Source organism: Cladophialophora psammophila (genome assembly GCF_000585535.1).
Source record: "Cladophialophora psammophila CBS 110553 chromosome Unknown aczJe-supercont1.12, whole genome shotgun sequence".
NCBI lineage: Eukaryota > Fungi > Ascomycota > Eurotiomycetes > Chaetothyriales > Herpotrichiellaceae > Cladophialophora > Cladophialophora psammophila.
In genome coordinates this window covers 401,619-666,400 of record NW_006912933.1, presented here as the reverse complement: position 1 = coordinate 666,400, position 264,782 = coordinate 401,619, and the positions used below count along the sequence as shown (strand labels likewise).

Sequence of the window (264,782 nt, the reverse complement as noted above, 5' to 3'; positions counted from 1 at the left end):
TTAGCGCATACTGGAAGTGATTGAACGACAGATCTCTCAATGGGGAGTTTATTGAATGTTCTCGAGATCAGCACTTCATCCTGAAAAGGCCCGAGTACGCAGATGGAGAAGTATCAAAGCGAGCGACTACTGTCTACGATCCGTACTTCATGACTATACATGGGGAGCCTTCTGGACTTCCAGATATTGTGAGAAAGCGGGGTTAAGTCTCCGATACCTCAGACAACATGAGTAAACAGTCAATAGCTTAGACTTAGGTTGCAATAGGAACGTCGTATGCGCTAAAGCTGTCTGCAACTCGTGAGACTGCTACTCTCTGCCAAATGGCCGGGCTGTTGCACTCATCCGCCTCGCTTTTGAGGATTGTCTAACCATGGACGCCAAATCGTGCGTTTGGTCCATGTTACCACGAACCGCAGTGCTGATATTTTGGCCACTTTGGATCTCTGAAATGCATTTCTTCAGGTGTTATTGCTAAGACACCGGTATGATCGGCTAACTAGGCTCCCTGTATTCACCGTCCTTTGAGTTTCGAGAGATTGTCCTCGGTCCGACCTCTACCGCAGGGTTTTCCCCTTTGGACAACACTTCATTCGTACTGGTGAAAGGAGGCTGAGCACAGTATTGAACTCTACATGACCTTCTCCGGTAATACCTAGGTCGACAGCCAATAGCCCGAAGACCGGCAGTCCGACATTTCACCGTGCAGCATGCCAGTGCCTTTATTCCCATTTCAGAAGCTGAGTAAACGGGCAGCCCTGTCCGATTCCTGATATTAGGGGAGGGATGTACTTACCAGACACACGTTCTCGCCTCTGATAGACGTGGCTTCTTCTCGACTCATTATACCAACAGGCCTCTGAGATTAATCCGTCTGGGCCTTCACTGCTTCACCGTTGACACGAATTTGTCCGTGCGAGCTTTGTTCAGGATTTCCAACATGATTTCCCCAAAAGAAACTTCTCAGGAAGAAAAGCAGGTCGGATACTATGGAGACATAGGAGCAAAGTCCCATGTAACAGCTCATGAAGGGCATCACTTGACGACTGAGGAAGTGACTCAAGAGGGCGAAGGTATACTTCTCACCATTAGCACCAAAGATGGTACAGATACGACAGGCTTGAAATTGGCACCCGATGGTCGCGTACGTTCCCAGGCTCGAAGGTTGCTTGCATCGAATGACTGAAACCAAGCGCAGACTGTTCTTATTCCGCAACCAAGCGACGATCCAAACGATCCACTCAACTGCCCATGGTGGAAGAAACACGCAGTCCTACTCACAACGTCGATTTTGGCGGGCAATGGGGATTTTAGTCTTTGCCTTGGCTTCCCAGCGGTTCTGCCTCAAGCGCTTCATTGGGATAAATCGTATAACTCAATGAACTTCACCACGAACCTCGCAGTGATTATGGTGTAAGTTGCTCCCTTCTGTGACGGATTCTCTTGCTCCCCCTTCGAGTTGATAGCTGACTAGACTCCAGAGGAGTTGGTGGTGTCCTCGCGATTCCCCCAAGCTACTTCTGGGGGCGTGCGCCCGTCGTGTTCTGGGCTGTCCTCGCCAGCGTCTTCTTCACCCTCGGGATCTGCCTGACTGACAACTTCGAGGCCTTTTATGCATTGCGTGCGTTGCAAGGGGCTACCCTCACAGTTTGCCAGACAACGGCACTATGTTACATCAAAGATATGTTCTTCCTCCACGAGCACGCTCGCAAGATCGGCATATGGCTTTTCTTCTTCTATGTCACGCCATACATTGGCCCAATGCTGGGCTACTTCATGATTTCCGGACTTGACTCGCAGTGGCGCCCGCTATACTGGCTTGCGCTAGCATCGACTTGTTTTGATCTTGTTCTGGTGGTATTGTTTCTGGACGAAACTTGGTATCGAAGGGATGTGCCCCTTGAGGAGCAGCCGCCGCGCGGCAGCAGATGGCAGAGAGTGATCGGGATATGGCAAATCAGACTGCACAGAGGCTACTTCGTGGGTGCCTTACCAGCCTTTGGCAGGTTCTGGGCAGTATTGATCAAACCTCTGATGCTACCGATCCTAGTCTACTTGTGGGTGTAACAACCATGTCCGATAAAAGTGTACTGACGGGGGAATAGCTGCCTATATTTCATGTGGGCCACTGGAGTCAACATCACGGCGGCCGTCCTCCTCGGGACACCAGAAGACGTTGGAGGCTACGGATTCAGTCCTAAAGCGTCCGGATTCATCTATTTGTATGTTTTGCCTTCCTAACCGTTTTCTTCATTCTATGGCTGATGGTCTCTGGTACAGTGCCCCTGCTATAGGCGTCACATTGGGCGAGGCTCTCGGACACTGGCTGAACGACTGGAATGCTGCAAGATACACGAGACGCCATGACGGTCTTTTCAAGGCAGAAGCGCGTTTGCCTGTCACGTATCTCGGGACCATCATCATGGTGCCTGGCCTGGTCCTCTGGGACAGACGTTTAAGCATCATCTCCATTGGCTGGGTATTGCATTCGGCTGGGGAATTTATATATTCGGTGCCATGCTGTCCAGTGTTGCAATCACCACGTACGCTCTCGAATGCTATCCCCAAGCCTCGGGGGAGGTTTCGGCGTTCATCAACTTCATGCGCGTGATGGGCGGATTTGCTGTCGGTTACTTTCAGCAGCCATGGGGGGTGAGCGTTGGCTATGGCGCCAGTTTCGGCACACAGGCTGCGGTGATCGTCGCAGCCGGGGGGATCTTGATCTTCATTTACTTTTACGAGGAGAGGCTCAGGGTCAAAGGCCGCCCCCTAAGATTTCCTGGCTCAACCTGAGAGCATCGCAATGGTACTTGACGCCTGCTTGATTGAAAAGGGAAAGAAACCAGTCGCGCTTAGATGGTATTGCTGTTAGTAACTGGGAGATGTTTACGGCATACCAGTAGGGATATATACGAGTTCATCGAAGGCGAGAAACGGACAAAACCAGATTTCTAAAAAAGAAAGACAGATTGACCAATGCACTTGCAGAATCTAAAACCTGCTGGTTGGCTACGCTGTACCAACTTCCATGAGGCCCCCCCTCCTCTCGCGGCGAATGATTGATATCACAAACCTTGTATATTGTCTAATTATTCTTCGGTGCTTCGACTGCAAGGCAGACACATTGTTGTGTCTAACTTCTCATTATCAAACGCCGGCTGGCGAGTTGCGACGAAATTTCAGCGCAGGATCTTATTCTGCAACTCCGTTGCATAACGCCCTGACTCCTTTACAAGACAGAAGGGAACCTGAACAGACCCTTTTTTTTTTTTCCCCGAAAACCGCTGGAGGTAGTCGAGGCATTTCTGTCCTGCATGGATAGAATTCCGTTCTATGGAGTGAAGACATGTATTGTATGTCCTGACTTTGTTGTACGATGGTCTTTTTGAGAGGCTGTAGTCTGCCATTTGTAGCCGACGATATTCTCATTTCCTACACAGAACAGAGTTTCAACGTGGCCGGCACTAGAACTTCCTCTAAATGGGCTTCAATTGCTTCAAGATCTTGGGCTGTGGTAGGCCGACCATGACTCCCGAGTTGAGCAGGTTCTGATACTCTTGACTGGCACAATGTTTGTCAAATGCTTCCTTGCCGCTATACCGCTCAAAGACGAAAAAGTGGTTCGGCTCATCGTGGTCTCGCGAGATGGCATATTCCAACGTCCCAGGCTCCGACTCGACCAGTCGAATCAGAAGGCGGCACAGTGGTTCGAGTTCGTCGGCGTAGCCTTCTCTTGCGTACACCTACAAGGGACGACGTTAGGAAGTAGCTTGGTTGGCCTGGACTAGTGACCCACATCTCCATAAATGACGAATTCATCTTCTGGGATACATGGTAACTTCATCGTCGGTGCCATGTTGAAAGCAAGGGGAGGACTATCTCCCCAAACACGTTAAAGGGGGAGAGATCTGCTGGGCAAATAATCTTCTGAGACGGTGAAATGAAGGTTGTTACACTTCCAGCCACACCTTCGACCGATGGTTGAGAAATAAGGCATTGATAAATACTCAAGGGGCTTGATGAACTGTTTGGAGCTTTTGCTAGACTCGTATGGAACTCGTATTTCCCCGAATGCTTCCCCGGCTTTCAGCACCTGCGACCCGGTGCGGTCGGGTAACTTCGTATTAGTCCGGGGTCAGTATTTAAGCTGGGTTGGCTTTTCGGTCGGTGTAATCTCGCCACCCGAGGTGACATAGAGAGTCCGTTCAGGAGTCCGTTGACTTCTTACCGAGGATCTTTGGTCGTGTTTCTTTCAGGAAATTGAAACTCTTGCGAATGCCAAAGACGGGAGGTGAGCATTGATAGCAAGACCCCATGGGAGCGATACGTGACTTCAGCAAAGGGCGATGTGTCGCTCTTCGACATCTCCCATCCCAGCAATCTCTCCGTCCATAATTCCATACGCAAATGCTTCACCCATGACCTCAAAGGCACCGGCATCCAAACCGTGATCTGTGTCTTTACCGGCCGCCCGCAATATGATGAGCCCAGGCGCTCCGGCGACGGCTCCCAACACATCACCTACATCCGCTTGGCCAGTACACAGCCCAACGTGACCCTGCGTCGTAATAAAGGGTCGCTTTCCAAGACATCGTTCCATAAACGTCTTATACGAGAGCAGGTCCTGGCTGATAACGAGGACCGGCCCCTCGCCTTGTGCTGTGCACTTCTTCATCTCACCGAAGCCGCGCATGACCCTGGTAGTGTCTGCGCGACAGGTGATGGCCAGATAGTTATATTCCAGGCCGTGGACGGGGATGTAGGCTTTGGCATGTGCCTTGAGTCGGGATGGAATGAGGGCTGTTTTCTCCACGAAGGCCTCAATCTCTCGCAGGTAAATGTCGGCTTGGACGTAATCGAGCTCACCGGCGGCCTTGGATGTTGTGAAGGTGGCTCCCAAAGCTTGGATGGGACCTAGACAGTACCCATTGATGGCGAGAGTATTGGCCTGGCTCGAGACGTGTGTATGCTCGCTGAGAGCAACTTGGAGATGGGTCGCGGCTTTGAATAGACCATCCTCTAGGAGTCCACAGAGTGGGCGTCTCAGTGGGACAGACCAATCAGTCGTCCAGGAGGGTAGCGATGTCTCGCGGGAGCTCGTGTTATTCTTAGCGTCGTTTGCTACCCCCTTACTTTCGATCCCTAGGAGATCTGTATGACCGAGGCGAATCAGCGTTCTCGAAACCTCACGGTACGCCTCCCTCCAAGGCGTGTTGTAGTCTAGTGGAAAGCCTGCTGTTTCCAGGATGCTCCGATCGGTGCACATTCCGAACAATGCCCAGATTCGATCGATCTCCCAGCTGCAACCTGAGCCATCTGTCGACTCCGGAATGAAGGTACGCACAAGGCAAGCTTTCAAATTTGTCTCTGTGTGGTCTCCGTTTTGTTGCCTTTGGCGCTTGCGCCGTTCACCGAGCATGGTACTTGCTCGGGAATTCCATTCTCTTGACCGGCCAGGACCCGTCAAGTAGTTCCATAGCCCAGGTTTCTCATAATACCAGAAGAGTAACAACCTGAACAGCCGCAGAAAGAGAAAACGGGACTGCATCAATGGCCGAGCTGTACTCATGAACCAAAGCGTGCAGCATAAGATTGATGCTATGAAATCGTCCCCATCAACAAACGTGTCATCCCCCAACGCGAAAACCGTAGCATTGGCCACAGTATGTTCCTGGATCGTCCAGGTGCGCGCAAACCATTCGTTCCATGTCAGGTCTTCGAAGGCCCGTAGCATGTCGAGCCTGTTCGCAAATGCGCACCGGAAGTCGTCAGACGAGAAGAAGCGTTCCACCTGCCTGCGTCCTGTTCGCAGTTCGGGATTGTTGGGAAAATCCGGCCAACTTGTGGCGAGATTTGGCCCTATAGCTAGAATCCCAGCTCTCCGTGCCCCTGGACCGATGACTCGGGCGAAGCTTTGCAATAAGGCTTTGAGATTCCCACAGGTTGGACCGAGCCAGATCAACACTCTCTTTGCTCGAGAGTAAATATCCGTCATGCGGAGCATTTGCTTCGCTTTCTGTTTTGCATCACTTTGATCAATGGAAACTTGATCGATCCAGAAGTATGGTTCTCTTTCCCAATCGCAGCGGTTTTGCAAGGCGAAAACATAGAGGGCGGGCAGCGCCAGGTATAGATTTTCATATATTCCTTGCTCCTGGCCATTTACATGGATTTTGGATTTCTTTTTCCCGCAGACGTAGGAGAGGGCGATGTAGGGTCGATTTTCAGACATGGAAGATACCAATGTCGTCAGTGAGTATGCAGGAATGCCATGAGTTTCTTGAATATTCACTAGGCGAATCTCGTTCTCACCGAGCGATCTATTAGAGGTGGTAGGACCTGCCATATCCTAGGCATGTGGTTTGAAGCTCGTCCTAGTGAAGCTCCTGCTTGTTCATTACATGGGATATTATGGAAACAACCTGTAAATAAGAAAGAATGCAAGCCCGCCGAAAGTGTCTCTCTGCCCCAGTGGGGCAAACAAGGGGCAGAGGAGGATCCATTTTTGGGAGAAGGCCGAAATTGTGAGTGGCGCTGTGTCACTATGGGCGTCAATGTTCCACAAGATTACAATATTGTCTGAATACGGAGGTGCTGTCAGAGACAACGGGTCAGAGACTCGCGAAGCTGTCCAAGAGTAGCCAGTATGTCTGTCTAAATAGAGGCGACATTAGGGAGACACCACCCTCTTTACCAGTACTCAACTGGGATGAGGGCACAATCAGTTTTCCCTCTACTTGGTGAACCAATCTGGGGGTCAAGTCGGTAGTAGGTAGGTAGGTTGATTGTATCTGGCGGACTGAATGTGACCCGGGATGCCCAGGCCCTTATATATTAACAGGTGCCAAGCTGCTTCGCCTAATCGGGCTAGTCCATTAATGCTTGGCAGCTCTACAAGTATTAAGTGGTGCTAAGTGTGAGGCTTATTTAACAGCTGCAGGGAGACTTCATGCTCAGCAACAGCGAGGATTACCGCCTTGCAGAGCCCTCTTTGGAGACGTATGCAAGCAAGTCTGAAATTCTGGTGTCACTTCACTTGATGTATGGGAGCTGCGTCTAGGTACTGGCGAGTTGGGTATGTGTGTTGGCAGTTCAGACCGTAAGCGTTAAATGGAACGGGTGAAACCAGACCCCGTCGAGGATGGATAACACGCGACCGAACAGAGACGCCAACAACAGACCATTGCGCGGTCTTGGTGAGCACCGTATCACCTGTGACGAAGGAAACCCCGTTGATAGTTGATATCGATTTGCATTGCCACATGAAACGTCCAACGGACTATGAGATCACAAATGTCCCAGCATGACGTCAACTATCAGGGCACAGCACACGACCATTTTTCAGGACTTCATGTTGTCTCTGACCTGTCCATCCAATTGATCCTGGACCACTGCACTTCAGAATTGAAAAGTTCCCAGTGTAAAGAACCCTATCACGTCGAAGAAGCACTTCAAGAACCAAACGCAGACACAATGGCAGCAAGAAACGCAGACTCCATGACCAACGCCCAGGGTGAATTCATGCCTCACAAGCCCCGCGATGAACCCATGGAGAAGCACGGTGTAAGTCATGTTCCCTGGTCATCAGATACCTCCTGAGAGAGAAAACGTCTACTGGTAGGGCCCTTACTGACTCCTTTCGCTAGCACCAAATAGGCCAAAAAGTCTCGCCAGCAGATCACGCCCCCGAATTCACCGCCAAAACCCTTCCCCCAGGCACGGCCCCAGCAAATGCGACGTACCAACCAAACCCAGTGGGCGAAGTTCCGGGACAAGCTCTAAATGACAACGTCGACCGCTCACACGGCAAAGAAGGCGTCCGCACCGACCCTCTAAGCACACTGCCCGGCGCCACATCTGCCGACGTGCACACGGGCCTTGGCCTCCCGGGCCAGGGACAGACATCGACCGAACTCCGCCACGAAGGACACCACACAGCCAGCAAAGCGACTTCGGGCCCAGAGGGCGTAGGTGCAACGGGCGGCTCAGGCCTCCGGGACCCCGACGACATGAACCCCGAGTTTCGACGCCTACAGCAGGAGGGCAATCACCCTCGGGGGCCGATCTCAGGGCGCAATGTGAGCAGGACAGGTGCTGAGGCCAAGGAGCCCGTGAGCGCAGAGTTCGTGGCCGCAGAGGGTGCAAAAGCTGGCGAGTACGCAGAATATTCCAAGGCCAAGGGCGCCACAGGCGTGTCTGACCGCGGAGCGGCGAATTCTCGCGGCGAGTAAAGATGGACCCATCATCTTCTTCTCCTTGAGAGAAGGTACACGTGAGTCCTCCTGAGTGGAGAGCTGGTGCAGGTCCCCGGGAGAAAAGCGACAGGCCTCGAATAGATGAGAATGCCGCGCTGAAGGGACCTCAGCTCGGAGAAAAGAGCGCCGGGGCAGATCCCATCATCATCAGGCGACAAGGGAAAGGAAACGGCATTGACATGGCGTAGTTTTCACGTTAGATAGACCAAAACAGAACGGCATGGTCTGAGCTCCCAAATTTGATCCGAGTACAATGTGTTATTGCGAGGGATGTACAAATTTGCGCGAATCGTGATAGTCTTAGGAGCATGCCGTGGCATCTACACGGTTCTCAAGAGTCCAATGATGCACGCAGGTCTAAGGAATCATAACCTATTCACAACAGGCGTGCCAGTATGCCCGCGACCATCACTCCAGCGACATATTTGACCCAAGGGCTGACCACAACTAATCAATAACTGGCCTCTCGTCCACACCTTCTCGCCCCTCAGTGACCTTCACGACTCCATTCACTATCCCATTTGCCTGCGCACCCCCATCCATATCGGTTTCAGTGACTTTCCCCTGAATCACCTGGACACCAGCCACCTGCTTCATTCTATCCTCATAGGTATCAACCTCGACCCCATGAATCAAGGCTTGACTCACCCCCTCCAATCCCGCCACGAAGACACAAAGCAAGCTCCCAATCACAAAGTGGCTAATTGTTGTGCCAATATCTAACCAACTTCCCTCATCCTTCACCATCCAGAAAAAGTTGAGTGTCATCACGTCACTAATACTCATAACTGTCATGAATAGCGCCGAACTCGGCAATCCGAGTCGTCGATTGAGAATCCCCAATGCGGCCGAGATGATAGCAAAGGGGACCATCAGTTTGAAGACCAAAAGGGCACCCTGTGAGAAGGGGTCGAAGATCGGGATGAGGCGGTACACGGCGTCGAGACTAAAGCTCGAAACGGAAGCAATGTTGCCGGTGGAGAAAAATGCGGATTGAAGGAAGAAGAGGAAGAAAAGGGCGCGGCGGAGGTCGGTGAGCGCAAGGGTGCGGAACGTCTGTTCGGGATGTAGATTCTCGGATTTCTGGGATTTCGATGTTATGCTGATGCCATTTGCGGAGGGCATTGAATCGGACGGAGTCTCTCGTGATTGGGAGGACCCATGAAGCTGGATGGCGTGCTCGAGGCGCACCCACGTAAGTAAGGTGAAGCAGAATGCAAAGTAGAAGAGGCCCTCATATGAGATCGTAAGGAGGACAAACGTTGGTGAAAATGTAAGGAAGATTATGACGAGGCGATGAAGGTAGTGTTTGTTGGGTGCCATTCGGTGCACGAATGGAAGAATGACGGAGGCTACAAGAACAAGCCAACCAACGACTTGGTTCCCAAGCGGCAGCCCTTTCTTTGCTTGGAGCGAAGCAACACTTGAGCGTGTAACGATGATGGTTAGCAGAATAATCCCGATCTGAAGGCCCATGAGGATTCGAGAAAAGACGTTGGGTTCGGTTTCTTGTGTCCGGGATTTCGACTGGGTGGTGATATCGTGCTCAAAAGCAAGATAGAGGACGCCGGCTCCAAACATGAGGAGACCTCCTGCGGTGATCATGGTGGGACTCTCAACTTTCACCACTGGAAGTAGCGTAAAGGTGCTCAGAACCAGGCAGCCCGCTGCCCATGCCAGCACAATTAATTTATTCTTCTTGATGAAATCCGCGCCATATACGACGGGAAACACCGCTGCGAAAAGGTAACACAGGGTGAAGATAATGCGGTGGAAGTATGATTGCACCTGCATGAGTCAGAAACCAACCCATTGGAAAACGGGTTCCTGTCACCTACCAAAGCTTCAATAACGAGCAAATAGAGCAAGACTTGCACAATGAGAGACAATGACCTCGAAAAGCTCTGGATGTGGCCGAAAAGAACGCTGAATCCAGAAAATAGAGCCTTTCTCCTGGCAAACACTTCCTCCCAGAAAAAGACAGGAAAAAATGCGTATGCGTAATATGTCACAGGTGACCGCTCGATGACGAAGAACGAATACAGCACAACCAGGATAGATGAAAACGCCATGGTTGTTCCAATTGTCCTCTCGTCCGGCACAGCGCCATGAAGGACATGCAGGTCGATGACTGTCGTAATTGCGTAGGTAATCCAGCCAATGTAGCCAACGGTGATCAGAGCGCGGAGAAAAAGCCAATCATAAGTCTGTAAGTACCGCAAACCTTGCAGAGCATGGTCAAAGAGCTCCGAGGACAGCTGAATAGCCGAGTCATAGAGATTGCTGCTCATTGCAGCCTCAACAGCGGCAATTCGATCAGCGATCGCGGCATTGGCTTTTGAGAAAGGGGGGTATGGCTGAAAGTTCAGCGAGGTTGCCTGCTTCTGTTCCTCCTTGACTCTGTACATGTCTAGGACTTGCTTGGTGTTCACCAGCACTGCATTAGCCTTCTCCTGCGTCGACGCAGCTAGATAGGGTAACGGAAGCTTGCCAACAGAATTGACCGGAAACTCCAGACCAGCAAGGTAGGCCATCAGTGCAGCAACATCGGCTTGGTTAACATCATGGCGTCGAACGTGATCAAGACCCCAGTCAAACGAGACCCCGTCTTCATGGCCTGGAGCTTGCGCGCCCGGAAAAAGCTGGGGTTGGGCCACACCAGCACCCCAAGCGATCAAGGGCGTCCTCGTATTGTCAGGGTGACCATCTCCGTGACTTCCCCAGTCGCTCATCCCGTGATCCGCCGTGAAGACATAGGCAGTTTCCCCATCAGCATAAAATTCTTCGACTAGATTTGTAATTTCCTCGACGCCTTGGTCAACGATCTTGATGTTGTGCAGATATTCCTTGGAATACGGCCGGTAGGAATGACCCGTGGTATCCAATCCAAGCAGATGCAAGAAAAAAACAATTTTGTCCTCTCGGAGCATGGCATCAAGGGTGGCATTTGTGTTGGCAGATTTGAAAAGATCTTTAACCTTGTCGAAGACCCAGATATCCAGCGATGTAGCGTCCTGTGAGAAATCCTCGAATTCTGCAGCATAATGATCGGCGTCGACCCGTCCTGGTACTGCTCCTTCCTTAAACATTGGAAGAATATCTGGACTCCCCCAACTCCATGTGTGCCGACTTCGATTAAAGACGCTGTCGAAATCGACCGGATTCAATTTCCACCCAGTTGTTACCGCAGAAACGTCTTCATAGAGCCCAGCGATAAGCGCAACGTGTCCGGGGCGCGACTCTGTCGGCACCCGTGTATGAGAGACGCCGAAAGTACCGTGCTCGAGTACTCGAGATCGCAGAAAGGGAGCGAGAGGTCGGGGCGTGAGGTCGGCATTTACTGGGTCAGGAGGAGATGGATCTGGGAAGGATTGAAACGCCTTATCAGCGCGCAGACCGTCTCCTACAAATAGAACGAGGCGTTTTGACGGAGCACGCTGTTGTTGGACGGCAAATGGTTTCATGCCATGGACGATTGGACTGACAAAGTAAATGTCGAAGATGGAGTAGATATAGACCAGATGGAAGACCACCGCGAGAGCCAGAAAACCTCCGCGACCGATTCTGGCCATATTTGCGCGAAGCTAAGCGAAAGAGCGACTTGGGTGAGACAATATCAATATCATCGTACATCAGCATAAAGAACAATTGTCAGCCTTCTGCAGTCGGCGCTGGTCGGGTCCCCTCAATGCCAGAGGTTCAGGAGTACAAACTTTTCAAAGAGGCAGGTGCGCCGAATTTTGCACAGACGCGATGGACGCGCCACGGCGCCACGGCGCCACGTGGTATCTGAGGAACTTGTGGCTGGGTGGCGAGATGTGAAGAGTTCACTCAAGTGCACAGATCAACTGCACAGATCAACTGTTCAGGGGTTAAGGGCCTAGCTATTCCTTATACGGAGTACATGTCTATCTAGTCATCTTCGAGCAGGAAGTTGACCCAGAACTTCAAACCCTCCACGCCTTCTTCCCGACAGAGTGCTCCTCTCTCCTCTGCCATTTCAAGTTCTTCGGCGGCAACACCGAGGCTCCAGCCGAACTGTGCGGCTGCCTGCTGTGCTGTTACTCCAACGCCATAGATTGACCTATCCCATGCTTCTGGCGATGTTGCCGCTGCCGCAAGGCGTAGTGAATCGAGCCACGCCCTGATCTGGCCGATGGTTTTCTCGTCACTTGCATTGCGCTGTTGCACCACCAACAGTCCACTTTTGAAACGGCGCAGCTTGATGGGCAGGCCCAACTTTTCCCACGCTTCGGCCGCCTTGTGGAAGTCAGATGGGCTGACTAGCTCCACCCCATTCTGACTTCTGTTGAACATCGCCCACAGGTCAACCAGACTCATCGTGCCGCCTTGGCGTCGTAATATGCCTTGTCGGTCGTCTGTAGCGTATTCAGCCAAATTCCTTGCCAGCTCAGAGATGTATAGCGCAGTGGAGTTGTCCCCGACCATATCTTTCGTTGCAACCATACCCAGTGCTGCCGCCGACTGAGATAGAAGAGGGTCCGTTGGGGCCCCGGACAAGCCTGTCTGCGATCCCGACTCTAGCGCAAATCGCTCTGCCAGGGCAACGACATCTTTTGCTGACGCCATCAGAGCTTCTAAATCTTCAAAAGCATTGCCAAGCACCGCTTCGTTGTTCCTGCGAGTTTGAAGTCCACGCTGCTCAAGTCCAGCAATGCCAACGGCGACTGCTCGAGACTCGGATGATGGCACAGGACTCGTCCCGCTAAATGGTGTTGGCGTACGGTCACCATCAGGTCGGGGGATGGGAGGCGCATTCTGCAACAACCACTTTCTCTGTATCATTGCGTTTTTGAGTCGCTCGTAGAAGACTCGGTCACCTCCGTTCCGAAAAGAAAACTTGACACTTGGAGTTTCATGCTCCTCCTCCAAAGAAAGGCCAGATATTTCAGGCCCTGGTGACCGAGACCGACCGAATGGGTCTTCGAGAGCTTGCCTCTGTATAGTATCTGGCGCTGGAAGGGGAGCAGAGCACAGTTCGCAGATGCGCATCCAAGGATGATTGTGAAATGTGCATCGGGGACAAGTGATGCTTTCTGAAGAAATTTCATCTCCATAAGACTGAGTCTGGGAGTCGGCTGTGAGATTGATAGATTCTGGTCGAGTTCCAAGGAGGCGCTTCGCATTGGCAGCAACAGCTGCTTTGAGCACAAGTGAGAAAGGCGGTTTGATACCACAAGCCAGGCAAGGTGGCAGCGGAAATGATTCAGTTGCGATTGTAGGATCAAAATTGGAGGGTACAGGGTTGGAGAAAGAGCAGATGGGGCACACCCAAGTGCCAGTGACTAGCGGTGGTGGGGTGGGAGAGATTGTCGATGAACGAAACGGACTGGAAGCGCGTGTTGATGGAGTTGAAGAAGACGCTACCCTCTGAAATCGAGGCGACTGTGCCGGCCCAGCCCTACTTATCGAGCCAAGTCGTCGTTTGGGCGGTTTGGGAAACAAGGTGACCTTCGGCGACGACTTGAGGAATCCAGCCTTGAGACGATGCGTTAGCACATCGATTCTAGGCGAAAACGAGGCTTACAACTTGGAACTCGTGTCTCTCAACATCTCTGAGATCAACCGCCCATGAATTGGCTCGAGGATCTGCGTCGTCGACGTAGCAGGCTCGATGAGAAGTCAAATATGCATGTCCTTTCTGGCAAGAGTCGATCTTGTATTTCCTGAGGAAACTTCAGCATTTGAGATGCAAATATGTGATCAGGGATTCCGTCTGACCCTTCGTAAAGCCCAACTCCGTCCTGAACGAATAGAAGGACCTCATCTTGAGACAAGGTCGGGCGCGAGCCAGCGGTCAAATCTGGCTTTTTGAGGAACATCCGGCTGTCTATGCAGACTGGAGTTCATTTTTGAGAATAGAAACAGTTTTGAAGTTGCTTGTCGCTATAAGTCTGGCATCCCAAACATGTTTACAATACATAATGAAGAGAGACTGCGGGATAAAACATGGACTGGAAGATCAAGCGAGGAAGATATCGCTAGCCCAGGTCGGGTTAGACCGTTTGCCAAGAAGCTTTCCTCCCTGCGACTACACGGTCAAGCCAACTTCACTTCTTTCTCTCCTTCTCACCGTCTCCTGTTCTGTTCACCAAGTTGGCGGCATCAAAGGATTCTCCTTGGTTTGCACCGCCACGGCTATTGAATCCCCTCTTCTACACTTTCTGCTACATATTTGCCTCGTATTAGTCTGGCCCTCCTGATCGCGCTGTCATGTATTCATCTCCTGCAGGCCACCCCCCGTGGCAGACTTCATATCCGTCGCTTGACCACCAGAATCATGCTTACATACCAGTTCCCGCTCGAAATGCTTTCGGTCCTCAACCACATCTTCCTCCGCCACCCACCTACGCTCCAGCTCCAATGCCGCCCCAACAATATATGCCGTCACCTCCAACGAGCACCGCACCAAACGCTCCTCCACCCCAGCCCCAGCAACCTGCAAGACCGAAGATAGTCTGGTCTGCAGAGGTCCGTGACTATGTCAACCGTTCATTTGCGAAAGCCGCAGAAATTCGAGATGTCTCCAAAGAGCAGATTGAAGCAAAACTCAAAGAAATCATCACTGATGCAACTCAGAATGGCAAGTTGGATACTACCAATTGGAAGGAGCTGCCGCTGCCTCAGCAAATGATTCGAGATGAACGCAATCGTGCTCTTCTTGCCCCTATAACCCCTCCATGTTATGTTCCTCCTGTACCTGTTCCAGCCGCTTCCACCGCTTCTTACCACACTCAACCGGATGTCCCACGTAAGCGCAAATCCACGGAGCTTTCGGCAGATGCCGAGGTTTCTGCACCGCAACCACCCTGGAGAACGAACGGACGATCTTCCGGACCTCTGGCTGACCGTGTTTCCTTCAACGCACCCGAAAAGCGCCCCAAACTCGACATGAATAAATCCGTAAGTAAAACCCACGCAAGCCTAGAATCTCGCAGGCGGCGGTTCGAGGAGTCACGCGCGGGATCAGACTCTCCACGCACGCAAGAGTCATCTCGGGTTGCCTCACCGGAGCCGAGAATGACTGGACCTATTGTCGGCCGATCGCAAAAGCTCGAGAAGAACTATTTCAGATTAACGTCAGCACCCAACCCTGATGACGTACGGCCTTTGGATGTACTTCGGAAAACTCTGGAATTACTTAAGAAGAAGTGGCGCACCGAGGGCAACTACGTCTATATTTGTGACCAATTCAAGTCACTCCGGCAAGATTTGACGGTCCAGCATATCAAGAACGAGTTCACCACCAGCGTCTACGAGTACCATGCTCGCATTGCTTTGGAGAAGGGTGACCTGGGTGAGTATAACCAGTGTCAAACGCAGCTGCGGGCGTTGTATAAACAGAATCTTGGTGGTCACCCTGTGGAATTCAAGGCATATCGTATCCTCTATTTTATCCACACGTGCAACCAGACTGACATGAATGACGTACTTTCTGATCTAACACCAGCAGACAAGAAAGAACCTGCAATCAAGCATGCCCTCGAAGTGCGCTCTGCTCTTGCCCTTGGAAACTACCACAAATTTTTCAAATTGTATCTCACCGTGCCCGACATGGGGGCATATTTGATGGATATGTTTGTAGAACGTGAGCGACTCGCTGCGCTCGCATGCTTATGCAAAACGTAAGTTTGCCATCCCCATGCCAGCATGACTTCAATCACTGAAAATATGGTCAGGTACAAACCAGACGTTCGATTGCGCTTCGTCACCGAAGAACTCGGTTTTGAGTCGGACGAAGAAGCCTGTCAGTTCATCCTTGACCATGCCCCAGAAGAGTCATCAAATCTGCTCGAAGAACGAGACGGCGATGTTCGCTTCTTGACGGGAAAGGCGGGGAGCATCTTCCAGGTCGCAAAGACCAGAGCCTTTGGCCAAGTCGACATCAAGGGACAGATATGATAAGCTCCACTTCGTTTCATGCTGTCCACAACCGACAGGGCCTTCAAGACCTGTGTAAATCTGGTGTCTGGCAATATTGATGGTGCCGGCATCACCTTGAAACGTTGCTCTTCGGATTAAGTTCCTTGATCTGCGTGGGCGCTCTTCCCTGCAGCCTCTGCAGACATGGATGTTGTCCTCACACGTGGCGATGCCGTCACTTGGGCCAGCAGATACAACAACGTTAACATTGCAATGTTGGCGTCAAAGCAAGATAAAGAGGCAGAAAACTGGCAACTATAATGAACCTGCGGAGTGTTGGGAAGATGTACCCAGTATCTAGCGGGCGTCCCATGGGAACATAGAAGAGACGTCGCAGTTCAACTGCGCATGGAGATGAACGGTGAAGTGGCGTATGGGGAGAATGAGCCCTTTGCGAGAGCTGTGAAGGCTACCCTCAACAGACGATATGTGAGATGATTGTTGTCCGAGGGTGGCTGTCTTGCAGGATCACCAGGACAGATGGTCCAGTCGTGGTTGGGCCCCCTTTATTTCAAGACCTGAAGCCGGAAGTGTGCCAGCTCGCCAGTAACGTAGCTGAAGAGGACGTTTCCTCCACCAGCGGATGAACCTAGATAGGATGAGCGAGCTGAGCACAACCTGTCTACTGGTAGTGTTGGCCACAGCTGGGTTTAGGTCTCTTGTTGGGCTGGTATGTAGCTGGGACATTAGTCTAGCCAACCATGCGCGTTCGACAGCGACTCCTGGAGCGTGTGGCTAGGCTCTGCATCCTCGGGGATGGGTATCCAGTGACTTCTCTCTCATACAAGCAGGGCATCGACATGCAACTAGCTCTAGCTGCGCAGCCGTCATGCCGGCAAGTCAACGAGGGTGGCCTGTAGAATTCAACTGTACCAGTAGGCCATGCCCATGGGCCTCCTTTGTTCTCGGATCTTACAATTCTGGATGCTTTGGGAATGGCTGGTGGGCTCTCACGCGCCGGCCCATGTCCATGTCCATGTCCATGCCCACGTTGCGGCTGCGTCTAGCCCTTGCGACTCCCTCATTCTAGTGCGTACTCGTATGTACCCAAGTATGCACTCCCTCCCCTGCTTGTACAAATATCCAAGTAACGTATCTCGAAGTTCGGTGGACCAGCGCGTCCCCATTCCCCTGCATCCATCTCGCCATCTGTGCTCAAATAAAATCCTGCGCATCACTCTCATCGTCATCGTCATCTCGATTTAATCTCTAGGTATCCTTGTCCGGAATCTGATGTGAAAAATTTGAGTCCTTTGTAATCTTGGGTCTGTGGGGGCCGCAGCGGACTTGAACCGGAGCACCACTGCGCAACTGCGCCAGGAGGTATCCCACATCCCTGCCAGACAGAACACGCTAAAGGGACGAAAGGGACACACCAGATCTTCTCCCTTGCCTGAACCTCGTGAGAACTGCGCCTGTGCCTGTCCGACCGACATCAACTACCTCGTCACCCCCCCCCCCCCGGGCCTGTCAACTCCCCAAGGTTGAAACACTTTCTGCCTCAGCTTTGCTCGGAACAGTCGACCACCGTCCACGCCAGTGCAAGCCATTCAAAGCCCTCGTTCCACCCTGCGACTTCACATGCAGTCGATCTAGAGCCACAACAGCCCGTTTTCGTAGCATTTTCTCTCCAGCTAAGGGCGACTGCGGGGCACACCTCAATGCGACAATGAAGGTATGTCACCACTCTCTTTCCACATGCGCCCCCTCGCATCGCGCAGACACTCATCCGTCTTGTTCCTCCAGGCTATTCGCCGATCTCTCAAGAGCGACAAGGACGGGCGGCAGCCACCAAATCTGACCATCACCCCCAAGACGATCCAGGCCCTGCCCCCGAAGAAAGTTATAAAAGCCTTGTACGACTACGAGCCTAAAAATGGCAATGCGCAAGAGTTGTCATTCCACAAGGGTGACTTTTTTCACGTCCTGAGCCGTGAAGACGACACAGAGTGGTACGAGGCCTGCAACCCGCTCATCCCGTCCGCGAGAGGTCTGGTGCCCGTGGCATTCTTTGAAGTGGTCGGCAAAAAACAGCGACAAAGCGAAAATTCTCTATCGTCCCCAGGAGAGAAGATGGATGGCCACGACTCGGGCTTTTCAGAGAAGGGTTCGACCAACTCTGGCCACACAAGATCAGAATCGACCGCGACCACAAGACCCAGTGCAGGAACACATCAGAGAGGACCGAGTATGACCGGAAGAAGCGCAGGCGCCATGGTGTACGGAGTGGTGCAGTACGATTTCCACGCTGAAAGGGCAGACGAGTTGGACGCCAAAGCCGGAGAAGCCATCATCGTGGTGGCGCAATCCAATCCAGAATGGTTCGTTGCGAAGCCGATAGGACGGTTAGGAGGACCAGGATTGATCCCCGTATCGTTTGTTGATATTAAGGATACAGCGACTATGCAATCGGTGGCCGATCCCCTTGAAGCAGTCCGGAAAGCAGGCGTCCCACGGGTTGAGGAATGGAAAAAGTTTGCAGCAGAATACAAGAACAGCAGTATCAGCTTGGGAAAATTTGACAGCCCCCAAGCTCAAATGTCGGCCGAGATGGCTCGAATGAGCCTTCAGCAGAATGCATCCTCGCAGCAATCGATCGCCAGTACTAATTATGTAAGTGGAAGATATTCTTTCCCCAGTCATGAGATGTGAAGTTGACCGAGTTTCAAATAGAATGGGGCGAGAATGTCGCAGCAGTCGAACATCCCTCTTGCCCCCATCAGCGCGTCGGTACCACGGTACTGTTTCGACAACGATATGTACTGGTATATTATTGAATGTCAAATGGAAGACGGCCGATGGTGGGAACTGTCGCGTTACTACGCTGATTTCTACGACTTTCAGATTGCCTTGCTAGAAATGTTTCCGGAAGAGGCGGGCAACAAGGGCAAGCCTCGTATACTCCCTTTTATGCCTGGGCCAGTGGCACACGTCACAGATGCAATTTCCAATGGACGACGCCAGAATCTAGATGAGTATATCAAGAAGATAGTGGCAATGCCGCCCCACATCTCCAAAAGTATGCTGGTCAGGAATCTGTTCAAGCCAAAACCGGGTCAAGATTTTGAGATTGACCCCAACGCGCTGGGAGAAGATTACCGACTCTCCGCGGAATCACAACACTCGATGCAACCAGTCTCTCGGACGTCTTCCAACCAGCAAACGCCAGGTATGGCGTATGGGGGAATGCCACCTCCCAGCGCACGAATGTCCCAGCAACAACGGGGGCCTGCACCCATGTCCGCCGCAGCCGGTGTGACTATGGGAGGACCACCTTTCTTGCACTCCCAGGCCAGCAATTTAACTCAAAATTCCAATTCTTCGAGCATGAAGGCCGGCAATACTGGTGGTGCTATGAAGGTTAAGGTGTTCTTCCAGGATGACATTATTGTTCTCCGGGTGCCCCAGGATATTGTCTTTGCCGCGCTAAGAGAGAAGTTGATGGAGCGGCTGAAGGTCAACGATGGCATTGTCATACAATACAAGGACGAGCCAACAAACACCCTCATTGATCTTGAGACCGATGACAACCTGGACGTCGCACTACAACGGAATCCTAAACTCACACTGTACGTCAACTATGCGACAGGTTGAGAGGGAAGGGGCTCGCAATTCCAATCACGGATCCTGAATATTGCCAATGAGCAGCCCTTTGGGTCCCAGTGCCTTATTGCAGTGGTACCCTGTCCTTCTCTTCTTCTTCGCGGTGTGAAGGGTTAGACACAGGGCGACCTGATGAGACGAATAGTTTATGTGATTGATGTTCGGCGCTTGAGAGGAGGCATCGAGTTGATCTTGGAGGAAGACTTTTCCCATTCTCACAAAAAAGTTTCGAAACTTTTCACGTTCGACTTGAAGGGATATGAAGTGCTACGTGGAGTTGAAATCTCTCGCGGTCATGTTTGAACGGATCTTTTACAGGTACACGCGCACGATGCGACATGGATGACGGAAAGCCTTGTGCACAAATTATATTTCCCTCGATCATGCAGGTATCGAGGCGATTTCGGGTGAACGCGAGAGTCCTCAGAGGAATATAGAACCTGCTCTTTGTAATGAATTTCGCCACAATCTCTGCCCCTGCGTCCAGGCGTTCAGGCGATTCGTCCGTATACACGTCCTAATGAGAAACGTCGGATGAAAGATTCGACAGCGGTGACACTCGAGTAGAGGACGTCAATTGTGTTCTGGCCGACAGTCGTCCGAGATAGCCGAGATCACCAATTGCGGTGTTTATTCCGAAGGTGCTCAAGAACTTCTCTCTGACGTTTCTGCTCTATTACAGCCGGGTCTTTTTTTTTTCCTTCAAGTTCTTTGCCATGACTACTCCGGTGCTCGTCTTGTCCAGGTCTCGTAGCGCAATTGAGATCTCTGTTCAGTGATTCAATTACTTGTGCCTCGGGCAAGATGAAGGCGTCTGCGCGGCCCGTCCGCATCACCTTCCAATCCTATCTCAGAACTCTGCTCTCCGATACCGCTGTGCACCCCTCAAGACGATCGATATGCACCAACTGTTTGAGCGCTTTGCGGCAGCAAAGAAAAGCTTTGAGAACATCTCCTCGCCGGATCCATATTACCGGCAATGGAAAGACTGCTAAAAATCTTGGAGAGACGGTCCGAGTCGCAAGATCGGTCCAGCGGCAACCCAGACGAGAGCTCGCCACCGTGACGGAAGTATCCAGTCGCGGACCTTTGGAAGAATACGACGAGAGGGTGCAAACGAGGCGTCTAAGGGAGGATGAGCACCAGAGAAGTGGGTGGACGGAATCTCTTCTGGTTTGGACTACGTGCTAAACTGGCTGCAGCCCTGGTCGAACACCTACAAGATCTCCACGAGACTCTGAAGGAGTACGATCCTCCCAAGATTGTCCACCCAGACATCAATGACCTCCAGCCACCCAAGAAATCCCTCTTTGGTTCTCTCTTTGGCAGCGGGAACAGGAAGAAAGCCATTGGCGAAATACCGGAGAATTTGCCCAAAGGATTATACATGTACGGCGACGTGGGTTCTGGGAAAACGATGTTGATGGACCTTTTCTTCGACACATTACCTCCGAACATAACATCCAAGACGCGCATCCATTTCCACAACTTTATGCAAGACGTGCACAAGCGGCTACACAAGATCCGAATGCAATACGGCAACGATTTTGACGCTGTGCCTTTTATCGCAGCAGATATAGCCGAAACTGCCCAAGTCCTCTGCTTTGACGAATTCCAAGTGGTGGACGTTGCCGATGCCATGATCCTCCGTCGTTTAATTGAGGCCCTCATGTCGCACGGCGTTGCACTGGTCACGACCTCGAATCGGCACCCCGACGATCTCTACAAGAATGGGATTCAGCGGCAGTCCTTCATTCCTTGCATCAACCTGCTGAAAAAACAACTCCGCATCATAAATCTTGATTCACAAACCGACTATCGCAAACTCCCCAGACCACCGTCGGGAGTTTACCACCATCCGCTCGACCGTGCGGCTGTCTCTCACGCAAATAAATGGTTCCGGTTCCTCGGCGACCCAGAAAACGATCCTCCCCATCCGACGACCATCACCGTTTGGGGTCGCGAAGTACAAATCCCCCTCGCCTCGGGTCGTTGCGCCAAATTCACTTTCCACGACCTGATTGGTCGCGCTACGGGGGCAGCGGATTACATTGAAATGATGCGCAGTTTTGATGCGTTCATTGTCACCGACGTCCCCGGAATGACGCATAGAGAACGCGACTGGGCTAGACGGTTTATTACTTTCATTGACGCCGTGTACGAATCGCACGCGAAGCTAGTCCTCACGACCACAGTACCCCTGTCTCAGCTTTTTGTGTCCAAGAGTGAGCTAGACGAGTCTCTGGATAAAGTCACTCACAAAGTTCGAAAGGAAAAGTCTGGGGCCTCTAAAGAGGAGCATGCGGTTGTGGAAGAAGTCAAAAAATCCAACCAAGGAAGAGGGGGTCGTGAGGATGAAGGGGCAGATGTTGACGACGTAATGCGCAATCTGATGGACGACCTTGGGATGAACATGAGCATGCTGAAGCAGAGTTCTCTGTTCAGCGGCGATGAAGAACGGTTTGCGTTTGCAAGGGCACTCAGTCGCTTGAGCGAAATGGGCAGTCAGGAGTGGGTGGAACGCGGACTTGGACTTGAGAAGAGAGGAGGATTAGAGGAGAAAGAGGGATGGCAAAGGGTCAGGAGCAGGTGGAGAGAAGACAGTCTCTGATTTCTTCCCAGCGAAGTATACCATAGAAAGGGCAAGGTTAGAGGTTCTTCCAAGTTGTGCAAGGCGCCTGGGTCAAAGACATTTGGTATTGCAAGGTGGACAGTATATGGATATGAGCCGGAAAGATTAGACGGTGGACAGTATTTCCAGCGATGCAGGTTGAGGGAGTGTATTTGATCAGAGACAGGTAAGCCCAAATCAGCTACTACTATCCATGATAGCAAGGAGAGGAGGAGCCGGCCTCGTGTATTAATAGTAGAGAGTACGAGATATTTCGATAGTACATACCTAACAAGTACCGAGTATTATATCTGGGAAGGGCGACAACCTCCGGCAAGGGACTAGCCCGCTCACGTGGGATGAGGATCGACGTAGGCGGCTGCGAGCGCCATCAGCGCCATCGCCATTCAAGTGCCATTGGTATCGCATCGTCTGCTGCTGCTGCGCTCCAAGGACTCCGAACTCAACTGGCCTCTCTAGTCCGCCCTGCGCACACCGTTCCCCCTCTCCTTAACTCGATCCTCGACTTGATTCTTTCTCCCTCGCGGCCAGGCCATCCCGTCTTCTCTGCAAGCAACAAACATCCAGGGGATCCTGTGACCCCTAGGACTTGTTTACTTGGGCCTCTCGGATCCTCCATGTCGCCAGTCTCCGATGTCTCGTGTTGGCAGCCAGGCCAGCCATGAGCAACAGTTCCCTGACCGGCCTCTACCAGTCTGCAAACAGTAGCACGTCTACTCTCCGTCCTCGAACCGGCCGCCTTATATCCTACGTCGACGATGAAGGTACCGAGTCCACTGCCATCTCTACCTCTACCTCCTCAACCCCGCCACTATTCTCCAGCAGAGGCGTCTCGCCCAACGACGCCCCGGTAACCAGATCGAAGTCGACGGACAAGCCCCGACATGGCCGAACAAGCAAAACGCATGCAAGGTCGTCCTCGGGCACTCCAACCCTAACTGGAGGAAACCAGGGGCTGTGGGAACCTTGGACCTCACTCCAAGGCTTTGCGTCCACGTTGCTAGGGAACGAAGTGTCAGGTCCCTCCAAGGATAAGACCGCAGCCTCGTTGAAGAAGCCTCTTTGGATGAAACAAGACAATCACTATGGCTCAAAAAACGCCGCCCCGCAATGGGGTCCCTCCATCCAACCCTCTACAAATCAACTCCAGGGCACCGTCGAAGAACGCCAGGCAATGGTCCAGGCGAAGAAGAGGGAGGCACTGCTCCTTGCAAGTGCATCAGGGAACCGCGATCATCTGGGCAAATTTAAGAGACGTGATTCAGATGCGGACACTGCCACAACCGCTCCCACCGACCAGAGTGAAGATGCCCTTGTTTACATGCACAAGGTTGAGAAAGGCGACACGCTGGCTGGAGTCATCATCAAGTATAACTGTCAGGCTGACCTCTTCCGAAAAGTGAATCGATTCTGGCCAAATGACAACATCCAAACGCGGACTCATGTATTGGTACCCTTGGAAGGCTCCACCGTCAGGGGGAGGAAAGTTGACAGTCCATATCTCTCCAGAGATCTCTTCGATCCAGAACTCGACCGCCTCTCTATCCAAGCCGTCTCGAACTCAAAACCGAAAGACGCTGGCCTCTTGCCGTCCAATGGTATGCACGACCCTTCTCGGGCAAAGGCGACCATCTCGTCTTCTACTTTGACCTCCGAACCCCTATCGCTCATCACCTCCCTCTCGGAAGAAATCGAGTTTAAACATGACTGCTGGGTCATGCTGCCCAACATCAAAGAAGCCATCGAAGTCTTACGCGTCCCTCGTCGTGCGCTAGGCTACTTCCCGCGCCCCCGTCGGAAATCGAATGCCACCTCCACCGCTTCACCTAACCCTACACCCAAATCCTCCTTTGATATACTCCGCCATCCCCCCACTCACGCCGCGCAAACCTCTGCTTCATTGAACGTCTCCCCTGCCCGCCGGCCCGTGTTTCCCTCATCCCGGCTCAGCTCGTCCGGTCGCCAACGATCTTCCAGCGCTACAGGAGGGAATCCCTTCGCCGATGCCCTTCGCGGGCCCGGAGGAGTTGGTACCCTTCGCGGTCTGCGGACAGAGGCTTCTCGTCCAGGTCCGCCCGACGATCCACTCAACCGCAAATTCAACCAATATTTCCCGGACTTCCTCCCAGCGGCCGGGGAAATCCCTCGAATGGGTTTCAGCGCAAGAGCGTCCACGTCGCGATCGACGCCCCGCGCGAGCTCCGAGTCGGTGAGAAGCTTGCGATCCAACTCGAATAGTTCGGGGCTTGCAGGTGATGTGAGCGGCACGATTGAAGGATGGGTGAGGAAGATGGCCGGCGCGGCAGGGAAAAGGGAACGAAATGCTGCGGTTGATAAAATGGGGGACCTGATCGAGTTGGAGACGAATACTGAAACTCACGAGGACAGGCACGTTCAGGTTGGCGAAGAAGATGACGAGGAGGAAAATACCACACCGACAGCTAGCACGACAGAGTCTGCGACAGAAGAAGCGCTTCTGAACGAAAGGTTTCCCCTGAGGGGCAGGGTGAGGAACGCATATGTCTCTCAGAGCTCGGGGAAAGATAAGGACGATTGATTTTGGCACTGTAATGAACAACGGCGTGGGTTGATATCATTGGGCGGAACGTCAACTGGGGGTCCCAAACTGCGATGGATACATTCATGTATGGTGCGGGCAAATGGTACGACGACCTATGGAGAAAGCTGCATGTCCGAAGTAGTCAGATCAGACCGGATAGTATGGTTGTGAGTGAACTGGAGCCGAATCGCAGTTGTGAGCAGACAGGCATCTAGGGCTTAGTACCTCGTACCCCGTGTCGTCTATTGTTTAGATTGATTGGCAATGAGGGCGCTGACGTCCAGCCTTGCCGTCCATTATTGCGCATGTGTGCCTCCCTTCCTACCAAGATTACTCGAGATCGAAAAACCGAATGACCATTTACGGGTTGATCGTAGAGGGTGAGCGAAGGCCGCTTTAACCTGGAGTTTCAACGGAGCCTTTGGCTGAACCTCACTGAGCACCTCCTGAGTATCACACCGAGCCATTACGAGAGGGCCTGTAGGCCTAATCTAGCTCCTTAGAGATCGACTACATCTGCCTCTCAGCAAGGCATGCGTTTCAGATAATTTCTCTTTGAACTGAAACAATTTCTGCCACTCCGTGCATCGCACTTTAGGGCATTGAAGAGTAAGAAATCTATTACCTCGTACGGAACATTGTGATCCAGGCGCCTATGTAGGGGGCCTAAGGCCTCGCCAAACTATTACCTGCTCCGTCACAGCATTGAACGAAAAAGTAGTCGTACCCAGATGGTGACTGATTGTCCCCGTTGTGCCGCCCTACGGGGCGATATCGATATAGCCTAGACTTTGGTTAGCTCTTCTCAACGCATCTCACTTTCTTTGAGTGTATGGCGCCTCTGTCCGTGGCAAATCAAACTTGTAGCAAGTCCTGATAGATACTACGAGCGGAGAAGGTTGCAGCAGACCCATGCTGCAAGGTCAGAGGAGCGCACAATTGCACAGGCCGCGGTAAGGTTGTGCAGGTAGATTTATGGACGAGTAATACGCTGTATTCTGAAGTCTTGGATCACTTCATGATGGTCGTACGGTCCTGATTCGACCTATTTGCAACGGGCCTGATGTCGGAGCAAGGCCCTCGAGCTAAATCTCCGTCATGGCTGATCAGAAAGGACGCTGTTTTGGTAAACAAAGCGGGCTGCGGATTGTGAACACGTAGGCAGAAGGGGTCGCAGACTTGAACGAGGATTTAATTTTAATTGTTTTCCTCATCACCCTGAGAACGAATCATGTTAGCCTCTCATTCCCCCCCAAAAGGAATCAAAGCCATTTCATTAGATTAGCCAGATAAGTCTTAACAATGCACCGGCCTTTTTCCAAGTCTCTTCGCCAATCTGACATTCCATCATCTGGACCCGAGAGTACTCCCTGCTGTCCGAGTCGTTGTGGCTATTCGATAAACACATCAGGATTGTGAGGACGAGCGTCCCATCTCCCTCTTCCCCATCGAGAGCCATGAATGGCATGGAATCCGGTTGATCATTACGCCATCCTCTGTCCAACTTGACGGTGCCCAATACTTCTCGATTTGGGCTGTCAGCCATCACTGAATATAAGCCGTTCGGCTCTTCCGTTCGGGCCAAGTCAACCCTAGATACCATTAACTGGGCAAGACTGCTCATTAGACATAGGGAAGAGGTCCCTCGGGAATAGATTGATAATGCTGCTGGAAGACCCCATGCCCATTCGCCGTCCTCCAGGTCTTGACCTTGAAAATAACACGGTCTGCGATTGCTGTATTGGTGTGTGAAGAGTGGAGAAGACCCGTCTGCACCCAATTGTGCAAACAGAAGACGTTTTCTCTTATTGACGGGCTGGTACAGCATCTGGGCCGACCGAGTCTGCACGTCAGGCTGAGATTTCCAGAAAATTCGCTGCTTCCATCCGAGCCACGACCAGCTTGGATATTTCGGTCTTCGTAAGTGTGGGCAATGCTGGTCGGTTTGCCAGCAAATGGCCTGATCAAACAAGGAGGTTGGCAGTCCAAAATAAAATTCGTTATTTTGTCCGTCCAAGGTAGCTGAAAACGTTTTCATAATCCCTTGAAAAGCATTCAAGACATCGCTCTGATATGTAAGATTCCGCTTAGAGTAACCCTCGACAGCAGAATAGTACGCGTGGAGCTCCGATCCGGAAGGAGCATAGAGGAAATCCCATTCGTTTTCGCCTTTTGGTAGGGCAGTCGTCTCAAGGGAACTCTCATCAATATTCCAGAGTTGGTCTTGACATTCGAAATAAAGCCCAAGTGTGGAGAATACAAGCATCCGGTGTGATAATGCTGCTTCTTGGAATGTCCAACCACGCGTTGTCCAGATGGAATTCTTATATATCCCGTTCGAAGACAGCTCTCGATTTCCAGGCGGATTTGATGCAAATAGTGGTGAATTAGCATCCTGACCGGCGGCAGCTACTATAGTCAGTTTAGCGCTGCCAAAGATCTGTCGCATCCGCAGGATTTGTATGGCCTTGTCACGGGTATCGTCTTGTTTGATGCACAGTGCATCTACCCATAAGTACCTTTCGCCAATTGCTCCGCAAAGCTGAATGGCCTCTGATATAACGCGAGGGATATTCTTTGCTCGAGAAAGGGATCCGTTTTGGGTAAACCACTGCATTGTTTCGTCCCTCAGACCTGAAATTCGTGTCTTCCCCCAAACGTAACTCAACGCCAGAAAGCTACAACCTTCTGGTGCGTCGACTATACATCCAAGGAAGACATCAATCAGTCTTAGGGTGACACCTGGGAGACTTTGCCACCTCAACTCATTTTGTGCACACTTTCGGTGAGTAGGATCAGAGATGCAACTAGAGAGTAAATTTCTGATCACCTTGCCAACGTCAGAAAAGTCTTGTCTCCTTCCTTGGCCCTGTATTAAGTTCGTTTCTTTGGCATCCACGTTTGTCATATTCGAAATGCCGTCGGTGAGTTCTGAGGGCGTCTCTTCTTCCGCCAACAAGTCCGGTTCGCTTCTTACTCTCCAAGGACAAGATAGCACATCTTCTGGCCATAGTAGTTTGTAAAGATTATGAGCTTTGCGCCAGCCTCCCTCATTCCAAGAGCCATCAGAACTGCCAAATATATGAGTAAATTGATCCCTTCGGACTCCCCTCTACTCACCGAAGGGAAAAAGCATCACCAGCCAGTTGCCTCGCTCTTAAGAGCACCAAGCAGACGGTGAGATCGTAGGGCTTCTGCACAGTTTTGCAAAAGTCAAAGCTAGTTATGTTTTCCTTCCGTAAAAGAAACGTCTCGTGGCCATCCTCACCGATACCGTTGAATTGAACACCTTGGTCGAGATCGATAAGAGGGTCCTGAGGATGATTGTGCTCCATCTTTACCGGGACATCCGCTGCCTCGATGATGAGAGGAATTTCTGATATGAGTATCGGCCATATTCTGTTCCACACATTCTGATTGAGGATCCTGTAATAGTGGGTATACCTGTTGAAAGTCAGGCAATGCGAAGCCGATAGGAAGTCAGCACTGACCCCATTCTTTCGCAGAGGCGACTACTATTATCTCTTAAGCAATGAGGAATATTCAATCGGTTGGGGAGGCAGGTGAAGCGGGGAAGGAAAGGGAAACAGCGTGAGCAAAATCTTCGAAGTTCTCAAAGCAGGCGAAAGCAGCGAATTCGTCTCAATACATCTACAGGCGTTCCTTGAGATTTTGGCAGAACCGGGCATGCCTCGCACCACCAGCGACAAGGAATTTGGCCCCCACGACGAGTGAGTCACAGGTGCTGTCTCCGCTCAGTTTACACGAGCCGGGGGTGAGCACGGTCGACATAGAATTGCTCTTCAGGAGTTTCATAGGGATACTGTGCCCCGGGAGGTTCAAGATGGTTCGAACGCCCGGGGTGTTCGTGACTCTCGGGAGAAGTGAACGGCGTCGGGGTTTCTGAATGGTCAGACTGGTTCTGAGCAGCTACATAGGAGGTCGAACTGCCCCGCACCCTGCATGGGTGTGAGAAGATTTCCAGGCGGCTTTGTTGTGCTGCTCCGACGGGCCAACGTTGTCCGTGTGATGGGGATTCCAGTAGGAATTCAATGCCACTCCTCCCACAGCAGGGTTGTTTTCTATGAATCGGCGTCGATAGCTGTGTGCTAAGGCACGGGTGGTAGGGTATCCAGTGCAGCTTGCCTCGGATGTTCTTGGACGATGTCCGCGCGGATGATTTGCTCTGCTTGACTTGTTGTATCATAAACCCTGCAGAAATCGCATCCAAAGCCACTCGCGAGACCGTGTCCATTGTAGTTATGGCAGGGAAGATTAGGGAACGAGATTAGCTTCCCGCAGCCGGTCCCTCTGCAAGGGACGTCCATGACTGAACCGTCGGTTTGCCATGGGAAAAATCAAGAATGGATGGTTTCAGTTGGAGGCTGGTCCAAAGAATGAAATAGTGGAAGCGCCAACTCATTCCGGACACGATTGTTTGCCGATTCACTACCGCCTAAACGCAAGCAGTCAAGCAGCATCAACAACTTGAGGCGGGTCACTTACCCATGACGCTCCCCGATCAAGGTTCAGACGGAGAGATTCACCAACTCCCATGATCCTCTGACTAGAATAATCAAATGGTATTTCGCTTGTTGTTCGCGGTGCGTCCCCGAATGCTTCTATACCTTGTAGAGACTTCGATAATGGCTCCAGGGAATAAGCTAATTCAGGCCAGAAGAACTACGCCAAACCATCTCTGACACTTACGATCAAGATAGAAAAGTTCTTCCAAACATCAGACATTCACAAACTTGCGAGTATTCTAATTCGCGTGCGTGCGTGTCCCGAGGGGTGTTGCGCTCTTGAATCTCATGGAAACCTAGGAGGCACGGTATGCCATTGTCACACAACGCTCCCTACCACAGTAGATAGTTGCTTTTCGCGACCACTATAAGCTGACGCCTGTCTGGCTTGATGAGCACGGTAGTTCGGGAGAGGTGCCGTGACTCCTCAGACAGAGGTTTCCGAGGTCGTTTACGCTGGGCCTGAGTTCTGCCTGGTTGGAGAGAGTTTCGACGCGAGGCTGCCAGCTGGCAAGTTCCAAGGCTTGTCTCAACTCACCATCCTTGGCCAAGATTGTCATGCACAAGCACGGCAGGGGAAGAAACGAAGCTCTCATGGAGTATGAACTGTCTAAGTAAGAGGAAGAAGACCTGCACCTGAAAGGCTGCAGGGTGCAAAGGGTGCCAAACCAGGCCGCCAAGCCTGGCTGCCAAGCCACCAGTCGAGCCGGCAAGTGTGGCTGGCGGCCACAAAGACGGTGCAAGACGTGGCACCTCGGCGTGAGTGATCCCGTTGAATAGGGTTATATATTCCATCATCAAAACATGTTCACAATTAACTGCGACGTTTTGGCCGAGTGGTTAAGGCGGTAAGCAGACCCTGGCGACTATGAGAACTTCTTAATCTAACAAACTGGCAAGACACCCTGCTATTCCCAGTCAAGGTGTTCTCTTCGGAGGCACAGGTTCGAATCCTGTAGACGTCGATTTGCTTTTTTTTTTTTGGCTCTCCGCATGGTAGCGCCGTCACTATACTTTTTCATATATTGTAAAGTGACAGAAAAACGCCTTACAAAAATAGGAGAAAGGTGACCGCTGACCCAGCTCGCGCGAGCCGAGGGGTGAGCAAAGCAGCGAGCGGCTCGTCAGAAGGGGACGACAAAGGATAGATTTTTCGCGCGACGACTACCAAGGACTACCTAGCTCGCTAGGTATTCATAGAAAGAGCCTGATTGATCATACCGGGTACGAGGTACATTGGTAATAAAATAGATTGCCATTGTGTCTCTCTCACTCCCATGTTTCACATACATCTCGCCCTCTTCCACACACTCTCTCTGGGACTGCTTCGCCAGGGTTCAACCGCTACGTCACATCCTCTCATCGGTTCTCACACTGCTCTCACGTTTTGAAATCTACTTCTCTATATCCACAGTATCCTCTCGGCTCGCCTCTCCCCCTTCCCCTGCACTTTCTTGTACGTCATGATCGCTTACCTCAATCAAAAATGGCATTTCTCCAATCCACCTTTTCTCCTCTCCACCTTTATGCAAGGTATCAAAAAGGCCAAACCGGCAATACAGAAAGGAGAATGACTATATAAAACAAAACAAAACAAACAGAGTGTGGTGTTTCTTTCGTGAGCGGGCATCGAGTTCCAATCAGTTGGTCGCACATCTCCAGCTGTACAAGGTAGATCCTCTCAAACATCAGTTCCATCCCAAACTATTCTCAGCCATTACCGGAGGACTAATATACGTCCGTCCACTTCGTTGAGAATTGCTGCGATCACTGGTTCGGGACGTCCTTCCACCGAATCGGGTGCCGTAGCTGCCTCGTGCGCCGACCATGAGGTTTGACTGTTCGCCGGGACGAGGTCCACGGTTGCCTGACTGCATGCTGCTTGACCTTTGGTGGCCAGATTTCCTCCTCTTGTACCTCCGTGCAACAAGGAACATGGCGGCTCCATAGACTGCGGCCCCAGCCACCGCTCCCACCGCGATGCCGACGGAGGATGGGCGAACGGGAGAGCTTCCAGAGTCCGAACTACTGGGAGCGCCGTCATCGCCAGAACCACCTTGGTCAGAAGTGGTGGCGGCAGAATTTGCCGAGTTCACAGGCGTACCTCCACCGGCCATTTGAGATCCAGGCAGAATTGGAATCGAAGGGTCAATCATACTCATCAGAGTCACCACAGAGGGGTTCGGATTGTTGTAGAGATCCGAGTTAGGGTTCAGGAGTTGCAGGGAGAGAGTATCAACTTTGTCCGACGGGATGAAAGCCATGGCTAATGTCGTAATGTAGTTCAAGGTATCCAGGGTATTGTACGGTTGGAGGTACTGCATCACAACTTCACTCAGATCAATACCCAGCCCGTGAGAAACACCAACAGGGAGATAAGAGAATATCTGAGACACAGCAGTGGGCGACGACACGACAAAAGCGTAGTTGAGACCGTAATTAAATCCAAGCTGGATCAAGGTAGAGTTATTTGGCGCATCAGGCACACCGCCTTGAGGCTGAATCACTCGAGGGAGAGTCGTCGGGAGAACCGCAGCGCTTGTCGAAGCTGACTTGGACGTTTCAGTGGGGGCAGTTGTCGTAGCAGAAATGATGCTTGAATCCGGAGTGAAAGCCGTCGCCGAGTCCGTCCCAGTGGGCTTGACAGTGTTGACCAGGGGCCCCGAGGTTGTGGATTTGTCAGTCGTGGTAGGGGTCACAACTGGGGTCGTCAAATTCCCAATGAATGGCGTTGGAGTCACGGTAGGGAAAGTTGTCGGGGTGTCGCTGGCTGTGTCAGTTGGTGTCATGGTAGGAGTCGTGACCGTGTTATTGCCGGGGGTATCTGTCGGACCGATAGGCGTGGTCGTCGGAGGATCAGTCGGTGTATCAGTTGGAGTAGTGGTTGGAGTGGTGGTAGGGGGATCGGTTGGACCAACAGTCGGGGGGCTGGTGGTCGTGGAGATAGTTGGGTCACCTGTGGGTGAATCCGTAGGCGACATTGGACTGGTGGTAGAACTGTCTGTTGGCGGCGGCGGCGTTGGAGAGTCTGTCGGCGTAGTGGTGGGTGTACCAGTTGGCGTATTCCCATCCGTGATGGTTGGCGACGTGATTGGGGGCGTCGACGTTGCATCAGAGATATAGGAGCCGAGATCAGAAGTCACATCAGCCGGGCTCGAAGTGGTAGTGGCAGTTGCGGAAGTGATGACCGAATTTGCTGAGCTCACATCGGACGCAATTGAAGACGCGACCTCTGCAGCTGAGGACAAGGCTGACGAAATAGAAGCGATGTCTGTACCCGAGGCTGTCGCCGCAACTGATTGTAAAGAGCTCGCAACGGACAAAATTGAAGTTGCAGCATCGCTGGCAGATGAGAGAGCTGACTCCGCTGCAGCAGTGCTCGATGCCGCAGCCGCCGTGTCTGTTGTGGTGGCAGTGGTCGTGTCTGAGGATGAATCACTCGTAATGATCGAACCAAGTCCAAGAGTGATACCGCCATCGTCGGATGTCGAGCTCGTGGTAGCCGTGTCGGTGATGGTGGCCGTGTCCGTTCCAGTCGCAGTGGTATCAGTGTTGATACTGGTAGGAACGTCAGTTGCTGATGGATTACCGGAAGCATCCGTGATCGTGGCGATGCTTGTATCTGTAGCTGAAGGCGTAGCCGTATCTGTAGGCGTTGTCGCTGGATCCGTCCCCGTGTTGGTGGAAGTGTCGGTCACTGTGGCAGTATCGACTGAAGCGGTGTCGGTCGTCTGTGCGTCGGTGGTTGCTGGTGTCGTCGTTGACGAATCGCCCGAGATTGCTGATGCGACCCCGGACAGAGCATCAGATACCGACGAAATCAAGCTACCTATCCCTGAATCCGTCGTGGTCGAGTTGTCAAATGTGACGACCTGCCTCTTCACGACCCTTGGAAAATAGTACCTGGGCTTCAGATCCGCTCCACGACGATGGGCTGGGACCGCTTCGGCAAAGGACCCTGCCACCACAGCAGCAAATAAAGTAATTGATGAGATCTTCATGTCGCAGGATGTTGGGGCCAAGGGAGTTTCTTCCAAGCTCGTTAGCAAAATGCCCGTCAATCTAGTTTCTCTTTCCGTCCTTCAAATCTTCTTGTGAAACGAGCGTATGTGGTGAGTGTATTGAAAAGAGCGGCTAGGATCAAATGATCCTGATCTGTGATTCGGATGAACCGTCCCAGACGATTTCTTTGGCTTCAGTCGTCTTGCGGGGGTCGTTCAAGCCAGTTTGGAGTTGTATAGTAAGAATTCAACAGCGGATCGAGTAGTTGTCGAGGCTTGTGATCAATGGGATTCCTTTGTTCTTTACGTATGCACACTGCCCAAGTCGAACGGTCAAAGGCTTCGTGTCATATATTTTTGGCGGTTTCTTTGACCCAGGATTACCCGTATCTCCAACAAAGACACCGCTGTCGGCTATGCTCTTCCGCGAATTGTTGGGCCAGCCAATTGCTTGCGAAGACAAAGATAGTATCCAAAGAGCCGCTGTCGGCGGCTGGGAGACTCTTTCTTGAAGTGACGGCGCGGTAAGGGATCTTCCCGAAGAGGCTTCGCAGCGAATTGTAGAAATGCGTGCAAAAAGGTATAAAACTTAAGGAGTGGGATCGATCGTGTCAAAATAGGCTCTAGGTCGACGGTCTGAGGGAATGAACGCGAGCACGTCGAAGTCGGTGCTGGCAAAACTGCTTAGACACGAAGGGGATGGAAGAACCTGGCCGTCGAGGCGAAATTGACAAGTCGAAGGTGAGAATTATCGGTCGCAGAACGAGAGACAGCGACCACGGCGACGTTGACGGATCATCGAGGCTCGATGGAGAGGGCGTGCAGGCGGGAAGGGTGAGTGCAAAGAACAACAGTTGAAAGGGAATGCATTGTGCAAGACCTGTCGAAAGGGAGAGGAGGCTGAATGGAGAGCGAGTCAGTGCCTGATCGGAAAGGAGGAGCGACGAGGTGAGCCAACGAGCCGTACAAGCGCAGCTGCTAAGCCCGAGCGGTGGCTGTTTGGTCGAGACAAGGCACGCAAGCGGCTCCCGGGGGCCGGGGGGCGCTCAAACAGAGGGATCTTGGGGTGGGTTTGTGGACTCGGGCCCAGCGAGAGGTGGCTCCAGGTGGCTCCCAGCGGAGAATTATCTCAGGCACAGTTACGCACTCTGGTTAAAGCGCTTTTATCGTGTCCTCCGTACCTGTAAATTACAAATTTAGGCCCACCCTAACGGCCCTCGGGCACTCCTCGTTGGACCACAATACCCAGTAGTTGAAGGAGACAGGCGCTAGCCTGTACCTGCAGGGCCAAATACCACCGAGACTCGTACGATACTTCACCCGGGGGCTGGCTCAGCCTCCTCCCCTTGGGTCCTTGGGTCCTATTACCTTGTACTGGGTAGAGCCCTTGGACATTGATTGTTGCCGGTCCTGATTTTTGAGCTTCTGCTTTCCGCTCCCACCAATTTCGCACCACAATCTCGTTACGATCCTGTGGACTAGCTTTTTGGCTTTGATGTGGCTTTTCATATATCTTTGATCCTTTCCTGCTAATATGGCCGAGGTCTTCAACGACGGACTGCAAGTGGTGTTGCTCGCCCCGTTGACAGACAGCTTGGAGAGAGCAAGTCTGGAACTTTTGACCGCCCTATCTGCAGACGAGACGCTCATCGAAACAGTCTGTGCTTCCAATATGCTCGCAGCGCTGAGACTCTGGGCGAGAAAATTTCTGACCAGAACCACAGGGACGAGGTTGCTTCAAGGTGAGTCCCTGTCGAGCTGCGTGGCCTCTGTGACACCGGGCTGCCAGTGAGAGACGAGCATGTAACATGGCACACAGGCAAGCAATTTTAGCATCAGGAACCAGGAGCTAGCTGGAGCCCAATCGCGTGTCAGCCACCCGCCGGTCGATGGGCCCTTGGCTTCAGCGGACCGGAGGATTGGCCCAAATTCTCCTCCATGATCTTCCCCATCTGCCGCCCCATTCGTAATCCTCGGTCATCCTCGAGGGAGGACCAGAGCATGAAAGGCGAGAAGGGCGGACTGTTTGCTTGGGCGCATACCATCACGTCACGAGACGTTCTGTCACACTAGACATAAGTATGTGCGAGCATGTTGACAGGCTGTGCTATGCAACGAATACTCAGCAACATTCCATATAATCAAAGCAGGTTTACACAGAGCAATTGGTTCCCACATCGGGCCCCGCTGGCCGACCTTTGCCGGTGCTGTTTCATTAAGGGGGGGGGTAACCGAGAAGCCACAGGAAAAGTCGCCCTGCTTAAGCTTTGTGAAATTTTCCAATGTTTGGGGTGTGCCTACCTATTACGGCGCATCATCCTTGATGGTATGTGTATCTTCTGCTGACCTCGAGTTTCATGCTCAAAAGACGGGCTCCATCCCACCCCTGCGCTTGTCAGCGTTTCACGCCCTGGAACATTCCATCGCATTGGCCCTGAGGATCATCGCCGAACCGCATGGCAATGTCGTCTATTGATCAACGTCCCGGAACGAATAACGGAATGTTTGACTGATCTGGTCTACCTAGCAAACAGGTCGACGGGATTGATAATGAATGAATTGACGGCTTGTGGGCAGACTCATTTCAAAGACCGGTTGATACTCGACTACATTTGGATCTGAGAGCTCAAAGAGTATCGCTCTGCGAAGTGTTGATGATGGGGGAGAGGTGCACAGCACGACTGAGCGATATTCTATCAGATCATAGCTCACCAACGCCTCGGGAGGCCACCAGGGCATTGCGGCAAGATTTGGACGCACTTGGACTGCTTGATTCGATAAGCTGCTGTTTATGCTGTCTCTACACTGGGAGCAACATACTGCAACATACTGCTCTGCCATGGCCATGATTCTGATTTATCAATTCCCGTTCTACAGCTCCCAAGATATTATGACTTACCTCCTGAAATATACATTATCAAATCCTTCGTGCATGGTGTGTCGGGAAATCTCGTGAGCAATTTTGCTCGGGGGCCTTGGCCTCGGTAAAATGTTCAGCCCAGTGTGTTTGTGCCCTCCTGCCGAGTATGGAGAGTACTGAATATACAGTATTGGTTGCAAAATGCTTGCATTTGACGACGCAGGTGGTGAGCCCAGTCGGGACGTTCACACTCGACCCTTTCTACGACATATTCACACAGTAGACTTTGGGTATTTGACTTGGACCAGGTGAAAGAAGAAACAGGAAGGGAGTCTTGTGGGGGAAGCCTGTGGCAGCCGTGTTGCGAGCACGTCATTTGTCTTGGTCGCCTTTGCGGCCGGCAAACTGCGAAAATTGCTCCACCTTCGGTACATGCAAACCAAGCTCAAGTAACCTCTGTGCGCCTGCGCCTTTCTCGTCCATTGTCTTTGCTAATTCAGTGTCACAAGTCGATCCAGTCGCTATCAGCTGTTACAGGCGAACGCCCTGCTCGACTCTCATATGTCCTTGAGCATACTGATCAGTACTCTACAAGTTGTCGAGCTTGTACCCCCACCACCATCCTTCGACCGCCGCCACCATGTCTGAGTCCGGGTCTTCTTCTACACCGCCCTTGAAGAATCCGAAGCTCAGCGCAATGAGCAAAGCTTTCGCACAGGTCGACTTGGACGGCCATGATCTCCCGCCTTCGCCTGCTCCGTCGAGTCCCAGAGGTGGTCGGCAATACGCAATTGCGACCCAACTGGTGTACTCAGAGGGGAACGACCAGTACAATGCCAGCAGCGTGCCCATATACCAGGTCAGCGGTGATCAATGGCGACGAGGGAAATCAAGGAACAAGATGAACTAACACTATGCAGTCTGCCACCTTCAAACAGGCCTCTGCCACCGGCGGCGTCTCCGATTATGACTATACTCGTAGCGGCAACCCAACACGCACCCATTTAGAAAAACACCTCGCAAAGATCATGCGCGCCAAGAGGGCGCTGGTGGTCTCTTCTGGCATGGGTGCCCTCGATGTCATCACTCGGCAGTTGAAGCCGGGTGACGAAGTCGTGACAGGCGACGATCTGTATGGAGGAACAAACCGATTGCTCAAATATCTGTCCACACACGGGGGGATTATCGTCCATCATGTCGACACGACCGCACCTGACAAGGTGAAGGAGGTGCTGAGCGGCAAGACCGCCATGGTACTGCTTGAGACGCCTACCAATCCCCTGATCAAGATTGTGGATATTCCCACCATTGCAAGTTTCGCCCACGCCGCCAACCCCTCATGCCTAGTGATTGTGGATAACACCATGCTTTCACCTTTGCTCCAAAACCCTCTGGAACTCGGAGCAGATGTTGTCTATGAATCTGGCACGAAATATCTGTCAGGCCATCACGACTTGATGGCTGGTGTCCTCGCTGTCAACGACGAAGCGCTGGGTGAGAAATTTTACTTCACCATCAATGCCTCAGGCTGCGGCCTTGCTCCGTTTGACTGCTGGCTCCTCATGCGCGGAATCAAAACACTAAAAGTCCGCATGGATGCACAGCAAGCAAACGCCATGATGATTGCACAGTTTCTTGAGTCCGCGGGCTTCAAAGTCCGTTACCCCGGTCTGAAGAGTCACCCCCAGTATGACCTCTTCCATTCAATGGCCCGGGGGCCCGGTGCGGTCTTGTCATTCGAGACCGGGGACATCCAATTGTCCGAGCGGATCGTCGAGTCCGCGAAACTATGGGCCATCAGCGTGAGTTTCGGCTGTGTCAACTCTCTCATCAGCATGCCATGCCGCATGAGCCATGCCAGCATCGATGCCAAGACTCGCAAAGAGCGTGGCGTGCCTGAAGACCTGATCCGACTGTGTGTCGGGATCGAGGACGGAGAGGATCTCCTGGATGATCTCCGAAGTGCGCTGGTTCAGTCTGGCGCTATGACTGTCACGCTTGATGGAATCTATGCGAAGAACGCAACAGTCGGAGATGAACATCCCAAGGAAGGCGAGCATCTGGCTGCAGAAGCTGCAGCAACCAATGAACCATGACAAGAAGCTATAGCCTGTTAGTTTGTTGCTCGGTCTACAAGAGAAGGAATCACTCACTTGAAAACCACCATCAGCTTGGGTGCTGAATGGCAGGGGCTGCGTAGTTCTGTGTCGAGAACTAGATCAAAACAAGTGAGGGACGAAAAGGGTCTTCCCTGAGGCAACAAAAGTGATGTTATATTTGCATGGTGTTTTTCCTGTTCAACCTGCGGCTATCCTATATGTCTGGCGGCTTTTGGATTTGAGACGTGCATGGCCAGAAAGGAGGTACACGGTGCATATAACCCCTTGAATGAAATGAAATCAATCGGAAGACATGATACCTCTGACAACTGAGCGCGTTCTATTCCTTCTCTCGCTCCCAAACGCCTTTACTCGAAGATGCGAGCGGAAAATCTGTTAGCTGCGGTCTTCCTTGATTTCCACATTAAAGCGTTGATCTTAATCCCCAGTGTATAATATCGAATTGCTAACTTCAGAATAGCAGTGGTTATACTCCGTGTATGGGGTAGAGCTAGTCTCTTTGAGTCCTTTCCACGCGGCAACCGTTTCCTCTATGGGTCCCTTGTGGGTTCCTTGTCACCTTGCTCATTTGCTTACGACTCTCAACTCCCCCGCTTGTCCAGGTATGCGCCCCTCCGTCCCGCATCCAAGATCTTCGCCAACCCCAAACTTACTTTCTTGCGCGAACCAAGGGATCTGGGGACATTATCCATCTGCATCTTCTCCAAGTCCGCCTTGCTTGCTCGACAGCAAACATTGCCAAGCAGAATCCCACCATCTCAATCAATCAGGTACACCGAGCGAGCCGAAATATCTCGCAGCCACAAACGTCTCAAGCAGGTATGTACTAAAGAACAGAACAATGTCAACAAGATCAAACAGCTAAGGGGTAACAGAAAAGAGCAGAGATTCAGCAGACGAAAGGGAGCAGGGATATCCTCATTGCAGAAATATCAAATGAAATGGACGGCAATACGAAAGCGGAGCTTCGAGACGTAAGTGCCATAAAACATCAACTAATTAATAAAAGAATTATACAGCTGAGAAGCACAGATGATCATATACACCAACAGAGATCTCAACAAGTTCAGAGCCGAGAGAGACAAGGAATATGACAAATGGGAGCAAGGTAGAGAGGAGAGAGATGAGCTGGACAACCAAATTCGGGAGGCCAGGAAAAAAAAGAGATTAATAAACGCTACCAACAACCTCACCACGAAACGCTGGAACTCAACAAGATATACGCTTCACCTTCCTGAGCGTCGCGCCCGCCGGCGTTAGCACTAATTCACGTCACAGCTTCACTTCGTTGGTGTTATAGGTGCAGGTCTCATAAGTTTTCTTATGAGTGAGCCAGGGCGAGAGATATCCTTGTCAACGACAAGTCGTGCTGGTTTTGCCGTAGAATTACGTGGGGAGCATTCTTGGGGTTCACCTTGGATGAAATCACACGAAGCCTGTACTAATATACCGAGTATACCTTATAATATCCGCAAACGGAAAAAAAGTTTGCTTGCCAAATCACGTTAGATTCTGGAGATCGAGCGAAAAGCCGCTTTCATACTACACAGTACAACGGCACGCTATTCTTTGGTTTCGCATACATTCTCCATCAAGAGCATTACCCAGCCGAATCTCTACACGATTAGAAAGGGTCTCTTCCTGCAAACTCCCCTCCGATAATTTCCTCTCTCGCGCCGAGATGTGAATGCAGGATCGTAGTCCCCAAAGTCGGCGTATAGAGGGTCTCTCTCGGACCACCGAGGGCTTTTGAAGACCTCGCCATCCATGGCACCTTCGAGATAACATTCTCCTACCTACTCGAATGTGATGCCCTGTCCGCGTGACAGTAATGGCTGTGGCTTTCCCCCTGGCCGTTGCTTCCTACCACCAAATCTCCAGACTGGGTTCCGATGGGACAGAAGCCAAGTTGTCCCTCCTCGGAGAGAAACGGTGTGGTTCCCTTTACAATTGGTGCCCGTGATCCCCATGCCATCCCTGAGGTTGGCGAATCTGAGCGCTGACCGTTACGCAGCCACCTGCGCAATGTTTCGCGTTGGGCCAGTGATGACTGTAGGATATCGAACCGGGGATCATCGCGGAGCGAAAGGAAGGCGAATGCCTGTCGACCGAGGTCTCCAGCACCCCCACGGATTTGATTATAGAGTATCTTGTAGATGGCTTTCAGATCACGCAGTGGATATGTGTATTCCCCTGGACAATTAGATCCCATCGACGGTCCGTAAGGTGGCGTCCCATGAAAGAGGCTGCGATGGGCTTTATGCAATAAAGCCCAGAGTTTTGGAAGAGGCGTGTCGCAAATTTGCCATCCAGGAAGTTCATCAATGGGCATTACATATTTGACAGTCGTCAAATCCACACCAAGTAAAATAAGGATGCCGGAGGCGAATTGATCCAATGGCAAATTGACTTGACAGCGCTCGCGTTAAACAAGCAGCCAGGAACACCAGCATGAATACTATCTTCGATGCATCCTCTAGAAGGGTAGTCATGATAGATTGGTAACCAGCTTGCGATGTCCGAGTGTCCTTTTGAACGAAGAAATAACCCGGCGAGAGACAGAATTCTCAAAGACCCCGTCTTTTGTAGGTATTGGATATGTAAACTTTTGATACGTCTCTTGGATTGTCTCTGTACAGCTTGGGGTAAAAGCTAGCCCGGACGAATCTGTTGCGAGATGATATATGGGCATAGAGCTTGTCCCTTTGAATGGTTGCATGATGAAATTGGACTTGACGAAGAAAAGTGTGGAATGGACGAGAAGCTACACCTCCCTTGCAATCGTTCAGAGTTGACTGTAGACCTCCAAATGTCCTCCAAAAGACTGTAACGTGACTGCACATTTAATCGATTTCAAACTTCACAGAATTGGCCAGAGTGAAAGCACTTGCCACAGTCGTAAGATGATTGTAACATTCTGCGAGCCAGAGAATGGTTTGCCAGTGAATAATCGCGTGACCATGGCGCACTTGAAGATTATTGCCCTTCACAACTTCCTGTACCGTTAGTACCTAGAGGCGATAGAACCCACCCGGTGAACCAAATAATGTAAAGTGCGACAATATCGACGGTGTCGTGGAAGTTGTTGGGCATCCACAAGTTATCAAATCTTCTAGGGTTCTTCGCGCACCGACATCACCTAAGACTTCGATTTCAAAGCCCGTTGTGTGAAGAAGGATGTATGCTGTTTTCTAGACCGTCTGGCCCTATGATGTTGAAGAAATTCAAAATCTGGTAATCTCTTGCCGGCAAAACATCAGATGGAGTCTCCACCTCGCCTCCCAGCCAGACAAGGACTTTTGAGGCCCCGGTGAAAATCTTATCCATGAAAGCTACTTGATGAGATCGTTCGAGACTGTCGGATTGATTTATGCAAAGCCTGTCTGCCCAAAGGGAAACATCCGATCCGTCGATGAGCCGAAAGCTGCGTAGAGCGGCATGGAGATGGGTAGTGATATTGAACGTAACCGTTGATGTTGGGGTGTTGTTATCCGTTCGACCAGACTGTCCACTGGTGTAGCCGACATCATTCTCTGCATGTGATGAGTTGACACAAGTAGATTCGCAGAAGGTGAGTGAGACAGGTAGAGTATCTTCCAGATTATCGCCCCAGCAGTACGAAATGGCGGTAAATGATGGGCAGTTCTCGAGCTCTGTGCGCACAAGGGAGCAGACTAAATCTTTTGAGAGGCTTGCGCTGGCTCAATGCGCAGGAGTCGAATTTCTCTTCTCGTCTGGTCAAGAGGCTGATAATGCTGATAGTCATTTCTGAATGTTGCGAGGCTGTAAATAAGAGAGCTGGAGTAGCCTGATACCGCCGAGCCCGCTTAGTAGAAAGGATGTACCCGGTACGAGGTGCTTGGTAATAGGTAGCGATGGCTTGGCATTCGATCACACTAAAACACCCCACAATGCAGGTCCCATCACGTGACCCATCACCGTGCTTTATCTCCTTTCGCCACGCAAAAAGAGCTGGAATTTTGCCAAATTCGAGCACAGATTTTCGACGAGATTTTACCTTGCCTACTCAACGAAAAAAGGGGGATTGGCGCAATGGTAGCGCGTGGCTCTCCTACTTCCCTTCCCGCATCCGTCAAAAGATATGAAGGGCTGTAGTTGAAAAGCCAAGGTTGTGGGTTCGAGTCCCATGTTCCTCGCACCTTTTTTTTTTTTTTTTTTCAGCTTTGAAATATGGGTGTTCTTTATGGAAAGGGAAACGGTTGGAAAGGTCTGAATTGGGACAGGAGGGGTCGTGGTGGCCGGGTGAACTTCGGGATGAACGGGGGGCATAGCTGGACATAGTAAGATAGCTCTCTAGACTGATTATTCCTTGAAGAATTGCGGAAATTGACGAAAATATGTGAGGATCTAGGATCATTGAGGTCAGACGGAGAGACTTTAGTATTGAACAGCAGCTAACTATTGGTTTACAGAACCTCCTTCTGCTATTTGGTGCAAGCGACGGCTTATTCCAAACCTCGGTGTCGAGGGGAAAAAAAAAATGCCATTCTCGCACCACTCCCACTCGGGCCAGTTCTGCCCCGGCCACGCGCGCGACTCCCTCGAAGACGTGATCCAGACGGCCATCTCCAAGAACATGTCGGTCTTCGCACTCACTGAACACATGCCCCGGCACGACCAAGACCGGTACCCGGAAGAGACGTCGACGCTCGAGACGCACCTTGCAAACGAAGAGGCCTATGTCGCCGAGGCTCTCCGCTTACGCCAGAAATACAAGGACAGGATAGGGCTTCCACTGGGGTTTGAAGGGGAGTGGATCCGTCCCGAGTCCGAGGACCTGATCAAGCAGAGCCTGACCAAGTACCCGTACGACTTCTTCGTCGGCTCGGTGCACCACGTCCACACCATCCCCATCGACTACGACCACGCTATGTACCGTGACGCGCGAGCCAAGGCAGGCGGCACAGACGAGAGGATCTTTGAAGACTACTTCGACGCTCAGTTTGACATGTTGACATCCTTGAGACCGCCCGTGGTAGGGCATTTTGACCTCGTTCGGTTGAAGAGCGACGATCCGAACCAGAGTTTTCGGGAGATGGAGGGGGTGTGGGCGCGGATCTTGCGCAATCTGGATTGCATTACCGCTTACGGGGGAATACTGGAAATCAATTCTTCGGCAGTGAGGAAGGGCATGGACGAGCCATACCCAAAAGGGGAGATTTGCCAGGCCGCGTTGGAGCGAGGCATTCTGTTTTGCTTGTCTGACGACAGCCACGGTGTCGATCAGATCGCCCATAGTTACCCACGCGTCCTGGCATTTTTGGAAAAGGTGGGCATCGGTTCGGTCATCTTTCTAAGCCATCGCGAACCCACCGAGGCACACGGCCAAATACATGACGATCGCTTTCAGGCTTTGCGTACTGAACGGATGGGGCTGAAAGAGCTGAGAGAACATAGATTTTGGGGTAAATGAGAAAGACTACTTGACAACAGCTGCACCAGATGTGGTGGCTAGCCTTCCATTTCCATGAGACCGGAATATTTGACATAGCTCGGATGGAATGTCGCCGGCGTGTTGGAGGCTGTCGTCGTTCCGCCTTCCCGACCAGGCCAACAGGAAACTGATCAGAATCGTCAGCCGCAAAAGAGAGGCGTCGATATCACACGATCTAATATTCTTCTGGGCTGTGTGAAAATAGGTCATGTGCGACGCCACGGCTGTAGATTTCCAATGTTGATGCATGAGGATTACTCCTGCATGGAGTAGTCACCAAAGGCGCCGACCTTGTTTGATGTCGTCCATGCATGTCGACGTCAGCACATAACATATCTGTCGACAACCCCAGAGGTGGACAATATCCGAACTTCAGTAGTGAATCCGGAGTGGAGGAAATGCGGCAAGCGAGGCACTGTGAACGATGATTTGTATTTCAAGCGAAGAAACAGACGCACAGCTGCCCACGGGGAACGCGGAATCGTGGGGTGAACTAAAGCATAATCCCAAGAACTGCGTGGTGTCGACTACCGTGTGAGAGTCACCATCGTGTGGATCGACGGGTCATGTGTATCACGTGCCCAGGCACAGCCGTTCTTCGAGAGAGAATGGTCGAGAGATGAAGCGTAAGGAGCAGCATCGGTTGTCCGAAGCGCCAAATGAAAAGACGGCAGTCGCGAGCCCAATTGACAGGGATGATTTCTCCGACTCAATCTCTTAACCGCCCACGACGGGGATGTTGGTTCTAGTGCATATACGAGGTCAAAAGGGAGGATAGGTTTGGACAGCAGAACCGACATGTGTCGGACCAGGATTGGATGGCTGCTTCGGTCAACCAAAGATCTGGGTGAGGCTGATGTTCCTGTCAGATGCGGGACGCGGCGATGCCCTGTCGGGCCAACTTGTTAAGTCCAGACCGATGATGAGGGCCATGGAGTTCTTGGATGGTTAGGCAGCAATTGACGGATGGAGGAGCCCTATCATGCGACGAGTTGAGCCGTTCCAGCAGTGATTGGAAGGTATGAGGCGTCAACCTTCCTAGTAGCTGGAAGTTCGGATACAAGATCAGCAAACACCAGATGCTGGATGCTGGATGCTGTGCTTGGGCAGGCAGCGAGCGGTGCGGATTGGTGCGCTAGGAATGCACAACGCACCCGAAGCCAGTCAGAGAGGAGGGAAGACCGCCCCGCCTGATCAGCCATGGTGGTCCAAGTAGCGGTACCTAGTGAGGAGGTCGTTCTGGACACTAGTCCTGGGTAGTCCTGGGTAGCCCTGGGTAGCGTCGATGTCACTCCCAGGAATTGCCTGTTTAGGGGAACCGTTTTTGTCAAAGACGAGGGCGGAGCTGGTGGCAAATATGAGGATTCGGCCATGCGTTTTGATGGCGCCTTGCACGAGTGGACTGATTGTGGAAGTTGATTGCTTTGTTTATGCAAGCTCAAGGCGCAAAGGAGGGAAAAAATGTAGTCGGTGTAATAGAACGGTTGAGGTGAAAGTGAGACGAGAGTGAGACTGGTGGTACCCGGTATCTACCAAGGAACACCGCACAAGTCGCTTGCCCCGCACCGCCTGCGGTGTCTGCAGACTGCGGTGCCTGCGTTGCCTCTTCGCGCCTGCGCTCCTCTCGCTACCCCTCTTTCGCCGTCCTCCCGACAGATCGGCATCTTGGGTCGACGTTTCTTTTCCTGTTTGCCTTTCCCTCTAGCGAAGAACCTGGTGGTCTGCTGCATGTTTTGACTGAGTCTTCTCTGATCCGATCTCTTCCGGAGTGCTTTGGCTTTAGACCCGGCCCCATTCATCCCCCTCCGCCTCAATCTTCCAATCTGTCTCGCATGCCCTGTTCTTCATGTGTTCGAACCCCTGCTTGTTTAGCGCCCTCTATCCCTGTCCCCCGACGACGACTTGCTCAAACTTCGGATCTCTGAGAGCTTTCTCACCTCATTGACGCTCTCGTTGTATCCAAGTCCAGGTCAGCCCCCTGCAAATCCACGCGTGAGCATCTGAGTCTGGCCGGGAAGTCAATTCTCTGCGGCCGTCTGCCACTCACACGCGCGAGCTCAACCCGAGAATACAAGGATACCTCTGGCTTGTTGTCCTTGTTCTCCTGTTCTCCCTGTGCCCATTCGCGCAGAACCGATCCAAAGCGGGTTGTGAGCAACCATCTCCCGTCGCCTTTTGCGCCTGCCGCTGGCCCTCGAGTCCACCAGCAGCTCCAGTCACTGCCCGCCGTCCCCTCCTCCCTCCTCCCTTCCTTATAGGGATTGAGTAGGAGCCAGCCATTTCCACTCGCTCTTGCCTTTCCTTTGGAGGGCTGATTGCGTTCCTGCCAAGGCCATCAGCGAGTGACTTCGTCCTTCGGTCTACCTCGTTCCCCACCATCAAATGCTGATTGCCATTCGTATGCAACCGCCACCAGTTGCCCAATATATTCAGGCTTGACCTCTCTGGACTTTTCTTCCCAAACTTTCCAAAAACACCTGTTTCTCACATCCCTTTCACAAATTCCTCAGTCCACCTCCAACTCCCGCAGCAACTCCTCGGTAGAGATCAAGCTTATCCAACTCGGCAACAGCCATGGCATCCCAACTACAGAAAGTGGTCCTCTCGCCCGGGAACAACAGCGACTATCCAACCAGGGGCGATGAAGTCGTCATCGAATACACCGGCTGGTTGTACGATGCCTCAAGACCCGATGAGGACTTCAAGGGCTCCCAGTAAGACCTCTCGCTCAGAAGTGACCACCACTTTCAAATGTCGTGCTCTGACTTGTTCATCAGATTCGACAGCTCAGTGGGCCGCGGGGACTTCAAGACTGCGATTGGGGTCGGTAGAGTCATTCGAGGTATGGATTTTAATGTCACCTCCACTTCAATAGTGGTCCTTAACAATGGGTTCCCGCAGGTTGGGACGAGGGCGTGACTAGAATGTCTTTGGGTGAGAAGAGCAGATTGACAATTCCAGGGTGAGTCTTCGAGATCTTCGTTTCTTGTTTTACTTCGTTGTCAATCCAGCCGTAGGAATGCTCCAAACATACATATCCTGCTCGTTGGGAGGAAGTCCAACGGACACTAGATCCTTCTTTCCTTTCAGTTGACAGCCTCGGAGGCTACGCTTGAGCCATTGTTTGAATTATCGATGGACTTAATCAGCTGACATTGAATCCAGGCATATGGCGTACGGCGACCGGTTAGTATCTGACCAAAACTCCCATCTCTGCACAGCCTAGAGGACTTCCTTGCCCTATGAGTTACCAATCAAACCCTACGGAGTCAATACATTGTGTACCGTGCGGTGCGGGAGAGAAACCAGCATCCGCCCAAGATTTCGACTTGGCATAGCTTCTTGCCCTCGACAGACTAGTCAACCAATATGTTCCCCGTTTTCACGGTTTCTATATGCTGACTGATGGTTTGACTTGTAGTGGTTTCGGGGATCTCATTCCGAGGAATGCTACCCTCATCTTGTGAGTCTCCATATGCCTTGTCTACTCTCAACCTCTTGATGATTTTCTGTCTCCAGTTGCAGAACTGGTTGATTCTGAAGCATGACTTACTGACATGATTCGCCAGTGACGTCTATCTCAAGGGAATCAACAACAAGAGGGCATGAACTGTTTTTCGAAGAGCGCCGACTTCATGCTCTAGGCAAAAGCGACCTCTAAAACAGTAAAGTGTCCTCTCGGATTTGTTGCGTTCTTGGACGGTGGCTGTATTCAACATTATTCGAGCTACATCGAGCATGCTGACAGGTGGTTTGATACGCATGCTAACTGTGGGGAGGCATAAGAATTGATGGGATTCCCATTGACTGGCAGCAGATAGCAAGGCTATTATCAGCCACTTTCAAGGCATGAATTTCGACTCCAGCCTCCCTTCTATCGATGCTTCATTCTCGTTCAATCTGGAAGTGAGTAGTGAGTGAACCTGCTCGCCGAGCAACCATCCACCGACAAAAGAGGTAGTGCTGAACTTGTCATGCCCCGTTTTCGTCCTTCCACTTGGAACTTGACTACGCAGCCCCAATCGCTTGCCCCCAGAGTTCATTCTGACAGGCTAGGTGAATCTGGGATCAAGTAGCTCGTCCCGAGCTGCGAGAATTTGGTGATTTCTCCCTTTCCACAGGGCGGATCTTAGCTTGGAGGAGGCCCGACTTCGCGTTCACTCAGTGAGTGTGATCTCGAGGCGTTTTCGGCTGAGAATCTAATGTTATGCAAAGTGGTCGTGTTGGTTGCAGGCAATGCGCCGCAGCAAGATCGCTGGTCTCATGATCATAGACCATTTGAGAGCAAAGGGAATAAGAGATTCGTAAACGGTCCCGTTTGTGGTGCTTCTGTCTGCGGGCAGTTGTCCATTTCTCACGTCCTTCACTCATCATCTCTTTCCTTCGATTTGGGTTTTGCATATTACCCTACCGCGGCCATTCCGACAACCACAACCGGCTGGGAAATTTCCAGTCTGTCGCAGTTCCGTGCCAGACCCTCATCGATATTTTCAGATTGAACCCTTTTTTTACATTTTTCAGATCTTCACCACCTCCCTAACCTTCCGGTCCTCCCCCACCACCAAGCGCAACTGCTTGTTCTGCCAATCGTCTTTGATCCCCTTAAACACTCCCTGCCTCAACGTGTCCGTGTACAGCTCATACGCAGGATAATACCCGTCTACAAAATGCTTGACCTGTTCATCCGTCATTCCGCTTCCCCTTGCCGCGCGAAGGCCGGCTTCCTGCTCCAGGCGCCACCTGTACACATACTGCGGGTCGAGGGCGTCGATGTGGATGAACGCGTCGAGTTGGGTGGTTATCTCGTCGTACTTTTTCAGGGCCTCGTTGATGGTCGTGATCGATTCCAGAGTATTATGTCCCAAACGACCCTTGTAGGGATTGCCGGCGGTAGAATTCTCCAAAGCGGCCACGGCGGCGGCGTGCTTTGACTCCAATACTTCCTGGGCCAACGGGCGGAACCCGACGCACCACCCCTCGAATAAGACCACGCGCACCGGGTGAGATGGGTCGGTATTGACTTCTTCCCAATCACTCTCGGGGACACGGTCCCCTTGGCCTGAGAAGGCAGCTTTATTGTACTGCGGGATCTTGGTGGGGTTGTTTTGCTTCAGGCTCGCGAACACCGAAAGCGCGAGGGGAATGTCGTGCGTCGAAGGCTGTCCCCTGTGCTGCAGCAGCGGATTATCTGGGTGCGACTGTGCCAGAGCCACCTGATCGGCGTGCGTCAGGTAGAGGTCGTCGAGGGAGAAGACCACTACTGAGAGATTATGGGGCGGAGACGACAGCGTGGTTTTCAAAATGTCCACGAGGACCGTTTTCCCGGCCCCTTGGACGCCGTTCAGGCCGATGAAGAAGGGTGGTGGATTTGAAGATGTTGAACATGCCTTTTGATGTTCCGCGAGCAGGGAGAGAATGAAGGGCACAACGTATTGGGCCTTGTCGTCGCGAATTTCGGCCATCTTTGTCCCCTTGTTCCCCAGGAAAGGGGGCCTTTCACGCAAGTGTGAGAAGTCTCAGGACAGTGAAGAGGGAAGGAATTTCATTGCAGTTTTCATGGGAATTGTCAGTTCCTGCAGCATTTGAGAGAGGGTTACGGCTAGAAGATTACCCGCTCCAAGCACGGAGATGACTCCGGTCGCAATGGAGCTGAGCAGAGATTGCCCGCACGGCAACAGGCCGTATATCTCGATGGACGGCCTGCTCGTATAAAATCTTGTAGACGTTTTCTTCGCGGTTTCAATGAGGTGTGTGGTGTTGAGCTGTTTTTTGGCGCATGCAAGCCGCCTGACCCATTGCTGGCCAGGCCACATTTGACGGGGCAGCTGGTCGGCACCCGCACTTTTAATTTCACATGCCGATAGAAGGATGTGGAGGCGAAAACTGGGCGGGATTTGGGAGTACTGCTAGGTTTCGCTCGCCGATGGAAGCTTGCGGAGGGGACGAAAATGCCAGGTTGTCTTGGTTATCGTGGGCAGGGTGGGGCTGGCGAGCTGGCGAGCTGGGATCCCGAGTGTCATGTGACCATGAACCTCGGCACTTTTTCAGACTGACGACACCGAGGCCCTCCAGCCCTCCAATTGGATGTCAATAACCAAACTCATGACATTCTCGCAGAGCTCACAGTGTTTTGTTTAACGATACTACTACTCCCTTTCAATCCCACCGGCACCATTTTTCGGCTTGTTCCTTTTCAATCCTCTCCGTTACGGCCGCAGTTCTTTATATCGGCGCAAGGTCTCAAATAGTCGGCTCTTCCTTCTCCCTCCTTCTATCTTCGTGACGTCGAGCTGGACATCCTCTTCCGTAATCCGCATGAGAGACAGTTGAACAGGTGACGATGGTGCAAGAATTACGTTTCGACAACCAGACCGTGGTGGTCACTGGTGCTGGCGGTGGTCTTGGGAAAGCATACGCCATCTTCTTTGCTTCGAGAGGTGCCAATGTTGTTGTCAACGACCTGGGCGGTTCCTTCAAGGGCGAGGGTGCTGGCACAAAGGTTTGTCTGAAATTGTCACATGCTCCACCCCGTCTCCGCCTATCCTGACGTCGCCCAGGCCGCAGATATCGTTGTCGACGAGATCAAGGCTGCCGGCGGTAAAGCCGTGGCCAACTACGACAGTGTCGAGCATGGCGACAAGATCATCAAAACTGCCATTGACAGCTTCGGCCGCATTGACGTCCTCCTGAACAATGCCGGTATCCTCCGCGATATCAGCTTCAAGAACATGAAGGATGCTGATTGGGACCTGATCAACACCGTTCACGTTAAAGGAGCATACAAATGTGCAAGAGCTGCGTGGCCGTATTTCAGGAAACAGAAGTACGGGCGGGTCATCAACACTGCTTCTGCGGCCGGTCTCTTCGGTAGCTTCGGCCAGTGCAACTACTCCGCCGCCAAACTCGCTCAAGTCGGGTTTACTGAGACACTGGCCAAGGAAGGAGCCAAATATAACATCATTTGCAATGTCATCGCTCCAATTGCCGCCAGTCGAATGACGGAGACCGTCATGCCTCCCGATGTGCTCGCCAACCTCAAGCCAGATTGGGTCGTACCACTAGTGGCTGTTTTGGTTCACCCTTCCAACACCCATACAAGTGGCTCGATCTTCGAAGTGGGTGGAGGTCATATCGCCAAGTTGAGATGGGAACGTGCCAAGGGCCTCTTGCTCAAGGCCGACGAGACCTACACTCCCGGCGCCATTTTGAAAAAGTGGGATAAGGTCAACGATTTCTCCGAGCCGGAATACCCCAATGGTGTTGCCGACTTCGTGACCAAGGCCGAAGAATCAATGAAACTGCCACCTAATGAACAAGGCGAGGACATCCGCTTTGATGGGAAAGTCGTCCTAGTAACTGGCGGTGGTGCTGGGTATGTCCCCTATCTTCTCCATTGCTGACTTTAACTAACATGTGCAGTCTCGGTCGGGGCTACTGTCTTGCTTTCGCCAAGCGCGGCGCCTCTGTCGTTGTCAATGACCTTGTTAACCCAGATACTGTCGTACAAGAGATCCAAAAACTTGGCGGCAAGGCTGTCGGCAACAAAGCTTCGGTCGAGGACGGTGACGCCGTGGTCAAAACGGCCATCGATACATTTGGCAGAATTGACATCCTGATCAACAACGCCGGTATCCTTAGGGACAAGGCTTTCGCCAATATGGAAGACAAGCAATGGGATGACATCCTTAATGTCCATCTCCGTGGCACCTACAAAGTGACCAAGGCAGCATACCCGCACATGGTCAAGCAGAAATATGGCCGAATTGTGAACACAACCAGTACGAGTGGTATCTATGGCAACTTTGGTCAAGCTAACTACGCTGCTGCGGTAAGTTTCCTAGATTTTACACGAGGCGTGTGCTGATCTGAACAAGAAACTCGGTATACTCGGATTCTCTCGGGCTCTAGCGTTAGAAGGCCGGAAGAACAACATCTTCGTCAACACCATTGCACCAAACGCGGGTACTCAAATGACTCGAACTATCTTGCCCGAAGAATTAGTGCAACTCTTTAAGCCGGAATATGTCGCTCCTCTGGTACTAGCGCTATGCTCAGATAAAGTCCCAGAACCACCGACAGGCCTCCTGTTCGAAGTCGGCAGTGGATGGCAAGCACGTACACGTTGGCAGAGAACCGGCGGCCATGGCTTCCCTGTGGACGTTAAACTGACGCCTGAGCACGTTGTCGAGAAATGGGACCGAATCACAAACTTCGACGACGGCAGAGCAGATCACCCTGAGAGCGGTCAAGACGGTCTTAAGTCGATTATGGCCAACATGGAGAACCGAAGTAAGAAATCAGAGGACTCGGAATCTGGGACAGACTATTTGGCAGCAATCGAAAAGGCTAAGAAGGCTCAAGCCAGTGGCACTGAGTTTGTCTATGATGACAAGGATGTGATCCTTTACAACCTGTCCCTCAACGCAAAGAGAACACAACTGCCTTTGGTTTATGAAAACGACGACAACTTCCAGGTTCTGCCGACTTTTGGAGTCATCCCCTTCTTCGGTGCTGTTGCGCCTTTCTCAATGGACGAGGTCCTTCCCAACTTCTCTCCTATGATGCTGCTACATGGCGAACAATACCTTGAGATTCGAAAGTTCCCTATTCCAACTGCCGCCAAATTGGTATCTTACCCCCGCCTGGTCGAAGTTGTCGATAAGGGCAACGCTGGTATTGTCGTGACTGGCACTGTCACCAAGGACGCGAAGACGGGAGAGGACGTCTTCTACAATGAATCCACCGTCTTTGTCAGAGGGTCTGGTGGTTTCGGAGGACCCAAGAAAGGAGCCAACCGTGGCAACGCAACAACCGTCTACCAGCCGCCTAAGCGAGCTCCTGATGCCGTCGTAGAGGAGAAGACCTCGGAAGATCAGGCTGCTTTGTACAGACTCAACGGCGACCGGAATCCGCTTCACATTGATCCTGAATTCAGCAAAATCGGTGGCTTCAAGGAGCCTATCCTGCACGGTCTCTGCTTTATGGGTTTCAGCGGCAAACACATTGTCCAGACTTTTGGCCTATTCAAGAACATCAAGGTCCGCTTTGCTGGTACCGTGATTCCAGGCCAGACGTTGGTAACTGAGATGTGGAAGGAGGGTAACAAGATCATTTTCCAGACCAAGGTCAAGGAGACAGGCAAGCTATGCATTGCCGGTGCTGGTGCTGAGCTCTTGGGTGCTCCTAAGCCCAAGCTGTAGATTATGTAGCGAAAACATGTCTGGCTGGATTTCAGGTAGCATAATCTGAGGGGTTTGACAACATGGTTAGAAGGCTCTTCACATGGAGAGTTTTATTCCTTTCTCTCGAAGTGAGTAACTCGGCAGTTTTAATGCCTCTATTTCTGACATGTCCGGCAATGGAGAGCCGCCCAAATGGACGCCTCATGGGGCCTTTGGAGAAGGAGCTCGGGGAACCAGACGGCCGAGGAAATCCCCAGTTTCTCGCCGTCAATTTACGTACTATATATATTGAACTGGCATAAATTTTAGCGTTTTCTGTGCTCCAAATCCAACACAGATTCCCCTCTGCGGCTCAATGGTCTAGTGGTATGATTGTCGCTTCGGGTGTTGGCCTCTGGTTGAAAAAGCCATGAAATGTGACAGGCCTCGGGTTCGAATCCCGATTGAGCCCTTTTTTGCTCTGTGTGAAAGCACTGCAGTGGAATACTATTTGCAAACAGATACAACTATTACTAATTCGAGGATCATTCCTTTTTTGGATTGTTCCTTGTTTTTTTGAGGGGGGGATTTTCTGGTCCAGCTGGGGATGTATGGAAGTGGTCGTGACATTTACGAAGGAATACGGAATACGGGTTGATTGAGTCAATTTTGGCGCGGGCGTAGCGAATAGTGAGACACACAAGCAAGGAATCACCTACATCGACCAGCCCAGAACTGGAATAAGGCCACTCTGGGAGGCTACGAGCCGCCTCTACGGACTTGTCTACTTTTCTCTTATTGACCTTACTCATGCCGGCGCAGCAAGTCAGTGGCACTGCCTGGGTAATCCCCAAAGATCTGAAGAAGAATAATGCTTTGTCCTTGCCCGTCCCTCGATCGATACCTGCTTGACCACCATGTTCAGATCGATCCTCAGCAGTCGGTGTGATGTGGCTTTACTCGGGCGCATCCAAACGCTCCGCTAACTCCAGATCCTCGCCATCGCGTCACCGTGCGCAGCCTTCCTCGTCGACTCCCACTCCCGCTCCCACTCCCACTCCCACTCCCATCCCTCGACAAACGTCCCCCAGTTCCGCCCTCGCCGAAGTTCTGAGAAAGAACCCGTTCCGAGCAGGCTCGAAGGATTCCGTTCCCGCCTCAGACAAACACGAAGATGAAGATCCCTCAGTGGCCTTGAACAAGGACCTGCTCGTCCTCGCCGATTTCTTCCCGGATGTCAAGGTCGAAGTCCTCCGTGAACTCCTTGGCCGGTTCGATGGTGACAGCAGACTTCCGATAGCCACGGAGCAACTCTACAAATACAAAACAGAATGGGCTAAGGGCCGATTGAATGTCCCGTCGCGAAGTCTGGACGAGCCGCTCCCACCAGACGAACTTTTCAGGACGAAAGAATACAAAGATGCGGTTCGGCGGACGGTCGGTCGCGAATTCAGTGCACTAGGCAGGAGTGCCGTTGACGCTGTCCTTGCCGAAGTCAACTTCTCGTACACCGCTGCGAGGCCGACACTCCAAGAATTGACGAACAGGTCATGGAAAGCGACGTTTGCAAACCTTCTCAAGAAGAAAAGAACTCAGACCGAACCTCCGTCGGTCCTCTTGGAAAAGACAAAGGCGGATCCAGGAGGGTTACGATTGATCACAACGGGGTCCTGTGAGCTTGACAGCGAGCTATCAGGACTGTTCTCCTTCCCCGTGCAGTCGTCTCGAAGACCGAGAGACCAACAAGCTTCCGACCTGGAGCTCGCCCAAGCCCTCAATCTAAAAGAAGCCGAAGAAGCGGGTGCACTTTTTGAATGCCAGGTCTGTTATAACGATGTGACATTCGAAGACGCCTCATTCTGCACACACTCGAACCACATCATTTGTCTAGAGTGCGTGCGCCATACCCTCCATGAGGCCCTTTTCGGACAAGGGTGGGCAAAATCCGTCGACGCCGAGCACGGCACTTTGAAATGTTTGGCTGCAGATGATTGTGACGGACATATTCATCAGGACCTTCTCAAACGCGCCCTCCGCCGCTCCGACAATAAGTCCAGCCGCGAAACCTGGAGAAAATTCGAAGACCGCCTCGCCGAGCATAACCTGCAACATTCTGCTCTTCCTCTCGTCCGCTGCCCATTCTGCTCTTACGCCGAAGTCGAAGAAATCTACAACCCAGAGACTGTCACATCTGCCATAATGTGGCGAGTTCGCAAACCCACCACCGGCATTCACACCATTCTATTCATCCTCCTTCTCGAACTCCTCCCAACCACCATTATCCTCCTCTTGCCTTTCTTCCTCATCTTCCCCCATTACTTCGTCACACTCTTCTACACGTCGCTAGCTCACCTCGCCGTGAAAACTCGCACCACGCGCTTCCAGTGTCGCAATCCTTCTTGCTTGCGGAGGTCGTGCCTCAAATGCCAAAAGGCATGGCACGATCCGCACGTCTGCCACGAACCATTAATACTTTCGCTCCGCACGACCGTTGAAGCCGCCCGTACTGCAGCCATCAAGAGGACGTGTCCACGGTGTGGAACGTCATTCGTGAAATCGTCCGGCTGCAACAAACTCACCTGCGTCTGCGGGTATAGCATGTGCTATCTCTGCCGCAAAAACATTGGCAAAGCCGGCTCCAACATTGAAGGAGGGGAAGGCTATCGACACTTTTGCGAACACTTCCGCCCTGTGCCAGGCCAGAAGTGTCAAGAGTGTGACAAGTGCGATTTGTACCGCGCAGAAGACGAAGATTTCATGGTCAGAAGGGCCGGCGAGGAGGCTGAGCGTTTGTGGAGAGAAAGGGAAGGCATGGTCGGCGTCAAGGGTTTGGAGGACGCCGTGGGCAACGTGGCTGGAGAAGATACCGTTTGGAAGAGATTCAAGGAGGGGAGGTGGACGGTCCAGGGCGTGATTGATTGGATTGTGGAGAGAGGAGTTGTCGTCGAGGTTGAATAAACGAGTACAGCATGATTTGTACCATGCGAGAGAGTGAGGATTTTCTACCTGGATACCCATGTACCAATGTACCTCCATTTTACAGGACAGGAAGCCATGCGACGTTGGCTGCGGATCAGCGTCAAGGGGAATGGAAATGGAATCGGAAATAGAAAGGAGAACTTTGCCCCCAGCCCCAGTGATGTGTAATAACTGTCAAGGATGAGCGAGTGATTGAGCGAACCGAACTGAGCTACAAAAGGCCCTCCTCTGCCTCGGTTTTGATCTGATTGCTTTTCCTTTCCTTTTCTTTTTTCTCTTCCCATCTTGTCACGGAGTCCTCGTCGTCTTACCACCTACCGCCAGGAAGTCCGCTTTTGGGACTTCCTAATATTGCGTGTACTCCGCAGTAAGGGGGGGGGATGTGGTGTTCGTGCGTGATAATATTGATATTACATACACAACACCCCCTACGTAAGTGATACCCGCCTAAGATAGGTAGGTAGGTAGGTAGGTAGGTAGGTAGGTAGGTAGGTAGGTAGGTAGGTAGGTAGGTAGGTAGGTAGGTAGGTAGGTAGGCAACTAACTCCCACTCCACGAACAGAACTGTCCTGGTAATGGATAGATACAGTACCCCCTTCCTTCGTTTCTGCCTTTCCTTCGCCTCCGCGTCCGCCGGATTGCGGCTGCATGTGTGGATGGATGGACCGGGCAGGCGGTGGGACTGGGCGACGGTGATGGTGGCGGGCGAAGCTCACTCGGTCGCTATATCGCTACTGGGTCTTCATCGAAATCTACATCGCGGGTGTTCCTGCAAAAGTTGCGACACTGGCCTTTCATTGAATTGTCGGGCCGCACGAGGATGCGGGAGACCTCGCGGTGGCAAGACGCGCACCGACTCGCGAGCACGTCGTTGACCTTTGTCACGGTGTCGTAGATGATGTGCCACTCGGACTTGCGCTTGCGCGCCTCCTCCATGTGCCGGTCCTGCGCCTCCTGCAGCAGATGCACCGTCACGGACCACACGTTGTGCTCGTGTTCCTGGATCACCTTGACCGTGGCCTTGGAGAGCGTGTCGTGGTTCCGGATGCACAGCGTGGTCACGGGCAGGCGCAGGTGTTCGTCGGTCGCGTGCGTCGATTCGTACATGACCCGCAACGGCTCTGCCAGTTGGTCGTCGCCCACGAGCCCGACGGCGTCGGCCAGGAAGCGGTCTGCCGCTAGGACCTTCAGGTTTTCGATGCCCAGCATGTCGGCGCACTTGTAGACGAGCGCGTTGATCTTGAGCGCCTCCACGACCACCTCCTCTTGCTTCCTCTTCTCGTCGGCGGCGGCGGCGGCGGCGGCGACGAAGTTGCCTGAAGAGATGGCGGACTCGGCAGAAAACGACGCCGATCTGTCCCTCTGAGCTAGACAACCGCCGCCGTGACTGTGCTTGTTGAAAGTGGGGACCTGATTGGCATCGTAGTCGCTCGTGTACAGGAAGAGCACGACTCTCGCCACGATTCCGGGGTCATCTTCCGGAAACTCGATCCTTCGTGACATGGCTTCCTGTTCAGATGTCCCATCGTCAATATCTATCCCAGCTTAGCAATGTTGAAATTGAAATTGAAATGCTGGTGGGGGGTTCCGCGCGGGAGAGGGACAAAGACTATTATACCTGGAAGCCACTGTTGCACGCGGCGTCTAGAAAGGGGGAGGCTGGGCAAACAACAGCTCGATGGACCTTGAACTCGACGCCGTTGCAGGCGATTGTAAAATCTGAGTACTTTTCCGACCTCAGTAGATCAAGGTAGGCGCTGGGGGTCACTCCGGCCATGGTCATAGACGAACGCACTTGGGGACGTGGCAGTATGTATCGCAGTTAAGCCGTCTGGTAGATGGGAGGGGAAAAAAAAAAACGAGTATCATCAGCTCCAGAGCCTATTGCAATCTCTTGTAGCCGTCAACGTCAACGTCAACGAATGGCCCGCTAGCTGAATGTACAAAGCGCCGTGTGGGCATTCAGATTAGCCTGTGTCAGTGGGGAAGGGCGAAAAGGCACGAAATGGCCGCTTGGGAGTTTTATGGGAAGAAGCCAGAAGATTGATTCAATGGCCAATCGCGATTGTTGGAGTTCCACGGCATTCAATTGGCGCTTTAGATGGTGTTTGCTGTTGTGAGACAGCGCATCGCCCACGGCCCCTGATGTGCTGGCCAGGTTAACACCTTCTGCCAGGTACCCTCTTGCTAGGCACCGTCTCCTCTTCATGTGGCTGGCCGCGCAACTAAGCGACATTCCACCAACCGCCCGTCGAGCGCCGTCGTGTCCATGGCGGTAGCCCACATGTAAACCTGTGCGGTTGGCCCTCTTCTTCGGATTGCATTCCTCCACAGCCATTTCCCATGATCGAAAGCCATCACAGGTTCTTGCCGCCGACCGTCACTACAGCACTTGGTCCCCTCTGCGATAAAAGCTCAACAAAGACATCCTAAACACGAGGCTCGTGAGCTGGAAGTGCGGTGACGGGTTTCTTCTTTCGAATGTCCAGCAGATTGTGGGTTTCCACGCAGAGCATTGTGACCATAACCTGCAAGACGCGATCATTACCTCTTCCATTCGCGTACATGACCCGTCGAGTTCGAATGCGGTTCCAGCATCTCTCATGAACCGGTCAGAGGCAAACAGCTGCAAGTCTTTGATCGCAAGCGTCTCTGGCTGTCTTGTAGACACCGGGGTTGACTCCGAGCGGTCGTCCAAGGCCCAACTCATCTATCTCTTTCAAAAGGGGCTGTGCGAGATTTGGATTCGGCATACACTCTTTCCTCTTCGTCTTAATAGGGGCCTGTGTAAAATGCTGGTAGAGACTTGTGGTCGTAACCGCCGAGATATAAGTAGTGAATTGAATCTTGCCACGACCTCGGGTTCCTCTTCCCGAAATCTAATTCCGCCACACTTGAGCAATCATGCTTCAGGACACAAAGGAGGTACGTCCGTTGGTTTCCCATTGTCGTCGGCTTCCGAGGGCGGCGTGAGCATCGTTGTGTCGGGAGCGGCAGCAACTTCTACCTCATCAATCACAGCATCGTCCCTACTCTTTCTTTGGTTGACAAAGCCGGGATCAGGGGACGCCCAAGCATAGTTAACCCACTGAGAGCCGATGACGCCTCGGATCCCTTTGGCAAGTTCGCGGATAGTCTGACGACGCGCTAGAGACCACTCGTGATCACTGACGGCGTCCGAGGGGGTGATTGTCCCAGGGTCGGCATCGAGGTCGTCGGCGAGACCGTCGAGAACGCTTCTCCACACCCGCATCGTCTCATCGAGCTCTTCCACCCGACTGACACCCATGACACTGACCCCGAGTCTCTCCCGGGGCAAGTTGAGAGCGTGGCCATAAGACGTGTCGGCGTTACCCAGTGGGCTACCCAAGGCACCTACTTTCGCGCCTTCTCGAAGCCAGTTTTCCAGGGCGAATCTGACCGCGACAACTTCGAGCTTTTCCCCTCTAGCCTCTGCCCATTTTGCCGCGTTAATGCAGGCTTGTCGGAGCCCATCCGGTGCAGGATGCCAATTGCCCATGGCCCCCACGGGAGGTCCAGTCGATCTCAACAGACCCATTCCAAGAGGACTGGCATTTGTCACAACATCCACGCCGGCGTTGACCAGACGGTGGAGACCGTCCGAAAGCAGCCGCGTGTTCTGGAGGGTGAAATTGGCGTACGATTGAACAATGTCCAGCGGTTCTCCGGTGTCTCGCAGAATCATTTCGGCCAGCTCGCAGAGGACCAACACAGGGTAACCGGAGATGCCGACATACTTCACGGTGCCTTCTTCGTCCCGAATCCGACGGAGCTCCCGTACTGCGCAGAGGACTTCTTGTGGCGAAACAAACTCGCAGTCATGGCAATAGACCACGTCGAGGTAATGGGTCCTGAGACGCTTACAACTTTGCTGGACACTTTGTCTGACCCAAGACGGGGAATAGTCGAAGGCGTCGCCGGCGATGCGGCCAACCTTTGTGAGGATGAAGTACTGATCCCGGGGATAATGGCGTCGGACGAGGTCGGTGTCCAGAGCAGTCCCGAGAATCTCCTCCGCCGGTCCATAGTAAGGGGAGGTGTCGAAAGCATGGACTCCTTGGGCGAGGGCCTTTTGAACAAGAGACGTGGGACCCAATGCATATGGGTCGACGTTGTACTACGAGGCCAGTATCAGCAAACCCTTCCATTCCGCCTTGAGGGGCAAGGTGTTGCTTTACCTGATAATTGAAGGTGGCAGTCCCGAAGACCAGAGGGGGGAGCGAGTTGGACAGTGGCGACTTTGGCCTGGCCATGGCTTGTGTCAATGTCGAGGTCCAGTGGGAGAAGAGAAGATGGGATAGAGAGAGGAACTGCAGGCAGGAGGTAGGAGCAGGGTGCCAATGTAATACCTTTTTGAGTGACGGGCGGTCAAGATCGGGAATTCTGCTGGGACGCGAGGGATGGTAGATGGATGACACGTTCTTTTCTTTTTTGGTTCGATTCGATTCGGAAATTTTGGGAGAGATGGCGACAGTCCCAGTGGGGGGGCACGCAAGGGGTCGAAGGCGCCACAAGGAAAAGGCAAGGAAAGGCTCCCGCGGCGGATCTCGAGCTAGAGAACAACAAGGAGCTGGCGAGGTGGATTGGCCGCCTAGATTGGTCAGAAGGACCCTAGATAATCCCTCTCGATCTTGGGTGATATCGCCTCGTATCTCTCCCTAAGTACATACTGGGTATGTATGTAGGTATATCACTAGCTAAGTAAGTGGTGTTTCGGTGGCTAATGGAAACTTGAACCCGCCCACCACTGATATCGTATCGGGTCGTCGTCTATCTCATTTCTCAATATACCAGGCCAAGTCGCTCTCCGGATCCAGCTCAAAAGCAGTAAACCCATTGCCCAGAAACCTGAACATGTTGGTGCTGCGGTACTCGATCTCGAAATCCTCCGTGCGCAGCTCCCCGCCCACGAGGCGCTTGTACAACATGCCACTGCCGGCGAACAAGGCCGTGACCCTCCCATTGACCTGATTGCGCTTGTACCAGCTTTTGCAGGGGGCCGTCCACACAAGCGACTTGTGGATTTCGTCCGAGTATACGTTCAGCTGCTCCACTACAGCTGACTTGGGAACGAACGACTTGATGTCCTCCTCGGCCATCTTGCGTAGCCATCGCACGAAGTAGTCGCCATTCCAGTTCATCGCCTCGAGCAGCGACCCATGGCCGGCCACCGCGTTCGGGCCCAACACGGTGAAATAATTGGGCATGCTGGCCACGGCAATGGAAAAGTACGATTCGGGTGTGTCAGCCCATTTCTCGCGCAAGTCGACCCCGTCGCGGCCGATGGTCGGATAGCTCGGGCGGAACGACACATCGAAGCCAGTGGCACACACCACTAAATAATCATCAGTATATCGTGTTGCGAGTGAACCAAGAAGGGACAGAGAGGCACCCACAGACGTCGACCTCGTGCACCTTGCCGTCGGCCGTGTGGACTGCGTTCTCGGTGATCAGCACAATCGGGCTCTGCGTAATATCACAGTTCGGCAGCGTAAATGACTCCAAGTATCCCTCGCCAGGGGTGATTCGGCGACACCCCAACGACCATTTTGGAATCAACATCTCACATAGCCGTGGATCGTGCCCGAGTCTCTCGCTCATTTGCGCCCGGGCGAGTTCCATGGCTTCTTTATTCATGGCTGAGTCTTTGATGAACTGCAACGTTGTGTCAGAAACGCAGCGACAAGCATGCCTAGACGCTTACCATTCGAAACGCCTTGTTTGTTCTCCCAATCATGTCCCGGCGATGGTTTCGCATCTTTTCGGGGTTTTCTCTAAAAGCCCTCTTCTCTTCTTCTGAATACGGTGGATTGTTGCCGGTTTTCCCTGATTTGCCTAGATGTTGTGACGGGGGCACCCGGTAGTAGATCCAGGATGGGCCACGGCAGAAATTCGTCACTGTCGTCCCAGGAAGTTTGGCCATTTGAGGCACGATCTGGACTCCAGATGACCCATTTCCAATAACCGCAATCCTTTTGTGGGAGTAGTCGTAGCTGTGGTCCCAGTCGGCCGAGTGCACGCGCCGACCTTTGAACTTCTCGATGCCGGGAATTGTTGGCCATTGGTAGGTACTGGCGTCATTGTTAGTTGCCATGTTGTAGTCAAGGTAGGGACTCACTCAAGGACTCCCTGCCCGGATATCAGGACATCCGCCCATTCGTGTCGACTTTTTCCACCGTGCTCCACCGTTAGACACCACTGTCCTCGCGCCTCCTCCCAAACCGCTTTCTTAACTGTCGAGTTGAGCTGTATGTCTCGATCCAGGTTCCACTTTTTAGTGGTTTTGACGATGTACTCCTGGATCTCGGCACCACTTGAGTAGAACCGACTCCATTCTGGGTTTGGGTCAAAAGGAAATGCCTAGAGAAAGGCATCTCTCAATTTCACTTGTCGTGAATATTGGCAAAGGGGGGCAGGCTTACATAGATATGGGATGGGACGTCACATTGAACCCCCGGGTAGGTGTTGACTAACCAAGTTCCGCCTACCTCACTCCTTTTCTCAAAGATGGTATGGTCGATCATTTCATCCATCTCTGGGAAGCGATGTTGAAATTTATGGGCCATCATGAGGCCAGAAAATCCAGCGCCCACTGTAATGACTCGAAGCTGGCGAGGAGTGAAAGCCAGTCGCTCACCCATAGGGATTGAATATCGATTATTCGAGGGAGTATCGTAATACCCCTTCGGCTCCGATGAGAGTGATTTCGAGCGGTCTGCCACATCCTTCTTGGCTGGCACGTCTTCAAAAGGCAGATGTCCGTCCAGAACGTCGTGGATGGCTGGCTGTTCTCCGCCTGGGCTGACGGTCGCAATGGGTGTCAACTGCTCCTCAGTTAAAGCCATGTTTAGAAGGGATGTCTAATTTCTCCCTCTGAAAAGTTCAACGCAATCCGTTCTCTGTTTGCCTGCGGTTCGACAAACGTTCGAGACCTCCAGTCTATATTCTAACCCGGTCTTGCTTTCTCTCTATCGCCTGTCTGGTGTTCTTCCGCCTGTTCATCCATAGTATCTCCTGACGCATCCAATAGGCATTTTCCATTTTTCATGCAAGCCGAGGCCGGGAACGACTCTGGCGAGTGTCATGGAAGCAATGGGCTGGGCTTCACATAACGGGAGTATCCCGGTTGCTGAGGGTTTCTCGTAGCCGCCAGCCTTGTCACTTCGGCAGAGGTCTTACTGGACAGTCACTGCCGCTGCACAAACTAGACCACGGCAGTTTCGCACCACTTGGGATTGTCGTCCCCCAAGTTGGCACTCCACAGTATTGAGCCGCCCAGTTTCCGATTCTGAGTGCGGAGATAGGCAGCGTCTAGTATGGGGAAAATCATAAACCGTGTGCCATCCTTACTCCAACAACGCAACACAAATACTCTTACCATTCCATATGTCAGCTGGCGAGCAATTCCTAGCTTTCAGAACTCATCAAGGTAAAAGCTCTACCGAGTCAGCAGCGTCAAAGTTCAAAAACAAAATATCCGGATCTCAACATGGCATCTCAACCTTATGAATACACCGGGCCCGTGGATTGCAGCATTGTCCCCGACAAGAGTCAGTGCAAAGGAAAGAGTGTTATTGTCACGGGAGGTAAGCAAATAGTCCTAATGCCTAATGCAACGTTTCCTTTGTCAGGACATGGGCTGCATCCCATTTACCTACTCAAGCGCATTTATACTCACTTGAGCAGGTGCTAGCGGGTTAGGCGAGGCATATGTCCGAGCATTTGTCGATGCAGGGTATGCTTTTGACGGAATTCACGACCGCAGGCAACACTGATGATTTGACGTTCAGGGCTTTTGTAACTTTTGGCGATATCAACGAGGACAAGGGAAAGGCGGTCGAGGCCGAACTGACTTCGTAAGGTTTTTTTTTTTTTCAACACCGGGTTGACGCAAGGCTGATCAATTGTCCCTCAAAGGCAACATGTCTGTTTCGTCAAGTGTGACACGAGATCTTGGGATGATCAAGTTCGAATGTTTGAAGCCGCGATCTCGAAATCTCCTGAAAAATCGGTTGATATTGTGATTGCAAACGCGGGAGTTGGAAGGGGAGCGGGTGATCCGCTGATGCAATTGGAAGGTAAGAAAGAACTCCAGCCTCTTTGGACTGTTCATCTGGAGGATACACTAACCTATCTTGCTCTGTTCAGATCCATTTTCCACACCGACGAAACCAAGCCTCCATATAATCGACATCAATCTAGTCGGCGTTTTGTACACATTCAAGCTAGCTGTCCACTATTTCCGTCGGTGCCCACAGGATGCTCATAGAGATCGTTGCTTTATTTTCATCGGAAGTATTGCCGGCATCGTGGATAATCTGGTGATCCCCTTCCCCTATGAAACAGATGTTTGAGCCTTTCTCACAGCCCAAATAGGGCAGCTGGGAGTATTCGACCGCTAAATTCGGCCTCCGAGGCCTCATGAGAACTGTCAGAAGGCATTCGTACCATCAGGGGATCAGAGTGGCATATATTGCTCCCTAGTAAGCAGTTTGACCCTTGGGCCCATGAAATTTGACTGAATTCTGGACAGTTATGTGCGCACAGTCATACAATCTGCCGCGACATATGAATCAATGCTGTCCAAGGGGATTGAATTTGCGACAGTGGACAGCTGCGTCGCTGCAATTATGAGGGTCTCATGCGACAAAGGGATAAACGGTGAGCAATCGCAAGCGCTTGTCATCATACATATCGCGACCCTGGGGTTTCCACACTGACCCAGGTATTAGGTCACTCTTTCGTGATTGTGCCATACTCAGTCGCAAAGGAAGGGTTCAAAGACGCCGAAGAAGATGACTGGACAGACGAGAACTATTGGCTGCAGAAATTCCAGAGGCTCGTAGTGACGGCGAGGGGAGATGCGTGGAGCTACTGTAGGAGATCAAAATCTGACAGCAATCTTTTGAATGACGGGGCTGAAGACGAGAAAAACTGACAGGAAAAATGCACAGATTCCAAGGCTCCTCGGGTGCCTTTACTTGGTGTCACATGACAAAGTCACATGACAAAGTCACATGATCCGCTAGGCCTTCCCTTGGCCATCCCTGCACTAGCCTGGAGGCAGCTCTTTGAGTACTGGGTAGCTTGAGCTACAGAGCTATTACTTGTACCTCGTACCTCATGGTCGAGTCCCTTAGCCTCGCCTCTCTCTTTTCTCTTGTGATTCTCAGATACTTCTAGGCAGATACTCGAGAAAGGCCTTGCCACCAACTTAGTCATTGTGACTACCGTTCCTTGCTCGCTAGCGAGATATCTTGGACTCGGTGCTCTTCAGCCGAGTCGCAAGCGTCCAGACCTTCTTCCCTGACACATTTGAAACTAATGCACTAGCAATGCGCAATCGCAAGAATACTCTCTACCAAACGCTGGCAATGTCTCGTTAGAATGGATGCAAATTCTTCGGGAAAGACTTCCCTCTCGGGGTTGGCTTGATGTTGAACAGCCAAAAGACATTTTGTGTCCTGTGGTCGGAACTTCAGCTCCACATCAATCGACACTCGATGACTTGACCCAAGGTTGTCCTCCTTGATCTGTATTCGGTGCGTCCAGGCACCCCGGCATCACGTTTGGCAAAGCGGCCGAAGCCAGGCCGAAGGCTCTAAATAGCCGCATCACCGTAACGGCAAGAGCAGCCAATTGAAACTGGTGGCGAAATGAATCATTGCGAGCTATAATTGGACCACAGCTACCGGCCCTCCGACGTGAATGCCGAAAAGGTTCTATTCGGTGTTGGGGGAGGGAGTAGTTCTCCAGACGAGGCGCTCATCGAGTGCCGTATCGAGGTAAAAGTTCGCTTATATCTTAGACCCTTCATCAGATACCCCAGATTATAAGTTCCCCAGAGTACCCAGTCTGAGACCTTGCTGGGGGCCAGAGCTGGGATATCATTTCTGCCAGCCCAACTTCCGGAATGGAGCAATTCCAGGTAGTATGTGAAAAGACCCCGAGCAATATCCACGTCGAACACACCTCAACATCGGATGTCAGTCCTGATAGTGACGACCAAACTGTGGTGGTTGAAGACGAGATCTTCCAAGGCATCAACCGTCAAACCATCTTGGCCTTTTTGGTCGGTCCCGGCGTCTCCTACCAAAAGTGATACCGCTAACAGCGTGTTTTGTAGGCTATCTGTGGTCAATTGACCGCCTATGAAATGACCTTACTGATTCCAGCATCAGCGGCCTCTTATATCAATGCCGAACTCGGCCCCGACCCAGACTATGTATGGATCAACGTGTCGTGGGGACTCGGTGCCGCCGTTCTGGTGAGCGTGGGTGGTCGCCTTTCCGATATATTCGGTCGCCGCTATTTCATGCTCTGTGGGGCTTTCATTGCCTTTATTGGTACCATTGTCGGTGCAACTGGCCGAAGTATTGGCCAGATGATTGCAAGCGGTGTACTGTTTGGAATCGGCTCTGGGTTCCAGGAGATGGGCTTTGCTTGCATTATGGAATTTATTCCAAATAAATACCGGCTGACCGCTCTCGGTAAGTTCGATAGAGGAGAATCCAATTGCGTCATTTGATCTGGCTAATATCAAAAGGACTATACGGTACCAGCGGTATTTTCTGCCTGATGAGCCCCCTCATAACCTATGCTTTCATCGCCCACGCAAGCATTGGCTGGCGAGGTGCGTACTGGTTTATGTGTGCCATCCACGGCTGTGCAGGAATTTTTCTCTTCTGCTTCTACCATCCACCTACTTTCGAAACAAAGCACAAAGAGGGCCGCGTTTCCAGGTGGAAGTTGGTTGCTGAAATGGATTATATCGGCTTATTCCTGTTTATCGCCGGCTGCACTTTGTTTCTTGTAGGCTTGAACTTCGGAGGCAGGCAATACCCCTGGATGTCATCTGCAGTCATTGGCCCTATTGTCGTGGGATTCATGTTGCTCGTACTTCTCTTTGTTTGGGATTTTAACGCCAACTTGAAGTACCCATTACTTCCGCCAAAACTTTTCAGACAATGGAGAAGGTAAGTTACTTCTGTGTTTTGATGACTGCCGTCTAACCAGACTGTCTGCTTCAGATACAACCTTCTCGTCCTTGTTGGATTCTGTTGTGGCATGCTCTACTACAGTATGCAGGTCTTATGGCCTCGCCAATCTGGTCTCCTGTTTGTGCCTGCGGACGATCCAATCATGCGCGGAGTCTATGCAAATTTGACCACATGGGGCACCTGGAGTGAGTAGCCACCACTTGCAACACAAAGATTCTGAGGTTCATCACTGACGTAATGCAGTCTCTCTGATCTCGGTATGGCTCATCTGTGCGAGATTTGGCCACGAGAAGTGGCAGATCCTTATATTCATATGCTGTCAAGTAGCCTTCGTCGGTGGTCTGTCGTCTGTCGGTGTGTCCGACAAGGCCAAGGCGATTGTTCTGGTATTCCTGATGTCCTGCGTCATCAACCAACCACTATACATGCTTTTCAACATGGTGTCACTCAATATTGAAGACCAAGCAGATATGTGAGTTGTGGCAGAGCGTGATCTGATTCATAAAAAGTGTGAGTGCTAACCTATCCCTCGCTAGGGGCATTGCCATTGGCGCTCTGTCAACCTTTCGTCTCCTAGGCGGTGCTGTTGCAACGGCGATATACTCTTCAATCGTCGACAACCAGTTTAAAGAGAATCTCCCGGGGAAGATCACCGATGCAATTGCCGGTACAGGATTCGACAGTTCAAATCTGACGGCATTGATCCAAGCTGCTGCAGCGAATACAGCAACTGCATATGCAAAAGTTCCCGGCATTACAGCCCAAATTATAAGTGTAAGCCAGTTTGCCGTCAAACTGGCTTACATGCAGGCGTACAGAGTAGTCTACTATACGGCTCTTGGTTTCGCGGTTCTAGCAATCGTCAGCGCCACGCTTGTGCCGAACGTCGACCCGGCCAAGAAAACCATGGAGAAAGCAGTGCTTCTGGAAAACGAGAAAACTAGGACAATTGTGGTGGAGACTGAGAAGAAGGCCGAAGATGCAATTGAGAAAGTCTGATCGGCCCGGAACGTGGCAGCGGTAATTGTTTCAGCCGTTGTTTTACGGAAAGGCCCTTGATAGTAAAGACCACCGTAGTATTTGATATGCTTGTTGAGGCTGGTCAGGTACTGAGAAATCACAAAAGGTGCAACCTGTGGAAGAGTAAAAGTTGATCTTACCGGCCGTGGAAAGCTGACGAGGGCTGTCAGTTAACCCGCTGTCTCACGATATTGTTTTCTATGTTGGCAAATATAAGTGACTATCAACAGCTTTCATCCTACCATCGGGTTGACTTTTGGGGGGGACGGAACCATCAAGGTTCAATAAGACCGATATCATCATGCTGCCCAGTGTCTGTAAAGATGTCGCAAGGATATAGAGGATTGAATTCAACGGCTCGTAGCTTCTTATCAAAGAGAATGCAACCCATAGGCCTTGGCTTTGATATCTTCTGATTCTGATTTCTTCTGCATCGATCGGAACGTATGACCTTCTCATCTCCACCTCTGGAGGGCAAGCAGCTCAAACAAACGTGCACATGTCTTTGTATCCTTCAACATGCGACATTGCCCAAGTATCTGATCCACAGTATCAGGATCAAAAACAGCCGCTGCTTCTTTCCTGAATCTCTCTTCAACAGCCTCCCCTTCCAGCCATGGGACATCTGCCAGAGAGTGTTGATATACTGTCCCATCTTTTTTGCGGATTCTAATACGACAGGGCTGCTCTCCTCTCGAAAGAGCCTCATCGTACTTAGCATCAGAAGCGAGTGTACACTTTCGAATGAGACCTTGCAAATCCCCATTGTCGTACTGCATATAGGCAAACTCATCGATTCGACCGAATAGCAATGCTGCCGAGACCCCATATTGGAGACTCATCTTTGTTTGCTGGACCTTTTCATAGGGTCCACCGCTGTCGCAGCCAGGATAATCCTTCGCAGCAGTTGTCGTAACAATGTCAATGCTTTCGATACTCTGACCTGAACCGTGTATTTCTCTGGCGAGACTCAGAGCGACGGCAAGAGGGGTTTGTATCATGTTGCAACCTGCCACAGGCTTGAACCTGGCGCCCATGACGCCGGCTCCCGGATCGGTTGCCGCCAACCAATTCCTGAACTCTTCTACACTGTCAGGGCCGCATCCATAGGCCACGAAGAAGCCATCTTTACCTTCCAATACCGTGTCACTGCTGTATATGCCCGCTCTTGCTAGGTCCAGGGCACTGATACCGTTGCGGCTACATGTGCCCATCTGAGTGTTGATCTCAGTTCCGCCGGCCCAAGGCCATTCGTTCAAGCCTGCGCCCATGTTGGCTCCCAAGCTCAAAGCACTTGCGGCGACGCTCGTACTAATATTGGCATCTGCCACAATTCCGGGAGCAGCAGCACCAAAAGCACCAATGATTCCACTAGGACGGAAATGTGGATTGCAGAGGCCCGAATGGCGAACCGCCGAGCCAAGGGCCACAGCCAACTCGTAGCCACCCACGATGCCTTTCAAAAGTTGCTCACCTGTCCAGTTGTCTCGCTGGGCAAGTGCTAGCGCGGCTGGAATCACCATGACGCCTATATGGGCACCTGCTGCCAGGTGCATATCATCTCGGATGATGCTGTCGAAAGCCAGTCAGCCCATAGGTCTGCTCCACGAACGTCCTGAGAGGCCAGTGTCGCCCGTACTGTGACAAACCTGTGAGCGAGGGCAGAATTGGTGAAAGCAGCCACATCGGCCGACACAAGCGACCTTAGGCCCATGACATGAGCATTCCCTCGGCCTGGAGACGCTCCTTGAGCATACCTCAAGAGTGCGGCACTCCAAGGCGTGGACAACCCCGAGACCAGGGCACCAAGGTAGTCGAGTAAGCAAAGGGTGGCCTTTCCTTCCACCACCGGTGTCAGCTTGCGGTTCCGTATCTTCTCGAGACGGTGTGCTGCTAGGGACGTCAATGTTGGTTCCGGATTGTTGTGTTCTCCATTGCATTGTACAGTATCCTTCGGTGCTTGCGCTTGATTCAACATGGCAGAGTACTGTTCCAGGTTACGAGTGGCAAATTATGGCAGAAAGCTCAGTATAAAGTCCATTGATTTCAAATATACATTTGGGCTCCAGTCTTGCACGAGGAAGCCCAATCGCCTCACAGGGAAACTTCCACCGCGGCTCTTATCAACCAATAGGCTGTTCCCGCCGGCAATATGAACCAATCGGCTCTTTGGAAAGCCAGTTGAAGCGACAAGGCTGGAGTCTTTATCAAAGCACGAGCCTCGTCCGTCTGCGGACGGTCGAAACGGTCGAAACGGTTCGACATCAGATTGAGGGGATTAGCTCGTATTTGACATCTACAATTTAACCCCAGTCAACGTCGAAGGCACTGATATTACTTTCAGACCTCAAATCAACCGCTCTCTCCATGTCGCACAGAATCCTGGTAACCGGGGCGTCTGGCTACCTAGGCGGCACGCTTCTAGCTCGATGGTTGAGCTTCGGCCTGCCACCATACGACAAGCTGTACGCTCTCGTACGAACGGACGAACAGGCCAATGCCGTCAAGCAGTACGGGGCCGAACCTCTCAAGTTCGATGTCAAAGACGAGACTGCCGTCAACGAAGGAGTTGTCAGCAACAGAATCACAATCGTTCTCTTCTTGGTCGATGCGCTGCACGCCGAATCGCAAGCGTATTTTATCAGAGCTCTCGCGGAAGTCAAGAAAAGCTTGGGGACAGAAGTTCATTTCATGCATGTACGTAAATCCTCTCGTCTGAGCGCAACTGGGTTTCACAATATCGGCCTAACCCTTTACAAAGACCAGCGGTGCCAAAATCTTTTCCAGCCACGCCGGGGCTCCCGTCGACCGGCCACTGTTGGACACCGACGCAGATCTGTACGACATCCAAAAGTCTCAGATACCGCCTCTTCCTCAAATTCAGCCAGTAAGTGATGAGATCATCTTACTCCTGGGACTAGGCTTCGACGTTAATGCAACGACGAACAGGCCATCGACGCCAATAATACGGTCATTGAGTTAGGCGAATTCTACGGAGTCCCAACTTATATCTTCGTGCCATGCATAGTGTGTAAGTGATTCACGACTGCGGGCTAGTTCCTCGATCTATGTGAGCTGAGCAGCCACTGACCAAGAACTTCGGCAGACGGCCGGGGCGAAGGCTTTGGAAATAAAATCTCGATCCAAACCGTCGACATCACGCGGGCGGCGCAGGCTGCACGCCGCGTGTATAGCGTTGACGCTGAAAGAACTGTTTGTGACCCTCCAATCCCTCTTCTTCTTCTTCTCCCCATTGCCAAAACATGTTGGTTGTCAAAGCTAAAAAGACGCAAAGATTTGGCCCGTCTGCCATGTCATCGATAACACAACCCTATACCTGCAGATCCTGGCAAGTATCATGAGAGGCGAGAACCCTGGCAGCGGGAAACAAGGCTATTATCTTGCATCGTCAGGTACAGTCGCCTGGGTAGATCTCTACTCTGCTATGGCGACTGGGCTGGCGAAGCGCGGCGTCGTCGATGATGAAGTGGTGACGCTGGCCACAGGCCAAGCGCTCGACGCCATGGCTGCCGGCTTGGGCTGTCCACCGGCGCTCGTGCCTTTACAGCTTGGCGGAATGTAAGAAAGAGCCTTGGGGGTTTCAATCATGAGTTGTTGCTTAGAATGCTGACAATTCGCCTACAGGTGCACGTTCACGGCTCGTCATGGTCCAGAGATCGGGTGGAAGCCGCAATATCCCGCAGGCCATATACTGGAGGCGGCTGACGAAGAGGTGGAGCTGATTCTGGCTAATCTCTCAAAGTAAAATCGATCATTATCTTGCTTTACTAGAAGATTAACATCGCCTCAAGGATGCTTTTTTAAGGGTCTTTGAAGTTTGTACCTTGAATTGAGCAAGATCGCTTTTATAGAGGCCTAGTTGGAAGAACTGGACAATTATGGATTCTGCAAGCTACCCCTGTCTCCGGCGAGGATAACATAACATGGTCTTCCACCGCGACTTCAGGTAGTAGTCAAAGATTCTCAGCAGGCGTGCCTTAGAGGCGTATTTGATCATCTATTCGGCATAAGGCAGAGAGATTCTCAAGGTAAGGATCCAGCAACGCATCTGAAGAGTCAAACAAGTCCTGAAAATACGTGGTGGCGTCTCCCAGCCAGGAGAGGTCGCCCCATATTTCTGGCTGGTGTGGTTCCGCGAGCAAGATGCCTGCTAGCCCGCAGGTTCTCGTCGTGACGTGGGGGAAGTAGCTCTGCCAGTCGACACCATGTGGCCAGTTCAGGTCCGAAAGACCTGAGGTCGCAGTGTTTCCAGTTGTGCGCGGCACTTGCGGATTCAATGCAGCGCCCCCGTCACGCCTCGCCCCGAGGCTTTCGAATGCCCGCAGGCGGTCAAATCCCTTGACGAAAATGGCAGTCGAGGGCCACAGACTCGCCAACTCGTTCAAAGCGAGTCTCAAGATGCGAATGTCCTCGGCTCCACATTCTGCCAGGCAGTCGATCTGCTGGGTCTGTAAGAGCGCTATAATGGCTACTCCCACGTACCAGCATGCGATGGCGCCCAGAAACCGAATTTCCCCGCGAGCGAGGAAGTCCTTGAAGATGCGAGTGACACACGATGCCGACAATACCGCAGCTGTGTACGCTTCTGGCCAAGGCTGTGAAGGGTGCTGCGACGACCAGTTCAGGTGTAGAATGGTGACGGTGGTCAGATAGGGTAGATGTAGCTTTAACACATCCCGATTAAATTTTCGTGCTCGATCGGCCATGTCTGGTAGTTCTAAGTGGCTGGGGAGGCTGTGGGCCCAACCGATGAGTTCTTCTGCCAAAGTGGTTGGAAACAACGCCTGTTCCAGGTTGCGTGAGAGATGTTGGCTGACTCGACCAATGATGCCACAGAGTCTGACCCAATAAATGAAGACGTCCACTCTCGCGTCTTCAGATGAGCCAAAATCCTCGAGTGAAACCTCGCGAACATTGCAATCTTCGGGGTTGATGGTAAGAGGTCGTCCTTGGCACATTCCTGTCAATCGTTCTCGGGCCTGCATTCATCTTTAGTCCAGGCAGTCTACCTGCCCGGGCAGGTCAACTCACAAACAATGTCCACCAGATCCTCCTTCTCAGCCCTTGCACTGCATCTCCTCCCACATCGCAGACATTCTTTGGCTCGCGATGCAGACCCATTTGTTGCGCGTATTTGATTGCGATCCCAGTCCACCACCAAGCCGCGTCTTTATGAACCAGCGCAGGACTAGTGATTTGTGAGAATATTGTTACTAACCAATGAACATACAATGTTGCAAGCAAGAAAAGTTATAACGAGGCAAAAGATATCTCTACCATATATATATAGAAGATTTCCACCAAAAAAAAAGAAGTGTCGATGAAGGGATCAAATAATCTTGTGAAATCAGAAGAAGGGCCAAAGAGAAATGGCTTTCTGGAAAAAGGGGTGTGTTTAGCGGAAACAAAACAAGGCGTTACAGACTCACCCACGTGGAGCCCACCAATAGAATAACATGATAGACTGCAGGCAAACAATGGGGTTGTTCTCCTGGTCTGTGTAGAAAAGAATCTTTGCTCTGTTGTAATACTCGGCAGCTTTTGCGTGCCGCATGATTGGAGGCCGTACTTGGGTTCCCAGGAGGGCCAAGGCATTGATCAGAAGGGGAGACGGAGAGAGGTCAAGGTCATTCCACAAGACAGCCTTGTCGAGGATCGGGCACCAGGGCCAACAGTATTCGAAATACGTTTCGACAAAGCTTTGCTGCAGTTCCAGCGGGGGGAGGTCGGCCTCAGCCAGTGAGAAGTGAGTGCTGCCTCCTTGCTCATTGGATGCAATTCTTCGATAGTCGGGCTCGAATAGATTTAGGATTCCACTGTTACCGAAATAGCCTATCGTTGTCGTGTAAGGGATCGTAGACGAGATTTCTGGTGGGTCGTTGGTAGAGGGCAATGCTGGTCGCTGGAGGGAGCTTCGCTCGCCAAGTTCGGGCGGTGGCAGGGTGCTCTCAGCCGCGGATTGACTATGTTGAGAGTTAGAAACATCCACAGTCGAGTCGGGTTGATGAACAGGCGTCTGTTGTTGAAGTGGTTGAGACAACGTCTCTATGCGGATGGACTGATCATTCAACGCCGGCCGAATCGGGGCGTATGTATTTCCGTGAGCTGGCCCAGAAGCTTTGCGAGCAGCATTGGTGTTTCCCTTGCGGCGTTTTGTTGTCCGCGGCCTAGAGCCATCAGCTCGGGCTTTACTGCCTCAAGTGCATCATGCAGAGCAGTCAACTCACTCGCAGAACCTCGACGCCTCTGTGCAGTTCCCACAACTATCTAATCCCTCTTTGGACCGGGTCTCCAGATCGCATCTCATCTGAAATCCAAATCAGCGGACTGCTCCACGTGTCAGGTTTAGCCGGGTCCGGAAACCATCTAACCTTGCGGTCATGGCATTGTAGGCAGACAAGACGAGCGCGCCCTTTGTGGACATGAGGTTGTCCCGAGACCATCGTGGTGCTATGTTATTGCCGGTCCCCTTTCCACAGTCAAGGGATGCTCAGTTGCCGTCGCGGCACAATGGCGTGTGAGAGCAGAAATAGGGAAGTTGGAAGGAAGTGAGATGCCGTGCCCGGCAGACGAAATTGCCGGCAAAGTTCTTCGCCCAGCTGGACTAGCCGTATTTGGATAGATGGATGTGGAGAACACGGGGAGAGGAGAAGGGGAGCACAGCCTCGCGAGATGAATGACCTTCAATTTTGGGTAGGATTGGACAGGCAATTCTTTTACTACCACCCTTGGCTGCGAAGTTGTTCGACGACTCTCCCTGAAACCTCAAAGGAACCCTTTGCTCTCGCTCTCCTCCGCAATTCACTGCTTCGCTCAAACGGCATCCTGGCTGGCCCTTCGCCGGGTAGCATCTTGGTTGACCTGATCGAATTGGACAATTTTTCCGCGTCCTGCTTGACTCTATCCAGTGACTGCAGAATACTTGGGTCGAAAGCCATGATCAGGAAACCAAAGTCCGACAGGAACGGGGTGGGCTCAGTGCTCCCTGCAGCGATGCCTAAAAGCTGCACCATGATAGCCAGTCCGCTTCCCTTGTACCCGCCCCAAACGGTCAATGCGCCATTCAGCACCTGGAGCGGATCTGTTGTAGGCTTTCCGCCACTATCATACGCAGATCCTTCTGGGAGAGGAGCCCCGAGTCTCTCTGCCAGCTTCACCTGTGCGTACATAATGTTGCTTGTACCAATGTCCCAGATCACAGGTTTGTCGGGCTCGTTGGTCGGAAATCCAATGCAGAAAGGGTTGGTGCAGAATTTTGGCTCGTATCCTCCATAAGGCGCGACAATAGGGGTGCCGTTCGATGCAATCAAGACTATTAAATCTTCACGTGTGGCCATCTCAGCATAATATGCGAGATTCCCGGAATACCATAGTCCGTTTGCCCCGACCACGGATACGCCGGCACACTTTGCTTTCTCAATGGCGAGCTTAGTGGCCTGGTGTGCCACCAGATACCCAACTGAATCATGGCCATCGAGGTGGGCGTACGTTGGCCCTGTGCGGGTCACTTCGATCTCTTGATCTGCTTTCACGCCTGCACTCTTGAGAAATTCGACAATACTCAACGCTCGAGCTAATCCAGCAAATGGGTGACCCCGGAGCTCGGCGTCGACCAAATGATCTGTGATTATTGCTGCTTGTTCACTGAGATAGCCTGCCTTTTGGAGGGCATTCTGGCACAATTCTGTGGCTTCCGTGATAGTAATTTGAATTGCCTGAGCATCATGGGGTATGTTCTTGCGTTGTTCGGGCTGAACATCCTTCTGTACCTCGGTCGCCATGCTGTGAGATTTTTAATTGTGGTCTACAAAGGCTGATAGATTTCGAGACTTGGAAAAACCCAAGGATGGTGAACCCAGGTCTCCGACTTGGGATTTGATGGAACGAGTTGCCATGTTGTTCAAGCAAAAGCGGCTTTCATACCGAGAGTCATACTGCAGTGCCAGCAGAAGTATCTCCTGTAGAAACGGGATCGGATTGCTCAATGGTGCAAACTGGCGTGTCCAGACCGCGGTCACTGCCAATTGGGCCTGGGTGCCGGCAAGATTCTACGAATAGGGTAGTCCGTATCGACGGTTCCAACGAGTTGTGCCGCTCGGACTGACAGCCTGGCACTCCTCTTCTCGTAAAGCATCTTGGAGACCGTGATTCGACCTTGCCTTCCCATACAGGTGGTAATGTAGTCTTCAAAGCATCTCGCAGAGATTTGGTGCCCTGCCAGCGTTTTGTAGATGCCGCAAACCCCCCCCCTTTCCCCCCCATAACCGGCATTCCCAGGAGTGCCGCACGATTCCTTAAAATCTGTTGCCTCTTTCACAATTATGATTTGCACAGTTGCAACCAGGGAATCACAAAATGGTCACGATCACCGCAGATGGCACTTCCACGGCGGCAAAGCCAGCCTTGAACATTCCCCGGTCATCGACATCACTTACGGTCAAAGTCATCGATGTGGCGAACATCTCCAATGTCCCGGCAAGCGCACTCTTCACGCCTCCAGTGCCAGGTTACACAATCGCGGCGCCTGCTCCATCGTTTGTCTTTCTCCTAGAACATCCGTCGGGTCAGAAAGTTTTGTTTGATCTTGGCATTCGCAAAGACTGGGAAAACCTCTCCCCGGCCACTGTCGAGCGGTTCAAGAAATTGGGCCACAAGCCGAGCGCGGAGAAAAACATCTCAGAAGTTTTGGATGAAGCTGGCGTGGGCAAACAGAGTATTAACGCTGTCATTTGGAGGCGAGTTTGATGCGAGCGCCTTTGAAAGGTGCTCTTCCCTTGGAACTTGAACTATATCTCGGTATGCTCCAAAACTTATGCTGATGTGTATATTAAACCACCAGTCATGCCCACTGGGACCATATGGGCGACATGTCGACATTTGGCCCGGCAACGGACCTCGTCGTTGGACCGGGTTTCAAAGATCATTTCCTCGGCGACGGAGGCGGCAATTCAGCGCTGGGAGGAGTGCTTCCAAGCGATGTAGAGTAAGTCTCTGTACCCATTTCCAAACAAAGCCCCTTTCCAGAGCTAAAAAAAAATCCCTCCTCCCCAAAAACAAGAATGAACCGAACCGCGATACCTCATTTCTTTGATCTTTGATCCCCTTTCCGATTTCATACTTGAGGCACCTGGCTGATGACCGATCCTGTCCCATTAGAGGCCGAACCGTCCGAGAAATTACATTCACCTCTGACGTTGTGGAAATCGGAAAGTTCCCAGCGCATGATTACTTCCACGACGGGTCGCTGTACCTGCTAGACAGTCCAGGCCACTGCGTGGGACATTTATGTGCATTAGTCCGCACCACCAACAGTCCCGACACATTTGTGTTTCTTGGTGGCGACGCCGCCCACCACTGTGGCGAGTTCCGTCCGTCGGCGTACGTGCCCATGCCCGAGACCATCACGCCAAACCCTGTGACTCTGCAAGACAGAAACATTCCATTCTGCCCGGGCGCGTGGTTTGAGGATCTCCAGACGTCGCGGAACCGGGACCCCAAGGAGCCTCTGTGGCAGCCGGCCTTCGGGCACAACATGGATGAAGTCCTCACCACGATCGCACACATGCAGGAATATGATGGCGACGATAGCATTTTTGTGATCCTCGCGCATGATCCCGCGCTCAGAAGCCCCGGTGTGCCGTTCTTCCCAGAATCCATAAATGACTGGCAGGAGAGGGGGTTGGGGAAGGAGCTGAGGTGGGCATGGATAGGAGACGTGATGAGGGCTTCGAAAGAGTAGTGTAAACAGCAACATCTCCAGGATCGAGGATCAGGGTGAAGAGGCCTGATTCCAATGACCCATCCGGAGCAATGATGACTCTCCAGCGACGTCGTTGCGCACACCACTGCAAAAGGATTCACCTTAGATGAATCAAACAGGATCCGTTCTGGAGGCGTGACGTATAGGATTGGTAAAGTCCAACATCAGCCATCCATCCTTCAGCCCAGAGAGCCAGGAGGTGCCGCTATGGGCCGTTTGTAAATGAATAATAACTCACCGGATCACCGAGGGCATTGACCGCCTGTAACGGGGTTGGAACTGAGTAGTGCGTCGCATGAAAAGCCTAGCGTCATTTCGTACTGCTCGAGCGCCAGGGGAGCAGGTGAGAGGAGAGCAAGTCGCGAGGTAGTTTGAAAAGAGGTAAGGTTGGGCTGAGTCCTCAAGTGAGCGCCGAGCAGGGCTCACTCTGCTTGGGCTCACGGCTGGCAGGTCCATGCCTCGTTCAAATGTCAACGCATCAATGGAGCCAAGATCAGGGGGCGGTCTTCCTGATTGTGGTATCATTTTGTACTGTTCGAGCGCCAGGAGAGGAGCATCGAGTACTCCGTATTCTTCAGGCCCCTCCCTGGCCTCTTGCCTCGTATGTCGTTCTATACATGTCCGCTCAACTTCGCCCCAGACCAGAATCTGGCGGGATTCAACTTGGTCCCAATTTCCTTCTTGAGTGGAGAGTCGCTCATTGGGGATGGAGCGGCGTTTGTCCCCAATCTCAAGGCTGCCGGTATGGCAGATCTGATATCAGGTACATCACGTCGGCCTGTCGACTGTCTCCCCCTAGATATCGTCGCACTCTTCCTCACATGTAGAGACAGCATCCATCCAAGACGTGAGAATGCCCATTCTCTTGTGCATATAATCTTGCAAAGACCCACACCCGTGATATAGTACAATCCATTTTACAGTAAATTCCCATCCAACGCCGTCCGCTATGCATGAGAATCAATCGTCGAAAAGAGGTTCGAAGAAAAAAGTGGTGTATGCGGAGCGGCCGTCCAGTCTCGTTACCGTCCTTTGGAGACGATCAGCCACAGAGAGATCAAGTTTTGTATATCTTGGGTCTCCAACCTTCTTTGATTTCTTTTTCCATTTGGGCCTTGCGCTCGGCGGCGCGAGCTTCCATCTCTATCCGTTCTCTTGCACGAAGAATCTTGCTCTGGAGGTAGAAGGATCCACCACCGCCTTTCTTTGGCTCGTTCAGATCATACAGCTTCTTAAACCGCTCCATGACCTGTTCCATATTGGTGGCGCCACCTTGGGGAGGCTTGACGTTGAGGATTTTGCAGGCTTCGTCGAGGGTCATGCCGGAGGCGGCAGCGGTGTTGACGGCGCCCGGGTCACTTTTCGCAGCAGCCCTCGCATACTGCGTTGATGCCTGCGCCTGCTTGTATGCCTCTGCAAATGCCCTGCCAAAGACACGCCCGCCGGTCAGGACGATCTGGGCGATGATTCGATGCGCCTGCGGCGGTCAGTCCTGTCAGTCCCGTGTTGCAGAGAATGGATAGCCGGAGAGAGGTGAAAACAAGAGACACATACCATTGACTCTTGTTAGCGAAGCAACAAGATCGAAATGGCCGATAGCCGCGCAGATGTTGGCAATGGCCGAGTGTGTTCTTTGATTCTTTCGGGAGACAGAAGCTGCAGGAAATCTTTTTGCTCATCGCCATCCTGGCCCGGCGAATCTTCGGCTAAACTTGCTCGGCGAGTCGGTTTCGTTTGGAGTCACGTGTGGGATAAGTATGGATCAGCGAGCAGCCACGATCATCATGTCTCTGCCTGCACCTGCGCCTCCGCTGTGCACATGCCTGTGCTGCTGTTCACGAGACCCAAACCTCAAAATCGCCGGACATTCAATATCTGCTCTCGTCAAGCATGTCTACAACATCTATCAAGTATTGTTGCAATCTTGCACCACAACTCTTTGCATCTCCCATCAGACTATTCTCACCTGAGTCTTTCCGTCTCCGCACTGGTGGCGTCATCTGTTTAGGTCCTATTCCGTGGGCGTCATCCTCATGACCCAGCCTTCCTCGTTGTATGGCAGCATTTGGTACACATTGGTCCCTCTCTGGCCTTCTCCTTCAGATGTACTGACAATTGTCCAGAAACTCCCTGGATCACCTCAATGTCAAGACAGTCCTCATATGCACCTCCGTCTGATTCCTCGTCCCAGCAGGTCTGGGACCAAAATCCCCCCACATATGCTGCCTTCTCTCCAACATCCACCTCTGGCTACTCCGCCACATCGAAGCAGCGGTCTACGATAATAGTCCACAAAAAGTCGCCCTTGCTAGTAGCGACACCCCCTCAGATCACTCGAGCCCTAGCCCATTCACATCCCTTCCTCTTGCCACTGAACAAACTCGCCGGTCTTCTGTCATGGAGCACCCGGGATCCTTGGGAATCATATCTGATGGTGGCTGTCTTCTGGGGAATCACACTATATGGGAGTGAGATTATTCGCTTCGCAAGCCCAATCATTGTAGTAGTTGGTCTCATATTGGGAATGTACTCCAGGCGCTATTCTCCTCTGTCGTCCACCACCAAAACCGGAGAGAAACATTCAGCCAAGGGCCACAGGAGGGAACCTTCGGAATCTCAGTCTCACCATAAGACCCTCGATGAGATTGTTGAGACGCTGCAAGAATTGACTGCCCGATGCAATGTCCTGCTGGATCCCTTCCTCATCCTGACCGATTTTCTCTCTACCCAGACCACACCAACTGCCGCTACGACTCGACCAGCATTGACGACTCTCTTCATCCGTGTTCTTTTAGTAACCCCCTTTTGGATTATCCTGACTCTTCCACCTTTCTATATTCTGACTCCTCGAAGAGTCATTCTCGCTGTTGGCACAATAATATTGACCTGGCATTCCAAGCCGGCCAGGGTATCTCGGGTTATCCTCTGGCGTTCTGTATTCATGCGCAAAGCTGCCGCATTCGTCACTGGGCTGGAGTTTGATACTTCGCCAAATGCGAAATCTGGACCGTCACTTCGACCGTCAATTGGACCCCGGTCGAAATCTCAAAGCGACCTCGCCACAGAAGCCGCAAACAAGCAAAAACCCGACTCTTCTGGCGTTCGTTTCACGTTTATCTTATATGAGAACCAACGGCGGTGGCTGGGTCTTGGGTGGACAACTTCTTTGTTTGCATACGAGCGTGGCCCTTGGACGGATGAACATCTGAACCCTGCACCATCAAAGGAGGAGTTCGAACTGCCGGATGTGGAGGGCGGTCTGTCACGGTGGAGATGGATCGACTCTGAATGGCGAATAGAGCACGGAGATGCTAAATCACACAAGAGAGCGACAAGCGACACCAAAACAGGAGCAACGGGCATCTCTGGTAAAGCGACCGCCGACGACGGTGGAGGCTGGATATATTACGACAACAGGTGGGAAGATGGAAGAAGAGAGGACGGATGGGGTAGATATACGAGGAGACGCAAGTGGTACCGCGATGCAGAACTTGTCGAAGCGACGCCGAGTGTTGAGGATACTCCGAGTGGTACTCCAGCACAACCTTTGTCTGACACGGAAGAGGACAAGGTGAGGAAAGCGAAAGAGTTTGCCAAGGGGGTAGGCCGGTCGGAAGACACAGCTACTGCGAACCCAACACCTCCGACGGAAAAGTCATCTGCACCGGATCCAAAAGCCAATGACGCCAACAGCACCGCCAAATCCCCTGCGGTGAAGAAACCAGGCAGCTGGTTCTCGAAGAGAGACCGGAGTGATAGTAAGAGCTCCAGTGGGAAGAATACAGGCCAGTCCAGCACACGGAGCGATCGGAGTCGTGATGGACCAGAGGACGATGTGCTGGATAAATGGCGAGATGCTTCTGGGCACAGAGCGTTCAGTGTGCAAGAGGACGTTGCCATGAGTCTTGGATAGTAATGTCTCAGCTGTTTTATGGAAATGTTATACCACGGTCGACGGCCACACTACTAAATAGTAGCTTTAAGTGACGTTTCTGTCATTAATCTAACTTGCTTTTGCACGTCTAACTGCTGGATCGCTCGGCGGCTTGGGAACGGAAAAACGGAATTGCATGGGCTTTAGCAGAGCCTTTAGCAAAGCCCCCTAGGCTGCACAAGATCTTCATGCTCCTCGTCTAACATTACGCTAGCACCCACAAATCCCCCTTCAAGAGAACACATCCATCCGCGTCCTACTCGAATCAAACTACAACTTTAATGCGACATATGGACACTCCTTACGGCCAGTCTTGTGCCAACCATGGCTTGCGAGAAAATGTATAAACGCAAGATACGACTGTGGGACTCGACAAAAAGCACAAGAAGCACGAGGTATTAGATATTTTGCGCTTAGAAGCCGAAAGAGCTACGGAGGGCCAAAGGTCGACATTTCTGTTTAGGAGACGCGTTGCCGATGCAGATGATATTCCGAGGTATCTCAAGCGCAAGAAGATATCTTTTCATGAACCACACGAGCTGCAGGCTCAAGGAACTGCCTTCTGCGCCAGAATGGACAGCCGAGCAAATTGACTTGATATGCCGGACTCCGAGTCCTAGTCCTTTGGCCTCCGATCCTGGCAGTATCTTTGACAAGACGGAACGTTTCTATCTGATATTTAACCAGTATCTGCACGGTTCTGTTGAGGCCGGTGCGTGGACCCCATCGGATGACCTGGCGAGTTTGAACAACAGGATATCTACCGGTGAGAGATGGACGAACATTCTCGAGACCATCAACCTTGGAGCAGCCAGGTCTAGCAATCCTCAGCAACTGGCCCTCAAGAGCCTCAGGAACGTGGATCCAACAATATTTGGGAATCTCTTTCTGTTCACCAGAAGGTGCTGTCTGCCTGTTTTTTCATCATCATTTCTCCAACCATCAAGATCCGCTTTCGGGAAGCAGCACTTGGACAATTGGAGAGCCATGGTGGTGTATGGACATTTCTCACCGCTTCTGCTTGCGCGCATGGTGGCTCGTCTGTGCTCGGATCAGCAGAACACAACTATGACTCTGCCAGCTGCAGGGAGGCTAACTGATGCTCTGGAATCGTCAGGGCAGATTGGAAGGCACCCGGATTGAGAGGCCCCCAGCATCCTAATAGATGGATTCCATTCTCTAAAATTCGCCAAATTGGCAATGTGAATGAAGAGGGAGAGAGGAAGCTGGATGACAAGTTTTTCGCAGGATATGTAATACCTACCTCGCTATCTCGCTATATACGTGTACTTGTATAGCGGGTGGTCATTCTCAAGATGCCCAAAAGCCAAAACAGATCACCACTGGTGCCACCAACCCAGCAGCTTCGACGTCACAGGTACAGGGATCATTCGTCTTCCCTCCACTTCTTCTCCCGTCTTGCCACCTTGCAGTGCCGGTTAGTCTCGTCGTTCACCATGACTGGTCTTTGCCTTCTCTGGCTTCTTCACAAACAAGGGTGTCTGGTGCCCTCCTCTGTCGCGTCCAAGCCACTCATTTTGCTTTCTCGCCCAACCAGCCACCTCGCGGCCATGGCTTGGGGACCCTTGACATAGACTGACCCTTCAGAGGGGTCGAGGCTGACGTCAAGAAGAGGAGAGGGATGTGGCGAGTTGCCTTGGCACAGAAGCAAGGGAAGGCGGAGGAGACCACTTTCAGAGCAATGCTATATATAACAAGACTTCCCGTGTTCAATCAACAGGCGCATCCCCCTTCTGCAAGCATTTTCATACCGAATCATATTCAACGTTTTCATCACAACTGCACGACAGTCCTTGTTACGTAGAACTTCTATAACTCTATACCATGGCTGAAGAACAGCAGAAGAAGCAAGGCGGTATGTTCTCCGTTGGAACTACTCATGTCAATCCGCTCCCTGTGCCGTCTCGCCTCCCCTGCCCTGTCCTGCCCGTTTGAGCCTTTCCCATCTCGCTTCCCCCCTATGGCGCACAGATCAAACAACCCCGACGAAGAACAAGGCATAGTCGAACCGACACTCACGCATATACATAGTAGGAGGCATTCTTGGCGGCTTGACCGATACCGTCGGCAACACAGTGGGCGGCGTCACGGTGCGTACACAAACATCGCAGTTTGCTTGCCGCCCTCTTTCCTCCTGCCCTGTTCCCCATCCTGGGCCGCTCTCTTTCCCACAACCTCAAAGAATTGCCGCAGTTGGCTAACGTATTCAACGATGCGACCAGGACACCGTGGGCAACACCGTCTCCGGCGTGGGTGAGGGCGTCGGCAAGACCGTCGGCGGCGCCACTCGAGGCGTACGTGGTCCATCATCTTCTTCATCTCCTTCTCCTGCTCCTTCTGATTTCTGTTTCTGCTTCTTCTGCCCCTTCTCCCCTTTCCAACAACAAGAAGCCCGATGATGCTGACTAGGCTCGTGCATGTATCCAGCTAGGCGACACGACCAAGGCAGTGGGCAACACCGCCAAATCTACCACCGACTCGATCGGCGGCAAGAAGCAGACCGCGGATAACCCGCTAGGGCTGTAGGGGCCAAGTGACATCCACACCCACACTCACACACAGCTTTTGGTATAGTGGCTTGGATGAGAAAGATGATGCGGCGCATGATTTTGGAAGTCATCCAATGCACGTCACAGTCCAACGGCGCTTTATGGACTATGAGAGTTGAGAACAAAGTTTCCCCCTGGTTCCGGACATTGTCCGAATACTTGTGACTGTATAGCCATTGCTCTGGCTTGATGCAAATTCCTTTTTGTTTTGACCTCGGATATGCTAGAGAGCTCGGGCAGTCAATGCAGACTTTCCAACATTTCGTGTCGAATGGAAACGAACGACCAGTTATCGAACTCAAAAGACTCAACCAAGCCTTCCACTATAGTGGCCATATCTCCATATCCAACGCCAAGCCCCTTGCGACCAAAGGACATGCATGCAAACCCATATAATCGTACCAAAATATCGTGAGACTCATGCCGTGTGTACTCTCACGATTATAGTTCAGGCACATATTCGTCCTCATATCCCTCCAAACAGATCAAGCCAAAGAATACCTCCCTTCTGCATCTCTTTCCCTTCCTTCCACCGTCACCGGTAGTGGTCTGCGTCGGCGCAGCACCGGTGGCACTCGTGCTGAGCGTTGGCGCTCTCGTGATCGTGTCTTGTCCTGTTGTCGAGACATCAACGGCACTGCTTGTAGCATGACGATGGTGGGACTTCGGCCGATCGTAGCAGCCCCAGAAATAACCAGGTGTCTTGCAAGTGTGCTTCTTATGCGGTTCGGCCGTCCGTGTAGCACTTGGAGTCGATAACATCGAGGACGGAGATGGCTTATATGTAGTGGAGGTGGGATCACGACATCCCCACCACCCTGGATGCTCACAGGTGGAAGATGATGGATCATGGGTGATGGAAACAGGAACAGACGTTGTTGATGAAGTTGTCGTCGGCGCAAGTGCGGTAGTTGTTACAGTTACATTGACTTTCTCACTGCATCCGAACCAGCCTGGCGTGACACAGCTTGTCGTGGTGTAGGTTGTGGTTACCACCGGTACCGTCGAAGTCGTGGCCGTTGTCGAAGTCTCATCTAGACATCCCCACCAGCCAGGAGTTTTGCATGCACTCGTCCTCGTGTACGTTGCTGAGCTTGTGCTGCTTGTGCTAGTAGTCGTGGTCGAGTCCGATCCATTACTCTCGAAGAATTTCCAATTGAAGCAATCCACACATTCATCGTCCGCTTCGCAAATAGGGACAGTCTGGTAGATCTTGATCACGTTGTCGATGACGTTGTGGATCTTATGATTGCCTATCCCGACACGCCAGCCATAGTCACTCACAGTATCGTAAATGCATTGTTTCCCGGTATGGCATTGAGATTCCATGGCGTATCCGCCCAAAGTGCACGTCGCCGTGGCGCCATTGCAGGTGCCCATAAATACCGGATCGGCGGTGTTTCCGAAGTGATATGCTCCTGTATATTTTGTACGAGGTCTATGGGGGTCTGATGACGGAGGGGTGGGAAGACCCAGGCGTTTTGCCGCTAGGTCGTCGCCAGGGGCTTCGAATGTTACTGTGGGCAGGCCGAATGTGAGACCGAGTAGGCTGGTTACCGCGCCGCCAAGGGAGTGACCAGCAAGCCAGACGTTGGAATCTGGGTATAATTCCGTCACATTGGTGTACAAGTCGATCGCGGCTCGATAATATCGGTTCTCTTGTCGCAAGGCCTGGACCACGCATGTCCGATTGCAAGTATATGTGCCGGTCTGACAGTCACAGACTTGATGCCAGAAGTACGAGCCACCTTGAGCACAACAGCAAGAGAAGAACAGATTGTCGTTGAGTTTGTCCTTCGTAGTAGTTCCATCTCCGTCAAAGACTGCAGGAGAAGTCCCCTTTAGGCTAATGATGACAGTTTCATTGCCTTCGTTGGCAAATATATGGCCTCTCAGACCGTCTCCTTCCCATCCAAATGGCGTGGACCGATTATAGCCTTGGCTGACATCTTCCCAGTCTCCCTCACCAGGGCCTGGATTATATGCATTGGCTGCCATAATTGCTAGGTTGAGGATGGTGGGTTTGTGTACGATATTGGGACCCTCGACCTCGTCCAGTGTCCACTGTGAGGCGTCAAGGACAGCCGGACTGCCAGTGAGACGTGCATGCTGGAGATATCTTTCTATGCTCAGCGGTTCCCTGTCGACGAGTCGTTCAATCTCAACAGAGTCGGAACGGAGAGTAAAGTGTGGCGGCGGTTGGAGGGAAGATGACAGGACATGGTCGTCCTCTTGGGTAAGGAGGACGGGCGCCTGCGGGCGGAAATCGTAGCGTTTGTGCAAGTCGGGATCTCGATAGGTGCCTCGATGGAAGATGTGTCTTAGTGTAAAGTCATGAGTGTCTGGTTGTTTCGGTTCTGGTACAGGGTACCAGGGATCGATAGCGGCGGGGAGTTTGGCCGCAGCGATAGAGGGTGCAAAAGCAAGGAAGGACAGCAGCATGCTGGTTGCTGTGATTCTGCTGCCTGAAGTGCAAATCCTATCTCTTGGTTTCCGAGTTTTCATATTGCATGTGCTGATTGATGGCAGGGAAGATGGGAGCGATGGGAGTGAATGACTGTTGACTGAAGTGGCTCGGGGTCTCGTGGACGGCGCAGACGGCGAGATAGGTCTGGAAGGGACAAACGGCACTGACGTCGACTGGCCAGGCTAGGGCTGGACGACGCTGGGCTAAACTGGGCTAAACTGGGCTAGGCTAGACTGCGCCTGCGCCTGGGCTGCGCTGACTGCGGAGGGCAACTAACCACATTCTGTGTGTGACCAATCCCGTCAATCACATGTGTTGGTGCCTCTTGTTTCAGCAGCGCAGTCAACAACGAAACTTGCGCACACCGAATCCTCTGCGGATGACCCGGGTCTGGGGGCAGGTACGACTCCTAGGCAAACGATTTTTGATGGTTTCTATTTGGAGTGAAGGGATGGTCTTCTAAGATCTGGCCAGCTGGCTGCCTGAGAAAGGCTGACAGCGCAGTCCCAGAACACGGAGTATTTTGTCTGTCCACTGTTTCCGCCTCCCGACCACCACGTCTCAATCTACATCATGTCGAGGACTATCTCAACAGGCTCGATGAAGCCGAGACCCTCTGCTCTGTCCACAAAATCCTTTACTCGTTACGAGCCTGCCGCCACCTCCTCTTCGACGGGAAGAAATAGAGCTAGCACCATCCAGTCCGTCGCCTCTCTAAAATCCCCCAAGAAACAGGACGCTTCACCGGAAGACATCTTTGAAAAGCCTATAAATGAGGAGGACGAACCTCCATCTCCAGATCTTGGACGAACCAACAGCCTTCCAGACCGGTTTGATGAATTGCCCATAGAATTGGAAAGCTTGACGGACAGATTCATTGAATCTCTCAGTGCTAAAATATACAATGAACCGCCGACAATCGACCAGTTATCAGAGCTCTTTCAGGAATTTTATGCTCGAGCATCGGGTGCAATCTCTATCCACATTTCCGCCCTCAAATCACGTCTCAACCGAGACCATTCTCCGACCCCCTCTAAACCCTCCTCACGATCCAGACCTCTGCAGAACAAGCCCTCAAGCGATTCTCTGGCGCCATTGGATCAAAGGGGAGGCTCTCAGCAGATGTTGACAGCTTCTGAGGTCACGGAGAGACGCAAGCAGAGGAAACTGTTAGAATACAAGAGGATTGTCCTAGAAGAGGCAGTAGAGAAAAGGGTCTGCGAGAAGGTCTATGACAAGATATGGAGACATAAAAGTACTCTGGATGAGGTCAGAGACGAGAAGCTGAGATCAAAAACGGCAGCATTGGCACTGGTAGGGATTGGTCTGAAAGATCTGGGCATTGAATGGAGTGAAGACACTGAAAAGTCAGTCGAAGACGTTCAAGCCTCACTGGCTCCTGCGCGAGAGAGCCTGGCTAGGATGAACGAAGAACTCTATCCGCTAGGGAAATTACAGCACCTCACCACTGCCCATAAGGCCGTCGTCGATACCTTGTACTCCATCCATCCTTCCTCATCCTCTGCCGACGAAATCTTGCCAACTCTGATCTACGCCTTGATCACGTCCCCGGTTGAGGGGATCAACATTATCAGCAATCTTTACTTCATCCAGCGATTCAGAGCGGCGCCTAAGATCGATGGCGAGGCCGCCTATTGCCTCACCAATCTGGAAGCTGCAATTACCTTTCTGGAGGATGTCGATCTCGCCAGTCTGAGGGCTGATGAAATGCCAGAAGGACCGAAGAAGGCCCCGCCCCAATCAGAAGGAGCTGCGGCCTCGGATAAGCTTGAAGTCTTTCCTCTGTTGCCAGAAACCGTCCCTGCACCGTTGACTGCTACAACGGCCCCCTCAACGTCTAACGCTACGGGCACGACAATCGAAACAAGTCAAGCTTCCTCAATCATCAGATCCGTTCCCGGAAAGCCCACGCCTGCTCCCGTAACCCGACACCAGCGAACCCTCTCGGACCTTCTGCAGCCCATAAGCAGCGCGAACGAGGCCGTTCGCTCCACGGCAGAAGAAGGGTTCAAAAACATATCGAATACCCTAGATAACAGCTTTAAATTTCTCCTTGGCAAGTTGAAGGAACGAGGCAATGAAGGACCCAACGCTGAAATCATTCTCCCCAAGACGCTAGACGAAGCGAGGCAGCTTGTCAGTCGACCTTTGACACCAGACGAAGATGACCATGCTCTCAGCGAATCAAGTTCCGTACATGATGGGCAGACTAGCCCCATGCCATCCAATCTGACGAAGACCGAAGAAAAGTTATTAGGCTTATTAGGAGGACGAAAAGCAGCCGTTCGAGAGCGAAGTGTGGACAGCATTAAGAGCAATGGAAGCGGCACCGGGAAAAGAGTAGGCTTTCTTTCAGGGAACACGAATTCGCCTCCGAATGATCCTGCTGCAGTCGCAACAAGCGGGTCTGCACAAAAGCCAATGCCACCAGCGACGCAACCAACGACCAGCAACCCGCTTGAAACGGTAAAGAATTTCGGCAACAGTCTAAATCCAATGAGCCACATAGGTTCTGCGTTTGGCGGTGCGTTTGGAATAGGACGGTTTGGCGGCAGGTCGCCGGCTGCATCAGCTTCTCCACCGGCTGCATCAGCTTCTCCACCGGCTGCACAAACTCCTCCTACGCCAACAATAGTTGTGGCCCAGGGTAACAAGAAAGATTCGGCCGGGGAGAAGAATAAGCTCATACACGAGGCTCTCCTGCGATCGCCGGATAATAACGAATTGGTGGCTATTAAGGCCGTGCCTCCCATCTCACGGTTCATGAAAGTGGCTGATGCAAAAGAGTTGAAGCTTGGCGAGGTGCAGGAATTGCTTGCAGATTACCAGCGACTAGCGAAAGTGCTGGGGAAGCTGGTGGTCAAGGCTCAGGACGAAACCAAGATGGATGCGGACGAGGCAAACGACACGACAGAAGCTGGGACACATACAACCACAAGCGAAAAAGGCAAGTCTTGACGGCTATAATGGTTACAGCCATTGTTTATCTCACAGGAACTTTTGGAAGCCAACCCCAGGCGACTCAGAGAAGGCCTCCAGGAGCGACGGATGTGGTGTGCACCGCAACACTGCCTGGAACATTCTGTCGGCGATCCAATCCTCAAGTCTCCTAGCGAAATAATACGGCGCTTTGCCATTCGTGGCATGATTTTACTGGCTCCAACGCCTTCAATACCGTCATGGGAGCAGAAGTCTCTGAGATTCGAGCTCAAAAAATCTCAGCTGGATTTCTTTGCTGACAGAGCAGTGCCTACTCTTCATGGAACGTGACAGGTGAGGGCGAACTCCGGCTCCATGGCTGGGAGATGAGATGATTTCAGTCAGTAACGTCCCCTACGGATCCAAGTCGATTCGAGTGAGGCCAAGCGACTTTTTGGTTTGCTTGTGGCTCGATGCTAGTCGAACCACCCGGCATTGAAAGATGAAGCCAAAGATAGAGCAGGTACCCATGGACCTGATGGCTTCACGGTCAATTACCCGGCAGATAATACCCGGACAGATATATAGAAAGTGTATCAGGGGTCACCGGGCTCTAGAAGAGTCTAAGCCAAGTTTCGAAGTCTCTTGTACCCGTCTTTCTTGGTTCACTCGTTATGTTCTCCGGTATCACTCGCTCACCAGACATATATCCCTCGAGCCAAATTAGATTATACTATTACTATTCCTACAAGGGAGAATCGCATCGGGACGGAGTTGCCTCCCTACTACATAGGTACCTATGTATGTACCTACTCACTTACACTCGCACCTCGAGGGCGTCCGGGAAGTAACAATAGATAAGAACCCACAAGCATAGCGAGAATGATGGGCCCCATTCTCCGAGCCGCTGCTGTGGCGGCCATCGCTCGTTCGCGCTCCCTCCCTTGTTGAGTCAGTCGTTTCAGATCCGAACTCTTCTGTTCGATTTTGTGGCTGTGGGTTTGGTCTATTACCTCTCGCTCTTCCTCTTTCTGGTGTTCGTTCTCTACCTCTTTTCCTGTCTTCTTCTCCTTCCCCGCTGGTAGTAGTTGGTCGGAGAGGTCTGTACTGTCTGTGGCTGCTCCTTTAGAGAGGTAGGTAGGTTTGTGTGTAGGCCCCGTATATCCGTATGTATGTATGTCGTGAAATCATCGAGTCGTTGTGGTGAGCACACCTCCGCCTTTTGTTTTCTTTTTCTTTTTTCCGTCATGACATCGTGGTAAAATTTCAACGGTGGGAGCAGAAGCATGCTTCATCGTTGATCAAGTCCAGATTTAACGCCGTCCAGTCAACACCTCTTTTTGTTGTACAATTTCGTCCCCGCTTGCTGGAAACGACAAAGACGACAACAACGGCACACAGAATTTCACTTTGCGGGTGATTTCCCCCTAATCAGTTCTCCGCCCCCCTTCTTAAGTTCAGCTAACTCTTGGTCCACATCTCCCCTTTTCACCTCCACCTGCCTCTCCCTCTTCTTCACTTCCCACTCAAACTTCAGAGCGATTTTCCTCCTCTCCAACCGCACGGCCATCAGCTTCTGCATATTGGCCTTGACTTTTTCTACAAACCACTCTGCCGTCTGCTCCCGCTCCGTGTCGGTGAGGGATTTGAAGAGGTATCGTTGGTCTTCGAGACGCATTTTAGTTAGGTTCGTGAGTTTGGCGGAGAGACTCATTGGTGTGCCATTTGCATCAAGGGCAGGCTCTGATGCGCCCGATCGGGGGTCAGCTGTGAAAGGGATTGCGTCAAGGTCCGCCATGGTCTTGGTTTTGAGGACTTCTGGGTCGAAGTCTAGGTCTAAATCTGGGAAATGACGTTTAGAGGCTAGTCGCGGAGAGTTTGAGGCATGTATTGCTTGAGGTTGCTCTTCATCAGAAGACGATTCGTGAAGAGAAGACATCTTGGAAGAAAAGGCTGGCGGATGAACCAGTGATGCATGCGACTGAGGCTGTTGGATAGTCGGATGAAGATGGTCCTGGGGTCCGGTTTCAGCGTCTGCCTCGAGGGACTTGTAAACATTGAAGCGGTTGACTGGCTGTCTGCTCGAAGGCTCGACCACGACAGCCGATGTAGCGTCACTGGGAGACTTCCTGTGGTTTGGCAAAAGGCGAGTCGTCGGTTCTTCAGCCCTGGTCCCCCTCTTTACTTTCTCTTTGCCGGGATTAGGTCTATCCTTAAGCCCAGGAGCCATTCGAACGCGTGAGGGCGTGTTTTCTGCAATAGACGTTCCTTCTTCGATGTCACCGTCCTGTTCGGACTCTTCCTCCTGGTCATCTTTCCCATAGTTCGCCGGGCCAGTATTGTGAGCGAACCGTGTGCCATGCACTGCATCGAAGCCCTGCCTGAGTCTTTCAGCATCCACTCGAGCTTGCCAATCTGGAGGCAGTGCTGAGGCCTTCTCGTGTTTCCCGAATACAAATTTTGAGCCTTCAAAAGGACTGAGAGGAGGGTAGAAAGGAGGATCGTCGTTCCAGATAGGTGGCATGTTCCCACCATGGTGAAAGCTGAAGGAGGGCTTCGAGCGCCCACTCTTCTCTTCGGCCAAGCTCATTGAATCATCAAAATGGATGCTTTGAGTATCGTCGAAGGCCTAGAACTGGGTCAGCTGGTGAAACCATTCTTGGACAACAAGATGTACACACATTGTGACGGTGTCCTGCAGTTGGTGCAGGGCGAGAAGATATGCTTTGCTGAACCACGGCTCGCTCTTGGGCAGCACCATGTCCTGCTGGCTGAGCAAGCTTTGAACTCGAATTCGTCAGTGTATTCGGGACTTCTAGCTTCAGCTTTGCGGCTTCTCGGCGACTGATGACTTCGTTGTTTTCTTTGCTGTGACTTGATTGCTGGACTTTGCGACAAGCTTCATCTTGACGATGTTGCGACCGTTCACGTCCAGAATTCGGCTGCGGTGTCAATGATCGCTTCTCCGGGCGGGCTTGATGGGCAACAGATTCACGATTTTGAACATATTGCTTAGCATTCATCTTGTCGTTGGTAAGAGGCATCTCGCATTGCCAGAGAGTCAATTCCACTGTATAACGAAGTCACAGATAAGAGTATTGGAGTAGGTTTGTGGCTCAAAGCCAAAGTCAAGAGAGTACTCGAAAGTATGAAGCGTCACCAAAATCATAGTCTCTGGCAATCGCGTCGGAAACGCGAAAACACGTGCCGGGCATGTGAACAACACTCGCGACACACAGCTACAATTCGGTCTACTTGTGGTGCTTGTACGGAGTAGTCAAAGAATTTTGTGCCACACAGGTCATATGTGATAGTACTTCGAAACCCAGACTAGTTGTCAAATTTGATGGATCATGGCGTCGTCATCGTCGTCCTCGTCAATGAATGTGTACCCAGTTCGTCAGTTACTCCACTTGCTTCTCCAAGACAGTGCTTGCAGGAGCCCGTCCACACTATAAATTGCAAACGCCGAGGGAAGGTCATCAGGTTGAGCCGGAAGAAGAACCTGCAGCAGAGGCGCCTCCGGAACCTGTACTGGGTCCCGAGCTAGAATGCGATCTGGTGGCTTTCTTTCTCCTGCCGTCTTCATTCCCGCCATCCACTCCATCATTCTCCTCCCCTCCAAAAGCATCCTGGTGGCCTCTTCTCTTGGGTCGTCTCCAGGGCGTCAGTGTCGGTGCTCTCTTCCAGAGGACTTCATCATCACTACTGCCCAATTCCTCGTCTTTCTTCGTCCCGCTTGACTCACCAGAAGACCCAGCAAACGGGCGATGCGCACTGCCCAAGAAGCCGTTGTACAACTCATTCGCTTGCGGATCAACGTCAGCTTTGGGATCCCAGATAGGCAGACCGTCTGGCGGTAATGCCTCCGGAGCCGCGTTGCCCCGAGCATATTGCACGAGAGAGCCGTTGATACCAGTGAGTGACCAAGCAAAGACCGCAACTTCGCGAATGGCAGCCATGAACCCTGACTCGGGCGCGTCCGCGGACGGGAAAGAAGTAGAGGGAGCCATGGCAGCATGCTGTACCGCACGAGGCATAACTGGCTCCGGCGCCCAGGGTGATGCGAACAGTCCGTTGGCATAATATGGAGCCTCTGTCGCCCCAAGTGTATGAGGGACCAACGGTTTTGCGCGGCGAAGGATGACAACAAGCCCGTCTGAAGTGCACGAAACCACAGCTTCAAGCTCCAATCGTTCGGCATTGACGTTGCCAGGCCTGTCCTGCGATGGAGATGAGCTGTTGGAAGTTTCTAGGTCGGAGGCTGTCTCGCGCGCGTTGACTGCGAGACCCGTGCTCGTGTCGGATGATGGTGGCTGGTTAGTGGGGTTTGTGCCTGTGGGAGGTGCAAGACTGATGTGATTCTGACTGGATTCTTGGACATTCTGCACATCAGTTTGAGGCTGCTGTAGGGCCCTAGTAGACTGAGAAGTGGAGGCTTGTGCAGGAGCATTCGACGTCTGATGATCAGTGACGTGCGCGGCATCTTCGGTTTGGCGAGGAGTTGAAGCATCCGCCATCGAGACACTAGAACCAGAACGAGTGCCGGGCCTCAAAGGAACACCACCATCGTCGTCTTCATCGCTCTCGTCACCAACAGCCTCAGCATCAGCCCTGTTATCCACTTGCAGAGGGTTCTGGTACCAAAACCTCAAGTAGGCGATAGAGTCGTTGGCTTTGGCGCTTTCGATGCATTTGACGCCGTCTTGAAGACAACTCTGGTCGATACAGTGGTAGAAGCTCTTTCCAATCAGTTCTGATGGCTGAAGACCCAGAATGGTGGTGATGCTATTTGTGGCGAACATGACGGTGGAGGTCCGTGAGAAGCGGTTGAGGAAGAGTGCTGCCCGCGGCTCTGGAAAATGAGCAGCAGGCTCCTCGTAGAATTTGTTAGACAGATATGACAACATATGGTATCTGGGATCCCGAGGGGAAGAGGAGAAGATTCGCCGGATGCCGGCTCCATCTAGCGCCCTCTCTGATTGAATCAGTCACAATGACTTGCATTGAGAAGGAGGAAGTTGGACGTACGTCTTGCTTTTGGTCCCCGGCGGTAGATGGCAGTACTGGCCACAAGGACATCATGAACCACAGTGAACACGCATTCACACCCAACCCAGTGACCATCCTTGTGCCTGATGCGGCAATAGTTCATCACAGCCGCCTTGTCAAGGCTAATGCCACGGTCATGGATGGCCCTGGCAAAGGGAATCTCGTCTGGGTGGAAGTAATCCCAGCATGATCTACCCGTTACCTCGTGGGGAAAGTAGCCCAGTATGTCCTCGACCGAGTCGGAACAATACCTGATTCGGGCATCCTGGGATAAATCTAGCAGCACTATCAGTAAAGCACAAGCTGGATCCAGGAATGTGCTGACCGTGGATGGTAATGAAAACGGTCTCCATGGGGCAAGATCAGAAGCAAAGCACAAAGGCGGAAGGCCAATGTGCACCGAGCAGCCCTAAAAGACGCTGGCCTCCTTTACTGAGCATGGAGAGAAAAGGCGCCTTTTAATAGTTGCTCGATACCGCCAAAAGCCAAAAAACCCAATCGATTCCAAAGTGATAGGTCTATTTTACAGCGACGAATCGGAACAGCGATAGGACTTACGGTTGAGCTGTGTTACTGGCGCAAGTAGCGAGTGGTTCGAGGTTGAGCGAGCAGGAAACGAACCGAAAGACAGCAAAGGGTCTGTGCGTCACCACGGAGGCGAAATGCAGGAAAATTGAAGTGCGAGGATGTGCGTTCTAGCTTGGTGTGACGGTTGCCGGCCCGTATGCAAGTCTGAGGGGACCCTGGAATCCGGAGGCCAATTGCTCCTCTTTCCCATTTGAAGTGCAAGGCTGGATGCGAGAAGGACGGGCTAAAATGGGTTCCTAGCCAGGACAGCCTACGCTTCCCTTTTCCCGGTGTGTTGGGCGAGCCTTTGATAACGACAATGTGCCCATGCCCAGAACGAGTAGAGCAAAGGAAGAATCCGATCTCCACGAGCTCTGCCGGACGAGACAGCATCGAAGATAGCCAAGTCAACTTGTTGGTGAGGAGAAGTGATGTTCTAGGGTGACAGGAACATTGCCAATGACCAAGGCAGTATTGCCACTCTGCATTTTCGGCAGCGCCACCCGGAACCGTAGACGCTCACTATTATACGGGCCAATGATGGCTTGGCTGAGACTCGTGGCCAGTAGGTGGAATCGAGAAGACTGCAGGAATTGCGGCATACATACACGAAAGCTGGCACACGGGGGACGTGGACATGGACAGGGGGCAGAACCAAAGGGATCCGCCATCGAGGACATGAGCAGTATTGGCATTGAAAAGCGGGCAACCAGGCCCACTGATTGACCTGGTCGCGTGGTGCAAGGGATTTCCATTCGCATGCTGGCTGCATGTCCTTACGTCAAAGCTTTGTTGTTCTTGATGATAAAAGGCTTCACTAACGCCCTGGCACCAGTATTGTTCGTGTTGACGGTTCGTATTCATGTGTCTGAGGTTGCCGCAATATTTGGCGTCTGTGCGTGGGGGCTCTTTTCTCCCCAGTGTGCGACTTGACTGGTCACATGTCACAGACGAGAACAAGTGCAAGCCACAGCCACAGCAGTTCGAGTTTCAACTCGGTGGTTGGAGGAACCAGGACAAAAGGCGGTGTTGATGTCAGGAATCACAACTTGGCCACTGACTAGCTGAATGATGGAACAACTGAGGTGGAGCATGGGGAGGAGAATCACTGATGTCGGTGAAGTTGCTCTGATCAAGGCACGGAGTCACTATTACTTGGTTTGGTGAGTTGTGCGAGTAAAAAAGCCATCAGGCCGATATACAGGGCACAGAGGGTGGAGTGCCTCCCTCGCTACCTATTACTACAAGTACTTGTTAGAGGTACTCCGTAGTTACCCAAGTAGGCAGTTTTAATAAGAGAGGGGACATCACTAACGTCATCGAATTGAGAACAGCCTCGGCCTACCTGCCGAGCTGCCGATCGCGCTCAGTTGTTTATCACCTATCGGCACTACTGACTACTTGTACAGCATCAACACCACACCTTGCACAGTCCTGGGGCGCATTTTACTAACCTACCTAGGGAATTTCCAGGCCGACATAGGTCCTCCGTCCTGCATCAGTCGCATCGCATCGCCGATGGCCGTCAATATGTCTCAAAGACTTGGATGTCCCCAGTGTCAAGTCCGGGAGAGCTTTACCATTTGGTGAGATCCAGTCTTGAGTCTGACTGCCAACCCTACTACCCTGGTCCTCGCCTGGTCCTTGTCAAAAGAGAACTCCTCGGAAACCCGTTGAGGTATGCTCCGAGCTATCGTTTCTTTTCCATTGATGCTGGACAGCAGCACAGACCAATTGTATGTCAATCCCTTCGGTGCAACATCAACCTTCTACTGGGCCTGCAGATATCGAGGCACCTCATCATGGACGTCCCATTTGAACCGACTCCCTGGATGGTCGTCCAACAGCCACGGCGTGCCAAAGAACTGCTCGCGCGCCGTCACCCCTTCCTTCTCAACCCCAGCTCGAAAGATACCCCTAGCCCGAAGCTCGGGCAGTAAGAATTCGATAATGTCTTCGAAAGAGCCAGGGTTCACCACATGAGACAGGTTGAACCCATCCACGTCGGCTACTTCCACCCAACGCTCCAGTTCATCGGCCACTGTTGAGGGAGATCCCACAATCTTGGCATTCATTCCTCCCAGCAACAAGTATTCCGCGATCCGCGCCTTGTTCCATTTCAGATTCTCACTGCCTGGAACGGTGTCTGCCCATCCGTTGATGATAGAGTTAATCATAGGCATCTTGACGAATCGAAAATCTTCGTCCTCGGAGTAAGTCGAAAGGTCCACTCCCGTCCAGCCACCAAAGAGGGCCAGGGCTCCCTCCCGATTCCCATAAGAAAGAAACTCTTCCTGTTTCTTTCTGGCAGCCTCGTCTGTCTCGGCGACGATGACGCACATGCTCGCAATAACTTTGACATGGTATGGATCTCGACCAGCCTCCCGCGCCAGTTGACGAATGGCTGCAACCGAAATTTTCAGTTTTTCAGGCAATTGCGCTCCGGCAAAAATCACTTCTGCATGTTTGGCACCAAATGCTCGTCCACTTTTGGAAGTCCCTGCTTGGAAGAGGAAGGGCGTACGTTGCGGAGAAGGTTCGCAAATGTGAGGACCTGGGACGTTGAAATGCTTGCCCTGGTGGTTGATCTGTCGAACCCGTTCACCCAATGCATAGACACCGCTCTCTATATCCGCCACAACGGCATCCTCACGCCAGCTTCCCTCCCACAGCTTGTACAAGACTTCCATGTACTCGTCCGCGATTTCGTACCGCGTATCGTGTTCAACCTGCTGGGAGAGGCCAAAATTACGAGCCGCGCTATCAAGATAGGACGTCACGATATTCCAAGCCACACGCCCGTTGCTTAGATGATCCACCGTCGAAAATCGTCTCGCTAGAGAATATGGTTGCTCATAAGTCGTACTAGCAGTGATTCCAAAGGCAAGGTTTTTCGTCACAGCGGCCAGGGCGGGCACCAAATACAGCGGGTCGTTGACGGGAAACTGGGCTCCAGATTCCAGCGCGGGACCCGCGTTGGCTGGACCTTTATAAACTAATTTTCCTTCAGCTTGTGTTCATACGTTCATTTTGTGATTCAGCCGAAGACGGTCATCTCCAAGACCTACCATCATAAGCCCCGAGGACATCGGCGAGAAACAGAGCATGGAAGCCAGCCTCGTCGAGGAGCCGTGCAAGATCAGTCCAAAAATCCAATTTCTTATAGTTATATGTCTTGTTTCGTGGGTGTCGCCAAAGGCCAGGAGAAAGATGGCCGGGCGTGTTCATGGCGAAGGCATTGAGAATGAGGTTCTTCTTGGGCGCCTTGCCATTCACCTGCGCATTCCCAGCCTTAATTGTTGACATCTCGATGATACCGTTCTCTCACCTCAATGCTTTGACATTTGGCAGACTTTCCAAGGGTGATGGAGGTCAACATAAAAGCCTCTTCTCGGCCAGATCATATCCTTGACGCACGCTTCCGGTCATTTGTGCGATGCTGACTGTTGCACAGAGAAACTCGATCGCGTCATTGTGTTCGGTAGCACGCAATACGAGAACCATTTCCGCACTTTTCCCAATTCAGCCTCTCGAAATGCTTCTGGAAGGGATCCAAGTGGAGAAACTGCGTCCTCTCGTTATCGACCTTGTTGCTTGGCCAGCCTGCTCAAGGAAGACCTAAGTAGACAGAAGAAGAAAAAAGCTTGCCCACTCGAGCGGAAAAGATCCTCTGGTGGATTTCAAGCGGACATGTTCGTGTGGAACCGCAACCAAGAATCCATGAGGAATTGATTATGTTGCGACCATGATGTCTGAGCACGACATACTCTTGGTCAATCCCAGCGTGAAGGACCATGTGCAAAGTATTATGGTACAGGTAAGCGGATAACCCCCTTCCTTACTTACCAGGCGGTACACGATACCTGCATCCGCAAAACACCGAGGGTTGAAAATCTGGTGTCAGAGTCTTTACAAGACTCGTACCGATATTGCTTACCATGATATGCCTAGGGTGGCTCTTATCCGACTTTGCTTTTCAGTTTAGTTGTCTCAAGCCTTGGAGTGACTTCAAGATCCGGCAGACCACATATCTTGCATTTGGGCTCGAACAGCACAATCGTTTCGCCCTACATCAGTCATGGGGTTCGTTCGATTCTTCCGGTCCCTGAGAACAACAAGCACAACCAAAGACATCGCTGTTGAATTCTCCGTCCAAAAGATTGAGAACCCATCGTCAAAATCGTCATCTACGTCGTTACCCAGCATTTCCACGCAGCAGCGTGCCCTTTTGCTCCATGGTCCCAAGCAGCCTTACGCAGAAGTGCTAGACCATCCGATCCCGTCACTTTTGGATAACCGAGAACTTCTGGTCTGGAATAGGGTGATTGGTCTCAACCCGATCGATTGGAAGGCACCGTAAAGAAACCCCTCGCCTCTTCGAGCGTATTCAGAGAGTCTGGTCTACTGACATACACCAGGGACTTCAATTTCGGTATTCCACAACTCCCTTACATATCAGGGCGCGAACTTGTTGGAGAGGTCGCCATAAGTCCGAGACGGGAGTCGCGGTTCAGACCTGGTGACTTGGTCATTGTCATCTCCACGGACTACCGGGACCTCCGCAAAGCTGCTTACCAGCAATGCGTTGTAGCCACCGATTTCAACACTTGCCGCCTACCACCAAATATTGCCCCCGAGTCAGGAGCTGCGCTCGGCGTGGCCTTCGTCGCTGCAGCTCTTTGTCTCGGTATTTGTACTGGACTCGACTTCTCCAAAGTGACAAACGGACCGGACCTTCCTTCCATAGTGAGAGGACTGGACCCCCAGCGGCTTCCGGAGGACATCAGGCCAGAATGCTTGAATGGGATCAACGAGGCTGAGAAGGCTAAACCGGGAGACTGGCTCACAATCTGGGGAGGTTCTTCCACCAGTGCTTTCATGTTGAACCAGATTGCGAGGCTTATGGGACTACGGACAATCAGCATCATGGACTGCCGCAAACATGCCCTGAGTGTGTCCTCCGATTCGAGAACCAAACCGGATATCGTGGTTGACAACCACGACCCTGAGAGAGCCATCGAGATCGCAAGGTCCGTGACAAAGAACAGTCTCCGATTTGCCGTGGACACGGTCGGCCGAGACACAGCAAAGCACTTGATGCGATGCTTGCAACGGTCTTCCGCATCAACCAACGACCCGGAGACCTCACCGACACTGGGAACAGATGCTGCTCTTCCGTCAGCACATCTGGTAGGTCTTACCGGGTTGCCAAAAGCATCGCCGCCACCCAATGTTGTCTTCCACAGCGTGCCCATTAAGATATTCCACGAGATCCCGGAACTAGGGGAAATATTGATGCTCTGGCTCGAGCGACTCTTATCACAAGGTCTTTTGGTGCCTCCTACCATCTTGGGAGTGAGGGAGGGATTCGGAGCCATCAATGACGCTTTGGACTCGATGCGGCGGGGTGAAGTCAGTGGCGGTAGGCTGGTGGTCAGGGTCAAGTGAAAAAATGGACCCAGAGAGACCGGGGCTGCTGGCCCCGAACAGTTGTCGCATAGCGTTTCCCAAAAACATACATAGAGCTAGAATGAATCACTGATCGGGTCTCATTTGTGAGTTCTCGGCCTCGGCCTCTATATTCCAACCTCTCTATCGCGGCAAACTACATTTACTCCCACCATTTCTCATGCAGCAGTCTTAGATCCACCGTGCCCTCGAGCTCCAGGTAGGCCGTCATGTCCTCGTTGCCGTCCTTTTCCTTTTTAGTCCAACCATTCCCAAGCCAGCCTATGAGGCGGTTGCCGCTCTGGTGCAAGTATTCATACTCCCAATCCTCCCACCTCGGCTCCTTTCGCACCAAGGTGACATGTCCTGCGCTCCCGGGCCAAATGCCGTGAACGCGCCCGCCGGGCCTGCCGCCGTTGGCCCACGAGCTGCAGTTGTCTGTCAGCACCGTGGTGGGGAAGAAGGCGTCCGCGTAGGCGACGAAGTCGTCCGCCGCTCGTTTCGATGGCCACATGGCCTTGATACCCTGCGTCGAGACCTTTCGGAGCAGTTTGGCGTAATACGTCACTTGGACCTCGACGCTGTGCGGCACGGTCCCTGACGGGCCGGCGCCGTGAGGACCGTGGATGAACAGGAGGTTGGGCATGTTCGGGACGGCGAGGCCCAGGTACGTGTACGGCCAGCCGAAATGTCTCGCGTCGTCGACCTTTTCTCCCGGAGGGAGCGGCTTCCAGGCTTCTCGAAGATTCACTCCTCGAGCACGCACGTTGAAGGGCGGGATAAAGTCAACGGCGGCACCCGTGGCGCAGAGTATAGCATCTACCTCACGATGTTGGCCATCCGCGGTCTCGATCCCAGTGGTGGTAAAGCGCTTGATGGGATCTTGGATCAACGTGACGTTGTCGGCGGTCAAGGCTTCGAGGTATCCCGGTCCCGGCGTGAGGCGACGACAGTTTGGGTTGAAGTCTGGGACGAGGAGGTCGAGCAGCTCCGGCTTCTTCACCAGCCTCTGCGCCATGATCTCGATGAATCGCTCTCGCATCTTGAGGTTCTCTTCGGAGCCGCGAAAGGTCGACGCGAACCGTCGCCAGTACTTGTCTTCCAATTCCTTCCGGAACTTCAAATATTTCTCGGGGTCGAGGAATTCCTTCTTCTGCTCTTGCGAATACCACTGGGGCTCGAAGGTGCGCTCGTCGCCTGCCCAGGAACCCGCGATCCAGGTCTTACTCCGGGCGTAGTGGTCAATGTGTTTCGCGATCGGCTGCAGATTTGGGAGCACCTGAATGCCGCTGGCTCCATTGCCGATAATGGCAATCTTCTTCCCCGTAGGGTCAAACGACGGATCCCAATTGGAAGTATGTCGAAGATGTCCTGCATAGTCTGACACTCCTGGATAAGCGGGGAGCCTCCAGTCGTTGAAGCGACCTATCGCCGGCAAGACAAAGTCTGCCTTTTCTTCAAACGCCTTCCCCGTCTTGGGATTCACTCCGGCAACGGTCCATTGCGCCTCTTCGTCACTCCAGCTAACATCCTGAACACGACGGGCAAACTTCACGTACTTGTATACGTCGTACTTTCGCGCCTGAGTTTGCCAGTACCCCAGAATTTCATGGCCTTCAGCAAACTGTTGCGACCACTGAGTATATGGAGTAAAAGTCGACTGATAGACGTGTGCGGGTATATCACATCTGACACCCGGATATATATTCTCCAGCCATGTGCCTCCCTACCGCACCGGTGGGTTAGTAAACTCAGAGGAGAGAAGCCAACTTTTGCAACAAAACGTACCACATCGTCGTTCTTGTCGAGGATTGTAAGTTCAAGCTTGGGCACTTTAACCGGCAGCAGGATCCCCGCAAGAATCCCAGAGAGCCCGGCGCCGATGATGACGACTTTCAGACTTCTGGCATCGTCGATGTGATGATCAGGAAGTTGCAGATTTGATTTGGGATATGCTTCATGGAGGATGTTGGCAGGGCGGTCCCCAGGATGTGTCTCGCTCTTTGCTGGCTCCTCAACGGTTGCTGCAACATCATCCCAGGCTGGAGCATGATTGCTCTCTTGTACGACTACCACAGCCTCTTTCAGCCTCGGCGTTGACTGCGTCTGTTCAAGATACCGGGGGCTGTTGAGTTCCCCTTTGTTGACCGCGTTGACATGGAACGGATCTATAACGTCGACTTTGGCCATTCTCAAAAAGGGCGCTCCTGTTCGCGCCTCTTCGATCCCTTTGCCCAGCACCGGAACGAAATGAGACTTGGTTAACGTACACGTTTATCTGCGGCGGCGGCGGCGGCTGCTGCTGTTGCATTTACGAGTTTTGTTCGTGGGCGCTGTCCCGGACCCTCACCTGTGCAACGCTTCGCGTTCTACATTGTGATGAGGTTGAGCAAGGCAGAGAGAGGAACCATCACGAACACGACCCACTAATTGACACCATCGTGTAAGCGCAAACAATCGGAGTTTGACGACATGATAACATTTGATGTTTTCTGGTTGTTTTTCTGTTTTTCATTTCCAACGTGGCCCGCACTCGTTACCTGGCATTTTTACACGACGTTACGAGATGGAGAGCGTAATCCATTGCTGCCAGATCCATGTTTCCACGAACACACGCCGACGGTCAAAAGTCTAGAACCCTATCCTATGGCAATGCGACTAACAAACAGGGAATTTCTTCGGTCGCGTTAGCCCTCGTAGGTACTGGATTCGCCATTCCACTGGGACATGTCGTCAAAAGCGGACATGATGCTGAGCTGTCGGATCATTCCTGAGTGGTCACGATCGTCCTCTTCTATATGAAGGAAATTCCCCCTAGAGATGTTTAGCAAGGGTAGGTAAATCACATGTGTAGGCGTTGCATGATCTGAAAAAGCCCTGATCTGATATGGAGAAGACGGCAGCATCTCGAAAGTGGTACCAAATCCACTGGTTCTCCCCAGACGACACCCAAGAGGAACGCAAGCTCATCACCAAACTCGATCTGCTGATTGTGCCGTATGTGTTTCTTGCATACTGGGTCAAGTACATCGATCAGGCAAACATTAGTGAGATACACATCCAAAGGCCTGGCTATGGTGTGCTAACGGAGGGTTAGACAATGCATATGTTGGGGGTCTCAAGGAAGATCTGGTGAGTGGGTTTTGATATGTTTCTTCAATCTTGTCACTCCAAACCTCTAACTTCTCTGCAGGGCTTCAACGGGAACCAACTAGTACATGTCCAGACCATCTACGTTGTGGGCGCCGTTCTGGGTCAGGTTCCGTTCCTGTTCCTCTTCACTCGCATACCAATGCGCTGGCTAGTCCCCTTGCTCGACATCTGCTGGGGAATCTTCACGTTGCTGCAATATCGGGTGAATGGCTATGCTGAACTGATGGCATACCGCTTTTTTGGTGGGCTGGTTCGAGGTAAGGGGAAGGCCCATCCTCACACTATTGTCAAGTCCTTTACTAAGGAGCCGTGACAGGCTGCGTATTTCCCTGCGGTCCATTTCATCTTTGGCTCGTGGTATCGTGGAAATGAAATCGCTCGCCGCGGGGGTTTCTTCTATGTTGGCCTGACGCTGGGGACGCTTACTGCGGCGCTCCTGCAGTCCGCGGCTTCAGAGCAGTTGGAAGGAGTCGCCGGTCTGGCAGGCTGGCGATGGATGTAAGTTAGCACTCGTCTGCGGCGGCTTGGAGGAAGTTCTAAACCCAGCTTGACAGGTACATCATCTGTGCTCTGATAACCATTCCCGTCGGCTTCCTAGGCTACTTCCTTCTTCCTGGGACTCCAGATATTCCGAACCGACTGTTCCTCAAGGAACATGATCTCGTTCTTGCGAAGAAGCGCCTTCAACGTACCAGGCACGCAACATCTGGCCGGTTTACGTTTGGCACTCTGAGAAAAGTGGCCGGTTCCTGGCAAGTGTGGGCATTTCTGCTGCTCGACGTCTTCTTCTGGAACGGAAGCATCAACACGTCGACGGGCGGATATCTGCTGTGGCTCAAGAGTCTGAAGCGGTACCCGGCAGGGCGTCTGAACCAGCTCGGGGCCATTTCCCCGGCCTTGGGCATCTTTTATGTCCTCTTCGTCTGTTTCTCCTCGGACCTCCTCTGGGGTCCCGCGTGGGCGATCACGGTCGCCCACATCTGGAACTGCATTGGATTGATCATCCTCGTAATATGGGATGTACCCGAGTCGGCGCTGTGGTTCGCCTTCATGACCACCTACTCGGCCGTCGCCATGTCTAGCGTACTCTACGGATGGGTCAACACGCAGCTCCGATATTCTCCCGCCGAGCGATCGTTCACGCTGGTGCTGATCAACACGGTGGCGCAATCCACGACCGCCTGGACGCCGTTGTTGGTTTTCAAGACGATCGAAGCGCCCAGGTTCGTCAAGGGCTATCCCTTCGTGCTCGGCAACGCCCTCTGCTTGATCTTGTTCGCACACTGGATCTCGTGGTACATCAAGAGGCGAAGGTACGGCAACATGGCCATTGTTTTCTCCTCTCCTCCTCTCCCTCCTGGATTTGAGTTTGACGATTTCCAATAACGTACGCTGACGCCCAAGGTATTATTCTTTACCAGAATTCCTGCCGAGGACATCGAGGAAAACTATTTCCGCAGCAATCTGTCCACAGAGCCTCTGGAGTCGCCGGCCGACGACGCTCCTCACCTAATCCAGCAGCTGCCCTCTGAGAAGGTGATGGGAGCTTGAGCAGATATGTAGCGTGTTTGGATCCCTTTTGTGGTTTCTAGGATCTCGGGACGTACATGGATATTAGACTCGGCTATCGTGCAGTCCGATGGAGTAGACAGCTCGAATCGAACGAAATCCCAGTGTCCAAGACCGATGTATTAACATAATGACAGCCACGGAGATCATGGTCCATCCGTGTCCTGTCCACGTACCGTCAAAGAGGGAAAGTTTGCAGTGGAGGTGGCTTCGATGGTCGTGGGTATGTGGTATTGGTACGCGCCCTTCTGGCGACTAGGTAGGCATGTATGTATGCTGGTATGTTTTGTATTCGCCCCACAGATCTGACCAACCCGTAACATACAAATGACGAAACAAGACGGCGTGCCATTTGAAACCGCGAACCTTGCGTGCGTTGCTCTAAAAACGAGGTAATCATGTTATCTATTTGCACGAGACTGGCTCGTTAGGTACTGTACCTAGGTAGTTAGCTGTTCCAGTATTTTCCTTATCGCATAGTTGCCATGATGTGTGGGCTCCAAGCGAACAACTAAACAGTGTCCACGCGGTATCATGGCATCGGACCTAAAATCACGCCATAGCACCCGCTCAAAATGTTGTTTTCAGGGCGGAGAAAGACACGTACCAATAACTGATATCAGCTGTGCTGGTGTTCTTTGCAAGTTATGTCGCGATTCGGAACCGACGATTCTGTTGTGGGGAGGAAGAGAGGAGGAGGTTGATGATGATGTGCACCCCAGCTTGGGGGTACAATGTTTCCTCTTGCAGCAAGTGCGAGACCGGACGCGGTCTGAAGACTTGGAGATAGTATTTTCTTGACGACGCGTGAATTTTTGGTAGTCCAAATCTCTCTCCGATTTGCTTGACGTTGTTGTTTGAGCTGGCATCAACATGGGTTCCGTCCAAGGGATCAATGGCTCTCACCAGCCAGTGAAGAAGCAAATCCTGCTCAACGCGTTCGATATGTCGACCGTGGGTCATCTTTCGCCTGGTCAATGGAAGGTAAGTAGGTTCGCGACAAGCATCTCGACAGTCAAGGACATGAGATCTGCCCCGGAGAGGTCAATGGGGCTGAAATCATGTACAGAATCCAAAGGACAAGTCTGCAACAAAGAGGAAACTCGATTACTGGATTGAACTTGCGAAGATTCTTGAACGTGGGGATATCAACGCACTGTTTCTCGCCGACACGTATGGCGGATATGATACGTACGAGGACAGCCTCGACAATTGCATCCGACGTGCTGCGCAATGGCCCATGACGGATCCGACAATTGTAAGTTGTTTCGCGTCGGCCAATCCATCCGGTGGATGTTATCATATACAACTGACCGCGAAACCCGCAGCCGATCTCTGCGATGGCGGCAGTGACAAAAAATCTTGCGTTTGGCATCACTGCCTCGACGTCTTTTGAGCCTCCATTCCTGCTGGCGAAGCGCTTCTCGACTCTCGACCATCTCACCAATGGACGCATTGGCTGGAACATTGTGACATCATGGAAAAAGGCAGCATTCAAGGCCATCGGCCTTGACAACCCCATTGACCATGACGAGCGGTACCTGCAAGCTGATGAGTATCTGAGAGTCCTGTACAAGTAAGTCATAGCTTCAGATCACGCTGGCTGACTGGCATGGCTGCTAACATTCCGTTTCCAAGGCTTTGGGAGGGTTCGTGGGCGAATGACGCGCTCGCCCCCGATCCCGAAACGGACACGTATATCGACCCAAGTAAAGTGCGAACGATCCATCACCATGGCAAATATTTCAACCTCGACTCTCGACATATTGTGGATCCTTCACCTCAGCGAACACCCTTTCTCTTCCAGGCTGGCACTTCACCCGCAGGATCTGCTTTTGCCGCCACACACGCGGAAGCAATCTTTGTCTCTTCACATAGTCCGCTAGTGCTCAGGCCCAAGATCGACAAGATTCGGCAACTTGCCACAGAGAAAGGGCGCGACCCACAATCGATCAAGTTCTTTGGCACATTCACTCCAATCATCGGACGAACCGAAGAAGAGGCCCAAGAGAAGTTCGCCGAGGCGAAGAAATATGCCTCCACGATCGGGGGGCTCGTGCTGTTCTCTGGTTGGACTGGGATCGATATTTCCAAGATCCCGCTGGATCAGGACATCACTGCTGCAGATTCCACAGAGGCTCATAAAGTAAGAAGCATGCTGGACGCTTTCACAACAACAAGCCCTGACGTGCCGAGATGGACACCGAGGGTCGTAGCCGAAAAAGCTGCAATTGGTGGCCTTGGGCCCGTTGGTGTTGGTACTCCACGGAAGGTTGCGGATGAGATGGAAAGATGGATCAAAGAAGCAGACCTTGACGGATTCAACCTCGCTTATGTGACCACGCCGGGGACATTTGAGGACGTAGTTGACCTGTTGATTCCCGAGCTGAGACACCGTGGCCTGTATCCAGAAGCCAGGACAGCTGAAGCCGAACCCTTGACAGCTCGCGAGAAAGTATACGGAGAGGGTCAAAAGGGGCTCAGACACGATCACGAAGGAGCCAAATATCAGTACGACGTGTACAAGGAGGAAACATTGCCTGCTGAAGAGGAGAGGAAAGAAGAAGAGAATGGCACTTCAACGTTACCGCTGAGGTTGGAGTGCGGAACTGTGGATGCCGTCAAAGCCTGAGATATTCTGCTTCGCCATCTGGAGAGGGCGGATATTTGGTGTCTGGCCATGATTTTCAACACAGATGGCCAGATGCATCGACAGATGAGCAATTTCAGGTGACAAGTCCTTGTTGACGGTGAGGGCGCGTCTCGAATGCCAGAAAAAAAGTAGTTGAGGTTTCCCGCGTTGTCGGGCTTGGCACTCGCCCAATATTAGATTCAACGATGTATGAGCTTGGTATGAGGTACATGCTATGTAGGTATCTCCTTCTCCTTTCCTATCTCAACAGCCTGCCATTGACAGTCTCAATCATCCCGACCCGAGCATATCTCATTCTTGAGCTTTCCATCCATAATATACACAAGAGCTCCGTGCTTGTTCTGTTCGATAGCAGTGAAACAAGCGCCCTCACATCCAACTGTTGAATCGCGGCGACATAGCAACACGAACGCGCTCCTGGTTTGAGCCTGGTCAAGTCCATTGGTGAGACTGAAATTGAAGAGCACGCTTGCCATATTATGCGATCTAGCTTTTGTCTCCGATAGCGGCCCTGGCGTGGCCCTCGTTAGGGAGGACACCATGCACATCCCATCGATTCACAAACCCTGGGAGCGGTAGTGCGGAATCTTCGACCGTGATGATGGGGCGAATCAGCCCCAGATTGGAAACAATATACTTCCCCCTGACGGTGTGCTCAAAGTCTTCGCACACAAACCGTCAATGGCCTCGGCATGTCCTCCGTCAAAAGTGCGAAAGGACAGATGGCCGTCTGCGACACTTGCTGCAGGGACAGGAAGCTGACGACAGGTATGTGACTGAGAAGCTTTAGCTGTTCCTTTTCCGCGTTTGCCCAGCCCTCCGCTGCATGCCTCAGCACTTTCTTCACATGTTCACTACTCCAGCAATTAGTGGAGCGAAGGAGCCCGTTGCATATGCGAACGTTGGTCCCGGTGTTTACGAAGTACGTCTTTGCAATACACGCATACAGGTCAGGTACCAATATCATTACAGACCGTTTTGTCATTTCACTTGGGGCTTCTTACCACCATCCATATTGCTTCCAACGCTAGCGATTCTATCAAGCACAAAAATTTTCGGATTGCGACAAGGAACTTGGTAGTTTGGAGGCGGCCTTCTCCATTCTCGTCGATCCACGGTTCCGGAACAGCCTAGACGAGAATGCAGGGAAAACTGCCATCGCGTGTGCGGATGGCCAGGACAGGGGCAAAAAGATGTGAGAAGACTTCTCTTCTTTCCCGGTTCCCTTGTTCAATCACGACCCTGCGAGAACTTCAACCCTTCCGAGCTTTGGAATTATCACGCTACGCCACCAAGTCCTTGCAAGGAGCCTCCTGGCAGAGCAATCTTCTGAACTTATCATTCACCCTGCCCTATACACTTTCCTTTGAGCCACCATTAACGGCCGACCTTCACTCTCCACAGACGCTTCTAGGCCGTTTCTTCAAGAGAAATCCCTCGAGCTCAAACCACCGGACACTGGAATAGTGTGGCGTGTCGCCATATCTATTGCAAACTATGGCTGTCTCAAGCTTGTACTTGCAGTCAAAAGACTCAAAAGAAGGAGACGTCAGCCTTGGGCCTCAGCAAACTATCGTGGAGTTTCCGGCTGGACCAGCACCAGAGAGTGACAGGGAGGCTTTTCTCTCCTCATTCACGGCCGAGGAGGACCGCAAGGTCATGCGTAAAGTAGACAGACGATTCCTCCTCCTCATCGGACTCATGTACATGCTCAAGAATGTCGATTACACCAACGCCGCGACCGTCAAAGTCCTCCAAGTTGGGGAACCACGCAACGTCCTAAAGGAATTGAATATGACAGCGGATGAATATAACTGGGTCCAGTCCATTTATTTTGTAAGTCGAGGGATTCTGAGGATCCATACGAACTTTGCAGGTGATATCGCTGACTGACAGTTGCCAGATCAGCTACATCGTCTTCGAAGTCCCCAGCAATCTGCTGCTGAAGAAAATGACGCCTCGAAAGTGGCAGTCTCGAATCATTGCTAGCTGGGGTTTGGTAGGTCATGCCGCTGCCTGGTATGTCACCGAGTCCACCACAATTTTACTAACAGACAGGTTTGCTACGTAGGTTCTGGCCTGTCACGCCGCAGTACGAAACAAACAAGGCCTCTACGCCGCACGCTTTTGCCTGGGAATGATGGAGGCAGGCCTCTTCCCTGGTCTCGCGGCTCAACTCTGCAGTTGGTACCGCAGCGATGAAATGGGAAAACCAATCATGTGGATGTTTGGGTTCCAGAACTGCGCGGGCATTGTCGGCTCGCTGGTCGCGTACGGCATTTCTTATATGAACGGCCTAAGCGGGTTGAGTGCGTGGAGATGGTAAGCCATGTCCCAGACCTATCTTTTTGCCCTTGACATCACCATGAGAGCTGACTAGTGTGAAAATCTTAGGGTCTACCTTTTGGAAGGCTTGTTCACTGTTCTTTTTGCCGGCGTTGTGTTCCTTGTTCTTCCGGACTATCCCAAATCTAAGCGATCGTCGAAGTGGCTCACGCCGCGAGAGCAAGAATACCTCGAGCTCCGACTCACGGACAACGCTCCTCGCACTCATGACGCGGCATTCAGCAAGAAAGAAGTGTGGGCGTCCCTGAGAGATCCCCGCACGTATTCTTTCTGCCTGTCTCAGATTCTGATGAATCTCGGCGGATACGGTCTGCAATGGCAGCTGCCCACCGTTACGACGAGTCTTGGTTTTGCCGGCCTGCCTAGGAACCAACTGCTCAACATTCCCCCAGCCGCCGCAACGGTATTGTCGATCATATTCGCCGGATGGTTCCTGAGCAAAGCATATGTGACACGGCCACAATTCATCATGATCATCTGTGCTGCTGCTCTGGCTTTTTTCCTCGTCCTGTGCTTCGATGTGAACCGATATGCCACGTATATCGCTTGCATATTCGGGACCACGTTCTATTCGGTCTATTTCATTCCATTCTGGGCATGTAAGTTTTTACCCAAAACACTGTCTGTCACAACATCAAGCTCTTCCGCCCCTCCCCCCCCTTTTTTCCCCCTCTTCTCTCTCCTCCCTCTCAATCCGAAAAAAAGTCGCTCGCTGACCACCTGGTGACCAACCAGGGCGATCCGCGAGCCTCGTAGGCACGACAGGCACGGCATTCACGCTGGCATTTCAATCCTGCATCGGCCAGGTCGGCGGCGTCGTGGGGCCGCAGCTGTTCCAATCGCGCTTCGCGCACAACGGATACAAGACATCCTTCGGCGTCTGTGCCGGCGCGATCGGCGCAAGCTGGATCGCCAATGTCTGGACCTGGTATCTCACGCACGACAACGAAGAGGACATCAAGCGCGTGCGCCGGCTGAGGATCAAGGCCAGCAATGCCGGCTCGGTCTGGGCTGGCCAGGACGTCAAATATTGAATCAACGCGTGATGGGCGTAGCATGGGGTCGGGGGTTGGGTGTTGCCCCAAGGTCCACGGTTCCCGAAGTCTGTAAGCTCGAGGGAAGAATGGGACCTCTGCCGCAAAGATGGCTGAGAACGTTTTTCCTTGTCCGTGGAACTGGCGGTGTTGCCGTTGTCTAGTGTGGGAATGATTGAGCAAGGGTTTCTTCTTGGGTAGCGAGCCCTTTGACCCCAACCACAAATACCAGGCTACAGACCACACACCATCGAGTTCACATGTGAGAAAGCGAGCGAGAGACACATGGACATAGAATCCACAGACCATTGTGTCAATAGATTGCAATTTCCTCGCCTCGCTCATGCAAAGCCGTGTCTGATTTAGAATCCTAAGAAGAAACGATAGGTCGCACTGTTATGTGCCTCCTAGCGAGGTTTCCAATGTCTGCCTCCCGACTTCCTCTGCGGTAGTACGCTTCAGCAATTTTGTCTGCTGCCATCTCAGACTGCCCACTGGCCGGTCATATTTCTGGGTTGTAAGTATGCAGTGACATGAATGATGAAGCGGTAGTGCCTCCTCTCTTTCGCGGACCGCAGACACAAATCTATTTCTCGCATAACCGGTTCGATTTGCATCACACTCGCGTTATTGGATCATGGCCCGTCGGATATGGTCGACTCGCGAATGTAGGAGCTCCGACCATGCTTGTTCCCCTCAAGAATGCATCACATCTTTCTCTGAAGAGGCATAATCATTAGCCTTTAGATATCCTCCAGGGGGATGTTGACAACAAGAAATGAGCCTACATGCGGAGGACATCTTCGGTGGTCTTGGACACACCAGAACACTTACCTTAACAAGACCCTTGAAAAAGTCGAAACTATTGGCGTCGCTCTGCAACGTCCATCTCCTACCCGTCTCACGGTCTTCCCATCCAAGTTCTTCTGCGATCAACAGCCCATAATTCCTGGTGATACCCTTTATTCTTGCACGTTGGCCGCCTTCAGCTTCAAGTGTAACGATCTGATCCATGTGAAGCCAATGTCGGTAGTACATTTGCTCCATGACCTCGTCGAAGCCCGTGACTAAGAATCGAGCATACAGGTCATCAAACACGGTCAATATTCTAGCCAGCAGCTTTTCTAGCGTGAATGGGGTTACCTTGTGCGGAAGGAATTGAATGAGTTGATTTAACGACGTTGTTGGCGCAACGTTTGCAGTGTTCAATCCAATCCCACAAACGGCGATGTACTCCTTGCTGTTGTAGTGGCTGTTGACCAGGATGCCTCCAATTTTAGTATAATTTTCGTTCCTATCACCACCATGCTCTTTTGCCTTTGCTGGATCGAGAGCAAAAATATCATTGGGCCACTTGAGCTTGACTGGCATGTCCTTGTAGAGAGCACCGTCATAGGTTTTAATACCATTGACAATTGCCATTGCCGCTAGGTACTGGACGAAGACGACCGGAGCAGACTGCATCTGCGCCATCGGATGTCGAAGCACGGTACTAAACATTAAGCTTCCTGCCGGTGATACCCAGACGTTGGATCCTCTGCCCCGACCTGCAACTTGAACTGTCGCTGTTGCGGTGAACCCTTGGGGAAGGACTCGAAGTAGCCTCGTGTTTTTCTCGAGCAATGTATTGGTCGAGGTGACGACTTCACCGTACAGCAGGTGGGCACCAAAATTCACGGCGCCAGGTGTTTGAGACTGATAATTGTGAAGGTTCGAATAGAAAGCCGAGTGATTGAAATACGGAGTTGACCTTGGTTGAGGATGATCATCATCATGCACAATGATCTTCTTGGTCACCGTGTTATAGTCGACTATCCGGTCGGAGCTGCCATCCTTTTGGTCAGCATTTTCCTTTGATTCTGGCTCCGCGGATAATGCTTTGGTCAAGTCAACCATTTTCCAGACGGATGGTTTCAGAATTTGGAAGGTATCATTTTCATCCTTGAGAAACTCATCTCCATGTTCATCCTTCTCGATGAGATGGCTCAAGGACGAAATGACACCAGCGGTGTCTGCGGGGTCGGATGAGGACAGGTGCATATAGGAGAGGGAGGGTACATTTTGCTCCCCGCTCACAGTAAGACCAAGTTTCGTCAGACACGCTTTGATGAAATCCATCCTATGCTTCTCGTCTTCGGCCAGAGCTTTGATGACATCCGCGAATCCAGGAACATCTGGTTTTGACTCGAGGTTGGCTGGAGCAAACCTAGGCTTCGTCAGTGACCAGTCGTCCGCTGGCTTTCCCAGGAAGACAAACTCTGGGTGTGGACCAGTCAGTAATGCTGCGCCTTGGCCAACTTTGCAATAGACAATGGCAGCTGCGCCTTCACCAGCATCGACCACCAGAGGATCGGCATAGCTTGCAAGGATTTCGACGCCCTGCTCTTTATACTTGGGTGCGTCGACGAAGACGCCGCCGCCGTTGTAATAGGACTTGAAAACGCCCGGGGCGGCCCCTGCAGGCAGGGTAGTCTTGTCCACTTTCAACTCGGCCGCCCGAGCCCCCTTTTCACTATGGTAAACAAAGCCTGGGAAAGCACACCCTCGAGCTGTGCCGGGGTAGAAAGCAAGCTCCCTGTCCCCAACCACTTCCAAGAGCTTGTTTCCTACCTCGAATTCGCATCTTTTACTGCCATAGTAGCCACCGGCGCAGAATCCAATATAAAGTCCGCCGCGCTCGACAAATTGTCGAATGCGCCTGTTGCCCTCACCATTGAGAGTCTTGCAGTAGCCCTGATCAGCACCGCCCGGAAAGACTATAGCAGCACAGCTTGCTGTCCAAGGCTCTTTGATGAGCATGTCGCCTGTAACCGGGATGACAGCATAATGAGGAGCCAGGAGCCTCCGAAGAGTGTAGAGACAATGCCGGACTGATTCGACGGTGCTGCCATTTCCTGAAGATAGCATTAGATTCTTATTACTCCTCCACGCATCTTGAGTGAGCGCACCAGAGTAAACGAGGATGTTCATGCGTTTGGACATGGTTGGTCCTTGGGGGACGAATTCTTGTGGAGTGGTGGTAAGTGGCGCAGTACGGCAAGAACTGTCAGACGAGTCTTCTGGCTACTGAAGTGTATTTGAGACGTGGAATTTTTCTCTTATTCCGCCTGAGAACGACTCCTGAAATAGCAGAATGTCGAAACAGGACAGCTTAGTTCAGCCTGAGGCCGCTGAAGATGAACTTGACGAATGGTAAGTCTCCTTGGGAGTCAAATTATGATCTTGCTCCAGGCTGATGCGTCGTTTTGATTGACAGGGATCAACGAATTTTCAGCACAGGCTGTTCTGGTAAGTTTAAGGTCCTCTGCGGGACAGGCAGATCTGAGGAAGAGACAGAGGAGCAACTGCGCATGAACGATTGCTACTTTGAGAAGAAAGACTGGAGAGCTTGCAAGGCCGAAGTATGTGTTGAACCCCAACCTCGATGACCTCGTGAAAGACTTTTCCGCTCTGGGTCTGTTGGTCTTCGCAAGTCCCCGGCGTCCAGACGGAGAGCACTTGTCCCAAGGTCACCAAGCTGACAGTATATATATATATATATTAGATGGAGGCTTTCAGGCAGTGTTGGAAGCGTAAAGGAAACGAGGAGCGGACTCGAAGCAAGGACGTATCCGCGAACGAAAAGGAGCTTTGAGGATACCGCTGGGAAAGATACTGCATCCCATGTGGTGATGGCCGATGGTGACCAGAGTCACGAGGTTCGGCGTTCATGTTCGAAAACGCGCCTCCCCCAAAAAAATACAGGAGGCATTGGAGCTTCACCCACTCCCTACTCAGTCCCCAGTACCTCGTACCCAGTAACTGGCTTCTGCTCTCTCATCCTTCATATCTCATCTTCGCAATAAGTACCGAGTATTCCATCCACATTCTCTTTCTTTGTCCTCTGTAATATAAGTTTGTCGCCTTTTGCCTGCGCCAGGTCATCAGCAGTTGTTGCTGTAGATCTTATTCGTTTGAGAACTCTGCTAAATTTACTCCCCCTCTGCCGCCGCAGCTCCAGGAAATGTCGCCAGTTACTGGATTGCCTCTCAAAGCTTTGAGTGCATCTGCGTCTACCCGGCTCTCGAACTCCTGGATCGCCCTCTACCGCTCGTTTCCAGAGACTGCGCTATCGACTTCTCGGTCGCTGCGTACCGCCCTGCCGCGTTCTATCTTCACACAATCTTCAGCTCGACTGACTGGGGCCGTAGCAGCCACAGATCAACAACCAAAGACAACATCACCTCCTCAAGCGACGCCGGCGGACCCTAAACGCCATTCTTTCGACAACCTTGAAGACCAGCCGTTGACTTTACAAGAAGATGACCCCTCACGGGTGGATTGGACAAGGTCTTTTCACGGGCTCTCCGTGGAACCATTTTCCAAAGAGGCTGCGGACACACTGCAGGCGCCTATAGCTCCTGAGGACATCGAGATCAAGCCGGATGGCATCATTTATCTCCCCGAGATCAAATATAGACGGATTCTGAACAAGGCCTTTGGCCCTGGCGGCTGGGGATTGGCTCCAAGAGGCGAGACGATTGTCACGGAGAAGTCTGTGACGCGAGAATATGCATTGCTGGCGCACGGAAGGTGAGCGGACTTGAACCAGCATTCCATACAGGCTAACTCGCAGGCAGACTGGTTTCGATTGCGCGCGGGGAGCAAGATTACTTCTCGAAAGAGGGTATACCAACCGCTGTCGAAGGCTGTAAATCCAACGCAATGATGCGGTGTTGCAAAGATCTCGGCGTAGCTAGTGAGCTCTGGGACCCACGCTTTGTGCGCAAGTTCAAGGCAGAGCATACGCGGGAAGTCTTCGTCGAGCACCAAGGCACAAGGAGGAAGACCAAGATTCACTTGCGAAAGGTGGGGGTTGACCTTGCTCAGATACCTGGCTTCTCTGCTGACATTTGTCCTTCCTAGGGCGATCCTGTTCCCTACCCTTACGCCGAACTGAAGAAATGAGGTTGCATTAATAAGGTTCCATTGCGATGTCCCAAACCGTGTCCTAAACTATCCAGTGGAAACCTGGCCGTATCCTTCGAGGTCAAATGATCTCGGAGAGGACCCTTCGACAGTTCCACATCTTGGGTGCTCAAGCTCAACGTCTTGACCAGCTGACCTCCGTGGGCCAACAGTTGTCGCTTCGACAATATTCGGACCAGGGCATCAAGCAAACCACTCGACAGCATGACAATCTTGACGGCGGAAATCAGGGCGATCGAAATACAGGGCCGCAAATTCCAGGGTACAAGAAGGAGAGGACTAGCTGATGAGGAAGGAACAAGCAGACACTACTGCACAACCGACTGACCATGGGCTCGTTGGGCGAGCGAGCCTCTGGCCCAGGTCAGTTGGAGTGGCTCTGTACAGCAGATTGACGAGAAGCCCTCTGGAAAAGGAGGTCGCCTTCATCATTTGCGCTCCTGGCCCGGCAGGCGGCGGTTGGTGAGTGCGAAGGAAAAGGAAGGCGAAGGTCGCAATGATCGACAAATGTTGAATAAAATCGAATGGCCATTGACCTCATCCATCTCAACCCTGCCGCGAGTTTCCATTGCCCCCCCGGGTCATGTAGCTTGCCGTTCTGGAGTCTATGAAAACCAAGGAATCCACATGTACGTCGTATGGCTTGCAGAAGACTGCTCGATGATAGGATTGCCCGGTAGCAGTTTGACCTGGTTCCTCAGAAGCAACTGTGTGAGGTTGTGAACCAGCCCGGGACTGACTAGACTAGTCTTGGTCTCGCTTTCTGCCAGCGATCCTTCATCACGCGCATTAGCACAAGTTGGTGCCTCGAGTCTGCCGAAGACTGCTTCTACAAGTAGAAATTCACGGAGTAGTTGTAAGCAGCCAACATCGGCAAGACGGAACGGCAGAGTCTCAGTCATCCGTTGCACGAGGCATCTGGTGGTGTCTCCTGCCGGTCGCTGTACTTAGCCTGTATCGTCCTTTCTGATCGGGCAAAGGTGCCCCCTTGTCATCAGTGACGCCTTCTGAACTCCCCGCGAAACAGCCAAGTCAGTGCCTACCTAGGCACAGGACCGAGTACTGGGTAGGCGGCGGGAACATCCCCTCGTCTCCCGAAAGTTACTACGAGAGATGGATCATGATGGTCCATCAGCAACAGCCGCTCTCCACCGGGCACCTTCTCATCTGATTACCAGTCGTCGGTAGTGATTGGTGACGGCTTCCTCCTCAGCAAGTGGCCCAGCCTCTCAGTTTCGAGGTTGCTCCACCCTTCTGGCCCTTCCAGCTCCTGGCTCGCCGTCTTCATCCTTCTGCCCCGCTTGCCCTCGCCTCAATTTGAACATTTCAGCTTAGCAGTATTCAGTTCTCTAGACAAGGCCAAGATACCAAGAATGTTCACAGCCCGCTCCCTGAAGATACTTCAACACCAGCCATGAAGTCCTCCTGCTCCCCTTTGACTTCTGACCTGATGCAGCTGCATGCTGGCTGATCGGCGACGACCCCTCAAACTCCCTGGTACCTAACCGCTCGAAACCCTCCCTCAGCGCTCAGAGACCGTGAAAATCCAGGCAGAAAAGAACACGCGACAGACCCATAAGGGTGACCGAAGGTCTAGACTCCCCCTAGATGAGGAAAGTGGCACTGCTTCCACGATCCATCCACAGAGTGACTGCTTGTTCTTTGACATCCAGCTGATTCCATCTTACCGTCGGCCCGCGTGTTCCTCATTTGCTATCATATTTTTTGCTGTCCCGAGCACACCTCAGGCTTTACCCCGCGTCACCCTCGCGCCTTAAATATGGCCACCGCCACAGCGCACGAACCCACCTCTTCGCCAAACCCACCAGAAGAAGAGAAGGAGCTTAAATTCGGCGAGGCGTGGAAAGGCGCGGCCAAAGCCCCTCAGAGGCCGAGACTCGTTGACCAGACTAATGGTGGAAGACGCAAGTCGTCAGTCCAGTTCCACACAGCAGATGCAGAAGATACCATAAGAAGAGAAAGCGTCGTTCAAGGCTCACGAATCTCCTTGCCTCAAAGAAAAATGTCGTCCCCCCCCCCTCCCACTCACTACCAACGCGGCGTCTCCTTTGACACCATCGACAACCGAGATGCGTCTACTGAAGCTTTCACGTTGCAATACAAGCATTGCGATTTCGCTGCCACTTCACGGACTCGCACTTTTCTGTGTGGGACTGATGCGAAAGACTACTCTGAATATGCCTTGGAGTGGATGATGGACGAATTGGTCGACGACGGCGATGAGATTGTCTGTCTTCGAGTCATCGAGAAAGACTCCAAGACTGTCCATGACACCCCGTATGACCGAGATAAATATCGCACAGAGGCAAAACGGTTGTTGGACAGTGTCATGCTGAAAAACAGCTCAGAGGAGAAGGCAATTAGCATCATTATGGAATTGGCTGTGGGTAAAGTGCAGGAAATCTTCCAGCGCATGGTAGGCAACTCAGCATTTACATCTTCATATGTCGGCATGCTGACTTGAATTAGATTCAACTGTACGAACCTGCGGCGCTAGTTGTGGGAACGAGAGGACGAAACTTGGGCGGTATGCAAGGCCTACTGCCGGGGTCGGTCTCTAAGTATTGCCTGCAGCAATCACCTGTTCCGGTCATTGTCGTGCGGCCGAGCTCCAAACGACTGAAAAAGAAGAAGAAACGGCAAATGGAGAGTGGCCGCAGTCTCTACAGCAGCATGCTCGAGCGGGCCCAACACGCTGGAGGTAGCCACGTGTTTGAAAGCGCCAGCCATAGTTCAATATCTATGGAAGCTACACAGAAAGAGGCTGATGCTGTTGCAAAGGCTATTGGCCCTCCACGGCGGGGCATATTGAAAGGCACGTACGGCGGACCGCTTGCCCGAGTCACATCGGTCAGAAGTGATGTGACGTCTGATGATGATTCACCGGAACGGAGCTTCGCCCTGCCCATAGGATATTTGAGCACTGAAAGTGCCCCAAGAGCCGATATCGCCATGAACAGTCCAAGCATTGCCGCCTTGGTGGAGGACTGGGATGACAATGAGACTACGCCGACCGAACGTGCAAGATCACCCAATCCCCCTCCAAAGCGGTCCGAGCACCGCGAGAGTGACGCGGCAATTTCTGATACAGAAGACATACGCCTACTAGTGCCCAGGATTGTCGAAGAGCGTCGCCCGTCTGTCAGGGAGACGACGCCTTGGTTGGCAGACATCCTCCGCGACAAACCACAAAGGCGGTCATACAGCCACGGTCGATCACCTTCCCGATAATAATTGGTCATTTTGACATCGGAGGAGCCTGGCAATCGGGAGTCGACCATCTTTCGCGATCTTTGAGAAATATATCCTCGCCTTGTTTTATCCAGCAACATCCCGGCAGGGCGTTTCAAACGACGGACGGGGACAAACCCAGAGCCACGGCTTCCTAGGATCGTGCACCAGCGGTGCTGCAAAAGCGGCTTCCTCACCCTCTATTGTGAGGGAGACGGCGAGGCTGATAGATGGAATCAACCCGTGATCGACACACGGAGTGTACCTGCCCGCAACAAGTACGATGATATTGTGTGGTGCGGGCCCGGTAGTTGACTTGACGGCCCTCATGCTGGCGAAGGTCGGATGTCGGTCGGAGTCGAACGAGAGGGGATCCCATCAAGCACACCTTTCTGGGAAGAGGTGACGTTTTTGCGGCGTCCGGGAACCATTGACTGGAGCCCCTGAATGTGTCTGAGAAGTCTGACGAAGGCTTTTGGCAGGGAACTACACTGAGAGACTGTACGGAGAGGCCTTCTGACGTATTGACTCGGCTGCAACGATAGAAGTTGGACTGGATAGAAATGTGTATTGTCTAGATGCATTTGTGAGGCAGCAGCATTATACGGATGCATGTACCAAATACAAGTACTATTGTGATTAGTACCCTGTACGAGGTACCTCGTAGCTTTCCCAGGTGACCCTGTACTCGGTACTTGGCTCCGAGTAGTCAGGACACTTCGGTCCTCCTTGGTCTACGGTACTTAGACTGGTGACGCGGCGCGTTGCGGCGGGCCCCTTGGCGGCCATTATTGACGCCTAGTGAGCCTAAACCGCCTCGCGGCGTGACTCGACACATTCTTGAGCGGGAAGGAACCAACCATGGTCCATGATGGCGGGGCTCTTCCTTAAGGCCAATCGATAACAAAATTATAATAACCTGCCCCGGCTGGATCCCTTGCGTACCCTGTACAGGTCTTGCACGTCCGCCGTTGCCATGTCCGACTTCGACTGCCACAGTTCTACCATCCTTTGAGGGTTGTCCGAGTGAGACCATGTATTCAGCACACCGGTCTGTCGTCTCTCAAGATCGGACTGGCCAAAATGCTGCCCGTCAGCGCTGACGACGACTGTGATGAGTGCACTCCGGACTATCTGCACTCCCCTCGTTTCACGACCAAGGCGGCATTCTCGACAATTCCCTTCCTCGCCACGTTCGCAGTCCTAACCTTCGTCGCCTACCGCAAGGTCTACCCTCTCCTGTCACAATCCTCCTCCAAAACATCAGATGGCAGTGTGAAAAGCCTTCCTCGACCCGTCACGGCGGCCGCGCCCGAGTCTGCCGCTCAGCAACTCGCCCGCCGCGTCGCAGCAATCACGTTTGCCTCCACAATAGCTCTGTCTGCAGTCTTGACCGAGTTACTTTTGTGTGAAATATCCAATTCATTCAACCCTACCGCGAGGAGCGTCTCCCTACAGATAACCGTCGTGAGTTTACTGGGCCTTCTGGTAGTCGCCATTCCGCTACTGGGAATATCTTCTGTGGTGTCAAAGTCCGGGTACAAGTTTCGCGGCGAGAAAAAGAGTCGGGCTCATCTCGCGTGGGTGCTGGAGTTTGCTGGGTATAGCGCTTTTCTGTTCGGATTCTGGGCGATTGGGGCGCTCCTGCCAGAAGCACCTAGTTTTACCGACAGCATGACCCGGCCGGACGGTCTCTTTCAGGCGTGCTTGGACAGATTGGGTATTACTGGCGTCTCCTTGATGGCTCTTCTGTCGGGGTTCGCCTCGGTGAGTGCCATTTGGCAGAGCTTTGGGCCTAAGGTCAAAGTCGTCGCCGACACGGACATTACCCGGAAACAGGCCGGACTAGACGCGACCATGGATATGATTGCCGAGAAGAAAGAGAGGCTGAGATTGATGGAGGGGATGGCCCCTGAAAGTCCCATTCAGAGCTTTTGGAGCCGGACAGTGGGCGTCGTGCGCAAGAACACGTTCGATCAACAAAAGGATCTGCTCGAGATGGAGGCCTCGGGGCTCGAGACCATGGCCTCTTCGTTGGAAACTTCGCTCTCGATTCTTCGGGCACGACGGGCAAATCAACTCCGGGCAACGACAGCCGTGGGGCGACTATCTCTGGCATTTTCCCACATATTCGCCTGTTATTGTGTGTACCGGATATGCACTACCACGATTAATATTGGCCGCCGTATCCTCTCATCTGGACCTGCCACTTCTTCCGATACTGACCCCGTCACCTATACGATTGCTCTCTTTGCCCGCCACGTCTATCCCTCCCTGGATCAGGCGTCGTGGGCACAGCAGATCTCATTCTTGCTCTCAGGGGCGATGCTACTAGCTTCATTCTCAGCAGTCACACAGACTTTTCATCTTTTCGCTCGATTCATGCCCACGGTCTTACATGCAACCAAAACCAATTTCGCCCTCCTGATCAGCCAAATCAGCGGAATGTACGTCATCAGCTCTGCATTGATGCTTCGGGGCATGATGCCGAAAGAAGTCGGTGGCGTCATCAACAGCGCACTGGGGGCGGGGCTGCTGGAGCCCGCCTGGGTCCAGCGATGGTTCGATGGGTTTTTCATGCTGGCTGTGGTTGCGACAGGCGTTGGAATCTTCTTGGGTAGGCAAATATCTGGCACGGCGACCTGGGAAGACGATACTGGCTGGGATCTAGCGATGGAACTGGGCAAAGAATCCTGAATCCATAGGTTTCTTAGCCGTTGTGCATGAATCAGTGACGGGTTTAGATTTTGTACTATATGGCCTTGAATTGAGACAGGAACGGTTGCATTCAGCAATAATTTCAATTACACCGATTGAATCTAGGCCATGCAGGCCGTTACATGAGGAATAAGCCTCACTCTTTCCGTTCCAGATGTCGACGGTGTGTTAATAAGACTACTTAGCACTCTGGGGATTTCATTCATGCGGTCGAACCGGCTCAGCCTCGTTAGTTCCTCGCCCAGCCTTGTTCTGTTGGAGAAGCTGGGGCTACTACGAGGTAGGCTTTGCGGAGTCGTGAGGTGTTCGGTAGCAAATAGTTCTCTGGCCACTTTTTCCCCCGGACACTGTGTCGACGTCAACTAAACAGCTGCAATGACTGATCTCACAGTAACTTTGTCTGACATCCTGGTTCAGAAACACTCCTCCAAGACACTGGGCCAGAACGGAGAGCTTGTGGGCAAGCTAGATTCGTTTCTGCGAGAAGCATACCAAATTAACAGATCCATCTCGTCCCTCTTGGGTTATTTGCGCGCCATCCGCACCCCGTATCTCTCGACTGCTCCGCCTCCTCGCCATCGAAAACATTCAGGAGCTGAGCAGCGTTCTACCTTTTCCCACATACCGGATCGAGATGTACCAGAACATCTCACCGATGCGCAGCGAGAAGCCATCGATACCGAGACGTCCTCGGTCCTTCGCGACATCAACAACAAGATAACGAATCTCACGTCGGCGGTTAACCTACAACAGGAGACTGCGAGCAAAGTCCTCGAAAGAAAATATGGGAGAGCCAACGGATTCCTCTGGCGATGGGCGGCGGGCGACGGTAACACGCCCGACGCAGGCAAATCACAAGAACAAATAGACGAAGAAGGGCGACTGAGAACGACTAAGATGTTTAGGGATGGCGTATTGTGGTATCTGAACAGATTCCTCAAGGACGTTATAACGGCCCAGCAGGAGATGGTTGAGAAACGACTGGAGCGGGAACAGCAAAAGCAAATGAGTATACTCTACAACCCACGAAATAAGGGCGTACGGGCCAGTCGCGATGCAGAGACGGTCGCAGCAAACGGCAGTCTGGAGACGATTCCCCCGGCTCAAGATCTACGCGGTCACGACGAGTATAAGCCCTGGATTGACTCTTCGCAGGGCGGAGTGGAAGAAGAACTCTCACCCGAACAACTCCAACTGTTCGAGGAGGAAAACCGAGGGATATTCGAGCATTTCAACGACCAACTCGCCAAAGTGACGCAGGTGGAGAAGTCGCTGATGGAAATCGGCAGTCTGCAGCAGACGCTGGTGGGACATTTGAGTGTCCAGGGCGAGATGATCGATACATTGGTTCAGGATGCGTCCAATACGGATGAGAATGTGCGCAAGGGAAATCGAGAGTTGAAGAGGGCCAGCGAGAGGGGGGGTACGGCGAGGTTGGTGTTCTACGCGACAGTGGGCTTCTGTTCGTTTCTGGTGGTGTGGGACTTGATATTCTGATTCTACAGTACTTGGGAAAAAAGGACAAGGCTGGCGCCAGGAAGAAAAGGAGCTGCGTGAGCAGATACGACATGGACATTGACTGCCTCCAGTACCACCTGTTGACTGAATGTGTTCTTGTTGTACTCGGTCCTATTTTGCGCCGCTACGAATCCCATCGCCGTCGACCAGCAACAAAAGTAGACCTCCCCAGCTTCATCTAGGTCGGCGGCGAGAGACACCACTCATACGTGACATCAGATGCTCTTTTGGCAGGGAAAAGCAACACTTGTCCAGCATGTGAGGATCAGGAAAGCAAGTCATGGCATGGTGAACAGGGGGGAAATCGAGACCTGCCGATTGGACTCTTGAGTGCATCCCTGGGCGAGCTGGGGATGAACTAGCAAGTAATTGGAGTCGAGCTTCGGTGTTGGAGATGTAGCATGTCCATCTGACCTGAAGCCGATTTTTATTTTTTTTTTCTGATTGATCACTGAATGACCATGCCTTTGGTCCCTTGTTCCGGTAGAGGGGTCTACGAGGTACTTACTGGGTAGTCTCTGGTCCCTGGAACCGACATCATCGCACTAGTCTCGTGCGTGGCAGGGTATTTGGTAGTGGTATATCGTGCATCCGCCCGTCCTAAAGGATGAAGTTCCGCAACGCCCTTTCGTGCCCTTCGTGCCCTTTCCCCAAGACGTTCCCTCTCCGTCACTCCACGCTTGAATAAATCCCTAGACATGCCCTCACCCTCACCGCCAAAACCCAAATCTTCTGACTCTTCTTTCCCCTCAACCTCGTCTTCCTCTTCCTATTCCTCTTCGCAAACCAACGCTTCCGCCCGACTAACTCAGATCAAGAATCACACAATGGGTTCCGTGTCAACCGATACGGCCCCGACTCTGTTCGACGCCAATGTCGTCCCCCAGGCTCCTGAGGACCCTCTGTTTGGGTTGATGGCGGCTTACCGAAGAGATCCTTTTGACAAGAAGGTTGATCTGGGCATTGGCGCATACAGGGACAACAATGCGAAACCCTGGGTGTTGCCTGTCGTCAAGAAGGTGCGCTATCCATGATGCTCGGCCACGTCGAGGACATGCGCGGAGCTCGACTAACCCTCAGCCAGGCCGATGAGATCCTCCGGAACGATCCTAACCTCAACCACGAGTACCTCCCCATCGCTGGTCTCCCAGAGTTCACTTCAGCGGCGCAGAAACTCATCCTTGGTGGAGACAGCCCCGCGATCCGAGAAGGACGGGTATGCACTTTCAACCAATTCCACTTCTTTCTCACCTTTGGGACTTTTGACTGACATACAATCTATTTCTTGCAGGCCTGCAGTCTCCAGACTATCTCAGGAACGGGCGCCGTCCATCTGGGCGGCCTCTTCCTCGCCAAATTCCTCCCCAAACCCACACCCGCCATCTACCTATCCAACCCGACATGGGCCAACCACAACCAAATCTTCACCAATGTCCACCTCCCGATCAAGTCCTACCCCTACTTCTCCTCCAAAACAAAAATGCTCGACTGCGAAGGTCTGCTTTCTGCCTTGAAATCTACGCCTGAAGGAAGCATCATTCTACTGCACGCTTGCGCACACAACCCCACTGGTGTCGACCCAACGCCGGACCAATGGAAGCAGATTGCCCAAGTCATGCGCGAGCGCAAACTATTTCCTTTCTTCGACTGCGCGTATCAGGGCTTCGCCTCGGGGGACCTGGCACAGGATAACTTTTCGATCCGCTATTTCGTGGAGCAGGGCTTCGAGTTGATCATTGCTCAATCCTTCGCGAAGAATTTTGGTCTGTATGGTGAAAGAGCGGGCGCATTCCATTTCGTGGCAGCTCCTGGGGCCAACGCACAGGACGTGGCCAAGCGTGTCTCCTCCCAACTTGCCATACTGCAGCGCTCCGAGATCTCCAATCCGCCCGCATACGGCGCACGTATCGCCTCCCTCGTCCTGAACGACCCGCAACTCTTCAAAGAATGGGAACACGATCTGCGCACCATGTCCGGGCGCATCATTGAGATGCGGAAATCTCTCAAAGCCGAGCTCGACCGGTTGGGCACTCCTGGCAACTGGGATCACATTACGAGTCAAATCGGCATGTTCAGTTTCACAGGCATCACCGAGAAGCAGGTGTTGGCCATCAGGGAGAAGTGGCATGTATACATGACCAAGAATGGCCGGATCAGTATGGCTGGGTTGAACACGGGCAACGTACACTACTTTGCACAGGCTCTAGATGATGTAGTGAGGCACGTGCAATGAAAGTCATCATCGAACGGCAAGGGAAGGGAAGGAATTCCCCCCAAAAAAGAAGGATGATGATGATGATGTTCATGGGTCAGGTAATATGAGATGGCTCCGGAGCAGAGCAGGAGGAGGCGGAGGAGCAGCCACAGCTGAGCTTGATCTTGCACCAAGGCGTTGAAGACGTCCAGGACGGTTGCGATGGGATGATGTTTTCTCGATATTTTCCCTTTCCCCCGAAAGGCACATACAAGAGCTGGACATGCATTGCATGCGTGGAGAAAAGGGCCAACCAAAAAGGGCAAGGAAAAGTTACAAGGTATCTATCGCGGATCTCCAACTACCCTTTGTTTTTAATTTTCTCTCTCCCCCCCCCCCCTCTCTGCCAATTTGTAAACAAATGAACGCAACATCAACATCAACCGATCGAGCGAAAAGAATGAAAGAAGTCCTCAATGCCGAAATTCCACCCCACAAAAAGAGGTGAATGGATTGTGTAAAAAAAGAAAGAAGCTGCAGAAGAAGAGAAGAAGGGAAGGGGAAGCTGCAGTCTCGATTCCATTTTCCTCCCCTTTTGTGCCGTTTTCGTTTTTCTCCCCTTGTCACTTTCCATACCTATCGGACTGCATGCTTGTACGTGTATGCTGAAAAACAAATTGCATTTCATTCCATTTCATCCCATCCCATCCCATCGCATTCCCAACAGCCTGTGCACTCTGCCCTACCCTGGCCTGATCAATTAGGTACATAGTGAGTACACAGGGAGGTTCGATAGGGATACGACTGGGCCGCTTTTTTGTACCCATACTCCCCTGGTTCTCCTTGTACTGTCCGAAGAGGTAGGGGGCTACAAGGGGGCTTATGGGGCCTTCCCTCTGGGTGGGGCTCTTCCGTCCCTATGTGTCGTTGCACAGCTCCTGGACTGCCTTTTTGTTTGTTTGTTTGGTCCAGGCCGATCTGTGCTCCTCTCTGTTGAAAGGACCTCTATATAAGGGGGAGGGTGATGGAAAGAAAGAAAAGAATGTGACCTGTTGTTCTGGTTTGCCAGAACGCGGTCTCTTCAATCGCTCAAATGCGCATCGAATATCATTGCCCATGCCTTGACACCCTCGGCGCTGTCTCCTGCGGCGGGCCACCCCAGGGCATCGACCGAGCCCTTCCCCACTACAATCTCCTCGACGACCCGGAATCCGAAATGTATATACAGCCGCACTGCTTGCGGGGTGGTGGCTTCTAGCCACGCGGGCACCCCTTCTGCCTTGGCGCGCTCGAGAAAGGGTGTCATCACCGCCTTGATGCTCCCTTGGACGCGTTGTTTTGCGGGGTTGCGGGCCAGGAACGAGAGGTGGTAGAACGGTCGCAGTTGGCGTTCTTGGGTGTTGTCCTGGCTGTGGTGGTCGGAGCTGGATTCAGATACTGAAGCTGCTGGTGAATTGGAGTTTGATTCCTCCGCATTGGCATTGGCAGATGTAGCGTTTGAGACGGCCGGCACAGCGAGATACTTTGCCTTGGCGGCCTTGACTCTGTCTCGCCATTCGCTCAGGAGCGGACCGGGCTGAGCTTTTGAGTCAATGAACGGCTTGCCCTGGTACGTGGGAGTCTCCCACAACGCTATGGCAGACCAATCGCCCGCGTGCACCAGTTCAGCGCCCGAGGCCGCGCTCTCGAGTATCCCGCGGGAGAAATGTCGTTCTCGCCGAGCAGCGTCAACCAGCGGCGATGGATAGGGCGGCGGCGTCTTGTCGATATCCACTATGAATGCCGTTGTGAGGGCTGTGCTGGAAAAGGCCGCCGTGATGATGGAGATGAAGGTGGCGATGTCGGTTTGGGAGTCCGTGGCGACGGGGACGCAGGCTTGAGGCGACGTTGAAGTAGACATGTCTGATTTCCAGATTCAACTGTCTGCCTGATATTGCAACGGATGTCTGTAGTGGGTTTTCGAGTTTCTTGGTCGCTGTGATTTGTCGCCGTGACACTATTTGGTTTGTGGTGGTTGGTATTGTTTCGGACCGGATTCCGAAAATCAATCCCTTACTGAAGCCCTGAGAGGTCCTGAGGAGGTGAATGAGTTGGACCAATGCCACCTAAGAACGCAAGTAAGGAAAAGACACAACAGAAGAAAACAAAGAATGAATGTAAGGGTAAAAGGACCGGAAGAGGGAGGAATTGTTGCGGTGAGCGTGTGTAGCAACAAAGGATCACGAGGCTAGTGATAACATCAAGTTGTGTAAGAAGCGGAATGCATTGGCTGCGTGGAAACAAGAAAAAAAGGAAAATGCTTCCTGATGCCTCCCGGTGGTAAGCGAGCGAGGGCGGACTCCTTCCTCCCTCAACATTCTTCTATGCAGTGGCACCAGGTCATTTTTTGCGTGTTTCCGCCCTGTGACGAATTGATGCCGTTCAATGCTACGTTTGGGACCCAATGGGTGACATAGGATGGGGTAAGAGAAATCAAAGCATTCGTTCATGCTCTCGCCCGGTCCGCGTGAGGCCGCGGGCTTTTTTCTAGACAGGAACATGTTGGATGACTACCAAGGAACAGAGAAGAGAGTATTGGTCCGAAGGGCGTGTCACGAGGACTCATTTACTGTTCAACAAAGGAATGTACTTCCCTACAAAAGTAGGTAACAAGAAGGGAGGGGGTGTTTTACTCCCAGGAGGGTGAGTTTGCCTATGTCATACGGAGAAGTATACAATGGACCAAAAGCAAGCTGCTGTTTTCGATAATATGTGCGAAAACACCCGAGTGCATATATGCACTTAACTATTCAATTCATTGACCAGCAATTATTTTGCCACCTTGAAAATACGTCCCTTGCCAGCCGCCGGAGAGAGACTTACCTTTTTCGGTTGTTGCACACAACCCCCCTCCTCGAGATCACGAGATGAAGAACATCAGCCACTGGATATACTTCTCCTTCTTAGCTTGTCGTTTGGCTCGCTCGGCTGCACGGGCCGCATCTTCCTGGTGGTCAGAATATCGTCTTGGAGGCTGGTATCCATTGGATCCAGACTCCCTGTGTCCTCCCTCAGAATATCGACGAGCACCCGCAGAGCCTGAAGCCCGAGAGCCCTCTTGATGGTGTGGTCGACGCTGTGGGTACGACACCTGGCCCAGTTCTTGCTGAGGTGGTGCCTGTGATCCTCGTCGTGAAGGACGTTCTTCGTACCCTGAACGAGATCCCCCACGTTGACGGCCATGCACTTCCCGTCGAGGGTCGCGTTCCTCATATCGAGGCGGCGCTCGCTCTTGTCGAGAAGCAGCAGATGGCTGTTGCGAACGGCCTGGGGTCTTTTCCCTGACCAACCATTTTCTTCCATTGGCATCGGTGAACTTTCGAACCGTGGGCTTCGCTGCTTGGAAAGGCATTTTGCATACACCACCGAGAAGTTCTGGAGAAAAGTGGCTATTTGCAGTGTTGTGAGTTGACGTGTACTTACCTTGGTTTGCCTGAAGTTGGCAGCTTGCTTTGGTGATCTATTAGCCATGGACCCGGCCATTTATAGTCTTGGGTTCCTTCAACAACCAAGGTCAAAGAGCAGCAGACAAGCGGCAGAACAAAACCAAATTGTTACCACAAAGCAGGTCTTTGTGGCATAAAGAACGATTGATTGATGAGGCAACAACTGCTGTCTGTGACGCGATCCTGAAAGACCGTCCAAGCTCCATTGTGCACGCTCATAACCTAGAGCCTCCGCGAGCCTAGGTCTTGTTGAACAGTCAAACAAAGTGAAATGTGACTTGAGAGAATCCTCTGATGATACATTTCTCGTGCACTGTGCAGGGGAAAGGAATTGCCAGGTGCTCAACATGGCCATCGCAAATGTAATCTCGGAAGAGCCAATGACACGGCAATGAGCCTCTCACCTCGCTTACCAGTATCGTCAATCACATGCTGGGGAGCTCGGACCTTTTCTTAATCACTTCTTGCACGGCCTGGTGGCTTTGTGAGACCTCTAGAAGCGTATACCCCACATCTCGAGTCGATGGTCTGTTGGACACAGCCCCATTGCACTGAGCCAGCTGGAAAATTCCATGTATTTCTGTACTTCTCAGTTGTACGAGGTACCTGGATTTGTTGGGCCACCACAGTGGGTAACGACTGCATGGAGCCGGAGCTGTTTCATAACTTGTATCAGACTCAAGCCAAATCAGCCATGGCGCAAGCCACAACCGCAGTCTTTCCTCTTTCTGGGGCCCGCGTTCGTTTGCAAGCGGGCCATTGATGGGATATTGATGGGGCCTTGGGCCATGGAAGGGCCCTGGATGGGTCATTGACGAGGGGACTTGCAGGTCTCGCCGAAGTGGCTGCTTAGAGGGACCATGTTCCTGGCGAAAAAAAAAAAAAACTTCTCCAATCCCGGCAAATGAGGGCCACAGGAATCTCGGAATCTCACCTTTTTTCGCCCATTTCCCCTCAATTCTCGACCAGGGGACCCGTGTTTACGAAACAAGAGCTTTCGTCATGCAATCCAAAAGGGAGCACAAATGGAGAGGAGAGAGAAAAAAAAAATATGGTCCTCCTGCACGCATTGGTGGCAGTGAGTGGCTTCTGGGGCGCGCGATCGAATACCTACTTTCTTGGTGATAGGAAAGGCGCAGGTACTGGGTACCCAGTACATAGCACCGATCGAGTACATAGCAGCTCTCATCGCGTCTCGATTCATGGTTCCCTCACTTTCTACTGGGTATCTTTCCATGCTTCAATCCCTTTTCATTTGCACTCGCTTGACTTTTCTAGACTACCATCTTCCTGTTTCTTGGTATTTGAGGGTGGTCGCTGTCCCTGTAACCACCCTTGTTGATCTTGTACAAACACAAACATTTCTTATTCCTCCTTTCTCAGATCGCCCTCACTTGTACCCCGGTTCCCCTTTGTCTTGAAACCGGCTCAATCTCTAGCACACGTCGTCCGTTCCTCTCAGGTAGAGTACGCGTACAGTCTGCTTCAGATCTTCATTCACTTTATCGCGTCACAAATATCCGACCCAAATACTGCCGATATTGCCCACATTCTTTCACTTCCACCTCGACTCTTCGAGTGGCATAGCTTGGCGGCATGTCACAAAAAGGTCACTACAAGAGGTTTTCGAAGGAGGGATTTCAACCTCTTACCCATCAGCCATCTGGGGACATGGCGAACCCTCACGACGTTACGATTGATATCCCATTGACCAAGGTCAGCACCTCTGGCAGCGCCACTGGTGCCCGCAAGGCCGATGCACTCTCTCCCTCGCGTTCCCAGTACAATGCAGAATTCTCGGAAAAAATGGATGAGAACCAAGGTCACCACTTTCACAGAGGCCCAGCAGGCAGGAGAAGAAGGTTGCAAGATCGAGGACAGCAGAACCAGGACAAGGAAGACGGCACGTTGAACGCAGTGGGCAGATTCTATAAGAAAGTGTACAATTTCTCTGTGCTGACCCGCTATTTCATCTATGTTGCTCCCCTTGCTTTGGCAATTGCGGTTCCCATCATTGTCGGAGCCACAGTCGCGCCTCGGGCACGCATCGGCGGCGTCAAGATCTTATGGTTCTTTACCTGGGTCGAGGTGGTCTGGGTATCGCTCTGGGCCTCGAAACTGGTCTCTCATTTCTTACCATTTCTCTTTCAGTTCATTTGCGGAGTGGCCAGCCCAGGCACAAGAAAATACGCTCTGGTTCTCAGTTCACTCGAGATCCCCCTCTCCCTGGTTGGCTGGGCTGTTACATCTTTGGCGACGTTCGTTCCTATCATGACACTAAATCCCGATCAGAGGTCACGTGGAGAGACCGGCCTCAAATCCTGGGAATCTGTCGTCAAGAACATTCTCTTCGCCTGCGTCTTCTCCACGTTGCTCTTGCTCGGGGAAAAGGTGCTCATTCAGCTCCTCTCTATCAGCTACCACCGCAAGCAGTTCGATGAAAAGATCAAAGACTCGAAGCGGAACATTCATCTGGTTGGCTTGCTTTACGAGGCTTCTCGCAAGCTCTTCCCGGAATACTGTCGGGAATTTGCCGAAGAAGATTACCTCATCAACGATGTGCTGGACTTGGGGGAGCGCAGCAATCGCAACAGCCTGTTACCTGCGCACAAACGATCTGGCTCGGCAACTCCTATGAAATTGATTCACAATGTCGCACGGGTGGGGGACAAGGTCACAGCAGCGTTTGGAAATGTCGCCCAGGAAATCACCGGCAAAAAGGTTTTCAACCCCACTGCATCTCACTCCATCGTGGTGCACGCTCTAGAGAAGAAACACTCTGCAGAAGCCCTTGCTCGGCGCCTGTGGATGTCTTTTGTCCTCGAAGGGAAGGATGCCCTCAGCATCGACGACATCATCGACGTTCTTGGCCATGATCGAGAGCAAGAAGCTCACGAAGCCTTTGAAATCTTGGACGTGGATTGCAACGGAGACATCTCGCTCGAGGAGATGATACTTCGAATCACCGAATTCGGACGAGAGCGTCAATCTATCGCGAGCAGCATGCATGATGTCGACCAAGCCATCAATGTCCTCGACAATCTACTGTGCACAGTCGTCTTTATCGGTGTCATATTCATCTTCGTCGCCTGGCTCAATCGGAATTTCACCACCACACTTGCCACAGCAGGCACTGCTCTCCTCTCAATGTCCTTTGTCTTCGCAACCACTGCCCAAGAGGTCCTCGGGTCTTGTATCTTCTTATTTGTCAAGCATCCGTTCGACGTAGGTGATAGAGTCGACGTTACCGACACCCAATACGTGGTGGAACGCATGTCTCTTCTTTATACTGTGTTCCGGCGGGTCAAAGATCACAAGCGAACTCAAGTTCCCAACATCATCCTTAATTCTCTCTGGATCGACAATGTGTCCCGCAGCAAAGCTATGCGCGAACAGGTTCAACTCTATGTCAGTTTCGACACCACGTTTGAAGATATCGATTTGCTCAAGAAGGAAATGACCAACTTTGTCCGAGACAAAGACAACGCACGCGACTTCCAACCGGATATTGACATCGAGGTCACCGGCCTGGCCGAAATGAACAAGATGGAACTTAGAATAGAGATCCGGCATAAATCTAACTGGGCAAACGAGGCCGTCCGAGCAGCGAGAAGAAACAAATTTATGTGCGCCCTTGTTATGGCCGTGCGGAAAGTTCCACTTTATGGACCTGGTGGTGCCGGTCCTGCTGCCGGTGACAAGGCTAACCCGACGTACTCCGTCGCGATCAGCGATGACGTTGCAAAAAAGAACAAGGAAGAATTTGATGAGAACCTGGATAAGAAAAGACTCGTTCCCGTATTGGAGAAGAATAGGCCTCACATTGACTTGTCAAAAGCAAAATCAAGTGGTTACCTTAGCCCATCGACTGGAACGGAGCTTACGGAAGCAGCAGCAGTCGACCATTTGGTGAGGCGCAAGGTGGCCGTTGACCCTGAAGAGGTTGTCGACCATGAGCGAGAGCTTCAGATGAATAGGCATCGCTCAAATGACGTTGAAGAAGTGCGAGACATTCTCAGACGCGAATCCACCAGGGGTCGGCGACGAGCAGCGCGCCATAGTGGTCTCTCGATACCAAGTACCGAGAACGCAGCAGGATCGCGGACGATCCCGACTATTCCCGATGCGTCACCACCAGAGCCAGTGACCGCGACTACCTCAACGCCAGTCAGAGTCAGCTACTTCGAGGATACCCCTCAACCAGACCCAGTCCTTCCAGTTGCACCGCATGCTTGGACGACAGTAACACCGCTGGACTACAACGCAACACCTCCGCAATCGATCCCGCCACCTTCCCCCCAGATGTCACAGGGGTCGGGCTCTACAAGTCCATCTCGTTATGTACCCGGCAACGCCTTCTCCCAGAGAGCCTATGCCATATCGCAAGTACCACGAATGCCAGTGCCAGGAATGCCCGAAATGAAGAGAAACTTGCAGACGCAGAATCCGTCCTCTCCACCAAAATGATGTAGCGGGAAAATTTCGGACTTTCAGATGATACGATGAATACCACAAGAGTGATCCCAGATCCGGGCCTCTATCTAATGAAATACAACACAGGTCTGCATGTGTGGATGCAGCACCGAGCTATGATTCGGCTGACATGGTAGATCCAGTAAGCTAGAAGGTTTAGAATCATCTATACGATAGATAGTGCTATGCTGTTTTGACGACGACAAGACAAAGAGATAGGAAAGGAATCACTCAGCATGCATTCAATCCGAAAAGCAATGACTTTCTTCTAACTTGGACATATTATAATGAGCCGACTTAGGAATACAGGAGATGTGTCTAACCCAGTGCCAGCAAAGGGGAGAGTGCTGAAGTGCGATGAAGAAGCATCCCGTCCATGCCGTGGACTCGCATGCTATGTACCGTGCTCCGTATCAATATCTCACAAAGACTCCTGCAACAAGTCTCGAGCGACTACTGCCACTCCCGCTTGCGCTTGCACTGCCACTGCCACTACCACTACCACTACCACTTCCACTACCACTACCACTACCACTACCACTGCCACTGCCACTGCCACTGCCACTGCCGACGCCACTTCCTGTTCGATCGTCTTTTTTGTCGTCGCCTTTGGGGGCCTCTGAGCCTTGCCGAGGAGTGCTTGCAGAGCTGCTGGGGCTTGTTCTCGATATGTCAGGTCGGCGATCATTGGGCGATGCGCTCGCTCTTGAGTGGTAATAGTCGCCTGGATAACTCATTTCTCGCTCTTTTCCTTTGGCTTCCTCTTGAGATGGTTGGTCGTCGTCGATTTCCTTAGGACTTCCACTTGGCGACTGATCTTCGGCCCAGGCGCTTGTCACCGGATCTATCTCCTCCCCTTCTTTTGTGAAATCGTACAAAGTGGGCTCGTCCGGGGGTGCAGGACTTCTTCGGGGAGGGTCTTCTAGGTCAAAGCTGATTGACAAGGGTTCCTTGAGGGGCGAATCTGATGGTGACCCTTGTGCGTGCTCTTCTAATGTCGACTGATCGCGTGATGTAGAGGTAGTCGATGGCCTTTTGTCCATAATCATGCAGAAAGAAAGCTGAAGAGGTCTCAGTGAGACTTCTGAAAGGGGACAGAGCAACTCTGGTCCAGTATCTCGAGGGGCGATATATACCAGCAGAAACAGTGATGCCTTACGACATGCACACCCAACGAGCCCTTGCTACCAGGGCCTGAGAACCAATAAGTCCAGCATCCGACGTGTGTGGTTTGTCGCCAGGGGCACAGCCTCGTTCAATGCAGCAAAAGGACGACTTGTCGTATCCGGTGCGTATCAGGAGAGGGTGTGGTTGATCAGTACACCTGTCCCTATTCCACGAGATACCTCTTCTTGCCTGGTGGCTTCACTTCCCAAAAGTTCCAAACGCCAGCAAGAGGGACTAACACATAATTATAGCCCTGAATCTGCAAGCACAGTTAAGAATATCCTGGAGGGACCCTACTGCAACAGGGCATAATACTATGAGCAGCACTCTGGGACGAAGCAAATGCGCATCAGCCAAGGGACAAAGTCCTCGAATCTCTAAACCTTCTCCCAGGGTCCTCTGTCTTTTGGTCATGCCGAACAATTGGCGTTACATCGCAACGGCGGGCAAGTAACTTAATGGAACAGAATCAGGACAATCAATGGCTCAATCAACAATGTCGACTCATAAACACAATCCACCGACCCTGGCCTGCGTCATGACCGAACCCCCTGGACAAGGCCTGTGGCTCCCTGGTCCATCTCGACGCACGGGGATTGGCGAGCGACGACACGACGACCGAAAAAGGCTGGTCGGAAGGCTGTTTAGCTCTTTAGCCCCCTAAACGGCGCCGCCTTGTTCGGCCATATGGATTAACAAAGCAAGCAGCTCTGGACACTTCCAATTACACCCGCGGGCCCGATGTTTCGCGAGCTACCCGACCATCAATCGCGAGAGATTTTTATTTCGCTGCCTACAAAAGCCTTTGCCTTGATGCCTTGAGTCAGATGACCCCCACGGAAAGAATGCTTGCTCATTTGTCGACGACCGCGGTATTGTACCACAGCCACAATTATGAGCAATGCCTGAGAGATATCCTAGACGAGCTGAGACGCCCAGATTGACTTCATCCAGTTCGGTCCCGGACGCCCAGAACGTCGCGGGTCTAAGCAGCCAGGCAAAAGGAATGGGCGTAACCTCGATTTCCAATCTACATACCGAGTCCTGTGGTGCATACTGACCACCCCTGGATGACTGTCAATCCATTTCTCGTCGGCGTGCGCATCGCGTGTCTGCCTGGTTCGCCTACATGCCTCCCACCCAGTTAGCCAGGGCCACCAGGGCCTTCTCTGCACCTATTCGGGTTAGGTTGCGCCATCTTGCTGCAGTGGTGAGTCCACAGACTTGGACTTGGTAGGCGGGAAACTCCCTCTGCCTGCAAAGGGGACACACGAGGTCCGGCACAGTGAATCCGGATGTTTCCTGCATGAAACGAACGATGTGGATGAGCCACGTGCCGTCACCCGTCCCGGTTTGTTTACGCACCATTCATTACTCGTACTTGGTCGAACAATGTCTGCCTTGCCGGTCCCAAAAATCGCTCGTCTCCAAAAGTTACAAGTCAGGATTGGGGAAATGAGAAAGGACACGGCTGATCATCCTACGCGAAATGCACCTCTCTGGGATTAGTTCCTTGAAGCCACGGCTGGGACAAGTCGCCCACAAACTCTGTACCATCGTGGTACCCCACGGAATCCGGTTAATGATCGAGCATCACGACAGCCCTCGTGTCCAACTCTAAACGACCCCTTCCCACCCGTATCACTCTGACTAAGTCCCCGGCAGTCGAACTCACCGGCAACGCACGATGGAGTCCATCCATTCACATGGAGACTTAAGCGAGGCCCCTCTTCAATCTGGGAAGGCCTGACTCCACCGAGATGAAGCCACTTCCAAAAATACTGCGAGAAGTTGCAACATTCGCCAACCTCCGATCCTCGCCCACGGCGGATATCTTGGCCGACTTCATCGTCTGTACACCGGGAATGCTGTTGCCTGTACTCGGTGCACTGTATGTATAGGGCACTTCGGCCCTTCCGAGCGCCATGTTCTTTCACAGCCAGCGGAGTTCGGCCGTTACTTGGAAGACTCGACGTTGCTGGGTGGCGAATGCTCTATCTCGGGGGAGGGGATTTTTGAACGGCTTTGGAGGAGACGGAATTCCCCTGTAGCTCTGAATGTTGCTGCAGCCATCATCTGCCGTCACCACCATCTGTTCCCCTGTCCTCCTGCCAGGCTATACCTCTTCTGACTTTTGACATGTCTATGGAACTATTTTTAGGGCCAAGAGCTTTGGAACGTTCGCCATTCCTTCTCTCGCTCTACCATAAACGGACGGGACAATCGGTGCGTCAACACTTGCCGGTGTGACTGGCTCTATCGTCCATACTACATCGATACAGCGGAGAAAAAAATGGGGTACGTCTGCGCCCGGCGGCCTTCTGTATCGCCCTGGTTTGATGGGATATCCCCAAGGCTATTTCTCGACATATCATATGATGAACTTGGCAGTAAGCCTTACGGGGATTTACACTAGATCAAGCGATGCACTGTCCTTTCCACGCCGGGCCGACCAGAAGCATGTTTGCAGGTTGCAGTGACAGCCCGGTTGACTGCTTTAAGTGGCACCGTCCACGCGGGGGGCTAGGGATTTTTCTGCGGTCCAACAGATTCTTTCACGCATTTTCTATTTCGAGCCTCAATGTATTTTCTCACCACAACGTTCTAGGTAAGTCCACCTACACCCGAAGACGACAGCCCCCCGAGTCGAAGAGCTGCTTGACTTTCAAGGGACTCCATACTGCTCCTCGGTGGCAGCGTATGCCAGCAACGGGGTCTATCCAAGGTGCTCACCTAATCACATCCATATTCGGCGCAATTTTCGTCTCGAGACTGGATCAGAAATCGTCGCTGCTGCTCGTTGAACCCTCCGAGAAGCAGCAGTGGAAGAATCCGAGCACTGGACTATTGGATGTCATCCAAAACGTGACGGAGAGAGCAAAGACCAAGCCTGCAACCATCTTCAGTACCAATCGACCACAGAATCTCTCTTGTCGAAAAGAGGGCTTCCAAGATTTGCTCGCCCCTTTCACCGTCCACAAATGCCGTCTTCCCGACTCGCTTCCGATCAATGACGCGAACTCTGAGAAAAGCTGCTGCTCTGGACTTACGAGAACATAGCCTCCTGACTGCCTGACAATTCTAGGGCTGATCTGCTCGGTGCGCGATGGTGGCCACCCATGGAATTCGAGGAATTCGTCGTATCGTCGGCAACCCCCTTTTCTATTTCCAGCGCCAATCGTGGTTAAAAAAGTGCATACATACTTTTTGGTTATGGCTGGTAGCTCCACTCTGCCACTGTTCACACTTGCCGATTCCGTCCTATCCCATCCCATGCTGTGCTGGTGCTAGTCCTACATATGTCCTATATCCTGTCGTCACAGCCTTTTCCCCCACCTTTCCGTCACCACCGTCACTCTCTCCCTCCATCACCCGCGGGCCGCAGGAGCCCAAAAGGACTCCAACCATGTATTACCAAGTAGTACATGGTACATGGCATCTAGAATGCGCAGCGGCACGCAATCAATGCAGCAGGCTCCAGGACCCGTGACGGTGGCGAGCACGGCATACTGGGCAGACTTATGTGAATGGGGGTCGAGCAAGGAGTGAAGGAAGGTCGGAACCAAGGAAGGCATTCGACGCAAGAGAGAGAGGGAGGGTAAGGGACCGCGCCCAGAAACCCGCCGTAGATACCTATGTGCCTAGGGCCCCGGGGCTCAGCTCGGTGGATATAACAACCACGTCACCAACGCCAAAGCCGCCGCTGTCGTAGGAGCGACGATATACAATATACAACCGACCCTGGGAGGTTCGGATGTCGTGTTTAACGAAACTACATACATATGGATTCTCTAGGTTCTCGTATCCTTAAGACGTTAGGTGCTCTTCATCATGCTCTAGATTTAACGGGGATAACGGTGGCATCGTCCGGCTCATGCCAATGCCACCCCATGCACTATACTCCCCAACCCGTCTAGTCGAGTTACTTCCCCGAGTCTTCATTCATTGCAGTCATGCCCTCAACTTGTGCTCATACACTAACCAGGGACCTGGATACCCTGATCACGGTGCGGTTGTCATTGTTCATCAGAGTAAGAAAAGCCATCGACGCCATCAATGTCATCAACGCCACCGCTATGCTGAATGCCAGAAGAGTGATAATCCAGGACTCCCAAAAGCCAGGCACCGTGCCTCCTTTCCTGGAACCTAGAGACGCAGAAGTTCATACGGCACCACCACGGTCAATGTCTCTCACACAAGCCCGTCTCCGTTCGCCTCGGGCGTGCGGTCTCGGATCTCAGAAGTTTTCCATGAAAGCATTTCTGACAGTCCACATCCTGGCTCTCTTCCCATAAATATACATTGGAATCGCCGTAAGCATACAAGCAATCTGGATACCCCCAATCGCCAAGAAGGTGGTCTTGGGCCCGTCTTCCTCCAGCCAGTTCGCAAAGAACAGACTAAACACAAGCCCGTGAAAGATGTTCTTGCTGAAATTCAGCGTCACTAGCGCCTCGCCGGCATATTGTCTGTAGCTGTCAACGCAAAAGGTGATGGATGTGGTACTTCCCAAGGAGCAACCAAAGGAGATGATACCGAAGAAGATGGTGGGGACAATCCATGCATCTCGCTCTTGAGCAGACCATCCAAAACCCATGAGGCCGATCGCCGTGCTGATGGCAACCGGGATAGCCATGACGAGTCGAAATTCCGGTTCGTAGACGCCGCCGTTTTTGCGAGCCATGAAACGGATGATGATGTCGGAGACCCGACCCGCCACTGCTGTACCCAGAATGCCGCCGACAAATGGTGAAACGTATATCAACCCAGCTTGCAGAGCTGTAAAGTTGTACGTATCTCGGTTTCGGTAGATGTCAGAAATTGACTCGGATAGCACGATAAGCCAGCCAATCGACAAAGAGTATACCAACGACGCCCAAAGGACGCTCGGGTAAGTAAACAGGATGAAAGGCCGAAGTGCAACGAGGAACCAATTCGCTTTGCTCAACCTCCCGTTCCAGGGTCGAAGGGTCTCAATGTAAGATTTTGGTGGCGAATGCTTGAGATTGGTCGTGTAGCGGGCAATCTTGGGAGAAGCCACGCCGTCATTGACGCTCGTGGATATTGACTTTTCAAGACTGATGGGGGAACCAGGTAGTGTAATAGCCGTGTCGGATCTCGCCAGGTCTGGTTTTAGCTCTCGGGATGTGACGCTTTGCGATTCGGAAGCTGCGTGATGGTCGAGATAGTCATCGGTCCTTTCGAGCTCGACGTAGTATGGAGAATTGAGGTTATGCAGATATGGAACTGTGGGATCATCTTCAGAAAACCTTGTCTCGGCGCCTGCGCCGCTCGAAGGAGGCCTCAAACCTGGCGGTAAAATCATCGGCTTGCCGTTGTGGGTCCCGTCCCATGGTCTACTGAAGGAGCGAGGATCTGGCGAAGGCGGCAAAGGTAATCCTGAGGGCCTGAGCTTCTTTCGAGGAAGGGCAGCAGGTTCTGGTTGTGCGATCGATCCCACTTCTGCGGTGCTTCCTCGATTGAATTCCTCTGAGTGTTCCACATCATGTGCGCCGTCCGTTGCGGGTGCCGGATCCTGGGGGGTTTTCTCGTCCTGAGCATTGCCTTGATGTTTGGCTGGAGATTGTGGGTCAAAATGGTCTTTCACCTCTACTTCGTGTTCCTCGAGTTTGTCGTCTTCGATCTCGTCCTCAAATCTAGCGTGTGCGTTTTGCTCGTGCAGTCGGTGTTGTCTGGGGGTCATAGCTTTGTCGATAGCGGCTTGGAGGGCGTTGTTATCAATGGGCATATGTTCGGGGGCATTGGTTTTGTTCTGATGCAAAGGATGAAGAAGGTTAGACAGGCTCCGATGAACGGTTGGTCTCCTTGATTTTGGTCTCGGAGTCCGGTCCCAAAAAGTTTCGGGCACAAAGAGGAACAGAATAAGAAGGCTGAAGCCTGCTACAATCGCGACAACCCTAGCGGTATTAGCAGGATAAGCGCACACTTTGGGTCCGGAACTCACCAAAATACCCATCTCCATCCCTTGGCGTTAATGATGGCAGCGCTCACCAGGGGCACCAAGTTCTTCCCACCAAGAAGCAGAAGAGTGTATATGCCAACGCGAAACGCCCTCTCGTGTAGAAAAAAGATTTCGGCAATGGTGGCAGACGGCAAGCATTCCACAGGACTCACGGATATTCCCTGAAAGACCCTTGCGGTGGCCAATTGGGCGTAACTGGGCGCCAGAGCACACCAGACCAAAGTGAGAATGAACATCACTGCTGAAGCCAGATAGACGGGCCGTTTCCCAAACAGGATGGCAGTAGGCGAGAAGATGACACTACCGACTCCCATGCCCATCATGTACAAGCCCGTCGTCAGGGCGACACTAGAATACGAAACATGGAACGACTGGGAAACGTTATTGAAACCGGCGGCCAGAATAGGTGTCATACCGCCACCCAGCATGCAATAAAAGCCCAAAGAGAGAAGGGCGATATCGCGTCTCCATGCCGGCCAGTTGAGAGGATCGTTTAACGAGTCGTCCGGCTGCGGATCGAGGATCACTTGGCCGTCCTTTGTCCTCTTCTTAGATGCCAGCGAGAGACGCCGAGGGGACATAGGCTGAGCAGGCATGGAGGAACTGCTCCGCCGGCCACGCTGATATTCCAGCCCGAGAGGCTCATTTCGATTTGAGGACAGCAGCAAGACGGTGCCGGGCACTTCCTCGGTCTCCTTATCGTTCAGTATGCCCAAGGTCCATTTTTCTATCCTCGGCCTCGACTTTTCATTGTCCGATGAAGGGCTGCTCGACGACGGGCGCTTTGTGGAGCGTCTTCTCGAGGACCGGTCGGGGGAGGGGCGAGTGGCCGTCTGTTGGGCCGTGCTCTCATCTCGGCGGAGGGTAGAGCGACCACGGTCAGGAGGTGCATCTGCAGCCATAGGAAGGGTAGTTGGGAGAGCCGTCACAGAGGCCTCGAGGTGCCGGAGGGATTTAAACCGCTTCCATCAGAGCAGGGTGTCCAAGACTCAGAACAAGGAACGGGATGATGCAGGGTGAGTATGCGAGGCAATCAGCCGCTGATCAGGCACAAGAACAGAATGACACAGGACACCCCAAGTCTACAGGATTGAGGACGGAGCACGGAGCACTGAGCACTGGGGACAGAGGGTCATAGGAATGAACTGAGCACAGAGTAGTCGAGCATAAAAATAATCATGACAACGTGATGCTAAAGGAGAGCAGAGAGAGGGATAACGAGGGACGTTGGAAGAGCGGGATGGCAGGGATGAAGAAATGGCACGAGCCCAAAGCAGGAGTCGAAATACCGCTGAAGTCTTCCAGCGGATGCGGAAGGAAAGACGACACGAACGACGACACGAACGACGACTGCGACCGCCGCGCCTGGTGCTTGGGATCTTCTTGATCTTGCCTCTCCCCAGCAATCAAAGAAAAGGCAGCAGTCACGCCTCCAAAGGCACCTGGACACCACAAGGCCGCCGTCCCCCTGCCGAGTCGTTCACGTCGTTCTCGAGCAATGTGATTTCTCCCCATCCCCTTCAGACCATCACGTCACATTGCATGCCCTCTCCGTGGGATTCCCTGCACAACACATGAGCATGTGCCCTTCGACAGCACAGCTAAGCTACTGGCCTGAATCCTTCCGCTAATCAATCAACGGATATGCATATAATTAATGCAAGACGATAGCCTTGGCTCCGTGAGGGCCCTTCAAGTGACCAGCTGACCGGCTCTAGCTGTGCCAGTCCGTCGTCCTCATTGACATCTTTTGTACGTACCACTGCTGCTTTGGGACTGGAATCCTCCCATTCACGTCCTGTCTTCCCAAGGCAGTCCACATGAACATCAGATGACTCGACGTGTGGTCTAGGCATAGCATTGTCTTCCGGAACAGAGGCCGGAAGCCTTTCTCATCCACTCTAAGGCTGGCTGTACATCCTGCAGCGGCTAGATAGACGTCTCCTCCTTTTACATACATGGCACCCGTCCAGTCAGGCATCGAAGCCCTGTGAGGGTGGAAATGACAATCACTCCTTTCATCGTCCATGGTCCTGCCAACAATGCTGGGGGCTCCAAACGTCTAGAAAACAAAAGGCCCAATCCATCCGCGCAAAATCTTCTGGAGTAAACACAACCATTCCCTCGTGACGTCGTAAAATAGCCGTAGATGAAACAGACAACCAAAAAAAAACTCCCAACACCATAGCCTCCCAAGACGCAGTCGTCATTGCACAATGGCTCGCCAACAAGCTGGTCAACCTGTTGGGGTCTTGAACAAATCCCACCCCCCCCCTTGATCCGGTTCTCTAACCATACCTAGCTCGAAAAAGACCTAATCCGAGAGGCGTTTCACTCTCTTTACCGCTCCCATTATCCAGCACTTCCCACATTCGAGGCCTCCACTCTCCGATAATTCCCTTGCCTTCTTTGACCATCTGCAGTCCTCGGCCCATGTCTTGGACCTGCGCGGATCCCATCATGTTGATGCTGCCAAACAAATATCTGAGCCGTGGATCGTTCAATCGGTCTTTCAACAGCTTTGCGCTCGCCGTTGTGACTTCGTCGCTGACATCATCGATAACAGTGGCAATCACGTCGAATGCGAAATCAACTACCTCCTTTGCCTTGATCTGCTCTTCCTGGCTTCCTTGATGACCTGATGTCCATGCCACTGCTGGATGCGTTGCGATTGACGCCAGTCGTACCAGGAGTTGAACTTGTTCAGTCTGGCCTTGTTTGGCATTGGGACCATTGGAACCTGACGAAACCAGCGCCGGGCGTTGCAAACACACCATTTGTAGCATGGATCGCAGATAGCTCAAGCATACTGCCGAACAAGAGCCACTACCGCTGTCTGATGTGGTGGCAACCGGGCTGGATGTCACGGACATCATCTGAGCATGGTTCACACTCATTGAAGACCCGGCAAGTCCAGACGCAGTTGGAGGAGCTGCACTAGGTGTAGCAGGAGTAGCTGGCGTCAACTGGACGTTGCCCAAGTATTTGAGATGCTGCGACAGTCTGTCAATCAGGCGCGACATGAATCCGGGGCTGGCGCTGACATCTTTTCTACACACTTGGAACGCTTGCTCGACAATCAAAGACAATTGCTGAATGTCGCCAGGGAAGACCGCCGAAAGTGGACTTGTCGGTTTGGTGATTGGCAGTTTCGGCAACGCGTCCAGAAATTCATTCTCGACATTGTGGCGGACCTGGCTAGCTATATCTGGGCCGACTATCCGAAGTAGTTGTGAAAACCGCTGCTCTTGCCCGTATGTTGAAGTCGGTTTCTGTAACGTCTCTTTTAATGACTCGGAGAGTACCTCGGTCAAGTCAGCTTGATCCGTCCCTGACACTTTTTCCATAGAACCTTGCGACGTGAGCCGGAATCGTAGCTGAACAAATCGGTGCGAGAAAATGTTGATGGATTTCAATAAGGCTCGGAGACCAGCCACAGTTAAATCACCATCGGAACAATTCAATGTCCGACTGAGTGCCTTGACAACCCATTTTTCCGCGGAGTCAGGCAGAGACGGCGAGTCTGACGTTGACTTGTTAACAAGCAAGTCCAACAAGAGCGAGTCGAAAGATGGCGAAACCCCCCGCAGTCCAGCTTCGCAGAGTATTTCCAGAGCAGTTGACGGTTCCCTCTGCGAATATTCATACCATCTCGTCCGAGCCTGGTAAGCAGCCCAATCAAGTGACGTGTAGTTGGGAGGAGCAAGAATTTGATATAGCAAGGAAGCGACAGCTAAATTCTTGCGTGGGCCTGGCTTAGAAAGAGCCGCGGCGTCGAAAACGACAGCAAATGTGATGCATCCCGTTGCAATGAGGATCTGAAGAAGCAAAGGCCCAGATTTGGCGTCGAGGCAGGGGACCAGTCGCGACATCCATTTCTGAATGAGGAGATCTCCTTGCGCCCTACGGCACAATCGAAGCCGGCTGAGAAGCTGACAGAATGACTGTATCGTGTGCGGATCGTCACCGAATTTCTGTTGCTTTTCAATGCGATCGACCAGAACCGAGAAGAGGCCGTTCATGGTTTGCTCATTCATATTGGTTTCCGACTGCAGAATGGCTTCAAAATCTTCTACAAAGGTAGCACCCGCCTGCTGTAATGACTCGGCAATGCCGTCACTATAGGGCGAGCAAGCTGCAACTGCACGCCCCCGATCTCCTCGAACGAGATCCTGTTGTAGCAACCTGATTGCTGGCGACTTGGCTGGGAAAGCAGTGCAAAGGTCGAGTAGGGTCGAAGTAAGTAGCGGCATTGTCGGTTTAGTAGGTCGCCAACTCATGTAAACTTGACACATCCGCTTTTGAAGGACTTCAAATGCCCCAATTGCGGAAAAGGCACCGGCATGGAAATGAATGGTAGCAACGAGAGACGCCACAAGGTCATCTCTTTGTGATACCGACAGAATGCCAACCACATCGGCAAGTACTGCTTCATCTTCCATGCACTCAAGAACGTGACGGATCAAGAAGAATTGTCCCTCATTCAATACCTTAGACCCAGGAAGCACAGGAGTGCTTTGCGCCGATTTGGCGCCTTCGAGAGCTCTTGTTCTTAGCCACATAGATATTCTGGTCCGAAGAGTCCACGGCAGAGACGCGAAAGAGGGCTCGACAAGGGCTGGTGGCCTAGGCTTGGTGATGGAGCTTGACTCCGCCAATTTTCGCTCGAGAAAACGTACACACTGGCCGAAAATGGCCTCTTCCGAGTTGAGATCGAACCCTGCACGTTGAAGAACCGAGTTCCGTAAATTGATGACATGGTCTTCTGCCCGCTGCAACGACAAATCAAGCAGAAATTGGGCGGATCCTGACTCCCGCCGCGGTTCAATTCCTGGAGTTGGCTCGAAGATTGAATCCTCATTAATGCAGACCGTTCCCTTCTCTGGAAGACCTCTCACCATAAGCCACTGCATGTATTTGCTTAGTGGGAAGCAATCAGCTCGTGAGAGTTGCGCAATGAGGTGTCTTAAGCAGTGAAGATCAGCCGTTGTCTTCCCCTCCCGGAAGGCCGACAGGAAATTGAGAATAGCAGTGTCAACATCTTGGCCACCTCGTTGCCAGCGCTTGACTAGACGAGTGGCGACATATATTCGAGTTCTGGATTGTCGAAATCGCGTACATGACCATTCAAGACACGATCGCACCAGGAGATCGAAGTCTAAACAGGTGCCCGCGAGTTCTTCGTCTAGCAGAGTGAAATTGTATGGCACAGCGGCGGCGTCTAGAGTTTCAATAGTCGCCTCGTCAGGTGCGCGAACGGACAAGAATTCCGCTTTGTTAAATCCCATGGTTCTTTCATTGATGCGGCTGAGTTCCTCAAGAATCTGAGCTTCGGGTCTAATGGTCGTGTCCAGGCAGCTTCGAACAACGGGCAAACTCTCGGGCCAACTGTCTGGCCTCAGGAAGATAGCAGGACGTGCAAACAATAATTCCCGGATTGCGGCACGCAGCCTCTGTCTCAGTGGAGCTATCGTTTGGTCGGAGAGCTTGTCCACTGAGCGGTACTTGTTAATCAGTGCTTCGGCAAGTCTGGTGCCGCGTCTTCGATAGTGGCTCAAATCTTGCTTGTATATGTGGATTACCATCAGCCAGAAAGGAGTGTGGCCGACGTCTGCCGCAGTGAAAGAGCGCAAGATCCAATCCAAGTAATGGCCCCGATCCAGCAGGTTCTCTAAATAGAGCCAGGTAACAAGCCGCAATGCGTATTGAATGTCTGATCTCCAATCAGATGGATTGCTTTGTTCCAGACGTGTTTCCAAAAATTCTTCGACGTTGACTGTCCACTCGCGAAACCATTTGCTTTCGGTGCCCATGGCCACCGCCGGGGCAGTTCCTTTCCTTTTCAAGGTCCGAATCTCGTTTGCGCAAACGCACTTAGCGAACCATATCGCACGACTCAACGGAACCGAGTTCTGCAAGCATTGATCTAAAAGGGTCTGGCCCTTGATGCCCTGAGGGATTGTCCTGCTCAGCCTCCTCAATGGCACGTCTGCATTGGCCAGATCCGCTATCCAGGATTTTCGTTTCGCTTCAGTCAAGGTGACGCGGGGAGGTGGTTTGAACGTGGAAGCAGAACTGATTAAGCCATACTGGCTCTTCTGATTCAGGACAAGGGAAAAGAGGGCGGACAAACTGTCGACACCGGACTTGTGTTTAAAAGCATTGTAGAGCGGGATTCGCGCCGTGTTGAGCTCCTTTTCGGTGGGGTTCGGGGGTTTGTCAAAATAGCCATTCTTCACGTTGCTGTCATTTAAAACGTCCTCGGGATGCTTCCCAGTCCACGGGAAGAACCCGACCGGTCTTTTGGGAACAAATTGCGGTGCTGAAGACGGCACTTGTATCGAATCGGGAGTATTGGGCACCGGGATGTCCACCCGCGATCGATGTGTCGGTTTAGGCTTGTCTGCGGCTTTGGCGGCGCGAGTGCTTCTCCAAGGCCGGGATGGGAGATCGGGTACATCGTCTTCACTCGAATTTCCCTCCTCTTCCTTGCTTTGTGAGTTAGCAATCGCCGCCCGAAGTGCCGAGGGCTTGACCCAGCGCCAGTGAACGGCCTTGTTATCTTCATTTGGATCGGGAGCATTGGCAGGGAGCGAGGGATTGTGGTAGTTGACAGCGTGATCCGACTTAGTGTCAGCTTCGATCTTCCGCCTTTTGGTTGGTCTGTCCTCCCCGGTCGCTACCGTCTCTCTGCGCAACATCGGCGGCCTTCTATCAACGGGCGAGAATACATGACTGGATGCTCTCCCAAGGGAAGGTCGTCTCGAGTCGGTTGGGCGTCGCAATAGAGGAGGCCGCGGTTCGGCCGGAGGGATAGATGTCATGACCAGGTCATCTTGACAGGCCAATGTTCAATACCTGGAGCCCAAACGACCTCAATGGAGGACGGGCCCAAGAATATATGACTCTTTCTCGAACAAAGACGTCGACGACGGCGTGGGTTCGTGGGGAAGGAGGTTGATTGACGCAGGTTCAGTGAATGCCGCGGAAACTCGACGGTTGAGAGAGAGCCGGAGGGACACGGCGGACTCGAACAGGAGGCAAAATGCTGACTAGGCGTGAGCACATATATCTCAGTCGACTTGAAAAAGCTTGCGATTGACAATTGCTGTATACAGGAGGAGGAAGGGTTTCGTGCAGAGGAGGCCCATGGGAGAACTAGAGCGAGGAAGAGAAAGGGTGTGTGGTTCCGACAGGGTTTGGAGATGGGTTGAATGGGAGGATGGGGAAAGGTGGCAGCGGCAGCGGCAGCAGCAGTAGCAGCGATGGTGGTGCCTTTTTCTGCTGTGCTGTGATGTGCTGGGCTGAGTGAGGAAGCGTATCGGCAGACCCTGGGCCAACGATGGGCCACTAGAGGTTGAGATGTTGCCAACACAGCCAGTCCAGGCACTCCAAGGCCACTTTTTAGCCGGGGTTAACGTTGGATGACGGGATAAGGAATTTCGCAGGCACCACAGGCTCGGGAGGGAATCCCCCCCCAGAAGGCCCAGACAGGGCTTTGCTACCTAAACGACTGGGGTTCGCAGCCACCGAGAGCCACTCTGTGCGACCTCCTCGGGGCGTACTCGGGATTATGATGATTTGCACACACACCACTGCTGCTATTGTACATACTTAGGTCCTCGGACCAAGTATAAAGCACCCACCCTACCCCGGAGAGCCCAGCGTTTGTGGTGGATTTACTTGTACACGGGCTTTCTCTGATAATGCTCGGCTCCCGGATGGCAAAGAGGCAAGTGGAGGACTGAATACCTGCCTAGCTGGGTAACATCCAGTTTCGATTGCGGCTGACCGATCACGGATGGGAAGTGCACGTCGTGGTCAAGCGGTGTTGGGTCGTATATTCGGTATTATTATTATGGTGTTGATGATCGCTTGCGAAGTCGCCCAATTGGCAGCCTCAGGTCTGTCGCTGGGGTGTGTCTGGGCGGCTGTCTCTTCTTTGTCGTACCTGTTCAGCCCACACTATTCAACGCCGCACTCTGCCGACCGACCAAACAACCCCCATCATTCCGGGTGTCTAGTTCAACCCAGGCACCACAGGGGCGATGGATTCCTTATCCTTCGCCATCCTCTACTTGCACCCTATTTACGCAACCACATGCCCTGCCGACTGGTCCAAGTCCAGCGCTCGTGGCCCTCCCCCCGGTACCTTCCATCGGAGCGTTGCTCGCAGTAGTTATTTTCGTATCCAGATTCCGCATCGGGCTCGGTTCGTTTGAAGCGCCCCCAGTCTATCGGAATCCAAATGGCGCATGGCTGATTGCTGATGGTTGATGACCGATGAGAAAGAAGGATCTCCAGTCCGGCTAAAGCTTGCGGCGGTAGGGCTCGGAATCGATGTTTTCCTTCTTTCAATTCTCTGACACACAAGTATTTGCCCGTCTTTTTGTCAAAAGCGCCGCTCTTGGGCACGCGAGGGTCCTGCTCCGTTGCTACAGTGGGTTCCAACGACGATGGTTAGAGTGTCTTACCTTTGTTCCTTGGGGTGGTTACCGACGTCGGTCGAGGTACTGGGTACCTGGGAGGTAGCCATGTGGGAGTTGGTCCAAGGCAGGGTTTCCGCTCAAAGGCTTCTAAAACATGCTGATCAAGTTATCTTCCCTGGCTACATACTCGATGATACCTGTCGTGTTGGGTCCCCTGGTACCTTCAACTTGGGCTGCACGATACCGTCCTGCAATCTAGTTGGCTTGCGCACTCGAACAAAACTCTATCAAGAAGCGCTGACCTCCTTCATCCATCTCGCTTCGGGCCTCGGGTCACTGCGATATGTGATCCGAATGCGGGTCGGAGGGAGGGGGCAAGGGGGAGCCAATGTCGAATCCTGGGGTACGAAATGGATGGAACCCGAACCACGTTCACCTGCCACTGCGCTATGGTAACAACGGCTGCCGTGTCCGGGAACTCTTCCTCTTCTGCTGGTTCATATGGATAAAGCCACTACGGTGTTATTCCGTACTGATCGGTAAGTCAGTTGGGAGACTGCGCCACGGAGAGCAACCTCATCTGTTACGTCCCACAACAACTCGTCCGCTGGTCGTATCAAGTCATCCCCAGTAGAGGAATCGTCTCGTCATCCGATGCTTTCCCTTCACTTGATCTCCTGCTACGAGACTTGATACTCCTCGCCCGTTGACTTTGAGGCTGCCCCTCAGCAGATACACTCCTTCGCTTCATGTGCGAACTGATCCCGATCATAACTCCATAACGACTCCTTGCTATATCTGATCCTGAGCCTTGTTCAAGCGGATCACGGGCGACCGGCTTTAGTGGCTCAATTGCGCTCCAACTGTCCGGTCCACCCGTGCTCGATGGAGATTCAAAGTTCCCCCTTCCGTTTGTGTTGGCCCGACTCCGTAGTGGAGGGAAGATTTCGACACCGTCAGTAGCTGCTCCCTTTTTATGGCCATCTGCGAGCGCCAGGTCTAGGTCCATGTCTGTTGACGAAGTGACCATCATCTTGCTGCTCTTGGAGGACTTGGAACGAGGTAGACTCCCCGAAGCTGGTTCGCGGAAAAGCCGAGCAATTTTGGGATTGGTCCAAATGCTTTGCACAGACAATTCGCTGCTTGGCACATAGCTTATTTTTCTCCTGCTGCCTTCCTGCAGGGAATCTCGTCTTGACTGCGAGAGCACCTTCGACAGCCGTCTCTCCAACGTCTCTGCCCCGACGAGATCCCGACTCTGAAATAGCGATGCTTGGCCAGGGGGACTAGGATCCTCTCCCTCAGAGTTACTCGAAGAGCAGTTCTCATCCCAAATGATCTCATACACCGCGCTGTCCGATACGTAGAGGGTGGAGCACCGGCGGATGGACTCGGCCGCCTGATTTGGTCCGGAATATGATAGCCGTGGTTCTACCGTGACAACTTCGGTCTGGACAGGTGGAGCAGCAGCACTGGTCGAAGGCCGGATGTCGTCTTTGCTTACTGTGGATGCTGTCCGCGGCTTCTGCGTGACTCGCTTCGTCCGATCTGCCTCTGTACTGTCATGGACTGCGGCTTCGTCGTATCGAGTAACCGAATTCAAAAACATCGAGAGGAGTCCGCTGCTATCCCGGCTGAACTTGGGCGGCGGGAAAGAGGTGAGCGAAGTTCGTCTCCGCGACCTGGTAGTGGTGGCACGACGAAGCGTTATCATCGCTGGGCTCCGATTTGAATCGAATCTGGTCGCCGAATATGGATCAGTTGTACCTGCGGTGTCATCGACTGGCACAAGAGTAGCCAGCCCCTGGGTCGAAGACGCTTTGGAGGGGACCGTCCATCGTCGTGCTCTGCGTTGGGGACTCTGAAGTAGTTCGACGTTGCCAAGGTCAAATCGGGGTTGGACTGATGGGAGAGAATGGGTTTTTCGTAGGCTATGCGAACGAGGGCGGGTGCTAGATACTTGGTTTCTGCACCCGCGGACCCCCCTTTTGTGATCAGTAGTTGTACGTCGAGAGTGTGTATCTTGCCGTCCATGTCGATGATTCCGACTCCTTTTCATGTTCAAACTGATGTTGTCATCCTTTCCCGCCTTGAAGGGAATGTCTTCGGCGCTCTTGTGCGACGTGGGAGGGGCCAAAAGTTGCTGGCTTCGCAGGCTGCTGGGGGCACTGCTGGTCGACGTAAAAGAGTGAAAAGTGACAGGCATTGTGTCGAACCGTCAGCAGTCTGGGGTAATAATATACGTGCCGTGGATAACAATGGCGAGCTAAATGCTGCAGACAGAGGAGAAGGATACAACGGAGATATGGCTTCCACGGTGGAAATGAGCCCATTGCGTGGTAGGCTCCTTCTGCTCCATTCATCTCGCGGAAGCAATTTTCGACATATCAATGTCGCCGCAAGAGCGTTCGAATCGTACCTGCCGGAAAGGAGGCGCGCCCTTCAAGTTGAACGATGTCCAGACTTCGGATATGTGCACCAGAATTTAGAAATTCCTGAATCGTTTGAGCGACTTATCCTCCGTACGATGAGCCCCCTTTCAAACTGGTCGTCAAGTCATCCGGCGGCTGTCAAAAGCTCCACCGCCTTGAAAAACGAGACCAACTTGTCTTCTCGGCCAATCCAAGTATCTCGCCCAGACAGGATCTAGCAGGCCAGAGACATCGACGACCAAGCTGTATCCCCAGCCATGTGCCCACCAGTGATGATCCATACACCTGAAAATGGCAGCCCAATGAGCAAATATTGCCAAGGCCATGGGGTTGCTCTGCTTAAGACAATGGATGAAGGTCGGTGGTGCCATGATCAGCCAGGAAAAGATGTGGCCATCCCACTCGACAACGGACCGACATCTGGAGATGTCACGCAACTGCTCCAGTTGCTCAAGGAAGAGACTCCTAATTGGCTGAGAGTCTTCCCCCTCCCATAGCGACGACAGTTGAGGATCGTCAATGGCTTTGCGAAGTGTGCCGAAGGCCTCCTCCACCTCTGGTGAATGCGGTGGCAAATCTTCTGAGCGCGGATAGCGCAACAGTTCTTCAATGTCACCTTGAAGCCACTTATCTGTCTCCCTAATCACCGCATATATGCCTCTGAGAATCATGATGATTTCAATGAAGTCGGCCGTCGGCGAGTGCAGTGGAAGAGTGATACCTGGGGATGATTCGCCCGTGCCAAGGTCAAGCTTCACACTATTCAGGCCCTCGGGGAGCTTTTTCGATGCAAATGCCCATATGGTGAGAAGAAGGGAGAAGGAGAATAAAGCGATACCGTTTTCCTGATTGGGTTTGCTGACAGCCGGAATGAATCCAGCCAAAGCAGTGTTCTGGTGAGCCAGCGCCACCTTGGAGTACTTCGCCGATGCGTCCGGCGACTTGAGCAGCAAAGTCGCTTTATGCAGTGCCGAGGTGGCCATCAAGCCGTGCAAAAGATAGTCGTGGCGCAGAGCCTCTGCAAATACAGTGTCCCGCCAGACAGCATGGGTGGCGAGTCTCGAGGACATGGTCATGTATGTCCGCGTGGAGTAATGCTGGATGAGCTCCAGGTCCAGACGGTCAAAACATTTGTCGACGGGGGCGGGGTCTGACTCTGCTGCCAGCGGCGACGAGGGTTTCGGTGTTGAAAATGCTCCATGGCGTGTTTTCTCGGCGTCTGAATGCTGGTGGTCGAAGCTCCTGGGTGTAGATGTGTCATAGTTGGATGTGTTTCCTGGGGGAGTCGGAAACCCTTCCGAGCCATTCTCGAGAAATGAACAGCGGATCTGTCGCTTTACACAGCGCTGGCACTGAGGACTCGTCTCGTCGCACTGGGCACTCTTGGTCAGGACCGGCAACGGCAGACGGAAGACAGCAGAAACACTCTTGTGAAGACGGGCTCAGCGATGGCTAAGCGAAGAGACTGCTGCCACGACTCCCACTCCCTCTCCCACTCCAACCGCTACTGCACCAATTATGGAGCCTCGGGAAAGGCAAAGACCCAGCCAAAAAGGTCAAGTCGGGAAACACACTGACCTTGACTCTCCTGGTTTTGCACTGCCGACACCCGTGATGTGACTTTGTATGCGACCGACGCGAGGGCATTGTGAGAACTGCCGGCTGGATAGTTGCACTCTGAATCGATGATGGCTCATAATTACAAGTGTGAGGGCGAAACAAAGAGAGGAAGCTGACCTCTTTAGTCTTTGGCAGAAACGAAGCCTCTCGTATCCGCTGGCGTATTAGCTTGGCACCGCCCGTGCGCACGCCTTTTCTTCCTCGTGTTCGGAAAGTCGCGGACGCTGCGCCAGCCTCATCATCACCCTGCGATGCGATGCGCTATAAAGGGAGTCCCTGAATGGTATCAGATTCGCATGCTCCAGTTTGCGGGCTACACATAAGCTCGGCATCAGTGTAAGGCCGAGAGGACTGGATAACGCGGCGAGCGTCATCCTTTGCGGCCGAAAAAGTAAATGCCTGGTGCCCTGCATGAGACTCCTATTTTTCACTTCGCCCTGGTTCCGTCGCGTCATTCACTCTTCTATCATTCTATGTCTATGTCGATATCTACGACATATTGAACCGAATGCCATCAGCATAAATCTTCAGGATTTGCCCCCCGCTGTCTCGGGCTGCTCTAAGGGGCCTGCAATAGAAGGATCCGGTCTCTTGAATTTCCTCATCGGCTCGAACAGGAACCCCGGATGGCAAACAGTCAGGAGAACACATGCGATGGCCACCATCCTAGAGCAAACCCGTGTCAGTGTGGTTTTCAGTGGTGCCCGGGGGTCCAAGAGCCAAACTTACATTCCATCAAGGATGAGGAACTCGGTTTCAATGCGCATCATGCGACCTCCCCAGCCTCCTGCCATCTCGGGCAGACTACCATCAACATCCGTCAGTATATCATTTCGATAAGACAGGATTCAAGGCACGTACCGGTAGATGCAGCGGATGAAGATGGTCGTAAAGGCCAGCCCAATGGCAAAGCAGAAAATCCGGAAATTGCGTGATACGTTGGCCGCGGACAGATGTTTTTCATACTCGCTCTCCATCGTCGCTGGCGACTTGGCCTTCTTCGCGCGTTGGAATCGCATATAGTAGTCAATCATGAGGAGCCCGCAAACACCCATGGTTGCTACCTGGAACGCAATTCCGGCCACAATCAACCCATCACCCACATCCAACAATTTGGGATTCACATCATGGTCGCCTGCACTCGCTGCGACACCACCCCCAATGGCCTGGAGCACAATCGAGCCGAAATCGCAGCCGATGAAGATCCAGGGATAGAGCCTAGGCTTCAATCTCGAGTTCTCTGCTCCACAATAGATGACCAAGTGCTTCAAGGTGACATATATCCCCGCGGCGAGGAAACTTGGTGCAAGGACCAGGCAGCAGATTTGTGTCTTGAAGCCCGCACCGCTCCAAGGGTTGTGGTGCATGATCACCCGCCCAACATAGCCCACCGCCTCGCCGAAAGAGCCGATGGCGACAGCAATCAGGTATGTCCATGTCCGCTTCCATGTGCCGAGAGCCAACTGTAATAGCATGCAGAGGCCGAAGAGAGCAATGAAGAATGAGTTTACGCTCAGGTTCGGATAGTAGCCGTATGTGGTGAGTTCAAGGGGGCAGTCGGGGGTGATCTCAGTGCAATAGTGACGGGCATGGTGTGTAGTCTGGTTCGAAGACATTGTTTTTGTTTTGTTTGCTTGTTTTGTTTTGTTTTTGTTTTGTTTTTTGGTCCGTCAGAGACGCCGCCAAAAACGATATGGGATGAAGGACATAACCAGCAGTCGGAAGGCAAAAAGAACAAGAGATCGAAGTCTGTGTTATACTGGGGGGTTAGCCTACATACATAATATTCATTACAACCGCCGGGCACCTTCGCCTCTAGCTGGAGGCGAGATAAATGGAAGAATTTGGCACACGGCACCACGGTGGATGCATTCTCGATGCTTGAAACATGGCCTCTCATGCCGGCAACGGCCCAATTAAAGAGACAAATGTTGCATCCGCGAAGCCATTACCCAGGCGCATTGTGTGGGCAGTGGAGCTCGCGAAGGAGCAAAAGATTGCGGTGGGTGGGAAGACTTGCTTGTAAGCGAGGTGCGATGGATCGTAGCGCACAAGTCTACAGAGTGACGGGTAAAAAAGTACGAGTCAAGGGCATTGCTCATGGGTGGTTTCTAGGCGGGATTAGGCAAGGTTTACGCCCCGGATGACGATTGTTCCGGGCCTCACGGGCCTTTGGGCTCGCATTCGCCTGGCTCAACTTTGGTCGTCCTAAGTACCGTAGGTATGTAGGTAGTACATACCATTATCAGGATGAAGAGTCTCCGCTCGCGTATTCGTAATAGGGCTTCCTTGCTCTTGGGGCGTCCCATGTTCAAGGCTCACACCCTTGGAGAAATTTTATGAACCGAACGTTGTGCAATCCCGGGGGTTCAAATATGATGGATAATGCTACTCGCACTGACGAAGGTTGAGTGGCGATGCAGCTCCCGTTTTTCATCCTCCCGTTCGCCTTTCGGAGATGTACCCGTCTCGCCGTAGAACGCCTCACTCCCTTGTCCAAGTTGTGTGCCCAGTTGGTGGGCCTACCTTCGATTCGCCCTCCGATCAGAAGTTGAAGGTCATATCGTACCCGTTCCCTTTCTCCAAACTCCTCTTCCACGCTGGTCGTTCGCGACACCGAGCGTGCCATGCCTCCATCTTGGGGTATTTCTTGAGATCGATGAAGCCAGCTCCTGTGCACGTGTCGACCGGAAATGAGAGGATGAAGTCTGCTCGTCCGGGGGCGCTGCCCATGAAATAGTCCTGATTTCCCAGTTGAGCGTCCAGATACTTGAAATACAGGTCCAGCTCCGGCCCAGAGTAGCCCCTGCGAAGTTGCCTGTGGACTAGCGATATCAATGGGCGGACGAAAAAAGGGGTCAACTTGACCGCCGCGGTCATGATGACTTCCACGACCATTGGAGCTCCGAGGCTAGCAGAAGCAAGATTGCACAATTCGTCGTCGCGTATCCAGTCATTCTTGTTGCCGTCGCCCTTGAACTTGCCCGTCTTGTCGTATGTATCGATCAGGTATTTTGCAATCACCAGCGATTCCACAATAACTCTCCCATCGCCCGTCTCCAATTGTGGAGCCTTTCCCAGCGGATGTGTTTCTTTCATCTCGAGAGGAGCTCTCTGCTTGACGCGTTGGTGAAGCTTAAGGTCGTATGGGATTTCGAGCTCTTCGAGCAGCCATAGGATTCTTTGCGATTGCGAGTTCTGCGACCTGTAAGCGGTGCCAGGAAGAACAAGTCAAGGGACCTAACATTCAGATGATGGAGCGTTGGGCGTAGTCCTGCCATGATTACACAGACGACAGAGAACAGCAGTGGACAGGTGACGGCGAAGGGAGTGAATAGGTGTGAATGTTTTCTGGGTACCCACCAAGTGGTTTTTCAAGGACGTTGTCTTAAAAGCGCATGTGGCAGCTGCCTCGGTTTGCAGAAGTATAACCGGGTGCAGAAGACCAACCGTATCTAGGTAAGAATCCGAGCTATGAGTTTCTCACATACATAGCTCGGATTCTTACCTAGATACGGGGTAGAACAGAACTCATATTGTGTGTCATGGAGTCATATAGCTTTTAAATATGGTTCTCAGAGTGGAGGGCTCCAAGGGGCTCAAAAGCTGCGTTTCCCAGGTGGACATTTCCTTCACTCCGCATTCACTGTTCAGTTGCCATGGGATACGTGGGGTTACCGACGGCTTGGAAGAAAGATCTACTATCAGTCATGTACTCCGTACCTCTACATAGCATGAATATGGGTTTGCTCTGCCTGTGCGTCAGGATGGTGTGAGAAGGTCGCTAATCCCGCGGGAGGCATACAGATCTTAAGGATGTCAAGTCTTCGCTCCATCAAGCCATTTCGAAGTTGTGAAGGAAGAAGAACAGAATATCTCAGGAGTCAATGAAACAATCGGCTCAGCAAGGATAATTGGAACAGACAAGAAAGATATCAGGCTGTACGCAGCACCAGATCTTACTCTTGCTCTTGTTTAGCGGAGAGGGCAAGTTGGGTTTAAAGCGGCAGGATGTCTACAAACTTTCGATGTATGCACCTGAGGCGTGAAGTTAGGGACATTCTGTCACAACCACAGAACCAACGAGACCACGTTCCCTTGCTAATTGTACGACTCCTTTCAATGAACTGAACCTCGGCGCTCACGACGGCCATGAACTGATGATATGGAATATTGTGCTCGGTCTCTATCTGGTCCGGTTCGATTTCTGACTGTACCCCAATCGTCCTCGCCAGCACCCTTGTGTGCGTCGCCAAATCCTCTTGATATTTTCTCGACTGTTTGATGCCGCAATGCGCCTGGACGTCAAGCGACAACTCTTTGCTCGTTCGTCTTCCCCACAAATGCTATGTGTCAAGACTGACCTAGTCAAGGCTCGGAGCGAGTAAAGGGCATCGATTTTCACAGGCAAGTACCAGACTCTTATGAAAGGCAGAATTCTAACAGTCGCACAGCACCGAACCATGGGTATTACTTCCGTTATTCCATCTTTGCCCGCTCCCTGCACTGACGGCTCAAGATCCTCACTACCTTATACAATGGCCATGCCCACATTTGGTCCTATGAAACCCAGTCCATCATCAAAACGTTCGAGCTCACCGATGTGCCTGTGAGGGCGGGAAGGTTCATTGAGAGAAAGAACTGGATAGTGTGTGGCAGCGATGATTTCCAACTCAGAGTGGTCAATTGGAATACAAGTGAGAAGGTCAAAACATTTGAGGCGTAAGCGGCTTGAGACATTCCAAAGCAATCGAATAGGTGGGCTTACAACGACGGTTGCAGACACCCAGACTATATCCGCGCAATTGTCGTGCATCCCGTCCTCAGCGTGGTCCTGACCGCCTCAGATGACATGACAATTCGCATGTTTGACTGGGAAAAGGACTGGCGGTGTGTGCGCGAATTCGTTGGACACCAACACTATGTCATGGGACTCGCAATCAACCCCAAAGATACCAACGTCTTTGCGTCAGCATGCTTAGATCGAACAATCAAGATTTGGAGCATCGACAATGCCACCGCTAAACAGACCATTGAGGCACACGAAAAGGGTGTGAATCATGTCGACTACTATCCACACAGCGACAAGCCTTACCTCCTCAGTACCTCGGATGATAAGACGGTCAAAGTATGGGACTACACCACCAAAGCCCTCATTGCAACACTTGAAGGACACACCAGCAATGTCAGCTTCGCCTGTTATCACCCCGAATTACCCGTCATCATATCCGGTTCCGAAGACGGAACCATCAAGATATGGCATGCCAATACGTACCGGTTAGAACAGTCGCTGAGCTATGGTTTGGAGAGAGCATGGTGTGTTTCGTACCAGAGAGGAAAACAAGGTGTTGCCATGGGCTTTGACGATGGTGCCGTTGTTGTGAAGATGGGCAGAGAGGAACCAGCTGTTTCCATGGACGGAACTGGAAAACTCGTCTGGGCACGTCACAACGAGGTAGTGTCTGCTATCATCAAGGGAGGAGATGCAACAGTCAAGGACGGTGCACCTATTGCCCTTCCAAGCAAAGAAATGGGCACCACCGAAATGTGAGCAGTGTTCTCAATCAGGGTGGTAAACCTGCTAACGTGAGATGCAGCTATCCCACCACACTATCTCACTCACCGAATGGCCGCTTTGTCAGTGTCTGCGGTGACGGGGAGTTCATCATTGTGAGCAGTCTGGTGCTTCTCTTCAGCGACGTCTCTCCTGCTAACGATCGCCCAGTACACCGCTTTGGCATGGAGAAATCAAGCCTTTGGCTCGGCACTTGATTTTGCATGGTATGTAGAGCCTCAAGCCTTGGGGTACCATTATCCGCTAACACTGGCTAAAAGGGCATCACATCAGAATCCAACCGACTACGCAATCCGAGAATCTAGTACGAGCGTTAAAATTTTTAAGAAACTAAAAGAAAGCGGCGGTCTCGATGTTGGCTTTCAGTCAGAGGGTCTCTGCGGCGGTACTCTTCTCGGCGTAAAGGGACAAGGAGGGATAGGCATGTTTGACTGGGAGACTGGCACTCTCGTCCGAAGAATTGAAGTCGAACCCAGAGAGGTAACAATAGCCCTTTCTATCCAACTGTTTGGAGCGGCTGTGACTGAAACATTTGGGACAGGTCTACTGGAGCGAGTCAGGCGAACTAGTGGCCCTTGCCTGCTCCGACACCACCTACGTCCTCCGCTTCGACCGTGAAGCCTACCTTGACGGCCTCAATTCGGGCCAAGCAGACGAAGACGGTGTTGAGGCCGCCTTCTCTGTCGTCACTGATTTACAAGAATCTGTGAAATCTGGCGAATGGGTCGGCGATGCTTTCATATTCACCACCAACACCCGTCTCAGCTACCTTCTAGGCGAACAAGTCGTGAATATCGCCCAATTCGACCAGCCGATGTATCTATTGCGATATCTGCAACGGGACGAGCGTGTCTACCTCTGTGATAAGGATGTCAACGTCGTCTCTTACAGACTTTCCACCGCCCTCCTATCCTACCAAACCCTTGTCTTGCGAGGTGAACTCGAAGCCGCACAGGAACTCCTTCCAGATATCCCACAGGATCAAATGAACAAGATTGCACGCTTCCTTGAAGCCCAAGGCCACAAGGACCTCGCACTGGAAGTCGCCACTGACCCTGAACACCGCTTCGAACTAGCGTTGGGATTGAACAATCTCGCGATTGCGTTGGAGATCACGAGGGAATCAGATACGCAAGCGCGGTGGGCCGCTGTGGCCGACAAAGCTCTCGAAGCATGGGACGTGAGACTTGCGGAGGAGTGTTTTAGTCATGCGAAAGACCACGGTTCTCTTCTTCTCTTATACACTAGCTCGGGCAACAAGGAGGGGCTTCTCAAACTGGCAAAGCAAGCAGAAGAATCGGGTGCCAACAATGTCGCATTCGCTGCCCTGTGGTCCACAGGTGATGTGGCAAGTTGCATTGACCTTCTGAAACGAACAGGAAGGATCAGCGAGGCGGTCCTGTTCAGCCAGACCTATAAACCGAGTTTGACACCCGGGTTAGTCGTGGAGTGGAAAGAGGGGCTCGAGAAGCAAGGAAAAGGCAAGGTTGCGAGGTTGCTGGGCGTCCCGGGCAAGGGCCAGGATGAAGAGCTGTTCCCCGAATGGGAAGAATACATCAAGTTGGAGGAGGAGATTGAAAGTAACAAAGGTGCTGCTGCTGCAACACCACCACAGGGCAAGGACCTTCTCGACATGAACGGCGGTGCCGAAAATGAGCCTGATGACGAGGCACCAGAGACGAATGGAGCGGTCAAGGCGGATGGAGACGACGAGGTTGAGCCTGCGGCTTGAATCACCGGGCACACCTGTGATAGGGTTCTGAGGCCTTCTGCCATAGATGAGATACCTGGACTGTGCGGTGATTTAAGACAGGCTGGATCGGGCTGGGACAGGGAATGGGTTAGACCGAGCCGTGGCCCTCATCCATCAGGGGCGTCTTGAGAGCTCACCACAGCCTTATGGAAATATTGAGTTCAAGTCCGAGGTGTTTATTATGCCGCGATCTTTGTCCACATGGGGTGCCCGTCAATATCATTGCAATCCAATACACTGCGCCGTGGTTACCAAGTGAATTGTCGTCGTATGCCTTGCTTTACTTGTATCATTTTTGTACACCGTGAAACGAACCCAAAAGCAAACTATATGTTCTCTCCCCCCTCCCCCAACAATCGCCCTCTTTGTACAGGCTGGACGCTCGGAACCCTTGGACACCAGCATTTCCGTCGTGCTCCTTTCTCCTCAACTTCCTCGTCAACAGAAGATATATCCCCTTCGACTGTTCAAGTCAACTAGCTTCGTCTTGCTTAGGGGTGTATGAACATGGCGATCTATTTCTTTTTTTTTTCTTTTCAGGGCTGCAGGGAAGTGGTTTCCTCCCCATCGGTGGTCACTATCGAGTCTTACGATGAGCGAACATTGCCCTTCACACCCGTCACATGGGCGACTTGATGCCAGTGATCCACGCGCCCTTCAAGCGAGCAGGGTACAATGAAGTACAGTTTGTGCGGGTCTTCTAGTCCCTGGAACTCGTAGTCTCCCAGCGGCCGGATCTCGAATTGCTGGTGCGTGAGTTTCTTCTGTTCTCGCTGAGAACGCAGGCTGCGAAGGTCCAGAGAAGCCGCTGCCGGCGCGTTTCTTTCGTGGGAGGGATGCCCGTCGGTCCCTCTGTCAGCGGTATGGATCTCTTCCTGCGCCTCTGTCTGCCGCCTGGCCATTTCCATCTCGCTCTGCAGTTGAAGAAGGAATTCTTCAGATACCACGATCTGGCCGCCCTCTGTGACTTGAATGAATCGGGCGGCGCGGTTGACCACTGGCCCTAGGTAGTCCATCCGTTGGATCACTTCGTTCCATTTGTTCACGGGCTCTCCCCAGTGCGCACTCGTCCTCAATTGCAAGCCGCGGAAGAGAACATGACCTTCAGAGTCCTTGGTCTCTTGGCCAGGCGGCAGCTTTAGGATTTCATTCGGCCAGTGCTCGTCCAGGAGTTTTTCCTGCACGTCGAGGCAGAACTGTACCGCCGAGGTGGCGGTAGGGAAGGCAATCATGAAGCCGTCGCCGTTTTGCTTGACCTCGTAGCCTTCGTTCGCGACAGTGAGGCCTCTGATCATGTCGTCGTGCAGTTTCATGGCCTCGATCATGGCCTTTGGGTCTTTCTCCCAGATATTTGTCGATTTGACAACATCGGTGAAAACTATTCCGATTCTACCCAGCGGTGGAGGCGTGTCTCTGGCGGGGGTTTCACTGCGGATCATGGCTGCCTTTCCCGGTCTTCTGGCTGCATTGCTGTAATTGAGCGATGTAGAGGTTGAAAAATAGCGAATGCGTACACAGTATTGTGTCTGAGGCGCGAGATGCGCGCCTGCAATGCTGAGAGCGAGCCTCGAAGGTGCTCGTTGTGTGGATGGGGTCAGCAAAAGTACATGGCTCAAGCAAGATGATGTCGACTCGAGGAATGTCTGGGCTCTTCTCAGCTCAGGAAGCCCAAATCTAGGCATCCGATTAGGCGCATACAGGTCGGCTAACGGTCTGCGGCAGAGTTATCTGGTCCTTTGCCGAAAGTCATGAGTGAGGGAAGGGAATGGTTTGTAACAGCTTGATTGAATAGAGATCTTGCTCAACCTGCGTGCCTCTTTTCAAAATGCCCACTTTTGGTGTCCACGCTTCCCAGCCCGTTCCAGAGCTCAGCCGTTACGAAGGTGGCGTCGTTAGCGAGATACGCAGCCGAGATTCTGGAGGGATGGGGTGGGGGCCACGTTCAGCGATAGGTGAGCTTCGATTCCACGCTGCAGTCCTTATTGGGCCAAGAGTCGCTCGCTTGTTCGAGCAGTTTGGCCAGTTGCAGGGAATGGAATGAAAGGAGAAAACCATAGTGCAAAAAATGAAAGGGACTGTCCCTGGATGAATGGTGTTGTGTGATGAGAATGCATTGTTTCTCTTCGGTTTCCGTGGCAAGAATCCCTTTGCACCTCGACCCACCTGCCAGTCTGTAGGTACAGTACAGTTCATATATCAGCGCTCGCCAAGATATATATCACAATATCACAAGATCAAAACATCACGGCTGCCCCACTACCCAGGTAAGTATAGCAATATCAATTGTATTTGCCCGGTTCTGGACAACATAGCCCCATCTGAAAGCAGTCTGAGCCAGCAATGAGACCCCTTCGACTTCGAGTTCTGGGCTATGCGACTGAATGAGAAAAGATCTAACAGGGTCGGTGGCCGGGGCCTTGTGAGGTTGCTGAATACATAGTAGCTGCGACACCTGTAAGTGAACTGGGAGGGCATCCCGTGTCCATACCCAGTATAAGCTACTTCGGCGAGGCTGAGCTTCCCTGCCGTTGTTGATGAGTTGACAGTTTCACAGCCTCGCCCATGCTGATACAAGCTTCAGTACATTTGCTGTCAGGACCACGGGGGCTCTTCTGATCTTGTCGTTCCCCTTGAAATGCCCATCTCGTCCTTCTTGAAGCGAATATTGCACCCAAACCGCCATTGCCGTTGCGGAGACCTGCAGTGGCCGAGCTGTTCTCGAAGTCCTCATCCCGGAAAATCTGGTTGGGGCAAGTGGCACTTGCCCATTTTGTCTTAGCATTCCTACCACAGCTCCCTCGCAGAGACCACGAATCATCTTCTTTCGACTGCATAGGAGGCCTTGTCCGCAGGATTGCTGATCATGTGTTGGAAAGGTGTGGAGAGCAAGAGCAACAAGGCTGAGTCTGGATGACAAGGCTGGCTGGCTGGAGCTGATCCAATCATCTGCGGACCAATCAACGGGCGTGTGAAGTCATCCTCTCCTCCGATGTCGGGCCTCTGCATCCTCCCCCCCGCCATCCACTGTCTCTCCAACCCTTTTTGCTTATATCTGGTGCTCTGCTATTCGAAGATTCATTCTGCAAATTCCATTCCATCCTTGAATCTCGCATTTCGCTCCCGGTGGTGATCGCTGCTGTGTCTGTCAAGATGCCTTCTATCGAGTCAACCCCTAGGACTTTATATGACAAGGTCTTCCAAGACCATATCGTCAACGAAGAGCGAGATGGCACCGTTCTCCTCTACATCGGTACGCTACACACTTAACCCACGGAACAGTCGGGCTCAGAAAGCATTGACGTTTCTAACAGACAGACACCTTGTCCACGAGGTCACCTCCCCACAAGCATTTGAAGGCCTGAAGAACGCCAAGCGGAAAGTCCGCCGGCCAGACTGTACGCTTGCTACCACCGACCATAATGTCCCCACGACATCACGCAAGAATTTCAAGAATGTGGCAGACTTTGTCAAGGAAGAGGACAGCAGATTACAATGCACCACCCTCGAAGACAATGTTAAAGAGTTCGGCCTCACGTATTTCGGCCTGGGAGACAAGAACCAAGGCATCGTGCACATCATCGGTCCCGAACAGGGCTTCACTTTGCCGGGCACAACAGTCGTGTGCGGTGACAGCCACACCTCTACTCATGGCGCGTTCGGCGCCCTAGCCTTTGGCATCGGCACTAGCGAAGTCGAACATGTCTTGGCCACGCAATGTTTGATCACAAAGAAGAGCAAGAACATGCGGATACAGGTCGACGGCCAGTTGGCACCCGGGGTCAGCAGCAAAGATATAATTCTGCATGTCATCGGTGTCATCGGCACCGCCGGCGGTACAGGCGCCGTCATTGAATTCTGCGGTTCTGCAATCCGAAGTCTCAGCATGGAAGCTCGCATGTCCATCTGCAACATGTCTATCGAAGGTGGAGCCAGGGCCGGCATGATCGCCCCAGATCAAACTACCTTCGAGTATCTCAAGGGCCGCCCCCTGGCTCCAAAGGTCGACAGCAATGAGTGGAAGAAGGCGACCAATTACTGGGCCGGTTTAAGATCAGACGAAGGTGCCAAATACGACATCGAGGTCTTCATTGACGCAAAGGATATCGCCCCAACAGTCTCGTGGGGAACATCACCACAGGATGTCGTACCCATTACTGGTGTTGTCCCCAGCCCCGACGACTTTGAGGACCCCAACAAGAAAGCCAGCTGCAAACGGGCCCTTGAATATATGGGACTCACCCCAGGCACCAAGATGGAAGACATCGAGGTGGACAAGGTCTTCATCGGCTCATGCACAAATTCCCGCATTGAGGATATTCGTGCCGCCGCCAAGATCGTCAAGGGTAAGAAAGTCGCTCCCAATATCAAGCGAGCCATGGTCGTGCCAGGTTCTGGTAACATCAAGGCTCAAGCTGAGAGCGAAGGCCTGGATAAGATCTTCCTAGATGCAGGCTTCGAATGGCGGGAGGCTGGCTGTTCAATGTGCCTGGGCATGAACCCTGATATCCTGTCACCCAGAGAACGCTGTGCGAGCACCTCAAATCGCAACTTTGAAGGCCGACAAGGCGCTCTTGGCCGCACGCATCTCGTGTCTCCTGTCATGGCGGCGGCGGCGGCGATTGTGGGTAGATTGGCTGATGTGCGCAAACACAGCGACAATCCTTCTCCTGCCAAAGCAGACCCTAAACTTGACGTAAGGCCTGAATTTGCGGAGCTCGACTCTGAAGAAGAGCTTGACCGTATCCTCGATATCCCCACAGACGCAACCAGCACGGCTACAAATCACCTTGAGGGCATGGGTGAATCAGGAGGTCTGCCCAAATTCACCGTGCTGAAAGGTATTGCAGCCCCACTCGATAAAGCCAACGTGGACACGGACGCCATCATCCCGAAGCAATTCCTCAAGACCATCAAACGCACCGGCCTAGGCTCTGCGCTCTTCCATCCCTTACGCTACAACGAGGACGGTAGCGAGAACTCGTCTTTCATCCTAAATCAAGACCCCTACCGTCAGGCAAAGATCCTCGTCGTCACCGGTCCCAACTTTGGGTGCGGCTCTTCGCGAGAACACGCCCCTTGGGCGCTTCTGGACTTTGGGATCAAGTGCGTCATCGCCCCCAGCTACGCAGACATCTTCTTCAACAACACATTCAAGAACGGCATGTTGCCACTCATCATGCCGGACCAGGAGAAACTCAACAAGATCGCCGACGAAGCCCGAGCGGGCCATGAGATCGAGGTGGATCTGCCCAACCAGGTCATCCGCGACGATAAGGGCAACGAACTGGCGAGATTCGAGGTGGAGGAGTTCCGCAAGCACTGTCTTGTCGAGGGCCTCGACGATATCGGGTTGACCATGCAGATGGAGGACAAGATTGCACAGTTTGAAGCCAAGAGGACCTTGGACACGCCCTGGTTGGACGGCAGCGGCTATCTCAAGAAATGGCGCATGGGCCCCGTCAAGATCGAGGCGGCGCCGGTGCCCAAGACGAATAGGGGCGAGGTCAAGTCCGACCCTGTCGAATGGTAGAGACATTATGAATCGGATAGTTGGATTGTCGGGGTTGTGTAAATGGGTACCAAGCTGCAATAATGCAACGCCATCAAGGGGCGGGAGAATGAAAAAAAAGTTTTGATTGAAGATAATACTGACCTACTATTACCTCGAAAGGACAGAGAGATATTCCACGAGTTTGATCGTTGGGGGGGGGGGGGGGGAATAGCAATCGGAATGCTCAATTGTTTGTTTGCTAGAGGCAATTCTTCTTCCTCTTCCTCTTCCTCTTTCTGTTCTATTTCCGCCTGTGTTCTTGTGTTTCGCCGCCATCACACCAGACGCAAATCTTGAGAGTCCATAATTTCATGCATCCCTCATTCGTCTGACGATTCATCAATGGTCCTGTCTGTCTGTCCGTCCATCTATCTGTCCATGTGGTAGGTAGGTACGGCCTGTCCAACCAAAGCGGTGCCCAAACGCGAAGGATGATGGAAAGATATCATACCCTAGAGCAACGAGCATTGGAGTGTATTTTATCTAGCTACGGACCTATGTGCCTACCTCTTCCACCCCATAATGCTAGGGCTGCGGAGGGGGGACATAGAGAGAGACTGTGAGGTGAGATGACTTGGCGGTCCCGTCTGTTAAGGAAAGGAGTAGGAATAGGATTAGGAAGACATTCATTCTCCTTTCAGGGGGAGTCCTGGTCTGGAGCAAGACGCTCTTCTCTTTTTCACTTTGTTTCTTTCTTTCTCTCTTCCTTTGTTCAGCCCAGGATTCGACGCGTGGGCGGCCACAGGGGAGAGGAAGGGGTTCTTGGATGCGAGAGGAGGTGCAGGACGAGTTAGTGTCCTCCAATTTGTCTCTCATCCGACGTAGTTTGACCTTGACTCGCCATAAGCCTCAAGTCAATTGAGGCGGCGACTAAAGACCTTTGAAAGAGAGAGGACAAGGTTGACAGGAGAAAGAAAGAGAAGAATTGAGAGGGCGAGGAGGCAACGTTCGAGACTCCTGCCCCAGTCGCTAGCGACTCGCCACGAATTCCTCGCAATACCACTTCCTCTGCTGACTGGTGCCAGGCTCTTCAAAGCAAAAATAGCAGATATCTGCCGTTGCTACCATCCGAGGGAACAGAGATCGACAGGAGAACCTTTATCCGATGCCTTCAGCCTTTTGTTTCGTAGTTGGGCGGCCTTGTTGTCAGATGAACGGGGGACAGTAGCCTTAAGGATGACCATGAACGCCGACAATTGGAACCGTAAGACCGATAACATTCCCATGTGAGTCGTCGAGCGCTTTCCTCCCTGAAGAGCTCTGGAGAGAGTGTTTTTCTGGGATAACATAACAAACGATGTGGAAATCGGTAGATGGTGTAATAACGCTATAGCATATCTTTTTGCTGGCTACATACGATCCGGCGGCTTTGCGATGTCGGGTTCGTGTGGATCAACCCTCGGCGGGCGCTGCTCTAGGCCCAAAAACATGGACTTCGCATGAGGACTAAAACAGGCGTTGAGGGAATGCTGGTAGTAAGCATCGATTGGAGACATTGTTCTCTTACCGGATCTGAAAACGAGGGGTCATGAGAGTCTGATCGTCTGGCCAGGGGCCTTCAAGCTAAAGTGGGCGTACTGGGGTGCTCAATCAGCCAGACGGCCGTGGCTTTCTGTCGAATTTGACACTCTGCTGACATTAGATTACTTCCCCTGCTCATTCAGGCTGAAATGGCAGGGTAGCATGCGAAATCTTGGGTTGCGTCTTCTGCGACGTCCTAACTCGTCCTTCACAGGCGGTTTCTGAACGAAATCTAGGTACGGTGACTCCGGCAAAGTAGAATCTCATCTCATCCCGGGGTGACTTCGGGAATCAGGTAGAATGATGATGATGCTCCATTCTTGTTCGTAGCATAGGGTGTGTTGCAAGACACGTGCGTTGGAAGGATCAGGTTGTCAGCCACATCCTGCTGAGCCTAGAGGGTCCGAGGGTGATTGGAATGCAACTTTGCCAGGTATCCGGGCTGGCTGCACTTTCAACGTCGAACATTCGATCGTATTGGGATCCAGTCAATGCTGCGGAGGGCTGAGATTCCTGCTGATTCCGGCTCGCCCACGTGGTCCTGTTCACCGCACAGCTTTCGATCCACTCAACAGAATTGCTAGCGGTGAATTATAGAGGATCTCGTTAAGAAGACTTGGGTACCTGAGTTACGAGGGAACATGATTGAACGGCTCTCAATTGTCGGTGAGGATTTGATGTCTAATTGAAGTGATAGCGCCGGAGGTTCGATGCTCGTGTACACAAGGGTAGAACAAGTCGGACAAGGCAGAACGTCCATTTGAAGATCATCAAGTATGATATGGCCGACCATTGGCTTCTTGCATCCAACAACTCTCGTTCTGGAGGATATTGCCGCACCTGACTGTCGTTGTAGCTGCATTCTACGACAATAACAACTTGCATTTTCAAAGTCGGTGAATGCAGAACGACATCTGGGTCCATGGATCAAGCGTGCTTGGCGACCACTTGCAGCCTTCAGATTCTGGAGGAGATCGAATTTGAGCCGAAGGAGATTTGTGGGAAAAAGACATGGAGAGCAGTCGGCTCAACTCTTTGCCCAAGTGCCGTTGATGTCGTCCAATGCTTTCGGCCAAGTCCTGTGCCCAAGCAAGGCATACAGTAAGTAGATGACACAGCTGCAGCAGTCAATGGTAAGGCCGCACGCTAGCATTGGCTCAAACTTTCAGGTCTTACAACTTCACAATGATGTGTAGGCTAACCTATTCTGGTCTCTTAAGTCAAAATCCAGGGATGGTAGACAGGATGGATGTGTTTCCACCTCCCTCCCGGCCCCCCAAACTGTATCGGTTTTTGAAAGCTTGAAGGCCAACAAGTTCGATATGTCTCGAGATGCTCCTCACAACGCACAATTGGCGGCATTGAGCGTCACCAAAGCGTGTGTTTGAGGGTGCGTGGATCAGAGCGGCAATAGAGGAGCAACTTGAAGAGTAGTCGGTACCCAGGTAGTATCTCGCGAGTGGCTTTCACTTGTCCCTTATCCCTTGTCCCTTGCTCCTTGACTGTGTTGCTTGGGCAATAATGGAGGTCAACCAAAAAGGCAGTTCGAAAGAGAGTCGTGGCCAATGGTGCAATAATACCGTGTTCGTGTCGACGCCGAGCCCGAGCCAGCTGGGCTGCAGTGCGTGGAACTTCAAGCTGTGAAACGCAGTGTCCCGCAGAAAAACCTCGTGGCCGCCACAAAATCTGGGTCTGCAGGCGTTGGCCACGTGGAACAGGGAAGATGCTAGACTGCAGTTGATGCAGGGTGCATGCTAGACTGCAAGTAGGCGCGTGGGCGGAATACAGAGACGGCATTGGACGTACTTGGACAGCGACACGAGGGTCGAATCGGAGGTTTCACCTGCCTTGGAGGTGCAGAGGTTTCGGCTGGCTGGGCATGAGCTCAGAGTTTGCAGGTATGACGAGCGAGGGCAGAGGTTGAGATCCAAACACCGGAAACCCCAGGGACGGCAGCAGTTGGATTCCTGCACAGAGCCAATGTAATCTGTCCCCAGGCACAGACGGTCCTTCATGACTCGTACATCACTCCATATAGTGCGCAATGAGATGAGGCGATGACAAAGTTAAAAAAAATCTCACCGATAGAGCTTCCTGGCCACAGGTTGTGCGGGAAGCGTAGCCTGTTGGGCCGTGGTTGCATGCCAAAACTGCGCGAGAACGAACTGTGTGGCTTCGACGGCTTCGACTTGGGCGGGTTGCCCGTCAATACGAGCTGCCACCACCGCTTGGCTGCAGGACCCAGTGCTCTAAGTACTGCTCGTGCGGCGATCGTGCAGGCAAGTCCCGATACCAGTTATAGCATAGCGAGCATGGCGAATGATCATCTGTGCTAACAATGATGTTTTCCCTGTTTCCTTGTCATTCTTGTCCAATCCACGAATTCTTATTGCAAGGCCGCCAGCAAGGTCGGAACCTTACCACCGGGGGAGCTGGTCGTCTCGGAGGGAAGCTTGTGGCTTTTTGCAACAGGAATCGAAGGAGATATTTGATGTGTGGACTCGACGAGGGACGTTAGATAGTCAAGACGGGTCTTGCGAGCGTGAAAAGGTGGACCAGGAGGTGCCGAGAAGCCGCCCTGGGTTCTGGCTATTCCAATCGGGATGGGGCCAGGATTGATTGACTGCGGAGTGATGAAATGCTTCCATGGCTTCTTCTGGATTGTTTCGCAGGCCGCTGAAAGGGGAAAATGGAATCGTGGAAGAGGGACGAATGGGAGTTGAGACGCGACAGGCCGTCGCTTGCCCAAAGGGGAGTCCTGATGAAGCAAGGTTCGACGCGGACTTGACCGCTAGGCCGTCGACCGGCGTGGTTTGATGGTCCCAGCTCACTTCTGATTCCCAGGAGTGGTTCATACAACAGGTGGTGGAGGGAAAAAATTGGGGAAAATCGAAAGCAGGTGCAGGAGGCCGCGTGGAGAATTCGCCCTTGCTAGCCATGATGAGTTTAAGCCCTGGCGGGTTGTTGAATGCCAAATGGATGGATGGGGGACAGAAACTGCACCTTTTTGACGTCGAGGATAAAAGTCCCCTCTCCAATTCCCCCCCTTTTTTTGCTAGGGTAGCTATCTTCAGCCCTGCTGATTGACAGGGTGTGCCCAGTGTGTCCACTTGTCATGGATGTTGGATAAGATGCTCCGTAAAGTGCGACGTCTGGCTCGGAGCAGGTGGATCATTCTCAAATTAAACTGCTTCGATTGTGGAACCTGGAATCTTTCTCGAAGGCCGAGGGACGCTGGGCAGTCAGCCACGACTTTCAACACTGGGGTGGATCTTGGGTGCGGGTTTGATTGTTCCAAGGACCAAGGCTGCGATTGTGGCCCCCTAATCCAGTTAAATCCAGTTAAAGCCCAGGCACCCCCACCCCTGGCACCCACACCTGGGAGGCGGCCTTGATACATTTCCACGTGGCCTCCCTGAGCCACCCAGCGCCAGGCTCCCCAGCCAGCCCAGGCTAACAGCAGGACCGCCTAGGGATGCCGGTGCTTCCCTTAGCTGCCTAGCATAGTCCTCTCTCGACGGAGCTTAGAGAATTCTCTTCGCGCCAACACTTGAAGCTTGTCGCTCGCCTAGCCCAAAGGTGCTGAGGCACTAGACTTTAACTGCAGATTGTCAGGGCTCCATTGGCCTAAGACGCAAATCCCCTCCCTTAGTTTGTTTCATCTCGAGCCTGACGATCAGCTCCTCGAACATGACCTTTGAAGTTGGAACCCTGAGGCGGAGTACCTCGTACGCAATATTCTTCACTTGTGACTTTACCAGACAGCCTGCCATGCCACGTCTTCTGCCTTGGTCCGTCGGCACCCCGTCCAAGACTGGTCTAGCTCATACCCATCGGTCGAGGTTTGACCTCGCCGCAAAGTCTGCAGTCCAGAGCCCGTGATTGAGGTTGCATGCTCGTACACATTTCCTCTTGGCACATCTGATTGTACGTACAGCACCAAGCTCTGAAGGACTGCTCGTTTAAGACGAGTGAACCATGGTTGGTGCCCTCAGCTCACCGACCAGCTGGCACGAGCGTATCAAGCGGCAAGCCCTCGATACTCGCAGCCTGGGCGCCGGAAAGTGGCCGGTAGCCTTCTGGAAATCTCAACCTTCCTACCCTATGCCTTTTTTGAGACCCTTGCGCTCTTGCTACCCCTGCGTTCACCTTCGTCGAGCCGGGGGAATTTCTTAGAAGCTTATAATGGGGAAAGGGAGGAGGGTACTTTCGCACACGGCGTTCCGGCGCTGAAGCTTTTGTTGTATCAAATCATATCATCGAGATGGACCTCAGTGAGCACATACCGCGGCACGGGTGGCTTCTCATTTTCACCATGGTTGTGCATTCTGAGTGGCTCCCCCGGATGCTAACGGTCGATGGCTCCGAAGGAGTTGCTGCTGGCTGGGGGGACTTCGACCTTCTGGAGGCCTCAAATCTCCAACATGTCCGGGCTTCCGAAACCACCAATGTTTCCTATCCTGAATACGTCGGCTGGGACGAGATAACGACTGATTGTACGACTCTGGCTTGGCTAAGAAAATCATAGTGCTCGTCTCGCGTCCCCGTCGCACGGTTGTCGACACATGAGGAGCACTGCGAAGCTCCGAGGAGGTCAGCCTGTTTCGCGGAATGCGAAGGATGTCATGCCTGGTCCTTTGCCAGGATTCAAACCAATAATGAGTCAAGATGTTATTCATCTCCGAAAACGTGAAAATCCCAAGCACGCGCACGTTCTCCCTTTCTCCCTTGCTCCCCTCTTCTTCAGCCTGTGGGGATTGAAGGTGGTACTACCAGTTAGCTAAGTCACAGCATCGATGACGATCATTTGCAGTCTGAAGAGTAGAATCCGCTTTCAATTCTCCGTTCCCACATCAATTGGTGGGCTGCGGATCCACGGCAAATGGCAGGAGTGTCACCAATGTCACTGGCATGCGCTGGTCAGCATCATCTTCAGATCATAAGTAATGACCGTCGATATAGGTCGTACTCCGCAATGGGCGGTGGACCGAGTTGAACAAGAGATTACCATTGAATCGTGGAACTGCGGTGAACCTCTAGTTAGGTAAAGCCGTTTCTTTCCGAGTGTTCCCTATGTCGTTTCTTGTCCGTCAGAGAAGTTTGGGATAGAGCTTTTCCCAATGAGTGATCATGGTCCATCCCCATCTCCTGGTCTTTTGAGACGCGTAGCGTATCAGATGCGATCTTGTGTCTCCCGATCTGCTGGAAATGAAGGGACAATTCTAAGCCATCAAGGCGTCTTGTAATATCGTGGAAGCTGCTCTACCCGCAAACAGTAAGGCGGCAGAACTGAATGCAGCCTGTGAATGGATTAGGCAGCAAACGAAACAGGACCATGTGCGCATGATTACGGAGTACTCGAGTTGCATTCATCGCCTGAGGAGGGATGGTGGACATGGAAACATTTCCTGAAGCATCCATCTTGGGTGACGATGAAAGTGGGTTTTATGGGGAGGGAATGATGAGGCTCCCATTTTTATTACGGAGCGATTTGGATGGCTTGACGTCGAAGACCTACAGTAGGAGGGAGAAAAAAGTTGGAGATGACAGTTCTTTAACAACACCAATGGTACGAGGACCGAGTACAGCGGTGAAAGAACTTTGCTGGTGCCTATAAAACAAACAGTTACCTAGGTAGGTAGGCACCAAGACACTAGAGGACAGAAGGTCGTTGGGGGCCCCTGCAACTTGTCCGCCACTCTTTGTCTTGGGGTTTTGTAACTGCCTGTCATGTCATGGCTGGTGAGGCCGTGGCCGGCGCCCGCTGTCAATGCCCGTCGCACCCGTGGGCTGCCGGCTGTGTGTCTGGCATCCACGCCTATGATGATTCTTACTGGTACTTGACCGGCGCCACGGGCGCCACGTTGGGATGCAGACTTAGGTAAACTGTCCTTAGAACTCAGGCGTGTCCAAATAATCATGGCCGTCACGGTTGGGCGGTCAGTTAGCTGTCACGTCCAGTCTTCACCTCCTCTTTCCTGTGCTCCGTACTCCGTATTACATCCCGTCCTGTTCTCCATCCCGCTCCCCATCTCCTCTGCCCTCCACTGCTAATCAAGCTACCTTCTTGAATAAGTATTGAGTCCTGCCATAGACCACGTCCCTCGTATCAGCATCGTTCATGAAATACGATCTCCGGCAGGTCGCCTTTTACGTTACCTTTTACCAAACACCTCCAGAAGGAGAAAGAGACAAGCAGAAAAGGAAAAACAGAACCCTAGCCGCGCCTCCATCATCCTCGCCACCTCATCAAAACTACGGAATACGTCTCCTATTGTTCATCTCTCATTTCAGATTCGAGCCAGCCCTGGTTCAGACAAATACTCAGACAGCTGCCCTACCAACGATACTTGTTTCGATTGTGGCTCCATCGCCGCTCGTTACGAGCGAATTCGAGCACTAGCTTTCCCCTTTGGAGGGCCATTGAAGGGAATCCCTTGAGACCAACAAGCTGTCGAAGGTCACTTCCAGCTCAACCAGTCTTCCAAAGCTATCCGGCGTCTTCGCCAAATCGTGCGCCTAACTCGATCTGCCCTCCCTCGCCCTGTCAGCACACTCCTGGCGGGCCTGGCTCAACACACACTTGCGGACGACACAGGACACACTGGGTAGTGGGCGACGGAGTCGTAAGTGGCCCGGAACGAACTTTTCTCGAATAATTACATCCTTACCCACTTTCAACCCTGGTGACCCTGTTCCCACAACCACCACCACCACCACCACCACCACCCTCCTTCCCAAAGGTACCCCCCTGCCAGGGCCACCAAACCCAGGACCTTGCTAGCCTGCGGCTTAAGGGGCTCCACTATCCTCGTGGTCTCGTGGTGAGCAATCCCGGCTCTTCGTGGGTCGTGGGTTGCGCCCCGTTGGTGTTTCTGCCACACTACTACCGTCGACCGCCAGTCCTGCTCCTCTGGCCCTCTGAAAGCGCCCAGTACGAGTGCGATGCTGTGCGGAACCTGTCCAAGGCCTGAGCATCTTTACCCGCATGATTTCCAGTCTTCTCCATGCCCGAGCCAAAGGATGTGCCAGTGGACGGCTCTATGACTTCGGCGCCTGTTGTTCCAAATTTACCTGCCCAAGTCATTTCGTCTGATATCGCCCACGATTCCTCTTCCACCTCGAATTCGCTTCGTACCAACTCCGTTCGCCCACCTCCTCACCACCACCACTCCAGTTCAACCAGTCTCACCCAAAGCAAGAGCAGACGGTCGCTGGCATCTTTGGCACGTGAGAAGACATCCAACGCCTTCGCCAACTTGGCATCCTTGGGAACAAGTTCTACACCAAGTCTGCGCTCGGCAACTTCGTCAGGTAGTCTATCCAAACAGTCCGCCTCTTCCACCATCCCGCGACCAAGTCTTCCGCGTTCGCCAACCTCGCCAGAATTGCAGGCGGCAGCACAGTCGCGCAGAACGAGCGGAGTGCCCATTCCAGTTCAAGAGTCGAGGAACAGTACCGCGGTCCCACCAATGCCGAACTCGGACAGGAAAGATGGGAAAATGCACCAGACGTCGTCTAAGATATTGCGCATGACCGACGATGAGAGGCCTTTTACCCGCGACTTTCAAGACCTCTTCGCCACCCTCATCACCAGCCTTCCACTCACACCACATCGGGTTAGGTTCTCGAGGGTGGAGGAGACGTTTTTATCAGAGGAGGCCATCACCAATCTCGGCTCTCTAAAGTTTTCTCAGTCCAATCGCATTCCCGACCCCAAAAACCCGTCAAGATGGGTCGTCACAACGACGACGACAACCTTTTCTATGGCCAAGGAGATGGCTCGTTCAGTATGCCAACGGTTTGTAGATGCCCGATTGATTGAATCTGCCGAGTCCAAAGGCAACACAGCCTTTGTGACCAAAGGTGGCGTGTGGCAACTGACTCCTAAAGGCTCAGCCACCCTGCATCGATTCTGCGGTCGGAATGGAATCAATGCCCGACATATTGAGCCTATACTACGGCGGAACCAGATGCAAATGGTCTCCTTGGAAAGGGATTCGGCTACCGATAAGCTTGTCCAGGATAGGCCCACGATTGAGATTATTTTCCGCAGATTCATGGGCTCAGAAGGCCCTAATCTGAAGAGTTCTACATCCTTATCAGACTCGGATTCCGTGTCTGAATATGCCACGGGGCTTGTGGGTGTCAAGATGGCCAAGGAACGACGAGTGTTAGACAAACTAGTGAACAACAGCTTTACTGGTAAGGCTGCATCCGACTGGTTGCTTGATTGCTGCACGACTATCGATCGCAGAGAAACATACGAGATGGCAGAACTGTTTGTCAAGTGGCAGTTGATGGCTCCCGTGGTGGAGGACCGAGCATATATCCGATTGAATCCCATGGCCACGTACTTTCAACCCACCAAGCATGCTATCTACACTATTACGGAGAGGGGACAGCGCGTCTGCGGCTGGCTTGCACGGCCCGCCAGCATTGACAGCGAAGATAGTCGGGATACCAAGGACCACAAGAGCCGGCTTACCAGGGATTCCAATGTCAGCCGATTGAACGTGATCCTTCAGGACGCGGCCCTCCGACTTCTCTTCAAGGAGTTTCTCAGGCAGTCCCTCTGCGAGGAGAATTTACAGTTTTATTTTGACGTGTCGGATTTTACCAGCCATTATCGAAATCTCCAGAAGTCTGGAAAGCTGGACCGACCTGAGGCCGTCAGGGAGACCCTCGCTGCTGCATATGGTAAGTCGATCGAGGGTGCTTTACTCCCCGACCCCCCAGGCTGATCGGTTTAGGTCTGTACAACTCGTTTCTTGCTTCGGGAGCACCGTCAGAGCTCAACATCGACCATTCGCTGCGGAACCGGCTCGACACCAGAATGATCCGTACTAATGCTGATGATGAATCTATGCGTGAGAGTCTCGACGAAGTCGTGGATTTGTTTGAGCTTGCCCAAAGTGCTGTCTTCAAATTGATGGCTAGCGTAAGTTTATGGCGCCCAACCAATTTACGTTGACTGACGCTTGTTCTAGGATTCTGTTCCCAAATTCCTTCGAGACCCCCGGCACGCCGCGGTCCTTCGAGACCATGAGATCGATTTGATCGGCTCGAACCGCGCACTTTCACCCGCGCCTGACCGAACCGTCAGTCGGTCGAATACACGATCATGACCTCTCTCCTTGCATGAATCTTCTTCGACGACTTCAACAGAGACCCGTTTGAGTGGTCCACGCTGGGTTCCAGCGATTCATTCTACAATCCCACATTCTAATGTGATGAATATACGAATTCAGAATCTGTGGTACGGATTCGGTGTACAAAAACGTCATTACCTCATTGCGGGCGAAGCTAGGTGACCTTGCACGAGCATGTCCACGAGTCTCGCTATTTGAGTTATTGCGAGTATAGAGAATGATTCTTATTACTCGGCAGTGTACTGCCACATCTATTGCATTGCATACAATCTTGTACAGGTCCTGCATAGCGTGGTCGGAGGGGAGGCTGTGTGTTCTTTCTACGACTGGGCATAGCTTGAGGGGCGCGAACACTCCATTCTGCATTTGCATTGGAAAGATACCCCTGCGGAGGACGCGAGTAAAGTGTGGATAGGGAGAAAGGACGAGGCATAGAGGGATCGAGGTTATTGCAGACATTGGCTGGGAAGGACGCAGAAGGAAGCTCGACATGTTGGTCGCTGGGCGTATGAAGCGTGCCTGTCGGAAGCTGTGTTGGAAACAACAACGAGATGGACTGATCTTTGAAAATATTGCAGAATATGACCGTCTGTCTAACTTCCTTCCATTGTCATTCTCGTGACCAACCAGAGTCTGGTACCTTGAATCTATGTGACAGGCTCTCGAGGAGTGCTGGAGTGAGTGACTGCGATTCACAATAGTTGTGTCCTCATATTACACTCTACTCGTATTCCGTGCACAGCGCGGACCTATGCCACCGCATTAATTTCGTGGCCCCTGTCCGAACAACCCCTTGAAATGGAAATCTTCCAGAAGGGAGATTCGAAGGGGAAGCGAGATGACCCCTTGAAGATCCCGTGTTCCTGCAGTCCCCTGTTCAATCAATGGCACGCTGACCGGCCAAGGAGTATCGTGCATGTAACATGAGTCGGAGACTGCATTGTTAGTGATAATTTGACCACAGAAAAAGTACTCGGTAGCCGTTTGGCAAGTCCGACGGAGGTGGCTTGCATATGGGCTGAGGCTGAAGGTGTGGTGGTGATTAAAAAGGGGGGCGGTTATCACGGAAAATTGATAATCCGCCACGAGTACGCGAGACAGGATCTGCGACTGCGATGTGAAGGCCCATCGTTCTGGCTTGGCGTGGTCCTACGTGCAACCCTCCACGACAGCAACAACGACAACATCGGTGGCGCACGGCGATGCCGTATCGACCAAAACAGAACACTCACCCCTGCCGGATTAATTGAAGAGATGGCGACTCTAGATGCGCTTCAGCTGCTCAGATCCTCCATCGCGGTCTCAAAGCCCCCAGTTCTCACGAAAGCCTCAGATCCCGCCAACGCCGAAGCAAACCAAACAGATTCATTAGTCGAGGCGACGCATCTCTATTTCACACACCCGGCCCCACAATGTCTCTCCTTAGACACCAAGACACGGTTCACATCGCAGAATCCGGACACCGCGCAAGTTGATTTGCGCAGCATCTTCTTCGCCTGGCAACAGAAGGATGTCCCAGTGCCCGAGTACATCGCCCGCGCCGCGGAGCTCGACAAGGAATTACCCGAGGGTCACAAAGTGAGAAATCTCATATTCGTCGAGCGCTTGGACTTGATCACCTGGCTTGAGGGCGCGTCAGAGGAGTCGGAGTATATCAAGCCTATTGAAGGTGCACCTGCTCTTGGAGATGCCGTCAACAGGGCCGCCGATGTTGCTGGCGGCGCGGCTGTGCCCACGGCCAGCGGCTCAGGTGTCGGAGTCACACAATCTGCCGGTGGGAGACCCGTTAAGGTGATCGATGCCAGGCTACAGGCAATCTACAATGGTGAACGAAGAATGGGTGATCACAATACAGTGTTGCGGGGGATAAAGCCTACCGTAGGGAACCTCTCGCCTCCATACCATTTCCGCTCCACTAACTCTTGAATAGGACTTCTCACATGTGCGAAAACACGCAGAGACCTTCCTCGGACGACGAAAAGGCGTCCCTTCATCATCTACGCGACCGGGCGGCCTGCCAGCGAAACCGGCTCAACTTGCAGCTCGGCCTGCCGCAAACTCGTCCAAACCCCTTGCCTCAGCCGTGTCTTCGAAACGATCCGACCCGATCATTCTGCTGTCTCCGTCGGCATCATCCTTGCTCCGCATGTCCAACATCAAAACTTTCCTGGACACTGGGCTGTATGTCCCGCCCGATCATCCCACCCTGTCAACGCAAACTACAGCCAATCTCCTCCACATCACCCGCACAATGCATTCTCTAAGTGAAAAGCCATACCGCTTCATCCTAGTCGATTCCCCCGAACACTTCAAGCCAGATTACTGGTCCCGGGTCGTTGCTGTCTTTACAACAGGTCAAATCTGGCAGTTTCGAGGGTACAAATGGCGCGAGCCGCAAGAATTGTTTGGCCACGTCCTCGGTATTTATGTCGGGGAGAAAGGACTACCCATTCCAGCGGAGGTCAAAGGGTGGGGGTCCAGTGTCAAAACCTTTGCTGTGGAGAGGTGGGATGAAAGGGCACATGGAGCAAATGTTGAGCAAGAAACCAGAATGTCGAGGCGCTGGAGGGATAGAGAGACAGTGGAGGAGGTGTGGAGATCTATTGAAGGGTATATGAGAGGCAGGGGAGAGTGGAAGCGTTGATCGTTGAGTGTTCTTGAAGGCTTGGTGGATTGATTGACAGACCATCAGAGATATCAACAGCTCCACCCAAGGAAAACGGCTATCTTTGCGACGATTATTGATCGGACATTATGACTTGACGATCCGTCCTTGATGGCAATCGTCATGTTCGCGGACGGGAGTGCAGCCGAAGAAATTACCTTGACGAACCACTGCAGCCAACCGGAAATAAGGAATTGATCGGGCCAACAGGGAGATGGCGAGATGGCGAGATGACCGCTTGTTGCCATATCGGAGGATTTGCACTGACCAAGAGGTGCTTGCGCCCTCCTTGAAAGCGCCCACCTTCCCGGCCACATCCAGCCCTTTTGGGTCATTCCAACATGAAAAAATCCGGAATCACAACGCAGCTGGTTTACCCCAGCCAAGTGGTAGTGGGTGGTGGCTGAGGCGGCCAAGCGGTTCACGAAAGCTCTGGCGGTCTTATCAGCTGGAATGAAGGTCTATCTAGGCAGCTATGAAACACGGAGAATACGGCCCGGAAAGCACTTGTATTTCTGGAGAGTCACCGGGATTGCCGCCAATTCGAAAGCGACAGGCGAGCCAGTGTCATCCTCACCGGCACATGCTGCGGTATTGGTATTTATCTACACCGTCATCGGCCCGCTAATCGCAACGTTTTTCACGCGGTTCTCGCCGATCCCTCGCTTCTCGGATTTCTCTTTTCACTTCTTATTTGACGTTCTTGTTGCAGACTAACGAAAAACACAGGAGAGAAGAAGAAAAGAAAGAAAAGAAATACCATCCATCCAGTCATTCACCGTTGCTGGTTTGGAAGGTGCAAGGCTGAGAACCCCTGAAGGAGTGAAGGTTTGACACGTCTAATAGTGGGAGACCACGGTAGATTGAAGGTCGTCGCTCGTCGACTAAAGTAAGATGGTGCGCAAGAGCCGAGCTACGCTTTCTATGAGAGTTGCAAAGCTGACGGCGCAGCCTCCCCTGCAGTATTAGTTGAATCGCGAACGGTATCAACTTGTCGTTGTTGACCACTGTTCTTATACTTCTAGGTCGACTTGACTTTTTCCCATATCAAATTGCCTTGCATCCTCTGAATTTCTCGCTTCGTGCTCACGCCCGACTGATTCTGTAACAATTTGCAATTATTTCCACATGTTAGGAGGCGTTCCTTTTCCCGACTTCCTCGCCCGTTCCCCGATTCCGCCGAAACTGCCATAGACGGACTGTGTGAGGCCGTGACCTCGTTTTTGTTTCCCACACCTCAGAAAGGCTCATTTATCCACTCACTGCTGAATGCAACTCCACTGCGGATGAAGAGCTGCGTGATGGGGCACCGGCGCTCCGCTTCGGAGACAAAGTGCCTGAACTTCGGATCATCACTGCCTCCCTTTATATCGGTTTGGACTTTGACGTTCAACGCGACCTTCTCCCAGTTCGGGTTGCCCTCCTCGCCTTTGACCAACACCGCGGTCGGCAGTAAACCCTCAACCGCAACATCCCATCGACCGAGCTTAATGTTATGGTCCTTGGCAACCACAGATCCGGTCACTTGAGTACAAGAGCCCAAACTGGCCAATGAGTAGGAGACAGGTGAGGGTGACGAGTCATTTCCGCCCAGAACCTGGTACGTGTCGGTCTGAATCTTATATGGCTTGCCCTCCACGTCAATGGTTTGGAGAGTACCCGTCCCTCGCCCGCGGATGCGCACCGGAAGGCGCTGAAGGGCAGTTGCGGAACCGGAAAACTGACGGAAACTGACCAACGGCCGGCAGAGAGAGGATGGCACCAGCTGGATACCGGCGCAGCGACTCGCTAGTACACCACCCTTGGCTCGAAACATGGTCAACAGAGTTAATAACGTTGTTCAGCCTTCACCGCTCAGATTATTCTCGAGACGTCTCCTTTCAGGTTTGGAGGGTTGACCCTGAGGGATAACGAGAAGCAGGCAATGAGAAGCAAGGAGGTCCGAGGTTGATATCCAGGAGACGAAACCTGGGAAGGGCGCGTTTCTTCGCAAAAATTTCTAGATCGGAGCACAACATGACTGGGGCAGTAATTCCCTGCATAGCTTATATGATTCTTGCCCTCTCTGTGTCCGAAATATGTCCGTGTTGTTGCTGCTGAAGTTTTGTCGGGTCAGATACTATTGCGCCATTTCCCCGACGAATGGCGAGGGATATGGAATTTACTTAGCGGAGAGCTTAATACAGTGTACAGGTGGAGGCAAGGCTGAAGTCTTTAGGCCACTAGAGGATGGCTAAAAGATGACAAGGCTAATAGAGCGCTGTAATGTGAAGGCATTCTGACACATGAGCTGATGGCTGAGAATACCTTTTTGCTTCTTTCCCTACTTTCCCCTTCAAACGGGGTCCAGCAGCGGATACAGCGCGCCGAAGAGAAGTATATGGTGAATCGTTGGCGCCATACATACACAGCCTCGGCGTTGCTGCTACCATACGGAGCTTTAGTGGAGAGACAGCTGGCTGCCCACTGAATTTAAAACCGAGCGCCATGAGACGTGAAGGCCTTTCAAATTCGCGCCAGCTCCCCTCTAGACATCAACCGAATACCGGTACACACTTCCACGCTGCCACGATCTTCGGTCCATACCGACTACAGCCCGGCACTAAGACCGGCGAACAGCGAATACATTAGGTAAGAGAACGGCATCGGGCACGGCATGGCGACATCTGTCCCTTGTTCCTTCGCAACGCAGCCTTCACTATTCCTGTTTGATCATGCATATATGGGTGCCAATCTGCCGTGCGGAGCATTCGATAGCGTCAACCTCCTCGGTCGCATCTTGCTCGCCCATAATCCCCCAAAAGGGCTGATCCCATCGTAAAACGTGCTTGCGAATGACGCCACCGGATTCCCGGCACGCTGAGCGGCAGACCATGGAGAAGCTTGAAGCCGCCAACATTTACCCTTTCCAATTTCAATATTATGCCTCCAGTGGGGAGCCATGTCCAATCCTTAATTCTAATTTCTGGCGAGCAAGGATACAAGCTGGATGAAGCGCAGCCCGCAACAGAATCCTCATCATGCGCCTTCATAACGTCGACAAGAATGTCGAAGACTTGTCGGCCATGACCCCACAGAGCTCGTGGCATTCCTCCGAAAAGACGCCACAAACTCCAATCGCAGAGGAAGAGGAACACAGTCGACAGCTAGAGCCACCACGGCAGCTCGAGTTTGTACCTCCTAATGGAGGGTTCGAAGCATGGTTGCTGGTCTTTGCGGGCTTTCTCGTCTTTGCCAACGTCTGGGGCATCGTGAGCACGTTTGGGGCGTTTCAAGCATTCTACATCAGAGACCTGCTTTCTACCGAGTCGGCATCAGCAATTTCATGGGTCGGTAGCGTACAGGCTTTTCTGGTCGTCTTTACGGGCGTGTTTGGCGGTCCCCTCTTCGATCGTGGCTATCTCAGATCGCTTGTCTTCACTGGTTGCCTCCTCACCGTGTTCGGCATGATGATGACAAGCTTGGCCAAGTCCTACTACCAAGTCTTCCTTGCGCAGGGGATCTGTGTCGGCTTGGGGGCCGGGCTATCCTATGTCCCGACCTTAGCCCTCATCTCGACGTACTTCACGACCAAGCGCCCCATCGCAATTGGGATCGCGGCGGTAGGCTCGAGCGTCGGCGGAGTCATCTTTCCCATCATGTTTCGCAGATTGCAGCCCCAGATTGGCTATGGCTGGACCGTCCGTTGTATTGGCTTTATCAACCTGGCTTTCGCTGTCGTCATCTGCCTCATTCTCGGCAGACATAAGAAGGACGGAGGGGGTCAAGCGCGATCTTTATGGGATCTGACAGCACTCCGCGAGCCCATCTTCCTTCTGTGGACCACCTCATTGTTCTTCCTCTTTTTGGCCTACTACATCCCTCTTTTCTTCATTGTCTCCTGGGCACGCTGGGAGCTGGACACATCCGAGGACATGGCATTCTACATGCTCGCCATCTTGAACGGGGGATCGTTCCTCGGTCGCACGTTTCCATACCTTCTGGGCCAGCGGGTGAAGCCAGTCTACACCCTCATCTTCTCTGCCATCCTCGGCACCGTCCTCTTGTTTTCCTGGATTGCCATTCACAGCTCGGCGGCATTTATTGTCTGGTGTATCCTCTGGGGATTTGTCGCGGGGGTCCTGGTCACAGCTCCGACCTCCACAATGCCGCATCCTGTGATATCACCAAATATGAGCGTGATTGGCACAAGAATGGGAATGAGCTGGGTGAGTTTCCTTCCATCTTGCAAATTGAGATCGGTTTGAACGAGCCTTCTCCTCGCCTGATGACCTTGTCAATACTGATTGACCATTAAATTCCAGAGCGCCGCCGCCGTGGGATCGATTATTGGATCGCCCATCGCTGGGGCCCTTGCCAACGTCGCTTCTGGAGACTTTCTCCATGCGCAAATATTTGTCGGTGTCGTCATGGCAGCAGGGGCCATTTGCTTGATTCCGCCATTGCTCGCAATTGAGAAACATGACCGCAAATCTAAAAGTTGATTTTGCTTGTCCACTTATATTTGAACGTGACTGCCATGAGATCTCACATTGGAGTGGCGTCTCTATCTTTACCATTTGTCCAATGCTGCACAAACAGGAGTTGGAATGGATGTCGTACGAAAGGCCGGGGGAGGCCATCACTTTGCATTACAAGCATTCGAACAACGTACATTGACTAAAGTCTTATACATGAGCGATCGCAGGACTCGAAACCTCTAGCCAAGTAATAAACTCTCCGAATGCTACTGGAGCATTATTACGCAGTACCAAGCATTCCGGTGGTTTATGTTCTCGGGGCAGCCCTGCTTGATGTTCTGCCCGGAATATACGGAATATGCTGTCTCGTAGTCAGCGCCTAGTATAGAATGTCGCTTACAAACTACCCCCCCCCCCCCCCCAAATCTAAGGATTGCGTTCCTCAGCGCTGCGCGTCCGAGCTTCTCAACCGAATGAGCTTGCCATATGCCATGTTGATTGCTCCACCAGCCGCTACATCGCAGATATCAAGGGAGCCAAGTCCAAGCTGTATTCTTCAAGGGAGAAAGAAAGCCCCGACCATCGGATCAAGAATTGGCATGATCAATACTCTGAACATCACCTCTTCCCGGACCCGTCAATTTCCCTGGACCTGGACGAGTCTGTCCTACTTTCCGTATCAAATGTACGTGCTCTTCCAGACAGCATGCGACACGGCAAATCTTCCATTACTCCCGCCGTACCTCTCCGGTGTGTTGATGACATTCTCGGCGTATCACCTTATCTATTTGTCCATCGGACCGTGGCTTTCAACGTTCTTCTTTCCGAAAGTATACCCTCATCTGCGTGGCGAGAAGAAATTGGACTGGAACGAGAATGTCGTGTCCCTCATTCAAGCGGTTGTGATATGTGTTTTGGCAACTCCAGTCGTCCTGTTTGACGCGGAGAGACAACGCAGGACTTGGCAGGAGAGGGTCTGGAGTCAGACGGAGCCCGCTGCGATTGTCCTCAGTGTGGCAAACGGCTATTTCTACTGGCATTTGATCATGATGATTCGACATCGAAAGGTGTTTGGCTGGGCAATGGTTGCTCATGCCCTGGCCGTTTCATTCCTGATGACCAATTGCTATGTGAGTTGGAGCTTCCTCTGTTTGTGTCGGCATTCCAGAGCGCCTTTTCTAATTACTCCCCCCTCCCAAAAACGAGAAACAGAGACCGGCTTTCATGAGCTATGCACCAGCATCCTTCCTGTACGAGATCTCCACCGTTTTTCTGGACGTACAGTCGACTTTACGCTCGCTGAAGATGGAGGGCACGATGATCCAGATCGTCAATGGGATGGCACTGTTTGTTTCATTCTTTCTCTTGAGGATCGTCTACGCCACGTATCTCCAGACATGGTTCTACATGGACCTCTGGGCGGCCTTGACCGCGAGTGACGACAATATCCCCGTGGGTTCGGCGAGGATTCCGATTTGGCTGTTGGTGAGCTACGCCCTGGCGGCGATGACGCTGCAAGGGCTGAACTACCTCTGGTTCTACAAGATCAGCAGGGCTGTCTACCGTAAGGTGTTTGTGGGAAAGATGGCCAAGGAATGAGCGATATGCGAGGCATTTGGGGTCAGCTATTACGAGCCGCGCCCGAAGAAAAAGGATGATCAAGGTCTATTGGTGTCCAGGATCATCTACCGGTAGTCCCTTGATGCCTCCAGGACGAAGCGGATCCGCAAGATGAATGACATTGTCCTGGAGAGGTCGGCGTTCAATCTAATACCCACCCAGGAGAATGATGTCCTTGCGCCTTGCAGCCCCTGGGATTCTGCCTTGCTGCACGACCTTCTCGACGCACTGTATATTCCCTGGTTCTCGGTAGTATTCCACTGACCAAACCAATTCTCTGATCAATTGAAAGCGCACGGTGATCGACTAGAGGTACGGAGTAGGTACATACCTAGGTACTGTAAGTACTTGGATACTTAGGCACTCGTTAGTTAAACTTTCGGAGAGCCTGGCCAAACGCACTCAGCAGGCTACTGAGGCTAGAGGGCCCACTGGATGCGCGCTGGGCGTCAATTTGAGTGCCGGATCCCGTCCGCGATCAGGCCTAATTAAGGGACTGGGCCCTTCTATTAAGCTTCGCCGCGACCAGAACTGAAGATAAGGAAGGGGGAGCCGGACTGCTCGCCTGTGTCGGCGCCATGTGTATTCATACAGTAGTCCCTACCTACTCCCTCCACGTCTTGTTCGACACGACCACTCTACCATTTTTTTCCGAGAATCCAGATTTAGTTCTGCCTGCCTCGAAAATACAAAGGCACGAGAAGCACTCTACTGGTCCAAGACGAAATCATGACCCCAGGCGTCAAAGTACACCCGCCTCCGCCTCTTGACACCCTTGAACGCATTGGCTCCTCACTTTGACCTTAGCCTGTTTGCACGAAGGACCCAGACCGAAGAGGCCGAACACCAAGCAGCCGAACATTCAGCGACCACGTCCGCAAACCCATGATGAGCACTTATCTCGCATAAATAGCGTGGAAGAGTTGGCGAAAGCGGAGGAGGACCCCGCAGACAGTACTGGGTAGGCTGAGAATCCTTGCAAAGAGATGGCACAGCTTGCTACTGAGGTCGAGATTCATTTCCTAGGTCATCACGGATACTGCCCTTGCCCACGCCATTAACTAGTCCAAGTGTCCGGGGTGTGCCAGCACATGTCACAGCGTCTGTCGCTTCCAGGAACCAGCAAATCAACCAAAGATACCCTTGCAGAGACACACATATGCAGAGTGTTTCAGAAATTGCAACGTGGTCTTGTACCTGGCCGGGGCGGTCGGGCCTTGCCTCGTGTGGAAAGGATCAAAAAGAGCCCTTTCTGTTTGAAGCGTTAGCACGGCCGCTTTGGCGTCCACTAAGGCACTTGAATCACACGTCCTACGACCATCACCACAGTCACTAATGGCATCTGCCCTTTTGCGCAGTCTTCTCCCTGACTTCCAAGAAGCCCCTGAATTCGAATTCCACCCCATTCCTTGCCTCCGATGCCTGTGGCTTTACGAGACGGCCAGTGATGGTTTAAGTGAGGAGCATCCCTGGATGGGAGACGGAGCTGCGGCACGGGACAACGGCCACGATCAACAGATGGCTGTGGCTTGCAGGCGCCTACCTACAAGGTTGGTTACGAGGAGCTTTCCGAACCCTGTGAGAGAATATTCCTTTGGCGCGTGGAATGTTTGCTCGCCCCTTTCGGCTCCATGCCCCGAATCCACGCGAGAAGAGCCAGTCAAATTCCAGACGACCGTCCTTCACCTCCAGACGACTCTTATCTGGGGCTGAGCACGTTGACGGGCAGAGAAGTCTGGGGCTTGACGCAAGATAACGCGCGCTTAGGGGGCCACATTGCCCTATTTCAACGAGTGGCTGTGTACCGAGTATCTAAGCCGGCATTGGTATGAGTGTTAGCCAACCGTCCTGTTTTCTGGCATCCCCCCTCCCCGAAGCCATGCATGGGCACCTACCGGGGGTGGCCATGTGACACGGGAGTAGCTCGCAATCAACAGAGGATATTGAAACGGTCGCCGATACCTATCCTGCCTTGCTCTTAAGAGGGTGTCCATCACCTTGAGAGCTTCTACGAGGACTCTTCTTGGACGCGTGACAGGATATCTGCCAGCCTTCCAGCCATGGAGCCAGTTTGTGGCACGTTGAGTGTCGTTGCTGGTGTCGCTAGCATTGTCTCCGTCATCGGCAAATCGGTGGCCACCTTGACGCAACTCCGCCAGAGGTACCGGGAGGCCGAACTCAATATTAATCTGTTGACAGGGCATCTTCGAACTGTACGGACCGCCCTGCTTCAAGTACAGAACTGGGCAGAATGTCTGCCGGAGGACTCTCAGCACTACCAACTGATGATTGACCTTGGGGATGCCATCACCCATTGCAAGTTACTTGTCGAATACATCGACAATCAGATCTCGAGATTCCAGTGGAGCGACGAGGAGCTCTTGAGGGTCGGCAGCAAAGTCCTCTATCTTCTCGAGGACCAAGCCACCAAAGACTGTCTTACCCGTCTAGATCATCAGATCAATGCTCTCAATCTGTGCCTGACAGCGTCCCAATGGTAAAATACCCGATTCTACCTGCAAGCCGGTTGTTAACCAAAGTAGTCGAACACCAAACGATCAGAAACGTTTGCTAGAGAGAGATGAGAGCAGAGAAGTCCTCAACCAAGCCAAGGACGACGCCACGTCTCTTGTCGGTTTCCGCGATTCTGCCTCTTTCGCTACTTTCAGAACCAATCTATCTACAGCCACGAAACTGTCCAAGACGTTCGACTTCGATGGTCTGCTTCTACGACACAAGATTTATCAGAACACCTTTCGGTCAATGCTCAGACGTGCCACTAGCCCCACCGAAGAGCACCCCGGGGAGAAAGGACAACGGCGGGCACTCTCCGATACTCCCATTATTCAGCTTAAGAGTACTGCGCGCGACTCGGCCAAGATCGACCTGAAGCTCAAGCAAGATGCCCGCAAGTTGAGCAAAGAAGTCAAGATCCTTGCTGTCGGAGACAAACATGGCAAATCCGCCATCGTCAAGCAAATGAGACAAAGATACGGCCGACCTTACTCAGACTCTGAAGTCGAACAATATCGACAATCAATCACGTCTCTCGCTGTCAAGGCCCTTGTCGCTGTCCTCGACTACGTCAAGGACATTGGGACCGGCCTCGTCAGTCAAGTCAGCAGAGATCATGCGGCCATTATCCGAGATTTTGCGGAAGCAGGGGGCCCCGATTGGAGAGTCCCTGTGGCACTCGCAGGTTCTGTCAAACACATATGGAACAATTGGCATGTTCGACAAGCTTTCTCGGTGATGCAGCAACATGGACAGACTGCCTAGTAGGTTGCACGGTCGGTCCCTGAATGGCTCGATGTCGACTGATATTTCTACAGCTATCTCAACGCGATCGAAAGGATTTGTCGGGCCGACTACACGCCCAGCAACATGGATATCATCCGAGCCCCCGAAACCATCGACACCATGAAAGAGACGGAATTGGTCATGAACTCATCGACACTGCGCATCATCGAACTCAAGGAGCAATATGCGATGAAAATAATTTCGCAGTTCGCAGATGTCCAATTCTGTCTCTTTGCCATCGATCTCACTTGCTACGACCGATATCTCGATGATACGCAGAGCTCAAACGAACTTCTGGAGAGACTGTCGGACCTCAAAGTCATTTGCCGATCCGAGTATTTCGCCAAAAGCATTATTTTGCTCGTCTTTACCAACGCGGCAGTGTTCAAAAAACGCATTGCAATCTCACCCATGAAGTCCCACTTTGAGGACTACAATGGGGGCAAGGACGTCAGCGCTGCTACGAAATATATCTTCAAGAGGTGCAAACAAGTCAACAAAATGGACTTGCCGCTGTTCTGGCACATTTACGACTATACGGTTAGCGAGGGCGAAGCTGAGGCAATGGACCATTTCTTCATGCAGTCTGCTGCGAGTATTTCAGCCGTGTCGTGGATGAGGGAGATGGGATTTGGAACACCATGACGAGGGGCATGTGTCCGCTGGATTCCTCTGAGCATACCCGACGACAGCAGGGAAACCGTGGTCATGAGAAAGCAGACACAGAATGCAGAACGGCCGCGAAGTTAAGAGAGCCAGAGCGAGACAACATTATGTATACTAGTTCCATACATTGGTTTTATACTGACTGCCTGTATAGGTGGTAAATAATCTACTTGTCACCCCCTGTGCCAAACAGCATCTCCTGGGAAATCTCCTTTGTCAGAATAGTTCATGAATGGACAGCCTCACTGGCCTGAGGGTTAGGGGTCGAGGGGTCCTCCTCAGAAGGCGACAACGGCTGGGCGATAAAGACGAAGGTGTGGCGTCATCGATACAGTAAAATACGAAACACCATCACGCATCTTTTTCTCTCCTACAATTACTAAACTTCAGATTTGTCGCATACCCAATTTCTGTCAACGGATTCCTTTTGTGCTCCCTGGATTTAACTTGCTGTTCCTTTCTACCTTAACTGTCTGCGTCTTTTCAGTTGGAATTCTGGCTCCTCCAGAAACCTAGCCATGGCGACTTTGACGCTCCAAGAAATCCCCTCCGAAGCCGCCTTCAACCAACACATCTCCTCTGCCCCCCCTTCGCACCTACACGTAATTTACTTCCACACTCCCTGGGCAGCGCCCTGCGCACAGACAAACACCATTTTATCCGCACTCGCGTCGACCTATCCTTCGTCCCGCAGCTCCGATCTCTCCTTCCTGTGCATAAATGCCGAAGAATTGCCCGATATCTCGGAAATCTACGATGTGACTGCTGTCCCCTACCTGGTCGTTCAACGAGATGGAAAGACGTTGGAGACGGTCAGTGGGAGCGACGCGAGCAAATTGAGAGCAGCGGTGGAGAAACATGCTGGCACTGGCTCCAACGCGGCGCACGTCAACGGCAATGGGACGGCGAATGTGCCACCCCCCTTGAAGGCGGAGCAACAGAGTCAAGCGCAAACGAACGGAAGTTCACAGCAGCCGACCTCGACAAAGGACCTGAGCTCCTATGCGCCAAAGCCTTCGGATTCGCAGACGGCGCCGGCATATTCGTCAGGCCTTGAAGCGAGAGAGGAGCTAAATGATCGATTGGCGAAGTTGGTGAAAGCCGCGTAAGTTTCACGCTTCCAAAGTTCACGTATCGGAATGGGAACACACACACTTGGACATGGAACAGGTCGCATGTCGCAGGGAAGTCCAACTGACATTGTTTGTGGACGTCTAGGCCGGTTATGCTCTTCATGAAAGGAACCCCCAGTGCGCCGCAGTGCGGGTTTAGCCGCCAGCTCGTCAGCATTCTGCGCGAGAATCAAGTGAAATATGGGTAAGGCTACAATTCACCGCCGCTCTCTTTGACACATCGACTTGGGAACCTCGGACAGGGGGCTAAAAGGCTGCGCAAATATAGGTTCTTCAACATTCTCGCCGACAACGATGTGCGCGAGGGCCTCAAGGTGTTTTCCGACTGGCCCACTTTCCCGCAACTGTATACGAACGGGGAACTTGTTGGAGGGCTGGACATTGTACGTGTTAATCCCCTCCTGCCTTCCTGCTCCTCTCTCAGTATCGTGTCTGTTTCGGATCCTGGGATTCTTGTTTCACGGCTGCTCTGTTCGGTTTCAATGAACACGATGCTGATCAATATTACATTTGTGTATAGGTCCGAGAGGAGCTAGAAGCCGATCCGGATTTCTTCGCGCCCTATCGGGCAACAGCCACCACCGCGTGAAGCGGCCACTGCAGTCGAACTCGCAATTGCCAGACCATGGCCCAGCGGCTAGGACATGTCAATGCTCCGCGCGAGTCACAATGAGGACCTAGGTATGAAATGTGTATTTGGGGGGGAGGGGGCGTATGATCTTTTACAAATGAGAAATGAGTGCAAAACCAAGACCAAAAACCAAAAACTCTTTCTGTATAGTTTGTACGAGGCTCCGAAGTCAAACTCACTGTTCTTCTTTCTTTTTCTGTATGTATATCTGCGTGTGTCTCATCTTGTCGCTGCTCTGCTGCTATAGCGAAATCTGCCAAAGCCCCCCGAGTTTTCTAAAAGGTTCGATACCCTCAAATGTCATCCCCCTCCCCCCCCCCACTGCTTGCAATACTAAGCCCCTGAGACGCGATCCAATATTGTCCTTGGTCTTTGAATCTACGTAAGTACTGCATCTGTGGTGGCACCCCCAGAGTCGTCGTGCTTGAATCTTGCCCCATTTTTCTGGTGCCCCCTGGGGGAGTTCCAGCCTGGCGGCTTCTCTTCTCCGGAGGGGCGAGATGAGTCAGATTGTGTGATGTGGTAAGAAAGAAAAAGTTGGTAGAGCTTGTTTTTTTCTCAACTCGCGGGTTATACGACGGGCAGCTCGCGAACGCCATGGGGATTCGTCGCAGGTACGAGAAGAAGGCGTCGTCCAGAACATCGACTAGTTTCCTCCAGGCGCTCCCGGGTCATCTTGGCCCTCCATGGTGTAAAATCTGATGTTTGCGGGCATTCTGTCGATCATGGACGAGGCTTTGCTCACGAAATCCTGCCGAGCGAGATACGCGCCTCTCAGCCACCTGCGGCCGGAGTTCAGGTCGAAGGCGTTGCGGGCGTGCACGATCCTGAGGTTGTCGAAGATGACGCACGTGCCGCTGTCCATCTTCTCCTCGACCACCATCTCGGGCCGCTCGAGGATCGAGGCGAAGGCGTTGCTGGCCGAGACGAACCGCACGAGCTCGTGGTGTTCCAGTTTCGGGTGTATGTTGCCCACGAAAGGGGGCGACCAGTACACGCGCCCGATGTCGGACATCACATACGGGTGCTGGGCGTTATGGGTTGGACGGTTGGGGACGTTGAGTTCCTGGCGCTTGAGAATGGTGGGTTTGAGGTCCGAGTAGAAATAGCCGTCGTTGTCGTACTCGTAACGAACGGGGTACGCCATTAGATCCCGGACTTTTGCTGGATCCTGCGAATAGAGCAGGTCGACGGCTTTGAAAGTGTCGGCAAACCGAGACTCGCCACCCACGCTTTCGTTGTGAATGCAGTGGAGGAACTGGAAGGCCGGGGGCTCTCGCATGTACAGCAGGTCCATGTGGAAGCCCAGATACTTGGCCGTATAAGCGACATTTTTGGCGTTGGGGACCGACCGGACATCCCAGGTAGGGCCGTAGAAAGTATTCATGAGCGGACCGATGCGGGTGACTATCTGCGAAACAGATGCCTCCGACTCGGGCACGCCGTCGACAAAGACGAGGCCATCTCGCCACAACAGGTGAAGGGCATCGGCTAGCGCATCGTCATTACTCATGTATTCGTTGAAGTCGAACCGATTGGAGTCGCGAGTGAAGGACTCCGAGTCCCACAGCTTCTGTGCCAAACTGTACAGATACCAGTGCGGGTTGCGGAACGGCTTCCTCAGGGAAGCGATGGTCTCCTTGTCGAATATTGTTGATTTCCCTGCCGAGTGAGAGGGGGCATCGTTGCGCCAGCTGACGATGGTCTCGCCTGAGTTCTCGACGGGAGTGATTCTACTGAAGCTAATGTCCGTGGGAATGTCTGCGTAGGAGAAATTCCGTTGTCGATCAGAAGGGTCAATGCATTCCGAGCACTTGCAAGCGTCGCGGGCGAGAATTGGGGATACGAGAGGAATGCCGTTGTCCGCCAGGATGCCTTCTCTCAGCTTTTCACCTCGAGACCGGCTTTTAGATGGTGTGGCCCCTTGCGTTGAAGCTCCAACATTGTCAAACAACTCATTCAGGCCCGTGGCGGTTGGATTAGTATCGGGCGTGGAAGCTTCCTCTAGGTCATTAACAAGGCTTTTCAGCCTCGAATTCCTCGCTCTGACCTCGGGGGCAGATAATGGGCCTGTCCCGATGGGAGCACGTCCTGGCACAATATTCTTGAGTCTCCCAGTCGGTTGACGGATTCTGCTGCCAAGCCTCGCCAGGCCTTTTCCGGCTCCTTGTAGGCGGATTCGCATGGTGATCAATACCCAGCCGGGCAGGGAAATGCTCCGTGCAAGAAAGCTACCGGGTAACAATGCCGAATTTGCAATACGAGGTAAGCGGTTGACCGGTCATGAATCAACACCAACGAGTATATATGTACAAGGAAGCCACAGGAGAGAAGAGCTGGTGGATTAATGATTGATCCGAGGTTCGCAAGGCTGAAGGGAAGCAATTATCGCCAAGAACAATACCAGGACGGAGGAAGTACGGCTGTGAGTTGGTAGGAGTAACAAGTACGGAGTAGCTAATAGCTACCTTGTGCTGTTGAGCAGGGAGGGGTCTAGCTGGCAGCTTGCTTCCATTCGGGCACCCCTGGGCACCCCTGGGCACCCCCAGAGCCTTCTGGTGGCCTCCCCAGGTCGATGCCAAGTGCCCCTCGACATCATCATCACCGCCCGGCTAACCTGCTGTCTTGGTACCTGCGACCTTGCTTTGGATCCTCGTAACTGCCTCACTGCCCTTCGTCCCCCACGATCAGGACCTACTGACATACAACCGCAGTCATAACCATCCCCCTGCTGACATCCGATATCCTTCATTCTTTCCTGCATCTCCCTCGTCTGTCACGAGACATTGTCCGTCTCATTCCCATCGTCCTGTCACTTGAATCATCACCGCTTTGCTGCCTGAGCCGCACCGCTTACAAAACTCTCCAAACCCTCGCATCTCAACCCCAGCCCAACATCGTCACTTCACTTCACCCCATAGACAATCAGCGCTCACTACCGCGCCCGCATCCATTCACATACCTACCACACCTGAATCGAGCGCGACTGCTCCATGCCCCGTCAGCGGTAATTTCCTCAGTCGATCTAGGGTGCTACTGCTGTGTGCGTGCTGCCGGACGTTCTGGACCTGCAGCGCACCCTGTGATGAAAGATGGTCGAAACCGAACCCGGAACTCCCACCTGGAAGTTCACTCAATGTTTTGGCGATAAAGGCGATGTCGAAGACATAACAGAGGCTGATATTATCTCAACTGTCGAATTCGACCACACTGGGAACTATCTTGCAACCGGAGACAAAGGTGGTCGTGTCGTCCTTTTTGAGCGCAATGAGACTGTCAGTGGCTCCAACGCCAATTCCACTGTTCCAACTGCTAACCTTGTGAACAGAAGAAGACGTGCGAGTACAAGTTCCATACAGAGTTCCAGTCTCACGAACCTGAATTTGATTACCTCAAGTCTCTCGAGATAGAAGAAAAGATCAACAAGATCAAATGGTGCCGTCGTCAGAATGCTTCACACTATCTTCTGTCTACAAACGATAAGACCATCAAGCTCTGGAAAGTCTTTGAGAAGTCCCTCAAAGTCGTCGCCGAGAATAATCTCTCGCACGAGCTCACCCCAGCTGGTCCCGGCGGTGGAGGGGCTGCTCGTCCTAATCACATCCGTTTCAAGGATGCCTCACAGTTGAAGCTGCCTCGAATGACCCACCACGATACTGTTGTGGCCGCAGTCCCTCGACGCACGTACGCTAATGCACACGCTTATCACATCAACAGCATTTCGGTCAACAGCGATGGCGAAACCTTCATCAGCAGTGACGATCTCCGCATTAACTTGTGGAATCTCAATATCCAAGACCAGAGTTTCAACATTGTTGATATCAAGCCAGCGAACATGGAGGAACTCACCGAGGTCATCACTGCTGCCGAATTCCACCCCCACAGCTGCAATTGGTTCATGTATGCCAGTTCCAAAGGCACCATCAAACTGGCCGATATGCGCGAGAGCGCGCTGTGCGACCACCACGCCAAACGTAAATATCTTCCGTTCTCGGTTGTAGTTACACACTGACGCTCTGGCAGAATTCGAGCAAGAAGAAGACCCTTCCTCGCGATCTTTCTTCTCCGAAATCATCTCCTCCATTTCTGACGTTCGCTTCTCACACGATGGCAGGTACATTCTATCAAGAGACTATTTGACGGTCAAGATCTGGGACGTGAACATGGAGAGGCAACCCGTCAAGACCATACCCATCCACGAACATTTGAGGCCCCGTTTGTGCGACACCTATGAAAATGACAGTATTTTCGACAAATTTGAGGTGGTCTTCAGTGGCGATGGAAGCAATGTCATGACGGGAAGCTACAACAACAATTTCATGATTTACCCCTCAGACCCTGAGCAAGAGACGGAAGTGGTCTTGCAGGCAGACAAATCGGCCTTCAAGGCTAAGAAAGTTGGAGTGCCGACACCCATCAATGCGGCCAGTCCCAATGGAGCCAAGAAAGGTGGTTCAAGAGCAGGCAGCCCTGCCGCTGCTGGCCAAGGAAGCAGAATGAGAAAGGAGACAGACGCCGACCAGATCGATTTTAACAAAAAGATTCTGCACATGAGTTGGCATCCGTTCGAAGACAGCATTGCCATTGCTGCGACGAACAACGTGAGTCTCCTGGCTCTTTTGTAACCGCCTTTGTCGATGCTGACGAATATCTAGCTCTTTGTCTTCTCTGCTCTTTAGTTTTGTCCCCAAGGGACCTGTGCGCGACTGTTCACCAGTTTTCGTCCTGGCACTCGCGGCGCGCAATGCGCTGGGGTTGAACGAGGCGCCTCTTGCGCTCGCAGCATGTGGGCGCCTGGCTTGCACATGTCGGATGGTGCGTGATTGGCCGAGAGGACGACGTGACTTTGATACGACACCATGCGGGTCGGCAAGGCTGAAGACGACCGGCAAACGACTGCAGAGGATTGCGGATCGGGAAAATGACTACTGGAAGTGAACGACGCAGGGGTTGGCTGATTCTGCACATGTGTCTTTCTTGTCTCCAAGGGCTACACATATGTGGCCCGAGGCGGGGCTTCTTGGATTCCACAATCGAATTTTGCAATGAGCGAGATGGGAGGGAGGAGAACCGACGGATGACAATGCAGGTCCAGGAGGATGGAGGTTAAGCTTTGGCTCTGAGGATCGTTGGCGAAGCAGAACGATTGCAGGGCGGAGAGACAGGATCCGAGCCATTCTTCTGATTGACACATTGCACATTCGATGAGGGCTGCATAACTGCGCAAAAACGACCAATCCATCAAAACGAGCGAGACAGACAGAGCTGAGAATCAAAGTAGCAGAAAAGAAAAATGAGAAAAATTCAACACTGAAAGGGAACTAGCTGTGTAGATGACACATGCACGAGATGTAGGGCCGATGGTCTCTTTCTACCGAGTATTGCACTTCGAATTCTCTCCATGTGCTGCTTCCATGCCATGGTCATAGTTAAAGTCGTGTCCATTTCCCTGCCCACGCAATTTTGGGGGTCAGTCAGTCGTCGCCGAGTGGGGAATATTATTCTCAGCACAGATTCATTGTCTGTCTGCCTGATATCTGAGGCGCCAGCGGCGGAACGTACACATACATACACATTAAAGGTGATGGTCTCCGAAAGATTCCAGACCTCTCTCGGCCACAGCGGCCGCTGGATTTGAGGGGTCTCTGTGGCGACCATCCGTCTCCATGTGTGTTCCCGACCGCGCACCGTTCACTCTCTCTGCGTGTTCCCTGCGGACTCTCTCGAGCTCCTGGCCCGCCTCTTCGAGGCTCCGCTGAATATGGTCCTGGCTTTGCTTGATCTCGGCCTTCTCGCGCTCGATGCCGGCCTTGCGTTTCACGATCTTGGCTCGCTCGAATTCCAAGGCCGAGACCATATCGCGCAGGCGTGTCAGCCCGACGCTGAGTTTGGGGATAGGTGTGGTCTCTCGTGGTTGGCGCGGTCGGTTCAATTGGCGCTTGTGGACGGCGTGGGAGGAGAGCCCATCCATGCCGTGGTGCGTCTGGGCCAACTCGTACTCTCGTCTCCGTTCGTAGTCGGAATCAGAAGCGGAGCCGCCGTCGCCGTCGAGGGAGTTGTCAGGGCTCGCGCCTTCGGCTTCGTTGATGAGATTCCGGATTGTTTCCTTCTCCTTCCGACTCTGTTCTCGTCGCCCCTTCTTGGAAAGTGTAACGCGGCCGGTGTCCTCGACGAAGTCGTCGAATCCTTCGGCGATATCTTCATCTTCACGGACAAGGCGCGTCTCTTTTTCCCTCGGTGGAGCCAGGTAAGAGGAGACTTGCATGCGGCGGGGTTTGAATTCGCCATCCGAGTCGTAATCTTCCAACGCGATGAAGTCTTCCGTACTTTCCGCAGCCTGCTCTTTCGCCAGGCGCGCACGCCGTTCTTTCTTCTCTCTGATTTCTGCGGCGCCGGGGATGTGGGAGGAGATTGCGGAGGATAGAGTTGCCGGCTTACCAAATTTGCTTTCAAGATCGAGTTCTAAGTTCGTCGATGGCTCAACCAAGTCCAGAGACGGGCTGCCACAAGATGAGAGGTCCCGCGGCGTCGATGGGGTGGAGTTGCGCAGTTCGTCAAGGTAGGCCTTGTTGTATTTCGGTCTGTCGTGGTTTTGACCCTCGCCATCTCTGTCCTCGTGGTCTCTTCGACTGATGATATCCTGTGCGGTGCTGGATAGGCCTAGTCTTGTCGCTGATTTGCTTTGCGACGCCGCGCCAGAATCTGCAGCTTCTCCTGCTCCTGATCCATCTTCCTCACCCGGTTCAGCCGGGTTGAATGATACTCGTAGCTTGGATTTTGTTCGTGGAGCGTTGTGAGTCGGTCGTCTTACGATGGGGCCGGTGTCTACATACTCGCCGTCAGCGGGAACGATCACACTAAATTGGCGAAGAAGTGTCAGATAGAGTAACATGCAGTGGACATGTGTTGGCGAAAGTCGCGGACGCAACGTACCTTCGTCGCCATCATCTGGCAAATTATCTGGCTCTTCCCGCGCAACACGCTTCGGTTTCCGTCGCGCTGTAAAGAGAGTCGCCATTGTGAGAGGGTGATTGCAGATAAGTTGACGGACTTTGCACGAGGGAAATTTCCACGGGCGACAGTCGATGCAGTATTCTGTATTTCGCAGGGCAGTTTGCGGTTTGAATTTGCGGGGAGGCGCTTGGAGGGAAATCGAGGGAAACAGACTATTACCCAGTACTGCCAAGCACTGCTTTCCAAATTGTCGTTGTCTGACAAAAAGGATTATTTACTTGGCGACGGATAAATGTTACGGACGCTATACTAGAAGCAGGCAATAAGGTAGGACAACACAGCCTTGCGCATCCTTCCTCATCTTCGTCTAACTACAATTCAACATAGCTCCGGCGCCAAGTGTACTCCGCATACCTTGTGGTGAACGGATGTCTTACCTTACTATGTTGGGTTCCCCTGGTAACATAATGCACCACATCCAGTCCTTTGGCGGCTGCCTGTTTGGATACGTGAGTACTTAACAGTTGGTTCTGCCCTCCTTTGTCGAAGGAAATCGATGTCCATCTATCAGAAGCATCTCAATTCGTAAAACGCAACTGGCAATCAACACACCTGAAACTCAGTACAGCATGGTCTCCTTCCTCAGCGCCGCCATTATCGCGATACTCGCCATCGCCCCCTCGACTGCCAATGCAGCTTCAACAGCCACCAGCGGCAGCTACACCATTTGTCAATTCTATTCGAGCATCCCAGGGGCTTCCTCGGTTGATTTCACGTCAATGACGCTGCCCCTCTGCCCCTCTAGCCTGCTGACCTTCTCGTACACAATTCCTCCGACGACCACCGCGGCGCAGACAACGGTTCCTACCTTTACGCCTTCCATCAGCTCATTAACTCTGTGCCAGTTTTACTCGAGCATATCTGGACTCCCTTCGCTAACAGAGCCTGTCTCGAGCATGACGTTGCCTTCCTGCCCCTCGAGCCTACAGGATATTACATACTCTTACCAGGCTCCCTTGGCGACCGGCGACGTCCCTGCGACTACAACATCGACAACACCTCCCTCCAGTGCACAGGCTACCACGGCTGCCGTGTCTAGCTTTACGGGCGCAGCTGCTCCAAGACCAGGTTTAGATAGAATGCTCCTAGGTGGCGCAGGTGGTATCCTAGCGGCAGCTGTTGGAATGATGTTATGATGGGTGACTCTGAATTCACGACCCGATATAGATGATTTCAGTCAGAATATGAACAAATTGTATCTATGGCTTGAGTATTGTCTCTTCCCGGAAAGTAAATGGGCACCCGAGACAATTCCGCAGTAAGACTATACTTGAATCAGTTGTTGAAACGCTCTATCACAGAAGTAGAACTCTATATGGTCCGGATGATACGCCCCGACAAGTCTACTCCGTGTGGACGTGCCTAGGGATCCGCGTATATTCAAGTATGGAATGTAGTACCAGAAAGCACGCAATCAAGGCGAGGCCGTCATTACAAGCTCTGCACTGTTTCTGGGCATGCAATTCGCTTACGAAGATACCTGTGTACTTTGGTCTTCTGTGGCATTTCTTCCACGAAGGACAGTCGGAGTATCAGAGACGCATCCCGTTGACATTCGGCCAATCACTTTACAAGCGCCACAATCGTAGCAATCTGGGCGACCCCATGGACGCCATCATCTTGACACCACGGCTGAAACTGGCTCTGCTTACAAAAGCGGCACGAGGAAGTCCGGAGTTTGAATGGTTGCATCAACTGCACAGCAACGAAAAGGCTACTTGGTGGAGGTATGTCCTCAGTTTTGTTAGTGCGAAAGGTCTCTTTATTTTCTCTTCTGAGTTCGGTTAGTACTTCGCGATCTGACTTTGTATATAAAATAGCATCAATGGCAGGGCGAAGTCGATCGAGGACACAGAAGACGTTACCAGACGTTATCTGCCCACCAACGACGCAGAATCAGAAGGGGCAAAGACACATAGAGTCGCCTATACTGTGCACAAGATCCTTGAGCCGATGGCCTTGTCTGTTGAGACCAAACCGCAGGCAGGAACACCAACGGAATTCATCGGCCTTGTGACTCTCAAATCATTGGATACCGGCAGCCTTGCGTTGCCCGAGGAATTCAACCCATCCGTTGCCGCCGCCACTGCGACATTAACTGTTGAATTGGCGTACATGTTTTTACCGACAGGATGGGGCAAGGGATACGCAACCGAGTCAGTCGAGGCAGTGTTTGGCTCTTGCAAGAGGGCGAGATCGTTTTGGGCACCTTTCTCAAACCTTTATGTGCGGGCGATTGTGAATGATGGCAATCCAGCGAGCCTGCGAGTGATGGATAAAACTGGGATGACAAAACGTGGTGTTTACAACCTGACTGGCAGGACTGTTTTCCTTGCTGGAGAATGGCGCGAGCAGCATAGGCTTCATATCTTTGGCATGCATCTGTTGGAGTGACCGTTGGAGTGGCGAAAGTCGGGAGTCAGCGGTGGCATTGGCTCACAGAAGGCCCGAGAGCTGTCTGGATGGAGATGTGTTTTTCCATAGGTGATCTATCAGCTATGGAGCAAGTGCGGAAAGATGATACTCCGGATACGGTATTGCAAATGTGAATCATGATCAAGACGCTAGTAGTTCAATTAGGCTTAACGTTTGAGAATTAGTATCAGACTAGGGCGCTAGCAGGCTGGTTTTCGTTACAATATCGATAAGCTCGATACAATATTAGTATTGTACTGGATTGGATCGGTATTCTAATAACATACTCTTGGCAGCAATCTATTGAGAGCAAATGGAGCACGTTATTTCTAGATTAGGACCAGCGTATATTGGTTCTCAGTTTTAGCCTTCAAAGTTACCTTATTTCCCCTTACCTTTATCGCCAAGACATAGGCAAGGGGTATTTTCATACTTTCGCTTCACCCAATCCCGGCCAATACTAGTATTGTGTGAAGACTTATCGATACCCGGGGTACCGAAAACCGGGCGCTAGTGATGTTGCCTTCAAAAGGGCTACCTACCGTAGTAATCTTCTTCGACACGCCTTAAACGGTACCCTGTCAACTCCATTTGAAAGCCTTCGTCTAGCACTTTCGCCCCTTCATGCTTATTGGAATTGTCGCGCGAGCTGAGCTAAATTTTCGTTTCAGAGGGAGGCAATGATGAGCTGCTGCTACGAAAGCCTGACTGGCGAATATCACTATGCGTGAGAAACACTCCACATTCCTCGTACTACAGCAGTGATGGTGGTGTCGTCAATGGTTGCCGTGGGATCCAAACCGTTGGCTTGATACGGTAAATCTCCGCTCAAGGTATAATCATTTATTCCCCCTGGCCTCCAAATGTCGGCTCACTTCCAATGGGATGACGGGCACAAGTAGGCTTTGCGGATCATACAGAATCCTGTCTATAAGAATGGCTTGCTAGACCTCGGCTCAGCACAGTACAGGGAATCCTGCAGCCTGAATTGGAATCTACGCATGGTCCATGAGCTAGATTACTATTCATCTTGACTCTCCTCACCTCGTGTTTGCATAATCTGACGGAATCATTGCGGTTGCCGTTGAAGATGAGTCCTGACAGGCTCTTGGGCTCAGTTGTACAGTTGAGGATGAGGAGGGATTTCCACAACCCTCAAGTTTAAGAATCAGCACGCCGGCAATGGAAGGTTGATCGTCTCCTATCCGAAACACTGATGGCGCTCCTAGACTCCCTGAGACTTCTTCAGATTGTTGTCCTTTTGCTTGCCATTTCATTTGTCTATGTAAGACTTCAGTCGAGTCGTTTTGCGCTGGTTGAGGTGCTGACCTTGAGACTGTCTCCAGCTTGTTTACATTTCAATATATCGACTGTTCTTTCATCCACTTGCGAATTATCCGGGACCGCTCCTTGCAAAGCTTACGACCTGGTATTCTGCGTACCACAATTATGTGAACGATGTTCACATTGATATTTTGCGGTGTCATGCAGTCTATGGTGCGTTAGGTCTTTTCCCAATGCTGTTACTTATTAGAATAGCTGAAACAATCGCGCAGGAGATTTTGTTCGTTACGGACCGGACAGACTTGTGATCAATAGTGCAAATGGATTTCATGGTACGTCTTTGTCTTTGTGTCTCCAGGTCTACATGTTCAACTGGGCGCTTGACAGACATCTACGGCCATGCCAAAAATATCGCCAAGTCCAAGGCTTACTGGGCGCTCCTGGGTAGGGAGGAGAAGTGGTCGGTTTTGACTGCTTGGGACAAGAAGGTGCATGGGCGGAAACGGCGCGTGATAGCTCAAGGATTCACCGAAGCTGCGGTCCGGGGATATGAGCCCGTCATCAAGGAGAATATCACCATTCTGTGCAAGAGACTACTGGCAAGCGACGGCAGAGATGCTGCACCGGAAGCGTCAAGTGCATGGAGTCTCCCGTTGGACATGTCAAAGTTCGGTAAAGAACAAGGCCGCGAATGTTTCGATAATCATGCTCACCTCAAGCAGCGAATTACCTTTCTTTCGACATCATGACCGACGTTATATTCAGTGTCAAACGCCACCTGATCGAAAATCCCGATTATCGCTGGATCACCTCTTGCATTGAGAGTATGATGAATCGCATTGGCGTCGTCTCTATGGTACCCTGGACGAGGTGGTGGGGCCTAGGGCTTCACTGGGCCATTAAGCCGGACGGCGTACGAGCATATTTGCGGTTCCATGACGAAGCCGAATACTTTGCCAAAGCAAGAATGAAGCAGCAGCTTCCTGAGGGCAGGAAAGACGTCTACCAAAATTTACTGAACGCGAAAGACGCACAGACTGGAGAGGGCCTGCCGCTGCCCGAGTTGCTGGCCGAAACGGGATTGTTGATTGTCGCGGGTAAGCTGCTTGACTGTTTTCCCCCAGCCATTTGAGCCAAACCTTAACACACCCTGACTTGGCCAGGCTCCGATACGACCTCATCCGCTCTTGCTGGCATATTCTTTTACCTGTCGCACAATCCTTCCGTCTACGCCAAACTCGCCCACGAAGTCCGCACCACCTTTCCCTCTGTATCATCCATTACCCACGGACCTGAACTTCGCTCCTGCGTCTACCTCCACGCCGTTGTCGACGAGTGCCTTCGCATGTGTCCGCCCGTCTCTGCGGCTCCATGGCGCGTCGTTCTCGAGGGCGGCCAACGCATCGATGGTCATGATATACCCGAGGGCACTGAAGTCGGGACAGGCCTGTACTCCCTCATGCATAATCCCGCATATTTTGCCGAACCTTTTAAATTCAACCCTGACCGCTGGATTGAGACGGAACCCAATCCTGCCGCAAACATTGAAATCCAACGGAGGGCGTTCGTGCCGTTCCTGAGCGGCGCGAGAATGTGTGCGGCGAAGAACTTGGCCATGGCTGAGCTGCTGATAACGACAGCACAGGTATTGCACACGATGGATTTCAAGGTCGCTGACGGCCCTGAGGGGAAAGTCGGCCAAGGTACGGTGGGGATGGGTGTCGGGCGAGAACGGCCAGAGGAGTTTCAACTATACTCGCATTTTGTCACCGTGGCTAAACATGGCCCTATTCTACAGTTTCGTAGAAGGGACGCAGACTGAGGCAGCAAGCCCTTCAGCGAGTTTTGAAGATCGACGCTCTTGGGCTGAAGACTGCAGGACGGTGGAAGTCTCGAAGTGCCTGGATGATGATCTGGGTGACGGCATTGGTCCTTATGCGTATTGGGCACTGGTGGATCTCGGCTCCATTTTCCAGAAAGGGTTAGTGAATCAAGAGTTTGGCGAGCTTGACTAAATAGCTTCCTTGGCGAAACAAAAGAACGACAATCTACGGCGAGCTCAATGTGGGGGTCCTGGCCCTATGAGTGCCACCTTTGAACACCACGAGTTGGCGCAACTTGTCTCGGGGTTTAGGTTTCCACGTGCCCTTAAAAGGCTGGCTGAAAGATGGATGTGGCTGGCTGAGAAAAGGTTTGCGGCTGAGGGGGTGATAGAAGGGGTGCTCCGTGCATAGAGTGCTCCCCGTTAAAGCTATATACCCCCTTCCTACGACCATCTCGTCGTACTCGGAGCATCCAATTACCTAAGCTAAGCACATTGCCGACCTCTAGCAACAATGTCTAAACCAGCTTACATCGTACATATCGATGGCTCAGACAAGGAGCAGCGCTTCCGCGAGCACCCCGTTCTCGACTTCCTGTTCGACCACCAAGAAGCCTTTGATCACGGCGACATGAAGAGCGGGCCGTATACTCGATTCCACACCGACGACTTCGTCTTTACAAAGTCTGACGGCACGGTCTTCCCTCCCGGCGAGGCCTCTTGGCAAGGCTGGCTGTCAGGCTATGCTCCCTTCACCGAGCACCTCCACGAGCCGCGATACTGCAACGTGTACGAGTGCGACGATGGGAGCTGGGAAATGATGGGCATTGCGCACATTTACGGCAATCTCCCCGTCCCAGGAGGGGACAAGACGAAGACGGATTTCTCTGGTGGTCAGTGGGACGTGGTCGTGCCGGGCGCGATGGTCTTCAGGTGTGTGAAGGACCCCAGCGGTCCCAAGGGGTTCAAGGTCAAGTCCATGACTGTGTATGGGGACGGTACCCCCGTCGTGACCGAGATGATCAGACGTGGAATGGTCAAGCCTGAGGATCTTGTAAAGTAATGATCAGACGCGGGGGAATTGAGGTCGGTTCAGAAGGAACGGGATCTGTGTTTTCAGAACGGCTGAAGCGAGGCGTGCTCTTAGACAATCAAAGCAGTTGATTCGTATTGGAGAGTTCTGGTAATTGTGATTGCTTCTGCGGCTTCCCGCGGTTGACCGTGTGGGTGCTCCAATGCAGTGGCGCCTACATATCAGCATAATACTCCGTATATGGGAGGATCCGTCTTGCATGGGCGAGATAATAGTACTACATACTTCAAGGTGGGGGTCCCTGGGTGTGCACAGGGCGGCGTCACGATTGTCCCAAAATGGGCCTAAGCCCGCCCGCGGAATTTACGTTTTCTCTTGGCCTTGAGATTTCTCCAGACTGCGCATCTTCATGGAAACCTCCATGTGCAGTAACAGACCAAATCTCCCGTTCCCTCCGCAGTGAAGAGCCGACGTTCGCATATCACCTTTACCTACCAATCCTCTCTGCTCTCTGTCAGCTAGCCATCAGCTCGATACCGCCGAACCACCGCAACCATGCCTCAAGCGCAACCCGAGCTCAAAAAGGTACCTTTACGAACCACCCCTCTCTCCTCCAACACTTGTATGGATTGTTGTTCGCTCCACAACGTCCCTCGTACTAATTATGGCTGTCAATTGCAAAACAAAATCTAGTACATGGAAAAGCGCCTGTTCGTTCAACTGAACGGCAATCGTAAAGTCATCGGCATCCTGCGCGGCTATGATGTTTGTGTCCTCCCCCCTTCCTCGTCCTTGCAAACTTCCTCTTCCCACTACTTTCGCTCGACAAGACCCAATGCGCAAACAATGCACCAAAAAGATGGCGCAAACAAACCAAAATGCGATCACAGCTAACACTGCATGCACTTGAACACAGGTCTTTCTGAACATTGTCCTCGACGAAGCCGTCGAAGAAAAGGCAGGCGGCGAGCGCGAGAGGTTGGGAATGGTGGTCATCCGTGGCAATTCGGTTGTGATGCTCGAGGCATTGGAACGGATGGGCGATGATCGACGATGAAGAAAGTCCCCGCGAAAATGCCTGTGCGAGAAATGGAGACGAGGTCGGCAGGAATTATAATGTGATACCCCCAATTGGAAAGCTTCTGACGACAACTTCGTGGGGGAAAAACAAGGGTCTCAAGGAGCGCTCGCTTCATTATTGTTACACGCGGGTCTATGAAGGATGGGTATCATACGCACGGGCGACGATTGCCCTCCTGCGACATTTTTCGCCAGTCTCCATTCTCGCCTTCAGGACATCCAATCTCTTTTCCGCCTGGCCACTCCGACTACAATAAGGGACACATCTTCCACCAATCAAGCTGCTTAAGATTGCGAGGAACTTCCACCTCCAGCTGGTCTCTTCGGAATCTTCAAAGTGATGCGGCCCGGTCCCCCGATAGGTGTCTGCGGCTTTGGAGCCTGCTTTTGCTGCGCTGGCTTGGTTTGATGGGGCATTGGAGGTGGCGCCGGTGCAGGATTTGGAAGCCCAATCGAAGGCTTACGATTCGGGCCCTGGAAATGAACGTCCTTGTTACTGCCGCCCACCTTCAATTTCAGCTTCAAACCGCCTCCGCCTCCGATACTTGGTCGCGATTTTGGCAATTCTGGACGAGGTCCCACGACAGCAATGGGAGGGGGTGGAGGCTGCCATTTTGGCACGGGCTTGCTGCGGACTTTGCGCGTCTCGAAGAACTTGAGTTTGCCCTGCAACAGTGAAAGCGGCGTTAACTCGAAAATCCAAAAAGCATTTTCAATAAATGAAGCAGAACTCACCTTTCCTAGATTCTGAACCTTCCAGTATCGAGGCAGTCGTAGTGTGACTTTCATCTCGTTGACGGGCTCATACAGCAAGCGGCAAAAGTCCAGCAAAGGTTGCAAATCCTCCAGGGTAATTTGATTGTAACAGATAGCATTCCACAGGGCCGATTGAAGAGGACCATTTTTGCCTAGATCCTCCCTCAATGCTTTCACCGCGCCTCCCAACGTCTGCCGCCTGGCAAGCTCCTCTTGCCGCTTAGAAGGTTCGTCGGCACCAGCTGCGGCTCCTTCAATTATCAGAGAATCGGCGACGGGTTGCGTCATGCTACTTTTCTCGCCAATTGCTCGTCTTCCCAGGACCTTGCCAAAGGCACGCTGGAGACTTTGCCGTATGTAGGGTGACGGGTCAGCCACCATGCAGTATAACACATAGCGTAGGATAGATGGGTTGTCGAATATCTTTGGCGTGATCAGGACTCCATAGGCCGTTTGTCGAAGCATATCGTAGTTGCCAGGCCTGGTGTACTGCAAGAAATGCAAGGGCGAGAATTGCCCTATCCCCGTTGCAGCAAGCAAGGCCTGACACTCCAATGCAGTTCGACAATATAGGTTCTGGTATGAGCTTGTCCACTCGTCCATTCTACGGTACCGGTCGATCTCATCCAGAAACTGACGCTCGAACTCCTTCAGATCATGGATCTCGTCTTCGATCTCAAAGTTTTCGGCAATATCCCACTCGCTGTACCGGGGTCGTGCGATGGCCGCGCCAGTCAGCGCTTTCATCAGCCGAGCGACATAGTATGCATCCGAATAGTCGTTTACCGAATTATCGTTGAACTTCAACTTCTCCAGTAAGAAGTCTCTGGCCTCTTTCGGGGAATGTCCTTGACTATTCCGAACCATCGCAATGGCTTCCATGATCTCACATTGCAACATGTAGGACAGTTGGTCCGAGAAATCGTTTGGTCGTGTCATGGCTGAGCCTTGGTCTGTAATGCAATACAATTCTTCATAAGCCTTCTTCAGATGAAACAACCCGATATTGTCGACTTCTTCGGCGGCATGCCTGACGAGTGCCTTTGCCGCTAGTGCCCGAACACCATGAAAATACCGACGGTCCATCAAAGTCCGGACGAAAATTGAGGACGTGGTTGCGTCAGGTGGATATCTCGAAATCGTGCGGATCGACTCGATCTGCGCTACAACATCTCGGTCTTGTTGGAGCTGGGATGCGTACATGTACCCAGGCATGGCGAGGTTCATAGTGCAAATCCACTCAAAGTCGGCGTCCAATCGAATCCATTCGTAGGATTCGGAGTTCATTCTGTCTTCCTGGTCAGAAGTCCACTCTTTTATCCGCCAGTTGGCCATTTCCTCTTCAGTCTGGAGCACGTCGCCCAGACAGTAGACGAGAGAGTCATTGTCCTCTTCTGCCTGTTCGCTAGTAACTTTGGTGTTAGTTCGAGCCCTCTGCTTCTTGCTTCTTTTAAGACGCTTATATTTGGTGTTATAGGGAACTTCCATGACAGTGTTAGCATCCTTGATCTGCACAATATGTTCATATGGAGTGCCGTCCGCTTCATGAATTCGAATCGTCATCGGCCCGGTAAATACTGGTTGGGCGGTTGCAGGCCACACTCCGTAGAAGTCGTCGCGAGCATCTCGTATAAAGAATTTGGGATCAAGGTCCCGCACTGTTTCACGCGAGGCTTGTTCTTGCCGGATGCTCATTTCCACAACCAGCTTTTTCTTATTGAATCTTTGCTGGGCAAAGAAACGAGGGCATCCTGCTCCTTTGACCCATTGAGCCAGAAAATCATCAATCTTTTCGTGGCCCATCCGTTCAGTAGTCTTCTGGAACAGCTCCGTCGAGAGCGCGTTGTTTTCTAGATCACCCGTTCGAGCCTTCGTAAGCAGCTTTGCCAGGATGCCGGGCATCTTGGAAGTGCCCTCTCTCTTCGCAATACGACGATCCAATATGAAGAGTACGACTGGAGCCTTGGTGGCCAAAAATTCATCCTCTGCAGGATCGACGTAGGTTACGGCGCCTAATTCGTAAATTGAAGGCCGTTCGTAGTCCAGTTCCACAACACGATCTGCCTGTTGCTTGATATAAGCTCGGTATTCGTTGTTTCCACAGAGTTCCCTCATAAAGAGGTTGGTGATAAAATAGGCACCTCCTACAATGACCCAATTGTCTCGAAGGTTTTCGGCAACAATATTGACGCCGATCCACTGAGAGACAATCGCATGCACTAACTTTCTCGTGACTTCCTGCGCGGGGTCGATGACCTCTTCCGGATATAGAATTCGAGTGCTGCAGATTGTTACACCGGCAAAGATGGACACATCGGATGGAGCATCTTCGACAAAGCACATGGCATAAGACTTGACAGGGCAGGATATGTACTTCTGGACGACATAATCCATAGCTTTGGTGGTGGGCAAGCAGGTGTTTTTCGTCTCTTCAGATCGTCCAGGTAGGCAATACGCAAGCATCTCAACAGCATTGCGACCGATGTCAGCAACCTCTTGTGCATCTCGGAGTTCGCTCAAATTGACCTGCTCGAAAGGTCCGATGGCAAATCCGATCTGCTGCGGCGCCAATTGTTGAGAGCAGGAGAAAGACATGGTCTTAAGAGTAGAATCATTCTTGTCCATTATCTCGTCAATAAGCTCGCCGGAGCAAACTACGACCATCTCCTTGGATTCGTAGCTCTGGCGAGATGAATCCTTAGCGGCTGCGGCTCGATTGCGGCGCACACCATCGACAGCCACGGCTTGGTTGATGGCATCGCCCACGGTCCTTGGGCACTGAATAGAGATGTCCCATGTGCATCGACTGTTGATCTCATCCACGCATGGAAACAAGGCCGAGGCACCGCCAGATCCCAGTTTGGCTCGAGTGTATGCGTGGGGCCATCGGCCGCTCCCCGCCCTACCGGAGACAAAGTGGAGAGACTCCCTTGCATGGCAAGACTCGAATTCGATCACCAGCGTCAGAGGGGTAAATTTCGCGGCAGTAGTGTCTGACAGCGCTTGTGTGAGCTCGGTAGCGGAAGGACCTTGAGACAGCGGATCTGTGATTTGGACGGAGCCAGCAGTTTGAGTGTGCACTTCTGCAACTGTGACTGGCACGATCTTCAACCTTTTCGGCAGACCAATGACAATATCCGGTAACAACTCTGGACCAACCGACCTCGCTATTTTCTCCGCCAGAAAATGGTGCTGATAGACCGAGCCATGGGAATGGAGAGTAAGCTGATCGCAGGGGTCGTCATGCCGTACTGAAGATGGCGGAATGCCGTTGATCAAGACCTTTTTAATGGTACATTGTCGACCATGCAAGCTAATTTCCTGGAGGTCCGTGGAATCGGGATAGATGGTGATCTCGGTCTTTCCGCTGATTTGTTGGCTGAAATAGACATCAAGCTCGACCTTCTGATGCGCGACAGTAAATGAGGGCTCCTTGATTACAGGCTGCTGGTCCTCTTGAGACTCCATTGTGAGGAGTGAGGCGAGGATGACAGGGTGAGGTTGTTGTGAAGCATCATCGCCTACGCCCCGCCCTCTATACCAATTTGTTACAATGAACAACTGTTCACTGGACCGAGCTTTGGGGAATGCCGCAGAGATGGATCATCGGTAGGATGGTGAGAAAATGCTGATCAAAGTCAGGAGTTCGACAGATGGAAGAGATGGAACGCGAAGGCTGCAGCACGTGCAACACGTGCAACACGTGTCGAATGGACGGGTGAGTGTTAAAGCAGCAGCATGTTAGCGCCTTGGCACTCGAGGCAATCTGGCATCTTGGCATCTTTGCTGCGACTTCGAACTTTTCCTTCTCTTCGTCAAGTTGGTTCAGGGGTTTTCGCTCTCGGAGGTCTTTACCAGTCGTGTGAGCATTTGATAATCATGTCGAGCATGCGAATAGACCGCTAGTGCGCTTCCCTTATGATTGCGCCTTCGTATCTCTTTCATTACCTTCTCGTCTTTTAGACCTTTAGCACATTGCCTAGATCAGCTTTGGATTCAAGGTTAGAGACGACAGCAGCAACTTTAATCATGGTAGAATCAGGTAGGTCTTCAAGCACTCAGCTACCATTTGGTCCTCTATCTTGTCTGCCGTCCAAGAGACTTATCATCGCTCAACAGGCGACCCTCTCTCGGATGAGGCCATGGCCCACCTGAAGACCTATAAGTATCAGAGTGTAGACGAGTCGTGGATATCAAATCATATCCTGCGCCACTACGTACGTCGTTGAACATGTTTGGTTCGTCCACGTTAGCTTATGGGTTTACAGTGGAATGCGGCCGTCAAGTTCCTTCCCATGTGGCTTGCTCCCAACATGGTGACACTCTTGGGTTTCTTCTGCATCTTGATCAATATTGCGTTGCTGCAAGTCTTCGTTCCAGATCTTGTGGGACCGGCCCCCCCGTGGCTCTGCTATAGCTTTGCTCTGGGACTATGGATGTACTCGACGATGGACAACATTGACGGCAAACAAGCCCGCCGAACCGGCACATCCAGCGGCCTCGGAGAACTCTTTGACCACGGCATTGACTCGCTCAACTGCACTCTGGGTAGCCTTCTCGAGACGGCCGCGATGGGTCTGGGGCCGACCAAGATCGGGGCCTTTACAGCACTCGTCCCCTGTCTGCCCATGTTCTTCTCCACATGGGAGACATACCACACGCATACCCTCTTTCTGGGGGCGTTCAACGGTCCCACCGAGGGTCTCATTCTCGCCTGCTCCTTCATGTTGATCTCAGGCTTCTTGGGCCCACAATTCTGGCAAGAACGCATCACCGATTATGTTGGCTACCCGCAGATCTTCGGCGACATGGTCTTGCTCGACCTTTGGGTCCCCGTCGTCCTTTTCGCCTTCTTTGCGGCCCACCTACCTTCCTGCATACACAACGTCTACCGGGCACGAAAACAACAAAATCTTCCGCTCTGGCCCGTCTTCCTCGAGTGGATTCCTATGATCATCTATACCGTCTCAGTTGCTGCATGGTGCGGGTCGCCGTACTCGATTCTCCTGCGAGACAACTACCTCGTCATATTCTGCGTGACGCTTTCCTTTGTGTTTGGCCGACTTACAACAAAAATCATCCTCCATCACCTTACGCGTCGGCCGTTTCCCTATTTCACAATCGCACTGGTCCCTTTGGCCATTGGCGCGATATTGGCCTGGCTACCTCTTTTCGGACTCGACCCGGTCCCGGCTGAGTTTGAACGCTGGTATATCTACGGATGCCTTGTCTTCGCTATGATTCAGTACTTCGTGTGGGCGGTCCGGGTGATCAATCGCATCTGTCAAGTCTTAGACATCAACTGTTTAACGATCAAGAAAAAGAAGGCTGATCAGAGAGAGCAACCGGAGTCGTTCACCACCAAGGAACTAAAGGCTGGGGTGTATGAGAATGGGAACCTGAGACAGACGAAGAAGGAGCTTTAGGAAGCCTTAGTTACCGGAGCGTTCCGCCGTCAACGCCTCGCAGATTGGATCTGAGCAGGAAGCCGAAGCTCCAGGGTATTATTTCGAAAAGGGAGAGGACAGCAGGCGATATACTCAGCTCGTCGGTGGCCTTTGCTTTCGTTTCTCAGCGGCAGAGATTTTGTTGGACAGTGCAAAAAGAGACCGAGCGTGGCGGAAGGGGACAGTCGAGACACGCTGCCCCCAAAAAGTTCTTGTTTTGTCCACATATAAAAGCATAGATCTCATTCCCGCCACCCATTGACTCTTTTCCTCAAGCAAATAATCACTCCGGCATCTGATCCTTCCACTTCTCTTTCAGCCCTTCCACATCCATCCCGCACAAGGCTGCCTTCTCGACGATCCGCTCGGCCTTGCCCTCGACGGGCTTGTCAATCATTTTCCCATCCAGACTCCAGGCGCCCTTGCCCATCTCCTCGGCGCGTTTCTGTGCAATCACAATCCTCATGGCCCACTCGACCTCGGCGTCGCTCGGGGAGAAAATCCGCTGCACGGTGGCCACCTGGGACGGATGGATGCACTGCTTGCCGTTGTAGCCCATGCGTTTGCCCTCCTCGCACTCACGGACGAGGGCCTCTTCGTCGCCCTCGCCCCGGAACGCCGTGGCGACCAGGTCGATCGTGGAGGGGAGATTGTGCGCGCGCGCGGCGGTGGCGATCAGTTGTCGGGCGTAGAGGAACTCTGTCAGCGACGGCGTGCGCGTGATGCTCATGTCGAGCGCGAAGTCCTCGGCCGCGAACACCAGGCCCTGCAGCAGGTGCGGCGCTGCGCGGCAGATCTCGGGTAGGTTGAGCAGAGACTTGGCCGACTCGATCAGCGCCAACACCCCTATCTGCCCGCGCTCCTGGAGATTCTCCCTGGAGCGCGAATGCGCGAGGACATCGCTGATGAAGGTCAGATCGCTCGCGCTCTCCACCTTTGGCACGACCAGCGTCGTCAAATTAGCCGACTTGACCACCTCCTCCAGGTCGCCAAGCGCGAGACCGCTGCCTACGCTGTTTATCCGCACCGCCCGTTCTTTTATGTTTGGAGGAAGTTCTTGGTCAAGGGCTTTGCGGACGAGCTTGCGGGCTTCGGCCTTCTTAGCCGGGGTAACGCTGTCTTCGAGGTCGTAGGCGATGCAGTCGGCGGTGAGGGTGCGGGATTTATCAAGGAAGCGCTGTGAGGAGCCCGGGACTATGGAGAGGATGTTAGCAAAGAGTGATGAAGAGCCATGTGTGGAAAGCTGTTTACCATAGAGCACCGCTCTGCGAAGGACGTTCTTCGCAGCCATAATGGAGGCTGCGTAGCTTGGTTGTGAGCTGGCTGGCAGGCAGGCTCGCTCTCCAAGTCCTTCGGAAGCTCCCTAGGCTGCGATATTCGGTCCAGCCGAGAGAGACCGACTCACGCGCAGAACCCCCTAGTAACAGGCTACTGGGCTTCCCTGTGTGAAAGGAGTGCAGCGTCTGACATGTCCGTATCACAAAATACAAGACGCGTCGATGGATATTTCAATGGGTGTCGACTGACCAGGACTAAATTACTCCAACACGGCGACGGCGACGGAACCAAGTGCGGGGAAACTTCCGTCCTCCGTTATCGGCTTGTTGGAGATCGGAATATTAGTGCGAGTCGCCAGCCTTGCCAGCCTTGCCAGCCTTGTCCGGTATTCTCCTAACCGTTGATATGGGAGTCAAAAAGCATCAAGGGTCAGCTGAACGAAGATCAAACTGATTTGCATCTCCACTTCTAGGGCCAGGGCTCCATGTGGGACACCAATCCATATCACTTCTTCTCAGAAGATGTTCATCCACATCATGGTTTTTTCTCTTCAAGGATTACCAGGGCCACATGTGTACCGTGGGTTCTGGTATGCTTCTTATAAAAAAGATCAAGGCACCGAGCCCGCCGTGTAGTACTGGCCATCCTCCCCCTGTGGTCAAGATCGAGTAGCAATGTTCCTCGATGATAAGGTCTGGAGGCACTTTGCCCATCCGAAAGTCGATCAGTTCGGTGAAGCATCCTTCAACTTCAAAATAGAGTCCTTGACTAGTACGGGGAAGTCCCTGTGTCGTGTTTTGAGTGCAGTGGACCGGACGCACCTAATCTCGCCTCAAGGAAGGATCTGGGCATCCATCGCTGTCCTTCTTGCTCATCCGCGGGATTATCATTACCAGCTGTGCTCTTGGCACGCTCTGCAGCATTCGTGGTATACTGGGTTACACCCTCGCAGCCAGTAGTGGAATAAACTCCCATCGGAGCCTCTCCAGGAGTCTCTATGGCATCTTTTGGGAGGGCCATCTTAGAGACAGTAAGAGCGGACATCGCGCGCATTGGCGAATGGGTTTCCTTGCTCGTGATTTAGCACCAGGTGATATTCCTCAACTCCGTCATCATGAGGGATACGCTGGTGGATGGTGGGTTCCAAGTCAATTTCATCATTGGAATCATCATCGTATTCGCGAATATTGTCCTTCGCTATGGAGGCAGCTTGAGCTTTTCTCATCTTCCTTGAGTTCAGCCAGTGACATCGCTTGTAACTATGCCTTGCAAACTGTCCCAGGGGCCCCATCGCTGTCAACAACAAGGTCATGTGGATGTACGGCTGTACAATCCTATGGAAACTCCGCTTTGTAACGCCGGTCAATGTCATCTCCCCACATGGCTCCATCTTTTAGCTGGAAGTAGACATGTCTTGCGAGCGTGCAATCGTGCCAGGTCCAGAGTCGTGTAGATTATGGGGCGAATCTAACAGCTAAAAGAAGATTCCCGCGTCGTACTTTTGTATCCAATAGTCGGATCGTTGAGTCCAGGGTGAGGTTTTGTCGGCTTGCCCGTGGACTATTCGCATACTCTGAATGGTCATTCCCCTCACTGGTTGTTCCCGGGGAACGCAAACGGGATCTATTCAGAAAGGGACCTCAGCAGTTCGTTCGAGGCATAAATCATCTACACAACTCTGGAGATATTCTAGCTGGCAAGCAGGGAGAGCATCCTCGCGGAGGTTTCCAAGCCTGTCGGACGAAATGTACGAAATCATAACCCACACAATTCGATCATCAACCGTTGTGGGCTTGTCGACCAATACTTTTAGGACCAAAGCTGCCAGTGCCGGAATATACCACAACCGGATACACACCCTTGCACAACAGCCCATCAATTTTTCTCTGCTCTGTACACGACGGTGTAATATCTGAACATGAACAGCCGTCATGAAAGTAAACCGGTCCACATGTAGAGTAGTCGATCTTGGCATAGGAGCATTTTGCAATACACGCAAATGAATTCTCAGTATAATACCTGGTTTCTTCGTCTACTTCTTGACCGGTCAACGTTTAGAACTCATACCGCCATTGTACGACCTCAGAATGCAAAGAAAACCCGTCTCTCCGATGTCCTTGTTCCACTGCATGATGACTCGAGTGAGCCTATCATTGGCTTTCCTCAGACAATAGCCGGCATTGAAAGATCAAGAGCTGGTGAAATCGACAGTCTTCTTACAGCATTGCGAATAGGAACCAATGGCACTGTGGCAGAGCGGAAGACAGAAAGACACGAGGACGCGGGAAAAGTGGCTGATCAATATATTAGCTAAATTCGTGGAACCAACAAAACCAAGGGACGGGGGGAGTACTTCTTTAAAGTGTCTACCAACATCGATGCAGCGTCCGCCAGATCCCTGGATAGTGTCTATCGAGCATCTCTGGGACGTAGGAATAGGGGAACATTATTCGACGACCAATTCGTCATGTGCTCAAAGACCGAGTGATGAGTCAATATTACGACGACGGATGTTTCGGATCATTGTCATTGTGGTGATACCAGGTCGGAACGCTTGACGAGGGGAAAAGAAACATGTACAGCAGTTCAGCATATGATCCAGCATCATTGCTTTCTCAACACGTTCACAAGTCTCTCCCTCGTCCATCTTCTTGCTTGATCAGCGGGGAGATGGCAAAATAGTCGTCAAGCACAAGCAGATACCACCTTTGACCAAGATGTTGTCATTCCTATCCTCAGGCGGATATTCTCCAGACCCTTCCCAAGACTATCGCCAGTGTCGACGTGTAAGTTTCTGCCATAGGCCATTTCATTGCTCGTTACATGAGAAACAATAACACGCCTAAGTCTCTATTGAATACGATCGAACGCTGGGTCTCGAACACTGCCACCTGCGTCACCCAATCCAGCAACTGGTCGATTGTATGACCACCCAGCGAACTGCTGCTGCATAGTCTGGGACAGGACTGGTCCTTCGACATATGAGTCTTTGGGTACCTCGGACGTGAATTCCTTGTCAAAGTTCGCAGTGTCTCGAGCATCAACCTGGAAATGTGTTAGCGACAGCTCCCATAGTAATTCAGATCCCGCACTTACCACATTGGGCTTGAAGCTTGGTTCGTATTTTCTTTGTAGTAGTTTCCTCCAGTCAATACCAGCGAAGAAGTGGTGGGCTTTGATCTCTGCCGCTCCCCCAGCTCCCAATCGGCGCTCGGGATTGCGGTCAAGTAGCTTTTGAAGGAGATCCTTTGCTGCCGCAGGCACAATCTCGGGACCGGGGAAGTGCAGCGGTTCTTGAAGAATCTTGCGGTACATCTCGTTGGTGTTCTCGTCGTAGAATGGCGGTAGTCCCGTAAGCATCTCGTATAAGAGAACGCCCAAGGTCCACCAATCAACAGTCTTCGTGTAGCCGTGTCCGAGAAGTAGTTCTGGCGCTAGATACTCTGGGGTACCACAGAAAGTGTTGGTTCGGTCTTCGTCCTTCATGTCTAGCTTGCACAATCCAAAGTCACATAAGGCAATGTGGCCGGTATAATCCAACAGGATGTTTTCGGGCTTCAGATCTCTGTAAATGACCTTGAAGCCGTGGAGACATTCCAAGGCGCACAACAACTCTGCAGTGTAGAATCGAGACCGGTTGATGTCGAAGCGCTGTTCTTTTTGAAGGTGGTGGAACAGCTCTCCTCCGTTGACAAAGGCCAGGACAAAATAGAGCTTATCAGGTGATTGGAACGAAAACTTGAGCGGAGTAATGAAGGGGTTGTTGATCTGCGCCAGCACCGATCTTTCCGCAAGAGTATGCGCGACTTCGGACCGAGAAATGATGTGAGCCTTTCGGATGGTCTTGAGGGCATAGATCCGGCCAGTATCCTTCTTCATGACTTGCATGACTTTGCCGAAACTTCCTCTTCCCACAACCTTCAGGAGTTCGAAGTCATCGATCTTGAGGCTGCCTTGGCGGTTCTCAACGTAATTCACACCAACCTTGATTGAGCCGGTTCCGAATTGAATGTCCAGCCACTCGGTCCCAAGTTGACCCGCCTGCTTCTCTTGGGACAAGAACGCAGCTTCTGCTTTTTCATTTTCCTTCTTACTCTTTTTCGGGTCCGCGACGAATTGACGAGCTTCTTCGAACCTCGGAGTGACTCTAGCGCCGCCAAGGAATATATCTTCACTCCTACCGACGCCTGGTCGAGCGGCTGGATTGCGGAGATATAGCTGGACGCTTAGCTCGCACACCCTCGATACGTCGAACTTGAATGAGGTGTTGTCACCGGCCCACAGAGGGTTTTCCGGTGTGCCAGAGACAGCATCGACGAATACTTGTAACTTGTCAAAATCAAGGAGGGCATAAGGCAAGTACTTGCTGCTGTATCTTCCGTGAATAGTGGGCGCAGCATTGATACCAGCGTGAGTTGAGACTGGTCGGTTTGGGGGTGCGTAGGATCCTGCAACAGACCCTGAGGCATATGATGAGCTTGGTCTGACTGATCCCGAGGTTCCCGAGCCATAATAATTGTTGAAGACTGATTGATATTGTTGTGGCAAGGAGAATCCTTTCCCCTCGTGAAGTGTGACTATCAGGATCCCAGGTTTGGTGGTCTGGACAGGGGGGGAGGTGAGCTGTTCCGAAGCGGCTGGTAGAGTGTGTCAGTAAGTCACCGTCGAGAAAGATCACACTGGATAATGAGTGATTCAACTTACCAATCCCATTTGCTGAACTTGTGCTAGTATTGCTCTGGGTTGTTGACAGCTCCGGCGAGTCTTGAGCAGCAGGTGAAGCATCTTCAGGCTTGACGGTTGAAGTGGACGTGGATCGGCCAAAGCCACTCGTTAGAGGAGCCAGGTGGGTATCCTTTAATTCTTTGTTTCTGTCAGCTCGAGTCCACCTCAAGACGGCAGTACTTGAATCAACATACTCTTTGTCAATCTCCACGACATCTTTGAGTGTTACGCCTCCGCCTAACGTCGATGGCCAATGATGACAGATTGAAGATCACTGCTGAAGGAGGCAGACAAAGAGCCCGACAATCAAAAGGTAAAGTGTCGTCGGGGTGCTGCATGCACAGCCTTAGGGGGTGTTGTTGACCGACAATATTTAAGGAGCGAGGGTTCTAATCTTAAATGCGTGTGACAAACGGTGAAAGGAGGGGCTGCGAGTGCGGCAGGACGAACAGCTGAACGTGACGGAGGTGAAGACGAGGTGAGGTTGTTAAGGAGCGTTGAGAGGTGGGTGAGTGTTCTGGAACGAAAGAGGAGCGGAGGCGAAGACTGATGCTGATGAATAACAAAAGATCGCAGGAGACTACTGTTGCGTTTGGTGAATCTGAGTTGAGAACAGCACAGCAGGACGATACAGCCGGGGGCTTGAGTTTCAGCTTTCGGGGCGAAGCGTGGGCGGTGATGCGACCAGCAGAAGCCTCCACACTACCTAAAGTGAGTGCGGTGCAGGCTGCTGAGTGGGCCCTGTGCAACCCTGGGCCATTTACTCAGCCAAAGTCTTGGGGTCTCCCGGGGCGGAAGGCAACCTCTAACAGATATCGGACGAAAGCTGGGCCGGCAAGCACAATTTAGAATCACGTGGCTTCATCTGGAACGGAAATGGCTGCTTGGCGAACTGCGGCTGGCGGTGTTGGTGGCGGATACGAGCCCCCAACTTTGAACGTCAGTCGTACAACGACCACCCTACAATCCCTGCCTGCAACACCATTGTCACCACCATCAACACCGGGATCCCGCTCAAAGCCCGTCCGAAGCAGTCGGAAACCCGTTCGCTATACCGTCAACTCTCCTGAATCCGATTCCGAGCGCTCTGCGTCACCTACTGCGCCCCAACGGCCTCGAGACCCACCGGCTGACTCTGCCTGCGAGGACGCGACAATCCCTGCTGAGTACGCGCAATATCTCTCTTCTGACTCTGACTGCGAGGAAGATGCTCGCATTGAGAGAAGCATGGGTGTCATAAGGAAAAACGCAGCCTCCCGCGGTGGTGACGGTGGTACTAAATATCACTGCGACGTCTGCTCTATCGATATCACTTCGACTGTCCGTATATCTTGCGCAAATCCCGCATGTCGCGAGTATGATCTCTGTGTCCCATGTTTCGCTCGCGGAGAGCATTCTAAAAACCATGACCCACGCACGCATGAATACCATGTTGTGGAACAGAACTCGATCCCCATCTACACGGAGGACTGGGGCGCGGATGAGGAACTGCTCTTGCTCGAAGGCTCCGAGAGGTATGGACTCGGTTCGTGGGCCGATGTAGCGGAGCATATTGGAGGCTACCGGGAGAAGGATGAAGTCCGCGACCACTACATCAACACCTACATCAATAGCTCATTGTTCCCACTCCCTGAATTGGCCGACCCTGCAGACACGCGGCTATTTGAGCGCATACCCAAAGATGAGTTTCAGGCTTGCAAAAAACGGCGTATCGAGGAGCGCAAGGAGGCCGCCAAATCAGCACCGCCTGCAACACCCAAGCAGAAGCCCACGGCTTCGGTACCGGCCTGTCACGAGGTGCAGGGATTTATGCCTGGCCGTCTGGAATTTGAGACTGAGTTTGCCAATGATGCTGAGGAAGCCGTTCAGCACATGTCCTTCGAGCCTGGTGATGGTCTCGACCCCGTGACAGGCCAGATGGATGAAGAGACAACGTTAAAAATGACAGTCTTCGACATCTACAACTCCAGGCTAAAGGCGCGTACTGACCGGAAACGGATCATTTTTGAGCATAACTTACTGGAATACAAAAAGAACCAGCTTATCGATAAGAAGAGGACAAAAGAAGAGAAAGACTTGCTTCACAAAGCTAAGCCTTTTGCCCGGATGATGAATCATGAAGATTTCGAGGCACTAAATCGGGATCTTCTTCTCGAGCACAATCTGCGCATTGCGATAGCGCAGTTACAAGAATGGAAGCAGATGGGCATTAGCGATCTCAGAGGTGGCGAGAAATATGAAGCTGATAAACAAGCGCGCGCTCTTCGCAATCAACCCCAGGGACAGTTTGACAGGATGCCTCAAATACCTAAAAAGGGTAGCCAGATTCAGCAACCTGACTTGCCCACCGAGGCATCCAAGTTGACGACACCGGAATTGCCCCTTCGTTTCCAGCGCAAGCAGAAAACGTTACCTCAGTTTACTGACAGTCAGCCGGCCGTGCAGAACGACTTTGACAAACTCTTTGCTGAGGCTAGCGGTCCGGATAGCTCTGCGGGACCTAAGCCTAAAGTTCGCTACGTGGTGCAGCCGTTGAACGGGACGACCCCTTGGAAACTGGAGGAGGATAAAGCCTATGCCCCTGATTTACAACTTCTGAGCGAGGAAGAAATTCAATTATGCAATACACTCCATATCCGACCGAAGCCTTACCTTGCCCTTAAAGAAGGCTTGCTGAAAGAAGCCATGAAACAAGGTGGCCACATGAAGAAAAAGGAGGCTCGAGGAGTCTGCCGGGTAAGTGAGCCCGATTGTTTGGGTGAACGTGTCGCTGACCACTGGCATAGATCGATGTCAATAAGGCTAACCGAATATTTGACTTTATGATACACTCCGGGTGGATTGCAAAGGCGTGACGAATGGCGATATTTTGATCCTTGCGATCTCGACATTTTCAGCACCGCGAGATGCTACCTAGTCTACCCGAACAGAGACATACGCCGTCAGGCTGGGAGTAGGACGCAGAAGCAATTGAGGCTCTCAATTATTTCAGACGCTGTCCGTAATACGTACCTAGGTGTTTGATACAAGAGCAATATCAAGCCCGCTGGCGCCAGATATTGAGCACGTGACGGATTCTGATGTGGGGCGAGCAAGACCCAAATGGTAAAAACGCCACAAACGCCACAAACACCACAAACATCAGAGGCGCTGACGTCACCCCAAGCCCAGCCGGTCGCAATTCTCAGGACCCGAAAACACCTGCCATGTTGAAACCGACTGCCAGTTTCTACCACCACTTTGTGGAGGGCTTGAAAGAGATTTAAATTCATTGCGAAAATGGGCGTATCGAGCTGCAAGACTCCAGCTCTCGGCACCTGACAAAAGCGTTGCGGGGTTTGATCCGGTGGATTTTTCCTATCACGCTGTGTAGAGAATGGAACGCGCCGCCCATCGAGAAATTCTCTCGATCCATGACTCCCTTGACGCGTTCTTTATTGTACCACTGGCCGATTGGACGATGCAGACACCGCTTCAGCCACAGAATCAACGGATTGCTGCGGTTTAGCATTATCTGAGCGTATTAGCTTCTCACTAGTGTCCTGAAATGCCAATGCCGTCATCAGAGCACCGTCTGGATGCACCTTGGTATGTAGGATGAAGCAAGGTTATCTGAAGCGCTCAGGGTCCACGTCTGTTGCCCAGAAAGTGAGACCAAGGCCTCGATTTATGACTTCGGTGGCTCCTTAGCCGGTATGTGGCGTCATTTGATTTGGTTTGGGCCAACGAGGCTGACGATCACTCCCTTTTTCTGAGCCTCGTCCACATTCCTACGTCACAAGCGCACCCAAAACCTGATTCAGGACACCACCATCATCGACAAGAGGGGTGACGGAGACGTGCATATAATCTGATGCACAGGCACATCCTGGGAAGCGATGTTGGCCGTTCTTCATTCAGATCACTTTTGATACTCCCATACCTTTGCAGTGCTTTCGGCAATCTAGCTCACAACCATCAACTCATCAATCAAGATGCCTCTCTTCGGACACAAGAACGCCCCTGAGCCAACGCCTGCACAGACGACAGCTCCCAGATACTCGAACTCATCTGCTGACGGCAGTCCTCGAAGAGGCTTTTTCAGCCGGCATCGTTCATCCTCTGCCTCCTCCGCGGACCTCGACTCGCACAACCGTCGTCATGGTTCCAAAAAGCTCTCCCACGGGTCGACCCGGAGCTCTGGCGGTCTCTTTCACCGTAATCACGAGGACCCATCTATCATTGCTGCCAGGGAGCGAGTCCTCTCGGCTGAAACTGCTGAGCGCGAGGCGGATCGTGCCCTTGTTCAGGCAAGAGCAGCCGTGAGGGAGGCGAGGGACCGTGTGAAGATGCTTGAACGCGAGGCTGAGGAAGAGTGAGTCTCTCCCTCGCTTGGAACTAGTGAATATGCGACACTAACATGGGTGTTGCAGGGCTCGTCTGGCGAAGATCAAGCAGCACCAAGCTAGGGACATTTCGAAGAGAGCTAAACCCCTTGGACGTGAGTGATATTGCGCCCTATGGGTTGGCGAGTGCGCAGACGCTGACTCTCTCTACTTTCCAGGTCATGACCACTATTGAGATACACGTCAGTCATAGGACGAGTCAGTCAGAGCACCACTTGTTTAGAGATTGCGATTCGTGATGGGTCTTGATGCTGGCAGTTGTGATTGTAAGAATGTAACAATACTCTCTTAGATATCCGTGTGTATCATTATGGTGTATCATTTAGCGATGTGAACGTGTTCAAGCAGACAAGCAGAATTTGATTTAAACATTGGTCGATTGAATCTACATAGGAACAAGAAAATAATCTTTGAAACGCACGTGCCTTTTGCTTGAGAAACGCGAAAAAGAGTGGCCTGTCAGAATTCCCGTCCGCAGGCAGATTAGACCAAGGATTAGTCCCTCGGTACCCAGTACCGAGTACTGTCCTTGTACTGTCCTTAACATACCACCATTTGCGACCTTTGATGCGCTTACCCCCGTTTTTATTCTTTAGTATGGCGCATCTCCTCGTGGCTATTGATTGTCCAACGCTGCCATCTTAACAGTTCGTTCGCAAACCCCTTAGCATGCCACCTAACAACTAGGTACCTGTCGGTGTGGTTAAGGCTCTTTCACACCAGTGGCGAAGGGCCCGATATCAGGTTATCGGAATGGGGCTTGGCAGGTATTAGGGGGTACTTAGTACGTAACTATTATACTGTAGCTGCAGGCCCCCTTGTGCGTGGTGCGCTCGTGCGGTCACCAGTCCGCGTGCCTTTCCTCCGATGCGACTATTTTGCTACCCAAGTACGAGGTAGCTATGTTGGGGTCACCGCTGGCCACGCTCAATAATTGCAGGTCCCCGTCTTTCTTGTCCTCTTCCTCTCTTCTGCTCTCACTCCTCGACCTCTTCTTTCCGTTGACGGCGTAGATGTGGTTGCCGTAGCCCGCTTCCTTGCCTGAGGCCCTGAAAGATGGCCAACCAAACTGTCGTCCTGCCCCGCGCAGCCCGTTCTGTCGCCCGGCTCCTTCGTTCCCAACCTCTTCGAAGTGATACTGCTCGGATATGCAAGAGATGTATTGCTACGGTGCAGCAGCGCAATGAGCAAGATGGCCCCGACTCCTTGGCTTTCTCCGAACGGGCGCCGTTCATGGCCCAGAACGAGCTGTTCAGTCGACGCCATATTGGCCCTTCTCCCGAGGACGAGACAGAGATGCTCAAGGCACTGGATCCGCCTGTCAAGGACCTTGAAGATTTCATACAACAGTCTCTGCCGCAGGGGATCCGACAGAGAGCCCCTACGTCGCTCGCGGATGCACAAGGGAGACATAACATCAAAGGGCGCAGTGAGAAGCAAGTGCAGAGCGAGCTGGTCAAACTTGCAAAACTGAACACCCTCTCGCGCAACTTCATAGGCGCCGGATATTATGGGACAACTACTCCGCCAGTCATCACGAGAAACATCCTGGAGAACCCTGCCTGGTACACCAGCTATACACCGTACCAAGCTGAAATCAGCCAGGGTCGCTTGGAATCACTTCTGAACTTCCAAACCCTTGTCACTGATCTCACGGGCCTTGCAATAGCTAATGCATCTGTTCTGGACGAAGGGACGGCTGCCGCTGAAGCAATGACACTGTCTATGAATGCTCTTTCTACGTCTCGACTGAAGGCACCGGGTAAAACCTTCGTTGTTTCAAGTCTCTGCCATCCTCAGACAATCGCGGTTCTGGAGGCGAGGGCAGCAGGCTTTGGGATCAGCATCGTGGTGGGTGACATTTTGGAGAATAATTGCCAGCTCGTCAAGGATCAGGGAAGCAACTTGGTCGGCGTTCTCGCACAATATCCTGATACTACCGGGGGTGTCTTTGATTTTCAGAGCCTCTCAGATGTCATCCATGCTGCTGATGCCACATTTTGTGTTGCCACAGATTTGCTCGCCCTCACTCTATTGAAAGCCCCGGGTGAATTTGGTGCCGACGTCGCCTTTGGAAGTGCGCAACGATTTGGGGTTCCGATGGGCTTTGGCGGGCCACATGCTGCCTTCTTTGCCTGCAACGAGAAACACAAACGGAAAATCCCTGGTCGGCTTGTCGGTGTGTCCAAGGATCGACTCGGCAATCGCGCTCTTCGGCTGGCCCTTCAAACCCGAGAGCAACATATCCGTAGAGAAAAGGCCACCAGCAATATCTGCACTGCCCAAGCACTCCTCGCGAACATGAGTGCTTTTTATGCTATCTATCATGGGCCAGACGGTTTGAAAGATATTGCGCATCGGATATGGGCCATGGCTAGATTTGTCCAGATACTGATAGAAAAACATAGCACGACGCTCAAAGTGGTCACAAGCGGTCTTGGTGACGATGGTCTCGTGCTCTTTGATACCGTTACTCTAGAAGCGCAAGACACAGGTGCATACGAGAAGGTGTTGGCACGAGCTTCCAAAGTTGGAGTCAGCCTGCGAACCAATGTTCCCGGGAGTACCCCAGGTAAGCCAAGACTCGGCTTCTCGATAGACGAGGCGACCGGCAGCAAAAATCTGGTCAAGCTGGCGAGTGTTCTTGGGATTAAGGACAGCGACGTCGAAGCTGCCTTGCAAGACTCGCAAATCCTGTCCAAGGTTAACAAACAGATCGCCGCGGACAAACTGCAGAGATCAACGCCATTTTTGACCCATCCCGTTTTCAATCAACATCATTCGGAAACCGAGTTACTTCGATATATGCACCATCTCCAGTCAAAAGATCTTTCTCTGATACACTCGATGATCCCCCTAGGTTCCTGTACCATGAAACTCAATGGTACTACGGAGATGCTGCCCGTTTCTAACGTCGGATGGTCTGCCCTTCACCCTTTCGCTTCCGGTGCAGACGGCTACAAGATTCTCATTGAGCGGCTGTCCAAGAATTTGGCAACAATCACTGGCATGGATGCCGTCAGCTTACAGCCAAATTCGGGCGCGCAAGGAGAGTTTGCTGGGCTCCGGGTGATTGAGAAATATCACTCCACCAGAGGCCAGAACAAACGAAAGGTTTGCTTGATACCTGTCTCTGCCCATGGCACAAATCCTGCATCCGCGGCCATGGCCGGGATGAAAGTTGTTTCGCTGAAATGCGACACGAAGACAGGTAACTTGGATCTCAAGGATCTGAAGGAAAAATGTGAAAAGCACAAGGATGATTTGGCCGCCATCATGGTCACGTACCCCAGCACGTTTGGTGTTTTTGAGCCGGCAATCAAGGAAGTATGTCAGATTGTGCACGACCACGGCGGCCAAGTCTACATGGATGGCGCCAATCTGAACGCTCAAATCGGCCTTTGCAACCCTGGCGAAATTGGGGCTGATGTGTGCCATCTGAACTTGCACAAGACTTTCTGCATACCTCATGGAGGAGGCGGCCCTGGTGTGGGGCCTATCGCTGTCAAGAACCACCTGCAACCGTTCTTACCTACCCATCCTCTTGTGGATCCCCATCCTGGCCCAGATCGAGCTAGGACAGCGATCTCTCCGGTAAGCTCTGCACCCTGGGGCAGTGCCCTCATTCTACCTATCAGTTACGCCTACATCCAACTCATGGGCAGCGAAGGACTGAAGCATGGAACGGAAGTTGCACTGCTGAACGCGAACTACATCATGTCACGGCTCAGATCACATTACCCCATAGTATACACCAACGCCAATGGGCGGTGTGCACATGAATTCATTCTTGACGCAAGAGGGTTCAAGGAGACTTCGGGCGTTGAGGCAATTGACATTGCCAAGCGGTTACAGGACTATGGTTTCCATGCCCCTACAATGAGCTGGCCGGTGGCAAATACTCTCATGATTGAACCTACAGAGTCGGAGTCAAAGGAGGAGCTTGACCGTTTTTGCGATGCATTGATTGAAATCAGAAAAGAGATCAGAGCTATCGAAGACGGGGAAATGCCCCGACAGGGTAACGTCCTCAAGATGGCGCCGCATCCACAACAGGATCTGATGCGAAATGACTGGGATCGCCCTTACACAAGGGAGCAAGCTGCATATCCACTACCATGGCTGCGAGAGAAGAAATTCTGGCCAACAGTAGCCCGTGTTGATGACGCCTACGGAGATACGAACCTTTTCTGTACATGTACACCTGTCGAAGGATATGAGCAAGAAGGCCTCACTGGCCATGAGGCGCCGATGCCTACATAATCTGTGATGCTGCAGTCTTCTTGATCGATTTACGGATATGCGCAGTCGGAAAACACACTTGCAACATTGGAAAAGCTTGATCGGAGTTCAACATTCTGGTCTAGTGTGGCGCAGATATTATGAGGGCCTTTTCTTGATATTCTACCACGTATGCTACCGCCTTCTTAGACACTGGCGTCTACAAGAATTCAGCGCGAGCAATAATTCAACCCGCACCAGATACAGCAGCTGAAATTTCCTTTGTCGTCTCTGGGTTGATTTCTGGGAAGCCCTCAAGTCTCGACCGCGGATGGCACGTTTCGGGGCGCCGGTACTCGTGTGAACTCATAGTTCGACGCTGCGATTGAGGTGGCTGGATTCTTTGACAGGTTTCGACATGCTCTACGAAGGATGAAAACCAATTATTATGGAGGAGTTACCACTGTTTTTTTTTCTTCAGTTTGCAACAACTGCACTTGGACACTGCTGAGGACATTGCCTCAATTGTGAAAACGAATGTCGGCATCGTGGCTTGTCCGGAACGTTTCAACACCCCCTTTACCGGCTTTCCCTTTAGAATTCACCCATCCAAGATGACTTGACCCGTCGACATCATGTCGTACAAGATTCTGTTTCAACGGTTCGTCTCTTTCCTTCCACCCTCTTCCCTTTTCGGCAGGTTTTTGAAAACCCCTCGCGTGTTGATGTTTCACCTCGGAATTCCCGAAAGCGTGCGTCTTCCTCGAGTCTTCCTCGATCTCTTGCTATCCCAAGTCTCTTTGGCCATCATCCAGTCTCCACCGTTTATCCACTTTCTGCGGGTACTCAAGGATCAGATTCGCTTCGCACCACTCTTCCACTGTCCCGCATCCTCAACGCCACGCGCAACCTTGCATGCCCCATTCTCGACGCCAGTCAATGCATTCGCAAGGCCATCTCCCACGGGTTTGCCCAGCGAACCTGTAGCGCCAGTTATAGTGTCTCCAATCCCGCGGCCTGCGGCGCCGGCGACGCCACCAACTGTGCGGGTGAGGCCGCCTACAGTGTTCTACATATTGAGATGAGAATAGCAAAAGTCAGCAGATAGATTGAAGGAATTAGCAAGGCGAATCAAGATGAGTGCGGAGAGAGAGAACAAAATGCATATGTACGTACACCGACGGCAGATGTGACGAATTTTGCAGCGCCCGTGACGCCTTCATCCGAGGACGAGGTGTTGATGGGCATTATTCTTCTAGTTCCTCGTTCCCCCCCCCTTTTCCTCTTGGTCCGTGTCTTTTTGGTCCGTCTTATGTTCTTCAGATGGTGATGAAATAGCTAGCACCACCGGCGTGCCTCCTTTGGCTGGGGTTTTGGAATGTGCTTTGAGATCGCGCGTCCGAAAGGCGATGGGGATCTCCCTGAGATCCGTTCGAGCCAAGCAGTGAACGAGTAGATAGCGTAGTAGTTTGATACAACGGCGTCCGTCGAAGTGACGACGACGGGGAGATATTTGTATAGTCCAAGAGGTGGGTCGAATAGATGAAATCGCAGGTTGTTGGACTGGGTATTGCAAAGCATTATTTGCACCACATGGTATCGAGCGCAATATGGCGGATGACGATGATGTCATTCGTGGAGTCTGCCAGCCATCGAGTTGGACTGTGGTGCCTAGTTGTGATATAGATCCTCCGTATCCATCTTGCCATCTGCCCTGCTCCCACCACCACCCCCTTGTTCTATGCACCCAATGGTTGGAGGTGACAATCCGGGGGTCGAGAGATAATTGTGGCTGTGCAAACACACAACACACCATCCGATCACCAGTTCAGACTGTTCATTGACTCTCGCAGCCAGATCAAAACGTCCCGGCGTCGCTTGTTGGACTATGTAGCCCGTAATCCGTACATGCGAGTATCTCTGTATGTCGCCACAAGTTCCACGGCGCCTAGGAGTAAAGCGGTTCCAGTTCCGCATGGGTCGGGATATCTCGTGCGCTGAAGCTGAAGCGCGGGGGTCTCTCGACGTCGTCTCCTCCTTCTGCCCCATCTTCGACGTCGCATAGCTTGTCTTCCGCCGCTCCCTCCTCGTTCCAGCGCGGCCGCAAGGGCATCATATCCTGTGAAAAGTCAGGTCTTCTCCTCCTGATGAAACTCGACCCCCCGATGGAAGGGACACGTAAACGGGTTTCTCGGCATGCCCTACTCTCCGCGAGGAATGCGTGTTCGGATCCTCCACAGATACCAGCTCAGGCACAGCGCGGTTACGGCACAGATCGAGATGACCACTATCCGAGACCTTGCGTCTGGTAAGGGCGCGTTCCCGATCCTTCGGTCAACGACTGCTGTATAGCCTAGGGTGTGGGCCACCCGATCCAATGCCGCCACGCGGAGGTACCTTGGCATGTCATCTGTGATTATGAATGAGGTCTCGAACTTTTCTTTCTTGATATGCGACAAGTTGCGGTACGAGTCCTCTTGGGATGAATTTACACCTCTCCCCGTCTCTGCGTGGCCTTGGAGGACCCAGGCATCCACCTACGTTGCACCGTTCCAACTCACATGAACCCTCCTGTCGTTCGGTCGAAGGTACACGTCCGGCGGCGCCGAGGGTTTCCCAACCCACGAAGAAGCGCGAAATGCGCGGTACGATTTTACCCATCCGAGACTCCAGACAATTGATGGCGCAATGCGCACATCACAAAGGACGTTTCCCTGCGCGTCAAATTCGGTATACGCGGGCACATGGCCCCAACCGACGAGCGCGTGGTCCAAGTCAGGGACCAGCTGGATCGACCCTTGGCTCCCCACGAGCCTCTGGTCGGGATGCACGTATTCCTGGATAAGCTTGGCTGTCATCTGCTCCAGCTCCAGCGAAATGACCATGCCCCGACCATACTTCGCGTTCTTGGATAGACCATCATAGTGTTGTGAAGCTCGCCATTCGAAAATCAGCTCCCCCGTCTCAATGTCGACCTCCTGGAAGACACTGTCATAGATCCAGCCTTGCGCGCCGATGCCAAAGGCCGAAAGGTTCGCCGGTGTCGGCTCGTACACCGTCATCAACGCCGTGCCACGACGCGTGATTTGGAATTCGTGCAAGTCGCCATCCAGGCCATTGGCGGGAGTCACCCTCTTATACACCCGATACGACGAATCAAGCATCACATACGAGCCCCGACCGAACGTGCCGGAATCCGACTCAGTCCAGAACGTCAAGTAGTTCTGTCCACGATAGCACTGGACTTTGAAGTCCATGGCTTGTCCATACTTGTCCTCCGCCCAAACCAGTTCGCCGCGCGAGTCCATGATCAAAGGGCCGGGACTGGACACCATGTGTCCGCGGGGTGAGAGGCACGTAGCAGACCCGGCGTCGCGCCCGCACTGTGCGTCGTCCCAGCGCACGAAATTCAAACGTGGCGCCGTCCGCGCGCAAGATTTGTATGTTTGCTGCGGATACGCACCCAGAAGACCCCAGTCGTACAAGAGGCCGTACACCGACGAGGACGAGAGCGCGGTGACTGGAAACATGCAGAGGAGGGCGAAGAGGATGGCCCAAGGGAGGAACGAAGATTCCCACATCCTGTCGACTTGCCAATCAAAAAAAAGATAGTAATATTTCCAACCGTCGATGGGCGAGAATGCTCCGCCAAGGTCAATGGGAGGAATCAAGCAGAAACAAATGGTTTGAAGGGTTGATGAAAAACATGGTTTGCATTGGAGGGGACACCCAACTCGACGGTGTCAATTCAACTACGACCCATATCTTGCACCTCGCAAGTATTGTGAGTCGATATCTTAAAGCGACATGCGTAATTGGACGGGATAAACCGCTGTGTACTGCCCAGCACCCATCTACGCCTGATGGGAGCGTCAATGTTCCGCGCACAAGACTTGACCATGTACGTCATATACCATGGTTGATCTCCAGCTCCATGGCTCCTAGACCGCCTCGTTGGGATGATAGAACCTACCACAGCATGAAAGATAGATGCCGTGCATCGTGTGGCGCAATGAAGATAGTGTGTGGACGCCAACCAAATCCATCCAAGCCTTTAGCGTCCGTCATAACATAACAGAGACGGGATGGTGGTGACCGGGCCATGGTTGGCTCGCAAGCATCTCAATCGTGGCCGCAAAGGTGTCGCGTGCTTGGATACTGATTCCGGCTATCAAATGACTGTGGGTCCCACACGGAAATGGGTGGAAGCATTTCCTTGAATAGAGATCTTGGCACAAAGCAAAGGATCCATTATTTGATCATTTCCCTGCACATCAGTGTGTCTTGCCGATCAAGGTCCCGGAGCATCCGTTTCTCCCGAACTCGAACCTGATAACCAGAGCTGGGGGCATCCGGTCTTGGGTCTAAGATCGCGGCTGGAGATGATAAAGGAAGGCATGTTGATTGAGTTCATGGGCCCAAGTGGCGCAATAAGTTCCTTTGATAAATAAGAATTCAGAACTCACAAGAGCAGAGGAGCCACGGTGGGACATGTTGGTCATGAGGGACGAGTATGTGAAAGCTCCATAGCCAGCGCAAGCCCGTGAAGTGCATCGCGACGTAGAATTCTTCGTACAAGGCCATAACGGGCACGGTGGTGGGGGTTCAGTACCAGCTATGCCCTGCCTCCCCGCGCTTTTCCTTGGTTGGATTCATAGAGACGATCTTCTGACCTGGTATCTGGTCCACCGTGAACTGTGATTCAAATACTCCAGAGATCGCACGCTTTCCGAGGGCCGCAAGTGAATCGAATTCTGCTTCCCCATTGCATGCTACCCATTCAAGGCTCTGGGGTGAAGATCCGTCGCCAAGGTCGCTCCATCGAGTTATTACAATGGCATGCTTGAATAGTTTCACTGGGTCGCTTTTGTCCTCTTGCATCCTCAATTCAATGAGATATTCTGTCGGGCACTCTGGGCACCGCCGCATGGGACGGCACTCAGAACACAAGGTAATGAGAGGACTCGGCCTGTGCATATGATACTGCACCTTGGCGGCCGCACCTGCTATGCCACTCCCATCTGGTGGCTTGGGGATGTGGCTCAAAGCACACTTGACAGCAGGCATGAGATTGCCATCGCGCCAATGAGCACAGACCGAGAAGTATGGATGGAAATTGTCGCCAGGGGAGTAAAGAAGTCTCCGCAGGCCTGCAGGGGGGAGATTTGGGGTCGCAAATGCTGAGCTTATGACCCGGACAAGTAGGTGGCCGTTAACAATGGCATAACGAGTCTGATGAGACCATTCTCCATCTCGGTCCTTGTATCGACGCGACATTGAGTCAATGTGAATCCCGTGTTCTTTTGAGTATTTGTGGGCTCGCAGAATGAGTTGGACAAACGGGAAGGGCAGTGACCGACCCACTGTGATCCTGTGTCGCGACACCTTGTTCTCAGCATTGAAGGCGTTGGGGCAATTGAAAATAGGATTGGAAATGTTGGTGGGACGCAGAGTTTCTTGTCCCTTCTGGGTCCGGACGTGGTATATTCGACATGGGAAGCAGAGTAAGTGGTCCGGTAACTGTTGATCCAGATGCCCAAGGAACGCGGCTTTTGCGTCACGATTCTCTTCGGCATCGAGGCTTGTCCATACTCCAGTCCCCAATAAGTCTCGGAATGGCTTGCAAGAAAGGGCAAGACTCGCTTTGTCCGCCGGACCCAGGATTTCTACTATTCGCTTCCAGATGGCTTCCGGAAGCCTGGCCAAGAATTCGGTGGCTGCTTGGGGCGGGATTCCAGCAAACAAGACTGGGGCCTTTTCAGCGAGAGACTCTTCGGATTCACGATGGGCGAGGCTGTGCAACATTTCTGTGTGGTCTTTTCGTTCGCCGGTCTCCGCATCTCTTTCCCATTCACCCGCGACATTGATGGCAGGGAATGAAGCTTGTCGAAGCGATCGAGATTGGTCAAGACTGCTCTTCTTGGAACCTGGCTTGGAGCTTCTGGCCGAGTTGGCCGGACTTGCGGTCTTTCTGAGGCGAGTTGTGAAGATTGCAGACTTTTGATCGAGCTTGAGCTCGTCAATACTGAGGTCGGAAGGGGGAGCATTTTTGGAACTTGAGACACTACTAGATCTTGACTTGAAGGGATTGAAGAAGCTCAAAGAGCCTTTTCTAGGGACTATTTCGGCCATTTTGGAGGGATGGCTTAACTGCGTGAACTAGAGGGCAAACCTGGAGCAAGGACTGGAATATTCACATATGTCTCCAGGTCAGGAAGAGCAAGCCCAACAGAGGCAGTGGCAGTGGCAGCGATCGAGTTGGAACACCCGGAAGTCAGTAGAGAGCGGTACCAGACTTGTGTTCGCTAGAGGAGGGTTATATGGGCTTCTTGTACCGTCAAGGAAAAAAGGGACCCGTATTCCCATTTGTGGAAATGGTCGAGAAAGAGAGGAGACCAGCGGAAGCTGACTACTTGACTGGCAGCTGAGTTGATTTGGTTGATCCAATGAAGAGAGAAGGAAGAGAGAAGCTGGTGAGATGGAAGCAGCAGCGCGTCGTCGACGTGCCGTTCAAAGCCGCCGCCGTCGGAAGCTAGCCAATCAGCAGCCTCTATTGTGTCATAATCAACGGAGTATCGTTCCACGTTCCAGGGGGTGAGTGACCAGGTACCAGGTGGCAGGTGAATCGACGAGGAAATGGAAATGGTAACCATCAATTACTTGTCAGACAAGGGTGGTACACAGCACTCGACAGGACGGACGCCGGAGCTCTTTGCACGAGGCCGCAGTTGCCCGGCCAAGCGATCAAGCGATCAAGCGTCCAAGCGGATGGCTTAGGATGCACAAACTCAGACAGCGGATGTGGCGCATCGAATGACTCTGTGGATACTGGGTACTTGGGAGACGAGACAACAAGTCCGAGTAATAGCAAGTACCAAGTACCAAGTGCTGTCCAAGTACTTGGTAGTGGGATAAGGTGCTGCAAGAATAAAAGCAGCGTCAGCACGCCGTCGGGGAGACGGTCAATTTGTAAACATCCTGTCGACGCTTCTCGAAGTCGCAGGTCACCACGCGTCACTTTGTGCCTTGCGCCTTGAAGACTTTGGCTTGTCCTCTGATGCCCAACTTGATCATGGCTTCTTCTCGCACTCGACTTCCCTCCACAACGTCACCCTTTCATGTCAACAGCCTCTCACCATGGCTTCACATTCAGAGCCCCTGAAATGGTCCGCTCAACTGGTGGTTGCCCCTCCAAACCGCCGGCTGGCGGGCGACAAGATCACCTTGCCACCGTCGGCCCTCGAAGCACTTCTTGCCGCCGCACCTGTTGTATCCATCTCGGGTCGTGCAAACAGGAACCTCACCTCGTCCTTTGATCCCTTTAACCCCTACTCTTTTGCCGCTGAGCGCCGTGCTCGCGCAGCCGTCCAAGACCAGCAACAGCAACAGCAACTTCCACATCCCCTCACTTTCCGCATCGTCAATCCGCGCAATGGAAGAGCCGTGTTTGCTGGTATCCGGGAATTCTCCGCCGCTGAGGGCACCATGGGGCTGAGCAGCGGTCTGCAAGAAGCCCTGGGTTTGCAAAGTGCGGCGTCGTCTGCTTCCACAACACGAGAAGGCACTCCGAGCGAGGATGTGATCATGACCAATGGCACAGACTCGCCTCGGGGACCGGCGGTCACAATCCAAGCGAAACAGTTGGAAAAAGGCACTTATGTGAAACTGAGACCGCTGGAAGCAGGATATGACCCAGAAGATTGGAAATCGCTGCTCGAGCGCTATCTGCGGGACAATTTTACTACCCTGACCCGTGGGGAATTGCTTGTTGTCCCGGGGGCCCGCCATGAAAAGTTCCGTTTCTTGGTGGATAAGTTCGAACCGGACGAGGAGGGCGTGTGCATTGTCGACACAGACCTTGAAGTGGATATTGAGCCATTGAACGAAGAGCAAGCCCGTGAGACGTTGAACAAACAGCTGGCAAAGAAGAGACCGGTGCAGGAGTCACACGAAGGCAGTTCCATCGGAGGATTGTTGGGTGTAGGAGCCGAATTACAGGGCAAGGTCCTGCCAGGACAGTACGTGGATTATAAGCTGAAGGATTGGGATCGAACCCAAGATCTGGTGGTGACGTTGCAGGCCGCGGATGATAATGCGACTCTCGATCTTCTTGTCAGTCCCTTTTCTGCTCGTCAACGCTCTCAGCCCCGAGACGATGAATATGTTTTCGGCGACTTGAGCACTCGACCGACCAAGCGACTAAAACTCTCCCGCACCAACGTCGATCTTGAAGACGCCGAATACTTGAATATTGCCGTTCATGCCTGGAACAAGAAGAACGATGGGTCTCCAGATATAGATGGGCCAATCCCATTCAGCCTCAAAATCAGAGCGGCCACCGGGCAGATTGAAACAACGGAGGCCCAGCCTCCGGAACTGTCTCCGGACGAAGTGCGATGCAAAAACTGTCACCAGGTGGTTCCCAAACGGACCCTTCCGCTGCACGAAGCATTCTGCTATAGAAACAATATTCTTTGCCCGAAATGTTCAGGCGTGTTTCTCAAGAACTCCGATGCGTGGAAGAATCACTGGCACTGCGCTCATGATGACGGGCATGGCAACGATTTGGTTTCACGTCAGAAACATGACTCGGTTTTCCACCCACAAGTTTTGTTTCAATGTCCAAACTGCGAATTTCAGGCTTCCGATCTTCCCGCCTTGGCTCATCATCGTACGACGACTTGTCCGGGGAAAGAGATTCTCTGCCAATTTTGCCACCTGGTTGTCCCCCAGCAAGGCCCCGAAGATGCTTCCTTCACGGACCCTGAGGTGCTGATGTCGGGTCTGTCTCCCCACGAACTTGCAGACGGCGCACGTACAACAGAGTGCCATCTCTGTAACAAGATCGTTCGGCTACGAGACATGAAGATGCATCTACTGCTTCACGATCGGGAAAGGTTCTCCAGACGGAAGCCGAAGCTTTGCTCGAACCGGATATGTGGTCGGACTATTAAACCCGAGGACGAGTCCCGGGTCCAGAAAGAGCAGCTTGGCCTATGCAACGAGTGTTTTGGCCCGTTATACGTGACTACCTACGACCCTGATCAGAAGATGCTGAGGCGGAGGATCGAGCGAAGACTGTTGCAGCAGCTGATAGGAGGCTGCGGCAAGTCTTGGTGTGGTAACGCAGATTGCAAAACGGGATATAAGAATCTGAAAGGCGAAGACAGAATTGTGTCTGCTAAGGACGGTCTAGCCATGGTGAAGCCGATCATCGACGATATCTCTCATGGCATTACCTCGTCGATGGCCTTTTGCGTCGACGAATCGAGTCAGTCACGGAGGACTCTCGCGGCCATGTTAGCGGCCCAGGCTAATTACGAGCTGGAATGGTGCGTCAAAGCACTTGAAGACGAGAAAGGAGACCTTGACCGAGCCAGAGAGTGGCTTAAACACCGAGCTCCTCATGTCGGCGAGGTGCTTCCTTGAGGCCAAGATGCTGACATGATATCTCGGTACACCGCGCTGTGACGTTACTCAGCCGCCTAAGGCTCGCAAATGAAGGGACGGCGACAACTCTGTATTGTTTGTCTATGAAAGACAGTATTGCATCTTCTCCACCATTTCACATGGACATATCTTTTTGCGTTGAACCAACCTTCCCGCCAAGAGGTCATTGGTCAACCATCTTTGGGTCAGGGTTTCATTCATTGTACTTCTGCGTTTGTCAGAACGATGCATCGACTCTGTGCTTGTTACAAGGCCTTTGGACACAGCCTCCAGGATTTAACGCAATTCAGCAGCCAAGAGGAGCGGGATTGCAACCCAGAGGGCCAGTCAAGTTACCTTCGGGGTTGAAAACCCGCTTAAACCACGGCTGAACGTGCCGGTTTCCACCAGGGCTATCCCAAAGCCGGTAGGCGCTATTGGCCCTACCCAACGCCATCCTTTCAGGCGCCTCTGCCAAACAGGTAGGTGCCGTCTCTTGGCTGTTACGTCCCATCACGTTTCAGGGATCGTTATGATCTGGTTAACCATCCGAAGTCCTAAATATGGGTGAATACAAACCTGAACACTTTTTTTACGTCAGCTGAACTAGTAATTCAGGAGGCGTACTCGGAGTGGAACTGTAGGCCATCATGTCTATGCCAAGCTTATGGATCAAGGCTACCGTTTCAATGAACATACTCCGAAGCGGTGAAGAGTACTCGGTATAGTCTTTGGGTGAAGATTGGTAATGTTCTGGAGACTCACAACCTCTTTGTCGTCGCAGATAGGAACAGGGGTTGACGCGGCATGGGGAACATATAATGGTGATAGGAAAGCACAAGGCGCATCGCTATTCAAGACTCAGATCACCACAACGAACACAGCTACAAGGTCTCGTCCAACATTGCCTCTCAAATGCCTGTTGCAGCCTATCGAGGTGCTTTCCACTTTGTCAACAAAGACGCCTCCAATTTAAACACAAGGGATGCAGATGAAGCCTTCTCGATCAGTTCTCACGTCACCAACAAGTACTATCATTGGGCCAAGAGCAATCGACAAATTGGCGGGAGTCGCGACACTTTGTCGAGATGCAGTCCTAACGGTATCGTTGATCCAGATGCATCAAAGGGTTTCGGTGATGCGGACAATGACGGCTATATCCGTTCTTTCAACGATGAGGCCTCCATCCGAATGATATGTTGGCAGCTGGGATCAGGCGCGAATCCTTCCGCCCGCAGCTCTGCTAGTCCTCCCAGCTCACTTGAACCTGCCGAGCAGGCATGCTCAAACAGGGAGAGCGGCGACCAGTATGTTAGGCCAGAACTCTGGCCCGGTAGACTGATACCAGAGACGTCCCCGACCTTGCCAAAGCAACATGATTGGAGTGCCCCTGACTGGCAAGCATGTCCTCGCTTTCAAAAAGAGGCCTTGGAAGTCTTCCGTGGCTTCTTCCTCTCGTTTAGTAGCATCAATGCGCCTAGCAATGGGACTCGCCAGTCCATGGAGCTTCGTTGGCGACATCGAGCAAAAGCTCTCGTGACAGATAAGAAATGTCTGCACGGCTGGTATGCAAGCGTCCTGACGCTGAAGGCACTGTTTACGCAACCGCAATTCTACAGCTTCCTCTACCCAATGGCCCTGAAGCATCAAAACAGGAGCCTGATGTTGCTGCGAGAGCACATCCGCCAGGACACGCGACCTTCAGAAAGCCTGATTATGTGTATCTGGTGCATTGCGTGTATGGCGTTCTACTCCGGTGATATGGAAGCAAACATGGCTCACGCGTCGGCGTTGTGGGAGGTCGTCGAGGGGCTCGGTGGGATCAATATGCTCAGCCTTGACACTCGGGCGCAGGTAATTCTTGCAGACAATGGTCATTCAAGATTCACACTTACCAGGCCGCATCTCGATTACACATGCTTCGATCCTGGGTCCTTCCAACAGCAACCCGATTTTGAGCAATACGGCTCCTTACTGTCCGATATGGAATTTCAGTTTCAACGCTGGGACGAATCATTCCTGCTGCCTGATGATGAAATATCCGACAGCCTAGAAAATTATGTTAACATGCACCGAGAATTCATGGCTGCGCATGCTCTGACCAGCAGGCTCCTTTGGGAGAGGAAGGGCGAGAAGTTTGTTGCTGCCATCTTCAGCTGGCTTCACCGACGTCGCGCAGCATTGAGTTCCTGGACGATGACCCTCTACTGCGACATTGTCGAGACCATCACCCCGCGAACGCGTATCTCCCGGGCGGTCCGTAGGCAGTTGCAGGCATGCATCTGCCTCGCTGTATCCTACGCCATGTCTTTTGTTTATGGCTTCACGCTCCCGCTGCAGAAGTGGTTGCTTTATATCCCAATCCAACATCTGCGTCCTCAGGTCGAAATGTTACTCACCTACATGGCCAAGCGCGGTACGCTGCCTTCAACAAGGGCAACATCCAGGACTTCTCCGCCTCCACTTGCTATCTCTCATCATGAACCCCTCTTCTTCCTCTTCTTCGTCGGTGCCTGCGCAGAACAAGTGTCGGACGAAGCGGGCAAGAGGCCACAACTATTGATCGACAGGAAATGGCACTCTACTCGATTTTGCGAGATGTCCCGGATTCTGGGACTCAGGACGTGGAAGGAAGCGCAGAGGATACTAAAGAGGTTTGTCTATGGAGATGGGCATGTGATGGATCGGTTCGTTGAAGGCTTATTTGAGCAGAGGGCCGAGTTGGGTCGCGGTGGAAGCGTTCTCGGCTAGTGAGGCAATGTAACTACAGGAGATGCACAGGTTTGGTAGAGCTTGGAGGTGTTGTAGCGAGCATCTACGTAGGGCCATTGATGATTCATCAGGCCTCAACTCGTTCAAGTTGTCAGTTGTGCAATTAAAAGCATGAAAAGAAACCTGCCCACCAGCGCACATCGAGCCCGTTGTTCTCGGCCCGTTGGGCGTGCAGTGGCGCGCTACGGAGTTAGGAGTAGTAACCACAAGTCGGTAACGCGCCAGGCAGCGCAGCTCAGGCGGGATGAAGGAGAGGAAGAAGCAAAATCCGGATCCTGGACCATACAAGTAGGTATATCTAGGTTCCTTCTACCTGTTTGCCGGTAGAAGTTGTTCCTTTCCTTTTTGGTGAAAAAGAAAAAAGCGAGAAGAAAAGAAAAAACCCCCCCTCTTTTCTGCGGAAACTTTTCCATTGGCCTCATCTGCCTATACTATACCTACACGAGTGCACCGGAACTGCGAAGTACCCACGTATCTCCCGTTCCTAAGGCTATCCCCTCCCCCTCTCTTAGCTCGAGCATGGCACTGTGCTCGACGACGAAAACGTGAGGAAGTGCGCTGGCGCAGAAGAAACTTCGCAAGCTGGATAGTGATCGGGATCGAGTTGCCTGGTTTGGATCTGCTGGCGGCGACGGCGGCAGCAGCGAAGCGAAGAACTAAAGCATGTCGGGTAGCCAAGTAGCCAAGTGCTGAGTACATATACGAGTACACAGGCCAGTGAATGGGGGCTACCATTCCAGAACTTTCAGCCTCGTCTGGTCGCAATCCAGCATCTTCGCGCAGATGCTCTTCCCATCCGATTCGCCGTCGCCGTCACTGTTCGCAGCGTCAGCAGAATTTGTCTCTTTGTTTCCAACTCTCTGTGCCGGCGGCCTAGCAGCCCAAATCTCCCTGCCAGCGGCCTCCTCCAGCGTAATCTGCTGTCTCAGCACCTTGAGCACCATGGCTTGGAACGCCTGCACGCCTTCTTCGTGGAAGGGGTGTAATGGACCGGCTTCGAAGATGCCACGTTCGAGGTTCGTTTGCACACGTTCGCAGAGGCCAAAGTCCTCGTCCACGACTTTCTGGTAGAAATTGATCATTCGCTGATGCGCCTCGGGCGTGGCGTGCGGCGTGTTCAGCTTGTACACGTCGTATTCCTGCCGCGTCGTGGTTGGCGAGGTCGGAAGGCTGCGCATCAGGTGCATGAATCCCGTCCCTGGGTTCGGGCTGAAGTGACCGCCCGGCCAGACGTGAGTGGCTGACCTGCCAGCAAAACGAGTCGTATCAAAGGCCGATGTGGCGAGGATGGACGCCTTGGGTTCGCTGAAATGCGAGATGTAGTGGTGCGGCGTGCCGGGTGAGACGTAATATGTATCAAGCGCGGTGGTTCTGGCGACATCTGGATGTGCCGTGAGACAATGGTAGCACTGATGGATGGATCAGCGCTTTTGCCCATGGAGAGACGGCTTCCACAGGCCGGTGAGTTACCTCATTGTAATTGTCTTGCATGATCTTCCAGTTGAACTTTCCTTCTTTGACCCACGTGAAATCATATTCGACCGCGTCCCAATCCACGCCGGAGTTCTGGAGAACGGCCTGGCGATCAAGATCCCCAAACTGCTCTTCCCACGAGATCTCTGGCTCCGGGCGCGCGTCCAAGTTGACGTAGACAAACCCGTTCCTGTCAACGTGCGTGTGGATGGGGAAGAGACGAATGTCCGAAGCGTCGAAGGCCGGGACCGACTCGGGAGTGAAACGAGGAGCTTTGGTTAATTTGCCGTTCAGCCCGTACGTCCATCCATGGTATTTACAAGAAAAGATCTTTGCAGTTCCACTGGTCTCGTGCACTATTGGGAAAGCGCGGTGTCTGCGTTTTGGCCCGTCATCGCTGTGTGTCAAGGGGTCCTTCTGATCGTTCACGGAGGGGAAGGGACAGTCTCCTGAGGCACAGGCAAGTTCAAGAGAACCTTGACCTACCTGCAGATATTATGGAATCCCACAATGTCCCCTTCCTTGTTCTTGACGACGACAAAGTTGAAGCCTGCCATTTCATACTGCACGTAGTCCCCGACATTGTCGTATCGGGCCTTGTGCGAGACCAGGAACCATCGCTTCGAGAAGATGGCTCGTCTTTCTAGGTGATAGATGGCTGGTAAATGATAGAATCCATGGGGCAACGAACAGCCCACGTCGGTGGAGATGGCCTTCTCTGACAGCCCTTTGATATGGAGTTGATGAACGACGTCTGCGGCAGCAGACCTTGTCCCATCATCGATCATGATGGGAGCCGGCATGTTGCGGGCGACTTTTGCTGGCCCAGTCGGTCCCTTATCTCGGCTCGCCTACCCAACCTACCTGACACCCACCGACATGGTATTAGAGAGAGTTATAGATATAGATATGATTGATGGGAGGATACTGTTTGATGTCGCCATTCGGCGTCTAGAGGGATTTGATATTTTAACTGTTCCAGGCAACTGAGCTGGTTCTCCATCCAGCTGCCGCAACAGGAGTAGAGATCCGTTATCAACCCACGAAACAAGGGGGGCAGCAACAAAGTACGTACGAGCATGTACACGCATCAGGCATCCTAACCTGTTATATCCCTCCCCCATTGACGCCTGCTAAGGGGAACAGAGGCGCCTCAGATTCGACCCTCCGGGGATGTCGTGCGTTGTCGAAAGAAGAAATCCCAAACGGCGCACATGCAGCTCAGCTGCTCCAGCCCACAAAAAAAAACAAAGGTCGATGCAACCCACGCACACGGCATGGCATGGCATGGCATGGCAGTGCGGTGGTTTCCGTGCCCGCCAAGGGGCCTCGAAGCCCGCATATGTCCTTCGCGGGGTTGATACTGCCTGATTGCCTCCTTCCATCCCAAAAGGTGAGTATTTTCTCGTGGGTGTCTGTGTCCGTGTCTGCGTCGGCTTGGTTGCTGGTTTGCTCGTGGCGACGATTCGGTCCTCTACCAGTCCTCGTGGCAGCACCTTCTTTGGTGGCCCTTACCACAAGATGAGTCTGCGTCTCTCTACTCTCGACCCAGATGAGCCCCGAGCAGGCAAAGGTTAGTACTTGCACTACTAGATGCCGAGGTCCCCTGTGCGGTGGAGAGAAAACACATGGACTAAGAAGTGGCTCTACAGACTGTCGAACCTGTAACAGGAGACGGATTCGGTGCGACAGATCGCTGCCGACATGTAAGAAGTGCGCGCTCAAGGAACTGACCTGCCCTGGCTATGGCTTGCGGATTCAGTTTGGACAGGGAGTGGCCAGTCGAGGCAAACTCACGGGCAAAACCTTGCCTGTCCTCGAACCAGCTCCTCTGGCGGCGGCTGCTGCTGTCCACACCAGGGACAGTCCCAAAAGCGTAACGCCCGGAGAATCCTCAGATTCACGCGATGATGGTCTTGATGCCTCAATGCTGGCAGGAAAGAGCGAGCCAATCACGGTACCATACACGCTTCGGAACGCCTTTCAACCCAGTTTCGACGAGTCCGCTCTCCACAATCCCTTTGCGCTAAATCTCGATCCGTCATCGTATGCGCTGTCCCAGTATCTACAAGGCAGGCCGGTCAGACAGCTCATTAGCTATTACGATCATGTGGTGGCCACGGTCATGCCCTGGGTCGATGGGCCGGAGAATCCATGGCGGACGCTGATGCTTCCTCTGGCGATGCATTCGCCCTCGCTCCTTCTCGCCATACTGGCACTCTCGGCCGAGCATTATAGTTCCAGATCCGGGTTACCTTGGCCCATGAACGATGGGTTTGTCTCCAGCAACTACCGTGACAAAAGCCTGCTGCTTCTCGCCGAGGATCTGCGGACAGAGGTATCGGAACATGCGAGCGTAGCGCGTCACGCTCGAGCCAGCGGCATATTGGCAACCATCTTGGTTCTCTGCAACCTCGAAATGATTCGGAGCGACTCGGCCACATGGCGTGTCCATTGGAAGGCCGCCAGGACCATTACTCGGCGCTGGACGGCCCCCCACCTTGCATCCATCGTTCTTGACGATACCTGTCGGTTTCTGGTCAAAGAAGCCTTTGTCTACGATGTCTTTGGCTCGTCCACCACGTTTGGCGACGACGACCAGATCCCCGGGTCCGTCTTGGCCGAAGAGGACGCGCAGGTCTTTACGGATTGGCTGCAACTGATCCAAGAAGTGACTTGCGCGGAAAGATGGCGCCACCGCGTTGCCTCGCCCAGTGCAGTCTCGCCAGGGCTGGCAAATATGCGTGTCTTGCAGGAGCGGTTCGATTACGCACGAAATCGTTCTCTGGAATTTAGCAAGACACTTGATTTTGGCACCGCGGGATTGCGGAGCGACTTTGCAGTGCTGGTTGATATTTTTCACTACGCTGGACTTGCATATAGCTTCCAGGCTCTCCTCGACCCCCAGGACTTTGCTCCTGCAATAGAGACCTGTGTCAGCGGAGTCATCACCAAAATCGCCAACATCCAAAACAAGGAGGCATATCAGCACGACCTGGTATGGCCTCTGTTTGTCGTCGGGACACAAAGCAGGTTTAACAAGAACACGCAGGCTTTTGCCGAGGCTAAGCTCTTGGAGGTGATGAAGTCGACCGGGTTCTCAAATTGCTACCCGGCGCTGGAGTTTCTGCGACGCTTTTGGGATAGTGACCCCGGTGTGGCTGTGGATTGGATGCAGTTTGCTCGACAAGAATCCAGTCAAGGTCTCCATTTCCTTGTGATCTGAGGTCTTGATGCCGGATCTTGAAGAAGACAAGCGCTTGGTGGGCCAGGGTCTCCGGCAACTCTGGAAGCTGCGTGCGTTTCTCAATCACATATCGACCGTCTCTTCATCCTCGACGCCAAAGAGAACTCGCATTGGGTCTTGATACTCCATGAAGCCCAGAGCAGGACGGCTGATCCCGTATCCCAATAATCTCTGTGCTTGGGGCGGCAGTCGCTTGGCCTTCTCAGGGGGTACCATAAGGAACTGATTCTCGGCTGGGCGGTAATACGGTTTGCACAAGAAGATGCCCACAGTTTCACGAGCTTGATCCCTGTTGCCTAGTTTCAGCCGGGAGTTGGTTTTCCACCTGCGAGGCCACGACTTACTGGGTGACATTGGCCCCTCCGGCATGATAAAGATTACCGGCGAAGATGAAAGCATCTCCTGGTTCTAGTTCGGCAGGAATCGCCTCGTGATCATAAGGGCAGCGATCTGGACCCCAGAGATGCGAACCGGGAATGGCAATTGTTGCACCATTCTCTGCCGTTGTCTTGGTCAACGCCGTCACGCAACCCAGCATCATGGGCATGTCGCAATTGCGCGTGTGATAATCGCTGCGTCAGTCAGCAGTAGTCTGGAAGACGTGAAGCAGACGTGGCTTACCCGTCGTCGCGGTGCAGGGCCTGTTGCCTTCCACCCGGGTTTACTCGGAAGCCGACAGTCGAGGATATTATGGGTTTAGCAAATACCGTCTCTTGCTTCTGTCCGTTCCAGTATGTATATGTGGAAGAGATCATCTTGTTGGCTATATCGATATATGTGGGGTTCATTGCTAGTTCAACACAGCCGTCGGAACGCGCCAGGAGGCCGGTGGCTCTCTGTGTCGTGTGCGGGAAGAAACCTGAAGGATCAACTTTATCTGTATCGAAGTAAGGCTTCAGCTCGTTCTTGATTTGAGCGGCCAGTTCCTTGGAGATGAGGTTCTCCACGACAACACCGCCGTCACGTTCAATGATCGATACGAGGAGCTCCGTCGTTGTGGCCGGATTATTCGCATCAAAACGTGCCAGAGTTGGTTTGCTCGCGTCGCCATTGATGGCACCAGTGGCCTTCTTTGACACAACAGGCGTCTGGGCAATGTCCTCGACAGCAATGGGGGCCATGGCGTCTAGGTGAAGATCCCTTGACCGGGTAGTAGATCTAATGAAAGGAGAATAGCGACAGGTCTTTGATCCGGAAGAGATCGTCGACAGAGTTCGCAACGACTTCGAGGCTGCAGGGCGAAATGCCGATAGCATCGATAGAAGAAAGGGTGTCTTCTGTACAGCGCGCGCGCTCCGGGGATTCATATATAATCTGGTATCGTGACGTTGAGAGAAAGTTCGACTTCTCCTGTCTCCTGCCCAGGTCGGAACAGCGACGAGGCTAGCCTCGATTCATGGGTCTCCGTACCACTCCACGTCTCTTCCCAGTAGGATATTCATGTCCAAAGAAAGCAGGTGACTTGAGAACGGAAGGGAAACCCCCAGAGGTTCTGGCCCGCCGATGGGGAACTCTCCGTTGGATAAGCAGGAGGACAGATTTGTTTCCTGGGAATATGATACCTCAACAGGCTGGTAGATGGAGACAAAATGGAGAAATCAATGCATATCTCGAGGACATTGGATGAGCTTCTGGTGCGAGAAAAGATCTCACCGGCGGAAAAGAAGGGGACCTATTGAGTCAATCCCTTCTCCGTTCAACAACCATTCATCCATCAGTAATAATACAAGTCCAGGGAAACTTCGGCAGCGAGGGACTTCTCCATCCACCAGCCTCATCAGGCAAGGGACGCACCGCCAGGGGGGGGCTTGTCCACAACCCAGCCCGGGGCCAACCCGGAAAACATGCCCGTACCTGAAGCAGCAAAAGGTGCCCCGACAACTGCAGAGTCACCGTTGGTTTTATGTGTGTTGTATAGATGCGAGAGATGAGGAAAATCACAAAAAAAGAAAGTATGCGTTGCTAGTGGGGAGATGGCTGCCTCGACTCTCATACGAGTGGCTGCTCAACCATGCAAGACGACAGAGAGAGCGTCCATATTATCGTCAGACAATGGTCCCCTTTGGCTCCGATCCAGCTCGCAAGCCATCGAGCCCTACAAGGTAAACTGGCCAATGTGACCCGTCCCTTTTCCGTATGGAGAGTTACAATCAAAGTTTCACGAGACGTACGTTGCACAAATCTGGTCCCGGCGATAAGGAAGGGCAGGCATATGCGGCACACACATACACACACACACACACACACACACACACACACTACCGAGCATCTAACTATCAAACACACACAGCCCTTTCGCGTCTTCTCATCAACGGACCTTTCGCCAGACTATCCAACATGCAGACAGACTGATGTGTCGCGCCTCGGTCTGCGATAGTGTGCATGATAAGCGTCGTGCATGCCCAATGGGTGTCAGGATTTCGACAACGGATCCTCCAGACACATGGCTTTTACAAGGGTAAAATGGCACTGCTCGTCGACTAGCCTTGCGAGAGGGGGGAGAAATACTTGGTGAACCTGCACTTCCTCCGCAGGAGCAGAAGCGAAGCTTGTTAAACTTAACATCAACTCCTATTCCTCCTCCCCCGACTTCAAAATGCGTCCTTCTTGATCTGTTGCTTCTCGACGGCGAGTCCTGTCTGCAAGCAACCCCAGTCTCTGTCTCTGCCCGAGAAGTGGTGGATCTTCTTCCTCTCGCCGACAGTTCAACAACATGAAAGACCAGAAGATTGACTATGTGGCGGAGGACCTGGACGCGATGACCACTTTGGAGGATGCCAAATCGGTCGACAGCGATGATGCCCTGTTGATGTCCATGGGCAAGAAGCCCGAGTTGCGACGCGTCTACAATTTCTGGACGTGTAAGTGGCGTGCTGCACGGGTTCGTGGGAGCCATGTTTGCTTACCATCTGTCTCCAGTGTGCGCATACCAGATCATGATATCGTGCAGCTGGTCATGTCTGGTGGTCCTCTACTCCACCATCTTTGATGTCGGCGGCCCTTTTGCTCTGATCTGGGGCACGTGAGTGGCATCGAAATCTTCTTTCGAGGGATGTGGATTATTTTGACAGTTGATATTTCAGTCTCTTCGTCGCCGTGGGCCAGACCTTGTTGATGATGTCTCTGGCTGAATACTGCACCATTTGGCCTACGGCAGGCGGTCAGCAATACTACGTCCAGGCCGTGGCTACGGGCAAGCTTCGGCCCATCTTGTCATATCTGGTGGGCTGGGCTGTCATCGTCGGCGAAATCAGCACCGGATCGAGCTGCGCCGTCAACAGTGCTCAGATCATTGCTTCCTTCGTCGAGGTCACACACCCGGATTTTGCTTGGAAGGTCAGTCAGTTTCATCCTCACCAGAAAGAATGGACACTGACAAACCACCGGATAGCCCTGGATGACATGGATTATCTATTCGGTCTTTCTGATCGGTCCGATTGTCATGAACTTGAAGCAATCGTACGTGCCGTCTTCTCTTACTACCTATGACCCTTTCGCGGAATTACGCCTTTGCTAATTATATCAACCTCGCAGATGGCTTCCGGGAATGAACATGTTTGGCGCCATCTGGACAATCGCGGGCGGTGTTGCGTGGGCCATCGTCTTTGCCGTCATGGCGCCGAAACATGATGCCAAGTTCATTTTCACAAAGTTCATCAACAACTCTGGCTATACGAGCGCCGGTTGGGTCTTTATCATGTCTTTTTATTCGCCCATGTATGGTCTTTACGGCACTGATGGCATGATGCATCTTGTATGTGTTGACCAGCCCGGAGAGGAAATTTGTGATATGCTGATACGGGAATACACAGGTCGAAGAGATGCGGAATGCCTCAAAGGAGGCCCCTGTGAGTCTCTGCCCTCCTGATGATGCCTTCTGTCGATGATTGCAATTGCTGACACGGTCTAGCGCGTGATGGTCTGGTCGATGATCTTCTGCAGCGTTACCAGCTGGCTCGCCGCGCTCCTGATGCTTTGGACGGCCGGCAATTGGGAGGAGTACATGCTCGGTACGAGTCTCTTCTGGCCCTCCTTATCCCCTTCCACCTCCCGTCCTGCGCGCACCGACTCAAAGACTGACATTATTCTTTACCGCCACAGCGTCCCAACCGTACATGAACTGGTGGATGGACATCTGCAACAGCGTGTACGGCGGCGGCATCTTCTGCGCGCTGATCATGATCGGGCTCAACTTTTTCATCATTGTCGGCACCAACAACGCGGGTTCTCGCCTCGCGTGGAGCATGGCCCGTGACAAGGCGTTTCCGTATTCCGACTACTTCGCCCATGTGAGCGAGAGGTTCCACATCCCGCTGAGGGCCATGATTGCCATTTTGGTCGTCGATTTGGTTATTGGTATGTTTTCCCTCTGCTCCCTCTCGCGGGGGTGGTAGTCGCCTCGATCTTCTACCCCTGTGGCCTGGCGTGTATATATATATATATATGTGTGTGCGTGTGTGTGTCTGGATACGGTGATGCTGACCAGGTGCGTCTTGGTCTGTTCCGGCTACATAGGTCTCATTGTGCTCGGGAGTGACCTGGCTTTTGAATCGATCATTTCTGGTGGGGGCGTGACTTTGCAGATTGGCTATGTGACGCCCGTTATCGTGGTATGTCTGATGGCGCTTCTCTTCCATCCTCCCTCCACTTATATCCACACTCTACCCATACTCACACACATCCTTTGTAGGTCCTCCTACGAGGCCGCAAAATCCTCCCACCGCGCCCACACTTCGACCTGGGCAAATGGGGGTACCCGATCAACATCATCTCGGTGTGCTGGTCACTGATCATCATCATCATGTACCTTTGCCCGCTGTACGTGCCCGTCACGGTCGCCACCATCGACTACATGAACTGGTCGTGCTTGATCGTCGGCGCCACCATCCTCTTCCCGGGCATCTACTGGGTCTGGAGAGCCCGGTTCAGATACATCAAGGAATCAAACTCCGTGCTCGAGGATAACGTCGTCTTCATCGACGGCGTGGCCGTCGCGGGTGCGAAGGCCTTGGTCGGGAACGAGACCCAGCGGACTCTCAAGTAAGGTAGCTGTGCAGAACAGGCATATTATCGGTGTGCCACAGGTATGTGAAGTTACGGAAGGGTACAGTGAGGGAGGGATCGTTGGATTGAGACCATCGGCATGGACGGCGTAGCATACCTAGGTATTTCTTTCTCCGGAGTGCGGCGTCCATGGCGGATGTTTCTGGCGTAGAACGGGCAATACTAGCTCGAGCAAGGGTGCAGGATTAGGTTCTGCTGATTTCCCGGCGGGGGGTGCAGTGTGTCCGAGTGTCTATATGTTTGTATGTATGTCCACGGACAAGCAGAGCAAAGACCAGTTTCTAATTTTCTGCGCCGAGGATATTTATACGAGCATCCGAGGGTCGCTTAGATAGTGAGGTGTGCGATTGTATATATAGCTGTACGTGTGTCCTGTTTTCCACATCGTACGGTCAGAACATTGTACTCTTTGCAGATGGCCAGCCAACGCCTGCCCAAGCAGAAGGAAACGCCATTCACCGGCTCTCGACATTCGGTCGCCGATCAATCAATCAATCAATCAATCAGTCAATCAATCAATCATGGCCCTCGATGGACACCATCGTCAATACCCCTGCGTCAACGCTTTTGTGAAATCTTTCAACCTTTGACTTTGCATCTCCTGAACCCGGCTCTGCGCGCTCCCTGAAAGATTGTATGAAGAGAAACACTCAAGCTGTCATAACAAGACCGCGACGGCCAATGTCCAGGCAAGATATGCCAGCATGTTCGCGCCTGCTCCAAAGCTGGCTGCACCATTCCCACTGGTAGTGCCTGTGGCTTTTGCTGCGCCGACCGTGGCGCTAGCCGCTGTATTTTCTGCCGAGGGCTTAGGTTGGTCCGACAAATCGAGACCCAGAAACAGAGTCTGTGCGCAGAGTTTCGGGAGACTGTCAGCGAATGCGAGTTGCTGGTCCGAGGGGCAAGTGAGGACACAGTTGATCAGCGGGTCGTTCGAGGGGGCGTAACTCTCGCATTTGCATTGATCGAGCGCGGAGCCGGTCTCGGTGCCATTGCAGTGGTTGATGATGGGGTAGGTGCCGATGCAGTTGTCGACACATTGGCCGAACTGGGTGCTTGACTGGGCGTGGATGAGAGACGGGAGCAGGGAGGAAGAAAGGAGGAAGGAAATGAGATAACTTAAGCTCGAGGGCATCCTTGGCTTCCAATCAAGAAAGGAATTTGCTTGAAGAAGTGCGAAGGCAACGCCGCTGAGTATCCGCAATGTCTGGGTGACTTCAAGCGGCAATTGTATGTCAGATGAAGACGAAGACGCTGGGCCATATTTGAGCGACAGACGCAGGTCGTACCCGGCATATCTGACTCAGGTCGGGCCTGAGATCCCAAATTAGGAGCCCACAAGGCTGAGGCGGGCGGGCGGTGCTCAGCTCGCTAACAAAGGCCAACGAGAGTTGGCGGTCGGAGTGCGGTGGACGGGCCTCACAACGTAGGAATCATGAATGGAGAGGTTGTAGGATGGCTGGTATTCGCGATATTTCATTTTGGATGATTGATGCACATGGCAGGAGCCGAGATGGCTGGCTCTCATGTCCTAGAAAACAGATGCGCTGTGCTCGGCGCAAGTGACGGAGAGGAACTGCAATGAGGCGGCGCAGCGGAAATGCAGGAAGGAAACAGAAGGAAACGCGACGTCATTGCAGCGGCCACCGCGACGTCGGAATTGGTGAGCAGGCTGCTTCATACTGCTTCATACTGCTTCATACTGCTTCATACAGCTTCATGCCTGCTCACGCTGCTTCACACTTCCCTCCTCGCCTCTTCAAGTGATCTTCATGGCTCAATCATAGAGAAGCGCCTCTTGTCGTCTCACTGCGTGTGTCTTGATGCGTTCCTTTTTCCTCTTTGGCCGCTTCTGTGGCCGAAGGCATCTCGGCCTCTTTCAATTCGCGAGCCACGTGCGCATCCCGCGGCATCAACAATCCTTCACCCGATGGACCAGAAAATACAGCCTCAAAGACCCTCGTCAGCGGCGCCATCCCTCCCTTCTGGCCGCTGCAGCCGCTCTTTCTCCAGCAGCGTTCATTCAACTGGGGGAACAGGATGATGGTGGCAAGACGCGGGAAATCAAAATGTTGGAGGTGTCGAGGGAGGAGATCAGCAAGAAAGTTCCCGAGGACGTCTACGGCTTTCATCGGTTCTACAAGACCATCGTCTACGTGCTTGACCAGTGGATCTACGAACCCATTGCCACGAGCTTGCGCTTCTTCCATTTGGTCGTCATCTTCGTCCCCGTCATCGTCACCGTTCCCGCGGCGTTTCTGGGTCCGAGAAGAAAAGATCGCGATAATGAAAGAGCCGGGACGGTCTGGTGGTATGGCTTTCTTGTGAAATCTATGGAGAGAGCAGGGCCTGCCTTCATCAAACTCGCTCAATGGGCTGCGTCCAGGAGCGACATCTTCCCTGCCGAGATGTGCAGGCAGATGTCCACACTGCATTCCAATGCCCCTGCTCATTCTCTCCATCATACCGTTAAGACCATCTGTGAAGCATTTGGCGGGAGATCCTTTAACGAGATATTTCAAGAGTTCGATGAGAAGCCCCTCGGCGTCGGCGCCATTGCGCAAGTTTACAAGGCCAGACTAAAGCCAGATCTCGCAAAGCTAGACGACAGCGATCTGGAGGCGCAAGACAAACACAGACTCCGGCATCGCATTCGGAGGAACGTCGATGCCCTTGTCAAGTCAAGCCCCCAGAGAGTCCCTTCGGCCTACGTCGCCATTAAAGTCTTGCATCCGAAGGTGGAACGGAACGTTCGCCGAGATCTCAAGATCATGGCCGTCTTTGCCGCAATCATCAATGCCATTCCAACTCTGGAGTGGCTTGATCTCCCCAATGAAGTCCACAATTTCGGCGAGATGATGAGGCTGCAGCTGGATCTCCGCATTGAGGCCGCCAACCTGACCATTCTTCGAAAACATTTTCAGCATCGAACTACCGCATGGTTTCCTGATCCATATACGGATTTCACAACTCGCACCGTCCTTGTCGAGGAGTTTGCTCAAGGTCTCCCGCTCGCAGCTTTCCTAGAATCAGGAGGTGGCCCGTTCCAGAAAGACATCGCAAACGAGGGGTTAGATGCCTTCTTACACATGCTTCTGATAGATAATTTTATTCATGCCGACCTGCACCCCGGTAACATCATGGTCAACTTCTATAAGCCAGTCCATCCGGACGTGGGGCTAGATGTCAAGCTACCCACCTATATGTCCCGACAAGACGCATCCCAGCCGGCGACCGCTTCCGAGACCGACGAGTCCGAGGCAGTTTTATCGCGGCTGCGACCCTACGTGGGGAAAAAGAAGGAATGGCGAGCTGCCCTGGAGCAGCTTGACAAGGATGGTTACATACCACAACTGGTCTTCATCGACACAGGCCTAGTCACAGAACTCAACGCAAAGAACAGGGCCAATTTCTTGGACCTTTTCCGCGCCATTGCCGAATTCGACGGCTACAAGGCTGGGCACTTGATGATTGAACGATGTCGTCAGCCTGATGCCGTTGTCGATGGCGAAGTGTTTGCCCTCAAGATGCAGCATCTCGTTCTGGCCGTCAAGGGCCAAACTTTTGCCTTGGGCAATATCAAAATCGGCGACGTTCTTTCGCAAGTCCTCGGAATGGTAAGAGCCCATCATGTGAGGATGGAAGGTGACTTTGTGAATGTGGTCATCTCAATCCTCCTTTTGGAGGGTATCGGACGGACACTAGATCCAGATCTTGATCTCTTTCAGAGTGCCTTGCCAATTCTGCGGCAGCTCGGGTCTTCAGACCCTGGAGCTGTACTCAAGAGTTTCAAAGAGGGCGACTTCTCTTTACTGAAGATCTGGGTTGGACTCGAAGCCCGAAGATTCTTCCAAGCCAGTGCAGAAAGTGTCGAGATGTGTGTCAAATACGACTTGCTGAGTCCTAATGTGTGAGCGGAAAGCGGCAAACGACCGACATGTCTAATCCCTCTCGGGCATTTGCTCACATCCAAATGATCAACACTTTCGTACCAGCCACACTGTACGACAGCGACCAGATAAAAACTTGGCCACTCCACCTTGGCGTCTGATGCCGACCTGGCATACCGAGGACGGATGGTCTCCTCTGTGATTAAACACAAGGCGCCTCGGCACTGAGGAAGATATCTCGTTCGGCAACTGCCTTTCGCGGCTCAGTCACGAGACATGGGCGGTTTCCACCGTAGCTTCAAATGGACTTTCTTCGGCCACCCACTCCCCTTCTGGTCTGATCCTTGAAGGCTCCCCCCAAACTGGAGTCGAGGAGGCGTTCAAATAGTGAGGGTCATAAAAGGTGACAACGCAAGCCAAAGTGAGAATGTCTGCCTGTTCAAGCTATCATCCCCGTTGAGCGGAACGATTTTTCTAAGCAGAGTTATAAGGTCGCTACTCAGTATATACCGATTCCCCGGCCCCCCAACTCAGTTCCCCCGGGCTGACATGCACCGAAGGGGCTGATAGCCGGTCTTGCCAGTGCCGACTGTGGAGTTCCCCAGCAATCACCCTTTCGAGGCGGTGGGTTGGGAAATGCGCGATTGCAGCCACTGGCTTCTCAATCACTCGCACCAACAATTAGCCTAATGTATTCTCTAAGCAGTATTAATTGCTTCTTGACGATGAGCCAAGGAAGGCTTATAAACAGACTCGATAGGCTTTTGCATCTTTTTGCATGTGGCAAGAGGGAAACTCACCGCTACCAAAGCCGTGGTTTGCGTTTGGGAGGCCGTTCCCCAGAAGCCTCAAGATGACTCACCTGAGGTCTCCGCCGGTTCCGTTATCTTCCAGCGTGCGCTGCCACGCGTGAGGGTCGCATTCCGCATCGCACTTCGGTAAATGCCCCTGTGGATATCTATATTCTATATCTATCACGTTAGGAGTTGCCACAACAAGGTTCGACGCCGTCGGAAACATGGCGATTCTACTCAGGCACGGGAATTACAATAAGGCCGTTCTGGACTACTCCCGCGGCATACTTTGGGGGGCAAAGGGACTCCCCCGTGGAGTCTACGCGTTTGTGGGGGAAGGGCCACAGTCAACCAGTGGTGCCAGCGCTCGGACACGGATCGGTGACGGTTTCCAGACCGTGTGCCAATGCTCAGATGAACCGGAAGAGTGGGCTGCGCCTGGGGGGATTGAATTTAAGTTAGTTTGATACGCTTTCCATTTAACTGTGAATGGAATAGGCAGACGGATGTACCCCATTTGCTTTCTGGGGAGTCGAGCTTGGTGCTCTGGGAGCGGGTGGCTTTGGATGGGCGGAGATCTAGCCATGGCCACCTAACCATACCACAACTGTGACCCCCCCCCGAAGATCGTTCCATGCAGTCACCCTGCTTCTGTTGCATCAGATGAACACGAGCACACCAAACCTCCAGAGCTCTTGTTCCGTCGGAATGACACCGGTGTTTTACCGTTCAAGCTCTGTTGCCCAGCTGCCCAGCTGCTACCTCCGGCCTTGTCTTGACAACCTCCACAACGTCAGCCCAGAAGTGGTGCAAAGGCCCTGGCTTTTCAGCGACTGGAGCGACAGTATGTAACAAGGGTCACAAGTGGCCGACTCGCCGCTTCATGGCATGATCGTCCCCACGATTTCTCCATCTCTGCGTGGCAGGACGACGGGAGTTCGCTTCCAGGAGACTGGGAAGGGTGGCCACATGCAGTGATGAAAGTCAGGTCCGCTCCTTTAAAGGCATGACGATCCCTGCACCTCCCCAGCTCTGTTCTTTTTCCTCTTCCCCAGTATCCTGTGTATCCCGAGTCGTCGCACTGGTTCGTTGTTCAAATGGCTGATATCAAATCAGGAGGTGCTGGTGTGGTGCTCGACCACGATGTCCTCGGCGACAAGGCTGTTCTCTCTCACGATGAGGCCATGCATTTTGGCGCGCTTAGCGAAGAGGAGCTTGCCGTCGAGAAGAGACTGGTCCGCAAGATCGATCTCCTGATCATGCCGTTGATTGTGCTGGTCTACTTGATGAACTACATTGATCGGTAAGGCCATCCCACTCACAATGCTCTCGAACCTGTGTGGAACTGACGGGAAGACCAGAAACAATTATGCCGCTGCTCGATTGCAAGGCCTTGAGGATGATTTAGGCTTGCATGGTGATCAGTACCAGACTGGTATGGTTGACTCTCCGTCGACATGTGCTACAACAAATTCCTGACAGCTCGACCCAGGTCTTTCCATCCTCTTCGTCAGCTACATCTTGGCTCAAGTGCCATCCAATCTCTTGCTCAATCACCTCGGCCGGCCTTCTCTATACCTGGGCTTCTTTGTATGCGCCTGGGGCCTGGTGTCTGCGTTGACTTCCCTCGTCAAGAGCTATGGCGGAATTGTCGCCTGTCGTTTTATGCTTGGATTGGTCGAGGCACCTTTCTTCCCAGGTACGGTGGCTTCCTCTCCACGGTGGAGGACGAAAAATGCTAATTGCTGAAGGTGTCCTCTTCTACCTTTCTAAGTGGTATACTAAGAAAGAATTGAACCTACGAATGTCCATCTTCTACTCCGGCTCCCTCGTTAGCGGTGCATTTGGAAATCTCATCGCTGCGGGTATCCTGAGCGGCTTGGCTGGCAAGATGGGCATGGCAGCATGGTGAGTAATTGCAGTGCATAAGATTGCCTCGTTCTAGCTTGGATTCCTTGGACTTACGTTTCTTCTTTCAGGCAATGGCTGTATGTCATCGAAGGCTCCATCACATGTTTCATCGGCCTGATCATCATATTTGTCCTCCCCGACTTCCCCAGCACCTGGAAGCGTCTTCCATCCGACATGAAACATGTGGCCAACCGCCGCCTTGCGATCGAAGCCGCCGAAGCCGATGTGGACGAAGCAGGCGGAATGTCGCAGTGGAAGGGGTTTAAACTCGCCATGACCGACTCCAAGACCTACATGCTTGCCATTGCCTACATGTGCATTACTGGAGCAGCTGGATTCCAAAATTTCTTCCCTACTCTTACGGCCACTCTCGGCTACAACCACATCGTCTCGCTCCTCCTCTGCGCCCCTCCGTATTTGTTCATGGTCTTCTACTCCTTCGCCCATTCCGTCTTTTCGGACCGCATGGGCAACCGCTTCTGGTTCTTCATGTATCCGATTCCGATCACGATCGTCGGCTGGATCATCTTCATGACGACCGACTCCTTTGGACCGCGATACTTCAGCTTGTTCCTTATGAACTTCATCTTTGCCATGAATGGCACTTGCTACGCATGGATCGCTTCGGCCATTCCGCGCCCTCCGGCCAAGCGCGCCGCAGCATTTGCCTTCATCAACTCGATCGGCAACTCCGCCTCGATCTGGACACCATACACGTACCGCGACCAGGACAAACCGTACTATCGTCTTGCCCTCGGCATCAACATTGGCCTGCAGGCCGTGGCTGCCATCATGGGCATCAGCATGCGCATCAAGCTCACTCGCCAGAACATGCGGTTGGAGAGGATGGAGAACGAAGACGTGCCGTTGACAGAGCGCGATCTGCAGAAGCTGAGGAAGACGGCCGACATCGAGGGCATCGATCTTGCAGCGGCGAGACGGTTGCAGAAGGGTTACCGGTATATGATCTAAGATCAAAACACCTGGGAACGATACTCCTCCCATCTCCGCTTGATGGCAGCTAAATTGATTGGATCAGGCGTTCGTTCGTTGATTGATTGATTGATATGGAGGCAGTGGAATGAATAAGTTTCAATGAGCATGCCAGGAGGGAGCCAGGGAGAAGATCAACCGGGCAGGCTCGCATCTATGGGTCGTGTGCATGAATGAGGTGTTCGAAAGACCTCCAGATTGATGTAATAAGTCGAGTCTAATTCCGGAAATGGCGAGCTATGTAGCCAGTCAGTCAATCAATCAAAAAATCAATCGATTTGTCTTTTCGGTTCTCTTTTTTTTTTTTTTTTTTTTTTTTTTCGGGGACAGGTCGTCTGCAAACATACATGCACCTCATAGCTCTCTGCCTTTTAAGGTCCTGCCCCGCCTCCCTTGCATTCCAGCATTGTTGTCCTGTCCTCTCCAGCATTCGCGGACTAGACGCACTCGTCTGTTATCGTACCTCCGTACGCGGCAGGAGGAAGGTAGGTAGGTCCCCTTGGCCTCGTCCGGAGCACGAGGTACCAAGGACTTTTACTCTGTTCTAGTCATTGTTTCCTCTTGCTAAACAATAATAGTCCATTTCGACAACTGCTCAGTTCCTGTTCCGGGTGGCGTGTAGAGATAATAATAATATGAACACGAAGTACTCTATACGGAATACATATACACGCATTCAGTCCATCTGTACCATCTTAAGAAGACCACAACCACGCCCAGCAAAACGTGGCCGTTCTCTCCTTCAAACCCATGTCACTACTAATAATGAATGTCTCATTCTCTGATTGTGATCTCCATACCTACATACCCACCCATTTACCAACCCCGCCACCGCTCACCGAGTCGCGAGACTCACATCAACTATATGTGTGTGTGCGTTGGATTTTATTGTTTGCCGTATATCCTCAAACACAGGTAGATAGATAGGTCCGAGACGCCTGCTTGGAACGGCGCACGCACTTTGAATTCAGGTGGCGGCCGGAGCATACCAAGATTGATCCACAACGGCAAGCACACACAGTCCAACAAAGTACTCGGTAGAAATATTCTTTTCCTTGCAGAAATCAAAACCAAAACACAGTATAGCCGCCCATAGTCATGTTCCGTGGAATTCGGAAGGTGTTTGAGAAAAAAAAGAAAAAAAAAATAGAAAAAAGGAAAGCGTTCCAAGTCGTCGAATAACTCACGCGAAAAGAAAAATATATCTAAATTCCCATTTCAGCCGTCGCAAGTTACATTTCCAATTTCCCGTCAAATAGTTCAATCGTGAAAAATTCAGCTTTTTCTGCTTTTCGAGACTCCAAATCGCGTAATGAAAAGCACATTCGCACAAAGGTGTATTGTTCGATAGTTAAAGGTGTAGATGACTTGGAAATATGGTGTAGATAGTCTGTAGAGTAAATTGTAGAGTGGTTTCGAGACCGAGGAGGAATGGATTTCGAGGTCGTTCACATTCGACATCAGAACATGCCGCCGTCTTGGTGAATGCTTAAAGAGGTCGCGCTGCGGTTGGGAAACACTGGCATCGCTGGGCTCCGGAGCTTTTCGTGGCCAAATTCCAACATCATGGCTTGGTTCCGGGCGCGAGCAGCCATGCTTCCACCCTCGCTGCTGATCTTTCGCAGGCGATTCCGTGGACGCGGCGGAGGTTTTTGTTGCATTTGTTGCTGATCGATATAAGCTTGCTGGGCAGCACTCATGGGCAGACCTCCGCCACGACCTGGAGATTCAGGCATTGACGGCATCTGAGATGCGTGCATCCGCGGGCTGGAATATCCATCGGGTCTCTCGGTCATGGTATTTCCACGACGGCGTGGGTTCATAGATGGAATTGGGGGGCTTGCAATTTGACTTGGCCTGGGCCCATTTGGCAAACCGACCAGGGGAACCGAGGAAGTGCTGGAAATGAATGTTGGTTCCGAGATCATACCTTTGGTGACGGATTTCTTGCGGCTTCCTATTGGGGTGGACCGGCCCTCGACAGGTGTGAAGCGCCCTGTAGGCGGTTGCTGAGGTAGAGGACCTGATGGAGATGGCAGAGCAGAGAGCACGCCGGAAGCTGGAGTGGAGAGACCAGGCGACATCCCAGGCTGAGACCCCAAGGGGCTGATGGGCGAGTGCGGGAAAGGGGGACGTGGAGATGGCCTTGGTGCTCCCATCGGGATCGGACCCGGTCCAAGTTGAGGAGTTCCGCCCATTGTCGGTGTAGCAGCACGCCCATCGAAATAGCCTGCTGGACCGGGTCGAGTTCCACTTGGTTGCCGATTCGACATGGCCGAAGCAGACCTCTCATAGGTGCGTGGATCAACTGGGGGAGGACCACGTGGAGGTCCCCGGGGAGGGCGAGGGCCAGGATAGCCATGTGGTCCATCAGGATGACCATACGGGCGTTGCTGCTGCTCCCGGTGTGATGGTAGGTGAGGCGGGCCTGGTCTACCATATCCGGCTGGTGAATATGGCGGTTCGTCTCTGTACCGACCTCCTCGGCTTCTCGACCTTTCGGTTGCCTCAGACTCGGCCCGATCACGCCTCGCTCTCCCAGCAGTTGGTGTCGCGGAGCGTTGATAGAGCCGCTCAGGATCTTCAATCGAGCTGCTCGGATAAGGTCCAGGACCCGGTCCCGGTCGCGAGAACCCTGGTGTTTGCCGGCCACTGGGGGGTTCAAACTCGGCGGGCCTTTGCCTGGGGGTAGGTCGATTTCCATACTCGTCGTATCCTTGGTCGAAGTCGTAATCCCCCCTTGCTCCCATGTTGGGTGATCGTCCCATAGGTTCTGATTTCGGAGCAACGCCTATCCCAAGCATCTTCATAGCTTTAGGCTGGGGCTCGTTGGCCCGAGGTGCCAGAGATGTTTTGCTGGTCTTGTGACGAAGCGCGTGTAAAGCCTGTGCAGCAGGATTTTGGCGATCTTGGCTTCGAGAACGTTTCTCGGCTACTGCAACTCCCTTCAGACCCTCTTGAATTCTCTTTGCGCGCTCGGCCAGCTCGTTGCCAAATTCTTTCTGGGTCTCTGTGCTCTCTCCACGATGATGGGACAGCGTATCGTAGGGCCATGGTCTATTTGCGGGATGTTGCTCTTCGCCCGGTCTGGGGGCATCATCACCAAGAATCTGTTGCGTCTTGCTTGCGGCTTGGTGTCTATGAGATATTGCCTGCCCGAGAATCTGTTGTGCTTTCTGAGACATAGCAGGTATAGCTTCATTCTGTACTGGTTCTGGGGGGCTTCGTACAGTGCGCTGTGCGTTATCAAATTCCCAAGGATCACTGTGCGTGCTTTCCGGGGGGTTGGTTGTGCGAGCAGTTGAGGCAATTGACGACTCCCTATCGCGAAGAGACGCGAGATAATTGCCTGGTTGAGTAGAAACAACAGAGGGCTCTCGCTCACGTATAGATCCTCGATAATTGCCGGTGGGAATGGAGGCAATAGAGGGTTCTCGGTCGTGCAGGGTGCCGAAAGAGAAACTCGATTGATATGGAGGCTGTCCCGGCGACGGTGGAGGCACCACGGAGGACCTGTCGCTGTCATGCCTCAGGTGAGTCCTAATCAAACCACTCAAGCCGAGTCCGGTGGTTGGGCCCAGGGTTGGTGAATCCTTGGCATTCGTGTGAGAGGACCGATGAAGTGAATCTGAGGTGTCTGGAGTATCGTGTGCAACCGAAGGAGAAGAAGTGTCGGCTGAAACATTGGACTCAGGTCGGGTAGACTTGACAATGCCCGAGATATGATCCCCAAAATCGAAAGCTTGCGATCCGTCACGGAGAGCTGGATGGACATCTAATGGAGCAAGCCTCGGTGCTGGCTCATACCTGCCCAACATGGGGCTATCGGCTTCATCTTCATCGCTGCTGTGAAAGGTGTCGAAAAAGGTTCCCCTAGATGCTGGGGGCTGCTCCCTGAGTGACTTAGACTGCAATAGCACGGGGGCCACGTTTGCCTCGGCCGTTGTGGATTTCTGTGTTTGAAGTGTCGAGTACTCTTCGTTTTGACGCTTGATCAGTGCTTCAACTTGTGCTTGGACCTGTGCTGGATTGACCGAGGAGGCTGTGGATTGTGCTCTTGACCGAGCAGGGACCAAGATATCACCAGATTCTCGGCCACGATAGTTTTTGAATGGGGAAGTTGGATTGCTGGAGAGAACAAATCGACCGGGCTCGTTCTGCCGCTCCGTTATCCCAACATAGTCTGGACTATCAGAGGTCGGTGGTGATATCCTGCCCCCGTGCATTTGCAGTTGTCTTTCCTGGAATTTTTGCTCGTCAAATTGTTGCTGCGGTCGATTGAACAACCCCATTGCGGTAGCCTTGCCACGATCATTCGGCTGAAGACTCTGTTTGTAGATCGGTCCATCGTCTTCGTCGTTCGTTGGAGAGGTTGTTTGATATCTGCGTGGATGGCTGTGGGAGCTTTTGAGACCAAAGTCGAGCGAAGCCAATGCCTGCGTCTGGAGAGCTGGGGGTGGGCTTCCTGTTCGGAAGGCGTTTGTAGAGAATGGAGAAGCTCCATGAGCATATTTGTCTGCAAGATTGCTGACGCTGCTTGACTGAAAGAGTTGACGGCCGTTCGAAGGAGACATGGGAAGCGGAGGTTGGGCCTGGTTGTCTGCACCGGGCAATCCTTTCCGAGAGTCGGATGAGAAATTGCGTTTTAGCAGATTTTCTTCACTGTCATATTCAGAACCATGCATCCTGTTGTTTGAGCCGGCGCTTGTGTTACTTTGCCTCGGATGCGGCGTGTCGGATACGACTGAAGTCGCGGCTGTTGAGGTGCGCCGATTCGAAGGCCCCGAAGCCGTGGACGACGTCGTTCCTCTGCTCTTGCTGAATCCAGTGGAAGGGGTGTTGATGACGCTGCTGTGATCCGGTTCCTCAACGCCCTCACTTGTTGGCCTTTCGCGAGATTCCTCGCGATCCTGTTCCTCCCGGGCCTTGAGGCGCATCTGCTGATACGGGGACAATACAACATCGTTCTGGTACACGTGCCTTCCAGATGTCAAGGGTACATGGATTTCGGTCAAGTCTTTTGACGAGCCTGAACCGCTGGCGGTTGGAATGCGATACATCTTCTGTCGGCCGCCAAAAAGATTGTTGCCGTCTGTGGGCCTTGGCCTCGCAAGGACAGTCCCGGCATCGTCGCTGGCATATCCAGTCCCTTCGGAAAAGGAGTTGGAGCGATCCTCGTCAGAGAATGGTGCCCTGAACGTGGTCTGGATTGATTCAGTTTCAGCAATATCGGTCAAGGGATTGTGGGAGAACAAGTTAAGCCGGGAGGCTCTCTTGGGAAATAGAACGCTGTCGTCGCTGGCCTTGCCGACTTTGGTGGTTGGGTCATCTTGCTCCCGAAGCATGCTGAAGCGAGCGGACAGGCCTGGCATGAGCAGACTAGTCCGAAAGTCATTTGTGTCAGGAAGCGCAGTAGTAAGATCAATCTCGGGCTTCGGTTCCACCACATTTTTCTGTTTTCGTTTTAAGCTGCGCGACATTTTGGTTGGCAGTGCCGGGTCCGAGGATGCGGCTGGAGGAATGATATACGTATCATCCTTGGCCTTCGCCTTCTTCTTGAAGACCGCCATATCGGACGTCTAGGAAATGGTGGGAATGTAAAAGGAGCGTATAGGGTAGGTGAGCTAGACAAGCAGTCAGCCCAACACATCCACCAGGAGGAGTCCAACACCGAGCCTGTACCGACCAAAAAAAAAAAAGGAGGGACTTGTTCGTAAAAGGACTGGCTATGATCGTTCCATCTAGAAAGACATTGGATAAGGACACCAGGGTGAGCTGAAGGTATTGCGAGTGAACGCGTGGGAGGATCTCGGGATTGTCGATTGAGCCAGTCAACCGCAAAGTTGAAAGTCCCGTCGAGGGTGCGGGAAGTCGAATTTAGACAGTCGCGTGCGAAACTGGTCGACAAGAGGTGTGGGTGACTATCAAGGTGTCTTGGATGTTGCTTGGTACCCTCCTCTTGGAGTATGCTTCTTCCACTTATGACAGGAATTGGGTTGTCAGCCAGCGTAGGACGTATCTGAGACAGCGATGGGACAGAAGCTGTCCAGGACAATATGTGCAGTGCTGAGACTGGAAACGAACGTGGTTCGGTGGTCTTCGAAGGTGAAAAGAGTGGCAATAGTATGTCGAAACAAATGAACGTGTTCAACAGTCCATTACTGTCAGAATAAGTCGAGGCGAAGAGCGCGTCGCCGTCCAAGAATCAAAGTCAGCATGAACACGACTTTGATAACCCAAGCCGGCCAGGTCCAGGAACCAGGGTTGAGAACGAATGTCGCAGGTTGGGCTGCAGTCAGAGGGAGTAGGAGCCTTTTCCGACAGGAGCACCTGCAAGCCAACAACAAGCCCACGGTTTGACGGATGACGGCCTTGACCCAGGAGGCTGATACAGGTGGCAGGATGCGCGTGCTCGGACGGTTGATACAAGGAAGGGATTGCTGGACCAGCCGAGAAGAATGGCGATCGTGGCTTCTGAAAAACAGCGGAAGCTGAATGAAAGGGACCCTAACCAGCAGTTGCAGTGAGCGCAAGGACGGCTGAACAAGAGACACGTCGAGAAAATGGTGCCCTGTGTGCGTGTGATGATGTGCTCTCGCTCTTGGTGTTAGTGGAGCACATCCAGGTCCAGGATCGAACCAGGGTAAACGCGTGCACCGGATAAGAAGCAGGGTTGACACGCTGAACAAGGTTTGACGGAGATTTCAGAGGGCTGAAGAAGTCTTTGAAGTCGGGCAAAGCCAGCGACACCCCTCGAGGATTTGCATATGAGACCGGGTACGGGTATACCTAGAGCTAGGTACCCACCGCGACGGTCGTTTTGAAGCAAGCGGAAGATAAAAAAGTGGACAGCTTGAAGCAGGCTAACCTGACAAGGCGATGAGGGTGAAGCTAATCAAACAATGCGTGTCAAAAAAGAGTTTTGGCTCGAGATCTTTTGACAGATGCCAGACCTGGGCGGCGAGCAGAGAGAAAACAGTCGACATTAATATCGAAGCCTCAAAGGGCTTCGGAGGGGGGGGAGCGCCTGTGACACGAGGGTACCAGCAATCGAGTCACGGATGACAGGAGAAGAGCGAGTGACGATCACTTGTGCCGGTTACACCGTTGTCAGAGCAATCAAGGAGCAGAAAGCGACGATCTCAGGGCGTCCCGGTGAGCGTGGATGGAAGGATGTCGCAGATGAAATTGTGGCTGGAAACCAAACCAGCGGATGCGGAAGCGGAAGGGAAGGTGGGATAAGAAAAGAGCACAAGACAGAGATTCGAAAGGGGAACCGGAGAGAGACCTAGTCGCCGGGTCGAGTTGGCCAGAGGCCCAGAGCAGAGCGTTCTGTCTACCTAGCGTGTCGCAGATTGATGTGATGGCCGCCCGATTGGGCTGCCAGGAAGGGCACCAAGGCTCCAGTACCCAGTACCCAGTACCGAGTAGACGCAGGTACGATCGACCTTTGTCCCTCCTTTCCTTGGCTCTTTGGCTTTCCCTGTCCATCTCGGGTACTGGGTACTTGCATCGACAAACGGGAGCCTGGGAGGTCTTCGGCGGCTAGCCACGGTGAACCAGAGAAACCAAGCAGGAACGACAGGTCGTGGGCTGTACTGGGTACCCAGTACTTACCCGTGCACAGGACGGAGGATGAGATATCGCCTTCAGAAGGAAAGAGGAGGAAAGAAAGACTGCTGGGGGAAGAGGAAGAGGAAGAGAAAGATCAAGCAACCTCTCTACCTAGCCTCCCCGATTCCGTCGGTCGCGTGCCGTCTCCTGAAATCCAGCATTACCTGTGCTGTCATCGCTGTGCTCCATCGTGATCGCATCATGACTTCAAGCTCGTT

The 264,782-nt window shown here is 52.5% G+C and overlaps 95 protein-coding genes across 95 annotated transcripts; 54 read left to right on the top strand and 41 right to left on the bottom strand.

The window, feature by feature from the left end:
• Positions 1–940: 940 nt before the first annotated feature.
• Positions 941–2,793, top strand: A1O5_07914 (uncharacterized protein; the record flags this gene model as incomplete). Its single annotated transcript, XM_007748499.1, has 6 exons — positions 941–1,144; positions 1,199–1,413; positions 1,482–2,057; positions 2,106–2,222; positions 2,281–2,425; positions 2,452–2,793. The coding sequence occupies 6 exons, from the start codon at positions 941–943 to the stop codon at positions 2,791–2,793; spliced, it is 1,599 nt and encodes a 532-aa protein (XP_007746689.1).
• A 683-nt stretch (positions 2,794–3,476) lies between these two features.
• Positions 3,477–3,856, bottom strand: A1O5_07913 (uncharacterized protein; the record flags this gene model as incomplete). Its single annotated transcript, XM_007748498.1, has 2 exons — positions 3,477–3,743; positions 3,797–3,856. The coding sequence occupies 2 exons, from the start codon at positions 3,854–3,856 to the stop codon at positions 3,477–3,479; spliced, it is 327 nt and encodes a 108-aa protein (XP_007746688.1).
• A 477-nt stretch (positions 3,857–4,333) lies between these two features.
• Positions 4,334–6,232, bottom strand: A1O5_07912 (uncharacterized protein; the record flags this gene model as incomplete). Its single annotated transcript, XM_007748497.1, has 1 exon — positions 4,334–6,232. One exon carries the CDS (start codon positions 6,230–6,232, stop codon positions 4,334–4,336), a length of 1,899 nt encoding a protein of 632 aa, XP_007746687.1.
• Positions 6,233–7,473: 1,241 nt separating this feature from the next.
• On the top strand, positions 7,474–8,231 carry A1O5_07911 (uncharacterized protein; the record flags this gene model as incomplete). The annotated part of the gene is made up of 2 exons (XM_007748496.1): positions 7,474–7,563; positions 7,647–8,231. 2 exons carry the CDS (start codon positions 7,474–7,476, stop codon positions 8,229–8,231), a joined length of 675 nt encoding a protein of 224 aa, XP_007746686.1.
• A 471-nt stretch (positions 8,232–8,702) lies between these two features.
• A1O5_07910 (phosphatidylinositol glycan, class N) lies at positions 8,703–11,827 on the bottom strand (the record flags this gene model as incomplete). Its single annotated transcript, XM_007748495.1, has 2 exons — positions 8,703–10,043; positions 10,094–11,827. The coding sequence occupies 2 exons, from the start codon at positions 11,825–11,827 to the stop codon at positions 8,703–8,705; spliced, it is 3,075 nt and encodes a 1,024-aa protein (XP_007746685.1).
• Positions 11,828–12,167: 340 nt separating this feature from the next.
• On the bottom strand, positions 12,168–14,098 carry A1O5_07909 (uncharacterized protein; the record flags this gene model as incomplete). The annotated part of the gene is made up of 3 exons (XM_007748494.1): positions 12,168–13,754; positions 13,807–13,942; positions 13,998–14,098. 3 exons carry the CDS (start codon positions 14,096–14,098, stop codon positions 12,168–12,170), a joined length of 1,824 nt encoding a protein of 607 aa, XP_007746684.1.
• Positions 14,099–14,639: 541 nt separating this feature from the next.
• A1O5_07908 (uncharacterized protein) lies at positions 14,640–16,178 on the top strand (the record flags this gene model as incomplete). Its single annotated transcript, XM_007748493.1, has 2 exons — positions 14,640–15,901; positions 15,956–16,178. The coding sequence occupies 2 exons, from the start codon at positions 14,640–14,642 to the stop codon at positions 16,176–16,178; spliced, it is 1,485 nt and encodes a 494-aa protein (XP_007746683.1).
• A 1,719-nt stretch (positions 16,179–17,897) lies between these two features.
• A1O5_07907 (bud emergence protein 1) lies at positions 17,898–19,793 on the top strand (the record flags this gene model as incomplete). The annotated part of the gene is made up of 2 exons (XM_007748492.1): positions 17,898–18,812; positions 18,873–19,793. 2 exons carry the CDS (start codon positions 17,898–17,900, stop codon positions 19,791–19,793), a joined length of 1,836 nt encoding a protein of 611 aa, XP_007746682.1.
• Positions 19,794–20,937: 1,144 nt separating this feature from the next.
• A1O5_07906 (uncharacterized protein) lies at positions 20,938–22,413 on the top strand (the record flags this gene model as incomplete). Its single annotated transcript, XM_007748491.1, has 1 exon — positions 20,938–22,413. One exon carries the CDS (start codon positions 20,938–20,940, stop codon positions 22,411–22,413), a length of 1,476 nt encoding a protein of 491 aa, XP_007746681.1.
• A 682-nt stretch (positions 22,414–23,095) lies between these two features.
• Positions 23,096–24,991, top strand: A1O5_07905 (uncharacterized protein; the record flags this gene model as incomplete). Its single annotated transcript, XM_007748490.1, has 1 exon — positions 23,096–24,991. The coding sequence occupies one exon, from the start codon at positions 23,096–23,098 to the stop codon at positions 24,989–24,991; it is 1,896 nt and encodes a 631-aa protein (XP_007746680.1).
• Positions 24,992–26,270: 1,279 nt separating this feature from the next.
• A1O5_07904 (uncharacterized protein) lies at positions 26,271–28,329 on the bottom strand (the record flags this gene model as incomplete). Its single annotated transcript, XM_007748489.1, has 2 exons — positions 26,271–28,065; positions 28,115–28,329. 2 exons carry the CDS (start codon positions 28,327–28,329, stop codon positions 26,271–26,273), a joined length of 2,010 nt encoding a protein of 669 aa, XP_007746679.1.
• Positions 28,330–31,208: 2,879 nt separating this feature from the next.
• On the bottom strand, positions 31,209–33,521 carry A1O5_07902 (uncharacterized protein; the record flags this gene model as incomplete). The annotated part of the gene is made up of 1 exon (XM_007748488.1): positions 31,209–33,521. One exon carries the CDS (start codon positions 33,519–33,521, stop codon positions 31,209–31,211), a length of 2,313 nt encoding a protein of 770 aa, XP_007746678.1.
• Positions 33,522–37,021: 3,500 nt separating this feature from the next.
• A1O5_07901 (cystathionine beta-lyase) lies at positions 37,022–38,477 on the top strand (the record flags this gene model as incomplete). Its single annotated transcript, XM_007748487.1, has 2 exons — positions 37,022–37,240; positions 37,302–38,477. The coding sequence occupies 2 exons, from the start codon at positions 37,022–37,024 to the stop codon at positions 38,475–38,477; spliced, it is 1,395 nt and encodes a 464-aa protein (XP_007746677.1).
• Positions 38,478–43,002: 4,525 nt separating this feature from the next.
• On the top strand, positions 43,003–43,935 carry A1O5_07899 (histidinol-phosphatase (PHP family); the record flags this gene model as incomplete). Its single annotated transcript, XM_007748486.1, has 1 exon — positions 43,003–43,935. One exon carries the CDS (start codon positions 43,003–43,005, stop codon positions 43,933–43,935), a length of 933 nt encoding a protein of 310 aa, XP_007746676.1.
• A 2,595-nt stretch (positions 43,936–46,530) lies between these two features.
• On the top strand, positions 46,531–46,875 carry A1O5_07898 (peptidylprolyl isomerase; the record flags this gene model as incomplete). The annotated part of the gene is made up of 2 exons (XM_007748485.1): positions 46,531–46,670; positions 46,734–46,875. The coding sequence occupies 2 exons, from the start codon at positions 46,531–46,533 to the stop codon at positions 46,873–46,875; spliced, it is 282 nt and encodes a 93-aa protein (XP_007746675.1).
• Positions 46,876–48,473: 1,598 nt separating this feature from the next.
• A1O5_07897 (uncharacterized protein) lies at positions 48,474–49,418 on the bottom strand (the record flags this gene model as incomplete). Its single annotated transcript, XM_007748484.1, has 1 exon — positions 48,474–49,418. The coding sequence occupies one exon, from the start codon at positions 49,416–49,418 to the stop codon at positions 48,474–48,476; it is 945 nt and encodes a 314-aa protein (XP_007746674.1).
• Positions 49,419–50,296: 878 nt separating this feature from the next.
• Positions 50,297–53,156, top strand: A1O5_07896 (peroxisomal hydratase-dehydrogenase-epimerase; the record flags this gene model as incomplete). Its single annotated transcript, XM_007748483.1, has 4 exons — positions 50,297–50,455; positions 50,514–51,328; positions 51,376–51,784; positions 51,831–53,156. 4 exons carry the CDS (start codon positions 50,297–50,299, stop codon positions 53,154–53,156), a joined length of 2,709 nt encoding a protein of 902 aa, XP_007746673.1.
• Positions 53,157–54,065: 909 nt separating this feature from the next.
• A1O5_07894 (uncharacterized protein) lies at positions 54,066–56,075 on the top strand (the record flags this gene model as incomplete). Its single annotated transcript, XM_007748482.1, has 1 exon — positions 54,066–56,075. One exon carries the CDS (start codon positions 54,066–54,068, stop codon positions 56,073–56,075), a length of 2,010 nt encoding a protein of 669 aa, XP_007746672.1.
• Positions 56,076–56,819: 744 nt separating this feature from the next.
• A1O5_07893 (uncharacterized protein) lies at positions 56,820–57,873 on the bottom strand (the record flags this gene model as incomplete). Its single annotated transcript, XM_007748481.1, has 2 exons — positions 56,820–57,605; positions 57,715–57,873. 2 exons carry the CDS (start codon positions 57,871–57,873, stop codon positions 56,820–56,822), a joined length of 945 nt encoding a protein of 314 aa, XP_007746671.1.
• A 1,125-nt stretch (positions 57,874–58,998) lies between these two features.
• A1O5_07892 (alcohol dehydrogenase) lies at positions 58,999–60,370 on the bottom strand (the record flags this gene model as incomplete). The annotated part of the gene is made up of 2 exons (XM_007748480.1): positions 58,999–60,234; positions 60,296–60,370. 2 exons carry the CDS (start codon positions 60,368–60,370, stop codon positions 58,999–59,001), a joined length of 1,311 nt encoding a protein of 436 aa, XP_007746670.1.
• Positions 60,371–60,892: 522 nt separating this feature from the next.
• On the bottom strand, positions 60,893–62,962 carry A1O5_07891 (uncharacterized protein; the record flags this gene model as incomplete). Its single annotated transcript, XM_007748479.1, has 5 exons — positions 60,893–61,452; positions 61,514–61,772; positions 61,822–62,188; positions 62,236–62,477; positions 62,540–62,962. The coding sequence occupies 5 exons, from the start codon at positions 62,960–62,962 to the stop codon at positions 60,893–60,895; spliced, it is 1,851 nt and encodes a 616-aa protein (XP_007746669.1).
• Positions 62,963–63,606: 644 nt separating this feature from the next.
• A1O5_07890 (uncharacterized protein) lies at positions 63,607–64,601 on the top strand (the record flags this gene model as incomplete). The annotated part of the gene is made up of 6 exons (XM_007748478.1): positions 63,607–63,703; positions 63,804–63,852; positions 63,908–63,973; positions 64,035–64,195; positions 64,266–64,438; positions 64,494–64,601. The coding sequence occupies 6 exons, from the start codon at positions 63,607–63,609 to the stop codon at positions 64,599–64,601; spliced, it is 654 nt and encodes a 217-aa protein (XP_007746668.1).
• Positions 64,602–66,273: 1,672 nt separating this feature from the next.
• A1O5_07889 (uncharacterized protein) lies at positions 66,274–68,116 on the top strand (the record flags this gene model as incomplete). Its single annotated transcript, XM_007748477.1, has 5 exons — positions 66,274–66,607; positions 66,664–67,093; positions 67,148–67,302; positions 67,361–67,589; positions 67,654–68,116. The coding sequence occupies 5 exons, from the start codon at positions 66,274–66,276 to the stop codon at positions 68,114–68,116; spliced, it is 1,611 nt and encodes a 536-aa protein (XP_007746667.1).
• A 476-nt stretch (positions 68,117–68,592) lies between these two features.
• A1O5_07888 (uncharacterized protein) lies at positions 68,593–70,115 on the bottom strand (the record flags this gene model as incomplete). Its single annotated transcript, XM_007748476.1, has 2 exons — positions 68,593–69,709; positions 69,787–70,115. The coding sequence occupies 2 exons, from the start codon at positions 70,113–70,115 to the stop codon at positions 68,593–68,595; spliced, it is 1,446 nt and encodes a 481-aa protein (XP_007746666.1).
• Positions 70,116–70,504: 389 nt separating this feature from the next.
• On the top strand, positions 70,505–71,903 carry A1O5_07887 (uncharacterized protein; the record flags this gene model as incomplete). Its single annotated transcript, XM_007748475.1, has 6 exons — positions 70,505–70,834; positions 70,899–71,024; positions 71,087–71,168; positions 71,244–71,350; positions 71,433–71,716; positions 71,783–71,903. The coding sequence occupies 6 exons, from the start codon at positions 70,505–70,507 to the stop codon at positions 71,901–71,903; spliced, it is 1,050 nt and encodes a 349-aa protein (XP_007746665.1).
• Positions 71,904–72,135: 232 nt separating this feature from the next.
• A1O5_07886 (uncharacterized protein) lies at positions 72,136–73,712 on the bottom strand (the record flags this gene model as incomplete). Its single annotated transcript, XM_007748474.1, has 3 exons — positions 72,136–73,137; positions 73,190–73,346; positions 73,588–73,712. 3 exons carry the CDS (start codon positions 73,710–73,712, stop codon positions 72,136–72,138), a joined length of 1,284 nt encoding a protein of 427 aa, XP_007746664.1.
• Positions 73,713–74,877: 1,165 nt separating this feature from the next.
• A1O5_07885 (uncharacterized protein) lies at positions 74,878–75,939 on the bottom strand (the record flags this gene model as incomplete). The annotated part of the gene is made up of 1 exon (XM_007748473.1): positions 74,878–75,939. One exon carries the CDS (start codon positions 75,937–75,939, stop codon positions 74,878–74,880), a length of 1,062 nt encoding a protein of 353 aa, XP_007746663.1.
• Positions 75,940–76,513: 574 nt separating this feature from the next.
• Positions 76,514–76,903, top strand: A1O5_07884 (uncharacterized protein; the record flags this gene model as incomplete). Its single annotated transcript, XM_007748472.1, has 1 exon — positions 76,514–76,903. The coding sequence occupies one exon, from the start codon at positions 76,514–76,516 to the stop codon at positions 76,901–76,903; it is 390 nt and encodes a 129-aa protein (XP_007746662.1).
• Positions 76,904–77,016: 113 nt separating this feature from the next.
• On the top strand, positions 77,017–77,897 carry A1O5_07883 (uncharacterized protein; the record flags this gene model as incomplete). Its single annotated transcript, XM_007748471.1, has 2 exons — positions 77,017–77,141; positions 77,315–77,897. The coding sequence occupies 2 exons, from the start codon at positions 77,017–77,019 to the stop codon at positions 77,895–77,897; spliced, it is 708 nt and encodes a 235-aa protein (XP_007746661.1).
• A 1,078-nt stretch (positions 77,898–78,975) lies between these two features.
• A1O5_07882 (uncharacterized protein) lies at positions 78,976–79,475 on the bottom strand (the record flags this gene model as incomplete). Its single annotated transcript, XM_007748470.1, has 2 exons — positions 78,976–79,395; positions 79,473–79,475. The coding sequence occupies 2 exons, from the start codon at positions 79,473–79,475 to the stop codon at positions 78,976–78,978; spliced, it is 423 nt and encodes a 140-aa protein (XP_007746660.1).
• Positions 79,476–80,061: 586 nt separating this feature from the next.
• On the top strand, positions 80,062–81,831 carry A1O5_07881 (uncharacterized protein; the record flags this gene model as incomplete). The annotated part of the gene is made up of 1 exon (XM_007748469.1): positions 80,062–81,831. One exon carries the CDS (start codon positions 80,062–80,064, stop codon positions 81,829–81,831), a length of 1,770 nt encoding a protein of 589 aa, XP_007746659.1.
• Positions 81,832–83,697: 1,866 nt separating this feature from the next.
• A1O5_07880 (uncharacterized protein) lies at positions 83,698–84,399 on the top strand (the record flags this gene model as incomplete). The annotated part of the gene is made up of 4 exons (XM_007748468.1): positions 83,698–83,728; positions 83,905–83,963; positions 84,096–84,167; positions 84,301–84,399. 4 exons carry the CDS (start codon positions 83,698–83,700, stop codon positions 84,397–84,399), a joined length of 261 nt encoding a protein of 86 aa, XP_007746658.1.
• A 464-nt stretch (positions 84,400–84,863) lies between these two features.
• A1O5_07879 (uncharacterized protein) lies at positions 84,864–86,864 on the bottom strand (the record flags this gene model as incomplete). Its single annotated transcript, XM_007748467.1, has 1 exon — positions 84,864–86,864. The coding sequence occupies one exon, from the start codon at positions 86,862–86,864 to the stop codon at positions 84,864–84,866; it is 2,001 nt and encodes a 666-aa protein (XP_007746657.1).
• A 598-nt stretch (positions 86,865–87,462) lies between these two features.
• Positions 87,463–89,868, top strand: A1O5_07878 (uncharacterized protein; the record flags this gene model as incomplete). Its single annotated transcript, XM_007748466.1, has 1 exon — positions 87,463–89,868. One exon carries the CDS (start codon positions 87,463–87,465, stop codon positions 89,866–89,868), a length of 2,406 nt encoding a protein of 801 aa, XP_007746656.1.
• A 1,366-nt stretch (positions 89,869–91,234) lies between these two features.
• On the bottom strand, positions 91,235–92,873 carry A1O5_07877 (uncharacterized protein; the record flags this gene model as incomplete). The annotated part of the gene is made up of 2 exons (XM_007748465.1): positions 91,235–92,458; positions 92,511–92,873. The coding sequence occupies 2 exons, from the start codon at positions 92,871–92,873 to the stop codon at positions 91,235–91,237; spliced, it is 1,587 nt and encodes a 528-aa protein (XP_007746655.1).
• Positions 92,874–93,311: 438 nt separating this feature from the next.
• A1O5_07876 (uncharacterized protein) lies at positions 93,312–95,234 on the bottom strand (the record flags this gene model as incomplete). The annotated part of the gene is made up of 3 exons (XM_007748464.1): positions 93,312–94,807; positions 94,861–95,157; positions 95,207–95,234. 3 exons carry the CDS (start codon positions 95,232–95,234, stop codon positions 93,312–93,314), a joined length of 1,821 nt encoding a protein of 606 aa, XP_007746654.1.
• Positions 95,235–97,217: 1,983 nt separating this feature from the next.
• On the bottom strand, positions 97,218–98,754 carry A1O5_07875 (uncharacterized protein; the record flags this gene model as incomplete). Its single annotated transcript, XM_007748463.1, has 2 exons — positions 97,218–98,443; positions 98,517–98,754. 2 exons carry the CDS (start codon positions 98,752–98,754, stop codon positions 97,218–97,220), a joined length of 1,464 nt encoding a protein of 487 aa, XP_007746653.1.
• A 772-nt stretch (positions 98,755–99,526) lies between these two features.
• On the top strand, positions 99,527–100,896 carry A1O5_07874 (uncharacterized protein; the record flags this gene model as incomplete). The annotated part of the gene is made up of 2 exons (XM_007748462.1): positions 99,527–99,804; positions 99,867–100,896. The coding sequence occupies 2 exons, from the start codon at positions 99,527–99,529 to the stop codon at positions 100,894–100,896; spliced, it is 1,308 nt and encodes a 435-aa protein (XP_007746652.1).
• Positions 100,897–101,059: 163 nt separating this feature from the next.
• On the bottom strand, positions 101,060–103,086 carry A1O5_07873 (uncharacterized protein; the record flags this gene model as incomplete). Its single annotated transcript, XM_007748461.1, has 2 exons — positions 101,060–102,622; positions 102,685–103,086. 2 exons carry the CDS (start codon positions 103,084–103,086, stop codon positions 101,060–101,062), a joined length of 1,965 nt encoding a protein of 654 aa, XP_007746651.1.
• Positions 103,087–103,783: 697 nt separating this feature from the next.
• On the top strand, positions 103,784–105,435 carry A1O5_07872 (uncharacterized protein; the record flags this gene model as incomplete). The annotated part of the gene is made up of 5 exons (XM_007748460.1): positions 103,784–103,943; positions 103,994–104,028; positions 104,090–104,299; positions 104,366–104,547; positions 104,604–105,435. 5 exons carry the CDS (start codon positions 103,784–103,786, stop codon positions 105,433–105,435), a joined length of 1,419 nt encoding a protein of 472 aa, XP_007746650.1.
• Positions 105,436–106,491: 1,056 nt separating this feature from the next.
• Positions 106,492–108,250, top strand: A1O5_07871 (uncharacterized protein; the record flags this gene model as incomplete). The annotated part of the gene is made up of 4 exons (XM_007748459.1): positions 106,492–106,602; positions 106,688–106,876; positions 106,947–107,194; positions 107,257–108,250. 4 exons carry the CDS (start codon positions 106,492–106,494, stop codon positions 108,248–108,250), a joined length of 1,542 nt encoding a protein of 513 aa, XP_007746649.1.
• Positions 108,251–109,768: 1,518 nt separating this feature from the next.
• A1O5_07870 (uncharacterized protein) lies at positions 109,769–111,651 on the top strand (the record flags this gene model as incomplete). The annotated part of the gene is made up of 5 exons (XM_007748458.1): positions 109,769–110,107; positions 110,175–110,270; positions 110,343–110,593; positions 110,666–111,216; positions 111,353–111,651. The coding sequence occupies 5 exons, from the start codon at positions 109,769–109,771 to the stop codon at positions 111,649–111,651; spliced, it is 1,536 nt and encodes a 511-aa protein (XP_007746648.1).
• Positions 111,652–112,435: 784 nt separating this feature from the next.
• Positions 112,436–114,633, bottom strand: A1O5_07869 (biotin apo-protein ligase; the record flags this gene model as incomplete). The annotated part of the gene is made up of 2 exons (XM_007748457.1): positions 112,436–112,462; positions 112,486–114,633. The coding sequence occupies 2 exons, from the start codon at positions 114,631–114,633 to the stop codon at positions 112,436–112,438; spliced, it is 2,175 nt and encodes a 724-aa protein (XP_007746647.1).
• A 151-nt stretch (positions 114,634–114,784) lies between these two features.
• A1O5_07868 (uncharacterized protein) lies at positions 114,785–115,079 on the top strand (the record flags this gene model as incomplete). Its single annotated transcript, XM_007748456.1, has 2 exons — positions 114,785–114,843; positions 114,908–115,079. 2 exons carry the CDS (start codon positions 114,785–114,787, stop codon positions 115,077–115,079), a joined length of 231 nt encoding a protein of 76 aa, XP_007746646.1.
• A 575-nt stretch (positions 115,080–115,654) lies between these two features.
• A1O5_07867 (uncharacterized protein) lies at positions 115,655–116,598 on the top strand (the record flags this gene model as incomplete). The annotated part of the gene is made up of 3 exons (XM_007748455.1): positions 115,655–116,223; positions 116,271–116,499; positions 116,557–116,598. The coding sequence occupies 3 exons, from the start codon at positions 115,655–115,657 to the stop codon at positions 116,596–116,598; spliced, it is 840 nt and encodes a 279-aa protein (XP_007746645.1).
• A 1,801-nt stretch (positions 116,599–118,399) lies between these two features.
• On the top strand, positions 118,400–119,871 carry A1O5_07866 (uncharacterized protein; the record flags this gene model as incomplete). The annotated part of the gene is made up of 2 exons (XM_007748454.1): positions 118,400–119,056; positions 119,110–119,871. The coding sequence occupies 2 exons, from the start codon at positions 118,400–118,402 to the stop codon at positions 119,869–119,871; spliced, it is 1,419 nt and encodes a 472-aa protein (XP_007746644.1).
• A 1,083-nt stretch (positions 119,872–120,954) lies between these two features.
• Positions 120,955–122,568, top strand: A1O5_07865 (uncharacterized protein; the record flags this gene model as incomplete). The annotated part of the gene is made up of 1 exon (XM_007748453.1): positions 120,955–122,568. One exon carries the CDS (start codon positions 120,955–120,957, stop codon positions 122,566–122,568), a length of 1,614 nt encoding a protein of 537 aa, XP_007746643.1.
• Positions 122,569–122,964: 396 nt separating this feature from the next.
• A1O5_07864 (uncharacterized protein) lies at positions 122,965–124,086 on the top strand (the record flags this gene model as incomplete). The annotated part of the gene is made up of 1 exon (XM_007748452.1): positions 122,965–124,086. One exon carries the CDS (start codon positions 122,965–122,967, stop codon positions 124,084–124,086), a length of 1,122 nt encoding a protein of 373 aa, XP_007746642.1.
• An 848-nt stretch (positions 124,087–124,934) lies between these two features.
• On the top strand, positions 124,935–126,340 carry A1O5_07863 (aspartate aminotransferase; the record flags this gene model as incomplete). Its single annotated transcript, XM_007748451.1, has 3 exons — positions 124,935–125,126; positions 125,192–125,323; positions 125,399–126,340. The coding sequence occupies 3 exons, from the start codon at positions 124,935–124,937 to the stop codon at positions 126,338–126,340; spliced, it is 1,266 nt and encodes a 421-aa protein (XP_007746641.1).
• A 1,042-nt stretch (positions 126,341–127,382) lies between these two features.
• On the bottom strand, positions 127,383–128,201 carry A1O5_07862 (uncharacterized protein; the record flags this gene model as incomplete). Its single annotated transcript, XM_007748450.1, has 1 exon — positions 127,383–128,201. The coding sequence occupies one exon, from the start codon at positions 128,199–128,201 to the stop codon at positions 127,383–127,385; it is 819 nt and encodes a 272-aa protein (XP_007746640.1).
• A 3,181-nt stretch (positions 128,202–131,382) lies between these two features.
• A1O5_07861 (uncharacterized protein) lies at positions 131,383–134,253 on the top strand (the record flags this gene model as incomplete). Its single annotated transcript, XM_007748449.1, has 1 exon — positions 131,383–134,253. The coding sequence occupies one exon, from the start codon at positions 131,383–131,385 to the stop codon at positions 134,251–134,253; it is 2,871 nt and encodes a 956-aa protein (XP_007746639.1).
• A 5,410-nt stretch (positions 134,254–139,663) lies between these two features.
• On the bottom strand, positions 139,664–142,311 carry A1O5_07860 (uncharacterized protein; the record flags this gene model as incomplete). Its single annotated transcript, XM_007748448.1, has 2 exons — positions 139,664–141,344; positions 141,392–142,311. The coding sequence occupies 2 exons, from the start codon at positions 142,309–142,311 to the stop codon at positions 139,664–139,666; spliced, it is 2,601 nt and encodes an 866-aa protein (XP_007746638.1).
• Positions 142,312–143,697: 1,386 nt separating this feature from the next.
• On the bottom strand, positions 143,698–148,110 carry A1O5_07859 (uncharacterized protein; the record flags this gene model as incomplete). The annotated part of the gene is made up of 1 exon (XM_007748447.1): positions 143,698–148,110. The coding sequence occupies one exon, from the start codon at positions 148,108–148,110 to the stop codon at positions 143,698–143,700; it is 4,413 nt and encodes a 1,470-aa protein (XP_007746637.1).
• A 2,344-nt stretch (positions 148,111–150,454) lies between these two features.
• On the bottom strand, positions 150,455–151,447 carry A1O5_07858 (uncharacterized protein; the record flags this gene model as incomplete). The annotated part of the gene is made up of 1 exon (XM_007748446.1): positions 150,455–151,447. One exon carries the CDS (start codon positions 151,445–151,447, stop codon positions 150,455–150,457), a length of 993 nt encoding a protein of 330 aa, XP_007746636.1.
• Positions 151,448–152,389: 942 nt separating this feature from the next.
• On the bottom strand, positions 152,390–153,340 carry A1O5_07857 (uncharacterized protein; the record flags this gene model as incomplete). The annotated part of the gene is made up of 1 exon (XM_007748445.1): positions 152,390–153,340. One exon carries the CDS (start codon positions 153,338–153,340, stop codon positions 152,390–152,392), a length of 951 nt encoding a protein of 316 aa, XP_007746635.1.
• Positions 153,341–154,417: 1,077 nt separating this feature from the next.
• On the bottom strand, positions 154,418–155,506 carry A1O5_07856 (uncharacterized protein; the record flags this gene model as incomplete). The annotated part of the gene is made up of 3 exons (XM_007748444.1): positions 154,418–154,556; positions 154,620–154,694; positions 154,752–155,506. 3 exons carry the CDS (start codon positions 155,504–155,506, stop codon positions 154,418–154,420), a joined length of 969 nt encoding a protein of 322 aa, XP_007746634.1.
• A 928-nt stretch (positions 155,507–156,434) lies between these two features.
• A1O5_07855 (uncharacterized protein) lies at positions 156,435–157,171 on the bottom strand (the record flags this gene model as incomplete). Its single annotated transcript, XM_007748443.1, has 2 exons — positions 156,435–157,088; positions 157,136–157,171. 2 exons carry the CDS (start codon positions 157,169–157,171, stop codon positions 156,435–156,437), a joined length of 690 nt encoding a protein of 229 aa, XP_007746633.1.
• A 1,011-nt stretch (positions 157,172–158,182) lies between these two features.
• Positions 158,183–161,197, top strand: A1O5_07854 (uncharacterized protein; the record flags this gene model as incomplete). The annotated part of the gene is made up of 8 exons (XM_007748442.1): positions 158,183–158,274; positions 158,345–158,357; positions 158,410–158,612; positions 158,673–159,437; positions 159,488–159,560; positions 159,616–159,671; positions 159,726–159,945; positions 160,007–161,197. The coding sequence occupies 8 exons, from the start codon at positions 158,183–158,185 to the stop codon at positions 161,195–161,197; spliced, it is 2,613 nt and encodes an 870-aa protein (XP_007746632.1).
• Positions 161,198–161,805: 608 nt separating this feature from the next.
• On the bottom strand, positions 161,806–162,657 carry A1O5_07853 (uncharacterized protein; the record flags this gene model as incomplete). Its single annotated transcript, XM_007748441.1, has 1 exon — positions 161,806–162,657. The coding sequence occupies one exon, from the start codon at positions 162,655–162,657 to the stop codon at positions 161,806–161,808; it is 852 nt and encodes a 283-aa protein (XP_007746631.1).
• A 1,711-nt stretch (positions 162,658–164,368) lies between these two features.
• Positions 164,369–166,748, top strand: A1O5_07852 (3-isopropylmalate dehydratase; the record flags this gene model as incomplete). Its single annotated transcript, XM_007748440.1, has 2 exons — positions 164,369–164,468; positions 164,530–166,748. 2 exons carry the CDS (start codon positions 164,369–164,371, stop codon positions 166,746–166,748), a joined length of 2,319 nt encoding a protein of 772 aa, XP_007746630.1.
• Positions 166,749–175,297: 8,549 nt separating this feature from the next.
• On the top strand, positions 175,298–177,418 carry A1O5_07851 (uncharacterized protein; the record flags this gene model as incomplete). Its single annotated transcript, XM_007748439.1, has 3 exons — positions 175,298–176,990; positions 177,044–177,231; positions 177,281–177,418. The coding sequence occupies 3 exons, from the start codon at positions 175,298–175,300 to the stop codon at positions 177,416–177,418; spliced, it is 2,019 nt and encodes a 672-aa protein (XP_007746629.1).
• Positions 177,419–178,696: 1,278 nt separating this feature from the next.
• Positions 178,697–180,086, top strand: A1O5_07850 (uncharacterized protein; the record flags this gene model as incomplete). Its single annotated transcript, XM_007748438.1, has 2 exons — positions 178,697–179,320; positions 179,373–180,086. The coding sequence occupies 2 exons, from the start codon at positions 178,697–178,699 to the stop codon at positions 180,084–180,086; spliced, it is 1,338 nt and encodes a 445-aa protein (XP_007746628.1).
• Positions 180,087–181,344: 1,258 nt separating this feature from the next.
• On the bottom strand, positions 181,345–181,923 carry A1O5_07849 (uncharacterized protein; the record flags this gene model as incomplete). The annotated part of the gene is made up of 1 exon (XM_007748437.1): positions 181,345–181,923. One exon carries the CDS (start codon positions 181,921–181,923, stop codon positions 181,345–181,347), a length of 579 nt encoding a protein of 192 aa, XP_007746627.1.
• A 1,204-nt stretch (positions 181,924–183,127) lies between these two features.
• Positions 183,128–184,591, top strand: A1O5_07848 (uncharacterized protein; the record flags this gene model as incomplete). The annotated part of the gene is made up of 2 exons (XM_007748436.1): positions 183,128–184,315; positions 184,412–184,591. The coding sequence occupies 2 exons, from the start codon at positions 183,128–183,130 to the stop codon at positions 184,589–184,591; spliced, it is 1,368 nt and encodes a 455-aa protein (XP_007746626.1).
• Positions 184,592–185,250: 659 nt separating this feature from the next.
• On the top strand, positions 185,251–186,166 carry A1O5_07847 (uncharacterized protein; the record flags this gene model as incomplete). Its single annotated transcript, XM_007748435.1, has 2 exons — positions 185,251–185,697; positions 185,780–186,166. 2 exons carry the CDS (start codon positions 185,251–185,253, stop codon positions 186,164–186,166), a joined length of 834 nt encoding a protein of 277 aa, XP_007746625.1.
• A 2,081-nt stretch (positions 186,167–188,247) lies between these two features.
• A1O5_07846 (uncharacterized protein) lies at positions 188,248–190,132 on the top strand (the record flags this gene model as incomplete). Its single annotated transcript, XM_007748434.1, has 3 exons — positions 188,248–188,684; positions 188,731–189,465; positions 189,520–190,132. The coding sequence occupies 3 exons, from the start codon at positions 188,248–188,250 to the stop codon at positions 190,130–190,132; spliced, it is 1,785 nt and encodes a 594-aa protein (XP_007746624.1).
• Positions 190,133–190,671: 539 nt separating this feature from the next.
• Positions 190,672–191,875, top strand: A1O5_07845 (uncharacterized protein; the record flags this gene model as incomplete). The annotated part of the gene is made up of 4 exons (XM_007748433.1): positions 190,672–191,258; positions 191,372–191,470; positions 191,555–191,669; positions 191,807–191,875. 4 exons carry the CDS (start codon positions 190,672–190,674, stop codon positions 191,873–191,875), a joined length of 870 nt encoding a protein of 289 aa, XP_007746623.1.
• A 688-nt stretch (positions 191,876–192,563) lies between these two features.
• Positions 192,564–194,102, bottom strand: A1O5_07844 (uncharacterized protein; the record flags this gene model as incomplete). Its single annotated transcript, XM_007748432.1, has 1 exon — positions 192,564–194,102. One exon carries the CDS (start codon positions 194,100–194,102, stop codon positions 192,564–192,566), a length of 1,539 nt encoding a protein of 512 aa, XP_007746622.1.
• Positions 194,103–195,009: 907 nt separating this feature from the next.
• A1O5_07843 (protein phosphatase PP2A regulatory subunit B) lies at positions 195,010–196,542 on the top strand (the record flags this gene model as incomplete). Its single annotated transcript, XM_007748431.1, has 3 exons — positions 195,010–195,192; positions 195,246–195,891; positions 195,941–196,542. 3 exons carry the CDS (start codon positions 195,010–195,012, stop codon positions 196,540–196,542), a joined length of 1,431 nt encoding a protein of 476 aa, XP_007746621.1.
• Positions 196,543–197,492: 950 nt separating this feature from the next.
• Positions 197,493–198,935, bottom strand: A1O5_07842 (uncharacterized protein; the record flags this gene model as incomplete). The annotated part of the gene is made up of 1 exon (XM_007748430.1): positions 197,493–198,935. The coding sequence occupies one exon, from the start codon at positions 198,933–198,935 to the stop codon at positions 197,493–197,495; it is 1,443 nt and encodes a 480-aa protein (XP_007746620.1).
• Positions 198,936–199,500: 565 nt separating this feature from the next.
• A1O5_07841 (uncharacterized protein) lies at positions 199,501–200,067 on the top strand (the record flags this gene model as incomplete). Its single annotated transcript, XM_007748429.1, has 1 exon — positions 199,501–200,067. One exon carries the CDS (start codon positions 199,501–199,503, stop codon positions 200,065–200,067), a length of 567 nt encoding a protein of 188 aa, XP_007746619.1.
• A 469-nt stretch (positions 200,068–200,536) lies between these two features.
• A1O5_07840 (uncharacterized protein) lies at positions 200,537–201,325 on the top strand (the record flags this gene model as incomplete). Its single annotated transcript, XM_007748428.1, has 2 exons — positions 200,537–200,658; positions 200,752–201,325. The coding sequence occupies 2 exons, from the start codon at positions 200,537–200,539 to the stop codon at positions 201,323–201,325; spliced, it is 696 nt and encodes a 231-aa protein (XP_007746618.1).
• A 1,237-nt stretch (positions 201,326–202,562) lies between these two features.
• On the top strand, positions 202,563–204,452 carry A1O5_07839 (uncharacterized protein; the record flags this gene model as incomplete). Its single annotated transcript, XM_007748427.1, has 6 exons — positions 202,563–202,631; positions 202,693–202,843; positions 202,903–202,962; positions 203,018–203,302; positions 203,353–203,727; positions 203,794–204,452. The coding sequence occupies 6 exons, from the start codon at positions 202,563–202,565 to the stop codon at positions 204,450–204,452; spliced, it is 1,599 nt and encodes a 532-aa protein (XP_007746617.1).
• Positions 204,453–204,966: 514 nt separating this feature from the next.
• On the top strand, positions 204,967–205,515 carry A1O5_07838 (uncharacterized protein; the record flags this gene model as incomplete). The annotated part of the gene is made up of 1 exon (XM_007748426.1): positions 204,967–205,515. One exon carries the CDS (start codon positions 204,967–204,969, stop codon positions 205,513–205,515), a length of 549 nt encoding a protein of 182 aa, XP_007746616.1.
• Positions 205,516–206,040: 525 nt separating this feature from the next.
• A1O5_07837 (small nuclear ribonucleoprotein G) lies at positions 206,041–206,542 on the top strand (the record flags this gene model as incomplete). The annotated part of the gene is made up of 3 exons (XM_007748425.1): positions 206,041–206,070; positions 206,179–206,250; positions 206,402–206,542. The coding sequence occupies 3 exons, from the start codon at positions 206,041–206,043 to the stop codon at positions 206,540–206,542; spliced, it is 243 nt and encodes an 80-aa protein (XP_007746615.1).
• A 308-nt stretch (positions 206,543–206,850) lies between these two features.
• A1O5_07836 (uncharacterized protein) lies at positions 206,851–210,789 on the bottom strand (the record flags this gene model as incomplete). The annotated part of the gene is made up of 1 exon (XM_007748424.1): positions 206,851–210,789. One exon carries the CDS (start codon positions 210,787–210,789, stop codon positions 206,851–206,853), a length of 3,939 nt encoding a protein of 1,312 aa, XP_007746614.1.
• Positions 210,790–211,463: 674 nt separating this feature from the next.
• On the top strand, positions 211,464–212,747 carry A1O5_07835 (uncharacterized protein; the record flags this gene model as incomplete). The annotated part of the gene is made up of 2 exons (XM_007748423.1): positions 211,464–211,538; positions 211,590–212,747. 2 exons carry the CDS (start codon positions 211,464–211,466, stop codon positions 212,745–212,747), a joined length of 1,233 nt encoding a protein of 410 aa, XP_007746613.1.
• A 304-nt stretch (positions 212,748–213,051) lies between these two features.
• On the bottom strand, positions 213,052–214,059 carry A1O5_07834 (citrate lyase subunit beta-like protein; the record flags this gene model as incomplete). Its single annotated transcript, XM_007748422.1, has 2 exons — positions 213,052–213,962; positions 214,020–214,059. The coding sequence occupies 2 exons, from the start codon at positions 214,057–214,059 to the stop codon at positions 213,052–213,054; spliced, it is 951 nt and encodes a 316-aa protein (XP_007746612.1).
• A 2,837-nt stretch (positions 214,060–216,896) lies between these two features.
• A1O5_07833 (AGC/AKT protein kinase) lies at positions 216,897–218,987 on the bottom strand (the record flags this gene model as incomplete). The annotated part of the gene is made up of 4 exons (XM_007748421.1): positions 216,897–217,091; positions 217,143–218,683; positions 218,751–218,909; positions 218,966–218,987. 4 exons carry the CDS (start codon positions 218,985–218,987, stop codon positions 216,897–216,899), a joined length of 1,917 nt encoding a protein of 638 aa, XP_007746611.1.
• A 1,011-nt stretch (positions 218,988–219,998) lies between these two features.
• On the top strand, positions 219,999–221,626 carry A1O5_07832 (transcriptional adapter 2-alpha; the record flags this gene model as incomplete). The annotated part of the gene is made up of 2 exons (XM_007748420.1): positions 219,999–221,507; positions 221,558–221,626. 2 exons carry the CDS (start codon positions 219,999–220,001, stop codon positions 221,624–221,626), a joined length of 1,578 nt encoding a protein of 525 aa, XP_007746610.1.
• Positions 221,627–222,745: 1,119 nt separating this feature from the next.
• A1O5_07831 (uncharacterized protein) lies at positions 222,746–223,259 on the top strand (the record flags this gene model as incomplete). The annotated part of the gene is made up of 2 exons (XM_007748419.1): positions 222,746–223,125; positions 223,184–223,259. 2 exons carry the CDS (start codon positions 222,746–222,748, stop codon positions 223,257–223,259), a joined length of 456 nt encoding a protein of 151 aa, XP_007746609.1.
• Positions 223,260–224,212: 953 nt separating this feature from the next.
• A1O5_07830 (glycine dehydrogenase) lies at positions 224,213–227,419 on the top strand (the record flags this gene model as incomplete). The annotated part of the gene is made up of 1 exon (XM_007748418.1): positions 224,213–227,419. One exon carries the CDS (start codon positions 224,213–224,215, stop codon positions 227,417–227,419), a length of 3,207 nt encoding a protein of 1,068 aa, XP_007746608.1.
• Positions 227,420–228,230: 811 nt separating this feature from the next.
• Positions 228,231–228,625, bottom strand: A1O5_07829 (uncharacterized protein; the record flags this gene model as incomplete). The annotated part of the gene is made up of 2 exons (XM_007748417.1): positions 228,231–228,446; positions 228,554–228,625. The coding sequence occupies 2 exons, from the start codon at positions 228,623–228,625 to the stop codon at positions 228,231–228,233; spliced, it is 288 nt and encodes a 95-aa protein (XP_007746607.1).
• Positions 228,626–229,578: 953 nt separating this feature from the next.
• A1O5_07828 (uncharacterized protein) lies at positions 229,579–230,958 on the bottom strand (the record flags this gene model as incomplete). The annotated part of the gene is made up of 2 exons (XM_007748416.1): positions 229,579–229,914; positions 229,939–230,958. The coding sequence occupies 2 exons, from the start codon at positions 230,956–230,958 to the stop codon at positions 229,579–229,581; spliced, it is 1,356 nt and encodes a 451-aa protein (XP_007746606.1).
• A 1,024-nt stretch (positions 230,959–231,982) lies between these two features.
• Positions 231,983–233,509, bottom strand: A1O5_07827 (uncharacterized protein; the record flags this gene model as incomplete). Its single annotated transcript, XM_007748415.1, has 1 exon — positions 231,983–233,509. The coding sequence occupies one exon, from the start codon at positions 233,507–233,509 to the stop codon at positions 231,983–231,985; it is 1,527 nt and encodes a 508-aa protein (XP_007746605.1).
• A 1,005-nt stretch (positions 233,510–234,514) lies between these two features.
• A1O5_07826 (uncharacterized protein) lies at positions 234,515–236,806 on the top strand (the record flags this gene model as incomplete). The annotated part of the gene is made up of 1 exon (XM_007748414.1): positions 234,515–236,806. One exon carries the CDS (start codon positions 234,515–234,517, stop codon positions 236,804–236,806), a length of 2,292 nt encoding a protein of 763 aa, XP_007746604.1.
• A 915-nt stretch (positions 236,807–237,721) lies between these two features.
• On the top strand, positions 237,722–239,557 carry A1O5_07825 (uncharacterized protein; the record flags this gene model as incomplete). The annotated part of the gene is made up of 1 exon (XM_007748413.1): positions 237,722–239,557. The coding sequence occupies one exon, from the start codon at positions 237,722–237,724 to the stop codon at positions 239,555–239,557; it is 1,836 nt and encodes a 611-aa protein (XP_007746603.1).
• Positions 239,558–240,306: 749 nt separating this feature from the next.
• On the bottom strand, positions 240,307–241,854 carry A1O5_07824 (uncharacterized protein; the record flags this gene model as incomplete). The annotated part of the gene is made up of 3 exons (XM_007748412.1): positions 240,307–240,987; positions 241,049–241,427; positions 241,538–241,854. 3 exons carry the CDS (start codon positions 241,852–241,854, stop codon positions 240,307–240,309), a joined length of 1,377 nt encoding a protein of 458 aa, XP_007746602.1.
• Positions 241,855–242,603: 749 nt separating this feature from the next.
• On the top strand, positions 242,604–244,277 carry A1O5_07823 (uncharacterized protein; the record flags this gene model as incomplete). Its single annotated transcript, XM_007748411.1, has 1 exon — positions 242,604–244,277. One exon carries the CDS (start codon positions 242,604–242,606, stop codon positions 244,275–244,277), a length of 1,674 nt encoding a protein of 557 aa, XP_007746601.1.
• An 84-nt stretch (positions 244,278–244,361) lies between these two features.
• On the bottom strand, positions 244,362–245,419 carry A1O5_07822 (uncharacterized protein; the record flags this gene model as incomplete). Its single annotated transcript, XM_007748410.1, has 3 exons — positions 244,362–244,587; positions 244,643–244,870; positions 244,920–245,419. The coding sequence occupies 3 exons, from the start codon at positions 245,417–245,419 to the stop codon at positions 244,362–244,364; spliced, it is 954 nt and encodes a 317-aa protein (XP_007746600.1).
• Positions 245,420–247,011: 1,592 nt separating this feature from the next.
• Positions 247,012–249,342, top strand: A1O5_07821 (uncharacterized protein; the record flags this gene model as incomplete). Its single annotated transcript, XM_007748409.1, has 10 exons — positions 247,012–247,159; positions 247,218–247,320; positions 247,382–247,634; positions 247,690–247,757; positions 247,833–248,052; positions 248,111–248,146; positions 248,209–248,308; positions 248,400–248,654; positions 248,814–248,908; positions 248,989–249,342. 10 exons carry the CDS (start codon positions 247,012–247,014, stop codon positions 249,340–249,342), a joined length of 1,632 nt encoding a protein of 543 aa, XP_007746599.1.
• A 678-nt stretch (positions 249,343–250,020) lies between these two features.
• On the bottom strand, positions 250,021–250,497 carry A1O5_07820 (uncharacterized protein; the record flags this gene model as incomplete). Its single annotated transcript, XM_007748408.1, has 1 exon — positions 250,021–250,497. The coding sequence occupies one exon, from the start codon at positions 250,495–250,497 to the stop codon at positions 250,021–250,023; it is 477 nt and encodes a 158-aa protein (XP_007746598.1).
• A 688-nt stretch (positions 250,498–251,185) lies between these two features.
• Positions 251,186–253,276, top strand: A1O5_07819 (Atypical/ABC1/ABC1-C protein kinase; the record flags this gene model as incomplete). The annotated part of the gene is made up of 1 exon (XM_007748407.1): positions 251,186–253,276. One exon carries the CDS (start codon positions 251,186–251,188, stop codon positions 253,274–253,276), a length of 2,091 nt encoding a protein of 696 aa, XP_007746597.1.
• A 1,867-nt stretch (positions 253,277–255,143) lies between these two features.
• Positions 255,144–256,929, top strand: A1O5_07818 (uncharacterized protein; the record flags this gene model as incomplete). The annotated part of the gene is made up of 5 exons (XM_007748406.1): positions 255,144–255,349; positions 255,408–255,481; positions 255,539–255,745; positions 255,798–255,954; positions 256,026–256,929. The coding sequence occupies 5 exons, from the start codon at positions 255,144–255,146 to the stop codon at positions 256,927–256,929; spliced, it is 1,548 nt and encodes a 515-aa protein (XP_007746596.1).
• A 1,481-nt stretch (positions 256,930–258,410) lies between these two features.
• On the bottom strand, positions 258,411–262,520 carry A1O5_07817 (uncharacterized protein; the record flags this gene model as incomplete). The annotated part of the gene is made up of 1 exon (XM_007748405.1): positions 258,411–262,520. One exon carries the CDS (start codon positions 262,518–262,520, stop codon positions 258,411–258,413), a length of 4,110 nt encoding a protein of 1,369 aa, XP_007746595.1.
• Positions 262,521–264,782: the final 2,262 nt, after the last annotated feature.